The sequence below is a fragment of the Giraffa tippelskirchi genome, chromosome 6 (genome assembly GCF_054371585.1).
Source record: "Giraffa tippelskirchi isolate mGirTip1 chromosome 6, T2T-mGirTip1v1.2.pri, whole genome shotgun sequence".
NCBI lineage: Eukaryota > Metazoa > Chordata > Mammalia > Artiodactyla > Giraffidae > Giraffa > Giraffa tippelskirchi.
Genome location: NC_137280.1, coordinates 36,500,806 through 36,730,849, shown reverse-complemented (window position 1 = coordinate 36,730,849; position 230,044 = coordinate 36,500,806). Strand labels below are relative to the sequence as shown.

At 36.9% G+C, this 230,044-nt stretch overlaps 2 protein-coding genes and 3 long non-coding RNA genes across 12 annotated transcripts; 3 read left to right on the top strand and 2 right to left on the bottom strand.

Moving 5' to 3' along the window:
• Positions 1 to 30,971: 30,971 nt before the first annotated feature.
• LOC145511120 (uncharacterized) lies at positions 30,972 to 45,299 on the bottom strand. Its single transcript, XR_014057519.1, has 3 exons — positions 45,222 to 45,299; positions 40,724 to 40,853; positions 30,972 to 34,016 (listed from the first exon to the last, which is right to left on the bottom strand). It is a non-coding gene; the product is annotated as an uncharacterized LOC145511120 (long non-coding RNA).
• An 83-nt stretch (positions 45,300 to 45,382) lies between these two features.
• Positions 45,383 to 97,643, top strand: ZC2HC1A (zinc finger C2HC-type containing 1A). 4 transcript variants are annotated; one of them, XM_081503766.1, is made up of 10 exons: positions 45,383 to 45,476; positions 61,177 to 61,250; positions 63,311 to 63,427; positions 68,586 to 68,727; positions 71,006 to 71,154; positions 76,532 to 76,631; positions 77,253 to 77,352; positions 86,238 to 86,354; positions 91,185 to 91,292; positions 95,404 to 97,643. In XM_081503766.1, the coding sequence occupies exons 1-10, from the start codon at positions 45,461 to 45,463 to the stop codon at positions 95,567 to 95,569; spliced, it is 1,089 nt and encodes a 362-aa protein (XP_081359892.1). In that variant the 5' UTR covers positions 45,383 to 45,460; the 3' UTR covers positions 95,570 to 97,643. The 4 variants fall into 4 exon arrangements, with proteins under 4 accessions (XP_081359892.1, XP_081359891.1, XP_081359894.1 ...); XM_081503765.1 differs by having other exon boundaries at positions 71,006 to 71,163; XM_081503768.1 differs by lacking the exon at positions 86,238 to 86,354.
• Positions 97,644 to 102,377: 4,734 nt separating this feature from the next.
• On the top strand, positions 102,378 to 125,568 carry LOC145511119 (uncharacterized). Its single transcript, XR_014057518.1, has 3 exons — positions 102,378 to 102,507; positions 102,887 to 103,168; positions 124,697 to 125,568. It is a non-coding gene; the product is annotated as an uncharacterized LOC145511119 (long non-coding RNA).
• IL7 (interleukin 7) lies at positions 104,687 to 156,967 on the bottom strand. Of its 5 annotated transcripts, none has more exons than XM_081503769.1 (6): positions 156,319 to 156,967; positions 150,099 to 150,232; positions 112,659 to 112,739; positions 111,489 to 111,620; positions 108,306 to 108,359; positions 104,687 to 105,563 (listed from the first exon to the last, which is right to left on the bottom strand). In XM_081503769.1, exons 1-6 carry the CDS (start codon positions 156,326 to 156,328, stop codon positions 105,444 to 105,446), a joined length of 531 nt encoding a protein of 176 aa, XP_081359895.1. In that variant the 5' UTR covers positions 156,329 to 156,967; the 3' UTR covers positions 104,687 to 105,443. The 5 variants fall into 5 exon arrangements, with proteins under 5 accessions (XP_081359895.1, XP_081359896.1, XP_081359897.1 ...); XM_081503770.1 differs by having other exon boundaries at positions 150,093 to 150,232; positions 156,319 to 156,965; XM_081503771.1 differs by lacking the exon at positions 108,306 to 108,359 and having other exon boundaries at positions 150,093 to 150,232; positions 156,319 to 156,965.
• On the top strand, positions 155,852 to 157,299 carry LOC145511118 (uncharacterized). The gene is made up of 3 exons (XR_014057517.1): positions 155,852 to 155,909; positions 156,198 to 156,447; positions 156,620 to 157,299. It is a non-coding gene; the product is annotated as an uncharacterized LOC145511118 (long non-coding RNA).
• The last annotated feature ends 72,745 nt before the right edge of the window (positions 157,300 to 230,044 follow it).

Genomic DNA, 230,044 nt, shown 5'->3' with positions numbered 1-230,044 from the left:
TGGGTGTTCATTGGAAGGACTGATGTTGAAGCTGAAACTCCAATACTTTGGCCACCTAATGCGAAGAGTTGACTCGATGGAAAAGACCTTAATGCTGGGAAGGATTGGGGGCAGGAGGAGAAGGGGACGACAGAGGATGAGATGGTTGGATGGCATCACCGACTCGACGGACATGGGTTTGGGTAAACTCCGGGAGTTGGTGATGGACAGGGAGGCTGGCGTGCTGCGATTCATGGGGTCGCAAAGAGTCGGACACGACTGAGCGACTGAACTGAACTGAACTGAACGTGGGGTTCCCAAAAGCATCTTAAAATTCAACATTACAACACTAACTCCAGGATATGACACTATTGCCTTACCTGCCTTCCTTCCTGTGTTACCGATCCCATATAATAGTGGTACTGGTTTCCCAGCAACCTTACATCAAAATTATCTGACGTCTCTTAACTCTTCTTCCTCTAATTTTTTTTCAGTCCATCTAATTTTAACTACCTCTTGAAACTGCCCACTTCCTTTTGTCTACACTTGAGTGCTTTAAATCATTTCTTATCAAATATGTCTGAGCAATGGCCTGCCTTGTCTGACTCTTTCTAACCATCTTACAACCAGAAGTATCTTTCTAATACAAAAGTCACGTGGTTTCACTCCTCTAATTTGACAAATCTTTCAGTTTAGCCAATCCAACACTTTTTTTGGTATAAGTACCATATTTTATCTTTATGTAACTCCTTGGTCTATATTAGCTGTTTTTCCTATGCCTAAGATGTTCTTCAGGCTTGCTGGCAAATTCTCATTGATCTTTCAGACTAGCCTAGCTTCACCCTTTTTTAAGAGACTTTTGGACTTGCATCTCCATACCCACGCCCCATCCAAGGAAACTTCCTATTCTATGTATTTTCCTCCCCTAACACTTGGTCTGCAAACATATCTTAGTAAACCACAGCTATTTGTTTTCATGTGTATCTCTCAAACTAGAATATGAACTCCTCGAGGGCAGCAGCCCTCTTTTATTAATGTTTGTATCTTCATTGTCTATTAGATACTCAACAAATATTTAGAATAAATGTCTGCCCTCCTGAAGCTCATAATATAGTTGAGACACATTTCCACACAGATCTATTAGAGAAAAATGCAATTCAGAGATAATGTTTGAAAATAATAAAAGCTGCATAAAATTGCACTGCAGAAGATAAACACTTGATTTCTATCACCTAATCAGTGCAATAAACTTTTAAAATTTCATTCCCAAATTACACTGCACACACACACACGAAGATTTGATATAACTTACAGAGATGAGCTGTTTAATATAGTACAATGTACAAATAAATGAGCAAGTCAGAGTGTGTCATTTAGCTAAGCGGTTATCTTGGTAAAGGTATTTATTGGCATTCTGTAGTATGAATTTCCTTCAGTTTGTGGAATTGAGATTACCCGAAAAAGGAGGTTGTATCTTAGTCTCCAGACCGAGGCAACACATTAGCCAAAGAGGAAGATCTCTGGGGAGATGTTTGTGGGTTGTGAACAAGGGTGCACTGGAATTTCTAAGAATATGCTTTACAGAAGTGTACTCTAATATAGACTAATAGCCTAACAAAATAGGAGTCCTGATAAGAATATGATGAATTTTAGTAGCAGAACACCATAGAAAAAAGTGGGAAATAATGTAAAAACATGTTTTTGTATACTCAAGAAGAAAGTGCATTGATATATACTTATATTTATATAGACACATATGGGTACATTCTCAGTCACTCAGTTTTGTATGGCTCTTTACAATTCCATGGACTGTAGCCCACCAGGCTCCTCTGTCCATGGGATTTCCCAGCAAGAATACTCGAGTGTGCTGCCATTTCCTACTTCAAGGGATCTTCCCCACCCAGGGACTGAACCCACATATCTTGAATTGGCAGGCAGCTTCATTACAACTGAGCCACCTGGGAAGCCCATATATATATATAACCTTAAATTATTTTCCCTGAATATTGTATCATTTGGAAAAAAAATAGAAAAATAGTAGTAATCAAATTAACACTGGAAACCTAACAGGACTAAAGAAGTATCCTGTACTTTTTTGACTGTGAAACAAAGAAATAAAAATGGCCAAGGTAATGGTGTAGGTAATTTTTAACAGAACACATGTTTGCACTTTGGCTGCCATGATTCATTTTACACATTTCACTTGAGTAGGATGGTGTGACTATTATGACTGTCCCATTAAATTTCTAAGTTTTCTTTTACTCCGCATGCTCTTTGAAATCCATAAAACAATATATAACTGTGAATTTTAAGAGCATAAAAGCTATGTAAAAATAGCTATAGCTAGGGAGTGACAACTTAAACAGAACCTGGCTTCCCAGATGGTCCTAAATAAAATTCAGTAAGTCATCAAATTTATTTAGGAAATATTTATTGAGCTTTTAGTAAGTTTAAGTCTCTGCATCCGATGCTGTAAGGAGTGAAATTTTTTACAGACTTTTAAGAATTTTTTTAAATCTTTGACCAATGAAACTGAAGTATATGATGGTGACCATGTTTTTTTTCTATCAGCATTCCCAGACTTCCCCATCATGACTCCATTCCTCATTGTAAGAACTTTACTTCTGTTTCCACTGTCTAATGAGAAGCTGCTTTTTGCTCAGCTGACTCTCAGGCCTTTGTAACAAAAATGGGAGAACAGATCTAGACACAGATTAGAGTGATGATAAGAGGAAAAAGAAAATTTATGAAGAATCCATACCATAATTGTTCTTTATTGAGTTAATGATTGAAGCAGACCAAAGAAAAGAACAAACAAACAATGAAGTTATCCAGCTAACATGTTTAAGTCAATTTGTATAATAAAAAGCTAAGAATTAGAGGATTAGAAAAAGCAGTGAAACTGGGTTTCTAAAAGTTTGGGGGGTTTGACAAGTAAGAGGCTTCAATGAAGAGAAAAAGAGAATTGTATCAGTGTAATGTGAACAACGGACAGAAAAAAAAAGCATTTTTATAGGCTATTAGCTATAATAGCTATTAATTAGCTATCCCTTACTATTTTCAAAGAGATAAATGTAAATATTGGGAATACCTTTCAATCATTTCTGTGTTTTGGTTGAGACTTCTTTTGAATGTGGGCCCATACAAAGAGAGGGCCACATTGATACCCTAAGTTTTATTGACATGTACTCATTTAATTGTAATGGTAAGACAAGTACATATATATTTGAAATAAATATCTAAGTATATGAGCAACAGTAGGTAAACATGGAATATCCCATATAGATTCTTAGGGAGAATTGTCACTCAACAGGAAACATCAAGTGAAGCACTGGCATGATTTTTTAAAATATATTTATGTATTGAAGAAAGATTAGGCATTTTACATAGGAAACAAAATGACAGAAACTGAGATCTACAGGTAAAAAAACATGCCATCATATATTTTTAAAAAAAACTATCCAAATTAGCTAGAGCATACTCTGAGGAGACATATTGAGACAGATGCAGTAGTAGAAATCTGAGACCTCCAGAAAGGGAACCTGGGAGACCCAGGAGCTGATGAAAGTCACTGAGAACTCAGACCAGATCCAAGAAATCGCTCATAGGGAAGAGTGTGGGCATCAGCACGTGTCCCAGGCACAAAGACCCCAAGATACAGGTGGGGTCCATGCCAAAGTGCCTACCATAGAAACAGAAGAATTCTGAAAGTTAGAGTTAAGTTTTTACAGGCAGGCTAAGAGCTTCAAGATAAAAACAGACACAAGGACTTACATCAAGGTTAAGAATCCAACAGCTGAAAAAAACAGACGTCAGAGGAAAAGTGAGAAGCAGGGGAGACGCATACAACCTGGCATAGACAGGATCCCACCCAGGAAAGCAGCTGCCGCTGTCCTTTATCCAGGTTTCTGCTCATGCCCTGAAGTACCCCTCAGTTTTATAGACTCCATACCTCTCAGCTGTCAGCATGTGGCGCAAGTACAAGGGAGAAATGTCTTTTAGCACCATATATGGGGGAAGAAGACTCACTGATCTTCTCTCAGGGCAATAACTATCATGTTCTGAACATGCACTGCATGTTTGATTACATGAACCCCATTTCTCATGACCTCTTTGAAATGAGTATTCTCTCTCCTTATGAATGACCAACGTGAGGCTCAGAGAAGTCAGGTGGCTTGTCTAAGACCACATAGCTTTTGTGTTGTAAAGCCAAGACTAAAATCTATGTCCATCTTCTCTGACATTTCCCATGCTTTTCCAACTCTACAAGTGCTGTCTAGTAGAAAAATAATACAAGCCAAAATCCATTTTTTTTTACATTTTCTAGTAGCCAAATTAAAATGAAAAGAAAGCAGTAAAATGACCCAATACAACAATATTTTTAAAATGTCCATTAATAGCTAATCAATACAGAAATCAGTGATACATTCTGTTTTTGTTTTGTTTTGGTGCCAGTTCTTCAAAATCCAGTGTCTGCTTTACACACATATCTCAAATCAGGCTAGCTACATTTCAAGTGGTCTGATTTCCATATTGTAACATCACAAATTATATACTCTATTCTCCTTTTCAAGGATTAAAAAGAGAAAGGGTTCACTTTGGGGACACAGGGGTATATAGTTATATGTATATATAGGGGTATGCTAAGTTGCTTCAGTCGTGTCTGATTCTTTGCAACCCTGTGGACTGTAGCCAGCCAAGTTTCTCTGTCTATGGGATTCTTGAGGCAAGAACACTGGAGTGGGTTGACATTTCCGTCTCCAATATAGGTGTATATACATATACAGGGCTTCCTTGATGGCTCAGTTGGTAAAGAATCTGCCTGCAATGTAGGAGACCATGGTTCAATACCTGAGTTGGGAAGATCTCCTAGAGAAGGGAACAGCTATCCACTCCAATATTCTGGCCTGGAAAACTCCATGGACAGAGGAGCCTGGCAGGCTCCAGTTCACGGGGTTGCAAGAATTGGACAAGACTTGGCGACTAAACCACCAGCATATGTACATATATATATATATATATATATATGAAGATGATCCACCTATTTTCTCACCTGAACTTCACCTTTAACCACCCTAATCATCAACAGATCAAATGGAAATTCTGTGAAGCCTGTAACACTGATTTCAATTTCCTCTTGAACAGGCTTTAATAGAAGTCCTAGGCTTACAGGGCTTCCCTCGTAGCTCAGTTGGTAAAGAATCTGCCTGTAATGCAGGAGACCTGGGTTCAATCCCTGGGTCGGGAAGATCCCCTGGAGAAGAAAACGGCAGCCCACTCCAGTATTCTTGCCTGGGGAATCCCATGGACAGAGGAGTCTGACAGGCTATAGTCCATGGGGTCGCAAGAGTAGGACACAATTTAGTGACTAAACCACCACCACCCAGGCTTATACCCTTTCCTGGGTACTTAATTCCCTAAACTTTTGCTCCAGCCCTTCTCATTACCAAACACAATCTCTGGTCCAATAAATTCAATTCTTTGGAAACTGCATTTGTTTTTCCTAGTCATTGCCCTTCTTGCAGATTCAAGATATTTAATACATTTCTAAGAAAATCCAAAATTTGTGTCCTCCACAGGTGTTCCTTCATTGGCTTAATCAAGGAAAACACGTCAATTAAGACATTTCCTAACTCTAGCCAACCTGAGCAAAGAAAGCAAACTGCATCCTTGAGGCCCACGCTACAGTGAATTCTGAGTAAACAACTTCTCAGTGTGTTAAACACCCAACGGTATTCTGCCTGCCACTTGTTGGAATCACAATTGCTTCACAGTGTTGGGTTTTTTTTTTCTCCCTGTTCTCAGAACATTGCCTTGTACTTCCAGCCCATACAAGAATATTTTGAATGAGTCTGACTTTGCAAAGAGAGCACTTGCAGCTGAAAATAGGAAAACATGACCATCTGTTCCTCCCTTCATGTTCAATCTGACAATATCCTAATACAGCTGTCTTCCTCTTTGACTCCATCCTACTCGGCCAACCTGCCTCATTCCACCAGTTTCTCACCTAAGCTTCTTCACTTACATTGTGTCTCTCCACATTCCTCTCCTCCCACTCACCTATCACTACTTTCCTCTGTTTTATCACTTCATGATTCTTATAATCCTCAAGAATACCAAGTTAATTGCTTGCCATTTTCCATTCTTCCAACTCCAGATTTTTCTTTCCCTCAATCCCTCTGCCTAGCACTTTCTGCATTCCTCAGCTACTACCCAACTTTTTGTGGGAGAAAGAAAAAAAAAAGGAAAAGAGCTCCAAACCTAAGCTTCTAGGATCAACCTGAAGTTTGCTGGAAGTGTGGAAATAAGCCCTATGTACTGGGGAGGGACAGGGGCTTTCCAGTTGGCTCTAGTGGTAAAAGAACCTACCTACTGATGCAGGAGGCATAAGATATGTGGGTTCGATCCCTGGGTGGGGGAGATCCCCTGGAGGAGGGCATGGCAACCCACTCCAGTATCCCAGAATCCCACGGACAGAGGAGCCTGGCAGTCCATAGCGTCTCAAAGAGTCAGACAGTACTGAAGAGACTAAGCACCCACGCACCCACGCGAGCCCTGGGGAGGAACAGGGGCATAATGGAAAGCGGAAGGGAGGAATGCATAAATGACACTGGCGGCCAGAGTAATGTTCACCTCTGTGCTTAGTCACTCAGTTGTGCCTGACTCTTTGTGACCCCATGGACTTCTTTGTACATGGGAATTCTCCAGGCAAGAATACTGGAGTGGGTTGCCATGCCCTCCTCTGGGAGATCTTCCCAACCCAGGGATCGAACCCTGGTCTCCTGCATTATAGGCAGATTCTTCACCATCTGAGCCACACGGGAAGCTCTAGTTTTCACCTCTATCACTACAGATTTCCAGTGAGTCATTTACCAACTATGGGAGAGATGATAGTAGAGGATACCAACTGCCATCCATCATCAGCAGAAATCAGAAATTTCACAAGTTGCCCAACTATCAGAGAGATACCTTGATTTTTTTTCATCTATCCATTCAGTAGAACTCCAAATGACTGATAATTCTTGGAAACAGTTGGCAAATATACTTAGGAGAGATTGATTTTCATATTATGGACCCAGAACTTAGACTTCTTCTTACTGACAAAATGTATAAGTTTGCCCAATTTAATTATCTACTCTGAGTACCAGTTTTTTGTCAGCAAAAGGAAGTGATATAGCATCTCTTAAGGATGTCGAGTGATAATAGATAAGGGTAAAGTTGAAAGATTAGTTAATAAACATAAAGCTCTGAAACAGTGCCTGCAATTCAATATAAATACTAGCTATTAAGATTGTTGTGTTGTTTTATGAAATATGTATTTATAGTCTAAGATAACTCAGAGAAAATAGACAGTTTACACTTCTTTACGGGCAGCGCTACTCAATGGCACAGAGGTTTTACTTCTTTACTATTTGAATAAGTATGAATAAGTTCCTTCTACATGTCAGGTTCTTTCAGGATGCTAACTATACAATGGTTCAACCATAGGGATAATCTCCAATCATGTGAAGCTTACTGACTAATAAAACCTGGTTTAACTGGATCCTAGCAAATGAAATACTTATAATATGTACTCTAATCTAATGTTCAGTTCAGTCGCTCAGTTGTGTCCGACTCTTTGCGACCCCATGAATCGCAGCACGCCAGGCCTCCCTGTCTATCACCAACTCCCAGAGTTGACCCAAACCCATGTCCATCGAGTCGGTGATGCCATCCAGCCATCTCATCCTCTGTCATCCCCTTCTCCTCCTGCCCCCAATCCTTCCCAGCATCAGGGTCTTTTCCAATGAGTCAGCTCTTCGCATCAGGTGGCCAAAGTATTGGAGTTTCAGCTTCAACATCAGTCCTTCCAATGAACACCCAGGGCTGATCTCCTTTAGGATGGACTGGTTGGATCTCCTTGCAGTCCAAGGGACTCTCAAGAGTCTTCTCCAACACCACAGTTCAAAAGTATCAATTCTTCAGTGCTCAGCTTTCTTCACAGTCCAACTCTCACATCCATACATGACTACTGGAAAAACTATAGACTTGACTAGACGGACCTTTGTTGGCAAAGTTTGCTTCTCAAAATTTGGCTTTCCTAATCTAATGTAGGAAAGCCAAATTTTGAGAAGCAAAATTTGAATTGGGAGGAAAGAGAAAAAGAGAGAGAAAAATCACTTCAGGACTGCCTTAGGGTCAGTTTAAGTTCAGCTCTAACTTTTTCTTGTAACTGATACTTTTGAAGTTTCACAGTGTCATAGATAGTAGAAGGGGACATACATACTCATAATGCAATAAAGCACAAAGCCCTCAGGGACTGGCCCTGGGAGGACAGGGGGAATCATTGGACAGGCTCAGTCATTTGATGACGTTGACTTCTTATTGGCACCTCTGAGAGATGTTTTCTTTTCTGCCTTCTAATTTAAGTGCAGACAAAATTCCTTTCTCTTTGTTTCCCCTTAGTAAAGCTGAGGCCAGGCAAAGAGTCTGATAAACACCAAGGAAGTCAAAAAGAGGAAAAACAGAGAGAGTATAGATTAATTGGGTTATTAAAGGAAGGTTTCTTCTTTTCAATCTGGTTAACTGCAGTCCTAGATCTCCAGGCCTACCTGTTACTCGTGAGGCCCTCTAAAGCAGAGGTGACCAACCTCTGGCACCAGTCTGTGATCTGTTATGAACCTGACTACACAGCCGAAGGTGAGTGACTGGAGAGTGAGGGAAGCTTCTTTGCTATCTATAGTTGCTCCCCATCACTCTCCCATCACCCTCAGATGGGACCATCTAGCTGAAGGAAAGCAAGCTTAGGGCTCCTACTGATTCTGCATTATGTGAATTGTATAATTATTTCATTATATTTTACAATATAATAATGATAGAAATAAAATGATCAATAAACATAATGCACTTGAGTCACCCCAAAACCATTCCCCTCACCCTGGTCTGTGGAAAAATCGTCTTTTATGAGACCAGTCCTGGTGCCAAAAAGTTTGGGGACCACCGTCCTAAAGATAGATGAGACACTACCCCCAAAATTCTCCCTTTTCATTTATAAACCTTTCCTCCTATCCCAATTTCTAGACTAAGAGACTCTTCTTCCTCCAGTCAGATATGTCATGAAAGCTATCTTTAATACGTACCTATTTCCAGCATACAGTATTTTCTGTATGATTAATACTCAGGTATTATTCATACATACCAAAGAAGTATTTTTCATTGATTTAAAAACAAAATAGACCTAAGCCCTCAAAATCACAGCTAGCATATATAGGGATTATGAAGCTATTTACTAAACCAGAAGAGCTGACTTTTAAAATGTTATCCCTGTTAACAATTTTTAAATAAAAAAATTCTCCTCTTTATCCTAAGCAAATTCTATATAATAGACATTTTGATTAGTCAAATATTTTCCATAATTGTCCTCGAACAAATATTTGTGTTAAATAAGGCATGTTCCTCAGATAGGAAAATCAAGTTATTTAACAATAATTAAATCATCACTCACAAATCTCAAGTGTAAAATAAAACATAACTTTTATTTCTACTGTCTAATCATATTTCTGTAAATATCGATAAATAATGAGCAATAGATTTCTGCCTCCTGGTGGCCACTTGCGGTTCTAAAAGAAAAAGTAGCCTGTGTCTCTCAAAACACAGCAAAGAGATTTTGTTTGAAAATTTTGTTTAAAAAGCTATTCATTCTGGAAAGCAACAGTAGGTCAGCTTGGTACCAAGAAGGGAAAAAGTCAGCAGTGGTGGCCAAAGACATGAGTGCCTTCCAAGGGCACTGTGAAACACAGTTCCCCCTTTTCACTCCATTGGCTTGTAGGTTATAAACATATGCACATAAATTCAAGTCTTCAGGAAACCAGTTTTGATCAAACTAAAATGTTTACCTGGTAATTCTAATACATTTATCACAAATACCTTCCCTTAAGCCTCACAGTCCTGTTACAGCATGGTTAGCCTTTAGCCAAATGGAATAATCTTTATGGAATATTCTTTATATGCATTTTCCTGCAGTAAGGTCTCTTGTGTCAGTAAGGTATGGCCACAGAAATGTATGCTTCTTTGTTTGGTTAAGTTGTTTCACTTGGCAATAAAATAAAACCTTTGGAAACTATCAAACATGCCTTGACAGCAACATAGCATTGCTTACTAAAACTATACGTTAGAAATGCAGGAAGTTGGTCAAAATAAAAATTTACTGAGGTGATTTTTAAAACCAGGATTTAAAAAGCTGAGTCAAATTTTGAAGAATTGCCTCAGTAGAAATAATAGTGAAATATGTTGCATGTCAAGTCACTGACATTTAACCAATAAATATTTAACTTAAATATTTATAAGCTTATGATACAAAATGTTTTTTGAATAGAAGGAACATGCTTCAATTGACAATCTTAGCAGCTAAAATTAATCTGTAAAATTCTATAACTTTGAAATTGTTATATAAATTAACTCAAGACTAATTAAACACCTAAATCATGTTTGTTTGCAACATGAGGGTTCAGTTGGGAAAGAAAATATTTATGATTTATTCTATATATCTCATAATATTCCTTTGATTAGTGTTGGTCTGCAAAAGGGGAAGAATAGAATGGATATCATTTTAAGCATAAATAATAAACATAATAAGTTAACCGAATCCAAATTACTAAACTTACTTGTATGTGAAATATTTTGTTAAACACTAGTTAAATGTGTTTGTCTTTTAAACTATTGTTTTGAAATATAAAAGGATTGCATTTCCATTGAAGAATGTCCTCTTACACAGTTGAAGAAACAATGAATTCATAAGAAGAAACAATAAACTTGACATATAAGGACAACTTTCATTTATCATGAAAGCTCTTTAATATTCTTTAATATACATTTTAATTTTAGAGTCTGGGAGTGTAGATGAGAGAGTTGGTGATGGACAAGGAGGCTTGGTGTGATGCAGTCCATGGGGTTGCAAAGAGTCAGACATGACTGAGCGACTGAACATAACTGACATTTTAATTTAAAAAATGTTAATAGAAATATTTAAACATATGTCAAATAAGAAGTAGTATGATGAACTCCTATCTTGTCATTATCCAGCTTCAACATTATCAGTTCTTGGGAATCTGGTCTCATCTATACTCCCAGACTCTAAAACCCAACGGGATTACTTTGAGGAAGATTCAGACATCATACTGTCTTTATTTTAACTACTTCAGTTTGCATTTCTAACAAAAAAAAAATTGTTTTATATATTATTACTGTAGAATTATCACAACTAAAGAAAAAGAATAATATATTATCAAACTGTCACTATTCCACTCTACAACGATCTCATAAAATGACTCTATCGTTAGTTTGAATTCATAAAAGGTCCATATATTATAATTTTGAGAAGTCTCTTAAAGTTCCTTTTTAATTAATAGGCTTTATTATTTAGAATAGCTTTAAATTTGCAGATTGAGTTGATAGTACAGAGTCCCTGTCCAAAACTGGCACAGTTTCAAAACCTATTACTAACATCTTACACTACTACGATTGTTGTTGTTCAGTCGCTCAGTCATGTCCAACTCTTTGCGATCCCATGGATTGCAGCATGCCAGGCTTCCCTGTCCTTCACTATCTCCCAGAGCTTGCTCAAACTCATGTCCATTGAGTCACTGATGCCATCCAACCATCTCATCCTCTGTTGGATCTTACACTATTATGGAACATTTGTTCAAATTGACAAATATTGATATATTATTAAGGACTGCTGCTGCTGCTGCTAAGTCGCTTCAGTCGTGTCCGACTCTGTGCGACCCCATAGACGGCAGCCCACCAGGCTCCCCCATCTCTGGAATTCTCCAGGCAAGAACACTGGAGTGGGTTGCCATTTCCTTCTCCAATGCATGAAAGTGAAAAGTGAAAGTGAAGTCCCTCAGTCATGTCCGACTCTCAGCAACCCCATGGACTGCAGGCTACCAGGCTCCTCCGTCCATGGGATTTTCCAGGCAAGAGTACTGGAGTGGGGTGCCATTGCCTTCTCCAATTATTAAGGACTAAAGTTTATATATTATTCAGATTTCCTAGTTTTTACCTGAAGTTTTTTCTCTATTCTGGGATTTTATTCAGGATACCACATTATGTATACATATTGTCAGATCTCCTGAGGCACTTCTAGTTTTTGGCAGTTTTTTAGACTTATCCTTCTTTTAAATGACTTAATTTTAATGAGTACTGGTCAGGTATTTTGTAAAATATCCCTCAGTTGAAATTTGTCTCTGACGTTTTTCTCGGGGTTAGACTCATGTTCTAGGTTTTGAGAGAGAAAAATCACAAAGGTGAAGTGCCATTTTCATCACATCATATCAAAGTATGCCACATATTTGATGCCATGTTGATGTTGACTTTGATTTCTAGGCCGAAGTTCTTTCTGTCAGGTTTCTTCTTTGAAAAGTTATTCTTATTCTTTCCCATCTCTATGTTGTACCCTTTAGAAAGAAGATGTGTGATATTTAGAAAGAAGATGTGTGATCATCATGTACAAGCCCACGCATAGGAGTGGAGAGTGATATATCCACTCCTTTAGGGCTGGAGTGTCTATAATTCATTTGGGATTCTGCATGGAGATTTGTCTCTTTTCCCCCATGCATTTATTTATTCCATATTCATAAGTCATATATATTTATCTTGTATTTTAGGTTATATTCTAAATAATTTAATATGTAATACAGGCATGCATGGGTGCTCAGACGTGTCCAATGCTTTGCGACTATGGACTGTATAACATATAGATTGTAGTCTGCCAGGTTCCTCTGTCCATGGGTTTCTCCAAGCAAGAATACTGAAGTTAGTTGCCATTTCCTCCTCCTGGGGGTCTTCCTGACCCAGGGATCAAACCAGGGTCTCCTGCATTGGCATGCAGATTCTTTACCTTTGAGCCACCAGGGAAGCCCTGTATATAATAAATAATGCAAAACAAAACTGTTTTGTTTATTACTCAAAAATAGTTTCCAGCTTTGGTCACCCAGGATTCTCTCTATTGCCTCCTGTGCCTCTTTGACCTATTTCCCCAATGTGGAGTTTTTTTGAGGGCTTTCTTCCTTTCTGGAATTTCAAGATGATTTAGGGGTATTTTGTGTATTTCCTGCCCAGTCTCAAAATCTGTTATTTCTCCAAGAAGCCCTGGCTGTTTTATGGGAGAAGAGGAATAGAAACTAAGATCTGGGTGCTAAATGTGCACATTGCTACTGTATTCTCCTAAATTTGTAATGATTTTTTTAATTTGCATATATTAAACCTCAATCTTTGAGCTGTAAAGTTCTACTTGTTTTTACAAATGCATAATGTTATATATTCAGTATTGCAATATTGTATACAGTAGTTTTGCCACTCTAAAAATCACCTGTGGTTCACCTATTCAAGTCCTCAGCCCCTGAACTCCAAACAGCCACTGAAGTTTTTACTGTATCTATAATTTTGCCTTATATATTATAGTACAAAGCCTTTTCAGACTGGCTTTATTCATTTAGCAATATGCATTTAAGCACTCTGCAGTTATCCATGTCTTTTCATGACTTAATAGCTCATTTCTTTTTATAGCTGAGTAATATGGCATTGTAGCCAGAATTTGTTCACCCACTCATTTATTAGAGGTCATCTTGGTGGCTTCCAGCTTAGGCAATCGTGAGTGAAACTCTTGTAAATATTTTTATGAAGGTCTTTGTGTGGACAAAAATTTTCACCTTAAGTTGATAGACACCTAAAAGCATAATCACTAGATTATATAAACACTATGTTTAGCTTTGTAAGAAATTGCCAAACTATCTTTCTAAGTGGTTGTAACATTTTGTTTTCCCACCAGAAATGAATGAGAGTTCCTGGTGTTCTGGCTCCTCATCAGCATTTGGTATTATAAGCTTTTTGAAATACTGTCATTCTAATAGGTGTGTAGTACTATCTCAGCTTCCTTATAAGTTGCAATTCCCTACTGACAAACAATTTTGAGTACCTTTTATATGCTAATTTACCATCTGTATATCTTCCTTGGTGAGATATCTATTCAGATATATTGCCCACTTTCTAGTTGGGTTGTTTGTTTTCTATTTTTTGTTTTCAAGAGTCCTTTCTATATTTGGGATAGAAGTCCTTTATAAGAGAGGTGTTTTGCAAATATTTCCCCAAATATGTGGTTTCTTTTCCTTTTTTAAACAGTGTCTTTCATAGAGCAGAAATATTTATTTTTAATAAAGTCTAAATTATATATAACTGAGTATTTATAATTCTTCCCTCCCTTATAATATTGTTGTCATTCATTTATTTTATTCATATGCTAAATTTATTCACATCCAAAATTGTTGCTATTATCACTTGAAGCAGTTATCATTAAAAATAAGAAAAGTAAAATAATTCTTAATAATAAGAATATAAGTAAAAGATAATATAAATACATTTACTTATTAAATAAAGTAAAAAAAATAAATCTTATTAAGAATAAGAAAAGTAAAAGATTTTGTTTTACTATCATTTATTCCTTCTCTTCCTCACATTCTTCCTTTCTTTATGTAGATCTAAGTTTTTGTCCTTTATCATTTTCCTTCCCTCTGAATTCCTTCAGCTACTGTTTTTCTGAGAAAGTCTTTGTCATTGATTTTTTGAAGGATAATTTCTTTAGATACATAATTCTAGATTAGTATTTATTTTGCTAATACTTTAAATATGTTTCAAGGGTGTTCGTTCTGAAAAAACTAAAAATCCCATTTCAAGCTCTAAAGAATATTGGTGTTTCAATTTCACAAGATATAAATAATAATAAATTACAATTTAACATTTGATAAAGGCCTCCTTGAAAATAAGGCATAGAGGAAAGGCTGTTTCATGGCTTTCCTGAAATAGTCCCTCATTGTGACCTAAAAGCTTGGACTGGGTATGAAATTAAATACTCAATATGCAACAGACTCAAACCAAATTGCTCAATTTCCCATTTAAAAAAAAAAAAACCTTCTCAGAGTTATGATTTGCCTTTAAGTTCTCAGCACTGAGAGGACAATATAAGAAATCACCCACAAGAAAAAATATTTCTCAGCTTTTACCCAAAATCACAGATGAATACATTGGGCAATGTTCCTTGTACACAGGCCCTCTGAATAAGTTCCTCTCAAAGTTAACATGAGGTCAGAAAGAATGCATTTTCTCAAGATATTAAATACAGTATTTCCTTCCTGGAAAGTTAGCCTGAGACATAAGTGAAACACACAAAATTTGAATAAAACAAAACAAAAATAACAAACTAGAGATTCAGGTAAAACCAGACAGAACGGTGAAATTGAAAGGACTGCTCTGACCACCAATACCCGTGACTCCAACATTCAAACAACTTCTTTCCCTAATAGGATCCTCAAGTACACAATTCCACTTAGTAAGTATCATTGACTTTAACCCTAACCTGCTGAATATAAGCTGTTTGACACCTCCTGTGTGCTGTGAATGAAGAATGTCACCTGCCATTTCAGTAAACTGAGGATGATCAAGCCATCAGCCCAGCTGCCCCTTGTGCCACACCCTGGGGGGAATTCAAGATGGAGAAAAACAGGCTGACTGCCACCTAGCCATCAGCCTCTGAAGCCACCCCCAGAGGTGTACCCCGAGGGGATTCGGGATGGAGAAAAACAGGAACCTGGCCCTAGAAAGTTAAGGTGTGTATCAGAAGGTTAATTTCAATAAACTCAGACTTTTGCATCTCGCCATACACAGAAAAGCGCTAAATTCATTAACTTGATATATATGGTTTTCTTTAATTAGCAGTAATCTTTTCTTTAATGTTTTAATTGGTGGAAAATTGCTTTACAGTGTTGTGTTGGTTTTCTGCCGTACAACAATGCAAATCGTCACAGTTATATATATAGCCTTTCCTTCTGCAGCCTCCCTCCTCCCCCCATCCCACTCCTCTAGGTCATCACAGAGCACCAGGTTGGGCTCCCTGTGTTATACAGCAACTTCCCACTAGTTATCTGTTTTATACATGGTAGTGTACATATGTCAACGCTACTTTCTCAATTCATTCCACCCTCTCCTTCCCTTGCTGTGTCCACAAGTCTGTTCTCTACTAGGTTCACCAGTGCCATTTTTCTAGATTCCGTATGTATATGCATTAATATAGGATACTTGTTTTTCTCTTTCTGACATACTTCACTCTGTATAAGAGGCTCCAGGTTCAGCCAACTCACTACAACTGACTCAAACCCCTTCCTTTTTATGGCTGAGTAATATTCTATTGTAGATGTGTGCCATGTCTTCTTTATCCATTCATGTGTTAATAGACATCTAGGTTGCTTCTATGTCTTATCTGTTGTAAATATTGCAGCAATGAACACTGGGGTACACGTGTCTTTTAGAATTTTGGTTTTCCCATAGTGGGATTGCTGGGTCATATGATGTGTGTATGTGTGTGTGTGTGCTAAATTGCTTCAGTCATGTCCAATTCCTTGGGACCCCTTGGACTATAACCTGCCAGATTCCTCTATACATGAGATTCTCCAAATAAGAACACTGGAGCGGGTTGCAATTTCCTTCTCCCGAGGATCTTCCCAACCCAGAGATCCAACTGGCATCTCTTCCGTCTCCTGCTTTGGCAGGTAGGTTCTTTACCACCAGCGCCACCTGGGTCATATGGTAGATTTATTCCTATTTTCTTATGGAATCTTCATACTGTTTTCTATAATGGCTCTATCAGTTTACATTCCCACCAACAGTGCAAGAGGGTTCCCTTATCTCCACACACTCTCCAGCATTTATTGTTTGCAGATTTTTTTGATGATGGCCATTCTGACGGGTGTGAGGTGATACCTCACTGTAGTTTTGATTTGAACATGTTTATTTGGCCATCTGTCTGTCTTCTTTAGAGAAATGTTTGTTCAGGTCTCCTCCCATTTTTTTGATTGGATTGTTTGTTTTTCTGATGTTGAGCTGTATGAGCTGCTTATATATTTTGGAGATTAATCCTTTGTTAGTTGCTTCCTTTGCAATTATTTTCTCCCATTCAGAGGATTGTCTTGTCATCTTGTTTAGTTTCCTTTGCTGTGCAAAACCTTTTAAGTTTTATTATGTCCTATTTGTTTACTTTGCTTTTATTTCCATTAATCTAGGAGGGTGGGTCAGAGAGAATCTTGCTGTGATTTATGACAAAGAGTGTACTGTTCAGTTCAGTTCAGTCGCTCAGTCATGTCCGACTCTTTGCGACCCCATGAAAAGAGTGTACTAATTAGCAGTAATCTGTTTTCTTCAAAAACTCTTACATTTCCTGGCTCCTCCCTTACCTCTTCAGAACAGTCCTTCAAAGCTATCTGAGAGGCTTAAGTGCTCAGTAAGTCCACTGAACAAAACATTAATTCTCAACTGTTAGGTTGTGCCTTTTTTTCAGACAACAGTGCTCAATAAATTTTTATTCTTATCTTAACTGCCAATTATACCTCCATTTTTCACTTCATTTTTTCACTGTGCCCATGACAGCCAATATAAATAGAATTAACAGTACTTGAAAGAACCAAATCCACAGTCATAGACTTTGAAAGGTTCAAATTTGTGGAATACTAGTGAAATGTATGCAGAATTTTAATCTAAGATTCATAAATCCTCTACATTCTAGAATTTTAATACAGGATAGCATTTCCTAATTATTCTGTCTACCACTTCTGTCAGGTTTGAGAAATATAATAGCTAACCATGCTTTCTTTCTCTTTATCTACCGCACTGTGCTTATGTCACCATAAAAGCAACATAACCAGAAAATCTCACACGTCTGAATGTTATTATATGCCTTCTGTTAAAATGAAAGTGGACACTCCTGTACTATTGAATAGCTTCTTTTCAAGTGCCAGGGTAAACTCTGACTGATTCCAATGAAATGATCTGAACTTTCAAGCACTGCACATGTCAGCATTCCAGGGAAGAACTAGGATAGACAGGGGTCGTTTCCATTCACGCAAAAAATCCACACACTTGATCTGACTTGTTTTGTGTACTTAACAAAACCACAAGTGGTGCTATCCTGCTTAGAACTAAAATACTTCCTGCTATTCTTAACAGAATTTAACTTTGTCTCCTGGCTGTCTTGCAACTGTCTTTCCCTGTGAAGCAAGACACCAAATGGCCCCTTTAGTCCCAATTTGCGTATTAGGATAGGCTGTTTGCTTTGGGGATAGAAAGCAATTTAAGAACAACAGAATTATTATTCTTTCCTAATTTTGATTGAGAATGACCACATTTATTTCATAAAAAATAACAAAAAAGCTTATGATTGAGAATAATATAGAGTTTAGTTATAAAGTTTCAGTTACATGTCCATGGAGAACAATCTCCCCAGGAAATAAACTCTTATCTACAGTTGCCTCAAAAGATTTACTATTCTGAGGATATGGGATAAAATAATATTGAAGATTTGAGGTAATTATTTTGATTTCAATTGTGGTTGAAGGTACCCTGTCACACTGCTCTGAAATTATCATGGATTGAATATTTCACAAGTTATGTAGACTATAAACTTTAGTAAACTATAAAAAGATCCATACAGCAAGTATTGCTAGACTATTATGGGGAGAGTTCTCCTTCTTAGTCTCCACAAGTATGCAGATAAAATTAGGCTAAAATGAAATATCAAGGACAACTTTAAAAAAATAAGTGTGTTACAAGTGTATAATTTTAAAAGTAAGGAAGCAGGAGAGGCCAATATGTGTTATATGTCTCTGTACTTTGTCCTCATAGCAGCCTTGAATATTGAGTCTATGAGGAGAATAAATGTACAGAGATTAGTTCTTTCTTCCAAACTTATCAACTGTGAATGGCCCCCTGCACATTCAAATTCAGTTCATTTTGTTAGAAATATTCTTGTACATGCTCCACAGAAAGGAATTAAATGGCTACTTCTACCCTTGGTATAATGGTTGCATAAGCATCAGGTTTATATTTAGCAGCATCTGTTGCTATCATTTCTCCAACTCAATGCCCTACTGTGTCTCCACAACAGACTCAGGCCCTATTAGAAGGAATCCAGGAAGGACACTTAAACATGCCATATTAGTGCAATAGTTTTGGCAACAGGAAACCAATATGATATCCATTGATGATCTATTCCTTATTTGTGAACAATTCATATTTTTGTAGTAGATATATCTTTCTTTGATGGCCTAAAGCAAATTAGAAAAAAACATCCCCACTGAAACTCTTCTCTCTTCCCTCATTTTCCCACTGTTAGCATATGTTTGTTTATTGCTTTGTGTATTTGCGTATATATCCATCTTCCAAATTGTAAGTTCCTTTGAAGGCAGCAACTATAAAATCTGATTTTGTATTCTTTCTGCTGGAAAGAAAAATCTCTTAACATACTGCTCTCTCTCTCTCTCTCTCTCTCTCTCTCTCTCTCTACACACACACACACACACACACACACACACACACATATATCTCTCCTGTGCATGCATGCTCAGTTGCTCAGTTGTGTCTGGCTCTTTGCAACCTTATGGACTGTAGCCCACCAGGCTCCTCTGTCTATGTAATTTTTCAGGCAAGAACACTGGAGTTGGCTGCCATTTCATTCTCCAGTGGATCTTCCCAACCCAGGGATCCAAGCTGTGTCTCTTAAGTCTCCTGCATTGGTAGGCAGGTTCTTTATCACTGAACCACCTGGGAAGCCCTATGTGTATGGTGGTTGTTGTTGTTGTTCAGTCGCTCAGTCGTGTCTGACTCTTTGCCACCCCATGGACTGCAGCACGCCAGGCTTCCCTGCCCATCACCAACTCCCAGAGCTTGCTCAAACTCATACCCACCAAGTTGGTGATGCCATTCAACTGTCTCATCCTCTGTCATCCCCTTCTCCTTCTGCCTTCAATCTTTCTCAGCTTCAAGAACTTTTCCAATGAGTCAGTTCTTCGCACCAGGTGACCAAAGTATTGGATCTTCAGCATCAGTCCTTCCAATGAATATTCAGGACTGATTTCCTTTAGGATTGAGAAAGGGTCTTCTCCACCACCACAGTTCAAAAGCATCAATGCAGTATCCAACCTGCATCTCCTGCATTACCAAACTGATTCTTTACCACTGAGCCAACAGGGAAGCCTATATATATATATATATATATATATATATATATATATATATAAAATTTCTTTTTGTATAGTTCTCATATTAGTGGAAGCAGGGACAGATTTTATTTTTGGGGGCTTCAAAACTGTTGTGAACGGTGACCACAGCCACAAAATTAAAAAAAAAAAAAAGCTAAGAAACATCTAGACAGTATATTAAAAAGAAGAGATATCATTTTGCTGACAAAAATCCATTTGGCCAAAGCTATGGTTTTTCCAGTAGTCATGTATGGCTGTGAGAGCTGGACTATAAAGAAGGCTGAGTGCCAAAGAATTGATGCTTTTGAACTGTGGTGCTGGAGAAGACTCTTGAGAGTCCCTTGGACTGCAAGGAGATCAAACCAGTCAATGCTTAATGAAATCGACCCTTAATATTCATTGGAAAGATTGATGCTGAAGCTGAAACTCCAGTCCTTTGACCACCTGATGCAAAGAGCCAATTCATTGGAAAATACCCTGATGCTGGGCAAGATCGAAAGCAAAAGGAGAAGGGAACAGCAGAGGATGACATGACTAGATAGCATCACTGATTTAATGGGTATGAATTTGAGCAAACTCTGGGAGATAGCAAAGGACAGTGGAGCCTGACATGCTGCAGTCCTGGGGTCTCAAAGAGTCAGATAGGACTTAGCCACTAACAACAATATGCTAGTGCATTTTCTGCTAGCTAAACTCTGATGCAAAACCACTAGAGGGAGATCAAGCATCATATCCTTTTCTTTGCTTGTTCTGGTTGCTAACATTATTTATATAACTTTAATGTTGTATAAATGTTTCACTATGAATTAATTTATTGGTTTTCCTGAAGATTTTCTTTCTAAGCTACTAGAAATGTTTGAACAAAGCTGAATCCAAGAAAATTAGTCACAAGAAGTTTAAATACTTCCAAAACCCCCATTTCGTTTAGTCTTAAAGCATTTGATTAAACAGTTGCAATCATCTTAAAATCTGCATCAGGTCAAATGTGAACTATGAGTTGTTTATTCCACTAGAAGTGGATTTTTCATTGACTCTAGGTTTATGCATTACATAAATTAACCACAAGTTTGAAAATAAAATATGTTAACATGAAAACAATGAGACTTAGGAACATTTCCTAGCATTTCAAAAATTATGCTAACATAATTTTTGCTAACATGAAGATTTTTGTTGTTATTGTTTAGTCGCTAAGTCATGTTCAAGTCTTTTGCGACCCCGTGGAATGTGGCCTACCAGGCTCCTCTGTTCATAGAATTTCCCAGGCAAGAATACTGGAGTGGGTTGGCATTTCCTTCTCCAAGGAAATCTTCCTGAGCCAGGATTCAAACCCACATCTCCAGCTTGGTAGGTGTACTCATTACCACTGAGCCACCTAGAAAGCCCAATGTAAGTATAATAAATTATAATAAACAGTCTGTTTTAAGAAAATCAACTGGTCAGTGCACAGTTGAATTTTTGTTTTATTCTAATTTTGACTGAATTTCATCTTGAGAAACTTTAATTATATACTAATATTCACATATTGAGGGCTTCTCACATGACTCAGTGGTAAAGAATTAGCCTGCCAATGCAAGAGACCCAGGAGACATGGACTCGATCCCTGTGTTGGGAAGATCCCCTGGAGAAGGAAATGGCAAACCATTTCAATATTTTTGCCTGGAAAACCCCATAGACAGGGGAGGCTGGCAGGCTACGTCCGTGGGGTTGCAAAGCGTCGGACATGACTTAGTGACTGAGCACACACGCAATCACATGTAGATAAATTATGCCTTTATTTACAAAGAAGCAGTTTTAGTAGTTTTGAAGCTCAAAGGTCTAAAGTTATTAAAAAGAAATTTGGGAAAATATAGATTAAATTATCTATTGACATTTCTGAAACAATGAGCAACTATACCATAAAGAAGCCTTTTATTTACAGAAATAGAATGAATATTTATATCAAGGACAACAGAAAGAGCAGTGTTTTAAAAAAATTACTTATCAGTCAATTTTCCCAGTCTTTGAATCATGGAAACAGGCTGTTATAAATAAGCAAGCCAATGCCATCCTCTGATTTTCCAGACAGAATATGCTTCTGGAGTCAAACCACTGGGCTTTGAAATCAAGCTCTGCTATTTACTAATTGTGTGACCTGGAAAAATTAGTTAACTTCTTTAAACCACAGTTGGGAGAATAAAGAGTTTCTCTCTCATGGGATCACTCAGTGGATTAGCTGAGACGCTGTGTATGACACATTAAGCACCATGCCTGGCACAGAGCTCTGACTCAATAAATGTAGAATTACTATTATGTGAGAAGCTCTGCATCTTGACGAACAAGCTGGACAAAATGCATCATTTTCTCAGTACTCCTACCATTGTCTCACAGACTGATTAGTTACTGTTATAGATCATCCCTCCTCTCCTATATATCACATAGATCAGGGGTCCCCACCTCCAGGATCTAATGCCAGATGATCTGAGATGGAGCTGATGTAATAGCAATGAAATAAAGTGCACAATAAATGTAACACGTTTGAAAAATCGCAAAACCATCCTCCACTCCCTGGTCCATGAAAAAACTGTTTCCCACAAAACAGGTCCTTGGTGCCAAAAAGGTTGGGGACTGCTGATATAGATCATTTCTTCCTCCCTTAGCTTTCAAATTCTCCCTTTCAGGATCTTCAAAATACATCAGTTCAAGGACTTTGGACAACTGAATTCAACAAAATTTTTGGAATCATAAAATAGAATTGTAATGATTATAAACCTACACTTAAGTCCTGGCTCTATGCTGGAATCAATGATAGATTAAAATAAAATATAAAACCATGGTCTCTATCCTGGAAGATGAGAATGAACTAGAGTAGTTGATGGGGGGAGACAGGAGAAGAGGAGAGGGGACAAGAGAGGAGGAAACTAAATTTCTGTTTTTTTAAGCCACCTAGTTTGTAATATACTTACAGCAGCCATAAGAAATTGATACAGAAGGACTTCCTTTCAAATCATCATAGTTACCAAGAAAGAATATGTAGATGATTACAGCTGGAAAACTGAATGATTTAGGTAAGAAATGCGTGTACCCTTTGTAACAGAGAAGAACAAATCTGACTCCGTATTGGATGGAATCCTTTAGCTCTAATCTCTGTGCTCTACTACCTGTCCTTAGGCATGCTGGTTCTACACCTTTGTAAAAGAGTGTTGCCTATAGTCTGAAATATACAGCCCTATCTCAAGGCTCTGCCTCCCAGTTTGACCTTTGAAGTATAACACTTTATTCTTACAGAGATAAAAAGCTGCAGAAGAGAGAATAACGTTTTTCTCTGTTAACAGGAATGTTGTCATGACCAGGCCTATGCAGACAGCTGCTCTTGCAAAGTATTACATCTCCTCCAGGGTCTGACCAGCACCAAAAAGTTGCAACAACAGGTCACAGCCTCTCCCCTTTCAGTATAAAAGAAGTCTGATTTCTAACTCTGATAAGGTGGTTCTTCCGGATCCTAATCCACCGTCTCCTCTGTCTGCTGGATTTTGGAATAAAGTCACTCATCCTTTTTCCAGCAACTTGGCTCAATTTATTGGCCTGTTTTGTGGTGAGCAGTACAAGCCTGGACTCAGTGACATGAAGGATGATAATCTTTGCAATTGGATAAAGATGATCTAATTGAAGCGTCAGTGACAGTTGAGTTTCCCAAAGTGCTCCTAGATTTTCTTTGGTTATATTTTTGTTTGCTGTTGGTGACACACAACAGGTGAAACTGTGATTTAACTTTCACAGTTTAGGGTACTGATTTCTTCACCTGTTTTTTTTTTTTTCTCTCAGTTCTATCATATTTCTAACAGATATATTTGTCCTGTCTCCTCCTCTCACAAACGCAGAAATGGTGGTAAATGTGTTTCCTAATGAACCTATCATGTTATGCTTTTCAGTCCTGTGTGCTGAAAATACAGACAACTGCTCTGAGTTCTCATTTATTTAACTTTAAGAAAAAATAGAAATGGATGTTTATGTGAATCTAATAATTATAAATTATCATGGGCCAGGCATTCTGTTAGATATGTTCATGTATTTTGTGATTTACTCTTCACCACACTTGGGAGAGACGGGAATGGCTGCCCAGTCTAGTATTCTTGCCTGGAGAATTCCACGGACAGAGGAGCCTGGTGGGTTACAGTCCATGGGATCACAAAGAATCAGACGTGATTGAGTAACTTTCACTTTTCACTTCCTTAAACCCAACCTTAGGAATTTGGCTCAGCTTTAAGGTATTACTAATAATACTTGAGTTTAGCATCATACTGCCCACTGTAGCAATACATTAAACTATGGCTAGGTAAGCCTTCAACAAGATGTTTTTGGATGGACCAAAAGCCTACCCAGAGTTATTCCTTTCATAAATGGCTACAGAATACTACTAGGATCACAAAATGTGATGTCTTCTGATGGTGTGGGTCCTATACTTATCATAAAATTCTTGTTTTATGAAAGAAGAAACTGAGGGCAGAGTTTGTTCAATGATTTACTCAAGAATTACAAGCTAATTAGTATTACAACTTGGATTAGATTTACTGGAATTCAAAAAGAACAAGATCACTGATGGTGAACATCTTGGTAAACACTTCTTAAAAGTCAAGTCTGAATTACTCCAGAAGAATCTTGCTTTTATAAAGAAATTTTTACTAAAAATTTTTATAAAATATTTGAGTTATAATAGAAAAGCCTATGTAACAAGAGACCCCAAATGTAACCACTAGAAAGAAAACTGTTATCAAGTTATTATCCAGAAGTTATTCACATAGTTTTGCTCCTTCAAACATTTAAAAATGAATTCTCAATTCCAACATTTTGTCAAATGGTCAACAAACTAGGTCTGTTACACTGCTAGAAGAAGCAACAAGTTTATCTTTGACCTGACCTCTGCCTGCTTTCCTAGTTATTAATTGTTACTCTCTAATTAATGAAGTAAATAAAGAAATTGCAACTGTCACAATTTTTAAAAATATACATGCAGTCAAGCATTTTGTTTGTTTGACAGTTCTTTGGTTTTTAACACACATAAAGATTCATGTAACCACCATACAGAACATCTCCATCACCACAAAACACTCCCTTTTGCCACTCCTTTATAGTTATACATTCTTTCCCCACTCACTCTTACCACTAACGCATTTTCTGTTTCTGTAGAATTAGCTTCTCTGTGTAATATAAATGAACTAAATAGAATAAAACATTTTAAAACTGGCTTCTTTCACTCAGCATAATGCCTTTGAGTGCGTTCATGTTATTGAGTTGTTAATGTTGAGCTATTCATGTTGTAACAAGAGTTGTTCTTTTATATTGCTGAGTAATATTCCATTTTATTGTTGTATGAGCAGTTTGTTAATCTATTCTGTCAAAAACTTCTTTCTAGCTTTTGGAAATTATGAATAAAACTGCTAGAATATTCATGTGTAGGATTTTACATGAACAAAGTTTATTTATTTATTTAGAACAAATACTTAGGAATGGGATTGCTAGGGTCAAATGGTTAAATTAATATTTAATATTATAAGTGGCTGCCTAACTTTTTCACAGTGGCTAAAGCACTTTACATTCATATCAACAAAATAGGAGACTTTCCAGTTGCTCTCTTTCCATTCCCGTCCTTAGTATTGTCTGTTTGTTAGTTTTCGTTTTAGCCATCCCAAGAAATGTATAAGATTGTGTAGTGGTATTTCATCATGGTTTGATTTTGCATTTGCCCCATGGGCTATTCAGAAATGTATTATTTAATTTTCAGCTACTGGGGGATTTTCCATATAACTTTAAAAAAATTAATTTCTACTTTAATCTCTTTAAGGCAAAGATATGCTTTGATTTCTTTAATTCTTTCAAGTTTCTTAATGTTATCATCTATTATGGTAAATACTCCATTTACCCTGAAAAGAATGATTATATCTGCTATTCTTGAATGGAGTATCTACAAATGTCAATTCGTTCCAGCTGATTGCTCTTTAACATTCTTGATGACTGTTTTGTCTACCTGTTCTATGAAATTAATGGAAGTTGAAATCTCCAATCCTAATTTTTAATATATCTATTTCTCCTTTATTAGTATTTGCTTCATGCATTTTGAAGCACTTCTATTAGTTACATAATCTATCATGTGTTCTTAATGAACTGACCCTTTAAATAATTATGTAATGACTCTCAATTTCTTGTACTTTTCCTTACTGTGAAGTCTACTTTGCTTGTTGTCAATATAATACTCAAGTTTTCTTGTGATTAGTGTTTGCTGGTTTACCTTTTCCTATCCTTTTACTTTTAATCTAACAATCATGCTATTTAAAGTGGATTTCCTGTAAGATTTTCAGTGGATTTTCATTGGTTTCATTATGATTTATTTTGCTTCTCTTTTCTAAAATGTCCATTTGACTCTTTTTTTATAGCTTCTGTTTCTCTCCAGTGATTTTCTATTGTTTCTTTTTCAACAGTACTTTTCCTTATTTCTTGGGACATGGTTAGCTGCTTTAAAGTCTTCAATTATTTTCAGCATCTAGTTCCTCTCAGAGTTGGTGTCTGTTGAGTGACATTTTCCTTATAATTTCTCAAAATGTCCTGTGTTTTTTATGTTGAGTAATTTTGACGTTAGTCTCCCCATTCTACCATCCACTTCTGGTGGCTAAACTGGTGGCAGGTGGATAGAGAGAAAAACAACAAAAGCAATAAAGATTCTCTTCACACTCTTTCAACCACAGTCCCTCTAGTCAGAGAGAAGGATTCTCCTCCTTGAGAGGTATAAGTGCTTTCCAGGCCCTTGCTACTGCCCTGCCCCCACGGGCTGTAGTTTTAGGACTGGGGCTCACCTGAAGGCAAGATTAAGACAGGAAAGAGTGTCCCCACTCTCTCGATTCTATTTCATGATAGTTTCCCCTTCTCGCCTCTCAAACCAGAAAGATAGTACTTCTCTTTGCTATTTTTTTGGTCCGTGCTGATATGCTCTGCTGATATTTGGTCTTCTTCAGCTTCAGGTCAGAAGGTGAAAAAACAAAAATGAAACCAGGAAACCCACGACCAAGTTGTTCATACTCCAAGTAGTACCTTTCTTTTCTACTCTCCCTGGCTGCCATAAATTTTTCTTAGTCATCAAACAGATGTTCCATGCCCTCAGTCCAGGGCTTTTAGTTGCATTCTGTGGCAGAGACAGGGTGGAATATCCTTACTCTATCTTAACCAGTATTAGAGGCTCTTCAAAACGTTTTAAATCAGAATAAAGCTACATGGTAAGAGAGACAATCATGTATGATATATTAAATTTTATGAATGAACATGAATTTTTTTGTTTTAAAACATTCCACACAGGTTAACAACTTACTACTTAAAACATTAGCGAAGATTATGAACTGTGTTGGCTAACAACTGAAGTATCTATAAACAAATCTATGAGATAATACAGAACAAAGGGTGCCTTGATTCAAATTCATAATTTCAGCTAACATTTATTAACACTAGGGACTTCCCTGGTGGCTCAGACAGTAAAGCATCTGCCTACAATGAGGGAGACCAGGGTTTGATCCCTGGGTTGGGAAGATCCCCTGGAGAAGGAAATGGCAACCCACTCCAGTACTGTTCCCTGGAAAATCCCATGAACGGAGGAGCCTGGTAGGCTACAGTCCATGGGGTCGCAAAGAGTCGGACACGATTGAGCGACTTAACGACTTCACTTTCACTTTACTATGTACTAAGTGCTTCACCTAAACTTCCACATTCAATCTGCATGATAATTCATGAGTTAGCTACTATTATCCACATCTTATAAGTGTGAAATGGGTGGCTTAGAGGAATTTAATCTATTTTTCAAGGAAACAAAGGTACAAATCCAGGTTTGTGGTGTAGGAGTAGACAGGCAAACTTTTTCTTCAAGAGCAAGGTAGTAAATGTTTTAGGCCAGTCAGGCCATGTAATCTCTATTGTAAATACTCAACTCTGACACTATTGAGTGTCAGCCAGAAAATATTATCCAGGAATGGTCACTGACTTTATTACCTTCTGAACTTTCAAATAATGTTCTTTAATATCAGTACAAAGTTCCATTGAAAGTTGATGTCTAGTGAGCAGCCAAATAAAATTTCTGCCTTAAGAAACTGAGAAATAGTAAAGACAATGTAAAGACGAGAAAAAAGTGAATTCAACCTGTCTTTCCCTAGAGAAAACATTTAACCTAATTCTCTTATAAGTTTTCCTAAATCCTATTATTTTCAGTAGTATTCTTATCTAATCCTATCAATTTATAGATTTTAAGTGTCCTGCAACTCATAAAATATATTAAACTTTGCCATATTGCTGTGTCTTCTCCTGTGTTTACCCTTTTACTTGGAAGACAATGTATTATATTTCATTCAATTTTATATTGCATATTCCTATAAGTCAATGTAAAATGTTCTAGATAGGTGATGACACTGCTGTTCAAGAGTGAACAATTACACTGAGATGTAAAAAGTTTTATAAATAAATCTTTTTTTGTGGATATTTTGAAGGTTCTAACCATATGTACATCTAAAACAATAAAGAGTAGATACTTATCTTTTCCTTTTTAAAATTTGAAGAAATTAGTTATTTGGCTTAAAATAGAAATTTCCAATGATAAAAATGCTATTAATTTATAATGTGGCTCAGATATCTGTTTTAATTTCACTCCTTTAGTTACTCAGTTTAGTCGCTCAATCATGTCCAACTGTTGCAACCCCATGGATTGCAAAAGGATTTCTTGTCCATCACAAATTCCCGGAACTTGCTCAACTCATGTCCATCGAATCGGTGATGCCATCCAACCATCTCATCCTCTGTCATCCCCTTCTCGCTCCACCTTCAATCTTCCCCAGCATCAGGGTCTTTTCCATTGAGTCAGTTCTTCAATCAGGTGGCCAAAGTACTGGAGTTTCAGCATCAGTCCTTCCAATGAATATTCAGGATTGATTTCCTTTAGGCTTGACTGGTTTGATCTCCTTGCAGTCCAAGGGACTCTCAAGAGTCTTCTCCCAAACCACAGTTCAAAAGCATCAATTCGTTGGCACTTAGCTTTCCCTATAGTCCAACTCTCACATCCATACATGACTACTGGAAAAACCATAGCTTTGACTAGACAGACCTTTGTTGGCAAAGTAATGTCTCTGCTTTTTAATATGCTGTCTAGGTTGGTCATAGCTTTTCTTCTAAGGAGCAAGTGTCTTTTAATTTCATGGCTGCAATCACCATCTGCAGTGATTTTGGAGCCCAAAAAAATAAAGTCTGACACTGTTTCCACTGTTTCCCCATCTATTTCCCATGAAGTGATGGGACCAGATGCCGTGAATGTTGAATGTTTCTGAATGTTGAGTTTTAAGCCAGCTTTTTTACTCTCCTCTTTCACTTTCATCAAGAGACTCTTCAGTTCCTCTTTGCTTTCTGCCATAAGAGTGGTGTCATCTGCATATCTGAGATTATTGCTGTTTCTCCCGGCAATTTTGATTCCAACTTGTTTAGTAAGTTTTCTAAGAAATGTTATTTAAAAACCAAACTTTAATAGCTACTTTATATCTAAATTGGAGAGACTTGGAGAAGAGTCTTCAACTATACTTTTAATATTTTAGTCTCTAAATTTTGTAACAAAACCTTGTGATTTCAGTATTATTTTCTTTTTTAGTGCTTATGGAAATTAAAATAAATTTATTGTAATATACTTGATTTACAATGTTGTAAAAAAGTTCAGGTATACAGTAAAGTAATTCAGTTATTCATATATATAAATATTTATTTTTTTTAACATTCTCTTCTATTATAGGTTATTATTACAAGATGTTGAGTATATCTCCCTGTGCCATACAGTAGGTCCTTGTTGGTATCTACTTTAAATATAGTAATGTGTGTATTTTAATGCCAAACTCAGATTATCATACTAAGAAAGCCAGAGAAAGACACATTTGTGGAATCTAAAAAAAAAAGGATACAAATGAAATTATTTACAAAACAGGAATAGACTCATAGATGTAGAAAATGAACAAGATTACCAAGTGGGGGGAGATGGATAAATTAGAGATAAATTCAGTGTATTACTCTTAAGACTATGTATATGTGTTCAGTCATGTCCCACTCTTTGTGACTGCATGGGCTGTAGCCTGACAGACTCCTTTGTCCATGGAATTTTCCAAGCAAATCTACTGGAGTGGGTGGCCATTTCCTACTCCAGGCAATCTTCCCGACCCAGGGATCAAACCCACATCTCCTGCATTGGCAGGCAGATTCTTTACCACTGTGCCAAATCTACCATACTGTACATACAGATATTTGGAATGGGAATGGAATGCAGGGATTCAAAGGAAAGAGTCTGACTCCCACAAAGCACCAAGGATAAAGTTAATAATTCAGCAGAACTAGGTCCATGAAGTCAATATGACCAAGAAAATATACAGTCTATAAATTGGCAACAGTCTTGGCCTTCCCACAAAAAAAGAAAAAAATAATTTCAATTTAAATAAACTTCCAAAGGACAGAGTGACCTCTAATAAGTCAATTCTTTTCTAAAGCTGTGTAAACACTGTGATGCTGCTGCAGTTTTTAGCCAGATTTCACAGAATTCCTGAGCAAAGTGCTCATTATTCAGTTGGGGCACAAGAAGTAATTTTGAAATTTCTTCCTGTTTTGGTCTCTAAGGAAACACTATAAAGTATTTGCTGTGAAGATGCTAAATCCTGTGTAAAGGAAACAAATTTTAAAAATTCTAAAAAACTAAAATGCCTCTTTTCATTTTTGCATTTCTAAGGTTCATCTGTAAGTATTTAAACTTCATTTTAAATTTTAAAATACATTTTGCTTTACTTTAAATGTCTTGGCTATATTGATACTACTAGGGTATTTTTGGAAATGTGTGTTTTAGTGTGCATTAAAGTTGAATCTTGTGTTGTAAAAGGGTTACCCACCAATTTTGAGATAATTAACTCAGTAAGACCTCATTATCTTTATTCTATAATCTCCCAAATACATATGGTTTGACTTGTTAGTTAATAAGCACCAACACTTACACTATTTCATATCTTGCCACAGAAACATCTGCAAAAAATTCAATGACTTTAACAATTCATTTCTAAACAGTAATACAAACGGAAGTGTTACTTTGACAAATACATCTTGTATATTATTGAAAATGTCATGTTTAGTTTTATTTTTCATTTTGTAAAATTTCTCATCATTATAAATTACCAAATGTATATTTTTGTTTCCAATTAACATCTTTGCCAATTTCCCTTTCCTTTCATTAGAATTTTTATTCTTCTAATCCTCTAAACTAGTCATCTTTATTTTCTGATTTGACTTTTATTCTAATGTCCTACCATAAATTGCTTTTATAATTTAATTTTAGGAGAAAGTTTCCTGAAGGATTAAAATATATCTTAGTATCTGATAAAGAGATCATGTGTTTCAATTTATTTCTTCTCAGTTGGTGTTAACCTTTACTATTAGAAAGTCATGGACTTTACAGTGCAATACATACTGTATGTCACATTTTAATTTTTAATGTTAAATAGCATGTTGGAAAATACGCTGCTATAGACTGAACTGTGTCCCTCTCTCATCCCCAAATTCATGTGTTGAAGCCCGAATCCCACAGTGTGAGTATATTTTGGATGTAGGAGGTAATTAAGGTTAAATGAAGTCCTAAGAGTGGGGCCCTACCCCAATATTATTGGTGGTCTTCTAAGAAGAAGAATAGAGAGATCTTTTTCTTTCTGCCATGTAGAACACAGTAAGAAGCTACCATCTGTAAGCCATGAAAAGTGTCTTCACCTGAATTCTGCAGCTATCCTGATCTCAAACTCCAGCCTCCAGAACTGTAAGAAAATTACGGTATTTGGTTATAGTATCCTGAGATGACTAATGTAATACTTATGCTATTGAGTCCCACCAAGCTTTATTATAGCTCTACAATGGAGTTATTGGACATTAGCTCAGCTAATAATAAAGTGACACTTTGTTTAATATTTTGCTACTATTTTTCATGTATAATCTACTTAAGGTAGCCCAGTGGAGGCTAGAGTAATGGACAAGGGAAGATTCATAAACTTGTGTCCTGTAGAATGAGAATATCAAATGTTGTAAAACCATACCCTTGAATCTCCCAACTCTGTTACCAGCAATATGCTGAGCCATCATCATATTAGGCTTAGGTCATTTCAGTGTCCTTCCAAAAGATCACCTTGCTCACTGTCTTTACCAGATATAGTCATCTTAAACTACACTTTAAAAAATGTTTAATCCTGTTCAAAAATCATCAAGACTAAAGATTCTTCACATCTATGAAATAAATTTTAATCTGAAACTCTTGCCCACTCATGATCCTCTGTTATCTGGGCCCAATTTAAATTTCCTACATATAATGTTAACAAATGCTCAGTAAATACTTGTCTAATTAATTTTCCATCCTCAACAGGTTCTCACTCTCCCCCGAACTTGCATTGTCATGCCTGCTTTCATGGCCTTGGCTCATCCTGTAATCAACTGCCTACCCAAAATACCGGTCATAATCCTACTCATCTTAAAAGAACAAATACAAAATTCATAGACTACAATCAATTTTCCAATTCCAAACCATAGGAATATTCTCTGTCTATAACTCCTCTGTTTTTTTGACCTAAATTTTTAATTCTAGCATTGTACATATTCTGTATGTAAGCATACATTACCAGCACTTTTAAAAATATCTTATTACCCCATCTAGATTGTAAACTTTTGTAGGACGTTCATTCTTAGTACCTCAGTTCAGTTCAGTTCAGTTGCTCAGTCGTGTCTAACTCTTTGCAACCCCATGGACCACAGAACGCCAGGCCTCCCTGTCCAACACCAACTCCCGGAGTTTATTCAAATTCATGTTCATTGAGTTGGTGATGACATCCAACCATCTCATCTTCTGTCGTCCCCTTCTCCTCCTGCCCTTAATCTTTCCCAGTATCAGGGTCTTTTCAAATGAGTCAGCTCTTCACATCAGGTGGCCAAAGTATTGGAGTTTCAGCTTCAACATCAGTTCTTCCAATGAACACCCATGGCTGATCTCCTTTAGGATGGACTGGTTGGATCTCCTTGAAGTCCAAGAGACTCTCAAGAGTCTTCTCCAATACCACAGTTCAAAAGCATCAATTCTTCGGTGCTCAGCTTTCTTTATAGTCCAAGTCTCACATCCATACGTGACTACTGGAAAAACCATAGCTTTGACTATACAGACCTTTGTTGGCAAAGTAATGTCTTTGCTTTTTAATATGCTGTCTAGGTTGGTCATAACTTTTCTTCCAAGGAGCAAGTGTCCTTTAATTTCATGGCTGCAATCACCACCTGTAGTGATTTTGAAGCCCAAGAAAATAAAGTCTGATACTGTTTCCACTGTTTCCCCATCTATTTCCCATGAAGTGATGGGACCAGATGCCATGATCTTAGTTTTCTGCATGTTGAGTTTTAAGTCAACTTTTTCACTCTCCTCTTTTACTTTCATCAAGAGGCTCTTTAGTTCTTCTTCACTTTCTGCCATAAGGGTGGTGTCATCTGCATATCTGAGGTTATTGATATTTCTCCTGGCAAGCTTGATTCCAGCTTGTGCTTCATCCAATCCAGTGTTTCTCATGATGTACTCTGCTTATAAGTTAAATAAGCAGGGTGAAAATACACAGCCTTGACGTACTCCTTTTCCTATTTGGAACCAGTCTGTTGTTCCATGTCCAGTTCTAACTGTTGCTTCCTGACCTGTATACAGGTTTCTCAAGTGGCAGGTCAGGTGGTCTGGTATATCCATTTCTTTCAGAATTTTCCACAGTTAACTGTGATCCACACAGTCACAGGCTTTGGCATAGTCAATAAAGCAGACATAGATGTTTTTCTGGAACTCTCTTGCTTTTTCGATGATCCAACAGATGTTGACAATTTGATCTCTGGTTTGTCTGCTTTTTCTAAATCCAGCTTGAGCATCTGGAAGTTCATGCTTCACATACTGTTGAAGCCTGGCTTGGAGAATTTTGAGCATTACTTTACTAGCATGTGAGATGAGAGCAATTGTGCAGTAGTTTGAGCATTCTTTGGCATTGCCTTTCTTTGGGATTGGAATGAAAACAGACCTTTTCCAATCCTGTGGCCACTGCTGAGTTTTCCATACTTGCTGGCATATCATGCAGCACTTTCACAGCATCATCTTAGTACCTAGAATTCTTTGTTAATCTTTCCCTGGAAACCAAGCCTGAAATAATCTCTCTAATTTGACTATTTAATACTTATTTTCTATGGACTTCATTTATCCCTTGATTATATCCAACATGTTATTTGCTCCTTGTCATATATTGTTATTATTATTATATTCTTCATAGGTTCTTGCTCAGTGAAATAGAATTTAAGTTCCTTGAAGTCACAGGCTTTTATTCTTACAATGTCTAGAACTGCAGTATGTAAAAATTTGTATGTAAAGAGACACAAAGGGAAAAGGACCAGAAGTCAGAAACCTGGGTTCTAGTCCATGGTTTAGTTAACCAACCAACCATGTTGGGCAGTCTTTTAATAAACCTTTCTGGGCTTTTTTAGAGTAAAGTTGTGGTGGGAGATTGTTAAGATATTTTATAGATTTATTTTCTGATATTTGGGCCATAGTTTGCCTCTTTCTATGCCATCCAAATTGAGATACAAATAGAAGAAGTATCTACCTCTGAAAAGAAGGATAGCAACAAAGGAGAACTATGACATTTGGAAGCTGCCAGTGGGATATCTGAATTGAGTCAGGGTTATATAAAGGTTTGAATTCTTCCAGAGAATATTTTTATTTTTGGTTTTACTTTGCTGCTTTCCAGGTGTTGGTTACTCAACTACCTGGGTAAGCATAGTATATTAATTAGGGTTCTCCAGAGAACAGAACCAATAGGATTATACCTATATCTATAGAAAGGGAGAAAGAGCTAGAGACTGATTGATTTATTGATTGATTTTAAGTAACTGGCTCCTGTGATTGTACAAGCTTGGCAAGTTTAAAATTTGTAGGTCCTTTTAGGCTGGAGATCCAGGGTAGAATTGCAGTTTGAGTCCAAAGGCACTCTGCTGCCAGATTCCTTCTAAGGGAACGTAAACTTTCAGCTGATGGGATGAAGCCCACTCACATTATGGAGCTGCTGTTGCTAAGTTCTGTTAAATTCTTTGCAACTCCATGAACTGCAGCACCCCAGGCTACCCTATCCTTCACTATCTCCCAGAGTCTGCTCAAATTCATGTTCTTTGAGTCAGAGGGCAATTATGGAGGGCAATTTGCTTTACTAAAAAATCACCAATTTAAATGTTAATTTTATCCAGGAAATACCTTTGTAGTATGTCTAGAATAATATTTGACCTCGCCAAATCGACACGTTACACTAACCATCACACATAGATTCTGTCATTGAAGAAAATAAAGAATAATTCATGTGGCTTCCACTTATTTCATCCCATGGACAGTTTATCAGTCCTCTCTTTGGTGATCTGAGAGAGAATATAAATCTAGTGCTTTCCCTTTTGTCATTCTCATCAGACTTAGTGTCCTTACTTAGAAAAAGCAGTTATGCTACAGTCATGTATCTCGAGTTAGAGAATCTACTTACATATTCTAATCCTGCCACTTCTCAGGTGGCTCAGTGGCAAATAATCTGCCTGCAATGCAGGAGAAGCAGGTTCAATACATGGGTCAGGGAGATGCCCTGGAGAAGGAAATGGCAATCCACTCCAGTATTCTTGCCTGGAAAATTCTATGGATAGAGGAGCCTGGTAGACTGCAGTCCATGGGGTCTCCAACAGTCGGACATGACAGCGACTAAACAGCAACAACCACCATGACCTGCCACTTACTCACTGCAAATTTGCAAGAGTCACTTACTCTAATTGACTCTCCATTTCTTTGAAATGAAAATGAAAAGGATAAGGCAGGTTATGAGGATCACATGAAACTATATTGGAAATGGTTTTCATATTATAAATGGTATTCATATTATATATTAAATGGTCTTCATATTAACTATAACCATTATGTATTAAATTAACAAATTAAATTAATTTAGGTATGACCTAAATCAAATCCGTTATGACTATAAGTGGAAGTGAGAGATAGATTTAAGGGACTAGATCTGATAGAGTGCCTGATGAACTATGGACAGAGGTTCGTGACATTGTACAGGAGACAGGAATCAAGACCATCCCCAAGACAAAGAAATGCAAAAAAGCAAAATGGCTATCTGAGGAGGCCTTACAAATAGCTGGGAAAAGAAGAGAAGCAAAAAGCAAAGGAGAAAAGGAAAGATATACCCATTTGAATGCAGAGTTCCAAAGAATAGCAAGGAGAGATAAGAAACCCTCCTCAGCAATCAATGCAAAGAAATAGAGGAAAACAATAGAACGGGAAAGACTAGAGATCTCTTCAAGAAAATTAGAGACACCAAGGGAACATTTCATGCAAAGATGGGCTCAATAAAGGACAGAAATGGTATGGACCTAACAGAAGCAGAAGATATTAAGAAGAGGTGGCAAGAATACACAAAAGAACTTTACAAAGAAGAACTTCATGACCCAGATAATCATGATAGTGTGATCACTCACACTCACCTAGAGCCAGACATCCTGAATGTGAAGTCAAGTGGGCCTTAGAAAGCATCACTATGAACAAAGCTAGTGGAGGTGCTGGAATTTCAGTTGAGCTATTTCAAATCCTGAAACATGATGCTGTGAAAGTACTGCATTCAGTATGTCAGCAAATTTGGAAAACTCATCAGTGGCCACAGGACTGGAAAAGGTCAGTTTTCATTCCAATCCCTAAGAAAGGCAATGCCAAAGAATGCTCAAACTACTGCACAATTGCACTCATCGCACACTCTAGTTAAGTAATGCTCAAAATTCTCCAAGCCAGGCTTCAGCAATTCGTGAACCATGAACTTCCAGATGCTCAAGCTGGTTTTAGAAAAGGCAGAGGAACCAGAGATCAAACTGCCAACATCCGCTGGATCATCAAAAAAGCAAGAGAGTTCCAGAAAAACATCTATGTCTGCTTTATTGACTATGCCAAAGCCTGTGACTGTGTGGATCACAATAAACTGTGCAAAATTCTTAAAGAGATGGGAATATCAGACCACCTCACCTGCCACTTGAGAAGCCTGTATGCAGGTCAGGAAGCAACAGTTAGAACTGGACATGGAACAACAGACTGGATCCAAATAGGAAAAGGAGTACATCAAGGCTGTATATTGTCACTCTGCTTATTTAACTTACATGCAGAGTACATCATGAGAAACATTGGGCTGGATAAAGCACAAGCTGGAATCAAGCTTGCCAGGAGAAATAACAATAACCTCAGATATGCAGATGACACCACTCTTATGGCAGAAAGTGAAGAAGAACTAAAGAGCCTCTTGATGAAAGTGAAAGAGGAGAGTGAAAAAGTTGGCTTACAGCTCAATATTCAGAAAACTAAGATCATGGCATCTAGTCCCATCACTTCATGGGAAATAGAGGGGGAAACAGTGGAAACAGTGGCTGACTTTACTTTCGGGGGCTCCAAAATCACTGCAGATGGTGATTGCAGCCATGAAAGTAAAAGATGCTTGCTCCTTAGAAGGAAAGCAATGACCAACCTAGACAGCATATTAAAAAGCAGAGACATTACTTTGTCAACAAAGGTCCATCTAGCAAAGGCTATGGTTTTTCCAGTAGTCATGTATGGATGTGAGACTTGGACTATAAAGAAACCTGGCACGGAAGAATTGATGCTTCTGAACTGTGGTGTTGGAGAAGACTCTTGAGAGTCCCTTGGACTTCAAGGAGATCCAACCAGTCCAACCTACAGGAGATAAGTCCTGAGTGTTCATTGAAGCTGAAACGCCAATACTTTGGCCACTTGACGCGAAGAGCTGACTCATTTGTAAAGACTCTGATGCTGGGAAAGGTTGAGGGTAGGAGGAGAAGGGGACAACAGAGGATGAGATGGTTGGATGGCATCACCAACTCAATGGATATGGGTTTGGGTGGACTCTGGGAGTTGGTGATGGACAGGGAGGCCTGGTGTGCTGTGGTTCATGGGATGGCAAAGAGTCAGACACGATTGAGTGACTGAACTGAACTTATATATTAAATAAACACTCTCTGCCTACCTAAAAGAACTATTTTGAAAACTATGTCATTCATTTACATCTATTCACTCATTTAGCAAAGATTTATTAAATATTTTTAAATAAATATTTGTTAAATATAAAAAACCATCGATTGAAATATTAAACCAAGTTTCTCTAAGACAACAATGTCCTTCAAAAATGTAGAGAATCATCAAAAGCACTGAATGAATAGCTGGTATTCTATATAGTTGTTATCATCTCACGTACTACTGGACATGGGCTGGAATAACTTTTAATAACAGCCCTTGTTCATTAAATTGGCACTACTATCTATCTATAAAGGAGTCTTTGGTCAGGTTCCCTATAAGCAAGGACTAAAAGGGATAGTCTTACAGCAGTGATTCATTAGGAGACTCTTCTTGAGTCAAGGAAGCAGGTAGCGCAATAGGGTAAAAGAAAGGTAATCAAGGATATGGTCTTACCTGAAGACTGGATTCATCCCACCTTGAGTCAAAGGTTAACTTGTGGTACCCCAGAGTCAGTCAGCACTGGCTGTGGGCTACCTCCCTGATGATAAGACCATAAGCTCTCAGGGGAAGAAAGTAGCCATGGGTTATCAGCCAACATAATTAACAAGTGGGGCTGGGTGTACCTTCCAGTATAAAGGGGATCTGAGAACAGGGCAATAATAACCTTAGTACAAAGTGCCAGTGATGTTCATAAAAATAACAAAAGCACTGCAAAGGTGTTCAGGACTTTCTGACTCCTCAAGTCAGACTTACTAACATCCATATAGTCTTTTACAGAATTCAAATGCTCTGAAAACTGCTTTTCCTTAATATATAAAAATTAAATTCCTATGAATACTAACATCTTGTTATATGGAATTTCTCTTTCTTATAGAAGTTTTATTATGTTTTGAAAACAGAGCCAGAAGAGATTCTTATTTCTGTTTTGTTGATTATCTGTCAGCTGCTAAGAAACATAAATGTGCATAAGCTTAAGCAACTCTGTTTCTTGGAAACAGCAAGCAAACACTTGTTGGATTTATATGATAAAATTAGGTCAACAATATACTCAACTTATACTTTTGAAATGTATTCTAAGGAAAAAGTAAGTAAACAGAATAATATACTTTCATTGTAAAACTGTTAAAAGCAACTTTTCTAGAAAGATAGGTTTGCACATGTGGGCATTTGTATAAATAGTTAAAGGCAGATAATTCTAATAACATGTGTATCCACAATGAAAATTAGAGCTTTAGTTTTTTACTTTTACCTGTTAATTCTTAAGGCAAAACCAAGTGATCAATTATATTAATAATTAGCATGTGTTTATACGGTGAATTCGTAAACAGTTGTTTCCATTAAAAGGTAGCCGCGGAAACTAGAGGATCTAATAATTGTTTTAAGAAACAGAGCCATAAAGCTTTTAAAATCATAAAGAAGTGCCAAGGTATTCATTTAGGTGATTTAAAAATTTTCCTTCTTTGTTCTTAGTATAAATATCCTGACATCATCATCATCATTATATAATATTTATTTGTAATACTTTACAACACTTAAAGGAAACTGTTTTAAAGGTTGTGAGAAGCTGCTATGATTAATAATAAAGCAAGGGGGAAAGGACTCAATATTTTTCTTTTTCTTCTGTTTTTCTTCCTCCAGGAGGGCAAAAGAGCATCTAAAAATACTTTGCTTTCCTGGCAACAAAGGGCTAAACTGGATAAAGCTGAAATTCACAAAGTCTCAAAATGTTCTGGGCGTTGGTTCCTATTTGAATTTTTAGAGTTACCTCATTACTTAAAAGACACTAGAAAAAAATGTTGCTGCTGTCCTCTCTACTCTGAATTTAAATTGTCTCCATTTTCTTAGGATTAGGTTTGGCTACACTCAGAAAAACATGTAAACAAATACCCTCATAATCTACAAGTGAAGAGAACTTTCACAAAAACTCAAGTACACATTTCATAAAGAAAATATATTGATGGACTTGACAAAATTAAAATTAAGGATTTCTATTCAATGACAGGCATCATAGACAAAGATATCCAATATTTGACAACCTAGAAAAATATTTTTGAACTAATCAAAATCAGCAAGAGCTTAAAATCTAAAATATACAAAGAAACTTACAAATCCATAACAAAACGATGAGAATCACAACATAAAATAGGGATGTATATGTGCATGCTCAGTGAATAAGTCATGTCCAACTCTTTGTGATCCCATGCATTGTAATCTGCCAGACTCCTTGTCCATGGGATTTCCCAGGCAAGAATACCAGAGTGGGTTGCCATTTCCCATTTCAGGCGATCTTCCTGACCAGGATGTGAACACTTGTCTCCTGCATTGACAGGTGGATTCTTTACCACTGAGCCACCAGGGAAACCCCATAAAACAATGATTAAATTAGACAATTCCTTGAAAGTCAAATATGAATTAGCAAATACATGAAGAGATTCCCAACTCTTGATTCTCAGTAGGCTAGCAAAAATTAGAGCCAAGCCAGTATTAAATAGATACAGGAAAATGGGTACTCTTAAACAGTGCTGGTGGCAGGATACACTGGTACAGACATTGCAGAGAACAATCTGGACATACTTACTGGAAATGAAGGCGATCCAGTAATCCATTCCAGGGATGCATCCCAGAGGAACTTGAGCCCAGGTTCATAAGGGGACAGTCACAAAGATGTTCATTGTAGCTGCAAGTTAGAGGAAGCTGGGTGCCTATCACTGCAGAAAGGAGTAAATAAAATATGGTATATGTATTTGGCAAAATACATTTCAGCACTTGGAAGCAATAAACTAGTGTTTTATACAGTAGCATAGGTGGATCTATAAATGAATGTTTATTTAGAACCAATTACTTTTATAAGCTGGACCTCAACATCTAAGACTTAATAGCCCATTGAATATATTGTCCTCTATTGCTCTGTATTATGTCTTGCTCAGGTTTCCTCTACTAGATGTTATCTTCCTGGAAACCAAAGACACTTCTTCGGAGCTCCCTGTTGTGCCTAGAACAGTGTCACATATGTAGAAATATCTCAATAAGTATTTGAATTAATAGATTTTAATTTCAGATTTAGAATTGTGGTGGCAGGAGATGGAGAGATGTGATCATAATTGAAGGTTTAAAAAAATTCATCCTTTTGCAGCTAGGAATTAGTTTTGAAAGTGGAGGAGAGCAGAGAATCCTGAAAGAAATGGAGCTCTTTATGGAACTAGAGGAGAAAGAAGTAGAATAATCACTTTCACACTGTGAATGGAATAACCCTTCAATCAATGAAGGCAGTTAAGTCTGCCTTAGGATCGTCTTTTCTCCTTTTCTTAATGTTTTCTTGTTCAGTACTATAACTATGTCCCTGAACACATAAAACTTTTTGTTCTATCTCAGTCTAAAAATAAAACTAATAAGAGCTAACTCAGAAGATGATTCTTCAATCTAGAATACTGTTCAGTCCTTTCTCCTCAGATTAAAGAAAAAATATGTCCCTTTTGTTTTTGATGAAAATTATAATTTTTGTTATGGTTGCCAAATGTATAAATAAACTTTTATATATTAAATTGTGGTGGGTCATTTTCTTGGAGATTGTAGAGGGTATACATAGTGGGTATATTCAGAATCTCATTCAGCTGTGTTCTGAAAATGATTTGAATGAGGGCCAAAGGATGTCTCTGAAAGAGAAATTGATCTTTGTGTAAGATCCAACAGGAAGTTGGAGCTTTGAAACAGAAGGTATATGTAGCTTGCTCAGCTCTTTGGAAGGTGGAAGTGAGATGTGGATGGACTCCAGGGAATGGTGGTTGAAGGGAAAGTAATGCAAAGTGGAAAGAATCAGGGATATGATGTAATCAGATAAGGGTGCAGTATCTATTTCAGCTACTTAGTAGTTTTGTAATCTGGATCGAGTCAGTAAACATCTCTGAACCTTTGTTTTCTTTTTTTTATGATAGGGATATGGGAAGACCTTTAATTCACACTCCTCTATGAACGTTATCATTAGCTAAAAAGATCACTGGCGAGATAGAAAAAATCATGAATGATAAATGTTTTGGAACATAGAGGAGAAACTGAGCTTTGTTCATTTTAATGACTGGCTTGAAATGAAATGGGCCTGAAACATAGTAGGTACTCAACAAATATTTGTTAAATGAATATGCCACAGAAAAATGGAATAGATCAAGAAAAAGAAAAGCTAGGAGAGTGCATTAAGACCAAAGAGATTTTGGGGCCAGGAACGTAGGAGGCAAAGGAAGGAAGGCAGATAAGAAATTGTCTTCTTCACCCAGGGGTCAGGACCAGGGAAAGCTGAAGAAGCCAGGGTAGATAAGAGTGTTGAGAGAACATCACTCCTAAAGATTGGCAGGCATATTTTAGAGAGTTAAGATTCACAGTAGCTATGCCTACACAAATACACCTTGAACAACCAATCTGAATTATCTGAATTTACATTTAAGGTAATTAGAAAGCAAGATGAGGAGGAAGTGAGGAATCACATGAAATCATCCATTACAGGTGGAATCAGACAGACTAGAGTTTAAATCCAAGTTAATGTAGCTCAGTTGGTAAAGAATCTGCCTGCAATGTAGGAGAATCTGGTTCGATTTCTGGGTTGGGAGGATCTGGTGGAGAAGGCAATGGCTACCCATTCCAGTATTCTGGTCTGGAGAATTCCATGGGCTCACAAAGAGTCGGACACAACTGAGCAACTTTCACTTTCACCATTCACTAAGAGCATAAATATTAGCAAAAAATTAATCTTTGAGACTTCTAGAAATTCTAGACTTCAATTCTAAAAGATGAAAATTATATCTACTTTGTAGAGCTGTTTTGAAGATTATATAACTGACTGTATGAAAAGGACCTAAAACATACCTGATACAATTTTTCAAAATTATTACTATTATCATTATTATTGTTTTTACTGTAGCAGTTGTTGTTACTGTATTGTTGTTACTGTAGCAGTTATACCCAATAGGGTGTGTACCAGCCAATTCCATTTGTGACTTGACTTCAGTTCAAGAACTTGTGATTTGTAAAGTAAGTTAGTAAGTTTTTTCTTTATTTGGGTTTTTTTTCCCCAATAGTGGTTTTTCCTTTTTAGTGCTCATTTAAAGCACTCCCATCTCCACCCCACCTCGATTCTAACTTTAGTCTTAGCAGCACCAAAGGACCTTTCCCCACTATTCCAGGGTGGCTAAGTGGCAGGCAAGGCTGTGGGCTGGCCAATTAGGCCTAGGATCTCAAATCTCAGAGGAATCAAAGAACCAGAGCAGAACAAGGGGGAGAGGAGGAGTTGAGACAGGCCTGTCTCAAGAGTCCATATCAGAGACAGACTGCACCACATTCAAACATACTAAGATCACCTTCCCAATAAGAGATGGTGTAGTTCTCAGTACTTGTTTGTGCCTGCACGCTAAATTGCTTCAGTTGTGGCCAACTCTTTGCCACCTGTATTGCTGATCCTGTTCCTGACACCTGATGTCTCTCTGTTCACACTGTTTGCACTGTTTGCTGAACCCAGGGTAGGCAAGGTGCCAGCTGAGGCTGGAAGGAGCCTCGAGGAGCCATAGGAACTGCAGACAGGTTTATTCTCTCCAGTCTGGCACGGTAGCCATAACATAGTCTCTCCTGGCTGACGCAGCAGCCACAGCAACAGCCACAACATAACCATAATGAAGCCATAACAGAGTCATAACATAGCCTCATGTAACATAACCATGACGTTTCTCCAATGTAGCCCCAATACAGCAGCAGCCAAGGCTTTCATGCTGAAGCTCACACAGGCACACCACACAAAGTAGCCCATGACCAAGCTAGTACCTCCTGACGCAAATGTGCAGTGCTATATGTGATTTTGGCTGTTACATAATCATGCAAAGTCATTGTTTATAGAACATGGGTGAGAAGGCCCGTGAGAACGCGGGGAGAGAGAGCCTAACTGGCACCATCTTTTTAATTTTCCCCACACCACCCTATGGATGTAGCCTGCCAGGCTCCTCTGTCCATGGGATTCTCCAGGCATGAATACTGCAGTGGGTTGCTGGGCCCTCCTCCAAGAGATCTTCCAGACCCAGGGATTGAAGCAGCGTCTCTTATGTCTCCTGCATTGGCAGTTGGGTTCTTTACCACTAGCACCAGCCGGGAAGCCCCAAGTGCTCAGATTACTTGTTTATAAGGCATTCTTGGATGGAGAATAGAACTCTTCCTTCATAAAAGCTTCTGGTTTGTAAGCTACATACTTTTACAAGCAGACAAACTTAGATATGATGTCAACATTTTGCAACTGAACAGAGTAATAAGAGAATTCATATAAGATTTGTTACGGAAATTACACTGACAAATTGCCAAGACTTATACTAGAGTTAGCCAGTAAGATGGCTTGTTTATTACTGCTAAATGAAATTTTCAAAGACATTTAGTTCTGGTGAAATGTGTTAGACTGTTAAGCAGAGGTTTTAGCTAGTTTTGCAGTTACCTTCATCCCAAGAGGTTTTGACAGAAACAGGCTTCCATCTGTCATATATAGATTAGTTTCTCCTCTAAACTCCCTGATCAAACCTAGTTTTATGTCACCTCCTCAGTTGAGGGGCCTACCGACTACTTTAGTTCCAAGTCTGGGGCCCGGGAAGGCCAAGAGTAGCCGAAGAGGAAGGTAGCCCTGGGTTTCACTTTAATTTTCGGCCCAAGGTTTTCTGCTGAGTAAATTGTTTCTCAGCGTCAAGAGAAATCTCAGTTCCACAATTCCAGTTAGAATGTACGATTTCTGTAGGAAAATGGTCCTAAGACTCATATATCCGTGTGTGAAAAGAAAGTCTAGGAAATACACTCAGGTGAAGTGTGACTACACAGCGGGGAATGGAGAGGGTGCTACTCAGGAGTGTGTAGGACGCGGGTCTGTTTGCGTGTTGGCTTCAAGTTCTCAGAGAGGGACAGATGGCAACTCAGAACTGCACTTGATTGAGGGACTGCTGACGGGAACCCTGAGGTGCAGAGATATTCTAAACAAAAGGTTAAGGCGTCAGAAAAACAAGGCGAGAGTCGAACAAAGGCCGCCGTCCGGCGGCAGGATGCAATCCAGCTCGGTGCAGACTCACCCGGAGAACCGCGGCTAGAGCGCAGAGCAGGGCGGCCCCCGCGCAGTGGAGGCAGGAGGCGGGCCATCTCGAGGCCCCGCCCCTTCACAACCCCCCCCGCCCCTCCCGCTCCGGACCAATGGGAGCTCGGAATATTAGCAGGTGGGAGGCGCGGCCGGGTTGCTACAGCCGGAGCTGGGCGGCGGCGGCGGTGGCGGGTGCAGCTCTAGGAATCCGACGGATCCCGAAGCGTTGGCGCAATGGAGGGACTGGAAGGTGAGGAGATGAAAAGATGTGGGCGGGGCGCCTGGGGCGGGGTGGCGGGGGGAAGAGTCTGCCCTGGACCTCGGTACCGGGGAGGCGAGGGCAGGTTCCATAGTAGTGGACCCCGCCACTCCTTCGGAGGCAGGGATGATCGGGCTCTCTGCAGCCCCCGACGCGGTCGAGCTGATGATCTTTAGGCTACCCCTTCTCAGACGGTTTATACCTGATGCGCTCCCCCGCCCTACCCCACGAGCCTGATCTGCCTCTGGTAAACGCCTGCAAAACCCTTCCTACCATTTTCTGGTCTCCCTGACTCCCTGAGTGTCCTGTTGGGAATAACAGCCTCTGACCAAATTTTATTTTCCTTGCAAAGTGAACTCTCCATTCATGTCTGCCGCCTCCCCACCGCCAGCCTTTGCTGGAGCCCGGGGTGTGTCTCCAACCGTGAGGTGCTGATACTTTCCTTGGCCACTTTCCTTGGTTTCCCTAGGTAACTGTTTTTCCATTTCTGCAGCATCTCCCGAGGAAGTGTCACTTGCCAGTTTCAGAGCCGGGACAATAGGTTAACAGAAGGGGTTAGGGTTTATTCACGAGGACTCTGTAAGGAAAAGCCAACATTGATTCTTTATCTTTGGGTTTATCTTTGTGCTATACCAGGACTCCAGATTTTGCTTTGTTCTCAATTTTTTCACTTCTCTGTTCTCTTTACCTGTGTTATCCTGTGTAATACAGCATTCGCTTAAAGACAACAAAGGAAAAAAAACAGCATTAGCAACAGCGGTTTCAAGATTCCTTTTCAAATTGTGCTTAATCCTTCTGATGAAGAATAACCCTGCAGAACTGAGGGATCCTGTTGCCATGATTTAGCTTTTTTTCCTCCTCTTAATTTACATAGATTCAAGTGGAATTAATAAACAGACGCATTGAGCCCTGTGTATTGTTGCATGCTGGAGAGTAAATTATTTTAGGTTGTGTTATGAAAAGAAAAGCAATAACGTAACTTTCTGCAGTGACCTAGTCTCACCAAAAAGCAAATACAGTAATGAGTATGATATTATTTCATGCTTTTGCTCCTAGGTGACGCTCTCATACTAACCACCTTGAGGATGATAGATAATGGAGACCTGTGATGACTTACTATTTGTGTGCAGCTGCAGTGTGCTATAACAAATGAAGTTCTTGTTCTTTGCTTATTTAATTTATTTTAGGCAGATCACTCAAAGTTTCCATGAAGTAGGAATTGTAATGATATTGCTTACTCAAGGTGTTTTTGTCTAGAGGACTCCTGGAGACAGCTTTTTTTTTTTTTTTTAATGAATTTTCAAACATATGGTGGTATTTCAACATAGGATCTTGGGTCCTGGATTTCTCATGAAGTTATTTTAATACACATACAGTGCTTTAGAACAGTTTTTCTGAAGCTTAATTTTATTTTTCTATTATTTTATTTAGCATTTGTAATTGAGGCAAAGATCTTCATCTGACTTTTCATTTATTTATGTTAAGCATCTAAAACAATGTCTGACACAGAGTAGGTATTCAATAAATATTTGTTAGATAAATGACTTTGTCCATGAGAGGCCCTGGGGATACAGGAAAAAATAAAAAGTTAAAACGCTGCTCTCATTGAGCCTACATTTTAGTGAATCTTATGTTTTAGCAGTGCTGACATTACTTTTGAAATCTTACCAAGAATGCTTTTAAAATACGATGAAAACCTATTATAATACTCAATTACATGGGTGAAGAAAAACGAATTCTGCTGTAATATGTTATGTTATCATGGGTATATTTTAGGGGCCCAACTTGTGATGCTTCATGTTAAACAATACTTCTTCTTTACTCGTTTATTTTTTTCTAAGCAAAATTAAGTTGCTATCATTAACAATGTTATGATGTGTTAATTGTAATGAATTAGGTTATTATGAAATTATTCTTTTTCTAGGGCAAAACAGTTGAATATTGGTAATTTCAAATGGTAATAAAATTTTTTATTTTAATAAAATAAGAGCTCTTAGAGACTTTTGTTGAAGTTAGTGCCTTTCTTTTCCTCCTCCTCCTTTTAAAAAATGAGCCCTGGTTAGGTCACACTTTATAAAGATGAACTTTGAGTCTTAATGAGGAATTCATTAATTCATTCCTCTGTGACTTCATTTAATAAACAGTGGTACATTGGTAAATAAGTGGTACATTGGTATAGTGATAAATAAGAGAGTTTTTCCCTATTGGGTATTAACATCCAGCATATCGAAGGTGTCTAATGAACCTCATTTTGCAGTATTCAGTAGAAAATCTTTGAGAATTTGCTTAATACACACCATGTGTGCTTGAGCGGGTAATTGCTCAGACATGTCCGACTCTTTGTGACGCCATGGACTGTGAACTGCCAGGCTCCTCTGTCCAAGAAATTCTTCAGGCAAGAATACTGGAGTAGATTGCCATTCCATTCTCCAGGGGATCTTCTCGACCCAGGGATCAAACCCCAGTCTCCTGCATTGCAGAGGGATTCTTTACCATAGTAGTTGAGCAAATATAGTACTGCCTGGCATTAAATTAAAAGGAATTAAACCCATGTTTTTAACTGAAGCCAGTAAGCAGACTAAACTTGATTGTAAAACCAGAAAATATATGGACTCCTGAAAAATTTTATTGAAGATTATCATACTCTTGGGGCTTCCCTGGTAACTCAGCTAGTAAAGAATTCACCTGCAATGCAGAAGACCCCAGTCCGATCCCTGGGTTGGGAAGATCCCCTGGAGAAGGTATAGGCTACCTACTCCAGTATTTTTGGGCTTCCCTGGTGGTTCAGATGGTAAAGAATCCAAGTGCAATGAGGGAGACCTGGGTTTGATCCCTGGGTTGGGAAGATCCCATGGGGAAGAGAACAGCTTCTCACTCCAGTATTCACACTTGGAGAATTACATGGACAGAGGAGCCTGGCAGGCTACAGTCCATGGGGTCGCAAGAGTCAGACACAACTTAGCAACTCAACCACCACCATCCACTATAGGTATGTCTAATGGAAATAAAAGTAGTTCTAGACCTGGGAGAGTTCAATCTCTTTTAAGCTTTTCATCTGTAAAATGGAGAGATGACAAGCCCTAAGCAAGTTTTATCCATATGTATTGTTACTCCTTTCATAATATCTTGATAAGTCATTATTAACAGTTGTGACAGATCTTCCTGCCTAGTCCTCTTTTGGACTGCTAAATAGGTAGGTCTTAGGGTACTGCCCTCTAAAACCTGATTCAAGTCTGATGGCTCTTTTCTAATGTAGCTCTTCATATAGTTGAAGAAAGCCATGCTGTCCATTTAGGGGTTTTTGTTTGTTTTTCCCTAATCTAAGCACTGGTTTAACTGATAATTCATCATCTTTACTAATTTATCTTGATTCATTTTTTTTTTGATACTGACTTTAATGCCATATTATTTTAATAACCATTGTATTGGACAGATCTGTGCTTGGATCCTTGTTTTGTTTCTTTTTAGCTTTGGAGCCAATACACTTCAATCTACCTGAACTATATTAAGTATTAAATGATGTAACATATATTAAGCATTTGGCAAACTGCCTAGTACATAGGAGGCCCCCTTTAGTGCTTGTTTATTGGATGGATAAAAATCCCAGGAAGTGTATTAGAACCATAAGAGTGGTTCAGTATAGGTAAAACATAGCAGACTTGGAAGGAGTTGTGGGCAATCTCACTAGATAATTGTGGCAGCAGAATAGATTGGAGAAGGGAGAGGCTGGAAATGTGTATATGTGATAAAGATTTGAACTAAGGCAAAAGCAGCAGAAATTAAAAAGGGGAGATAGGTATAGAAGACATTTCTGCAATGGAGAGATGAGATAGAACTGCTGGATGTAGGAGGGAAGAAGAATCAAGGATAAAGCAGTTTTGTAGCTTGGATTAAGACGTAATACTATCTTTAACCAAGAGAAGGATGAGTTTAGAAGATGAGGTAATGATTTTGGCTTTAGAAATGTTGTATTTGTATGGTACTCGGGGCATATCTGGTGGAAAAGTTTTATAGCTGCCTGTAAATATCTACCTGGAGTTTTTAGTTTAGTAGTCATCAGCTTATTAGTGACAGAAAATAGGTATATTTGCTCAGCAAAGCTATATTTAACAAGATGAAGAAGAAAAAAAACTTGTGGGGAACTGATGCTTTAAGGTTGAGCAGGAAAGGAAACTAGAGTAGGGGGCAGTCTTTAAAAAGGTTTAAAAATTGTCAAGAAAGGGAAGTGGGGGAGAATGAATATTTACTGAGTGTGCTGGAAAAAGCCTGTAGCACTTGGTATTCTTAGAGACCTAGGTACTAACCAGGTGTAACCCTGCTGGCTTGTGAAATCCGAAACACTTGGGCTTAGGAAAAAGAAATATCATTGAAGCCAAGAGAGAAAGGGCTTTGAAGGTAGAAGGGATTGGTCAGCAGTGCCTCAGGATAAAGGAAGGTCCAGTAAGGTGAGGATTGAAGAGCCGTTTCAATTTGACAATAGATTAATGGTAATCAGTTGGTTCTGTTTCTTAAGGTCTTTGTCTCCTTATTGAAGAAGCTTTACCTGATCATATCTACTTTCTAGACACACACATAGCATTATGACTGTCTTCTCTCTCCTTACTCTGTTCTGTTTTTCTGTCGTTGCACTGTGCTTTTCACTACAAAACCTTTTATAAACAGTGTTAGTAGCTCAGTCGTGTCTGACTCTGTGACCTCATGGACTGTAGCCTGCCAGGCTTCTCTGCTCATGGGATTCTCCAGGCAAGAATACTGGAGTGGGTAGCCATTCCCTTCTCCAGGGGATCTTCCTAACCCAGGAAAGGAACCTGAGTCTCCCACATTGCAGGCGATTCTTTACCATCTGAACCACTAAAAAAGCCCATATAAACAGGTAAATATATAAAATGTCAGGTAGTGAAAAAAAGTGATTTTTTTTCCCCCCAAAGAGTAGAAGCTTGGTAAGATCAGGGTCTTTGATTCATCTTGTTTGCCCAATTTCATCCCTGTTTTCATCCTATTTTCATGTTTCATCCATTTCATACCTAATTTCATCCTCGTTTGCCTGATTCCTAGAACAGTTCCTGTCCCATGCTAGGTGCTCAATAAGTACTTGTTGAATCAACATATGTGTCTATTTTAATACAGTGTTTAGTCCTGATAAAGCTTGCCTGTATTTCAGATTGAGAGTGAATGAAAGTTAGGAGTTAGGCGGTATCTGTAAGCCAGTGTTTCAAAAAATATGCTACTCAGGATATTGGTCCTAAATAACTTTCAGGCCAGAAAGGATTTCTGTTGGGGAAATAACAGCATACTAAATCTCCCTCTCTCTCTCTCTTAAGACTGAGGACGTTCTACTCTAAGAAAACCTGTTTAATCTAGCATTTTGCAAACATTTAACCATAAGCAAAGGATTTGAGGGTGATTGGTAGAAATAGTGGAAATGACTAGTCAAGTTCAGACTGGATAGGAATGGAAGTACAGCCAGGAATGGGTTATCAGGAAAATGCAAGTCTCTCTGAGATCAAGAAAGTGACCGAGAGGTAGATTGTAGAAGCCTGTAGTTAGAGCACTTATGTATTTTAAGAGTCCAGAGGTGGAGCTTTCTAAGTTGTTTTAGCAGTGGTTTTTGCTGGAGTGCAGGTCACTAAAGTGGACGAAGGGTGAAGGCTGTGTGCTGAGTAGGTTAAGGGTGACTGTGAAATACTGAAATCTAGGATGAGCTGAAAGACAAATAGCTTACGAGGGATCAGAGATCATTGACCTGGAAGTAATTCGATTTTAAAAAAGGGTTGTAGGGGGAAAGTAGTAAAACAGCTGCCATGTGCTTCAAAAGAGAGATTTTTTGAGATCTTTTTTTTTTTAACATTTATATTGAAGTATCGCTGATTAACAATGTTATCATAGTTTCAAGTGGATAGCAAACGGCCTCAACCATGCATATGCAGGTATCTGCAAACTGCCCTCCTATCCATGCTGCCAAATAACATTGGCCAGAGTTCCCTGGTGTGTCTATGTCAGTCCCAAAGGTTGGTTTCAGATAAGCAAGTGACCAGTGGTGAAGGAACAGGCATGTTACACAGAGGCCAAAACTGTTCTTAATTTATGAGAGTTTTCTTTTGAAAATGTTCCCTGCTATTTCTTAAATATATACATTTTAGAATGTTGTATTTTAGATAAAAGCATATTCTTTCACATCACCTATATAATAGTATCATATAAAGATATCATTTCAAGCCTTATTATCATGCAGAGCAGATTTTGAAATTGCTCAGTACAGTAAGTCATTACAGAATCAACAGTGTGTTTAGGATCAATTTTGTAAGGAGAGGGTGGCTTCTCTAAAGCTTTAGAATATTAAGTACTTATTCACTTGGTTCTGTCCATCAGTTTGAGTGCTTCTTTCATCAGTGAGTTGTTATCTGTCTCTACTGTGCTTTTATAAGTCACACAGTTCTCTAGCTTTTGCCACTCAGGAGAGAGTAGTAGAGTTTGCCCTATTCCCTGGAGAGTAGTATTTTTTATTTTATTGCTTGTGAAGCATTTTTATGTATAACATCTCAGTTGATCCTCTTGAATTTTAAGGTAGGTTGAGCAGATGTTATCTTCATTTAACAGATGTTAAACTTGAGGCTACCTATATGACTACTCATATATTTTCTTATAGTTCATTTAGTGAAAACTTTTCCGACAAGGAGAGAGACATCATGTTCTTTGCTCAAGGTCCTCACAGATTCTCAATTCTGTGTATAGACAAGTGGAAGTCACTTCCTCAACATCTTGCAGTTGGTCAGTCGGTTTAATCGTTCTTATTTATGACCAACTTTCTTTTTTAAATATAACACCAGTAAGGGAGGTGTCTTATTATCCATATACTTTTAAGGTAGATTTTATTAAATAAATATACTATATTTATTATGGTGTATTAGAGTTAGAAGGGGTGCTCCTAGGTCATTTAATCTAACATCCTTATTTTATATAAGAGGAATGTGAATCTTAGAGAGGTTTAATATCTTGCCCAGCAAGCCATAGTTCTAAGTGACAGAGCTGAGACTTGACTTAGATAATATGAGACAAATTCCAGTGCCTTTTCTAATGTAAAGAATATTAGAACATTGCCATTAGGACAAACTGTGGCTTTGTGACTCTAAAGCCTAAGCTGCTTATCATGACCTGTTGGTAGACATTCTTTCCAGGGAATGTTGATGTCAACACACATGACATATTTTGTGGATTATAGGGCTATGCTCTATAAGAGAAAACTAAATTTATATATATATTTATTTTGAATAACGTAATGACTTTTAATTTTTTCTTGTTTTTTGAAATAATTTAAAATGTTTTCTCTATAATGCTATTTCCTCTTTTTTATGCCTTTGGTGATAATAATTTTCTTTTTCTTTAATTACAAAATGAACATGTGTGGTGACTTGTAGGAATTAATCCCGGGAGTTGATTTTATGGTCATATTCTTGTTGCTCTTATATTGTTTTCAGCTTTTGTATTAAAAAAAATGGAAGAGGATTTGGTTCTTAGACATAAAACCAAAGAATTAAATCATGTAGACTGTTGGCTTTATCAAGCAGTGATTGTGTATCTCTACCCTTTTGTCACTTGCTTGGTGCATGCTTGGCAAGTAATAGGGACTCAAGTAGGCACTCACATTATTTCCATGTGTTAACTGATTTTTCTCAACAATTAATTTTCAAAAGATTTTGCTTTGTTATCCATTTAACAAGGAAATACTAAAATATACTTTGAAGCAAGTAACATGTGGTACTATTCAGCATTTTATATTGATATATTTTTAAATCATTGTTTGGAATTTGAAGGAAGACATGAAAACTATAAATAGACAAGCAGTATGTGGTATCACTTTGACAGTCATTATGAAGACATTCTAATCTTCGTGTATCTAATGGATTCAGCTGCCAGCAACTGCCTCAGCTTTCTGGATAATTAATGGAATTAAGTGATCCAGATAAATGAAGTTGCTTTGATCTCCCTAAATAACCTAGTCTTTGGTATTGGAAAGGACAAAGCAGGCAAAGCTTAGCTATGCTTTTGTACTGTTCACAGCTTAACTGCCACCATACAGGCATTGACTTCCATCTGAAATGACAAATAGTCACCCTCTGCCACTGAAATAGGGCAGAGGAACACCTGAAGTATGCAAGAACAAAGCATTCTTCTGTTACTGTTTGATTGTGTTCCCACCAATGTCTGTTTTGATTCTCCTGATAAGTTTTCTGTGGACTCAATAAATGCCTTGCAACAACATATATATGAAGTCAAAAACTACATTTTTCATGAGTTTATTGTCACTTCTAAAAGATAATGGTTTTCTGATAAAACAGTTTTAACCATCAGTAAAATCAGTTCAGTTCAGTCTCTCAGTCATGTCTGACTCTTTGAGACCCCATGGACTGCAGCACTCCAGGCTTCCCTGTCCATCACCAGCTCTTGGAGCTTGCTCAAACTCACGTCCATCAACTCGGTGATGCCATCCAACTGTCTTAGCCTCTTATCGTCCCCTTCTCTTCCTGGCTTCAGTCTTTCCCAGCATCGGGGTTTTTCTCCAGTGAGTCAGTTCTTTGCATCAGGTGGCCAGAGTATTGGAGTTTCAGCTTCAGCATCAGTCCTTCCAATGAATATTCAGGACTGATTTCCTTTAGGATGGACTGGTTTGATTTCCTTGCTGTCCAAGGGACTTTCAAGAGTCTTCTCCAACACCACAGTTCAGAAGCATCAGTTCTTCAGCGCTCAGCTTTCTTTATGGTCCAACTCTCACATCCATACATGATTACTGGAAAAAACCATAGCTTTGACTAGATGGACCTTTGTTGACAAAGTAATGTCTCTGCTTTTTAATATGCTGTCTAGGTTGGTCATAGCTTTTCTTCCAAGGAGCAAGCATCTTTTAATTTCATGGCTGTAGTCACCATCTGCAGCGTTTTTGGAGCCCCCCAAAATAAAGTCAGCCACTGTTTCCATTGTTTCCCCATCTGTTTGCCATGAAGTGATGGGACCAGATGCCATGATCTTAGTTTTTTGAATGTTGAGTTTTAATCCAGCTTTTTTCACTCTCCTCTTTTAATTTCATCAAGATGCTCTTTAGTTCTTCTTCACTTTCTGCCATAAGGGTGATGTCATCTGCGTATTTGAGGTTACTGATATTTCTCCCAGCAATCTTGATTCCAGCTTGTGCTTCCTCCAGCTCGGTGTTTCACATGATGTACTCTGCATATAAGTTAAATAAGCATGGTGACAATATACAGCCTTGATGTATTCCTTTCCCAATGTATTCAGCAGAAAATATGATAAGGATACTATGTCATTTTAATGAAAATTACAGGTATGAAAGTGAAGTTGCTCAGTCGTGTGCTACTCTTTTCGACCCCATGGACTGTAGCCTACCAGGCTCCTCTGTCTGTGGGATTTTCCAGGCACGAATACTGTAGTGGGTTGCCATTTCTTTCTCCAGGAGATCTTCCCAACCCAGGGATTGAACCCAGGTCTCCCGCATTGTAGGCAGACACTTTACTGTCTGAGCCACCAGGGAATATTTGACTAGAAAATAAAATGACAAATTGACTTAGTTATGTAGATCCCAAAAAATGCAGTGAGTGTGTATATGTGTGTGTGATGAAATTTGTTACGTGAAAGTACATGAAAGATGCATTATGATAACTTGATTTTGTGAAAGTTGCAGAAACTTCTTTATTTAATGAATTGTGTCAGATTCATTCATGTCAGATTATCTCAATTTGCTGGTCCAGTGAATCTTAATATTATGTGTATGAAAAAATGAACAGTTCACATAATGCATAGTAACTAGGTGATCTTTTCCTTAAAGCATAATATTTCTGCGTTTGGTGGGGACAACATTCTTTTTATTCTCAACTCCCTAATCATATTAGGAAGCCACCTCACTAATCTCCAGTATTATTTCTTCCTTTTATTTTTGTTAGTTTAAAACCCTTATATTGTGGAAAAACAGACATAACATAAAATTTACAGTTTTAACCATTTTTAAGTGTACAATTCAGTTGTATTAAGTACATTCACATTGCTGTGCAGCCATCATCACTATCCATCCCCAGAATGACTTCATGATCCAAATTGTAGTATCTGTTTTCATCTTATTTTCCTTCCAGTTTTGTATATGTAATTGACATAGAACACTGTGTAAGGGATACAGGATAATGATTTGACTTACATACATCATAAAATGATTACCACAGTAAATTTAGTGAACATCTCTCATCTTACATAGATAACAAAATAAAAGGAAAAGAACAAATTTTTTTTTTCTTTTGGTGAGAAACTCCCAGGATCCAATCTCATAACTTTTATATACAATATAGAACTGTTAATTATCTTTATCATATTGCCCATTACATCCCTAGTACTTACTTATAACTGGAAATTTGTACTTTCTGATGACCTTCATCCATTTTCCCATCTTCCTTCGTCCCCAATTCTGGTAACCATGCCTCTGATCTCTTTTTCTATGAGTTTGTTTGGGAAGTATAAAGTATTGGGAAGTATAAAGACTATAAAACTCTTTCTGTTCCTAGTGCAGAGTATAGTGATTTGATGCTTCTGTGCATTTCAAGATGATCACCATGATAAATTTAGTTACCATCTGTCATCATGCAAGATATTACATTATTACTGACCATATTTCCGACACTGTACATTTCATACCTGTGACTCATTTATTTTGTAACTGAAAGTTAGTGTGCTTTAATTTCTCTCACCTATTTCCCGCCCTCCCCCTACACCCCCCCCCCGCCCCGCCCCAGGAAACCATCTGTTTGTTCTCTGTGTCTGTGACTATGCTTGTTTTGTTAAGTTTGTTCATTTGTTTTGTTTTTTAGATTCCGTGTGTAAGTGAAAGTATACAGCATTTGTCTTTGTTTTATTTTACTTAGCATAGTAGCCTCTAGGCTCATCCATTTTGTCACAGGTGTCAAGATTTCAGTATGAGACTAATTCAGTCTTGGGATATTGTATTTGTCCGTATATTCTAAATTATCCATTTTATTAGCATTTCATTGTTCATGATAATCTCTTATCCTTTGTATTTCCATGGTGTTAAGTATAACTTCTCCACTTGCATTTCTAATTTTTTTTTAATTTGAGTCCTCTTTTTTCTTGATGAGACTTGCTGAAGTTTTATCATTTTATCTTTTCAAAGAACCAGCTTGCATTTTGATTTTTTTTTTTTATCATTTTTAGTCTCTGTTTTATTTAGTTCTCCTATTTTCTTTTTGATTTCTTTTCTGCTAATTTTTGAGTTTTGTTTTTCTTTCTCTAGTTCCTTTAGGTGTAAGGTTAGGTTGTTTATTTGAGATTTTTCCTGTTTCCTGAGATAGGTTTGTATTGCTATAAACTTCCCTCTTAGAACTGCTTTTGCTGCAACTATAAATTTTGGATCATTGTGTTTTTGTTTCCATTTGTCTTCAGGTATTTTTTACTTTGGGATTTTTTCAGTGACCCATTAGTTGTTTAGTTCTATATATTTGTGTATTTTTTTGGATAGTTTTTTCCCTTGTAGTTGATTCCTGGTCTCAGCATGAAGTTTCTTGATATGATTTCAGTCTTCTTAAATTCATGGAGACTTGTTTTGTGGTCTACAAAACAACCACTTGTTATGTGGTTTGTTCTGGAGAATGTCCCATGTGCACTTGAAGTGTATTCTGATGCTTTTGGATGTAATATTCTATATATGTTAAGACCATTTGGTTTAAGGCCAGTGTTTCCTTATTGATCTTCTCTCTGAATGATATGTTCATTGTTGTAGGTGGAGTGTTAAAGTCCCCTACTGTTATTGTGTTATTGTCCGTTTCTTTTGTTTGTTTGTTTGTTTGTTAATATTTACTTTATGCATTTAGGTATGTCTGTTGAGTGCATATATATTTACAATTGTTATAGCTTCTTGGATTGATCTCTTTATTAGGTAATGTCCTACTTTGTCTTTTGATACAGGCAGTGGTTTAAAGTCTGTTTTGTCTGATATAAGTCTGCTACTTAGGTTTTTTACTAAATTTCTATTTGTGTGGAATACCTTTGTCCATCCCTTCACTTTCAGTCTATGTTTTCCTTTAGATCTTGATTCAGTCTCTTGAGCAGCATGTATAAGGTCTTGTTTTTGTTTCCATTAAGCTACTCTGTCTTTTGGTTATAGCACTCTATGTCTATATACATTTAAAGTAATTGTTGATAGGTATGCATTCATTGACATTTTTGAAATTGTTTTCAGGTTTATTTTGTAGTTTTGTTTTTGTTGTTATTCTTGTTTTCTTCTTTGGCTCTCTTCCTTGTGATTTGGTAACTTATCTTTGGTATTATGTTTAGATTCCTTTCAGTTTTTGTGTTTGTGTCTGTTATAGATTTTTTAGTTTGTGGTTTCAATAGCAATCTGTCTATGGTTATTTTAAGTTGATGTGATGACCTGTTTAGTTGGAATGTATTTTTTAACAATCCTGCATTTTATTCTCCTTCTATGTTAAATGTTTTTGACATCATATTCTAGATCATGTGATTTTTATATTTCTTAACTACTTATTCTGTCTGTGGAAGATATTACTAATTCTGTCTTTTAATCTTTCTACTGGCTTTAATAGTGGTTGGTCTGCCACCTTTACAGTATATTTGTTTTTACCAGTGAGATTTTTCCTTCCCTAACTTTCATATTTCTAGGTGAGGCTTTTTGTTTTTTGGTTAGAGAAGCCCATTTTCATTTCTTTTAGAGCTAGTTTCATGGTACTGAACCTTTTAGCTTTTGCTTGTCTGGAAAACTTTTTATTTTTCTTCAAGCCTGAATGATAGCTTTGCTGAGTAGAGTATTTTTGGTTGTAGATTTTTTTTTTCCTTTCATCATTTTAAATGTATCATGACATTCCCTTCTGTTCTGCTGGATTTCTACTGACAAGTCAACTTATGATCTTATGTACATTCCCACGTATGTAACTATTTACTTTTCCTTTGCTGCTCTTATTACTGTCTTTAATTTTAGCTATTATAATTACACTGTTTTTTGGTGTGGTCTATTTGGGTAGATTCTGTTTGGGGCTACTCTCTGTGCCTCCTGAACCTGGATGACCATTTCCCTTCCCAGGTTAGGAAAATTTTCAGCCGTCTTGTCTTCTAATATGTTCTCTGCATCTCACTTCTTATTTTTGAACTCCCATAGTGCAAATGTTAGTATGCTTGATGTTGTCTCAAAGGTCTCTCAAATTGTCCTCATTTTTTAAATTCTTTCTGTTCAGCTTGAGTGGTTTCTACTACTCTGTCTCTCATCTTGCTGTTCCAGTCCTGTATATCATCTTAGTCTACTGTCAATTCCTTCCAGTATGTTTTTTATTTCACTTAATTGTAGTCTTCAGCTCGGTTTCATTCTTCTTTATATTTTCTAACTCTTTTTGAAACTTCTCACTGTGTTTTGCCATTCTTCTCCCAAGTTCTTTGAGCATTTTTGTGATTGTTATGTTAAACTCTTTACTAAGTTCCTTAGCTCCACTTCACTTCGTTCTTCTGGTGTTTTATCTTCCTCCTTTGTTTGAAACGTATTCCTCTGTCTCCTCATTTTGCCTAACTTGCTGTTTTTATTTCTATTTATTTGGTAGGTTGGTTACATTTCTTGATCTTGTTGGAGTGGTCCTTTGTCGGAAAGGTTCTGTGCCTCCCAGCAGCTCACTACTCTGGTCACCAGAGCCTTATGTTTCAGGAGTGCCCCGTATGTGGCCTCATAGGCCCTTCTGATATGGTGGGCTGATTGCTATGAGTGGTCTAGTTGGCACTGATGGTCCCTGGTCCAATTGATTGCTATGCTTGGCCTTTGTGGATGCTGACTGCCGCTGGTGGTAGGCCCAGGTTATGAGGTGGCTGTATCCTGGGCTTACAAGGCTAGTGCTGGTCCACTGGTGAGCAGAGCTGGGTGGATCCTGGTGTGACTGGCTGAGGAGGTTTCACAGATGGTGTCAGCCCACAAATCTGCAGCTTTGGGGTCAAGGGAGTCCAGTGGCTGATGCCTGCCCATTGGTGGGTCAGGCCAGGTCCTGGAGTTAGTGCCAGCCCTCTGGTGGGTGGAGCTGGGTCTTGGGTTCTCTGGTGATAGGGCTGGGTCCATGGTAGGCTGGGGGAATCAAGGCGCCCAGTGGTCTCTGCCAGCCTGCTGTTGGGTGAAGCTGTGTCCCTGCAGTTAGCTGCTTGGCCTGTGGGTCCCTGGGACTGTAACAGACTGTAACAGGTGGGCAGGGCTGGGTCCTGGCACTAATAAGCTAGAGGTAGGACTCCATAATGTTTCTTGCCAGCATTAGCATTGCTCGTGGTAGCTGCTACTGCTAAGTCGCTTCAGTCGTGTCCGACTCTGTGCGACCCCATAGACGGCAGCCCACCAGGCTCCACCATCCCTGGGATTCTCCAGGCAAGAATACTGGAGTGGGTTGCCATTTCCTTCTCCAGCTCGTGGTAGAGGGAGCTCTAAAATACGGTTGCCGCTGAGTCCAGATGGCCTGCTCCTCCCTGGGAGGCTCTCCAAGATGAACATGTGTGCCTGCCCAAGACAGTTTAAAATGACTGCTTCTGCCCTGTGTTTTGGAGCATGCAAATTTTGTGTGAGTCCTTTAACAATGGAGTCTCTGTTTCCTGCAGCTCTCTAGGTCCCTTGAAAGTTCGCCTCCAGCCTTCAAAACTAAACATTCTTGGGTCTCATCTTGCCATTGCAGGACTCTGGATTGAGGAGTCCAGTATGGGGCTTGGACCCCTTGCTCCTTGGGGAGAATCTCTCCAGTTGTGATTATTCTTGTGTTGGTGGGTAGCCTACCTGAGGGTGTGGGTCTGGACTGCACCATGTCCCCACCTCTCCTGCTCTTCTCATTATAGTTCCTTTTATCTTTAGTTGTGGAAGAGTGTTTCTACTTGTCTTCAGGTTCTCATTGATAGATGCTCGGTAAATAGTTGTAATTTTGTTGTGCTCATGGAAGGAGGTAAACTCAGGATTTTCCTACTCATCTTCTCTATCCCACTGTAGCCACCAATGTTATTTTTTAATGCTTTGAAGATAAGTAATATATGTTAATCTTCAGATATTTGTTTTTAAACTTTAGTAATTTACAATAGAGACAGCCTGTAATTAAGTAAGAGACTGACAAATTGATTTGGTTAAAATAGAACAAAACCAGTTTCAGCAGTATCAGTTTGTTTCTTTTTAAATTATAAATTCTGTGTTCGGCATTTGACCACTGATAACTTTAAGTCTTGTGCATTTTAATTGGTAAAGTTGCTTATTTCAAAGTAATAAAGACATTTGCACAAGAACTAACCACTTATATTGGAGAAGGAAATGGCAACCCACTCCAGTATTCTTGTCTAGAGAATCCTGTGGACAGAGGAGCCTGGAGGGCTGCTGTCCATAGGGTCACACAGAGTCGGATACAAATGAAGCGACTTAGCATGCATGCATGCATTGGAGAAGGAAATGGCAACCCACTCCAGTATTCTTGCCTGGAGAATCCCAGGGACAGAGGAGCCTGGTGGGCTGCCCTCTATGGGGTCACACAGAGTCGGACACAACTGTTTTTCGGAAGCGACTTAGCAGCAGCAGCAACAGACCACTTATATATGAAATTAAGTAAAGACTAAAATTTAGACATTTCACAATAAGAGCCATTGAATATTTTGACTACATTCTTTTCTGTTCTAGAAAATGGAAGTGTCCAAGTTGGTGAATTGTTACCTTGCAAGATTTGTGGAAGAACATTCTTTCCAGTGGCATTGGTGAGTACCTTTTTCCTTTGGCGTTTGATAGAGCTTTAGTGGTTTAATACTTCAGAACAGTGGCAAGATATATAGAGAGATACTGGCTAATGTTCTTTGCTCAAGAGTACCAATTCCATCTATTCATTCTTGCAGAGAACTCTCTTTGCTTCAGAGATTGATTGGTCTTCAAAACTCCTCTGTTAGGGTATTAAAGTATTCTTTCCCTTGTGGGACTGTTAATGAAACCAAAACAAAAAACTCTTAGAAACACTCTTAAAAATAATGTATTTAAAGAAGCAGAAGCATATGATGTTTGGGATTTGCTTTGAACCTCAGGGGCTTGAGATAGATGAAATAAGATTGTTAAAATGTTGGTAATTATTGAGGCAGTGAATCAGTAAATGGAGCTAATTATACTATTTTATCAGTATGTTTGAAATATTCCGAAGAAGAAGTATTTTAATTAAAACTGTTCCTAAAATACATTATGCATTCTTTAGAATGCAAATACATTTGTATGCAAATACAAATAGAAGCACATCTTACATTAATATAAAATATCTAGCTAAATAGAGAATAAGAAAAAAGCAATACATCTTATATATTCTGTTTCAACTTCAATATCAATAGGTATTTATGAATATTTTCATTTAGAATAAAGATTTTTCTTTGAGTATGGGTCTGCTGTTTAGAGTTCTGTCACATTTTATTTTACATCCTTACTGTTTCCAGTTTTTCTTTAAAGCAGTGAGAAGGAATTAATGATCCAAAATGGCCACGTGACTACAGACTTCTTTTAAATATTATCAGCTTTTTAATCCTTTCTTGCCCATACTTACTTAAGTAACTTTTTCTTGTCATTGATTCACTATTTTTCAAACCATTTTCAAAGCTTTAAGCTGAGTTTTCACAGGGGGGATATATCTTTTTTGGCCCTCATTTATTTAATATTGAAATAATCACTGTCAGTTTGTATAATATATCAGTTTTTGGAGCAGGTGCTACATTCTTTTGATATATACTACTCAGTATGAGGACAGCCATTTCTAGAAAGTTGCCTGTTAACCATGTTTTTTTTTAATATTTAAGAAATTTTATTCTAATAGTTATAATTACTGCGTTTGTCAGAATGAAATCCGAAAACAAGTATGTTTTACAAGTATGTAAAACAATTGAGTACTGATACTGTATTGAAAATATTAGAGAGTCTATAACATGGAATCAACTAGTTCTGTTTCCTGTTTTCCTAGATAAAGCTTAATAGTTCCAACTAGTTCATTGTTTATCAAAATAGAAAAGAAAAAAATGCAATTAGTATACTCTGTTGTTAGTCAACATGTTTTATTTAGGGGAAGGAGAATTATTATTTATCCAGTTAATTTGAGATCAATTAAGAGAGCTTTCATTGTAATGGCTTTAAATGAGTTGGAAACCATATTTTTAAAAAATTACACATACAAAAGAACCGTAGGAATGGAACCCTAGATAGCACAAGGACAATCCTTGATAAAAATAAAGTAGAAAATTTGAGTTCCAGAAAGGGGGAGGGGATGATTGTGGAGAAAGACAGAAACATGACCACCTTGTCTTGTGCTGTGTTAACAAACTACTATTATGTGAACTTGAGTAGAGTAATCCAAACTGTTATTGTTATGTTAGCTTTTGTAATCCTAATGCTAAAACATTTTCCATTTACATTCCTTTTTCTAGTATCTAATTTCAGGTATTTAGTAATAAAGATAACTTTTTTGCCCCCACTTAAATAGCTGTGTCTTACATGCATTAGCTTCCTCATTCTTAGCAGTGTGAAAGCCAGGAGAATATTAAATAACTTGCAATAAAATTTTGGGAGAATATTTATATTTTCTTGTTGTGAGGAAGATAACTTGTAGCATGTTTATATATATATATATATATATATATATATATATTTAGCTATTTAGTTAAAGCAAACAATGTCTTATTTATGCTTTATTATTATTTCTCTTCAGTTTTAAACTGGTCTCTAATGACAATTAAAATTTTATAGTCTTTTTGTAGAAAAGAAAATGATATGTTGTATTTCTTTATTTGAACAGAAAAAACATGGACCTATTTGCCAGAAAACTGCCACTAAAAAACGGAAGACTTTCGATTCAAGCAGACAAAGAGCTGAAGGAACTGATATTCCAACAGTAAAACCTCTTAAACCTAGGGTAATTCTATGACCTTTTGAATAGTATAAACATTGCTGCTCTGTGTAATGAAAAAAATAATTATCTGTTATGCTAAGATTGAAGAGTGAGAATTCTTTGTCATGTTCTCATTAGAAGTTATCATAAACTTGTTTATTTTGAATTTCAGCAAAAGGGAGACCCAAGTACTGTCCAACTACAGTGAGGTTTTCGTAACATTGGAGATTCAGTTACTGAGCTATCAGTTCGGCTCAGTCGTGTCCGACTCTTTGTGACCCCATGAATCGCAGCACGCCAGGCCTCCCTGCCCATCACCAACTCCCGGAGTTTACCCAAACCCATGTCCATCGAGTCGGTGATGCCATCCAACCATCTCATCCTCTGTCGTCCCCTTCTCCTCCTGCCCCCAATCCTTCCCAGCATCAGGGTCTTTTCCAATGAGTGAACTGTTCGCATGAGGTGGCCAAAGTATTGGAGTTTCAGCTTCAACATCAGTCCTTCCAATGAACACCCAAGGCTGATCTCCTTTAGGATGAACTGGTTGGATCTCCTTGCAGTCCAAGGCTGGGAATAATTGAAGTCTTCACAGGTTCATTGTAACTCATTGTTCATTACTTTGGCTATAGTTTATGTCTCTGTTACTAGTAGTGTAATCCATGTAGTATACAAAAGGAAAGCTATTAGTTACAGATGCTTTAGCCTATTAAGTATTATCTTGATTGATTTTTCAGCATTTGTGATCTTAGTATGCCTTCCGGGGAGAAGTTTTATCCATTGCTCAATTGTCCACAAATTGACCACTGTCGGCTTACTTTCTTCTTTGTAACCAAGCAAGGAATCTCCTATGCTAGCTAATCTCTCCTTAATACTACCTGTCATGATATTTTATTTGCTAAGAATAAATCACATAAATACTTTGACATTTTTAAAGAGTCATTTTAGTGCAGTAGTCAAAATTTGAGTGCCTGATTTATAAGTTTTTGAAACAAACTGTTTTCAGTAGTAATAGCTTTTCCCAGTGGTACAGGAAAGCATTTCCCTATGGGACATCATACTAGTAAAGTCCTTTGATAATAAAAAAGAAGTCAGTTCATCTTTGTTTTACAGTCTACGAATATATAAGGGGAGGATGGAGAAGCTTGGACAAGGCGCATACATTATTTAGTTTTCCGTGGTAACCTGCCAGATATGTGATTATGTTAACTTTAATTAGCCTACATAAACTAATTAAATCTTTGGAGGCAGTATAAAGTAGTGAGTTTGAAAGCTGGCGCAACAGTCAGACTGCCTGGATTTACTCCTGACTCTGCTACTCTGTTGTAATGGATGAGTTACTTAATCTATACTTCTGTTTTCTGTAAAATGGTGATAGTAGTTATCTATCTTGTGGAATTATTAGGGGAATTACATTAAATTTATCCATGGTGATCTCTCAGTAATTTTTTTTTTTTAATTGGAGGACAATTGCTTTACAGTGTTGTGTTGGTTTCTGCCATACAACAACACAAATCAGCCAACGTGTGTGTGTGTATATACATATGCCCTCGCTCTAGAGCCTCCCCTCCCCACAGGGCTGGGCTCCCTGTGTTATACAGCAGCTTCCCACTAGCTGTCTGTGTTACACTTGGTGGTGCATATATGTCAGTGCTACTCTCTCAATTGGTCCCACCCTCTCCCTCCCCCACTGCATCCACAAGTCTGTTATCTGTTCCTGCCCTGCAGATAGGTTCATCATTACCATTTTTCTAGATCCCATATGTGTGTTAATATGTGATGTTTGTTTTTCTCTTTCTGACTTCACTCCATGTATAACAGACTTTAGGTTCATCCACCTCAATTCAGCTGACTCACAGTCATTCTTTTTTGGGGGGCTGAGTAATATTCCATTGCATGTATATACCACAGCTTCTTTATCCATTCATCTGTGGATGGACATCCAGGTTATTTCTTTAAAGAGGAGGTTTGTATACTTTAAAAAAATTAATCTTTAAGAAAAAGCCAAGTAAAAACTTACTTTATGATAAGTAGTTTTATTTTCTTGCTCCTTAAAGTGTGGTCCATAGAGCAGTAATAGTAGCACTGTTTTGGAAACTTGTTAGAAATGCAGAATCTCAGTTTCCTCCCAGACATACTAAATTAGAATCTGCATTTTAACAAAATCTTTGAATGAGTCATATGCATATTAATTGGAGAAACAGTGTATTAGAAGATTTAAAACATCATAGTATGGGCTTCCCAGGCACAGTGGTAAAGAATCTGCCTGTCAGTGCAATAGATGCAGGAGATGTAGGTTTGATCCCTGGTCGGGAAGGTCTCCTGGAGGAGTAAGTGGCAACCCACTCCAGTATTTTTGCCTGGAGAGTCGCATGAACACAGCAGCTTGGCATTCAACAGTACGTGAGGTCAAGAGTCAGATGGAGCTGAGCACACACAAATGTCATAGTGAGGTTCTCAATACAAAAATCACAAGCGGAGTGGAGCAAAGCAAGTACAAACTCCCATTTATGGAGAAATTCAGGCATACTCCAGGGACTATGACCAAATATGTCTCTTCTCCTCTCAAAGTCGCTTTGTCACATCTGTAAGCCATTCCTTCTCCAGGGGATCTTCGCAGCCCAGGGATCAAACCCGGGTCTCCCGCATTGTAGGCAGTTTCTTGACTGTCTGAGCCACAAGGACATGTCAGAGCTGCCCAAAGAAACTGAGATCCAGGAGAAACTACCACAGTAGAAGAGCAGGAAGCTGCTGGGGTGCCCATGGCCTAGAATCTGAGAACCTGCCACCTTACAGTTGAGGGGGTCTCCTCACCCTGAAAGGTGCCTCCTTAAAGATGAGGGGTCTTATCTGAAAGTACATATCCATTGTTTATCACAGCAGAGGCAGGAACTGGGGTGAGCTGCAGGAACTTGAAATAAGCTGAAAGTGGAATGAGCCTGTCTGAAACTGGACAAAAGCCAGGAGGGAGAAAATGGGAAGAGGCACTGAGATTTGAAGAGGGCCAGAGCAGTGGCTCTCAGAAAGCCCTAACGGGAAAGGTAATACCCTTTCTGCAGGGGAGGGGGCCTCTTTAAAGTGTCCCGTTTTTGAAGTGATTAGTGTAACAACTGAGGGAAGTCTAGGTGACAACAGCAGGCCTCCTGGACACGTGTTGTTTCAGAGAAGCAGAAGAGGGATGTCTGTGTAATCAGTTTTGTTGCTTTCATAATGACTAGTTGGAAAGTGTTTTCTTGTTTTCTATTTTTTGAAAGAGTTTTTAAAAGATTGGTGCTTTTTCTTCCTTAAATGTCTGCATGTATTTAACAGTAAAGGGAGGCATCTAGGCTAGGAGTTTCCTTTGTGGTTCTTTTAATAATAGAGTCATTAAAAAGAAATAAAAGGCTATCGTTGTTGTAATGGGATGTAATGTTATTATGCAGAAAAGTTTCATATTTCAACAAACAACTCATTGAAATATAAAAATGATTAAAAGATTCTTACGAAAGAACAGCACAAAATATAAAATATTTAGGAATTAGAGTTAGTCACTCAGCTGTGTCTGGTTCTTTGCGACCCCAAGGACTGGGGCTCGCCAGGCTCCTCCGTCCCCGGAATCCTCCAGGCAGGAATACTGAAGTGGTTGCCATTTCCTTCTCCAGTTTAGGAATAAACCTCATAGTAATAAAGGTGGAAAACTTTCACAAAGAATATTTTAAAAAGCTACTGAAAGACCCAAACGAACATGTCTTCTAATGGAAATATATCACATTCTTAGATAAGTAAATCTCAGCTGAATAGAGATTTTAAGTTAAGCTGTGTATGAATGTAATGTTTAATTTTTCCAGTTAAAGTGTAGTTTTAAAAAACAAGCTGAATCTAAAGCTCAAATGGAAAAATACATATATAAAAATAACCAGAAAGGATTGAAAGAGAAGCAGAATATAGTAGGATTAACTTTTGTTGTTTAGTCACTCAGTTGTGTCTGACTCTTTTGCAACCTCATGGACTGTAACCTGCCAGGCTTCTCTGTCCATGAGATTTCCCAGGCAAGAATACTGGAATGGGTTGCTGTTCCTTCTCCAGGGGATCTTCCCAATCCAGGGATTGAACCCACGTCTCCTATGTCTCCTGCATTGGCAAGCGGGTTCCTTACCTCTGAGCCACCAAGGAAGCCCTTACTGAATATTAAAATAATATAAAATCTCAATATTTAAAACTCGAGTATTGACACATGTAGTTGAAACAGTGGAACAGAGTTCAGAAATAGGCCCAAATACCAAAGAGAATATGATAAAGGTGTTGTCTCAGTTCAGTAGGAAGAAAAGTCAATAAAGGATGGTGAGACAGCTGCATAGATATGTTAGAAAACAAAAAATAGAGTCCATATGTCACTCCATACATCAGGATAAATTCCAAATGAATAAAAGATGAAAAATCTTAAAAATGAAACCATGAAAGGACTAGGTAGAAACATAGGAAATTTTTATTTTACCTTGGTGTAAGGTTGGACCTTGCTAAGTGACTACAAATATGGAGACAGTAAAAGAAAAAGTAAGTTAAACTGCATTTAGAAAATAATTCTGCATATCAGAGGACACTTAGACAAGGTTAAAAGAGATATATTGTGGGGGAGGGGTGAGGCTAGTCTATAAAAAAAAATTACTTGAAGTTGTTAAAAATAGAAAAAAGACCAGTAACCCAATAGATATGTTGACCACGCTTTATAAACACACCACAGAAAAGGCAATACAAATGATTCTTAACGATACAAAAAGATGTTCATTTTCACTCATTATAGGGAAAAAGCCAGTTAAAAACCACAGAAAAAACTGTTTTTCACCTCATCAGTTTTCACCTCTCTCATCAGTTAAAAAAAAAAACAAAATTTCAGTATCATACAATGTTGGAGAAACTATGGGAAAATAGGGAAATACACCCTTAGTGGTGGGTTAAATGTTTGTTACACTGACAGAAGGCAATTTAGCAACGTCTGACACAATTTACAGTTGTATTTAAAAATTGCATATAAATACCATTGCCTAAAGTTTCTTTTTAAAATTATAACTTTGGGAAGAAGATCATTTAAGGACTCCTGATAAGAGAACATTTAAAATATTTTCTTGAGTTTTGTTTTAATATATTAAAAACTGTTTTTGAAAACTAGGGTTTTTTTGTTTTATTTGTTTTTTTAATTTGTTTACAGCCTGAACCACCAAAGAAGCCATCTAATTGGAGAAGAAAGCATGAAGAGTTCATTGCCACAATAAGAGCAGCTAAAGGCCTTGGTCAAGTGCTGAAAGAGGGTGGCAAACTTCCCCCACCTCCTCCGCCGTCTTATGATCCTGGTATATGGTGTATTTTGACAGAAAGTGTTCATATGGGGACAAAATATTGAGAGTATTGATAGAATTCTTATAAATTTTAAGATATTACTAAATTTATAATAATTGAACTTGATGAAGCATAATCTTATTAAGTTTCCTATAAAATAATGGTGACAGTCCAGGCATTTAGGCTTATAAAGACACAGCAGTGTTGAACATAGAAATGCATTATATTTTTATGTCAGTACTTTTATGTAAACTTTTTCTCTCAGTACTTTTGTAAGGCATTTAATATAATTTAAGAATTACTGTGGTAGTGTAGTGTTAGTAGCTTAGTCGTGTCCGACTCTTTCCAGCCACATGAACTGGAGCCCACCAGGCTCCTCTGTCCATGGGATTCTTCAGGCAAGAGTACTGGAGTGGGTGGCCATTTAGTATTTAATATAATTTAAAAATTATTGTAGTAACTATTAAATGTTCCAGGAAAACATTTCAATCATGCATACTGTCAATTGAAATGTAGTCATTCAGTACAATTCAGATAGTTAAACGTTGCTTAGTTCTTTGGTATCGTCTCATCTAGAAAGGGGAATTAAATAGTAATTTTGCTTCTAAAAATGTATTACTCTAGTGGGATAACCACCGTATAAACAGATATTACTAAATTTGCCCTAAATTCATGTATTTTTATATTTTCTTCATTTGGTGGGTAAAAGTTGCTTGTTTATCCTTAACCAAAAGCAAGGCAAGATACTGGCAACCATATATGAGATAATTGAGATACTGAAAGATTTAAAATAGCACCATTGACATTTTGCCATTGGGTACAGAGTATCCTCAAGAAGTAGTTATTTTAATATAGCAAGTTAGCTGCTTTAAAATTGTGTTAGTATTCTAGATTGGGATTAATTTGTTACTTAAAGGAAGGTTAGATATGATGCTTTATAACATTTTATTGTAGAAGAGAGGTTGATAAACAATTTCTATAAAGGGCCAATAGCTAATATCTTAGGTTATCGCAAGCCATAAGCTCTCTGTTGCAGCTCTCCTTTCTGCCACTGTTTCTAGAAATCAGCCACAGAAAATATGTAAATGGCTGTGTTCCAATAAAATGTTATGAAAACATGTTGCAGGCAAGCTGGATTTGGCCCACGGGCCCTCGTTTGCCAATCCTGTTTGAGTCTTAGTAATTAACTTTAATGCTTTGAGTATCTCCGGAATGTTCTATCTGGGTGTGAGTCTCTTCTGTTTCTACCTTAATTTTCCCCATGAAGTTGAATTCTCTTTGTTTTAGAGGTGTTTGTATATTGTATCTGATTCAACATAGGTATATTTCTCATGTTTGCATAAGTCAGAGAGAGTGGCAGTTCTTCAGGATAATTTGAACTTTAGAGATTTTTTATCTCTTGGCCCTAACAAAACAACTTCTTTGTTATTAAAGGTTTTAGATGTATTTCACTAGTTAGCAGGACAAATTTCTGAGCTTGAGATGAGTGTAAATTCTAAAAGGCAAACTCCATCTCAAAAAGTAAACCTTTGGAAATAAATTGATTTTTTTTTTTTTTTTGGTGACCTTGCTAAGTTGTTATGTTTATTCCTTCTTGATATCTCATAGATTTGAAATCTTTTACACTGCTATAAAATTTGATTTTTTCTGGGATAACTTTAAAATTTAATTTTATAAGAAATTTTGTTTATAGTATGCATTACATTTGGGAAGCATATTTAATCTTTGAAGCATTTGCTGTTTCTTAAACTTGAATTAATTATGTTAATGAGATATATTTTTATCACTTCTTCCATCTGTTGGGACCTCAAAAGAAAATAAAACTGTAGAAAGTCTTTTACATTATTTCTTGACAGCTTTCATCTAACCAAAAGTAAAGATTTTAACAGATGAGCCCAATTTTTAAAGTATATTTTTAATGTAATGTGTTATTACTACTTAACCTAGTCTACCATATAAAAAATATATGTATGATGAAAACATATGGTGTTATAGGGGCAAAAATGACTTAACATTTATCCTTATTTTTTGTAGTAAGGATTTATTGTTTTTCACCCCTCAAATTTGATTGTAAGCTGGAAGAAAATCGTGATTTAGCATATGCTAGCAGACTTTTTTTCTTAAATGTCTTTACTAAGTTCCAGTAAGTCAGGTTAGGTGGTTATAAAGAAACAAGTTTTTGCTTCGCAAACATTGTTTATATTTCTTAAGTTACTGTTTATAAAACTTATAATTCTTTATGTCTCATTTCAAGTATTTTGTTACTAATATGTTTCTTTTTTTCTATTTTAGACTATATTCAGTGTCCATATTGCCAGAGAAGATTTAATGAAAATGCAGCTGATAGACATATAAATTTCTGTAAAGAACAAGCAGCACGTATTAGTAATAAAGGCAAATTTTCTACTGATACCAAAGGAAAATCAACTTCTCGGACACAGGTAATCCTTGTAATCATTCCTACAAATAACTAATGAGATAATTTAAGTTCACTGTTTTGTGTTTGTTCTTTACAGAACATTTAACTACAGTTTTCTCACCTGCTAAAATTTGTGTATTAATGTTCAAGGATTTAGTGACAAATTTGAATGGCTATTAGAGAACAAAATTTGAAGTAGACTTGACTTAGTAAAGACTTAAAAACATGCGTATTATCATATGTGAAACAGACCGCCAGTCCAGGTTCGATGCATGATACAGGATGCTCAGGGCTGGTGCACTGGGATGACCCAGAGGGATGGGATGGGGAGGGAGGTGGGAGGGGGCTCAGGATGGGGAACACATGTACACCCGTGGTGGATTCATGTCCATGTATGGCAAAACCAATACAATATTGTAAAGTAAGTAGCCTCCAATTAAAATAAATAAATTAAAAAAAAGAAGACTTAAAAACATACAGATTTAAAGAGGTATTAGGGAAAAAGGGAGAAAGGGTTAAAAATCGGTACAGCAGATTCAGAGGAAACTAGAGGGGTTAAATGAGTGAGAAATTGGCAATAAAAATTCACATTTGAAAATCATGTGAATAATGAATTTTCATGTGATATGTGAGTAACACATTTCAGGAAATGAAAGCATAGGTTCAGATCCAGACTTCTACTTGTGAACTTTTAGGCAAAAGTGACGTTAATATATGTAAGCCTTTATTTCTTCACCTGTGAAGTAATCTGCATAACTGTTGTGAGAAACAAATGAAATGATGTATGTGAAAGCAGTTAGAGAACCATAAATCATAAGAGAATTTTGTAATGTGTGCTTTATTTTTGCACTACTGTTGTTTTTCTGTAAGTATATTGTTACATAAAAACTTTGACAGTATTATACTTCTAAGCAAATTTTATTTTTCACAGAGCTTTCGTTTGTTAACTTTTGTTTTGGACTGTAAATTTAGCAAGTGGTAATAATCAAATTCACTTATCTTGTTACTTATGAATAAAATATTGGATTAAAAGATCCCATTGCAATTGAGACCTCCTTGAGAGAATCCTGCTATTGAATTTCTGTAAATATTATTGGAAATAGAGCATATGATTATTACCATCATCATTGTGGGGAAAGAACAGCAAAGAAAACTCATTTTGAAGAATTTCCAAAACAGATGGCAAACAAAACATATCTTTTAAACAGTTTAAGAACACCCAACAAGATTTTTAAGAATAAAATAGTAGAGCAAAGGAAATAAAATAGGATGTGTATATTTTAACAACGTGGTACCAAATGATTCAAATGTAAAATCCAGATAGTTTTTAGTTCCCACCTTAAATTTTCAGTTCTGATTCCATGCCCAGTCATATATATTTATTTCAGTCTAATTCCATATTTTCTCATCTGTGTTCACTGGTTTTTGAGTAACACTGTACCAAGTACTGGGTCTACATTAGTAAACTAAGTAGAATACTTTTCCTAAAGATGCTTAAATGCTTCCTTATCATATTTAGCAACTATAGTCTGGCCTTATTGCAGCCCACTACAAATATAGTGACGATCAGGTTCTTGTAGTTAAAAAAAAAGCTCTACCATTCAGTTAATAATGAGCTTTCATAATTCTTCTTCATTGGGAATTTTATCAAGTTCAAGCATGGTTGTATTAAAGTAGACCCATGAAGACATAGCAGACCAAAAAAATGTCATCTAATGTATGCTAAATTACATAGTTACTTGAAAAGAACAAATTAAATAACCCATGCATAATTTAGATCCTGCATCAGATTAGGTTAGGTTGAGTTACCTTATGAGTTTCAAGCAACACAGTAAGTATTCTGTGTTTAGGAATTTTCAGTATTCTGACTGATTCTTACCCTACTTATTCTAAAGTAGTGAAGTTTTAAGTCTGAAAATGTGCCGTTCAGTTGTTAATAGTGTTTTCTGATTATTAAAGGGCTTTCTCTTCTCTATGGAAAATTAACTATACATGTATATATTTTAAAAGTTATCACCATAGTTAATATTTAAATATTTATCTCTAAGCTTTTAGTTTTTACAACACTTTTATTCTGACTTGTTTCTTATAGTTTTCCCCAGTTATTTTTTTTTTGGTAAATTATATGCAGAAAAAAATGCACAACACATAAATTCATGTGTAACCACAAGAACATTGAGAAATAGACTATTCTTAGTCTTACAAAAGCCTCACTGAACTATTTCAGTCCCAGAATGTAATGTTCTCTCACTCTCAGCCCCAAGCATCCATGAAGTAGTCACTATTTTGATTTTACATATAATCAATTTTTGCATTTATTTATAGTCTCCAGACCATGATTATATTTTTATCTATGATAGCTTTATAAATATTTTTCTCAAAGTATAGTTGGTTTCCAGCTTGTAGCTCATCCAGCCCGGGATTTCTCATGACGTGCTCATTTCTTATGATGTAGGTTAAACAAACAGGGCGACAGCAGACAGCCCTGTTGTACTTTCTCGATCTTGAACTAATCCATACAGGGTACTAACTGTTGCTTCTTGACCTGCATACAGGCTTTCAGGAGACAGATAAGATGGTTTGGTATTCCCATCTGTAAGAGCTTTCCACAGTTTGTCATGATTCACATAGTCAAAGGCTTTAGCGTAGTCAATGGAACAGAGATAGACGTTTTTCTGAAATTCCCTTGCTTTCTTGATAATCCAGTGAATGTTGGCAGTTTGGTCTCTAGTTCTTCTTCCTTCCCTAAACCCAGCCTGGACATCTGGAAGTTCTTGGTTCATATAATGCTGAAGCCTAGCGTGCAAGATTTTAAGCATGACCTGACTAGCCTGGGAGATGAGTGCAATTGTCCAATGGTTAGCACATTCTTTGGTACTACCCTTGGGAAGTGGGATGAGTATTAACCTTTTTCAGTTCTGTGGCCACTGCTGGGTCTTCCAGATTTGCTGACATAATGAATGCAACACCTTGATGGCATCATCTTTTACGGTTTTGAATAGTTCTGCTGGAATTTCATCGTATCGACTAGCTTTATTAACAGCAGTTCTTAAGGCCCACTTGACTTCGCACTCCAGAATGTCTGGCTCTGTGTGACTAGCACCATCGTAGTAATCCGGTTCATTAAGATCCTTTTTATACAGTTCTTCCATGTATTCTTTCCATCTCTTCTTGATCTCTTCAACGTCTACTAAGTCTCTACCATTTTTATCCTTTATTGTGCCCATCTTTGGGCTGAATGCTGCCTTGGTCCCATTTTATCAGAAATGAAAAGTCTCTGTGAACATAAATATTTTACCAAGGAAATGTATTAGGTTTGTGATCTGTATACAAACACATGAAATAATCACCTCCCTAACACGTGGTAAATGAAACATATATTGAGTATAACTATAAAAATAGATTTTGTTCTTCTGATCATTAAAATGAATTTATGCAAAATCATTGCTAGCTAGAGTCATCCTGAATACCTAGCAGAAGAATTTCAGCTTGATGTGTAGAACAGATAAAATACAGCTCAGTAAGGAAGGAGTCATACTATCTAGGTCAGGGGAACAGCCAGTTACTGAGAGATACATGAGGATGTTTTAAACAAGAGGCATTCAGAGTAGTATGAGGAGTCAGTAAGAAAACTAACCTGACTTGTTCTGGTGGAAAGTAATAGGAAATACTGTAGGAGATAGATACAGTTGGGCTAGGTTCTCATCATCTCAGAAAACCTGACCAATAAACTGAGTAAAATAATAGGAGGTCTAATACAGAGCAGAAGAACAAAGCACTTTTTGAAAGAAATATTCTGCCTTTTTCTGTTTATAAGCCAAAAAGTTAATATAGAAATTCCTAATATATACATAAAAATCTTTTTTCCAAATTTATGATGCTGCTAGGGCTCTTCCTGCCTAAAACTTGACCTCTCAGTGTATATTGTTCTCGGTTTTGATAATTAGCAAAATGTGAATGAGTCACCAGTCCTGTTTCTTAATCCAATTTTATTGACCATATTTTTAGTAGGCATGCCTCTAATATTTTGACAAGTCTTTGTTAGGTCTTGTTTTCCACAGTGTTAGTTTTAATCTTTCCTAATGTGTTCAATAGTATTGATATTTTCATGGGAAAGACTGATACTACTGGAAATACCTCTTAGGTTTTCCAAGAAACAGTATATTTAATGGCTACATATACATTTCCAAAGTCTCCTAGTCATTTTGTTCATTTGACGGACAGTTATTGAACGTTTTCTAGTTGCCAAGTGGTTAAGAAATTGAAGTTTCTGGCATTATAGTGTCAAATGTGCTTGTTATTTGTGTGTATGTGTGTGTGTGTGAGACCCTTTTACAAGATTTATTTTTGTAAAAGGTCAAATACTGAATTTTGAAGACTTACAATGTGTGACTTTAATGTTTGTGCTTAGCCAGCAGTTTTTAATAGCAGAGCATCTTAACTTTTATACTAATAATAGGTTATAAATATGATTTGATTTTTAAAAGTTGGGCTTAAAACCAGTTTTGCTCTTAAAGTCCTAAGCATAGGGCTCAAGTACACAGGCAAGCACAATAATCACTTTATAGTTGGTGTACAGGGCTAGGACTAAGACAGTATGAGTCTTAATTCCTATTCTGTTAAGTCGGGGTGTAACCCTGGGCAAGTTTACTTCTTTATATTGGAGTGGGTGATCAATAAGATGCTTTTATATTCAGTAACAGGAAAATTTTGTTTAAGAGACAGTAAAACAAACTTGATGGTGATATTTCTCTATAGAGAAAAAAATGAGAATAAATGAGATAAGCTGAAATACCGTATCTTTTCTCAGCCCATATCCCATTTGTGTAACATGTTCTGGTGAGGTTAGTGAAGAATTAGCTCTTTATTTTCACATTGGGGCAACAATCCATTAGACAGCTATTTAAAACTTGTTCAGGCTTATATGTGCTCTTAGGAATTTTCATCAGTAAGATATGTGCCTGGATTAGATATATGAAATATAAAACCATGCCAAGGAACATACAAAAATCTTGACCTTTAAAGCCACACCACCAAGTGAGCATCTTTGGGCGGTTTTAAGTTTTCTAATAATATGGTTGGCATTTAAAATCTTAACATTAAGGAAATTTTTTCCATTTGATCCATTTTGTTTTCTTTGAACTGGGAAAAGTTACTCTCTATTTTAGCAGCAGAACATCTGAGCCAAAATTTTAGTACACCGATTTGGAGAAGGAACATTTCTTGGGAAACTTCTCTCTAAGGTGATATATTTTAACCTACTCTTTCTAAATTTGGGTAATTTGAGTAGGTGGTAAAACATCTGACTCACTTAAGGGAATGTCTGCTTTTGAAATACTGGTTTGTAATCCATAATCAAAATGTAATGCTGATAAAACATTGTGTTTTCATTATTTCAGTATAAGCCGCCTGCACTTAAAAAGTTAAATTCTCCTGGGACCACCTCATCAGGATCATCACGATTACCACAGCCAAGTGGCACTAGCAAAACTGTTGCAGGTAATGAGATCTGTAAAATAACTTGATTTTTTTTTTTTTTTTAATATCAGAATCAGTAGAGAAGGAAATGAAGACAGTATTCTGTTTTGGATTATTAAAATTAGGTTTATTAGGAGTTGATGTGGAAGATAAGTAATTATTTTGGGTAAAAATAAAGTAACTTTCAGTAGCTTCTACTTTAGATGTTTTGTAGTCCTTTTTTAGCCTAAATGTCTGTCCTCGAGGTAGTTACCGATATATCATCTCTTCAGAGTAGTCAACCAAAGCCCTTTTCTTGATTCTTTGACCACAGTATTTTTTTCCCTTGTTTCTGTCTATACCTGTCTAAACTTGATAATTATCCTTAATAGGCAAATATTTAATGGTTTAAAGAAGATCTTGATTGCTGACATGTACTTTCATGTGTATGTAAATTGTAAGAAAGAAGTAACAGAAATTAGAAATGAAAGATGCTGTATCTTGTTCCATAAAAATTTTATTTAATTTTTGATTTGATAATTCATTTTGATATTTTGCCACGAAGATTTATTGCCATGAAAGCATTGTTTTGTCAGATGCTCTGGTTAATGTGATTTTTCTTTTTCAGAGTGTTGTTAAAACTAATACCTTTTTTATTAAAAGGTGCTCCATCAGGTAAAGTGTCTTCAGTTGGCAGCTCTTTGGGAAACAAACTTCAGACCTTGTCTCCCTCCCATAAAGGGATAGCAGCCCCTCATGTAGGGTAAGTCTACACAGAATTTAATTTCTTAGTGATATGTATATTCATATATGGTTGATACTAAGATTTTATTTTGTTTAGGTAACATTGGGTCGCACAGAGTCAGACATGACTGAAGTGACTTAGCACACACACAGTTGGCTTTTTCATTAATCTCAATTTTATAAGTTTGTCTTTTAATATACTGCTGGTCAGGAGCTCGCACACTGCTCTTGAGAATCTGAATTATATAACCATTTTGGAAGTAGTTCTGGTGGCATTTATCAAGAGCCTTAAACATTCATATTTTCCATTTCATAATTTTACTTCCAAGAACCTAGTCTAATGAAATTACTTAAAATACAGTAGACCTTTTGTACTAACAATTTTTTTAAAGCATGTATCAGGCACTGTGCTAGACATTTAATGCTATTTTTATTAGAACCACCCTGCTGCCATAGGAGGAGAGGATCAGAGAAGCAAAGTAATTTGCTCAAAGCCACACAGCTGTCAAAGAGTTGGTAGCATGCTACAAATTAACCTCTCTTTGGTGATAAGCATCGGTCTCTTTACATATGGTTTTATTATAATGTAAAAAAAATAATGTGTAGCGATGTTTGAATATCAAATTGTGAAAATATACAAAGCGATACTATACAATCATAAAATATATAAATTTTAAAAAGATGAATCTACTGTTATTGGAGAAGTAGGTTGGCTATAAACTCCATGTATACTTTTATAGAAACTATAAAAATTTAATACTATTTATGTTTCTATAGTTTTATGTATATGCTTTTTAATAAAGTAGCATAATTAAGCCTTCAATTATTTTAATGTGGGAAAATTCATTGATAACACTAGAGTTTTTAATAGAAATCTTTCTATTCTAGTAGAAACTCACTTTTTATCTTGATAAACAGTAAAACTAAGGGATGGCCATATGATTATTAGAATGTGGCCTTATTCTTTATATTTACAGATACTGTTTATAAAGTTGGTTTAGGAAGCGTGACACACGTTATTTTCAGATCTGCAGTCTCAGTTTGGCTTTTATGTAGGAAACATATAGGATAGTATCTCAATAGAGAGTCATTACCTTTTGTTTCCTGATTTGGACTACATATAAAGTGTTTAAAATCTAAAGATAGTTTATTGTAATTATCATTGTAGAAAAAGAACAAGATCTGATTAGTTAAATGCTTTCTCTTTTTGTCATGCTTCCAAAAAGAAGAGACAGGCTATCCTTAAGAAAGAGACAGGTTATCAGTAGAACAGGTGGTTGAGGTAAAAGTTCTCATCTTCCAGTCCTAAAAAAAAAAAAACTGATCTGATTTTCTTTTTATAGCATCTCTACTGAGTTGACTCATTAGATACGTAAATATAGAAATATCAATATGTTTTAAGTTTATAAATGGGGGTTTAATTTACAGTTGACTGAATTATAGGCTGGTAATTTTTTTAGTACCTTTCCTATCATACTGGTAATCTTAACCAGTTGGCAGTATTAAGTTATACTGGCACTCTTTTAAAAGGGCATGTGAAGCTGGCTGGTAAAATGAAAAGGGCTACTGGATTTTTGGATTAAAATACTAGATTTCTAGATCCTTCTTTTCCCCTAACTAGTAGCAACCTGACTTTGTTCTTATCTGTTTTCTCTTTCTTGCTCTGACAACTTTAACTCTGCTTACACCTTGACAGCTGATGAACATTTATTAATCTTTAAGATAAAATGTTTTTACTAATGAGCAAAAACTTTGGGCACAAGAATTTTACAAGTTTTGCACTGCTATAATGCTATAAAGATTTAAAAATTTTTGTCCCACATTAAACTGTCAGGCATGACTGTTTAAATCTCATTTGTCCATACAATATTTGATGCTTATATGTTAAAGGACTGTTTCTAACTGCTGGCAAGAGAGTGGTGATGTATGCTTCTGACCAATATAATTACTGTATTAACTGATAGTAATATGACTATTATACTGAATAGAATCATTCATAGCTGTCCAGTTAGTGACAGAACTTACTCCTTTTTTAGAATTACTGGGGTAGTGGTTTGTCTCTTTCCCTTACTAACTTATAAAATCTGTGATGGCAAAGCTCTATGTCTGCTTTGCTTACAGATGTAACTACAAAATGTAGTATAGTGCTTGGTATACAGACACACAAATTTTTGGTGTATTATATATGAAATAATAGTGAATCAATAAAGTCAGTTCCTGATTTGTCAGCTTTTTGCAACATCACAGAGTCATGGTTCTGGTACTTGCAAGGTAATTACTTGAGGTTTGTATGACTGTTCTTTTGTCTTTTCATACTGAAAATGGAAGGCAAAAGAGAAGGGGGTGGTAGAAGATGAGATGGCTAGATGGCATCACTGACTCAGTGGGTCTGAATTTGAGCAAACTCCAGAAGATAGTGAAGGACAGGGAAGCCTGGTGTGCTGCAGTCCATGGAGTCTCAAAGAGTCAGACATAACTTAGCAACTGAACAACAATAAAAATGATTATCATGATTTTTATTGACACAGATAATTCAGGATTGAGTAAAGACAGAATTAAGACATCTGGTTAGCTATAATGTTCAAGAAGTTGAGCATCTTTTGAGATTAGTAGAATGAGTCATTTTAGTGGTTTGGAATTATTTAAAGCCTGGTGTGTATAATCTTTATTGTGTTTGCCTGAATCGTATATATCAGTGATCTATAATATTTAGCATAAATCTCACCATAGAAACGTTTATCTTTTTACTTGGGAAAATTCTCATATGTTTGATAATTGTAGACAACCTTGGGTCAGCTGATTTTAACAGAATTTTTTAAAGCAAAATGCACCCTAATAGAAATTTTTGTCTTGTGCCAAAAATATTTTTTTTATTCCTAGGGATATTAGAAGTATGATGAAACCCAGAGTTTTAAATAAATATTGCCATACTTGAATTTTGTCAGAGAGTTTACACAGTTGTGCCTTTAGAATTATGTTTTCTTAATGGTTAATTACTAACTTAAATGAGTATTTCAGCTGATAATTTTCAATAGTTAAATTATCAAATTGCAGAGATTTACTTCTGTTCAATTACTCTGAGAACTAGAAGTTTACTTTGGAGATAGGATATAGTAGGTGTGGTAAAACTAGAGAAACAATGCAGGTAAGGAGCATTTTTTTTTTTTTTGATGAAAAAAGAAGTTGGTTTCTCATGCATTATATTAATAGGAGTGAGAAATGAATGTCTAGGTTTTGAGTATATGTTTGTATGAGTGGAAACAGGCTTTTCTTATAAGCTAATCTTTTGATGTGTGTGGTTTGTATGTACCATTATTTAGATTTTTATGAACTTCTCTGACTTTCATTATTGATCTAGAAATGCCTCAACCTAGAATTGCACAGTTTGGCTTCCTATATGGATAACAATTATTTCAACTATTAGACTAAGGAAGCTCACTTTGCCATGGAATCGAGTTACTGCATTATCTGTATAGAATTTGATGAATGAGTTTAGGATCAAAAGTAGAAGTATGGGAGGCTTCAAAAATATGAGTGCCTCGAAACATCATAGCTATAGATGTCCACAAAGATACAAAATACCTGTTGGTAAAATTTTTCCCCAAATTATTTCAGAAGTCATCTTTTTCTTTTATCTCTTCTGCTCTGTTATAGGGTACAGGACTGAGTGGCTTATTTCCTAAGAATTCACTTTCATGGTCTCAATGATAAACAGGGACCTTCCCTAGGTTAAAATTTATCTCAACTCAGAAATAGATGGATATGTTGCCAAATATTTGCAGCATTGCCAAAAATGCTCATTCAGCAATGAATATTTGGAAAGCCTGCTGAAGCATTGTTCCTTTCTAGATATACTACTCATATCATGGCAGTTACATATAGCTAGAGATAGTCCTTTTAAAAACCCTGGGTCTATCATTTATATAAATGTATCAGCTTGACAAAAAGTTACATATTTTTGTCTTGGACTATAAGATAGTGATTTTGATTGTAACTCTTTATGGTAAAATTTTAGATCATCATTGAAATCTGCCTTTCATTTAGATTTTCAAAAATTTAAAATACTGGCATCCTCTCAAGTATGAAATTTTGATGTTTTAGAGCAGGTGATCTTTTTGAACTATGGTCTGAGGGCCAAATCCTGCCCAACAATTGTTTTTATTGGAACATGGCTGCACATGGCCAATGGTGAATTGTCTATGGCTGCATTCATGCTATAGTGGCAGAGTCGAGTGTGACAGAGACAGTATAGCCTACAAAGCCTGAAATATTTACCTCTTGGCTTTTTATAGGAAAAGTTTGCCACTCCCTGTTTTAGAATGGGTAAGTTATCATAGGAATTTTATTTATAATTTGCAGGTAGGGATTTTAAGGATTCTTCATTTATTCCCAAAGATTGAACTGTTTTTAAAGTCATGTGGGCTATCTAGGAAGTTAGACCATATATTAATGTTCCAGTGAACCAAAGGGTTTTTTTTTTTAAACTTTCATTAATCCATTCAAACACGTTTCTGTGGTTGAATTAATAGTAACAGATTAAAAGTATACTTTCATGTTGACTCTGACCAAATCTAAGTACCAGTGTAAGGATATATCCTTGAACTTCATATGGGAATTCTATGTTTTGTATATCAGATGGGAATTCTGTTTTGTATATCAAATTGCTTAGTATACACCAAATTCATGCTGTGTAGATGTGCTTGGTTGGCTTTAAAATATGTTCCTTCTTTTCTTTAATAGCAGCAAGACTGCTTTTACTGCTAAATGAATTTCTTTATTCCTGCCTTAATATCTTTCAGACCTTTCGTGTAGCATTGTCATTACTGAATTGGACCCTTTAAAAGAAAAATAGCATAGACTCACTCTGAAAACATTGATGTTGATAGTTCTGTAATGATTACTATCACATTGAAATTACAATTCTCAAACTTTGTAAATAAGGTAAAAATACATAATACAGTAGTACTCTCATTGTACTTTTCCAAAATTTATTATCAGAGTAACCCTAGATGTAGATAGATGTATAAACTAAGTATTAAAATCACCAGTGGTGATGTTTTTCATAGCTTGAAACATTGAAGACCCCTGAGGGCAGGGAAAAACATATAATAGAGAAATTCCTACTTCCTTTACTTGTTTTATTCACTTCCTTAAGTCAGTTATCGATGGTTTGCAAGACCAAGAAACATATCGAGAAGAAACTTCGACCAAAGAGCAGTCAGTTGGGTTTAAAACTTTAAATTCCTTTTGAAAATATGTCACCACTTTTGCAAAGAATTTGATTTCTTTCCAAATATCTCTTTATCTTGTTGCTGCTTTGACTTATTTTTAATGCTACTGAAGGAAGAGGGACAGAAAAGAAATGGTTTAATAGAAAAGGAAATGTGGATAAAGAATCATTCTTGTTCACTAAAATAAATGTGAAAATGGTACATGTGAGCTGGTCTGGATCCAAGTCAGTTTAGGAAAATATCTAAGTATTTGAAAGATCTTTTGTTGTAAACTGATAATTTTAGCTTTTTAAATTTTTTATTGATGTATAGTTGATGTACAGTATTTACAATTTTTAAAGGTTATAATACATTTGTAATTCTTAGAATATTTGGGTATATTCCTTGTGTTATACAATATATCCTTATAGCCTAATTATTTTATACATAGTAGTTTAAACCTCTGTGTCCTCCACCCCAAAGTGCCTCTCCCTTCTTCCCTCTTCACACTGGTAACCACTATCTTTGAGTCATTTTCTTTTTTGTTACATTCACTAGTCTGTTAGATTCCACGTATGTAATGTAATAGTATTAGTATTTGTAATTTATATACTTTACATATTTTATATACAAATACTATTAGTAATAGTATTTGTCTTTCTCTAAGTGACATACTTCACTTAGCATATTACCCTCCATGTCTATCCATGTTGTTTCAAATGGCAAAATTTCATCCCTTTTTATGGCTGTGTAGTGTTCCATTTTCTGTTTGTGTGTGTGTACATATATATGTATATACCTCATCTTCTTTATCCATTCATCTGTTGATACACACTTAGGTTGCTTCCAGTATCATGGCAATTATAAATAATGCTGCTATAAATGTTGAGATGTGTGTATCTTTTTGAGTTAGTGTTTTTTTCAATGTATATCCAGGAGTGGAACTACTGGGCCATGTGGTAATTTTATTTTTAGTTTTTTAAGAAATCTCCATATAGTTTTCCACAATGATTGCACCAATTTATATTTTCACCAATAGTATAAGAGGGTTCCCTTTTCTCCACATCCTCACCAACATTTGTTATTTGTGTCTTTTTGATGATAGCCTTCTGACAGTTGTGAGCTGGTAGCTCATTGTGGTTTTAATTTGCATTTCTCTGATGATTAACTACAATGAGCATCTTTTCCTATGCCTTTTGGCTTTGGAAAATATCATCTTTGGAAAATATCTAGTCAGGTCTTTTGCTTTTTTGATGTTGAGTTGTATGATCTGTTTATATATTTTGGATATTAACCCCTTATTGGTCATACCATTTGCAGATATTTTCTCCCATTCATTTGGTTGTCTGGTCCATGGTTTACTTTGATGTCCAAATGGTTTACTTTCATTTTAATTAGGTCCCAGGATAATTTTTAAATTTATTTAAAACCTTAACATTGACTATCATTTCAAGGTTTTTCAAATATGTATGTTAGCAAAATTTTATATGTAAAAGCACTTGAATAGATAATTAATTTATATGAAGACTATATTTATTAAAATTATATAAAATACATTTATGTGTAAACTTATATAATCTTGATTACATTGAGAATTTAAAATTTATTTTTATTTAGTTAGACCTTGAAAATAACATAGCATAACAATAGAAATCTACAGTGGAATGAAGTGGTTTGAGCTTAATAACATTTACTAACATTTAGCCTAAGTAACATTTGAATTGTGATACACATACATAAACACAGGTAGACCTAGACCTGGGTCTCCTGCATTGCAAGCAGGTGTGCTACCATCTGAGCCACCAGGGAAGCCCAGCCTAAGTAACATTTGAAAGGATTGGGGGCAGGAGGAGAAGGGGACGACAGAGGATGAGATGGCTGGAAGGCATCACCGACTCGATGGACATGGGTTTGGGTAGACTCCGGGAGTTGGTGATGGACAGGGAGGCCTGGTGTGCTGTGATTCATGGGGTCGCAAAGAGTTGGACACGACTGAGCGACTGAACTGAACTGAACTGATACACACATTCATATACATGGGTAGACAAACCAATTGAGTTGAATTTCATTACACAGGTATGTGGTAGTAAAATCATCATTGAAATCTGCCTTTTAAAAGATTACATTTTTAAAATCTGAAAATACTAGCAATCCTTTCATATATAGAAAATATGTAATATTCCCAACAGAGAATTGCCTTTACATTTTTATTAGATTCTACTCATCTCCTTTGTTTTATCATTTGTTAGATTTTAGTAGTTCTTATCATATGAGAGGAATCCATGTTGTAAATGTTTCTAAATTTTAATTCTGAATTTTAATTTCAGTAACTTTTTTTTTCTGAGAAAGAAAGTAAAATCTTTTCTTTTTCCAAATCCACAGATACCTTTTGTAAGAAAAATACTGTTTTGAACAATAGTGTTTTGATTGTTATTACATAATTTAAAGAAAAATCTGATTAATTAAAATTCTAAATAGGTTAATTTTCTACCAATTGCTCACAAATAAAATGCATAAAATGTTAATCTCACAAATTTTAGAAGTTTTGTTATTTTATATATAATAAATATACAATATATTTATTGGAGGCATTTAAAAAATTCTTTAAAATGCTTTAATGAGTGTGATGTAAACACCTAATGTAAAGCAGCACCGCCCGCAAAGTATTGATATCAACTTTTACAACAAAATGCCTACTGTGTATAGGATGTTGAAGGAACAGAAACTGGATAAAATGTGTCCCTCTGTAGAGATCCTTATTATCTAGAAGGATGAACAGATTCTTTTGAGACACCAAACTCTGTAATAAGAACAAAGCATCAGGTCTGTCTTATTTACCACAGTATCCCCAGAATTTAGCACAGTGCCTGATACACAGTAGGTGCTCAGGATTTAAATGAGTAACAAAAATCCCTTAAAAAGCTCTTTGTTATCAAGCAGTGATGTGTCATTCAGTAGTCATTGAAGGTAGTACTCCTAGTTTCCTAATTTAATTTTCCCTGCTCCCTACTTTGAGTGGATATTGATTGGTGATAATATCATGTTTGATATAAAATAATGAAATCTCTGCAAACCTGCAGTTTTCTGTTATTCAGTAGCTGAAAATCCTTTATAATTTTGGTTAAAAATATTAGCTTCAGACGGCATGGCCACTTATAATTTTTCCATGGAGTTTTTAGAATTGCCATCAGTGTTTTCATAGGATCATGCTTAATATTTCTCTGGATAAATTTCAGAAATAGGAAACTTCTGTGAATTCAGGGAAGGGGACAGTTAGATTATTTGTGAGCTCCATAAGAACAAGCATTATATCTGTATTTATTTACCAGAATAATAACTTCCAGTTCACTGCTAGCTTCACAAATTTTAAACAGTTGTTGTCCTTCTTAAGTTTTGTTTTGTTTTTGTATTGATTCCATTGCCCTGCTATTTGTAAGTGTGGATTATGTTAGTATGTTTGTCAAAACTGGCAGGGTGGCCTGTGTAGTCAGAATTTTCATATTTAATAATGGATATTGTATGAACTATCTGAGGATTCTTTTTGACATTAGTCCTTACCCTGGAAGTCAGATAATTATGAAAGAGCTTGGGGAGTGGATTTCTGATGAATCAGAATAATGTCTTAAATTTTTTTTTTGAATATAAAGAAACAGTAGCATTCTCCTTATGGGTACACCTTTATATATTTTAATAGTAAGATGGACAAGTTAGGCCCTCCACTTCGAACTGGAAGACATGTGCAAAGGTTGTATGAGAGTGATACAAAATCAGACAGTGCCATCAAAAGACATGAGTTATTACCCATTTACAAGTAAGTATTTGTAACTTGGTTTGGTTAATATTTTTCAGATATTTCCTTAAAGGCTTTATATAATGAAATGCTATAAATTTGTACATTTCTATACTTAAATTTTTTTATTTTAATCATTTTTAAGCCAAGAAGTGCTGAATAATCTTCTAGGATTTATAACACTTTGATTTTTGATGAGCATTTCTATTATCCTATGTCTATTTTTAGAGCATTCATTGAATAAAATTTTAATTTTAATTTTAAATTAAATTTTAATTTTCAGAGGGTTGAAATAAGTCACCTTAATAATTGTTATTTTTATGAAACTATTTTTTAGGAGTAATATTTTTAAAAAGTGTATAGGGAATATTACATCATATATTATATAAATATAATATTGCTAGAGTATCTTTTAGTTAAGTAGATGATAAATTATTATAAAAAAGTAGGAAAAAGATCTTAGAAAACATTCAATCCAGGGATCCTCAGTCTTTGTGTTAGAGAGTTACAAATTCTACATAACACAGGGAAGTAAACACATTCCCTTCTCTGCGCTGGCCTCGCAGCCTGAGAGGAGAAACAGGAGCGGCAGTGGCAGTCTTGGAACTCTCCGCCCGAGTCTTCAAAGCTTACAAGTTTGTGCCCCTAGAGCAAGTCTTGCCCTCTCATCTTAAAGTGATGAACTGAGGGTCTCACAAGTTAAATTACTTAATAGAGCTCACCTGATTAACTTTTAAACCAGAGTCTACCACAATATTCTTTTATCCATAAATAATAATACATTTAGCTAGATATATAATAAAACAAAGATGGGAGAAGTCTGAGTCATTAGCAGCCATCATGTGTTGTTTTTAAGTAGACAATGATAAATCCTAGAAGGAAGAATTTGTGCACTGAGCTTTTTTTCTTTGTACTATTCCTTCTGTCTGTACCCTCCAAAGCAGATCTCAAAGAAACAGTGATTAGCAGTGGGGTAGAGAAAGTGCCGTTGCAAAGTTAGGCCTTCTTTTATTATTGGCTTGAACTGTAGCAGGCAGATTGTATTAATGGACACATAATAAGGTAGCACTTTCAGACTCTGACCAGGGAGAAAAATGTGTTGACAGTGTGAGACTGGCGTAACATGTTTTAAGTACTGATCAAAATGGTTCTTGGCATTCTAGTTCTACCTTATAGATGTTACTAAAAATACACAATAGGCATTGAATAGTGACAGCTGTTGTTGATAACTTATATTTTATGTATTTTTAAAATTATTTTCTAATTATTTGAATAACTATTGCTATGAAGTTGTATGTGTATATGCATGGGTTTGTTTGTACTGTCTATATATCTCATATGTACATTATATGAAGGTGATAGTATTTCTAATAAGTTTTTGTTCTTGAGCCAAAAAAAAAAAAACAAAAAATCCTGTCCATCCTGTTCCTCTATGACTCTCACTTAGAGGAATTGTCATCGTTTGGCAGGGAGTTTTCAGAGACTGAATTCCTAAAAAGGCATGTGATAGTTCTACAACATCCCTAGATGGGCCATATGAAAGTAGAGTAGCATACACCTCATGCGGGGACTTGCAGTGAGTGTTTGAAGGCCATTTGAAGAGGTTCAGGGTAACCTCTGGTTTCTGGTTTTAGAAAAGGGAGAGGAACCAGAGATCAAATTGCCAACATCCACTGGATGATCGAACAAGCAAGAGAGTTCCAGAAAAACATCTATTTCTGCTTTATTGACTATGCCAAAGCCTTTGACTGTGTGGATCACAATAAACTGTGGAAAATTCTGCAGGAGATGGGAATACCAGACCACCTGACCTACCTCTTGAGAAACCTGTATGCAGGACAGGAAGCAACAGTTAGAACTGGACATGGAACAACAGACTGGTTCCAAATAGGGAAAGGAGTACGTCAAGGCTGTATATTGTCACCCTGCTTATTTAACTTACATGCAGAGTACATCATGAGAAACGCTGGGCTGGAAGAAACACAAGCTGGAATCAAGATTGCCAGGAGAAATATCAATAACCTCAGATATGCAGATGACACCACCCTTATGGCAGAAAGCGAAGAACTAAAGAGCCTCTTGATGAAACTGAAAGAGGAAAGTGAAAAAGTTGGCTTTAAAATCAACATTCAGGAAACTAAGATCATGACATCTGGTCCCATCACTTCATGGCAAATAGATGGGGAAACAGTGGAAACAGTGGCAGACTTTATTTTTGGGGGCTCCAAAATCACTGCAGATGGTGATTGCAGCCATGAAATTAAAAGATGCTTACTCCTTGGAAGGAAAGCTATGACCAACCTCGATAACATATTAAAAAGCAGAGACATTACTTTGTCGACAAAGGTCCGTCTAGTCAAGGCTATGGTTTTTCCAGTAGTCATGTATGGATGTGAGGGTTGGACTATAAAGGAAGCTGAGTGCCAAAGAATTGATGCTTTTCAACGGTGGTGTTGGAGAAGACTCTTGAGAATCCCTTGGACTGCAAGGAAATCCAACCAGTCCATCCTAAAGGAGATCAGGCCCGGGTGTTCATTGGAAGGACTGATGTTGAAGCTGAAACTCCAGTAATTTGGCCACCTGATGAAAAGAGCTGACTGATTTGAAAAGACCCTGATGTTGGGAAAGATTGAGGGCAGGAGGAGAAGGGGACGAGAGAGGATAAGATGGTTGGATGGCATCACCGGCTCAATGGACATGGGTTTGGGTAAACTCCAGGAGTTGGTGATGGACAGGGAAGCCTGGTGTGCTGCGGTTCATGGGGTTGCAAAGAGTTGGACATGACTGAGCGACTGAACTGAACTGAGGGTAACCCATCCATGCACCAGGGTGATTTTTGTCAAAGTTTAGAAATAGTTTAAGGATTTAAAGTTGCCTCCCTTTGAATGACATCATTGCATATTGAATATAAGATTTGGAATGAGACCCACATAAATTCAAATTCAAACACTCTGGCCATGTAATATGAGTGAAAGTTGCTCAGACATGTTCAACTCTTTATGACCCCATGGACTGTAGTCCATGGAATTCTCCAAGCCAGAATACTGAAGTGGGTTGCCTTTCCCTTCTCCAGAGGATCTTCCCAATGCAGGGATCGAACCCAGGTCTCCCGCATTACAGGAGGATTCCTTACCAGCCGAGCCACAAGGGAAGCCCCCAAGAATACTGGAGTGGGTATCCTATCCCTTCTTCAGCGGATGTTGCCGATCCAGGAATCGAACTGAGGTCTGCTTTGCAGGCAGATTCTTTACCAACTGAGCTATCAGGGAAGCCCGGCCATGTAATAGCTTTGCACTTAATCTCTCTGACTGAGTTTTTTCAACTTTAAAATGGGAATAATATCTTCAGAGATTTTTGTGAAGATTAAAGAAAGCAAAGTATGTATAGTACCTGGTATCATATCTGGCATGTAATGGGCATTTGGAAAATAATAGATGTATGTATTTTGGAGACAGCTGTTTAAAATTTTGGAAGACTCTCTCCAACTTTGCTACATAAGTAGAGAAGGAAGAATTTCAGCCAGAGTTTGAGACTTGAAATATAAAGGCATTTTTTTTTTTAAAGAGGATTCTGCTTGATCACGTAACACAATATTGCTTATCTCTGAAATGAAAAAGATTTGACTAAATTTCTAAGAGAGGGAAGAAACTAACACTCTTGAACATCTTACACCTTGTTCTGCAATGACTTATATGTCACCTTGGGGAAATTACTTAACTACTCTTTTCCTCAGTTGCCTCCTTTGCAAGATGGAATTAGTAATCCTTACTGCTTCATAGGATTATTAGGAGGATTAAATAAGTTTTATATGAAGGTGATTAGAAATGTAGCTACAGGAGTTCCCTCGTGGTCCAGTGGTTAGGACTCTGCACTTTCATTGCAGGGGGCGAGGATTCGATCCCTGGTTGGAAAACTAAGATCCCTCATGCTGTGAGGTTTAGCCAGGAAAAAAAAAATGCAGCTACATCAAATGTAGTAAGCACTGTTAATGTGTTAACTTGTAGTAGCAATACCCATAGTAGTAATAGTAGTAATACTGTCATCACCCTCAGCTATGCTAAATGTAATATCAATTACATTTTTTATCATCTTAGATATCTGGCTCCTTATAAGTGATGATGGTCACATGTTATACATGGGGGAACTTGGACTCAGATTGCCAGACCCAGAGTTGTTAAGTGGCAGTTGGAATTTGAATCCAGATTCATCTGAATTCCAAAGCCTATACCTTTTACCATTTTTACCTCATATATAAGCGTTCTTTGATTCCAGAATTTTCAGAAAGTGAATTCAGAAAGTTATGATCAGCTACTTTACTGGTAACAGGTAGCCCAGGTTGTATAGTTAGTGAAATTAAATCTTTAGAAGCAAGAGTCTGTTAACCCATTCATTCTCGTTGCTTTTTCTAAGAACAGACTTTCATAAATGGAATATTATTCTTTAAAAATGGTGAGCAAAATTTTTAACCACATCTCATACATCTAACATTATTATTTAACTCTAGGCACTCAACAAGACTTATCTCTAGTTTGAGGGGACTGTAGATTTAAACTTTAAAAAATTTGAAGTGTTTTAAAATGATTAACTTACAAATTTCATGTCAAGAATATATAGACATTTTTTAAATGATTTTGTGTACCATCAAGATAATCTTAGTCAATGCAAAATGCTTTGGCTTATACTTCGTATTAAGGATTTCAGATCTGAAATAATTATTTGGATTTTAATCTTTTGAGTTTACCTCTCTATAGCTTCTAATTATTTTTCTAATCATTCTGATAAGCAATTTGTGAAAGAAATTCTTACTATTCAGTAGTTTTTTTCATTATGCCATCTCTTTCTGTCTTCTAGGACTAACATCAAATCTCGAAATTCCACGCCACCTAGTCTGGCCCGAAATCCTGCCTCAGGTGTGCTTACAAGCAAAAGAAAAACATATACTGAGAGCTACATGGCCAGGTATGTTTAGCTCTGATATTGTAATAACTAAAATAAAAATAAGTATTCATTGTTTTCCAAAGACCACTTAAAAAATTTCTATCAGGTTATTAATAGAAAATCTAATTTTTCCTGTGTGATTTAATTTGGCTTTTATGTTATACAATAAAGAAATAGTTTTGAGTGTGAATAGTATTTTCTTATACCTTGTAGATACAATTTTTATGATAAATACTCAAATATAGTTTGTTCAGTACCACTGGATGCATTTGTGTTTTTTATGTCTTAATTTTAACTGCAGCATGGTTATTTTTACCTCTTCAAATTGAATAATAGACTTTTTACACTACTGCTATTATAATTTTCAGCAGCATTTTAGTACATTTAAATTCGTCTGATGAGATTGTGATTATCCATGTATATCCCTTTCTAATATGTCACAATAATTGCACAGCTTTGACACTGGCTCATTTTTATTTTATTTTATTTTATTTTTTAATAAATTTATTTATTTTAGTTGGGGGCTAATTACCTTACAATATTGTAATAGTTTTTGCCATACATTGACATGAATCAGCCATGAGTTTACATGTGTTCACCTTCCTGGACCCCCCACCCACCCCCCTCCCCATCCCATCCCTCTGAGTCATCCCATTGCCCCGGCCCTGAGCCTTTGTCCCATGCATCGAACATGGAATGGTGTTCTGTTTCACATATGATAATATACATGTTTCAATGCTATTCTCCCAGAACGTCCCACCCTCACCTTCTCCCTCAGAGTCCATAAAATTGTTCTATGCATCCGTGTCTCTTATTCTGTCTCGCACACAGGGTTATCGTTACCATCCTCCAAACTCCATATATATGCATTAGCATACTGTATTGAAATCATTCCAGTTGTAAATCATTCCAGTTGTAAATATTTTATTTTTCATATGTATCCCAACTTATTCCATAAAGTTTTAAGGAAAGGTACAGAAATGTATAGTGAAATACAACATTGTTTTTTAAATGAAAGAAAAATAGGGAAAGGAAAGATGAGAATTAAAAGATAAAGTGGAAAAAGAGTGTGGTTAGTTCACAAAGTTTGTGTCATGAGATAGGCCAGCCCAAAGTAGATAAAGATAGGCCAGCCCTGGGCCACAAAGTGGCGTATAAACTTTGTTTTAGTAGCCAAAGTACAGGAGAATAGAAGGGTAGTTACATGATTCTTGCTGTCTGAAACAGAAAAATAAATCACTTTTTCTGTGAAAGTACAACTAGTCCTGAGACCTTAAAAGTTCTGTGATTTCTCATACAGAAGCACTGTGTAATTTAGTGGTTAACTTATTAGTTAACATCCTACTGAATCCATACTAAATAGGGCAATGGATTTCACAGGGTTTTCTTTTTTTTAAGACGCCTTCAGTGCATGCCTATAACATGACCATCCTGTGATACACCGAAACCAGTTGTGATGTGGTTGTGTTATATGAAATTATATGTATTGTCTGCTTTTGTTATAAGTATATAATATGTACAGACATTCATTATTCATATTTAATCTAGGAATAGATTTTTAAGTATCTAAGATATTAGCTCTCCCTCCTGGTTTTGCCCACTAGAAGAAGCATCTATGGAGCTTTCCAAAACCAAACATGTGGAGGTCTCTCCCAGATGGAGAGTGGGGTCTGGGCATCTGCCCTTCAGAAAGTTTTAAGGGTGATGCTTATGCTTAAGACGAGAACCATAGAGGAATTGATAAGTTGCTGTCTTTTCAGCTAGATTCTTTAATAAGTATTGTTTGTCTCACCTGAGGCTTTGATTCGTATTTTTGATTCATATAAGGAAGTGACCTTTTTTGTTTCTTAGAGTCCTGGATTATGGCTGTACTATGTTCTATATGTGTGGAACCATGTGCTTTGAATCAGTGCTGAGTATAAGATTAACATTCTGTTATAAAATGGAAAACTTAATAAATGCATATGCTTGAATAAATGAATAATTTTATCTTTCCAAAGAGGTAGACAAAGTATTAACAGGCAGGAGCAAAAATCACATTAAAAAATGTTTGGGGTATATATATATTTTTTTTTTTTTTCAGAGCTTTATATCTGATAGGAAACACTGAGCCTTCCTCACCTGAGTTATACTCAACCTCCATCCTAGACAAAAATACTTATAACCAAAACAGATGGAGAATTTGCAGAGATTTATTTTTCTGAAAGTCTGATAGACTACATTTCCTGGACAACCCTTCTAAATAGAACACCTGGAAATACTGGATAAAAGAGAAAATATATATATTTCTGAATGTATAGCTTGGCTCTCAGAAAAGAAAGGAAATTTGTAAAGAAAAAAATACAAAGAAAGTTAGAGATCAATTTGGTAAATTAACTGACACTGCAGCTACTTTTGAGGTTTTCAGTGGTCTTCACTACATAGAGACTTGGGTTTTAGGGTAATTTGGGGAGAGAGGAATTGAATTCTGGGACTTGTACAAAATAGTGTTAAAAACAACTTTTCCTCACCCTTCCCGCCATGCCTCTTGCTCTAAGCCAGGATTCTTGAGAGGTTCAGCAAAGATTCTTCTTAGACTTAGCCGGAGACACTTATATGACTGTGTGTTACATTTGTCAGTGGGATTGTTTTCAGAAACATGAGCGGATGGCAGGGCAGTGTCAGGTGTGTTCTCTGTCACGGGAGGCTTTGCAGCCTTCCTGAAGCTTGTCTTCCTCAGCTGTCCAACCGACAGCTTAGCTATGAGAATAAGATCTCATCGGTGGGTATAGGATCAGTTTAAGTAGAAGTCCTTTTTCCCAAAGGGAATTGGCGTCTCATAACAACCGTTTCATAGGCATAGCTTCCAGGTTATCCTGAGGGATATGTCCGGTTTCAGTGAACTGCTTGCAAACACTGTTGCCTAGAAACATAGCCGGCATTTCACCTCTGTTGGGTTTTCATTAAACAGAGCTGAGAAGTTATCCCAAGGTCAAATGTGTCCACAGAAGAAGAGAGAAAGAGTTGTGTTAACCCTTCTGTCACACTATTCAGAGGGTTATCTCTGAGTGAAAGCTGGACTAGGGGTAAAAAAAACAAAACAATCAGGAATAAGAGATTCCAAGGATATTTGTCTGTCTTAGCCATGGCTCAGAGGGATGTGAATTCCCACTGATAATTCATAACTATAGGTGGGCCTTCATATGAGTTTAAGGTTCGAAAGTAAAAAATCTGCATATTCTAATAAATTCTTAACTGAAAAAGTAACTTGGATACTCTTGGTTTAAGAGCATCCTCAGAGCTTAGAAAAGCCAAAGCAGAAAGAACCATCTTGTGAAATGCTGTTAACCCAGCCTCCTGATTCTCACTGGTGAACAAACATGAGCTTGCAATTCTGAACTACAAAACAAACAAATTTCAAGCCATACAGGGAAACAGGGAATCAGTCATGAGTGACAGCAGAAAACAAAAACATGTGCCCAAGACTTAAGATATTGAAATTCTTCAGACATTACTTATAAAATAAATCAGTTTGAAGTATAAAAAGGAGTAAGACAGGGAATTGAAGTCATTAACAGTGACAGTGTAATATCGCCGAAAGATTAGAGATCTTTACAGAAGAACCAAACAATACAAGAGGGAAAAGTTCAGTTCAGTTCAATCGCTCAGTTGGGTCCGACTCTTTGCGACCCCATTCACTGCAGCTCACCAGACTGCCTGTCCTTCAGTTTCTCCTGGAGCTTGCTCAGACTCATGTCCATCGAGTCGGTGATGCCATCCAAACATCTCATCCTCTGTTGCCCCTTTCTCCTTCTGCCCTCAGTCTTTCCCAGCATCAGGGTCTTTTCCAGTGAGTCAGCTCTTCTCATCAGGTGGCCAAAGTATTGGAGCTTCAGCATCAGTCCTTCAAATGAGTATTTAGGGTTGATGTCCTTTAGGATTGACTGGTTTGATCTCCTTTCTGCCCAAGGGACTCTCAGTAGGCTTCTCTAGCACCACAGTTTGGAAGCATCAGTTACTCAAGAGCATTAATGATAAGATTAAGAAGCTTTTAGTTACACTTAATAATATTATTTTCTGTTTCCCAAAGCTTACAGATTGAAAATTACTGTCATGAACTTTGTGTTTCTACTTTCTCTCTGTACCTCTCCAGGCCAGATGGAGACTACATCTCTTCATTTAATGGTGGAAACACTAAAGGCGTTGAAGGAAATTCAGTGGCACACTTACCAAAATTCTGCCATGAATGTGGGACTAAATACCCTGTAGAATGGGCAAAGTTCTGCTGTGAATGTGGCGTTCGAAGAATGGTTCTGTGAACAGAATCCAAAAACAAAAAAAAAGCTAAGTCCTGAATTTTATGATTATTGCTGCTTGGACATCTAGAGCACTTCCTCTAGTGATTTCGTGCTAAAATTACTCAAAATACTTTTTTTCAACAGTTTTTGGAGCATAAATCTTTGGCCGTGTAATGTGTGTGTATATATGTGTGTGTACATATACTGTATATAATAAATACCTGGTAACCTAAGCTGTGCCATTCAAGGACATACCTACTTATCAGTCAAAAAATAACTTTAAGTGGAATCATTTAACTTAGGTATTCCTCTTCTGTTGTTAAAGTACATCATTACGTATACTTCCACAAACAATCCAGCATTAGTGCTTAGCGCTCTAAGCTTTTGGATGATCATTACTTTGATCATTACATCAGAATAAACATTTTTATTATTGACCTATTTTCAGATAGTATCACTGTAGGATGGAATGCTTGAACTTTTGAAACTGGGAGAATATTTAGTTACAATTAGTTGTGTCGTTTTCCTGTAGAGCTCTTTAATAATTAATTTTATAAATATTTTTTAAAAAGAGAGGGAAAAACCCTTATTGCCTATGTTGCCCTTTACTCAGTGTATCATTGATTCTATAGAGATCTTTACTCAGTTCTTTAAAATGTAATTATGCAGTTCCCTTTTCGGAGACACAAAGCTGAAAATATAGCTGTTTCAGCTGTTTCTTATTCTAGTTATAGCTGAATGATTTTTTTTTTTTTTTTTACTCAGTGTGTATTAGTTGAACATACATTCTTTCTACTTCTAATTGTCTTCAGATTTCACTTTTGTCCTTTTTTTCCCCATTATCTCATGTCTGAAGAGTAGTTTGCTACTTCATTTTTGCAAAGTTTGCAAGTTAATTAATAGAAGATGCACAAAGTTCCTTGCAAAATCTTGCATTTCTATCTATGTATTTGAATTTAGAAGAAATGAATGGACTTAATCATTAGTGCACTTAATCATTAGTGCAGGGCCTGAAGGTAAAAAGGATTGAATTTAGTCACTCAAAGTATAGTTATATGTGTTTATGGGTAGGTTAAGAGAAGGTTAATATTTAATTTTTCCTATTCATGTTTTTCTTCCAGTGTTTAGTGCTGAAGCACCATTTACTTCACAATAAAAAGCCTCTGAAAATGCATTGCTTTAATGGATAGCTGGTTTATTATGTAATTAAACATTCACAAAAATGTAATTATACTTTTCACCTTTACTTTGAGTAAAATACAGCTTTTAATCTTTGTCACTTTCAGTGTAACATTGTATTTAGTAGTAAATACCCTTGGTTGCTTGTGCAGCCAAATTCAGTAATTCAGAGTTATTTCTGTTGAATCAAACCTAATGAACCTTGATCTTATTATAAAGGTACAAGCGAATCATTTATAGGCAATTTCTGACTTCTTGTTTATGATTCTGATCAATTATGAGGATCAGGGTAGAAATTTGTGGCTTATAGCTTTCTCTGAAATTCATTTATACTTATACTTTATAATTTTATTCATTAGTTTTTTTGTTTTGTTTGTATTTTTCGTTTGGGCAGAGGATAACTTAGTGGTAATGGAAATTTATGATTTACCTTATAGTTCCTTTCTTGGCTTTCAATAATTTTGTTTCTAGTTGCATTTATTTAGTCATATTGGCCAAAAGGAAGGGTCAGAGGTCAAAAAACTTTATTACAGCTTATTCCATCAACTAGAATAAGCTTTAATAAATTTAGGAGAATAATGTACATATTAGAATTCCATTTCAATTGTTTATGTTCTTCTGTTCTAATTATTAGAAACCACATAAAGAACTTTAAACTGTTGCTTTATCTAAAATTGAGCACTATTATCTTCCAAGTATATTTTTAAAGATCACATAATTTTTGTCCGCCCAAGGAAGGGATAGGTAAATGATCTTAAAGTGGCACATGTTTGTTTCTCACTGAATTTTACTGTAGCAAGTAAATGTTATAATGTACTACATGGAAATGAGTTGGTAAGAAATCATCTAATTCTGGAACCCAGAGATTGTTATAAACAGTAAGTAGGTGAAATATATTTATGAATTATGAAACATATTGGTGCAGTGTATTTAAATGCATTTTTATATTACTTGCATATATTATATTCATGTTGATTTGTTGTGCAATAGTTCACTTTTTAAGAAATTTCCCTAGATCTATGCATCATTTATTTTATTTTTATTTATTTTCACAAGTATTTTCCAGTGTGGTAGAATGAAAAGATGATTTAAACTTAAATTAAAACTGTAAAAATTGCTGATATAATGTTCTGAAAGTTATTAGCTTGGAAAAAAGTAAGAGTAGTATGGCTGCTGTTGTCTCTTGTTCACTCTGTTTTTTTAAATTACAAATAATGTCTTCATTTTTGAACCTATTCAATAAAGACATGAAGCAAAAAACTGCCAGTTGGTTTTCATTGATGTCTTATCTTTTATCCAAACACAGGTAGAAAGATAGGAATCTACTGAAATATTAAGAATATATTCAAAGTCAAAATACAGACTTTTTGAATGAGAAAAGAGTTTTCACTGGCAGTTTTTTATGTGCTGTCAGCTTTTAAAAGGAATTACTATTATTTTATTTTGGAATGTTTTATAACTTCAAAGCATTATAAATCTTTTTCTTCACAAGGTTTCTAAGGCATAGAAATTCTCTTTTTAGCCAATAAAATTTAGCAGTTGAAAACATTAGAGAAATGAAGTTGATAAGGAAACATTATGAGCATTTCTAATTAGTTAATATACAGTTCAGTGGCAAAAAGTATTTGTGATGAATACTTTATTAGATTATCATATTTAAAACTTTAAACTATAGCTGTCTGTAATGAAAATATTAGACATGTTTAATTTACTCAGTTTTCCTTAGGCTTGAAGTGGATACTTTCTACCATGAGTAGACACTCAGGGAATGAAAAATAATAGAATATGTACATAGCTACATAGAAAGTCAACAGGACACTTATGTCTTTATTATCATTGCACATATATGTATTTTATCTGTAAGTGTATTTTTAGTTTTAAAATGGTTAAGTGTATTTTTAGTACTAAAAATAGATTGATTTTTCCAACTGACTGTGCTGTTAAATATAGTAGTAGAGAATCATTGAAACAAAATTTACAATAGCCACATTCATTTTTATTTTCATTTAGAAAAATTTTAGTTTATCACAGTAGTCATTTTTATTTCTATACTTTTCTTTTATGTGTGAATTGCATTTTTGCCACTAGAGGGTGCTTTTGGATCATTTAAGATTGCTATCCTCTAATTATGGCCTCTCAGGACTAAGATGCTGAGAAAGATTGAAGGCAGGAGGAGAAGGGGATGACAGAGACTAAGATCGTTGGATGGCATCACCAACTCAATGGGCATGAATTTGAGCAAACTCTGGAATTTGGTGAAGGACAAGGAAGCCTGGCGTGCTGCAGTCCGTGAGGTCACAGAGAGTCAGTCAGACTTAGTGACTGAAAGATAAGAACAACAGTAATAAGTATTTCTTTTTTGATGACATGAAATTGCAAAGATTTATAAGATGTGGTTTTTTCTTATGTATTTTGTTGTGATTTTGATAACCCATGTGTTTTCTTATTTGTTTTTAAGAAACAGTTTAGCTCATTTGGGGCACCAGCTGGGCAATATTAGATAAAAAGTCTGTCAAGGCTATGGTTTTTCCAGTGGTCATGTATGGATGTGAGAGTTGGACAGTGAAGAAAGCTGAGCGCCGCAGAATTGATGCTTTTGAACTGTGGTGTTGGAGAAGACTCTTGAGAGTCCCTTGGACTGCAAGGAGATCCAATCAATCCATCCTAAAAGAGATCAATCCTGGGTGTTCATTGGAAGGTCTGATGTTGAAGCTGAAGCTCCAATACTTTGGGCACCTCATGCGAAGGGTTGACTCATTGGAAAAGACCCTAATGCTGGGTAGGATTGGGGGCAGGAGGAGAAGGGGACGACAGAGGATGAGATGGTTGGATGGCATCACCGACTCGATGAACATGGGTTTGGGTAGACTCCGGGAGTTGGTGATGGACAGAGAGGCCTGGCGTGCTGCAATTCATGGGGTCACAAAGAGTCGGACACGACTAAGCGACTGAACTGAACTGAACTTTCATATTAACACCTCACATAATTTTGTTAGCAAAATTATGCTTCTCAAACATATTACTCATGCACATTACCATATAATTCTTATACTATTACTTTAGCATTTCATCTTAGGACAGGGAAGCTTAAAGTTATAATCTTAAAGGTGGTTTTTTTTCCTTCAATCAGCTAACCTTATCTAATGTATGCAAATGAGATCAATTTATATAGGAGCTAAATAAGTGCTTAGACCAAATCATGTTAGATACCTAAAGCTAAAACTTTATGAACATTTTAAAGAATGCTTTTTGTGTTCATTCTATGAAATGTTGGGAATCAAGAGTTGTACGTAAGGTGTGATTTATTCCCTGTCCTATAGTTGATAATTTATTTGGAGAGGTCATCATATAAACAGATACTTACAATTTAGGACAAAACGAAGGATTTTTTATTGAAGTACAATGTTGTGAAAGAATTTAACAGAACTTAATTGTAAAAATACCAACAAAATGCTTTGTATTTTAATTATAAAAATACCAACAAAATGCTTTGTAAGTGTTGAAGCTTCTTATCACAAGTCATACAGTTCACCATTTCCTGTTTTTTTTCTCCTTACCTTGTCCCAGTGCATAGGAGAAAAGTTGCTGGAATATAAAGAGCTGCACTGCCTTTTAGTGGGGAGAAGTGATGGAGAGGATTATGTGTATGATGTGTGTGCACACTAAGGCATTTCAGTCGTGTCTGACTCTGTGACCCCATTGTAGTCTGCCAGGCTTCTCTGCCCATGGGGTTATCCCAACAAGAATACTGGAGTGGATTGCCATTTCCTGCTCCAGGGGATCGTCTTGATCCAGGGATCGAATCTGAGTCTCTTATGCCTCCTGCATTGGCAGGCAGCTTATTTACCACTAGTGCCACCTGGGAATCCCTATGTGTATGGTTGTTGTTGTTGTTCAGTCGCTCAGTTGTGTCCCACTCTTTGCAACCCCATGGACTGCAGCACGCCAGGCTTCCCTGTCCTTCACCATATCCCGGAGCTTGCTCAAACTTATGCCCATTGAGTCAGTGATGCCATCTAGCCATCTTGTCCTCTGTCGTCCCCTTCTCCTGCCTTCAATCTTTCCCAGCATCAGGATCTTTTCTAATGAGTCAGCTCTTCACATCAGGTGGCCAAAGTATTGGAGCTTCAGCATCAGTCCTTCTAATGAATATGTGTACGGTGGGGTCTATAAGATGGGCGCTGTCAGAGCTGTGAAAAGTGAACTACTTGGATTGTCCTGAGGACTGAGGACAAATCATTATTGAGTAAAAGTTACTATTAATTGCAACTGTTCAATCTTATCTCACAGAACTCTTCACTTTCACTGTCCTTTTTTTTTTTTCACTTCTCCCTGCTAAAAGCCTCCATTTCTATTCCTGTTTTGAATTCGCAACTATGGATAGGAGGCTGCCAGTAGTGGTGAGTATACTTCACAATGAAATACTGATTTTCATTCTTTGAATCACCAGTCTCAAAATCTTAAGTTATAATACACTTGAAGACTGCCTGGGACATTAAGATGAATGCCCTTATCCATTGATGGTGGAGATATAAATTTATGATACTTTTTGAAGAAATTGGCTAAATTTACTTTAAAAGCCTTTAAAATACACATGCCTCATAATCCAGTAATTCTATTCCTAAAATGTATTTCTTCTTGAAGAAGTAATCTGAAGAAAAATATTTATGCAGAACACATTTAATAGTACTATTATTTGTAGTGATAAAAATTAATCTAGTAAGTTAATAAAGCATTTTTCAAATAATTTTTAATGGCATGGTGAGGTTATGTTTTGTTATTAGAACAAAAAGCTAGCCTACAATAGTGAATGTGTGTAAAATACAATTCCAGTTGTATAGAAGATGAGATGGATAAAAAGGCTTTTAAAGTATTTATATTCCTCTTTATATTTATTTCTACTCTTAAATAGTTATGATGTTACATATTCTTTATATTTTTGTATTACCAGTTTTTAAATGAATATATAATACTTTAATACTTTTTAACCTTTAAAAAATGAAGAGGTTTATGTTTTTCAAAATCACTCACATGTGATAATTTATTGAAAATCACTACCTCCTCTTCATTTGTTTTCTGACATTCACAAATATAGTTGATAGCCCTATATTAATGGTAATTATTAATAATATATTTAAGCTAGTTTCTGTGATACTTTTGTTAAAAGCAGTTTCTGTCAACTCTGTGTAATTTTAATAAGATAATTTTCTTAAATACTCATATTCTGGTATAGCCCTTCCTCAACTGTTTTACCACCTATGACTTGAAGAATTTTGACAAATCTGAAAAATGCAAGTGAATTTTTGATTTATAGAGCTAAACAAGAATTAAACTTGGTCTAAATGTTTTAGAGGTTTTTTTTTTCTTTCTGCTTTTGATCTTTGAAAAGCAAATATATATATGTTTACTTATTATACTGTAAAACTTTAAAGATTTCTCAAAGTTAATCTTATTTCTCCCTCTTGTTATTTTAGTCAAGAAGAATACTTTAAGAACCAAAAAGTTTTAATAATATATTTCCATTTTTACTAATCTTCCCAATCTTAGGAGTCCTAATAAGGAAAAAAACCTCATATGGACCACACAGGCAACATCAGAAATTCTTCGTTTTGAACACTAATTCTTCAAGGGTGATTTCCCTTTAAAAACTTGCTATTCAATTAACTATTACAGTTTGAAAATTTAAGCCTAAAAGTTTGTTTTCCAATCTCTTACTATAGACAAAAGTGAAGCACCGTTTGAATGAGCAATGTGTGTTCTAGATCAGCTCTGTATTCTTGGTGAGGCACTGTATTCTCGTGGTCTTTGTTTTAGATAAAGTGTTATGGCTCTCCCTCTGGTGTTACTAGAAAGATTGTTTGTCACTGATGCAATCACCAGAAAGCTGTTATGGGAGGAGGGGCTTATCACTTACTGCCTTAGATACTTTATTTAACTAAACCTTGAGCAATACTAGAAGTTAAAGACTGCTTAAAACATATCTAGTAGTGAAAAATTGCCTTGAACTATTTTAAATCTGAGTTTTCTTACTATCTCTAAGGGTCATTTGTCATGTTTGTGGCTAGCATCTTTTGAAAACCCTGTTTGATAAGTTTTCTCTACTGAATTCTACTACCTCAAAATCTTAGCCAGAATTTAGTTTTCCACTCTTTCTTGCAGCTACAGAGTAGATATGTAACCTTGGAACTATGGAGCAGACTGAGATTCTGAAACAAATAATATGAGGAAGCAGACACTGTAGTATGCATCTGTTTTCTCTTGAGGATGGTGGTGAGACACTGGGCTTTGAAGGGAACTGTGACAGCGTCAAGAAGTGGCACCCATTTTGCAAGATGCGACTTGTTACTCTTTAACTCTGAACCAGTGACTATGCCAAGGGAAAAAGCAGGAAGAACACACTGATTCATGTGAAGACGTCAAATGACATCAAATGGATTAAAGGTAATGGGTTATTAAAATATCAGTGTTGAATGATGCTTTTTCAAAGGTAACTGGGATTCCTTCTTACTTTTTATGTTTGTATACACAGTATCTGTGACAGCAGCCCTAGAGCCCAGAGCTTCCGATCTAAGTCCAAATGCTAAATGATTTAAAGTTGTTTTACTTTTAATTTTAAAGTCACATGTCCCCATGGTGGCTCTTTAGCTGAGGTCCTCCACTGAAGTAGTCTTTCATTATGACTTGGGCATTGTTTCTGGCTGAACAACTGCCTAACTTGATTAGCTGGCTCTTCCAGAGGTTTCTGTGAATTATCCAGTAACTTTTAATAAATTCCTTTTTGCTTAAACTAAGTAGGCTGGGATCTGTTATTTGAACTCAAAATGTTTTCAATAGTAAAATTCAGTATGACTTTGTGCTTCCCCTTTACAATGCCAATACTAATGAGAAAAGTGCTTAAAACCATGTTCTACAGCAGGAAATCTTCAATACATTGAGTTAAGACACCTTTCCTCATCCCAGTCATGGTGTGAGATAATCACAAACTGAATTTTAAGAAATATACTTTAAGTTAATATAATTATATTCATCTGCCAGGTCCGATTTGAGGATTATCAGTAATGTATGTAAAATCTTTGCCACAAATGTCTGACACTGAAGTTTTTATATAATTTTAGATATATGTACATGTTATATATTCCTCAAATATTTAGCTTCTATTTATGTGCCAGGCTCTGATCTAGGGACAGTGAACCAAGCAGTCAAAAGCCCCTGCCCTTTTGAAGTTCACATTCTAGTGGATGAAGATTGGCAATAAAGAAGATGAATCAATATATTTTACATTAGAATGTGATGAGTGTTATGGAGAAAAAGTGGGGAAGAAGTGGTTAGAATGAGACTGGTTGGAGAGGGGAAGAGGGTTGCAGTTTTAAGTAGGGTTTGAGGGATGATGGCATGAGAAAGTGACATTTGAGCATACAGCATACAGAGGGCTGAGCCCTTATTGGTTATTCTTTTTGTTTACTTTGTTGAAATTGTTTACTGAGTTTAAGTGCTCTGTGTTACGAGTATTTAATATCTTGAAGCATGTAGGTGTACATTCTTGATAGTTAAGAGATTAAAGATTATATTTCAATGGAAGTGAAAAATCGAAGAGTGGTGCAGTATTAAAAATCTTGGGCTTAAAAAATTCTTTTGGAGGACTTCCTTGGTGACCCAGTGGTTCGGGCTCTGCACTTCCACTGCAGGGGCCCAGGTTCAGTCCCTCATGGGGGAACTAAGATCCCATAAGCCACATGGCATGACCAGAAAAAAAAAATCCTATTGGGATTAATTAAATGAATCTGACAGTGTTAATATATAGGTCATTTATTATCAAAGGAGAAATGTTATCCAAAGTAAGCAATTGTAATACTGTATGAAAATATTTTTATATACAGATATTGTGTCAAAATTAAATATACACATTCCATTAATTAAAAGGCCAACATATATTATTCTCTTAAAAATATACTTCCCAAATTGCAAACTCATGTAGACAAATTTTATTAAACATAAATGACAAAAGTAACCCAGTGCTAAGGTTTAGCATCCTTAGGGCAGAAAAGTGACTTTCTGTTTTGTGAAACTATTCTTTATTTTAATTTTAAACCATCTATAATATCACTTATCAAAGGCACTGTGTTATACATTCATGTTTAATTACATCTCTTAATATCTTTCAATTACCTTGGACTCCTTTATGCTATTACTTCTTTATATGACTCACTCTCATGGGCCTTATCCACATCTCACTGTTAACTCTGAAACATTTCCGGCACAGACGACAACAATTTCCAGTCTCATTGCAGTATACTGATGCATAATGGGCATAAAACTATATATTTTGGTAATAATGAAATGTAAATTTTTAATCCTCATAACCTTTATATACTTCACAGAATTTATATATCTTCTGAAAATTTTAAACACATTTAAAAAGTATTATTGCAGCTAATACCTTACATGAATTGTCTTAAAAAAACTGGTCAGAATCAATACCAATTAATATATGTCCTCATACGTGTGAAATAGTTTTGTTGATTGCAGCATTTGGTTTCCATTGTTTAGGTCCATCTTCTGGTACTACAGTCAGGATTTCTCAGTTGCTGTAATCTGTTTTTACCAGGATGCATTCAGTAACTTCCAGGAGGCATTCTGCCCTCGAAAATCACATGAGCAGATAGATTCTTGGAGGATACAAATAAAGCTCAAAGTTTTATATTGCTACTCCTTATTTTCAATGTTCTTTAATGCCCCTCAAAATTTTATTCCAGCAAGTTTTTATCTTTTGTAGTAGTATCTTTAGGAAACACAAGTCATTCTGTTTTTTCTGTTCCTTTAAAGATTTATTCTCTTCCTAAAGAAATATATTAAAAAAAGTGTTTAAGTTCACATTTTTATAAAAATGCACATTGTAAAACATTCAATCTTCGCTTCCACTATACTAGATTATACTAAAAATTTTGTAATTAAAAAGAATAATCTTGGGACTTCCCTGGTAGTCCCAGCAGTTAAGACTTTGCCTTCTAACATAGGGTGTGCACGTTTGATCCCTGGTTAGGGACCTAAGATCCCACAAGCCTTGTGGCCAAAAAAACCAAGACATAAAGCAGAAGCATTATTGCAGCAAATTAAAAAAATAGTCCACATCAAAAGAATCTTTAAAAAAGGAGAACGTTGAATGACATTTTTTTTTAAATTATGGTTCCTAGCTGCGGTCATTGATGTGTAGGATATACAAGGTTGTTACGATTTAAAATTTAGGATTAAAGAACTATGTCAGGTGGCCACCATTTTTACCAATGCAACATAAGTGGACATAAGAGTACTGTTTAAACTTTTGTGAGAAAGATCTGTATGTTATTCAACTGAGTTCTTTTTTACAATGGAAAAAAATATTTTTATGGAAGAAAATTAATACTGAAAATATTCAGTTTATTTTGGCAAAGATGATTAATAAGGATATACCCGATTAAGTTTATTCCCTAGTCTTCACTAGAGAATGGAAGATGGCTGCCTCATAAGCTAGTTTTCCTACTCTGTCAAAAATCTTCCAAACGGCTACCTGTACAACCTACAGAAAGTGGAGAAAGGGACACCTAGATGTAATAGATATAGAAGAGAGTAGCTGCGCGTATCCTCAGTTGTATTTTTGTGAGTCCCGGAGATGTGGACTCTGAATGCCTGAGAAGTGAATTGATGTCTCAGAATTAACTAATGTCTCAGGGTTTGGATGCCAGATTCTTTTACAGAACAGAGAGGGAGAGGGGGTGAGGAAGTAAAGTAAAAAAGTCATATGCCAACACATCTTTAAAAAGTATAGACTGAAGTTTATGTGACTAGCAGACTTGAAATACACAGACATGAACATTTCATGACTTTTCTTCATAGACCAAGACTAAAGATTCATTAAAAAGACAAATAAACATGATTTTGTGTCTGTAATTTCAGGAACCCTGGTGTTATCTCCTTTTTCTAAACTTTCTTTCTAAATTCCCTTAGCCAGAGGCACTCGGTATATTGATACTACTCAGGTATTCATTTCAATTATTCCACTTCAGGTTAGAATACCTAGGGTTTCCTGAGTCCCGGGGTGTGCATACTCACTCTGCTTCTCTAAGAGGAGTAAGGGATTTCCATACTCCTTTCCTGGGCTGGGAAGATCTCCTGGAGAAGGGAATGGCAACCCACTCCAGTATCCTTGCCTGGAAACTTCCATGGACAGAGAGCCTGGTGGGGCTACAGTCCACGGAGTCGCAAAGAGTCAGACACGACTGAATGACTAACACTCACACAGAGTGGTCAAATAACATAATAATGGAGATGTGAAAAAAGAATCTATCACTGTCATGAACCAGGTGTGTTCATTTTTCCATGCCTCATTCTAGTTAATATATCATTGTCACATTTAGTGAAATATTCTGCCCACCAATGCAGGAGACATGAGTTCAGTTCCTGGGTCAAGAAGATCCCCTGCAGAAGGAAATGGCAACCCTCTCCAGTATTCTTGCCTGGGAAATCCCACGGACAGAGGAGACTGGCGGGCCACAGTCCACACGGTTGCAAAAGAGTCAGACATGACTTAGCAACAAAACAACAACACTAATATATAATCTATACAAGTAAAATGGATTTAAAAAGGGTCCTCATTTTTAATATGTATTTCTTTACTAAGGTCCCTTTTTTTCTTTGTATCTTGATTTCTAGTTTATTTTCTTCTATATAGTTTGGTCATGTCCTTTGCCTATTACCTATTGAGGTTTTAATTTTCTTTTTTAAAAAAATGCTCTGACATTTTCCCTAGCTTCTTTAATTTTAAAATAGTGGTTTCTGAAAATGCAGTTTAAAGAGATCCAGTTTCTAAATGATACCTCCCTTCTACTTTTACCAGTATTATAATGACTATTTTCAAAATCAACCATATAAAAGGAAACAATTCAAAGAGAAACATTCAGAAATTGTTGAGCAAAAAACTGATAAAAAAGATGTTTGCCTTCACCCTCTGCCTTCATATTGGCCTCTGCCAATTTGCATGGTCTCCAGCCCCTGTGTGCGTATGTGCTCAGTCCCTCAGTCGTGTACGACTCTTGCGACCCCAGGGACTGTGGCCTGCCAGGCTCCTCTGTCCATGGGATTCTTCAGGCAAGAATACTAGAGTGGGCTCCCATGCCCTCTTCCAGGGGATCTTCTGACCCAGGGATCGAACCCCCGTCTCTTATGTCTTCTGCATTGGCAGGCAGGCTCTTTACCACTGATGTCACCTGAGAAGCCCGTCAGGCCTGTAGACAGTACCAAACTACTAAAGTGACATCATAGAACACGGAGTTGAGAAGAGAGGTGCACAGTGGCTCCAGGGAGCACACGAAAGTCAGCTCCAGCCCACCACCCAAAGGTTACAGAGCGCCGCTTTGGGGAAAGGCCTGGCCTTCCAGCCCATCTGATCCGTTTATTTTGAGAGCTTGTCGTGTATGAGGACTTATACTTCGTTGTTTCCTCAAAAGGGCTGATCTTTACCAGGATGCTGGAGTTATTTCAAGCTGTTGAAGGCAAACATCTGGAGGGTGTAATAACTGTTACCAAATTTGGCAATAACTCTTACCAAATTCTTAGTGGGTTGGGCTTCACCCAGGGAAGGTGGTTTTCTTCCTTTACCCTTAAAAACAAAGTCGTATTTATTATATTGATTATTAATCCTTTATTACTTCTATTATTATAATTGCTAAATTTCATATTACCTTCAGCTCATCTAATCTATTTGAGAATCTAAATTATATATTATTAGTAGGGCAGAATACTAATTTCATTTAGAAATATTATCAAATATCAGGAAAAATGGAGAAACAAGAAAGGTTAGGTTAGTCTTCCAAATAACCTAGACTCATAATTTTGCAGATGTGTCCAGCACTGTGTTAATTGCTGTGAGGTCTGAAAAACAAATACAGAAGGGTATACTAATAGAGACAAAACTAGAACTTCAATCAACATGAAAATAATATTGCACTAAGTTGTTAAATCCTAACCATAAATTTTATTAAACTTTACCCATCAGAAGCAAGGTGAAATACACAACAGTAAAAAGCTTGTAGCATGCCTGACTAATGAAGAAAATTCAATGTAGTTGACCATCTTTAACATCTTGTCTTCTCATTACAAGAAAAAGGTGGATTGTATCAGTTAATCTTGTAACCATTTTACTATCAAGATTTAAATTTTTGTGTATTTTCTCTCTCTAAAATTAGTTGATTTTGGAACATGGTGATCCATGCAAAGTTCAACACGTGAGAAAAAGAATTGCAAATATACAGCATACCTATGACCTTTAACCCTTCCTACTCCAAGGGTGATATTGCTAGTTTGCTCTGCAGTCTTTTCAGTTAAGCCCTGACTTGAAGCTTATCCTCAACATAAGGCATTACTAAGCAATTGCATTTGTAAGCAACATGAAATGAACTTTCTATCCCTGTATAAGATAGTACAGTAATCCTGTATTTGTAGGAGGATTCGTTCTGGGACCCGGGTAGATACCAAAATCCAAGGACAGATGCTCAAGTTCCTTATATAAAATAGCATTGAATTTGCATATAACCAGGCACATCCTCCTGTAGACTTTAAATCATCTCTAGATCACTTATAATACCTAATACAATGTAAATGCTGTGTAAGTAGTTGTAAACACAATGTAGATGCTGCATAAATAGTTGTTAATGTGGCTTGACAAATTTAAGTTTTGCTTTTTGGAAGTTTCTGAAAAATTTTTTTGAATATTTTGATCCACAGTTGGTTGAATAAGAGAATGCAGAAGCAATGGATATGACAGGCTGACTGGACTGTTTTTTTTTATGTCATCCTCTTTATTTTTTTGTTTTTTAAGTGTAGAATAATTGCTTTACAATGTTGCATCAGTTTCTGCCGAACAACGTGAATCAGTCATAATTATATATCCCCTTCCTCAGAAGCCTCCCTACCCCTTCCCATCCCACCCTTCTAGGTCATCACAGAGTGCCAGGCTTGGGCTCCCTGTGTTGTATCGAAGCTTTCCACTAATTACCAGTTTTACACATGGTAGTATATATATGTCAATGCTACTTTCTTAATTAGTCCTTCCCTCTCCTTCCCCCACTGACTGTACTTTAAATCATTATAAATAAGGATTAAGAGCCAAAATAGAACCTCTTTATGAATCTTAAACTTTGCCTTGAAGGATGTATAGAACAGGAGAGATCAGATGTATAGAAAACAGAACAGCAGAAATTCTATATAAGAAATTAACATGAGTAAGGGGACAAGATTGGAAATAAGCTTGGCAAAAACCCACCACCAGAAGGAGGCTGGCTTGCATGAAGTAAATAACCATAACAATAAATGAAATAGTCTAACTTATTAAGGTCCAACATGTATTTTCATCACTGTCTGTAGGGCTCAAGGACAGTCTTGCCATTTCACCTTCTGTGGGCAACTACTAGTATTAAAATTTTTTTAAACAATCCTTTTTCTATCATAAAAATGTTTAAAAAAATTTTTTTTAATTTATAGGAAATATTTTGGCTTTATATGGCAGCTGGTAAAATTCCTAAAGAGGGAGTAATAGTAATAATAATAATAATAAAACATTTATTGAAACTTTTTAGTACTAAGCAAGCTTCCCAGGTGGCTCAGTGGTAAAGAATCTACCTGCAAGGCAGGGGACATGGGTTTGATCCCTGGGACAGGAAGAACCATTAGAGGAGGAAATGGCAACCCACTCCAGTGTTCTTGATGGGATAATCTCATGGATAGAGGAGCCTGGCAGGCAACAGTGCATGGAGTTGCAAAGAGTTGGACATGACTGAGCTAGCATGCATGCATGCTATATGAATAATATCATTTAACACTTAACCTTTTCAACATCCTATAATGTAGATACTATATTTTTCTCCACTTTGCAGGTGAAGAAATTGTTGTCTAGTCCCAAGATAATGTCTTCCAAATTTTGTTTTATTGCTTACATTTCATAACTGCTAGTAGAGAAGTAGAAAAAATTAGCCCCATACTTATCAAAATTATTGAGGCAAAAAAACTGAAAATTGTTGGACATAAATACATTCAAATTTTATATAAAAAGATATTTGTTAAATATTTGATTAATTTTTGTAGGTTATGAGTTCTTACAAATGTGTACATAAATGGATTAAAATTATTAAGATATTTTAGAAATAAAAATTTACCATCCTCATCCAACTTATCACCCTAGCCTCCTTGAAAGTTACTATTTCAATGTGAAGTGAAAGCCGCTCAGTTGTGTCCGCCTCTTTGCGACCCCATGAACTATGCAGTCCATGGAATTCTCCAGGCCAGAATACTAGAGTGGGTAGCCTATCCCTTCTCCAATGGATCTTTCCAGCCCAGTAATCAAACCGCGGTCTCCTGCATTGAAGGCAGATTCTTTACCAACTGAACTATGAGGGGAGCCCATGGCAATACTATTTATTATTTTCTTTCATTTATTTGTTTTCTTTTTTTAATTGAAGTATAGTTGATTTACAGTGTTGCCCTTTTTTATTTTTAGTCCCCTTTTAGAAATGATTTCATTGCCCTAGCCAAGAGAGGAATAGGTACTTTACAAGTTGAAATTTTCCTCTTCTAGAATTGAGTAAATGCTTTTTGGTTTTCTTATAAGCACTTAGATTTCTCTGCTAATGCAGAGATGATTAACATTGATTAGCATAGGATCATCAGAGAATAATAGTATCCTATCACGGGAGGAGTTTATATTTTGGTTCAAAGTAAACAGTCCTCAGCTTACCTTGCTGGTGCAGTTCAGCAGTGTTAATGTGCCCTGTGAAACCGTTGATAGGTGAAGCTTGAAATCGTCACTGATATTCATTTTAAGGAATTGCTTCAACTTTCGAGCAGCACGATTCAAAAACGAAGCTTCCTATTATAGAAAAAACATCAGAAGGGCTGTGGTTCAAATAAAATATTAAGAAGTAATAAGCATTTCTAAAGAGCCTAAAGCCAGAACTGTATTGCCAAATAATGCCCCACCTCCACCCCACTTTTCTTCTATTCCAGTTAATCACATGACTGATGAGCAACTAAACTGAAACTGTTTAGCTCCCAGGTGACAGCCTAAAGTGCCTAGAACTCAGTTTAATGATTATGTGACTTTTTAAACTCTCTTTTCTTTGTTATGTATGATCTTATCACTTATGAGTGAGCACATAACAAGTTTATTCAGTTTTAAACAAGATAACTAAAGGAGAGCGCTTCTGAAAGCAGCAGTAATAAAAGGTATGTGTGATTTTTATTATTATTATTTTTGCCCCTTTGGAGCTATGGCTGAATAACTGGCAATAATAAAGGCCAATTTGCCTAAAACAAGTGTTTCAAATACTTAATGTAAGGAATTTTTTTAAGGAATTTATGGATACACTCAAATGCCATGAGGTTCACTCAGTTATTGTGAGTTTCAAAAAGACTTGAATAACACACTAGTTTCTGCAGAAAGAGATGACACAAACTTTTATTCAAAATTCTGTAAATTGTAACATTACACCAAATAGAGGAGGTAATGATTTGAAGATAAAATATTGAAAGAAAAAATTTAAAAATGCCTACAACTAAATTATGCCCATTAATTATGTCTGTATATGCAAGCAATTATTCTGACAAGCATTTTCCTGAATAAATGTTTCAGAACTGAGATGTGTATCTTTGAATTCAGCAGTTCTACTGTTTTCAAGGTGAAAAATGAAATGCTAAAATTGAAAGGAATATTTATCAAGTAAGCATTGGGCAATTTGTAAAATAAAAGTATAAAAGACCACAATATCACAATATATCAATGGGAATGGTCAGGTTAGAACCAAAAAACTATGTCATTAATAATCAGTATAATAAACAGATACAGGAAATATAAACTTCTATGATATCAAGCTCAAATGACATAAAAACTCCAAATAATTATCATTACCTTATTATCATCACATGAATGTTTTTTAAAAAAGTTAGGTTCGTTATTCAGGCAATTGCTATCAAAGTTTATCATGTTGTCCTGTAATAAATAATATAAAATAATATGGTTAAACTGGGGACCTTTCTAGTATGTTGTAATTATAAAAATAACAATGTTATAATATTTGGTATTTATATGTGCATTTTTAGGAAAACAGCCTGGCTCAGCTGACTAGGCAGGAAGAATAGTTTTCTATAATTGAAGAATAAACAAGTATATATACAAACCCTTAAAAAGAGCTTCCCTAGACTCCATACTTTAATTCAAGAAATGAGAGAAACTGGCTCTTGGGAGGGGGTAATGAAAGTATCTATTTTAGTAGTTGTACTATATAGGAGTTGTACTATATGGGAGAAGCGAATGGCAACCCACTCCAGTATTCTTGCCTGGAGAATTCCATGGACAGGGGAGCCTGCAGGCTGCAGTCCATGGGGTCGAACGGTCTTTCACTATACAGGAAACACTATAAATTTTGAAATCATGAAGTTGAGATTCATTTAAGCAGTTATTTGGTCCAGTTTCCTGACACGGTCAAACAGCGACAAAGGGAATTAAGAATGATTTACTTGACAGTAAAGTTGAAATTCATTCTATAGCATTTTAAACAAACCGGTTGGGGATGTTTGAGGTAGAACTTTGCTGTGAAAAAGTGAGATTTAATGTGTGTATTGTCATGTAGGAGTGGGAAGGCAGACTGGCACATTCTCATTTTTCTTATCTAAGAAATTTTCTTATGTAAGGAATTTCTTATCTTTCAAAGGTGGGAAATCGAGAATACAGTTGACATATTAGAATTTCCTAAGGACTCTTTATGCACAGGATTGGACTAGCTCTGTCCAGCAAACTAGCAATTCCATGATATCAAAGCTTCTATCAAGCAATCTTAGCCTATGTGTTGTCATCAAGAAACAGACAAAAAGTGGGGTAATGGCAGGATTTAATCATGGGCTCTAATCTTCGTCTGCCTCTCAGAAAAATATGCATTAGTCTTCTCACCTGTGAAAAGCATAAATAGTCTCTGGGTTTATCCTGACTTTAAATGTATATATTATCTGTTTTACCTGTAAGAATTATACAGCCTGAACATGTAATCATTCATTTAACCATTCAGCACTTCCTACAGGTCAGTGTGCAAGGTTCTCTGCCAAGCTTAATGGGAAAACAAAGATAAAAGAAAAAGTTGCATTTTCTTGTGCCATTTGATATAAAGGGCAGATGCTGCATCCTTTGACACTTGTACATCATTTCTTATGTTTGTAAAAGTATGCTTATATAAACAAGATTTGTTAGCACCAACCATCCTAGTCATACTGCAGATATCTCAGGTGCAAATAGATATATTTTTCTATAACTATCCTCGTGTTGCCATTATATTAATACACATTCCTGAAAAGATAGTGGAGAATTAATGTTCTCTCGTGTTCTCTCATTTTCCTATTGACTTACATTTAACCTCAAGAAGGACAATAAATCATTCATACATTTCTCTCTGATGAGACATGCATTTTGTTTTTGCCATGTTGTTGTTGTTTAGTGGCTAAGTCATGTCCAACTCTTTTGTGACCCCATGGATTATAGCCTGCCAGGGTCTTCTATCCATAGGATTTCCCAGGCAAGAATACTGGAGTGGGTTGCCATCTCCTTCTCCAGGGGATCTTCTGAACTAGGGATTGAACCTGCATCTCCTGCATTGGCAGGTGGATTCTTTACCACTGAACCACCTGAGAAAGCCCTTGTTTTTGCCATGCAATGCCTCCAAAAAAAAAACCAAAAAGGATTAACAAATATGCTACTAATCTGTATGACATTTTTCAATTTACCAAAAATTATAGTATGGAATAGTACCTATTTTTTAGAACATTTTAATAAATTGCATGAGACATGAATATTTGAAAAGCCATATTGGTTAAGCCACTGCTCCGGGTATTAAACAAGACTCATTTTTGGCAGATACAGAAAGGTAATGTTGTACCAGGTGGTTTGTTTTTCAAATGTTTTCAGCAATAGAGAAAACTGTTACTTAAAAGGTTGACATAAAAGGCTGATTCCTATAGAAGTCACAATTATAACTGAATAGTTTACTTTGCATTTTATGAATAAAAATTTAACATAAACATAAATGAGTAACAACTACAGTTGCTTTCTGCAATTATTTTCATTTACGCCCTATGAGAAAGATGGTTCAGACTAAGATTTATAGAATTATAGAGTTGGAAAGAAGCTTATACATCCATCTTTTGATTTAGAAAATAGCAGAATTACTTTATCAGTAGTAGTTTATTAAAGGGATCTTGACATATTTGAATATTCATGTTTATTATGAATATGAAAAATAATAAGAGACAATCCAAGATCACATTGACTATGAACTCAATATTCTCCAGTAAAAACATTATGTTATCAATGTTGTTCCTAAAATACCTAATGTCCTTTCCATTTGTAGTATTATATCTTCTTTCATTGCAGCATAGTTTCCTTCTATCTTTGAAATTTTTCTATTGCATTCATAGCAGTCGCTTCCTCAGAAACACTAACTACTTAAAAAATTGATTTCTATTTCACTTTTTCTTTTATATATTTTCTTTGATTTTTTTTTTTCAAGATTCACTTTTGTGTGGTTTTTGCCAACATGTCTTTGATATGCCTGTTCCAATTGGACACTCATAGTCACATGTGCTCTAAGTGAACTACTGTCTATTTACAGCTTATAAATGATTCTCATCGGCAGCTACATAACTGATGGCTCCCTCCTTTCTATTCTTCTTCTATTTTGTAGATCTGGGATTAAGGATTGGGGTTTTGACATAGAAAAGAAAGATTTAGTCTCATGGCTTACTACTCTTTGAAAATGAACTTGGTCCCTACAGAAATATTCTTCCATTTCTGATTATCACTATTACAACCCACTCATGGCCCAAAATCTTATGACATAAAAAGATTCATTTGGAGGACACTTTGAAAAGTGACACTTCTTTTTAGTGAAATTTGTAATCTGTATGAAATTTGAAAAGGTCTATATTGTTCTTGGAATCCTATTTCAAATGTTACAGATTTTACCGTTAGTCAGGTAGCTTATCCGATTATAGTAAAAATTGGTAGCTAATTCCTAGCTTAAATGAAAAGTCATTCATTTATTCTTCAATCAACTACTTGTTGAACATCTACCATGTGCCTTATAATAACTGGGGATAGAACTGTGATCAAGATTACAGATGGTTTCTTCCTTCAAGAAATTTACCTTCTGGTATTAAAGACAAACATCAATTCAATCAGTTCAGTTCAGTCGCTCAGTCGTGTCCGACTCTTTGCAACCCCATGAATCGCAGCACGCCAGGCCTCCCTGTCCATCACCAACTCCTGGAGTCTACCCAAATCCATGTCAATCGAGTCGGTGATGCCATCCAGCCATCTCATCCTCTGTCATCCCCGTCTCCTCCTGCCCCCAATCCTTCCCGGCATTAGGGTCTTTTCCAATGAGTCAACTCTTCGCATGAGATGGCCAAAGAATTGGAGTTTCAGCTTCAACCTCAACCCATCCAATGAACACCAGGACTGATCTCCTTTAGGATGGACTGGTTGGATCTCCTTGCAGTCCAAGGGACTCAAGAGTCTTCTCCAATACCACAGTTCAAAAGCATCAATTCTTCGGCGCTCAGCTTTCTTCACCGTCCAACTCTCACATCCATACATGACCACTGAAAACACCATAGCCTTGACTAGACGGATCTTTGTCAACAAAGTAATGTCTCTGCTTTTCAATATGCTGTCTAGGTTGGTCATAACCTTCCTTCCAAGGAGTAAGCGTCTTTTAATTTCATGGCTGCAGTCACCATCAGCAGTGATTTTGGAGCCCCCCAAAATAAAGTCTGACACTGTTTCCACTGTTTCCCCATCTATTTCCCATGAAGTGATGGGACCAGATGCCATGATCTTAGTTTTCTGAACATTGAGCTTTAAGCCAACTTTTTCACTCTCCTCTTTCACTTTCATCAAGAGGCTCTTTAGTTCTTCGCTTTCCGCCATAAGGGTGGTGTCATCTGCATATCTGAAGTTATTGATATTTCTCCCAGCAATCTTGACTTCAGCTTGTGTTTCTTCCAGCCCAGCGTTTCTCATGATGTACTCTGCATATAAGTTAAATAAGCATGGTGTCAATATACAGCCTTGACGTACTCCTTTTCCTACTTGGAACCAGTTTGTTGTTCCATGTCCAGTTCTAACTGTTGCTTCCTGACCTGCATACAGGTTTCTCAAGAGACAGGTCAGATGGTCTGGTATTCCCATCTCTTTAAGAATTTTCCGCAGTTTATTGTGATCCACACAATCAAAGGCTTTGGCATAGTCAATAAAGCAGAAATAGATGTTTTTCTGGAACTCTCTTGCTTTGTCAATGACCCAGCAGATGTTGGCAATTTGATCTCTGGTTCCTCTGCCTTTTCTAAAACCAGCTTGAACATCTGGAAGTTCACGGTTCACGTATTGCTGAAGCCTGGCTTGGAGAATTTTGAGCCTTACTTAACTAGCGTGTGAGATGAGTGCAATTGTGCGGTAGTTTGAGCATTCTTTGGCATTGCCTTACTTCGAGATTGGAATGAAAACTGACCTTTTCCAGTCTTGTGGCCACTGCTGAGTTTTCCAGATTTACTGGCATATTGAGTGCAGCACTTTCACAGCATCATCTTTCAGGATTTGAAATAGCTCAACTGGAATTCCATCACCTCCACTAGCTTTGTTTGTAGTGATGCTTTCTAAGGCTCACTTGACTTCACATTCCCAGAGAGATGGTGTGAATAAAATGTTCGATTTGTAAATAGATTCAGTTGACATTCAGGGATCCAAGAGCATACATAGAGAAGCCAAAAAGCTGGAATAACTGGGGAATAGATAGTTTTAAGAAGGTGGTGGTCCATAATGTACAATGCCAACCAAGAGGTCAAGTAAGTTGTCTTGTACCAAATCTATGCCCATAAAAAAAGCAAAATGAAATTAGAAAAACAGAACCTAACCTGCTGTGATTTTATCAGAGTCTAACCTATCTGGGTAAGAGAAATACCCACTGTCAGCCCTTGCTCCACATGCTTTCTCACCTAAGTTGGCGGGCACTAAGAAGCACTAGTAAAGTTTACAGCCCAGGAGCACAGACACATCAGAAGACTGAGACTTAATTGACAGACTATAAAATGCTCCCCATCTCCCCACTTTAAAGCTGGCTTGAAACTAAATATTCAAAAAGTGAAGATCCTGGCATCTGGTCCCATCCTTCATGGCAAATAGATGGGAGAAAAGTGGAAACTGACAGACTATTTTCTTGGGCTCCAAAATCACTAGAGATGGTGACTTCAGCCATTAAATTAAAAGATACTTCTTGAAGAAAAGCTATGACAAACCTAGACAACATATTAAAAAGCAGATATCACCTTGCTGACAAAGGTCCATATATAGTTTTTCCAGTCGTCTTGTATGGATGTGAGAATTGGCCCATAAAGAAGGCTGAGCACTGAAGAACTGATGTTTTTGAACTATGGTTCTAGAGAAGACTTGGGAGTCCCTTGAGCCCCAAGGAGATCAAATCCTAAAGGAAATCAACCCTGATTATTAATTGGAAAGACTGATGCTGAGGCTGAAGCTCCAATATTTTGGCCCCCTCGTGCAAAAAGCCGACTCATTGGAAAAGACCCTGATGTTGGGAAAGATTGAGGGCAATAGGAGAATGGGCCAGCAGAGGATGAGATGGTTGGATGGCATAGTTGACTGAATGGACATGAGTTTGCGCAAACTCCGGGAGAAAGTGAAGAACAGGGGAGCCTGGTGTGCTGCAGTCCATGCGGTCACGAAGAATTGGACACAGCTGAGTGACAGAACAACAGTAAGGAAGCAATTCAACCATCAATAACTTTACAAAACTAAAGCACCAGGCCCAGATGGGTTTGCTGATTATTTCTATCAAACATTTAAGGAGGAAATCATAGCTATTCTCTATAATATCTTCCAGAAGACAGAAGCAGAGTGAATACTTCTTATTTTGTTCTATGAGACCAGGCCTGCCCTAATACCAAAATCAAGTGAAGATAAGACAAAAATAGAAAATCACACATCAATATATCTTATGAAAATAGACACAAAAATCCTCAGAAAAATATAGGAAATTGAATTTAACAATGTATAAAATAATTATACACCATAAGTGTATTTACCCATACAAGTGATATTTACCCATACATGCAAGACTGGTTCAACAGTCAAAAAATCAATGAATGTAACCCATCCCCTTAACAGGGTAAAAAATAAAAATGATCAAATTATAAATAGCAGGAAAAATCAATTGAAAAACTCAACACCCATTCATTTATAAACACCTGTCAGTAAGCGAGGACTAGGGGGAAACTTCCCTAACGTGATAAAAAAGCATCTACAAAATCCTGTTGCTAATATAATACTTAATGGTGAGAAACTGAGAACTTTCCTATAATTAGGAACAAGGAAAAGATGTCCCTCTCATCATTACTTATCAACTGTATATCAAAAATCTTAGATGATTTGATAACAAAAAGGAAATAAAAGACTTACAAATTAGGAAGGATGAAATATAACTGTCCTTTTTACTATATGACATAATTTACATAGACAATCCTAAAGAATCAACAGAAAAAAAAAAAACCCTCCTGGAACCAATAAGTGATTATGTGAGGTTGCAGTATACAAAGTTAGACAAAAATTAATAGTTTTCCTCCATAACAGCGATGAACAAATGTAATTTGAAACTAAAAACACAACAGTGTTTACAGTACTTAGGTATAAATCTAACAAAATATATACAAGATCTTTATGAAGAAAACTACACAACTCTGGTGAAAGATCGAAGGAGACTTAAATAAATGGAAAGATAGTCCATGTTCATGGGTTGGAACCTTGTCATGGGTTAGAACTCAACCTTGTCAAAATGTTTGTTATCCCAACTTGACCGATGGATTTATCATAAACTCAATCTCAGCAAGTTATTATGTGAATATCAACAAACTGATTCTAAAACTTACATGAAGAGGCAAAAGATCTAGAATAGCCAACTCAATTTGGAAAGAGAAAAGTCATAGAACTGACTCAAAAACTATGGCAAAAAACGGACTGAAAAACTGTAGCAATCAAGATTGTGTGACAGTGGCAAAAGAATAGACAAATAGATCTATTTGCAACACAACAGAGAGCCCAAAATAAACCCACAAAATCAATCAACTGATCTTTGATAAAGGAGTAAAGAAAATACAATGGAACAAAGTCCCTTCAACAGTGCTGGAACTGGATATCCACATGCAAAACAATTTATACAGACTTTATACTCTTCACAGAATAACTCAAAATGGATCACAGTCCTAAATCTAAAATACATAACAATAAAGCTTAGAAGATAACATAGGGGAAAATCTAGGTGATCTTGGGTAGAGCTTTGACTTTTTACATAAAATTCTAAAGGCATGATTCTTGAAGGATATCACTGATAATCTGTACTTCACTAAAATTAAAACTTCAAAACACATACATACATATACATACATATGTATACTTCCCCTGATTATGATAATTACAGTAGCACTACTCATATCCATATATATGAATAGGTATGTGATAAAGTATATATTATATATATGTAGTATATAATATAAAATATATATAAAATATATAATATACATGATAGCAGCACTATCTATATCCATACCATAATATATTTTTTATATATTACAAACACATGCACAAACACTTCTCTTTGAAAACAAAATTGGAAAAATAAACTTTTTATAGGGACTTGTTTACATATACAAGTGGGGCACCAACAGAAAATTAACATGCTGTCATTTAATGGCTGCATCTGTGATTAGTCTTGCATGCACAGTGCCTGATTTCTTAAGAATTTAAATGTTTTAAAATATCATTTAATAGCATTCCAGCCAGAGGTTATTTTAGCCAGACAAGGTGAATACCAAGACAGGAGTGTAACGTTATCTTGCCACCTAGGGTCCCATCAAGTGGCCCAGTATACACTGAAACCATAGATTCCTGCTTTAGCTCTATTAAACCGCAGACATAAAAACTGAGTCATAGCTGACATATAACATTAGGTTTTAAGCATTCAATAATTAGATATTTGTGTATACTGCAAAACGATCACCACTATAAGTCTAGTTCAGTAAGTTTAACATCCATCACTACATAGAGTTAAAATGTTTTCTCCTATGATGAGAACTCTTGAGGTTTACTCTGTTAGCAATTTTCAAAATATATATACAGTATTAATAACTATAGTCACTATGCTGTAGATTACATTCCCAAGATTGAATTCCCAGTTTTATGGGATCATTCTGCTTTATACCAGGATGGCAGTTTGTTTGGTTAGCTCCCCTTGGCATTGTTAAAAATCTTCCAGTTTGGGCAATAAAGTATTTTCTCACCCTACTTGTATTATGGCATTTTGATTTTGGTTTGTGTGATACAGCTTTCCCATCTGTTGACTTTTTAAATTATTTTGAACATAAAAATATTTTTATGTCATCTATATTGCTTACATGTCATTATTCAAACAATACTAAAATGTATAATGAAAATCTTTCCAATTTTTCTCCACTGCCCCTACTAGAATCAGCTCCCCAAGGTGATTCATATTAGCAGTTTGATAAGAATATTTTTTAATTACTTTTAATTGGAGGATAATTGTTTTACAATATTATGCTGTTTTCTGCCATATATCAACATGAACAGGCAATAGGTATATGTATGTCCCCTCACTCCTGAACCTCTCTTCCACCTCCTGCCTCATCCCACTCATCTAAAGTTATCACAAGGCACTGGATTTGAGCCCCCTGTGTCATACAGCCAGTTTCCACTGGCTATCTAATTTTACGTATGATAATGTATATGTTTCAATGCTTCTTGCTCAAAAAAAAAAAATGCATATGTGTAATGTGCATTCAAAATTCACACATATAAATGATATATAGGGTTTATGAAAGCATGTTCCTCTACCATTTAAAATACAGGATCATAAAATATATACTACTCTTCAATCTGTTATGTATTATTTTCACTTTATATTATGATCTTTATGATCATCATTCTAAGTTAAATATCTTTTTTAAAGAACTGCATAATCTACATTAAGTGTATTCTGAGGTTTATTCAGCACTTCTCTCATTGATGAAAAAAGTCAATATTTATTCCAACAATGCTACAGTAGACATCTTTGTATGTGTATATTGTTGTTGTTATTTAGTTGCTAAGTTGTGTCCAACTCTTTTGCGACCCCATGCACTGCAGCCTGCCAGGCTCCTCTGTCCATGGGATTTTCCAGGCAAGAATACTGGAATGGGTTGCCATTTCCTTCTCCAGGGGATCTTCGCCACCCAGCGCGATCGAACCTGCATCTCCTGCATTGGCAGGAAGATTTCTTTCCCGCTAAGCCACCAAGGAAGCCCATGTATATATTATCTCCTTTTATATGAATTTTTGCATTTTTATAGAATTAGTTTCCGTAATTGAGACTTGCTGAAGGGAATGGTATATCCATTTAAAAATCATTATGTTCAGTAAAAATGATTCACACTTCCACCAGCAAATGTGTCCATTTTGTCACATCTTTGCCAGCACCAGATGTCATAAGCCTTTAACAATTTTACCAATCCTGATATGTGAAAATTTGTGCCTCATTATAGCTTATATTTGCATCTCCATGACTACTAGAGGATGAGCATCATTTTATGTTAATTGGCAATTTGCATCTCCTTTTCTATGAACAGCCTCATCTTAGCCATTTTCTTAAGTTGTCTTTTAATGATCAGTTTCTACATTTTATATTAGGAATTTTTAAAAACTCTCTATGTTTTGTTTCAGGTGTGTCTCTCATATAACATACTTTTTATACAATTAAAGTTCAGAGATTAAAATAATACAGATATTTATTACTATTTTATGCTCCTTTTCATTTGTTTTGTCATTTCGGTATGTTGTTGGCTTTAGTGTTTATTCTTTGTTATAACTAATTAAGCTCTGATATTCAAGAAAGGGAAGATATTTAATACAGGAATTTAATAGCTAAAGTGTTTTCTACTAAATTTTATGCTAAAATTCTAAGGTGAATATATAGTGCTACTAATTAACAACCAAAAGTTAATCAAAGCTCTGAGGTTACCAAAATATAATTATGTTCATTCCAGTCCTTCCTAAGACCACAAGTAGCCAAAGTAAAGCAATTCTGATGAAATTTATCATCACTTTGCTTCTTATTTAACTTACATTCATGAAATAATGTTTCTTTTTGTATGTCTCCAAGAGCTTCCGTGGTGGCTCAGACAATAGAGAATCTGCCTGCAATGCAGGACACTCGGGTTCAATCCCTGGGTCTGGAAGATCTCCTGAAGAAGGAAATGGCAACACACTCCAATATTCTTTCCTGGGAAACCCCACGGACAGAGGAGCCTGGTGGGCTATAGTCCATGGGGTTGCAAATATTTGGACACGACTGAGTGACTAGCATAGTACATAAAAGCAGAAATACAAAGTTAAATGTTTTAACAATATTGACAGTCATTCTGTAGAGAATGGTCCAGGAATAAAAGCAAAACCCACCAGTCCAAAAACAATATTGAAAACTATATTATCGAATACAGAGTGTCAAAATAATATCATAAAACTACCCTCAATATACTTTTCATGCAGAAAAGTTAGAGTCAAACATGACTGAACACACATGCATGCATGCATGTACACATATATGTATAATGGAATCACTTTGCCACACACCAGAAACTTAATACAACACTGTAAATCAACTATACTTCAATAAAAAAATTTAAAAGCCAATCAGCCAGCAGAATTCATTAAAAACACTTATAGTGTTATGTATACAGAACAAAGGAGGTTACCACAAAAGGGTAATGAATAAATCTTAGTTTTAAACCCATTCTTTATCTTGTATAAAATTGTCTATGCATTGTATGCCTTTTCTGGAAGTGAATATATATGTTCTATTTATGGGATGCCTTTCTGTTGTTAAAACACAACTTAGATACATAACTTGATGTTTTATTCAGTTGTATTAATTAGGTTGTGGCTTTGTAAGCTTGGGGATAAGAAACAGTGTTCCAGGAATGGTATGATTCAGCAGTTGGCCGATTTCCGTAAATATCAGTGTTCATGTCAAGTAGAAATATGTAATAGTTACTGAAGCCTGGCAGCATATTCATCTATAGTTGGTGCGGTGCCATGGATCAAGAAACTGTGCATATCCACTCTGAATATGTAGGAAGTGTTATTATGAGACAAATATAAAAGTTTCATACAGGGCATCCATTCTCTGTCTTCTCAGTAGATTGCAGTCCTACTTCAGCACCATGGAAAGAACACTGGAACTGAGATGTGGATAACTACATCTTAGTATTTCCACTATTGGCCTTAAATAATTTTCCAGCAGTAATAAACTTACAGAGATTATATAAGCCAAATTTCTAATCTTATGAATTATAATAGAAAAGTGAGGCAAAACAGCAGTCAACTGACTTGTCCAAGTCTCAAAGTCAAAGTGGCAAAGCTGGGACTCTGACCCAAACATTTTCATTTCAGACCAGTGGACCTATTAATACAGCACTATGCTGACATAAGATAACTTCGTGAATTTCCTCATCTGTAATATGAGTTTGTTGAACCTGAGCAGTGGTTTTCACACACCATATTCCATGTATTCCTAGGGTTCCACAGGATGACTTGAGGACCACTCGGAAATAAGCATGAGATGATGCATAATAGTCAAGACTCAGGGCCTCATTGGAGTTTTATGTAGGATTCACTTGAAAAAAAAAAAGCTTCATGGATAAATAAAAATTTGAAAAAACACAGTTACTGGTGATTCACTTCTAAGTTCTATACATGCAGAGTCATCATGTATATGTTTAAATTTTAATAGAATTTCACCCTCATAAATCAAGCAATTTATAGTCTCCTCTTTTTCTCTCCAGCTGCTGGGAGCCATTTCAGTCCCACTGCTCCTTTTGGAAATTTTCATCTCAGAACTCCATCCACTTGGTATTTACTACTTTTTGTTTACTTGTTTCCAGTGCAAGAGCTACATTTAACTAGTCTTTAAGTTTTCCATTGTGTCTTCATGTAATCAAAATTTACTGACTGAAGAATGACAATTACACTTATGACACATTACCAAAATTTCAGAGAACATCAGTCATATGTAAACTCTGAGTTCCAAAATAACTCATCTTTCTGAATGCTTCTCAATTCAAATTTATTTTATGAGCCGTATGAGTTACCTTTCTAAATCCCAGACCTAATTCTACTGTTGTGCATGCTAAGTCGCTTCAGTCATGTCCAAATATTTGCAACCCAAGGACTGTAGCCCACCAGGCTCCTCTGTCTATGGGGATTCTCCAGGCAAGAATACTGGAGTGGATTGCCATGCCCTCCTCCAGGGGTTCTTCCAGACCCAGGTATTGAACCTGCATCTCTTATGTCTCCTACATTGGCAGGCAGGTTCTTTACCACTAGCGCAACCTGGGAAGCCCAATTCTACTGTTACGGAGTTTAAAAAGTCATCAATGGCTCCTTACTACCTAGTCCTAGAAAGTCAGGTTCACATTCCTCAGGTTGCCATGCAAGGCCTTCCAAGATCTGATCACAGCCTAACTTCCAAACTTTATACACACATCTCAACCATTGCTCAAGCCACATAGGCTGCTGGCTGCTAAATGTGACTTCCTAGCCCCCATATTTAATAAGTTACTGTCTTTATGTATTTTATCGTCAATTATCAGCACTATCTTGTGTTGTAATTATTTAAGTGTTTGTCTTTCAAAACTGTTAACTTATAGGACTGGAACTTAGTCTTGTGGACTGTTTTTTTTTTATATACTTATGTTCAATGTGTAATAGATTAATGAGAGATTAATTTCCAAAATATACAAACAGCTCATATAGCTTAATATAAAAAACAATAAAAAATGGGTAGAAGACCTAAATAAATGTTTTCTCCAAAGAAGTCATAGAGATGGCCAACAGGCACATGAAAAGATGGTCAATTTCACTAATTAACATGCAAATCAAAACCATAAGGAGGTATCACCTCACACCAGTCAGAATGGCCATCCTTAAAAAGTCTAAAAGTAATAAATGCTGAAGAGAGTGTGGAGAAAAAGGAACACTTTTACACTGTGGTGGAAAAGTAAACTGGTATAATCACTATGGAGAGCAGTATGAAGGCTTCTAGAGTTGCAGTAGGATCCAGAAATTCCACCCCTGGGCACGTATCTGGAGAAAACTCTAATTCAAAAAGATATATGAAGTCTAGTGTTCATAGCAGCATTATTCCAGGACAGGGAAGCAACCCAAATGTCCATCAACAGATGAGTGGGTTAAGAAGATGTGGTACATATATACAATGGAGTATCACTGAGTCATAAGAAAAGAATGAAATAATGTCACTTGCAGGAACCTGGATGGACCTAGAGATCATCTCATGAAGTGAAATAAGTCAAAGACAAATAATTGATAGTACTTATATGTAGAATCTAAAAAATGATACAAATGAACTTATTTAAAAACATAAATATATTCACAGACATAGAAAACAAACTTACGGTTACCAAAGGGTAAGGAGGGAGGTGAGGAGTGATAAATTAGGAGTTTGGGATTAATATATACACACTACTATATACAAAATAGAAAACCAACAAGGACTGACTGTACAGCACAGTGAGCTATACTCAGTATCTTGTACTAACCTATAATGGAAAAGAATCTGAAAAGGAATGTATATACATCTATAACTGAAAAAAATAACAGGTTGCATATAATCACCAGCAGACATTTTATAGATTCATATCAAATTGTATTAAAACCCTGGACTCCCATCTTACTTCCTATCCATTTGTCAAAGTACTATTAAAACTGTAATTCTCCCTTTCTAGTCACTAGAATTCTCAGAGTGCATATCATACATCTTTGAACTGGCAGAATACAATAAGCAGATGCTTAATAAATATTTAACAACTATTAAAGAACAGAAGTTAAGATCTTTCCAGAGATCTAGAAAACCTCATTGCAAATCTGCCAACGTATGCACAATGATCATCTTAGGAGATTTTAATTATCAGTCTTAAGGTTAATATGCAGTAATGGTTACATAGGATCTCCTAAGCATGGCAATCAGCAATTAACAAATGTGCCCAATATAAAATTATAATTACCAGTGCTTATATATCCCATTCTCTAACTGCCTTACCACTTGCCTGAACTTTATGTATAGTTGTCCAACTCTAGGGCCCATAGGATTTTATGAATAGGAGAATATGAGGAGCCAAATACTAGACTGAATATATTTAAAGATTCTGGTGAGCTGAAGTGAGATGGTCACAGATAGAACAAGATAGAGATTTACTGAAGAAAAGTGTCCAGCAAAACAATATAACCAAGCATGGTGGACCAAATTATTGTGCAAAATCACAAGGGGAGCACTTTATACTGAGAGCATCACTGTAAACACTGTCTAGTCAAGCAACAATAAGCAAGACATTAGGTAAGTTACATGTGCTTGTATTGGTAGCACATGAACCAAGAATGGTAAAGAGTCATGAATATAGCCAATATGGTAAAAAACTGTAAGTCATATAGTAAATTTTGCAGTGTCAGTTCAGTTCAGTCGCTCAGTTGTGTCCAACTCTTTGTGACCCCATGAACCATAGCACGCCAGGCCTCCCTGTCCATCACCAACTCCTGGAGTCCACCCAAACCCATGTCCATTGAGTCGGTGATGCCATCCAACCATCTCTTCCTCTCTTGTCCCCTTCTCCTCCTGCCCTGAATCTTTTCCAGCATCAGGGTCTTTTCAAATGAGTCAGCTCTTCGCATCAGGTGGCCAAAGTATTGGAGTTTCAGCTTCAACATCAGTCATAACAATGAACACCCAGGACTGATCTCCTTTATCACTCATGTATATTTATATCTTTATACTAAAATTTAAAAATGACATTTCAGGTTTTTTATATAAATATAGTAAAGTATGTAAATTCATTTATTCAGTCATTTTGAGGGGCCTACTCTATGCTAGGTAATATTCTATAGATGCTGGGAATACACATTAATAAAAGTGGCATGAAGATAGTGAAAGTATATAATGCATTGCAGGGAGAGGAGAGGCTACTCTAATTCTAGCAAGGAGTGAATTTTATGCTCATCAATTCACCTTTCTGTTATTTTGGTTGGGTGGATTTTGTGGCTAGTAATTATTTTCTTCTTTTTTAAGAAAAGGCTCATGAGTGCTCTGCCCTGTTCATTTTGACAAGGATGCATAATTTTCTACCTGTGAACTTAACACTTAAACAATGTCTTTGTTGTCATTGTTGTTCAATTGCTAAGTCATGTCTGACTCTTAGCAACCCCATAGACTGCAGCACTCCAGGCTTCCCTGTCCTTCACTGTCTCCCAGAGTTTGCTCGAATTAATGTCCATTGAGTCAGTGATGCTATCTGTAGCTCAGATGGTAAAGAATCCATTTGCAATGCAGAAGACATGGGTTTGATCCCTGGGTTGAGAAGATCCCCTGGAGAAGGAAATGGCAACCCACTCCAGTATTCTTGCCTGGGAAATCCCATGGACAGACGTGCCTGGCTGGCTGAAGTCCATAGATTGCAAAGAGTTGGATGTGACTGAGTGACTAAGCACACATATGAGTGTATCAAATTGAGTAAAACAATATCTTGGCTAGTATAAGCTTCTTCAAGTCACATTTTATTTCCTTCAGAATCTTGTAGCTATTATTCCATTAGCTTTTGCATTTAGATGTGTAAAATTTGAAGCCACTCTGATTCCCATCCCTCCCCTGGATGAGGTACCATTTATACCTGAACTCTTTATTTATTTTTCAGTTTAAGGATAATTGCTTCACAGAATTTTGTTGGTTTCTGCCAAATATCAACACAATCAGCCATAGTGCACCTGAACTCTTGAATTATTCTTCTTTTATCTTAAAGTTCAAGCCCACTGTCAAGGTATAATGTACTGAAAATCATTTTATATCAGTTTCTCATAGGATGTGAAATTCTATTTTTTTCAGTCACTCAGAGGAAAACTTTCCCCATCATAGGTTACTTTGCTTTTCCATTGGCAGTTTATCTTTTATAGGAACATTTATCCATAAATTGCTTTATTACTGTCTATGGTATTTCTATATGGTTGCCATGTTGTTTTTATCTGAAATTTACAGTAGCCAACTCTGTGCTGATACTTATTCCACTCCATATCTCATGATGCCCTTCTCACCTACCAAAGAACACTGTCTTTTCTTAGCACTTCTAACTAGGAGAAGACATGATATTGTCTGTTTTATCTGTTCTTATGAAGCCTGAGAACTGAGGGTGGATTTATAGGGGTGTGTGGAGATGGTAGTGTGACGGGAATGAAAGACGGCAAAATTATGGTCAGTTGTATTGGTGAGCAAGGTCTGTGCTCCTTATTAACTATTTTTTGAGTCCACTGTGGGGTTTGATGATTTGCCTTGTTTAGTGAGAGAGTGGTTACTCGGTCTTCAAGATTTCTTTCCAATTAAGAGTGAAGTGTTTTGCTTTTGATGGAGACCATAATATTCAGGGGTCATTTGCCCACTTTACTTAGTCTTTCCCCAGCAGACATGTCCACTGCCTCTCTGCCACGTGGAGTACTAAGATCTTTTTCAGAATTTTGTCCACTTTTGTGACCATCTGTACAAGTTTTCTATGGCTGCCATAACAAACGACCACAAACTGGATGGCTTACGACAAGAGAAATGTATTCTTTCACAGTTCTGGAAGCCGAAGTTCGAAATCAAAGTGTTGATAGAGTTCCATGCCTCTCTCCAAGCTTTTGGAGGCTGCTGGTGTTCCTTAGCTTGTAACTGCCTAACTTTGATTTCTGCCTCTTTCTTACATGGCATTTTCTTCTTTGTCTCTTACCCCTTTTCTTCCCTTCCAAGTATGCTTTGGATTTAGGACCCACCTAGTCCAGGGATATCTCATCTAGAGAGTCTGAAATTAATTATATATATCTGCACAGGCCCTTTTTCTACATCAGGTCACATTCACAGGTTCTAGCTGTGCATATCACTTGGGGTGCCACCACTAAATTCACAATACCACCAATATTATTATTTGGGGGAGGGGCTGTTGTTTTAGAAGATGTTATTCATCATGTGGGTCCTTGAAAGTTTTTTCTCATTTGCAGGCTGCTGGCTTTTAATGACTTTTTTGCGTAAAGAAGTGCCTTTTACTTAGTTTGATTCTCTATTTTATACTTTTGTAAGGTTTTAGGCACCCAGTTTTAGCTCATTTTAATGTGCTTCCATCTATCATCTTACCCTATTAGTATGTTTTAATTTATGGATAACAGCAATACAGATACCTTTAGACTGTATTGTGGGGCTTCCCATGTGGTGCTAGTGGTAAAGAACTCACCTGCCAATGCAGGAGATGTAAGAGACGTGGGTTCAATCCCTAAGTCAGGAAGATTCCCTGAAGGAAGGCACGGCAATCCACTCCAGTATTCTTGCCTGGGAAATCGCATGGACAGAGGAGCCTGGCGGGCTGCAGTCCATAGCGTTGCAAATGACTGAAGTGACTTAGCATGTGTAATTATTAAAATTATGGTAAAGTCCATTATGAAGTTCAGAATCTATGTTATATCATTTCTTTGCTGTCATGAGATCATTGTTCAGTCGCTTAGTTGTGTACTACACTTTGCGTAGTGAGATAACAGTAGTTTTAAAGATATGCCATCAAAATAGGTATGACATTCTTCAGCAGATAAAGAGCACTCATGATCTCCTATCTTTTTAATTTTTCCAGTTAATGTAGTTTTATCTCTACCTGCTAAATTTTTAGAAATCTCTACCTGCTAAATTTCTAGAAATCTCTTTTCAGTCTACTGAATTGTCTGAGAATACAGTTTATTCAGGGTTCCTTGGTGGCTCAGCCAGTAAAGAATCTGCCTGCAATGTAGGAGACCCAGGTTCGATCCCTGGATTGGAAAGATCCCCTGGAGAAGGGAACCCACTCGAGTTTTCTTGCCTGGAGAATTCCATACAGGACCTTGGTGGGCTACCGTCCTTGGGTTTGCAAAGAGTCAGACATGACTGAGTGAGTAACACACACACACACACACACACACACACACACACACACACACACTGTTTGTTCAGTGTGAACAAACTAGGTTTCTTTTCAAATGCCATATAGAGAAAACAGGGTTATCTGAACCATCCACAGATTTTGGTTTGTGCATTTTTTTTCTGTTTGCTTGTTTTTATTTCTGTTGCAGCTCAAAGGTATCAACAGGGAAAACCAGTGCAACGTAGTCTGATGTTCTTGCTGGTCTGAATATTTGTATAAGCTCTAGTGGTCAAGATTGGGTCCCAAGTTTATAAATATCTAATGCATATTTATATGCCCAGCATTATCTCCAAAGGGATCTGTGATGTCAGGGTACTTGGATCTGCAAGTGATGCCAATCCATACACTCTTTTCCAAAGTAAACTTTCCCCAACAAACATCTTGAACCTGATGTTGAGCCCAGGTGACCAGTCAGTATTCCTTTTTCTTATGATGAATTCACCTGTCAGTGGATATCAGTCAAGAAAACCTCACTCTTTAATAAAGAATATCATGAAACCTCAAAAAAATAAGAGGTTGGGTTCCTAATCTCATTCTTCCCAGGAAACTATCTATGGAAATGTAATTATTTCCTCTTTAGCAACCAGTCATGCATAAAAATACACATTGGATTTCTAGAATTTATGTCACCATAAAATAAGTATTACTAGTCTTATTTTTAGTTAATTATTTTATTTTGCATCTTTTGTAAAAATAAACTTCACTGTTTTAAAAAATTGTAGTTGACTTACAATGTTGTGTCAGTTTCTGGTGTATAGCAAAGTGATTCATATATATTTTTTTTTTTTCATATTCTTTTCCATTATGGTTTATTACAGGATATTCAATATAGTTCCATGTGCTATAGGACCTTGTTGTTTATCTAAAAATAAACTTCCCTTTTAAAAAGTTTCAGGTTTTCAAGAAAACTAGAAGAAAAGGGCAAAGTTCATATATATCCCTTCCTCTTGATCCAGTTTCCTTTGTTATTGATGTCTTGCATTAGTGGCAGCTTTGTTATAGTTCATGAATCAATATTGTTACATTATTATTACTTATGTCCATCATTTCCATTTGGATTCTCTCTTGTTTGGTAAAGTTCTATGGGCCAAAACACAAAACACAAAAATGTATGTGATATATCTACTATTGAAATATCATATTGAATTTTCTCTGTTCTAAAACAATCCTGTGCACCGTCTATTCCTTCTTCTCTCCCTCCCTCTCTGATCCCTGTCTTTTTATTATCTCCATAGTTTTGTCATTTCTAGAATGTCATATAGTTGGAATCACCAGTATGTAGTCCTTTAACACTGGATTTTTTTTTTTGCAAAATATTCATTTGAAATTCCTCCCTGTCCTTTTGTGGCTTCATAGTTCATTTCTTTCCATCACTGATTATATTCCACTGAATGAATATACCACATTTGTTTATCCATTTACCTGTTGAAGGACACTTTGGTTGGTTCATTTTTGGCACTATGAATAAATAAAACCTCTTGAACTTTAGCATGACAGTTGGGAAGGATTGATATCTTAACAATAGTAAGTCTTCCTATTGATAAATATGGAATATCTCTCTAATTCTTTTTTATTTCTTTCATCAGAGTTTTATTGTTTTTCTTGTATATATATATACACAAATATATGTACATATATATGTATATATATATGTATATATACACACACACAGTACCTATTTCATTATTGTACTTATTTTTACCTGATGACTTCATTTTCATGCTAATGTAGGTGGCGGTGTGTTTTTAATTTCAAATGCCAATTGTTCATTACTGGTATATAAAAAGCAACAAACTTTTGTAATTAACTTTGTACCTTGTAACCTTACCTTTCATATAATTGCTTAATAGTTTATGAGTTCTTTTGTTGATTCCTTTGGATTTTTTATTAATACAGTCATGTCATCTAGAAACAAAACTCCTTTTTTCCTTCTGTATCTGTGTTACTTTTTTCTCTTTTTATTGGATTAGGTAGATTTCTCAAATGGTGTTGAATAGGAGAGGTGAACATTAACTGGTTCTTAGACTTAAAAGAAAGCATCTAGTTTCTTACAAATAAGTGTGGTGTTAGCTATAGGATTTTTGTAAATATATTTTGTTGGTTGTATAAATTCCTCTCTATTCCTAGATTGCTGAAAGTGTTTATTATGAATCCCTGTTAGATTTTGTGAAATCCTTTTTCTGCATTTATTGATATGATTTTTTTTAGCCTGTTGATGTTATTGATGAAAATTAATTGATTTTCAAATATTAAAACCAATCTTACATACATAGTTGAAATAAATTCCAATTAATCATGATGCATAATTAATGCATTGTTGAAATTAATTTTGCTAAAATTTTGTTGAGGTTTTTTTCCCCACCTATGTTCATAGAAATATTCATCTGGAGCTTTCCTATCATGTGGTATACTTTCTTCCTTAAATATTTGGTAAAATTCACCAGTGAAACCATCTGGACCTGGAATTTTGTTTTGGAAAGTTGTTAATTGTTGATTCAATTACTTTCATAGAGAAAATAGACCTATCCATATCATCTATTTCTTCATGTGTGAGTTTTTGTTACATATGTCTTTTAAGGTTCATTCATTTAAATTATCAAATTTGTGGACATAAACTTGTTCATATTTGTATTAGGCAAGATTCTCCAGAAAAACAGAACTAATAGGGGGTGTATATATATATATATATATATTTATATTTAAATATTATATATAAGTATATATTTATATACACATATATGTTATTGTATATATTATACATATATTGCACATATACATATAAGTATATAAACACTTATATATGATATTTAAATATATATTTATTATGCATACATATCTGTGTATGTATATATAATTTATACATACATGTGTGTATATATATACACACATATTTTTTTTTTTTAAGTAATGGGCTTATGTGATTGTGGGAAGTGGGAAATTCAAAATCTGCAGAATAGGTCAGTAGGCTGGTGGTCCAGGGAAGCTGATGTTTCAGTCTTGAATCTGAAGGCAGCCTGAAAGCAGAATTCCTTCTTACGTAGGTAACACGGTTTTTACTCTTACAGCTTTCAAGAGACTGAATGATGTCTTACTCTGCTCAGGCTGCTATATTAAAATACCACAGACTAGGTGGCTTGAACAACAGATATTTATTTCTCACAGTTCTGGAGGCTGGAGCATCTTAAGATCAAGGTGCCAGTAAATTTGGTTCCCAGTGAGAACCTTTCTGGCTTTCAGAGGACAAACTTCACACTGTGTCCTCACACATTGGAGAGAGAAAGCTCTGGCATTTCTTTCTCTTCTTGTGTGTGTGCTCAATAGCTCAATCGTGCCTGACTCTTTTGCAACCCCACGGACTGTAGGCCCCCTTGCTCCTTTGTCCATGGGAGTCTCCCAGGAAAGAATACTGCAATGGGTTGCCATTTCCTTCTCCAGGGGGATCTTCCTGACTCATGGATTGAACCTGTGTCTCTTGCATCTCCTTATTGGCAGGAGGATTCTTACCACTGCGCCATCTGAGAAGCCCTCTTCTTATTATAAGGGAACTAATCCCATCATGAGTGGTCTACTCTCATGACCTCATGTAAAATTACCTCCTGAAGTCCCCACCTAGTACCATCACAGTTTAGGGCTTCAATATGTGAATTTTGGGAATAATAAAGGCATTTGGTCCATAACAAATGAGGTCATCTGCACCATGAAGGTAACTTAACCTGTTTTCTTCACAGTCTATTGATTTAAATGTTAATATCATCTAAACTATATCTTCACAGCAACGTCTGGACTGCTGTTTGACCAAGCAGCTGGGTACTAGAGCCTAACCAATTTGACCCATAAAATTAATCAGCACAGTAATGTTCCTTTATTATTCTTTTAATACCTATGGAATTAGTAGTAATGATCCCTCTTATTTCTAACTTAGTAATTTGCATCTTCTTTCTTATTTTTTTAGTTAGCCTGACTAGAGAGTGGTTTACCAATTTTATTCGTCATTTCAAAGAGCCAGATATCAGTTTCATTGTTTTTTTCTCTATTAATTGTTAGTTTTCAATTTTTCCTCTAAATTTTGTTAATTCTTTTCTTCTGATTATTTTTTTAAATAAAAATAAATGTTTGGAGTATAGTTGATTTACAATGTTGTGTTAGTTTCAGGTATACAGCAAAGTGAATCAATTATACATATATATACATTGCTCTTTTTTTAATATTCTTTCCTCATATAGGCCATTACAGAGTATTGAGTAGAGTTCCCTGTGCTATACAGCAGGTTCTTATTAGTTATCTATTTTATATGTAGTAGTGAGTATATTTCAGTCCCAATCTCTCCCATTTATCCTCCCAGCCCATCTCCTGATAGCCATAGTTTGTTTTCTGCATCTGTGATTCTATTTCTGTTTTGTAAATAAGTTCATTTGTACCCTTTTTTAAAATTCCACGTATGTGATATCATATGCTATTTGTGTTTGTTCTCTCTTTTCTATTTTCCTAATATGAAAGCTTCGGGGATTAACTTATATCTTTCTTCTTTCTATATTAGCATTCAGTGCTCCAGGCATTGTTTTTACTGTGTCCCACACATTTCATTAATCTGTATTTTCTTTTCATTAAGATCAAAATATTTTAAAATTTCTCTTGAGATCTCTTCTTTGATTCATGTGTTATCTAAAAGTATATTTCTTAATCTCTGAATACTTGGGGACTTTCCATCCCTGTTTCTGTTATTTTCAGTTTAATTACATTTTGGTTTGAGAACATAGTTTTCATCATTTCTATTTTTTAAAAACTTGTTAAGGTATATTTTTTGACTCAAAATGTGTTCAACCCTATTGAAAATCCCACGTTAGCTTCCACTTAATGTGTATTGTGTTGTTGTTGAATGAACTATTAATATTTTACAAACATCAATTAGGTCTGGTTAATTTACAGTGCTTTTAGTTCAATTACATTCTTACTGATTTTCTGCCTGCTGAATCTGTCAGTTAGTGCTAGAGAGGTGTTGAAATCTCCAGTTATAATGGTGGATTTATCTATTTCTTCTTGCATTTTATCAGTTTTTGCTCCCAAGATTTCAATGCAGCTGTGAGGCACAGTCACAGTAAGAATCAATATGTTATCTTGGAGAACTCACTCCTTTATTATTATGTAATGCCCTGTTCATTTCTGAGAATCTTCCTTCCTCTGAAATCTGCTTTGTCTGAAATGAATATAGCTGCTTCAGCTTTCTTTTGATTAGTGTTGACATGACATATCATTCTCCATCTTTTCACTTTTAATCTGTGTCTTTACCCATTTAAAGTAGGTTTCTTGTAGACAATATATTGTTAGGTCTCATTTTTTTTTCTATCCACTCAGAGTGTCTTTTAATTGGTGTATTTTATTTTACTTTTATTTCATATTGGAGTATAGTTGATTAACATCATTGTGTTAGTTTCTGATGTACAGCAAAGTGATTCAGTTATACATATACATGTATCTATGCTTCCCTATAGCTCAGCTGGTAAAGAATCTGGCTGCAATGCAGGAAACCTGGGTTCGATTCCTGGGTCAGGAAGATCTCTTGGAGAAGGAAATGGCAACCCACTCCAGTATTTTTGCCTGGAGAATCCCATTGACAGAGGAGCCTGGTGGGCTACAGTCCATGGGGTCACAGAGTCTGACACAACTAAGTGACTAACACACACACACACGTATCTATGGTTTTTCAAATTCTCTTCCCATTTAGGTTGTTACATAATATTGCTCAGAGTTCCCTGTGCTACGCTGTAGGCCCTTGCTGGTTATACATTTTAAATATAGCAGTATATACATGTCCATCCCAAACTTCTAACTATCCTTCCCTAATTGGTGTATTTTTATTTCATCTTTACAACTTTAAAAAATCATTAATAAAACAAAAAAACTTACCTATTAAAAGGTTACTTTTCCTGTTAAATTATAACAGATTCAGTCCTGCTGCTAAATTATATACACAGGAAATTTTTTTTTATCTTCTAGAATAACTCAATTAATAAAAAACTACTTTAATTTTTATTTTAGTCAATTTAAATAGCTTCTCTGTTAATTATAGTTATGTAAACATAATCTGAGCTTCCCAGGTGGTGCTAGTGGTAAAGAACCCTACTGCCAATGCAAGAGACAGCAGAGATTTGAGTTTGACCCCTGGGTCGGAAGATACCCTGGAGAAGGGAATGGCAACCCACTCCAGTATTCTTGCCTGGGGAATCCCATGGACAGAGGAGCCTGGTGGCTCCGTGGGGTTGCAGAGAGTCGCACACAACTGAAATGACTTAGCATGCAAGCAAACATAATCTACTTGGACATACTTCTAAAGTAATATTTGACTAGAATTTGATCATTTATTTTCTTAGCTACCTCTGTTAGCAAACCAGTCAATTGTAGGATAGGTATTAGGGGAGCGAGACTTTAAAGAATTAAGGTTTTTGAAAAGGAGAGAGAGATTTGAATTTTGGAAAGATAACTCAAGTAGCAGTGAAGAAGATGGATGCACACAGAAGGTGGTGAGATGAGCCAGGGGCCTACCCGAATGCTATAGAAGTAGTGCAAGGGGAGTTTGATGATTGCCTGAACTAAGACTGTGTTGTGCTTAGTCATTCAGTCCTGTCTGACTCTTTGTGACCCCATAGACTGTAGCTCCTCTGTCCTTGGGGATTCTCCAGGCCAGAATACTAGAGTGGGTTGCCATGCCCTCCTCCAGAGGATCTTCCCAACCCAGGGATTGAACCCAGGTCTCCCATATTGCAAGTGGATTCTTTACCATCTGAGCCACCAGGGAAGCCCTGAACTAAGACTAAGATAGTGGAAATCATAGAGTGACTGACTTTTACAGGTGTTAAGGAGATAAACTACTCTCTAGGATTTAATGATGGATGAGATGAAGAAGCAAAGGTCTTAAGGGTGATTCCAGGCTTTGATGACTAAATAATTGGGCAAATGCTGTTGCCTAAGACAGAGAATGTAGAAGGAGGAGCAGGCTAAAAGTGATGATAATTAGTCTTCCATTGTGTCACAATACATCTGGGTGGAGATTTCTATGGTGTTTGAATTGAATGGTTCTAAAGTTCATGAGATAGGTGTAGACTTGAGGGTAGATTTGATAGTTATTGATGAAATTTAAATCTGTGAGAGCCCCTCGAATAGAGACAGAGGCAGTGTTAAAGATATTAGAAATGATAAAAGCCAATTATTAGTCATTAGATTATATAATTTAATAATTTAAAGGACAATCCTTTATATGGCTGCAATTTGACTGAATCATTTCTGGAAAGTATTTGGCCATATTTAGCAGACTTTATATTTTTAACCAGATACTGTTCTGGTGACTAAGAGTCACATCATTCAATCATATGAGTCATGTTTAGGCAAAACAATTTTTTAATGGATAAAATAATGCTGTATAATGTGAAAAACTAGCTCATATTGGATACCAGAAAAGTACTTGGCATTTGATTCATAACAAATTTTCAAACAGGTGGTCAAGTAAAAAGACTTCTTAGCATATTTGAAACAAGTTCTGAATTTCCATTAACTTATGGTGTTGATTTACAGTTCATAAGTTATTTACTATATTAGGTTGGCCAAAAAGTTCATTTGGGTTTTTCTGTAACATCTTATGAAAAATCCAAACAACCTTTTTGGTCAACCCAATATATTATGCAATTCATATTACTATTTATATGAAAAACTACAATGTGAAAGATACTTTTGCTGGGCATTCTGTGCAATACAAAGATGAATCAAACTTAAACTGTCCTTAAGATATCGATACCTATAGTGTTGTATGGGGAACTAAGACAAAAACTTAGTTATACTTACAAGAAGCACAGAGTTAAGACTCACAGGCAATTTTTAAATAAAACCAAGAGAACAATCTCATTTACAATAGCATCAAAGATACATAAAGTACTTAGGAATAATTTTTAACAAAATAGGTTTAGAATTTACAGCCTCAAAACTACAAAACATTGTTGAAAGAAATTAAACTTCTAAATAAATGGGAAAACATCCCATATTCATGGCTCAGAGGCATCATTATGTATTGTTAAAAAGACATACCTATCAAATTGATTTATAGGTGCAACAAAGTCCCTAGCAGAATCCCAACTGACTACTTCTCAGAAATTAATGAGCTGATTCTAAAATTCATATGGAATTGCAAGGGACTGAACAGCCAAAACAGTCTTGAAAAAGGACAAGCCAGAAGGATTCACACTTTCTGCTTTCAAAACTTACTCCAAAGAAATGCTAGTAAAAGTCTGGTACTGCCCCAGCATAAATATGTATCTATGAATGAAATGTAAGCCACACATATGTGATCAACTGATTGGTTTTTTACAAGAGTACTAGGACTAGTCAATGGGGAAAGGATCGTCTTTTCTTCTCCAATATGGTTTATTTATTGCTTTATGAGATAAATATTTCTGAATAAATTTCACTCCAGTCCTTGATTATATGTAGAATAGAGACAGCTTATTAACTATTACTATTACTATTAATTTAGAGGGATAATGTTTGACACAGAGCATTCCACATAGTAGAGGATTGATACATGTTTATAAAAGGAGGAAGACAATCAGTTGTTCAGGCCAGTAATGAAGGAAGGGAGGAAAAGAAAGAAGAAAATAAAATGTGGTTTTTGTTCCCTGTTTCAAAAAGTTGGGGCACTATCATGGACCCCAGAGATAATCCAATGTTCACAGTTTGTAGGGGATTGGAAAGTACCAAAGTGGTTAAATGAGGTATCCAAGATTGAAACAGGGTCTCCTGAATTGCAGGTGGATTCTGTACCTACTGAGATATCAGGGAAGCCCTCCAAGATCACAGTGCTTGCTGATAATAAAGCCAGTAACACATTTAGGTCTTCTGATCCTTCACTCAGTGTCCCTTGAACTGCACTGCAGTGTTATTTCACTGAAAAGCAATCTATGCAAGGCTATCAATGAAAGGATATTTTTTCTTGCTGCAGAAGATTGCTTGGTTTATCCATAAAACAGATGCTTAATCATGGATGCTAAAATGAGGAAGGAAGTATTAGCAGCTCAGTCATGTCTGACTCTTTGCAACCCCATAAACTGTCGCCCACCAGGCTCCTCTGTCCATGGGATTCTCCAGGCAAGAATACTAGAGTGGGTTGCCATTTCCTTCTCCAAGGGGATCTTCCTGACCCCAGGGATCAAATGTGTGTCTTCTGCATTGCAGGCAGGTTCTTTACCATCTGAGCCACCAGGGAAGCTTAAAATAATGGCTAATTGAATTTATGATGTGTTGTTGTTGGGTTTTTTTGTTACTATGGTTGAATTAAACACTGAAAAAGAAACAAACTTCATAGGAGCTGATACCCACAGAGCGAATATATGCCTTTTGAGATCTGAGGCAATAGAATTGAGGTATCAGACTAACATCAGGGTACTATTCTAATTTTTCCTTTAAGTTTATAAATTCTTTCCATATGAGGCAAGGACATACATGAAGTTATCCAGTGGAATTCCCAGATCACCAAAATTCCTTAAAGAGTCTCTGGGAGTAGGCCCAGAAATCTGTGTTTTAACAAACCTTTCAGTTCACCTCAAGTACCTTAAAGTTATGAATCACTGTGTTGCTCCACGACCATCAACAATTTTATCTAAAGCTCTCTGAAGTTGTTCCACACTCTCTCCTTGCTTCCCATGCTAACCTACAAATTGTCTACATTGCCAGAAAAAAATTATAAGATATAAATCTGATGATGTTATTTCATTCTCCATTCATTCATCAAATATTTATTGAGAGTTCTAGGCCTTCAGGGAATAGCTGTGAATACAAAGGACAAAGATTTCTATTCTTGTGGTGCTTATATTCAGTGTCTTTTATTCCTCTCCAAATTCCCCAATGACTTCAGGATGCTTAGAAAAGAGGTCCAAACTCCTTTGTATAATAAGCCCAGCACTCAGTGGTCCAGGCTTTCTCTGAGGATTTGGTTCTTGTTTGGCATCCTACAACCCAACCACACCATTCAATTGATTTCTTAAGTAAATGCATTTTCAAGGTGATCCATCCCCTCCATAGAGGAGCCCCCCAAAGCCTGTTCTATTCCTTTTGGTAAAACCTACATGTGTTTTAACATTCAAGAATTATGTGTGACCCTGGTATTTTTAAAATGGATAACCAACAAGGACCTATTGTATAGCACATGAAACTCTGCTCAATGTTATGTGCCAGTTGGGATGGGAGAGGAGGGGTTTGGGGGAGAATAGATACATGTATATGTATGGCTGAGTCCCTTTGCTCTTCACCTGAAACTATCACAACATGGTTAATTGGCTATACCCCAATTCAAAATAAGAAGTTCTAAAAAATAATATAAAACAGAAAAAGAAATATGTATGACCAAAACTCACAATAACCTCAGATATGCAGATGACACCATCTTTATGGTGGAAAGTGAAGAAGAACTAAAGAGCCTCTTGATGAAAGTGAAAGAGGAGAGTGAAAAAGTTGGCTTAAAGCTCAACATTCAGAAAACTAAGATCATGGCATCCAGTCCCATCACTTCATGGCAGATAGATGGGGAAATAGTGGAAACAGTGGCTGACTTTATTTTTCTGGGCTCCAAAATCACTGCACATGGTGATTGCAGCAATGAAATTAAAAGAAACTTACTCCTAGGAAGGAAAGTTATGACCAACATAGAGAGCATATTAAAAAGCAGAAACATTACTTTGCCAACAAAGGTCCGTCTAGTCAAGGCTATGGTTTTTCCAGTAGTCATGTATGGATGTGAGAGTTGGACTATAAAGAAAGCTGAGTGCCAAAGAATTGATGCTTTTGAACTGTGGTGTTGGAGAATACTCTCAAGAGTCCCTTGGACTGCAAGGAGATCCAACCAGTCCATCCTAAAGGAGATGGGTCCTGGGTGTTCATTGGAAGGATTGATGTTGAAGCTGAAACTCCAATACTTTGGCCACCTGATGCGAAGAGCTGACTCATTTGAAAAGACCCTGATGCTGGGAAGGATTGAGGGCAAGAGGAGAAGGGGACGACAGAGGATGAGATGGCTGGATGGCATCATTGACTTGATGGACATGGGTTTGGGTGGACTCTGGGAGTTGGTGATGGACAGAGAGGCCTGGCGTGCTGTGGTTCATGGGGTCACAAAGAGTCAGACACGACTGAGCGACTGAACTGAACTAAACTGAAAACTCACAAGAAGAAATAGAAGATCTGAATAGGCCTATATCTATTGAAGAAACTGAATCAGTAATTAATAACATTCCAAGGCAGGAAGCACCAAGTCCAGATGGGTTTACTGATAAATTCTAGCAAACACTTAAGAAAGAAATTAGACCAATTCTCTACAATCTCTTTCAGAGGACAGAGGAGAGGGAACACATCCTAAGTCAGTCTATGAGAATACCATTACTTTAACACCAAAACCAGAAAAAGACAAGAAAAAGGGAAAAAAGAAAAGAAAACTATAGGCCAGATTCTCCCATCAACACAGATGCAAAAATCCTCAAGAAAATATTAGCATATCAAATCCAGTATAATACAAAAAGAATTATACACCACAACCAAGAGGGATTTATTCCAAGCAGACAAGGCTGATTCAACAGTGGAAAATCAATTAATTTAATCTACCACATCAATACAGTTTTTTTATCACATGATCTTATCATTTTATGCAAAAAAAGCATTTGAAAAAATCTAATACCCATTCATGAAAAAAAAACCGCTCAATATACTAGGAAAAGAGGGAATTTCCTCACCTTGATAAAGACTACGCAAAAATACTACAGCTAATGGCTTGCTTGCTTCCCTGGTGGCTCAGCAGAGTAAAGAATCTACCTGCAATGCAGGAGATGCAGGTTTGATCCCTGAATGGGGAAGCTCCCCTGGAAAAGGAAATGGCAACCCACTCCAGTATCCTTGCCTGGAAAACCCCATGGACAGAGGAATCTTGTGAGCTATAGTCCATGGGGTTGCAAGAGTCAGACATGACTTAGCAACTAAACAACAATAATAACGTCTTACTTAGCAGTGAGTAATTTGAAGTTTTCCCACAAAGATCAGGTAAAAAGCAAGGATGGCCCGTCATACCACTTCTTTTCAAAATTGTACTGAAAGTCCTTGCTTATGCAATAAGTCCTTGTTAATGCAATAAGGCAAGGAAATAAAAGGTATACAGATTGGGAAAGAAGGCATAAAGCTCAAAATGACAAAGCAATGGAAACAATATAAAGATGAGTAGTTGCCAGAGGTTGGTGGGGGAGGAAGGATAAATAGGCAGAGTATAAAGGACTTTTAGAAAAGTGAAAACACTCTGTATGATATTACAGTGATGGATATATGCCATTATACTTCCTCCACATCCATAGAACGTACAACACAAGTGTGAACCCTGAGGGAAATTGTGGACTTCAGGCAATTATGATGAGTCAATGTAGGTGCATCCTTCATAAAAGTTGTATTTCATAAAAAGTGAATGGTGTTGATAATAAGGGAGGCTATATGATGGGAGGATTGCATACATAAGATAAATGTACCTTCCTCTCAATTTTGTTGTAAACCTAAAGCTGCTCCTAAAAGTTGTCTTTAAAAAAAAAATCAGAAGAAAAAATGTCATGTGTTCCATGAAGACTTGATTGTCTTCTCTCCTTAAAATGTGAAATGGCAGCTTCCACTTTGGTGCCCATATTGTATCCTAATTTATAGATAATCCTATTTTTATAGATGTGGCTACATAAAATCTGTATATCAAAAAAACAAGGTAAAAAGTAAATGTAAACTGGGGAATGTTTTCAACAAATATGATAGTCATAAAATTATCATACTTATATAATGGTCTCTTACCTAATGATAGGAGTATCAAAAAAAAGCCAATAGGAGAATGGCAAAGGATCTTGAGGGATATAAGGAAGAAGATAGTCTTAAACCAGTCTCCATCCTGTCCACTGTCAGCTCCTCTGTCCATACCACTGACATGGCCATGATTACAGGTGTGTGGAGTTACGCTGTATAATTGTTAGAGGGATGGCATCACCAGTTTTGTAGTACATTTAAATTCTAAAGCTTTTAAACAACAGAATCCCTAAAAAAGTAGAATAAATATCAACAACAGACTTAAATAAGTGATGAGGATCCATAAGAGCCAAAACAATCTTAAAAAAGAACATAGTTGGAAACTCACACCTCCAATTTTAAAACTAACTACTGTGCTACAGTCATCAAGACTGTGTGGTATTGACAGAAAAATGGGCATATAAGCAATGGGATGGAATTAGAAATTTAAAATATACTCATACATTTGAGTACAACTGATTTTCAATAAAGGTGCTAAGACAATTCAATGGGGGAAAATAGTCTTTTCAACAAACGGTGAAGAACAACTGGAGAAAATAAAATGAACTCCCTAGCTTATATCATATACAAAAATTAACCAAAAATAGATCAAAGACCTAAATAAGACCTAAAGCTATAAAGTTCTTAGAAAAAATATAAATGTAAATCTTTGTCACCTTGGATTAGGTAATAGTTTCTTAACTATGCTACCAAAGGCATTACCAAAAAGGAAAGAATAAATAAGTTGAACTTCATCAAGATAAACTTTTGTGCTATAAAAGACACCATAAAGAAAGGAAAATAAATGCAAAGAATGGGACAAAATATTTGCAAATTGCACATCTGATAACATGTAGTATGCAGAATATATTTTAAAAACTCTCATAACCAAACAAAACACAACCCAATTAAAAGTGAGCAAAACATTTGAAAAAAATTTCCTCAAAGAAGATACATAAATGGCCAAGAAGCATGGTCAATACTGAAAAGACATACCACTTCACAACCACTAGGATGACTATAGTAAAAAAGTCAGACAGCAAGGAGAATTGGAATCCTCAAATACTGCTGATGTGAGTGTAAAATGGTGCAGTCACTTGAGAAATAGTTTGGCATTTCTTCAAAAGTTAAACACAGAGTTACCATATGACCCAGAAATTCCATTTGTAGGTGTATATCAAAGAGTATTCCACAAAAACTTGTATAACTAAGATTTGAGGAAGCATTAGTCATAATGACCAAAGGTGGAAGAAAATTATCCGTTCAACTAATGAATGGATAAACAGAAACACAGTATATCCATTCAACAGATTATTAATCTATAAGAAGAAATGAAGTACTGATTCATGCTATAATATGGGTTAAGCTCAAAAACATTACGCTAAGTAAAAGAAGTTCAATACAAAAGGCTCCATATTGTATGGTTCTATTTGTATGACTCGTGGAGAAAAGGCAGATCCATAGAAACAGAAAGTAAATTAGTAGCTACCAGAGTCTAGTGATGAGGAATGGAAAGCTATTGCTAATAGTTTTATCACTCTTTGAGGTGATGAAATGTTCTGGAAGTAGATAGCGGTGAGGATTGCACAACTTGTGACTATACTTAAAGTCACTAAATTGTACACTTTAACAGTACTTTGTATTTTATCTCAATGCAAAATAAAAACATAAATGATGAATACATGTAAAAAAAAAGTCACAAGCAATCAAAGAAATGTAAATCAAAACAAGTTGTTTTTCTATTGCCCTGCTAGATATTATCAAAAATAAAAATGCTCAGTGCTGACAAAAATGATGACCTCATATATTGCTGTAAGAACTGTAAATTTGTGGGCCCTTTCTGGAAAAGAATTAGGTAATATGTATTAAGAAGCTTAAAGTGCTGATTCTATTTAACTTAGACATCCTAGTTTTAGGAATCTAAATTCCTTACTTAGTAGACCATATAGAAAAAAGAACTTTATTATTTATTATGAACTTTCCAATCCTTCTGAGCTAAGTAGAAAAATGAGTCTCGCCCTTACCCTGAACCTTATATGGACTCTATGTCATGATTTCCATCATTTCTATTTTCTTACTTCCACAACTCAGTTCTACTTTATTGATGTGCTCTGGATGATTTTATTTTATTTTATTTTTTTGTGGATGATTTTAATATCCAGATGTATTAAAATGTCTGTTCCACTCCCCTTCACCTTTCCCTACAATACAACTTAAGTGTTCCTGACACCCTTCTTTCATTATATTATTACCGTAACTCTCTATCGTGTGTTCTCCTCCCCTGCCCCCCCCCAAAAAAAGGCTATTACCTGCTTTGCCTCATCATAATGAGGACTTTTTCTGGAGCTAGACTGTTTGGATTTGAATTCAAGCTTTGCCACTTGCCAGCTATGTGGTTCAGGTCTCACTTTCCTCATTACATGGAATCATCATGAGAATTATATAATTATTACATGGAAAGTGGTCAGAGCAGTGCTGGCACATAGTAAACCCTGAATTTGTGTTAGTTATTATTACTATTATAATAACTAACAGAGGATAAGATGATTGGATGGCATTACCAACTCACTGGACATGAGTTTGAGCAGGCTCTGGGAGTTGGTGATGGACTGGGAAGCCTGGCGTGCTGCAGTCCATGGGGTCACATAGAGTTGGACATGACTGAGCAACTGAACTGAATTGATTATTATTATTATCATCTCATAGAGATATTATGAAGCTCAAATAATGTGTATGAAACTGCTTTGTAATGCACTACTCATCACTTTCTGTTACAGTAACATGTGTTTACCTTATCCTCATAAATTATAGAAGAACAAGGGCTGTCTTATTTTCTAATGACTTACATTGTACGCAGTAAATTCTCAAATTTTGCATTGCAATTCAATGTTATTTTATGACCAAATCACTATTGACTTTTGGTTATATCTAAACACCATCACATTGAGATAACTCACAATCTTGTTACAAATACACTTGTGTCTTCCACTATGTTAGTGGTCTTTTCAAAGTAGAGTCTACAATGGACAATCCACTGCAAGCATGAAGGAAAAGTTTTAGGAATTCTATCTAGATTTTTTTCTTCATCTTTTGTAAATTTTTATTGTCTGGAATATATCATTACTAATGTGTATACAATTACTATGCAAATGCTATAACATGTAAGTAAATGTATACTGGAAGTGCAGGCTTAAGACAGTTTTACTAAACGGTGTACTGTCTAAAAGGTCTGGAGATCAGCACACTAACCCACAGTATGGTTTCTCTCCTGGTGTCAAACTGATCTATTGAAGTCCTCCTAGCACACAGTTTATATTTCTTTGTTTCCAAATCTGACTCACAACCAGCTTGTTTAAAATGAGAGTATGGCAGCCACTCCTTTTCAAGCTTCAACTTGCATTCTTCACACCAAGACTTAACCATCACCAAATGTAAGCTCCTTAAAAGACACGTCTGCATCTGGTCTATTTTTGCATCTTCCCCCACACCCCCACCTCCCTACCACACAACAGGGTTTTCTATAGTAACTGGCACATAACAGGCTCCACATAAATGTTGACTGAATGCATATTATGACACAGTGATAGCTACTGGAAGGCAGGAGAGTATGCTGGTGAAGAGCAGAAGCTCAGATCCTGGCTCTGCCACGTAACAGGTTGACCCTGAGCCTCAGAATTTTCCTTTGGGAAATGAAGATGATTAAGTAAAGGGACTCTCCTGGGGTGTCCAGTGGTTAAGAATCACCTGCCAATGCAGGGGACACGGGTTCGATCTCTTTGATCCAGGAAGATTCCACTAAGTCCCTGCACTGCAGCTATTGAAACCCCCATGCCCTAGAACCTATGCTCAGCAATGAGAGAAGCCATCGTAATGAGAAGCCCTTGCACTGCAACTAGAGAGCAGCCCTTGCTCATTGCAGCTAGAGAAAGCCTACAGGCAGCAATGAAGACCCAGCACAGCCAACAATTAAAATAAATAAATAAATAAATAAATAATGTTTTTAAAAGTTAGTAAATAGTGAAATCCATTTCTTGACTCAAAACATTAATTTAGTAGCATAATTTAATGCAGAAAATGCCCTCAATTCATGAAATAAAAAACTGGGCAATTACCACGTAGTGTGCATTTTCCATCAGCAGTTCTATATATTGAATTGGTACAGCATGCAGTTATATAACATCTTGAGTTTCCCATATCCCTCCGAGAGGTAAGACACTGATTCCCAAGGAGTTGTGCCCCTTCAGTATGAGTATGCAGAGAAAGAGTGAGTGGAAGGAAGGGAAAGATTAGACAATTATTTCCATCTTATGAACATGTGAGAGAGTTTGCTTTGTCATTTGGGGTTTCAAGTACTGATTACTGTTAAATCAACACATCCTATTACATTAATATAGCACTTAAACTGTAAAAAAATAATTTTGGTCAATGAATTATTTGTCTATGTTGAAAATCCTAAAGAATAGCAACAATACCAATACCACTTCCTGGAACTAAAAAGCAGTTCTAGCAAGGTTTGAGGATACAAGGTTATATATGAAAGTCAATTGCTCTCCTATATACCTGCAATGAATAATTGGAACTTGAAATTCAAAACACAACACCATTTACAAAACTATCCAAAATACAAAATCCTGTGCTTAAGTATAGTTCTAACAAAATATGAACAAGATCGATATGAGGAAAAGCACAAAACTCTGATGAAAGAAATAAAAAATAAATAGAAGGATATTCCATGATCATGGATAGTAAGATTCAATATAGTTAGGACGTCAGGTAGGATGTGAGTTCTGATACCTCACCGAAGAAGATATGCAGATGGCAATAGTATGTGAAGGATGTTCAACATCATATGACATTAGGGAATTGCTAATTAAAAGTACAATGAGGTACAATGAAACATCTATTAGAATGGCTAGAATTTAAAACACTGACAACACTAAATGCTGGCAATGATGTAAGGCAACAGGAGCTCTCATTCACTGCTGCTGAGAATGCAAAATGGTACAGTCACTTTGGAAGACAGGATGGCAGTTTAATACAAAGCTAAACATAGTCTTACCATATGATCCAGCAATCATTCTCCTAGGAATTTATCCAAATGAGTTGAAAATGAATGTCCACACAAAACCCTGCACACGAATGTTTGTAGAAGCTTTATTCATAATTGTCAAGAATTAGAAGCAACCAAGACATATCCTTCAATCAGTGAATGGAGAAACAAACTGTAGTACATCCATTCGATGGAATTTTATTCAACAATAAAATGAAATGAGCTATCAAGCCACAAAAAGTTGGGGAAGAACCTTAAATACACATTGCTAAATCAAAGAATCCAGTCTAAAAAAGCTACAAACTGTATGATTCTAACTATATGGCATTCTTGAGAGGTTAACCGCCGAGACCATAAACAGATCTGTGGTTGCCCTGGGTTAAGAGGAGGGAGGGAAGTATGAATCAGTGGAGCACAGGGAATTTTTAAGGATAGTGAAACTATTTGCATGATACTGTCATGGTGGGTTTTATGAGTTTTGACAAATTACTCATTTGTCAAAACCCATAAAACTCTGCAACAGGAGAAGTAAACCCTACTGTCAACTATGGGATTTAGTTAATAACGATGTATCAATATTGGTTCATAAATTGTAACTAATGTACCACACAAATGCAAGATATTAATTACAGGGGAAATTGTGCAGAGGGAGAGTGGGTATGTAGGAATTCTCTACATTCTCCTCAACTTTTCTGTAAACCTAAAACTACCCTAAAGAATAATAGCTGTTATCAAAAAATGTCCAAAGTAAGTAAAAAATACCACAGCAAATTATATATATATATATATATGTATAAAATACTTAAGTATATGCTTATACACACATTCAGATAAAATAAAATAACTATACGTCTCTTTCTCTTCATGATAAGTTTTTGATCTTAGTACCCTGACCAGGGATCAAACACATTCCCCTGTAGTGGAAGCATGGAGTCTGACACTGGACTGCAAGGGAAATCCCTTCATGATAAATTTTAAACATTATATTCTGTTATTTTCCTCCTTCTAATATAATGCTTTTATATGGACTGTCAATGGAAGGTGAGGAAATGGAGGTGAGAGAGTTATGCTAAATTATGTTCAGAAAAATTTTGGTAGTGAAGGGAACTAGGATTGATGAGTCTAAGGTCTAGGAAAGAATTCTTTTTAAAGGATATAATGATGCCAACTCTAAAAAAAAAATACTGTTAGCCCCCATTCACTTTTATTCTTTAGTAATTTCACTGTCTTTCAAGGAATATAAGTAAATACTAAAATATAAAACTGCATACCAACAGTACATATAAAATTTTGCCAATGAGTTAAAATGTGAGGAAAACAAACACATACCAAGTCATCGATGTTGACCATTAGAACATTCTGATATGCTCCACCGTCTTTACCGTTAATATCACAATCAGATGATGCTACTGGCAACAGAACAAGGATCAGGGGAGGAATTCCAAAGATATACCTAAAAGAAACTGAATTCAACAGTAAGTAAGAATCAGCCAAATGCTTTAAGTCATATTATATCATCTGATGGCAGTGTTTCAATTGGCCTGATCACTAATTTCTAAGAATTTTTAAAATGTATCTTGCTTCTGCAGAGTGTAGGAAAACACTCCAAAGTTCAGTATTATGTAACAGCCAAAGTAAGACAATATTTTAGAGTCTAGGTTTCTTTCATTTTAATTCAGATATAATTCTTTGGGATAGTACAGAACAGGTGTGATGACAACAAAGTCTCTTTGCTCCATCGACAGAAAAACAGGTAAACTATAGGTTAAAAATTAGAAATTCTTGAAAGTTTATGATCTATGGCACGTGACTGTATATTTATGTAGAACTTGGTGGCTGTTCAAGTGTCCAGCTGTTTCCTGGAGACAACATTGCAGGAAGTTTATCTCCACAGTACGGCACTATGATTATATTCTTTCTTTTTAATAATGGACCTTAGAAGACTTACCTTTCCCAGAACTGGCACGAAGTTGACATTTGTATTATAAGACTCCTTATCTTTTCAGTATCTTCTATTTCTAAATGCCCAGAGACCCACATTCTCTTCAAACACAGCCTTGTTTAGCTTCTTGACATGTTAAGAAGACAATAAATAAATTCATACTCTGTTAACTAATTATTTATATCTGTTTTTAAATAAGTCTTCTTAATTAGGGGTATTTTTTAATCAAAAGGGATGAAATTATAAATGACATTGTTTTTGGCAATATACACTGATAGAAAGCCAGTGATTCCCTGAGGCATTAAAATATGGTTTTATGGGGACTTATTTTTTCACAAGCTTGCCAGAGTGTCTTGTTTGCATCTTTCTGTAAACTAGTGAGTGTTGATGACAATGTATTTCCTGTGACTTTCACCAGTGAACTTTAACTATTTTCGTTGAGTGCAAGACATTTCACATGTATGCCTACTCCTGATTAAGATTACAAACAATGCTGCTTGGAACCCTAGGAACTAAAGGCTGTCAAATATATCATAAACTTCCCGATAACATTATAATATATTACATCATTATCTGTCATACAAAAGTGAGTAGCTCTCCCCATTAAATTATGTGCTGTTAGTGACCCATATATTTACAGTAGAGAATGTAGACTGGATAGCAGATAGAGGAACAAACATGAATCTCGCATCGAATCTTCATATGTCACTGACAGAATCTATTCAAAGCTCTGACACTAAGTTTCTGTAGGCATGATGAGCAAGAATTCACTTAGGAGATTAATAATGATGATGATGCTAGTTACCTTTAACTGAGTACCTGGCATGTACCAAGCCCTGTTGAGTGCCTTATACTTACTGTCTCTAAAGATCTAAAGGGTCCTACCAGGTAGTTAATCTTTTTGTTAAACATAAATAGTAGGTGCCAGGTCTGGATTCTACCCTGAGCTGATTGCTTCACCAGGATTTGATCATAAATGCCCATACTCTTTCTAAAAATTAATTTTATTCATTTATTTATTTTTGGCTGTGCTGGGTTTTCCTTGTTGCGTGGGCTTTTCTCTAGTTGTGGAGCACAGCTTTCTCTTTGCCATGACTTCTCTTGCCGAAGAGCACCAGCTCTAGGGCACACAGGCTTTCGTAGTTGTGGCTCCTGGGGTCTGGAGCACAGGTTCAATGGTTGTGGTGCACGGGCTTAGTTGCTCTGAGACATGTGGGATCTTCCCGGATCAGGGATTGAACTCATGTCTCCAGCATCAGTAGGCGGATTCTTTACCACTGAGCCACCAGGGAAGACTAACCATAATCTTTTGATAACATGTCATCATTTTGGTCTAAATGAAAACTACCTCCATGTTCTATTATTTATCTCCACCTCTCTTTCTTCTACTATTGTCTCTCCCACCTGAAGATTCTCAAACAATAATCAACTGCTAATTATTTAGCGTCCTAACTTTGTAATTAGGTTTGTATAGTAGCGCAGAGCCAACCTTTTTCTTTTCTCTGTCATCTTAAAGGTGTCTGGCAGGGATACTTCAGGAGGAATAGACGATAAGGAAAGTTTATACAGCATATAACTTGAAATGAGCTTTAAAGGGATAATAAGAAAATAATTATAAATACTAGAATGAAAAAGAGACATTTTTACTGTTGTACATAAATGTTATTTCAAAGGTCCACATTTTACACTTTGATTTAGGAGGCAGTTTTATTTTTTCTGAACACTAGTTATTGTGCCCTCTTCACTCCAAATTTCATTAATGAGTGCTCCCCAAATTCACATTGATCCATTTGGTCATTGGATGGTATTTTATCAATGTTTTCAAATGATGACTTAGTGGGAAATTAAGTCTTTTTTGTGCAATTCTAAAACAATATTTGCCTTATCTGTAAAGAGTGTCTTTGGTTGCCGCTATTGTTGTTAAATAGGTCAGCCCTGGGCTTCCCTGGTGGCTTGGCAGTAAAGAATCCATCTGCAATGCAAGAGACATGGGTTCAATCCCTGGGTTGGGAAGATCCCCTGGAGAAGAAAATGGTGACTCACTCCAGTCTGCTTGCCTGGGAAATCCCGTGGACAGAGGAGCCTGGCAGGTTACATTCCACGGGGCCGCAAAAGAGTCAGACATGACTTAGAAATTAAACCACCACCAGCAGCTCAGCTCCAGATGGTCTAGGGCAACACAAAGTACAGAGGGAGGCTTGGAGGCTTTGTCTTGGTATGGAAATGGGTTAAGAGACCAACTGAAGGACAGAGCATATCAAAATCTTCACTTACCTAATTTGTAAAATGAAAACCTCAGACTAAATGATCCCTTGATGTCCTTTTCAACTCGTAAGCACCTTAATTCTAACAATCTACCTAGCCATCCAAATACAGTAACTCTTTAGACTTGAAATCGCCTGATGCATAGTGTTGCAAATACATTCCAGTACTTCAAACCCACGTCTCAGAGGTTCCTAGATTTCTCATTAATGACTTGCAGTTTGGCCTTCAACTGAAGTCTTTTCTCTGCACCACATAGAGAGTAACATATTAATACTGCCTAGTTTGGGCCTGCTTTTGACATTGTCGTCACAGTAGAAAAGGACTCTGCTTTTATTTTTAGATTATGCATAGAATACCAACCCCATCCCCCCCCCCCCACCTTGACCTTTCCCTTAAGTTACAAAAAAAGATAAACCGTAAAGAATAATGCAAGGCAAGCTTGGGCTTGTGGAATTTTCTTTAGATTTCCTGAAGGGATTGAAACTGGAGAATTTGTTTTCAGTAGGGAATTTGGTTAAACCAGAATGATGGCTGTCTAAAAAGGTCTTGTTGGTTTTTAAATTAAGCCAAATAATACATTCAATCCTCAGATGTTTAAGTTATGGGGTCAAAGTGAACATAAACAAATTAGTTTCTACAATCCTTCACATTCAATCTTTCTTTACTGTTTAAGACCAATCAGTGTTTATTGACTGTCTACTGTACACATTACATAGACCTATTTTCACTGGGATTTTTAAGACAGTCAACAGATATTCAGGATGGAATGAAAGACATTATCTGAATATATAAGATTTGGCTTTAGTATGAGTGATTGGCATAAGCAAATGAATGAATAAAGAAGTTAATAAACAGTAGGAAATAACCAGATGTTATATTAAAACCAACTTTTTAGGGTGCTAAAATGAATTTTATGTTCACACAAAGAATTCTAATATTTGCCACAAACATATTGATTGGATTATAAATTCTATCCATAAGTCCTATGATAAACAGCAGATAGAGGCATTTCTGAAGCCACCCTATAATACTACATACAGTATTTCATTTAATCCCATAATCATTTCTTGAGGTAATCATTATCAATTACTAAACATTTTGGCAGATGGAGAATCTGGTGCCAAAGTTTTCCCCAGATAAAACGAGTTTTGTAAGAGGCAGGATTCATATCCAAGATTGTCAGGTTGAAAAGTCTAGAAACTAAGCTTTTAGCCACGGAGCTACACTGCTTCCTATAAAAATAACTGCATGTGTGTCCTCAAGGGAAATGTACAAAAACCCCATCTTTCTCCACATGAAACTCACTATTGGCGCTTCCTTGGCCAAGCTCTGAAACTTTGCACCACATACTCCTATTTCAGGGGAAAAAAGACATTGATTATTTGGTTTTATTACATTAGGTTATGTGTCACAGGTGCAGCCAGAAAAAAAAAATCTCACATCACAGTGAAATCAACACGTAAGGTGGTCCTACAAAGTAACCTCTTCCATTTTTGTTTAAGGTATTTCAGCATTGTTATGATGCCCTGTGTAATTCTCTTTAAACTTGTTCAGGCTTTTTAATCTCCCTCAGTTCTCCATTTGTACCACTATTCCATTTTTGGGTCCTCCAATAATTAAATTATCAAAACTAGAGAGCACAATCATCAAGGACCACATAGTAGGTCCTCAACTACTTCAACTTCCAAAAGAAGTGTCAAGGTGAAAGGATAAAAAGTAATGAAACCTCTAATGAAATCTATTGGAACAAACTGCAGATAGCCACTCAGAGTAATTATTATTAGGAGTTTAGAATTCTAACATTTGGTTGCTGATAACTTATGCTACATGATTAGTGTAGATATCAGGAAACAGAGGCTCCTTGTCAGTAAGGACACCTTAGCTTCCTCCTCTCGTTTTACCTCTCCGCTCTAGATCAGAGGTGATGGGAGGATCAGAACTGGGAGCCATCCAGAAAGAAGCAGTTGCAGGAGATCCGTGGGCATTGTAAGGAAAACAGGAATATACCTAATTTCTAATTGTATATTAAACCTCTAGAGGAGGCCCATTAAGAATTCACTATATTCTAAACCTTACTCCTTTATTTTGTTACTGATCAGGTATTACTGGGCTATGTCAATTTTTGATGCTTGAATACCTAAGAGTGGGCAAAAAGCTCTTCTAATCTAAAGGTGCAGCCAGGAAAGGCATCAAACACGAGAACAACCTCCTGTCTATTCTGGCCCCCTCTGGAGAAGGAAATGGCAACCCACTCCAGTATTCTTGCCTGCAGAATCCCATGGACAAAGGAGCCTGGTGGGCTACAGTCCATGGGGTCGCAGAGAGTCGGACACGACTGAGCGACTAACACACACACACACACACACACACACACACACACACACACATACACATTCGTCTACTTTTGATAGAGGAAGTATTTACTGTAAAACAGCGGAATTTTCCTCAGCCGATCCCTATCACATCTCCCTTCCCCCAACCCCCTCAGCACACCTTTTCTTTTTCCTAGTCAACTTTTGGACTGTATACTAGCCATATGGCTGCTAACGCCATCGCTTCAACTCTGTCCTTGTCCGTCTTTAATTCGTATTTCACACAAGTAAAATCCATTCGATCTCAGCAAGGATCTAAAATGTAGAATTACGCCTGTTAATTCTGCCTCCGTCAAGGAGCACCCATACAGAAAAAACAAAACAAAACAAAACCTAAAGTGGCCCTTCTCAGTGCCAGCCCGGAACACTTGGTTTCCCAGCAAAAGACACCGGGTACAGCCCCAGTCGGAAACTCCCAGCCTCAATGAGTGGGTAAAAACGGGGTTTTCCGGAGACCTGTCCCTTTGGGGTTTAAAAGCGTGTCCCGTGGGAGCTTCGCTTTCACTTCTCTAAGGACTTGGAGCTGCAAGAGCCCACATCCTCGCAGATCCCGGGGCGCCGGTGAGTGTCTCGGCGCGGCCAGGAGCCCGGGGTGGGTGGGTTGGGCGCTCGGTTGACAGCGGGCGGCGCTGGCTCGGGCGGAAGGACGGAGCGCATTGCTACCCCGGGACCTGGGCGCGGGCTGCCCCCGCTGAACGGCGCAGAGGCTGCAGCGCCGGGTCTCGGGGACAGAGGGCCGGCGTCGGGGACCGAGGCTCCCACGCAGCCTGCCAGGTGCAAGTGGCAATGGGCCAGGGTACTCGGGCGCGGTCGCCGGCTGCCCCGGGGCAGAGCCCGGACTCTCCGCAGGTCCAAAGTGCAAGGCCAAGCTGTTCCCGGACGCGCCTGGACGCGGGGCCCCGCAGCGCGTCCCAGAGTCCCCGGGCGTGCCGGGCGCGCGAATTTCTGCGCCCGAGAGAGGAGCGCTTACCATGGAACATGGTCTGCGGGAGGCGGGCGTGGTCATGATGACCGCAACTGCAGCAGGAGCACGCTCTCACCGCCCATAGTCACTCCCAGGACCCTGGTCTTCCGCGGAGTTACCGGGAGTCCGTGCCGGGTAGGGCCTTCTCCGTCGCTGGTTCCTCCTACCCACGCCGAGCCTGCTGTTTCATCCATCCCAAGGGGGGCGGCACACACCAGGGCCCGGCTCTGCGCTTTGCCTTTCCCATAACTTCCGTAGGATCAGCCGGCAGTGTACTTTCAGTTTCTACTTTGCGCTTGGTCTGCAGGTTCGATCTCCAAGTTAATCTCTGGGGCGCCTTCACAGCACCCCCCGCCTCCCTTCTCCTGGTCACCTGCGTCCTCCCCGAGCGCTTCCTGTGCGCCTGGACCAAGACCAGAGGAGCGCACGGATTCCCAAAGCACCCCAGGAGGAATGAGTTGGTCTTCTGAATCCGGGCGATTTGAGGCAAAAGACTTCCCAGATGACCTCTAGCCGCCTTGGCAAAGCTAGGCGACTAGGGTCTAAAAGCATCGGTTGCTAATGAGTCCACAGAAGCCGCAAATGTGTGGGGCGAGAGCTGGGCTATCGCAAGCGGGAGCCAGGGAGGAGGCGAAGCAACTCTTGCCGCGGATGTGGTGGTGGACGATGCCAAGTCCTCTTGTTTAAAAAAAAAAAAAAGGGAAGTAAAAAATGATGAATGATTAAGAGGGCCATGGGCCACTCCCTCGGCCTCTCTAACCTCTCTTGGTCTCTTTCCTCTCTGTCTTTTGCACATGCACCTGCCCAGGTGAAATCTCAAAGGAAAATAAAACGGTGGGTCAGTCCCCTCTGGTAAGAGCTATCTCTGGACCTAGAAATTAAAGCCCAAATTAGATGGAGAAAGTGCTGACTGATAGTAACTCCTAACAATGTCTCCCACTTGTGCGTTTGTCTGAATTGGCTAATAAATCAAATTATCCATCTTGACTGTGTGTTACAGAAGAGATCTTTTTTTTTTTCCTAGACCTGAATTATTTACATATTTTCTGTCTGGGTTCGGTTTCTGATATTCTGCAGAAACTCTGCTTTTTAATGAAGGTGGATGATGTAAAGAGAGAACAGTGATAATAATATGGCTATCATTTACCTAGCATTTGTTCTGTACTAGTATTGTGCTAATCCTTTTATATATGTCATCTCAGTCAAAATTTTCTCTGTGGTAGATAATTTTGTGGGAACTAAGACTTCCTTAACTATCTGCCCGAATTCACTCCGCTAGTTAGTAACAAATGTGGGACACAAACCTACTGTAAATCAGCTCTAGAGTCCGCACTTGGAATCCTTGGGTTAGAAGTCCTGTGAACAATGTAGAAATTGATGCCAGGACAGAAACAGAGTCACATGTCGTGTGGGTATGACTTTGCCCCCGTGTGGGGACCTCAGGACAAGTTTCTGGAATTTGTGAGTTCTCAGTTGAGACCCAAGCAGGTCAGTTAACTTGAGGATGTGAGCATTTCAGATTCTTTGATAGTGTGAACAAAGAAAAGGGGAAAAGAAAGCAGAGAGAAAGAAAAAAAAATGAAATAGAGGGTGAAGCAGTGTTGCTTAAGGCTGAAACTTGGATTTCTATTCCTCTTTTAGCCTCACTTCTCACATCCAGTCCATAGGCAAGTCCTGTCTGCAATACCTCTAAAATAAATCCCAAATCTATTGTGTGAATTGCCTAAGGTTAAACCATTAAAACCCTGCTGTCTAGGGACCTTCCAGTTTCCACTCTTGCCCACAACCTCTTCATTCTCTTCATAGCAGCAGGATATTGATTTACATTTGCCATTCTCTGTGACCACCCCCTGACCACTTCCCACAGAACATGGGGCTTTCACAGCCCTGAGTGATCTGGGCTCCTGCTGCCCTTCCTGGCTCTCTGGTACCCATGACCTTTTTCCTCCCTGTGTCTAGCCAAGCTGACTGCCACTTAGATGAGCATCTAGGACTTCCCTGGTGGTCCAGTGGTTAAGACTCCTCCCTTCCAATGAAGGGGGTGTGGGTTCGATCCCTGGTCCAGGAACTGAGATTCCACATGCCATGTGAAAAGAAAAAGAAAGTATCTAGCGCACAGCCATGCAGAAAGTAAAAGAATGAGAGAGGACGATTGAGTGAGATGCCTGAATGAGAACATGTGTGGAAGAGACAGTATGTGAAGGCAGGAGGAAAATAGGAGGAAAGGGGAAGAGAACAAGGGAAACGAACAAGAACAGGAGGCAGAATGTGGTGGGGGTTGGGGGGATGTCAAGTATTCCCATCTGACTGGAACTTAGGGTGGAGGTGGAGAGTGGAGAAACAGGAGGCTGGAGTGACAGGTAAAAATGAATTTTGTGATTAAACACAACTATGTTGGTTATTGATTTATTTAAAATCCCTGACAGCAGAATTGAGGCATGTAACTGCATATAGCCTGCAAATTTTCTTTTTATTTTTTTAACTTTTCAGGGACAGATAAAAGAGCATCCATCAATCACTTGCTCAGCAGGAAATCCATCTTCCTTTTTCATGCAATCACTGTAAAACCTGGTTGAACAAGAGCTTGTGCATAAGTGAACTTTTGGGAAGCATGAGGGGAAATTATTCAGAGCTCCAGGAGAGGAGATGTAAATTCCTCAGCAGACTCTGACCCTAAATGTGAAGAATCTCTGAAGTAAATATTCATAAAGCATTGAGCATTTTTATCATTATATGCAAATGGGCACTTTCTAACTTCAAGTTACTATTTTTCTGTCTATGGCAGAATTAATACCATTTGGAAAAAAATTCCAAAATGTAGTCTTAAATTTGTAGTTGATATTTTGATAAAATGAACATTATTTTTCTTCAGACAGATAGATAAGGATAAAAGAAATATCATGAATTTTTATATGCTGATGTTTTGTGATTAGAAAATCAGAGTGGTTACCATCAAGTTCACTTATAGACCCAAGTGGTGCAGAAAAGCCAAAATGGAAACAAAATAGTATATAAAGTTTATGAATTATAACCAATAAATATTAAGAAAGAAGACAACATTCTCAGAATGATTAATACAATGTACTTGAAAAAATGGAAATAAAACAATGTGAATGTCAGCTTAAAGAGAGAATCGTTTGAGGTTAATGAATGTCTTTTTAAATGTTCCACAATCTTCAGTCTAAATAGTTCATTATTGGTAATCTGAAAATCTTTTCTTGATAATTATATGAACTATTTTTACCCAACATAATATGACCATTTTTTGTAGTCTGAGATCTGAATGCTAGTTATCCTTCTATCAGTATTTTCTGAAGTTCCTGTAACTTAATTTTCCAGGCATAATATTCAACATATTTCAAACACACGCACACAAAACAGATTTCTTTATGGGCATGTGTTTGTGTAGAACACATGGGACCTGTGCTTAGAAGGGCTCTAGATTTGGTTTAATGCTCTGCAGTCACTGTCTTGAAATTCTTAATTATTTTTGGACAAAGGAACTCTCATTTTCACTTTGCGTTGGGCCCCACAAATTCTGTAACTGGTCATGCATACTCATACATATTAAGCTACACATTGTGGATGGCAGCACATGTCATCAAGGTGATTTCAGCTTAGTGGAGAAAACAGATGTTAAATGTAGAATTTCAAGGATAACAAGTATGAAAAGGAAAATTTGAGATGTATTTCAAACTAGAGTATTAAGGAAGTCTAGGCCCATTTTAAAAATTGGTGAAATTAGGATTCAAAATAGGTTAATTTACCTGGTGGCTCAGATGCTAAAGAATCTGCCTGCAATGAAGGAGACCTGGGTTCAATCTCTGAGTCAGGAAGATCCCCTGGAGAAAGGAATGGCTACCCACTCCAGTATTCTTGCCTGGAAAATTCCATGGACAGAGGGAAGAACCTGGTGGGCTATAGTCCACAGGCTCTCAAAGAGTTGGACATGACTGAGTGACAAATAATAACACACACATTCAGTGGAAAAATAGCTATAAGTGAATAACCTTTAATTCTAAAGCAGATCTGTTTGATTTTCATGCCTGAGCTTGACAATGAATTTTCAGTTTTATCAAATGACTACTTAGAATTTATTTACATGGTTATGTTTTTTCTTGTTGCTCCTGAATAAACCACAAATTTACCATAATGCTAAAATTCAAGTTGCTAATATATTACTTATAATTTTTCAATTATATTCATAATTGGTGTGTGTTTGCTCTTCATATCATATTCAACTGAGCTGGGTCTGGTTTTGTCCAGTTTTCTTAGCTTCATAAAGGGATTTGGGAATTCTGTTGTTTTCTAGAAACTGTAATGTTTAAGCACTATATGACTGATTTGAACTCAATAATGAAACCTATTTTATTTTGTGGGATGCAGCCTAGGGATAAGATGAGACTACCAGTTTCAAGAATGAAAATAAAAAGGATCCTTCTGAAGGCTTAATCAAAATGGCCACTTCAAAATATCAGGAACTGCTGGAAATATGTATATCAGCATGTGAATGATTGCTTGAACCATGAAAATGAGTGAAATCATTCAACCTGCAATTTCAAAGAAAGGAAAGAGTCAGTCAGTGACAGGAGCACACGTGGGCATTAAGGGTAGATGGAGAATAATAAACTAACAAACAATAGAGCGTGAAGTAAGAGAGATGTTAGCTGAGCATCCCAGAAGTCAAAGAGAGAGAGAGAATTTCAAAACATATTAATTAGTCAGTATTTCCAAATGTCACAAAGAGATTGAATAAGACAAGGATTGAAAAGTATGTCCACTGAATTGGACAGAGTAGAAGAGATTCCTGTGGTCCTCATGACAACAGTTTGAGAAGAGCAGTGTAGTGAGACACAATATTCTGGTTTGTGGGATGTGAGGGAAGATGCAAATAAAGTGAGAGGGGACAATTTTTTAGGACGTCTGGTGAAGATAAAAGGAATCTGATAATGATTCGAAAGGCATGTAAAGCATAATGGAAGTTCTAGTTTTCATATATGAGAGGTACTACAACATATTTGTATATTAATGGTTAAAATTAGGTTTTTCTGAAGAAGTAGAAAAGGATGGAACCAAGAAACCCAAGACATCAGATTAATTTTTTTATTACATTCCCTCTTCTTTCATCTCATTCCCTGAATTCTGTAATTCTATACAATTAGAATCTACTATAAATTCGCTATGCCTAACTTATGTTCCTTATTGAAATGTTCCCTATGATACTCACTTGTCTACTTCTGGATTGAGTACTGCCTAGTCTGTGGAATCTAGAAAAATGGTACAGATGAACCTATTTCCAAGGCAGTAACAGAGATGCAGATATAGAGAACAGACATGTGGACACGATGGGTAGAAGAGGAGGGAAGGGTGAAATGAATTAGGTGATTGGGATTGATGTATATACACTACCATGTGTAAAATAGATAGCTCGTGGGAACCTGCTGTAAAGCACAGGAAGCTCAGTTCAGTGCTCTGTGATGACCTAGATGGGTGAGATGGGGGTGGGGTGGGACAGAGGTTCAAAAGAGAGAGGATATATGTATACTATAGCTGGTTCACTTCATTTTACAGCAGAAACTAACACAAGATTGTAAAGCAATTATATTCCAATAAAAAAATGCTGCCAAATTACCTTTCAGAAGGAGCAGCTGTAGCGTATGTAGTTTAAATTAACCAATCCGTTTGTACACTAATGGATGTGTTGTTAGCAGTCAGAGGTCCAGTTAATTCCATTTACTGATATGGTATATTGAATTAGTTGTACCTATACAATGGGAAAAGCACTGAAAGAGAACCGCCAAAGAGATCTACTTGATAGAACAGATTTGCCATAAGGTTTATTTATTTCCTTTGACAGTTTGCCTGTGTGTGTGCTAAGTCACGTGTCTGACTCTTTGCGACCCTATGGTCTCTATCCTGCCAGGTTGCTCTATTCTGGGGATTCTCTAGGCAACAATACTGGAGTGTGTTGTTATGCCCTCCTCTAGGGGATCTTCCCAACCCAGGGGTTGAACCCAAGTCTCTTACATCTTCTGCATTAACAGGCAGGTATTTTATCACTTGGGCCACCTGGGAAACCCCTTTACCAGTTTAACATTTGATAAATATTTAGCAGGAGAAAGAAAAGACGGAATTGTATAAAGTCAAATATAGGACAAATTTGAAACAAGTATTTCTTAAGGCCCTCAAAAGACCTGGAGAAAACTAAAATCATAAGATGGTGGATCAAGATTAATACAAAGCAATTATAGCAATAACAACACCAGCAAAGTATGAATTTGACCTACTCCCTATCTCCTAGCACTTTTCTAGATTCAATTTCCCAAAATTTCTTTGAATCTCTACTCTTTTTTTCCTTCTGATAGTGATCTTTGTGGCTATTGAAAATCTTCAGTTTTTTTTTTTTAATTAGTTTATTTTCTATTTTTTAACTTTACAATATTGTATTGTAATGGGGAGGGAGGTGGAAGGGGGGGTTCTGGAAGGGGAAAACACGTACACCCATGGTGGATTCATGTCAATGTATGGCAAAACAAACAAGAAAATCCTCAGTTTTGTTTTGTTTTGATTGTTTTGGGATTTTGCTTTAAAGTCATTGATTTAAATCTGGGTGTTACTGGAGAATGCCTGCAAACACTGGTAGTTTCAGAGGTTGATTCTTAAATGAACAGTGTATTCGTACAAGTAAACACAATATCCATTTTTTTGTCCTATTTTTTTTATTAGGTCTCATTGTAGGCCAGCCACATAAAGCATGTTCTACAAAGTGAAAATATATCTACTGAAAACTTAAAAAATAAATTGAAATAACTTAATACATTAAGAACATGTTTGTATTTAGTAAACAGTCCAAATTTCATAAAGCTTACTTTAGAATAAAAAAGTTATAAAATGGGTTAGTTTGGAATTAGAATATAAGGAACCTTAGTTTTCTAATCTGAATAAAAGTTTAGAAAGCTCAGAGAATTAAGGTGACAGAATATCATTTTGAAAGAAGGAGAATAGCAAGAAATAGAATGTATTACATTTCACTGGTAATAAAAATAATGTCTTAAGACAAATCAGGGTGAAAAGGTTTGGTCAAAAAAAATCTAATGAGGAAGACATGGTTAGAAAACCTGTTAAACATTAAAGAGAATTAGTAACGTAGTAAAACAAACAAGGAAATTAAAGCCTATAGCTACCATTTCATAGGCTAAGTTACTCAAGGAATACGTAATACTTCACTGCATTGTTCGAAGATATCATTATATCTTCCTAGAAATAGTGAAGGTCAGCACGTAAATGTGGTGAAATCTCTCTCAAACTTAAATAACCCCATTTACAAAAATTCAACACACAATTATCAAGTAATATGCCATACACTACTCTAGATGCTTGGAATATATCACTGCACAAAACAAACAAAAATAATTTCTGTTGAACTTACATTCTAGTGGAGGAAATAAACAATAAACAATAAAAAAGTAAAAATTATATTAAATGTTAGAAATGTATTAAGGTCTATGGAAAAGGATAGGATCAGGATAGAGGCTTTGTGTATGTGGAGGGGAGTGTGAGTCGGGAAGGGTGCTATGATTTTAAATGGGCTTCAGTGGGAACCTGATATTAGAACAAAAACTGAAAGGTGATTGCGTGAGTCACATGGATGGCTCTAAGAAGAATCTTTTGGAGAGAGGAATGCCAACACAAAGCCCTGTGGCAGAGAGAGTACCTGGAGATTTCAACCTGTCTGCTTCTAATTATTCTCCTTTCTCCTTCCTTTTTTATGTATCTGATTCACTGTGAATAGCTTACATTCCTGTTCATTTTCTACTACTGCAACCTGACTTCTGGCTACCACATCCCAGTCATCCGTGAACTAGTTGGCTAGTCCTTGTTGATGGTGTTACTTCTTAAATTGCCTTTTAAAAAATTATAAAAACAGAACATGCAAAGCATAAACATTTTTAAATTATTTATTTTTAATTGAAGGATAAATGCTTTACAATGTTTCATTGGTTTCTTATGTACAACAGTGCCAATCCATCATAACTATATATATGTATGTATATATATATACAGGTCCATCCTCTATGTCTGCATCTTTACTCCTTCCCTAAAAACAAGTTCATCAGTACCATTTTTCTAAATTTCATATTTATGTGTTAATAAATGATATTTTTCTCTTTCTTACTTCACTGTATATAACTGATTCTAGGTTCATCCACCTCAGTTCAACTGATCCACACTTGTTCCTTTTTATGGCTGAGTAATATTTCATCGTATGTATGTACCACAACTTTTTTATCTATTCATCTGTCAATGGACATCTAGGCTGCTTCCATGTCCTGGCTGTTGTGAATAGTGCTGCAGTGAACAGTGGGGTACATGTTACATGTGTCTTTTTAAATTGTGGTTTTCTCAAGATATATGCCCAGTAGTGGGATTGCTGATTCATATGGTAGATTTATTCCCAGCTTTTTAAGGAATCTTCATACTGTTCTCTATAGTGAAAGAAAGTGAAAGTGAAAGTTGCTCAGTTATGTCTGACTCTGCGACCCCATGGACTATACAGTCCATGGAATTCTCCAGGCCAGAATACTGGAGTGGGTAGCCTTTCCCTTCTCCAGGGGATCTTCCCAACCCAGGGATCGAACCCTGGTCTCCCTCATTGCAAGTGGATTCTTTACCAGCTGAGCCACAAGGGAAGCCCAAGAATACTGGAGTGGGTAGTCTATCCCTTCTGTAGTGGATCTTCCTGACCTAGGAATTGAACCGGGGTCTCCTGCATTGCAGGCAGATACTTTACTAAGTGAGCTATCAGGGAATCCTGTTCTCTACAGTGGGTGTATCAATTTACATTCTCACCAACAGGGCAAGAGGATTCCCTTTTCTCCACATCCTAAATGGAGATAAGAAACATTTTAGAAAATCAAAACTCCATCTAACCATCACATTTGTGTCAATCCTGCTGTTTATATGTATTTTTAACCAGAATGAGGTCATACATATTGTTCTACAACGTGCTTTGTCTTCAGTCATCTGTTTCTACCTTTATATTTCAGTAATTTTAATCTAATACCTAGATATTCAAATTTCTAAAACTGACCCCAAAACATTCATTACATTGCAGTTGTTGTTTCTTTCAGTAGATTATATTAGAAACCACAATCTGAGCACTAGAAGTGCTCATTACTTCTAGGCCTCTTTGGTGGTCATAGCTGGAAAATCTATAAATTGGTGTTCTCTTTCTAATGAAATTTTAATAGTTCAGCTTTTTAAACTTAATTTTTAAATTTAGAATGTTATCACTTTTCTCTTCCACCGATGAAACTGACTTTTAATATCATTAACTTAATAGGTAATTTTTAAACAATATACACAAAGTATATAGTTGCAAAATTTTGATGCTAATATTACATTAAGTAACATAAATTCTAAGGGAATTTTAGACCATATTCAAGCTCTTTCTGTTCCTTGAATGCGTGCCTCTAAGAACATATATAATATCAAAATGCTGTATTCCAAAGTCATTTAAATCAGTCTATTTATGTTTATTTTAATTTAACTTATGATAGTTTCGGTTGTTTTCAAGGGTATTCTAAAATATAGTGGTTTAGAATGTGTAGTACAGAGTGACAAGTTCTCTTTTTCCTCTTCTACCCCTTGTCTTCTTCATCCAGTGGGTAAATATTTTCCCCATGTCAAAAATAGAGGTTATTTTTTTTTGCTTTTCAATAGATGCATTTTATGTAAATGATTCATAATTCTGTCAAACAATACTCTGCTGCTGGCTACTTGGTTTGGACAGAGTCATAGAAAAGCACTTCTGGTACTTTTCACCTCTTAGTTTACTTGACATCGCAGAAGCACTGGGCCCTTAATTACTCTTTCTTGGGTTTTTATCCCCTCCAATGTTTCCACTAACCTCATTCTCCTAATTCTCATCTTATAGACCTACAATCTTCCCTTCTCATTCTTTGGATTCGCTTCCTCTGCTTGTCTTTTGACACGTTTCTCTTCTTCAGGTCTTTGTTCTTGGCCCCTCTCCTCTCATTTCCAGAGTCACCTCATCCTTTTGGATGGTGTTAACCACTGTTTTATGCTCATTGCTCACCTTTTACATCTCCAGCCTAGTCCTGCATGCATGTGTGTGAAGTTGCTTCAGTCATATCCCATTCTTTGTGCCCCTATGGACTATAGCCTCCATCTGACCATGGGATTCTCCAGGCAAGAATACTGGAGTGGGTTGCCATGTCCTCCTCCAGGGGATCTTCCCAACCCAGAGACTGAATCTGCATCTCTTACATCTCCTGCACTGGCAGGTGGGTTCTATATGGCTTTAAAATCCAACCCTGTTATCCAATAGGCTATGGTGCATCTCTGAGTTTCTCAAAATAGCTCAAACTCAACATATACAAACACATACTGATTGTCTACTTCATTCCTCCCACCCTATATCCTTTTAGAATATATACTGTAATTGTACTTTTCATCCTCCATGTTGGAGGAAACGTAGGATTGATAAAAATTAATTGCTAAATCCTATTCAATGCTATTTGCTTGCTTGTAACTGTCCTCTTTCATCCTTTCCTGCTGCTTTTATTTAGGCTCTTTTTCTGTCTCCCCTCAATTATAAAACTCCTTGAAAGATGTTTTTGACAAAATTGCTTCAGTCAATCGATGCTTAAAGGTTTTCAGTGGCTTCCTATTTCCTTAGAGCAGTGTTCACAGACGCTCTGCACAGAACTCAAGCTCCTTCATGATTTAGTGCCACACTTTTGCCATCCAATCACTTTGATGCCCCACCTGGCATCTTGAACCCTCAAATAATTCAGCATTCCAGGCTCACCAACCTCTGCACAAACTGTCCTTCAGCCTAAAGTGCTTCCCTACTCCACTCTTCAAGTTAAACTCGGGTTTTATTTCCAGTGGGATGTTCTACTTAATGTCACTTGTATGGTCTAAGTCCTTATTTTATCAGATGTTCATCGGCTATACTATACTTGTTTCAATAGTTTTATCCCTACCATGTGAGTTCCTTGAAGGCAAAGCCTTCTCTATTGCTTACAGTGTCTTTTGCGTCCAGCACAGTGACTGTTTTGCATTAGGTGTTTGATTTAAGCTTGTTGAATGAACGCATGACTAATTCTACTGCTTGTGTTACACTTTAGACTTACAATTTCCTGAAGACAGACATCTATCTTGTTTGTGATTCTATTCTCAATGTTAGCACAGTCCCTGACCATCACACTCAGTAAACATATAGTCAATATCATCTTAGACCTAGATGCATATATCATTGTTGTTCAGTTACTAAGTCGTGTCTGACTCTTAGTGACCCCATGAACTGCAGCACACCACACTCCCCTATCCTTTACTGTCTCCTAGAGTTTGCTCAGACTCATGTCCATTGGGTCGATGATACCATCCAACCATCATGCTAGATATTTACTCAACGGGGCTTCCTTGGTGGCTCAGTGATAAAGAATCCGCCTGCCAATGCAGGAAATGCAGGTTCAATCTCTGGGTCAGGAAGATCCCCTGGAGAAGGAAATGGCAGCCCACGCCAGTATTCTTGCCTGAGAAATCACATGGACAGAGGAGCCTGGCAGGCTACAGTCCATGGGATCTCAAAAGAGTTGGACATGATTTAGTGACTAAACAATGATTTACTTATCCGCTGATAATTAGGGTTTAGATTAATTAGAATATCTTGCTCCTCAGAATTCTAAATACAGACAGACTTCACCTTTTAGACACATTCAACTTAGTCATATATTCGAACAACAAATTCACTGTTATGATTTCATCATACATATCTGATATCATCTATGTTATCTAGCATATTTGGCATATTAAAAATGCAGTGCAAGGAACAATTCTTACCCTAAGGAGTTTAATGTACTCAAACTTCTAATAATCTTTTTTTTTTTAATAAATGTATTTATTTTAGTTGGGGGCTAATTACTTTACAATATTGTAGTAGTTTTTGCCATACATTGACATGAATAAGCCATGGGTTTACATGTGTTCCCATTCCTGGACCCCCTTCCCACCTCCCTCCCCATCCCATCCCTCTGGATCATCCCATTGCCCCAGTTCTAATAATCTTGATAGAACAGAATTATAAATATAAACTAAGCCTTTCTTATTAAAATATGGCCTGCAAATGGGTTTAATGCCTTATGTATTGTGTATTATTGTGTGTGTTCTATAACTGAGAAATAGACATAAGGATATAGCAAAATGGAGGGAAGGAGAATTGAGATAAATGTTAAACAGTTTCTTACATCAAATATTTATTTAAAACATTCCATTTACATATATTATTAACTTGAGAATAAAATTATTCCAGAATCACTTGTTTTTGTTTGTGACATTCTGTTTATGGGAATTATTTGATTATAGCAATGATTATGATGACTAAGGGTGGTTTCTAGGCAGCACTGTAAATAGAATTTAGTTTGTATGTGTCTTGGCAGATGACAGGTGATACTGCAAAAACTAAGTCCATGAAATATGATTTATAAACTAGTGTAGGTATTAGTTTTCATGTTGATTTTAAAATGTATTTGCATTTTGGAATTGTGAATTGGAAAAAGATATTCTATCTGAATTGGATGAGCAATAATTTGATAACATTTAATAGTAAATTCACTGATGAAAACATACTTTTTAATTAATTTGGTGTTCAGTTCAGTCCAGTTCAGTCACTCAGTCGTGTCCGACTCTTTGCGACCCCATGAATCGCAGCACGCCAGGCCTCCCTGTCCATCACCAACTCCCAGAGTTTACCCAAACTCATGTCCATCGAGTTGGTGATGCCATCCAGCCATTTCCTCCTCTGTCGTCCCCTTCTCCTCCTGCCCCCAATCTTTCCCAGCATCAGGGTCTTTTCCAATGAGTCAGTTCTTCGCATCAGGTGGCCACAGTATTGGAATTTCAGCTTCAACATCAGTCCTTCCAATGTACAGCCAGGCCCGATCTCCTTTAGGATGGACTGGTTGGATCTCCTTGCAGTCCAAGGGACTCTCAAGAGTCTTTTCCAACACCACAGTTCAAAAGCATCAATTCTTCGGTGCTCAGCTTTCTTTATAGTCCAACTCTCACATCCATACATGACTACTGGAAAAACCATAGCCTTGACTAGACAGACCTTTGTTGGCAGAGTAATGTCTCTGCTTTTTAATATGCTGTCTAGGTTGGTCAGGAGTAAGCATCTTTAATTTCATGGCTGCAATCATCATCTGCAGTGATTTTGGAACCCCCCAAAATAAAGTCTCTCAATGCTTCCACTGTTTCCCCATCTATTTGCCATGAAGGGATGGGACCAGATGCCATGATCTTAGTTTTCTGAATGTTGAACTTTAAGCCAACATTTTTACTCTCCTCTCTCACTTTCATCAAGAGGTTCTCTAGTTCTTCTTCACTTTCTGCCATGAGGGTGGTGTCATCTGCATATCTGAGGTTATTGATATTTCTCCCGGCAACCTTGATTCTAGCTTGTGCTTCCTCCAGCCCAGCATTTCTCATGATGTACTCTGCATATAAGTTAAATAAGCAAGGTGACAATATACAGCCTTGACGTACTCCTTTTCCTATTTGGAACCAGTCTGTTGTTCCATGTCCAGTTCTAACTGTTGCTTCCTGACCTGCATACAGGTTTCTCAAGAGGCAGGTCAAGTGGTCTGATATTCCCATTTCTTTCAGAATTTTCCACAGTTTATTGTGATCCACACAGTCAAAGGCTTCGGCATAGTCAATAAAGCAGAAGTAGATGTTTTTCTGGAACTCTCTTGCTTTTTCGATGATCCAGCAGATGTTGGCAATTTGACTGCTGGTTCCTCTGCCTTTTTGAAAACCAGCTTGAACATCTGGAAGTTCATGGTTCACGTATTTGCTGAAGCCTGGCTTGAAGAATTTTGAGCATTACTTTACTAGCGTGTAAGATGAGTGCAATTGTGTGGTAGTTTGAGCATTCTTTGGCATTGCCTTTCTTTGGAATTGGAATGAAAACTGACCTCTTCCAGTCCTGTGGCCACTGCTGAGTTTTCCAAATTTGCTGGCATATTGAGTGCAGCACTTTCACAACATCATCTTTTAGGATTTGAAATAGCTCAACTGGAATTCCATCACCTCCACTAGCTTTGTTCATAGTGATGCTTTCTAAGGCCCACTTGACTTCACATTACAGGATGTCTGGGTCTAGGTGAGTGATCACACCATCGTGATTATCTGGGTCCTGAAGATCTTTTTTGTACAGTTCTTCTGTGTATTCTTGCTACCTCTTCTTAATATCTTCTGCTAATCTGGTGTAACCTCCTGTATTTTCCAATATATATTAAATACTTTCAAAGTATGAAATGCCACTTAAATTTCATTTTGTTTCAGTAACGATATGATATTACTCAGGTATGATAAAGTGATCGTTAGAAGAAACTGTGTTCTAAAATCAAGTTATGTTGAAATACTAACATATTGAACAATAAGAGTGTTGTATAATATTATGTGCCTTGATTACTAATATAAGATATTATGAACATTTAACACTGGAAGTTTTACTTCCTGATTTTTTTCCCCTTCATTGTGGCAACCTTATGAATTTATTCACCTTGTTTATTTTATTCATGCAGATGTTCTTCAAGATGTATTTGGGAAACCCTCTTAGTGTATGTTGCAGAGCCTCTAGCATATACTTTAAAAAATATTTCTGTTGTGATTATGGGTTTTGTTTTCAAACAGTGAAAAGATAGATAATAAAAGGAATTAAGTAATTATGGAATTCTTAAAAACGCAGTTATTAATTTTGACCAGGTCACAAGTTTACATGGCTACAGAGGCTAGGTAGGTAATGTGCAGACAGCCTGCTGGGGAGGGTGATGATTCATTGCAGAGCTCAGGCCTTGTCCAGATGAGGCCAGAATGCAGGATCAGCATTGCCTGGTTTTCTAGTCTTGTGGCCAGGGCTGAAAATTTGCATATTTGCTGGACCCTCCCAGTTTTTAAGTGTTGGCTCGGTTCTACTTGAACTTTCCTGTAGCTCAGATGGTAAAGAATCTGCCTGCAATCCAGGAGACCCAGGTTTGATCCCTGGGTTGAGAAGGTCCCCTTGAGAAGGGAATCGCAACTCACTCTAGTATTCTTGCCTGGAGAATCCCATGGACAGCGGAGTCTGGTGGGCTACAGTCCATGGGGTCACAAAGAGTCTGACATGACTGAGTGACTAACACTACTTCTACTACTACAACTCAGTTCTTTTGAAAACTTGACTTGCAATTTTGGTATATCCTATGTAAGCTCATTTTACAGTTTTCATAAATTCAGCCTTCTTTAGGCCAACTGTTTACCTCTCTTATTAATCAATAATCCTATGGAAAGAGTGAGAGCAGAGAAGAAATATACAAAGGCCTTTTATCAGTGAACTTTTCCCCCTTATAAAATAGCAATTTCCCCTACCTTATCCCCATATATTTTTCTCCATGTCATTTATCAACATTTGACAGATTGCATATTTACTTGTTTGTTCACTCTCTCTTTCTCTCTACTGTAACATAAGCTTCATAAAAATTTTATTTATTTATTTTTTGGTTCACTGACATATACTTAGTTCCTAGAACATTTCTGGAAAATAGTAGGTTCTTAATATATATTCATTGAATATTCCACAGATAATTGTAAATAACTAAAGAATTAGGGATATTTAACCTTGACAAGAAAAGACATAATCAGGAGTACAATCAAGAATGCGCTGGCATTGGTTCTACTCGCCTGGGAAAGGTGATGACATTCAGTGACATTCAGTGATGTCCCATTGGTTGTCTGAAACCAGCCATGGTGAGAGTGTTTCTGCCACAGAAGACAGCATGATAAAAATGTTAAATGTATCATTTATCAGTACATCATTTTGCATGAGTTGTGAGATAATGGTTTAGCAAAAGAAAGCACTTTTTAACATTTAAAGCTGTCCAACAGTGGAATGGTCTAACTCACAGGTGGTATTAAGGTCTGTTTTAGAGATCTGCTTATTGAAGATATAATTGTTAAAACTTATTCAGGCACATAGAATTGCTAGGTCATAGAATATGTTGCTATTTTGAAATTTATCTATCCCTTTCTGGCTCTTTAAAATTTTTTCCTATTGATAGTAATTTTTATAAAGCTTTACTGTGGTGTGTCTAGATATGGATTCCTTTTTATTTATCCTGTTTAAGATTTTTGGAGCTTCTTGAATATAGTTTGCTATCTTTTACCAGTTCTAGAAAATCTCACCTATTACTTCCTCAAATATTTTCTCTGCTGCATTATTTATGTTTTATTTTTGAGGTGTAATACTTTATCATTGTACTACAAAATCTCTTACCATTTCTTCCATATTTTTCATCCCTTTGTCTTTCAGTGCTTTAAATGTTTAGTTTCCTCAAATCTTTCTTCTAGGTTACTAATTCTTTATTTAATTATATGTAAACAAATGAAAAATCCCATAGAAATTTTTTTTCATTGTGGTCTTCTGTTCTTGATTTTATATTTGGCTCTTTTTTAATGTGCTGTGTCACCTTTTATAGTTTATAGTGCCTGCTGAAATAATCAAGTTTGATTTTTTATTTTTTATTGACTAATGTAAGCATATATGCCTTGTAGTCTTCTTATACCTCCAGCCATTGATCAAAGGATAGTATATCAAGTATTTGTGGCTATGTTTCTAACTCCTATTTTTCTGTTTGTTTTCACTCATGGGGTCTTGTTTCTTTGTGTGCCGGGTGACGGCACATTACCTTGTGTGCTAGACATTGTTTTAGAAACTTCATTTGTAATAATAATTTGAAGTCTAGAATGATGAATCTCATCTTCTAGAAAGGACATTTGCTTTATTTTGTCAGGTAACTGAAGGCACTTCCAGTCTACAATCATCTTAATCTGAGTTCAAAGTTTGAGATTTCTCAGACCATCCAAATGATGAAAAGCTTATCTATCTAAGTCTATTAAATGTTGTGTTACTTACAGTGCCTGTTTACAATAGTTCAGTTCAGTTCAGTCGCTCAGTCGTGTCCGACTCTCTGCGACCCCATGAATTGCAGCATGCCAGGCCTCCCTGTCCATCACCAACTCCCGGAGTCTACCCAAACCCATGTTCATCGAGTCGGTGATGCCATCCAACCATCTATCCTCTGTCGTCCCCTTCTCCTCCCGCCCCCAATCCTACCCAGCATTAGGGTCTTTTCCAATGACTCAACCCTTCGCATGAGGTGGCCAAAGTATTGGAGCTTCAGCTTCAACATCAGACCTTCCAATGAACACCCAGGATTGATCTCTTTTAGGATGGATTGATTGAATCTCCTTGCAGTCCAAGGGACTCTCAAGAGTCTTCTCCAACACCACAGTTCAAAAGCATCAATTCTGCGGCGCTCAGCTTTCTTCACTGTCCAACTTTCACATCCATACATGACCACTGGAAAAACCATAGCCTTGACTAGACGGACTTTTGTTGGCAAAGTAATGTCTCTGCTTTTAAACATGCTATCTAGGTTGGCCACAACCTTCCTTCCAAGGAGTAAGCGTCTTTTAATTTCATGGCTGCAGTCACCATCAGCAGTGATTCTGGAGCCCAAAAAAGTAAAGTCTGACACTGTTTCCACTGTTTCCCCATCTATTTCCCATGAAGTGATGGGACCAGATGCCATGATCTTAGTTTTCTGAACGTTGAGCTTTAAGCCAACTTTTTCACTCTCCTCCTTCACCTTCATCAAGAGGCTCTTTAGTTCTTCTTCACTTTCTGCCATAAGGGTGGTGTCATCCGCATATCTGAGGTTATTGATATTTCTCCCGGCAATCTTGATTCCAGCTTGTGTTTCTTCCAGCCCAGCGTTTCTCATGATGTACTCTGCATATAAGTTAAATAAGCAGGGTGACAATATACAGCCTTGACGTACTCCTTTTCCTATTTGGAACCAGTCTGTTGTTCCATGTCCAGTACTAACTGTTGCTTCCTGACCTGCATACAGGTTTCTCAAGAGACAGGTCAGATGATCTGGTATTCCCATCTCTTTCAGAATTTTCCACAGTTTATTGTGATCCACACAGTCAAAGGCTTTGGCATAGTCAATAAAGCAGAAATAGATGTTTTTCTGGAACTCTCTTGCTTTTTTGATGATCCAGCGGATATTGGCAATTTGATCTCTGATTCCTCTGCCTTTTCTAAAACCAGCTTGAACATCTGGAAGTTCATGGTTCACGTATTGCTGAAGCCTGGCTTGGAGAATTTTGAGCATTACTTTACTAGCATGTGAGATGAGTGCAATTGTGTGGTAGTTTGAGCATTCTTTGGCATTGCCTTTCTTTGGGATTGGAACGAAGACTGACCTCTTCCAGTCCTGTGGCCACTGCTGAGTTTTCCAAATTTGCTGGCATATCGAGTGCAGCACTTCCACAGCATCACCTTTGAGGATTTGAAATAGCTCAACTGGAATTCCATCACCTCCACTAGCTTTGTTCGTAGTGATGCTTTCTAAGGCCCACTTGACTTCACATTCCAGGATGTCTGGCTCTAGGTGAGTGATCACACCATCATGATTATCTGTGTCGTGAAGATCTTTTTTGTACAGTTCTTCTGTGTATTCTTGCCACCTTTTCTTAATATTCTGCTTCTGTTAGGTCCATACCATTTCTGTCCTTTATCGAGCCTATCTTTGCGTGAAATGTTCCCTTGGTATCTCTAATTTTCTTGAAGAGGTCTCTAGTCTTTCCCAATCTGTTGTTTTCCTCTATTTGTTTGCACTGATCGCTGAGGAAGGCTTTCTTATCTCTCCTTGCTATTCTTTGGAACTCTGCATTCAGATGAGAATATCTTTCCTTTTCTCCTTTGCTTTTCACTTCTCTTCTCTTCCCAGCTATCTGTAAGGCCTCCTCAGACAGCCATTTTGCTTTTTTGCATTTCTTTTCCATGGGGATTTTCTTGATCCCTGTCTCCTGTACAATGTCACGAACCTCTGTCCATAGTTCATCAGGCATTCTGTCTATCAGGTCTAGTCCCTTAAATCTATTTGTCACTTCCACTGTATACTCATAAGGGATTTGATCTAGGTCATACCTGAATGGTCTAGTGGTTTTCCCTACTTTCTTCAATTTAAGTCTGAATTTGGCAATAAGCAGTTCATGATCTGAGCCACAGTCTGCTCCCGGTCTTGTTTTTGCTGACTGTATAGAGCTTCTCCATCTTTGGCTGCAAAGAATATAATCAATCTGATTTCGGTGTTGACCATCTGGTGATGTCCACGTGTAGAGTCTTCTCTTGTGTTGTTGGAATAGGGTGTTTGCTATTACCAGTGCGTTCTCGTGGCAAAACTCTATTAGCCTTTGCCCTGCTTCATTCTGTACTCCAAGGCCAAACCTGCCTGTTACGCCAGGTGTTTCTTGACTTCCTACTTTTGCATTCCAGTCCCCTATAATGAAAAGGACATCTTTTTTGGGTGTTAGTTCTAGAAGGTCTTGTAGGTCTTCATAGAATGTTTACAATAAGGGTACCCCTATTTGGTATCATATTTTAAAGCAGTGAGTGGTTAACTAGAACCCCCAGTTTTGAGTTCTTATTCTCTGATTCTTCCCTTTTTTGTATAGAAGCCAATTTTTGATTTGTGGTTACAATATTTTCTTTTATGTTGCAAGACAGAGAGAGAGATTTCAATGTCCTTTTTTCACTTGCTTTATTTCCACTTGAGTTTGTTTTTTTTTTTTTTTCTGTTCACTGTGTATCTTGCTAAAGCTGAGAAGAGTCTTCATTATCTCTTAGAAGAGGGTAATTGGCATAAAGCTATCTACCAATGTCAGGGCAGAAAGGAGGGGTCTGATATCTTAAGCATGCAGATTTCTCCTTAACCTCCTTATCTCTTCTCTTTACCATAGTTCCTCCTTCTCGTTTGCTTACTCTCCCAAAGTTTAGTCCCTCAGGTCCTGTTTCCCAAGAAAATTATCTTCAGACTCCTATGAAGGGGCTGTGGGGGTGGGTGAAAGAAGTAGTAGTCTGTCTTTGTTTGGTACGGCTATGGGGCTGAAATCAGGCTAAGTTGCCTAGATTTCTCCAATGCCTCATTGTCAGTCACAGTTCTTACTACTGTTTTCCACACATAGAATCTGATGAAAGGATTTTTGCTAAGGAGAACCTCTTCTCTTCTAACTGATGTAACTTTTTTCAACTGCTAACCTTTTGTTCTCATTGTCTTTATGGAATTTTACAATTTTTTTTTACTTTAATTTTTGGAATGCTTTTAGACATAGCTGAAATAAATGTACCTGTCAGTCTGCCAAATTTTAAAAAGCAAATTAAATTAGGTTTTTAAATGCTTTCTGTGAGCCTCATCTGTTGTCATGTTTTCGGTGGCTGCTTTTATTCTTGTTCTTAGTTCTGTATTTCCAATCCAAATCCCGATTCTCTACTACTACTATCACTAAAGAAAGAAAGAAAGTGAAGTCGCTCAGTCGTGTTCAACTCTTTGCGACCCCATGAACTGTAGCCTACCAGTGTCCTCTGACCGTGGAATTTTCCAGACAAGAATACTGGAGTGGGTTGCCATTCCCTTCTCCAGGGTATCTTCCCAACCCAAGGATCAAACTCAGGTATCCTGCATTGTGGGCAGATGCTTTACCATCTGAGCCACCAGGGAAGCCCAAACTACTACAAATAATAATAAAATCAACATTTACAAAACACTTACTAAATGTTAATCACTGTTTTAGGTACTTGACATGTTTTAACTCATTTAAATCTCAATGTTATGATACTGTACCAGTTATCTATTGCAACAATAATGCTATATGACAAAATGACAAACCACTCAAAACCTTAAAAAATGTAAAACAATTTACAACAATAGCCATATATAATTTTTTACAAGTCTCTGTTTCTGCTGATCTTTAGTCAGTTCAGTTCAGTCTCTTAGTCATGTCCAACTCTTTACGACCCCATGTACTGCGCAAACCAGGCCTCTCTGTCCATCACCAACTCCCAGAGTTCACTCAAATTCATGTCCATTGAGTCAGTGATGTCATCCAATCATCTCATCCTCTGTCATCCCCTTCTCTTCCTGCCTTCAATCTTTCCCAGCATGAGTGTCTTTTCAAATGAGTCACCTCTTCTCATCAGGTGGCCAAAGTATTGGAGTTTCAGCTTCAGCATCAGTCCTTCCAATGAATATTCAGGACTGACTTTCTTTAGGATGAACTAGTTGGATATCCTTGCAGTCCAAGGGACTCTCAAGAGTCTTCTCCAACACCATAGTTCAAAAGCATCAATTCTTCAGTGCTCATCTTTCTTGATAGTCCAACCCTCACATCCATACATGACTACCGGAAAAACCATAGCTTTGACCAGACAGACCTTTGTTGTCAAAGTAATGTCTCTGCTTTTTAATATGCTGTCTAGGTTGACCATAACTTTTCTTCCAAGGAGCAAGCATCTTTTAATTTCGTGGCTACAGTCACCATCTGCACTGATTTTGGAGCACCAAAAAATAAAGTCTGTCACTGTTTCCACTGTTTCCCCATCTATTTGCCATGGAGTGATCATGGCTTTGGTTGCTCATTGGTTTGCAGTCAGCTGTCAGGTTGAATGGAGTTGTGGGTCTAAGATGGCCTTGGATAAGATGACCTGGTTTTTTCTATGTCGTCGCTGATTTTTCAAAAAGCTGTTGTTGTTCAGTCACTGAGTCATGTCTGACTCTTTGTGACCCCATGGACTAGAGCACGCCAGGCTTTACCTCTCCTCCACTATCTACTGGAGTTTGCTCAAATTCATGTCCATTGAGTCAGTGATGCTATCTAACCATCACATCATCTGCTTCCCCCTTCTTCTTTTGCCTTCAGTCTTTCCCATCATCAAGGTCTTTTCCAATAAGTTGGCTCTTCACATCAGGTGGCCAGTGTATTGGAGCTTTGGCTTCAGCAACAGTCCTCCCAGTGGATATTCAGGGTTGATTTCCTTTAGAATTGATTGATTTGATCCCCTTGCTGTTCAAGGGACTCTCAAGAGTCTTCTCCAACACCACAGTTCAAAAGCATCAATTCTTTGATGCTCAGCCTTCTTTATGGTCCAACTCTCATATCCATACATGACTACTGGAAAAACCATAGCTTTGACTGTAGGAACCAAAAGACTATCCTGGGAGTATTCCCATGGTCACACCAAGATTTCAAGGGAAAGAGTGAAAGGACGTTGTCTTTGCTGAAACCTAAGCTTACACTTCATGTAATTGCTTTCTATCCTTCTATTGATAAAGGAAATCAAAACACTGGTCCAGGCTCAAAAGGTGGGGACAAGCTCTGCCTCTTCATGAGAAGAACTACAAAGTCAAAGTGTATGAATCCAGTAAAGAACTGGGGCCATTCATGCAACTTTTTCCCACAAATAGGCATTATTATTATCATCCTCATTTTAAAAGAAACTGAGCTGCTAAGTAACCAGCTCAAGGTCATGGATTAATTAGATGGTGGCACTAGCATTTGAATTCCAGACGTCTGGCTTCAGTCTGTGCTCTTCACTTCTATGATTTACTCTCTTGAGTGACAATATTGAATCAGTTGAAGAGATGATAGAGAAAGAAAGGCAAAAGACATCAAAGGGGCTTTGAAGTAACTCTATAAAGAGAAAGAATGAACAAGCCACACAGAAGGGGAAAAAAAGTTTACTGCAAGAAGATGACACTAAAAATCTTCTTCCCTTTGTGAAATTAGAAGAGAAAAAAAAAGAAGGTTTGCATGTAGCCTCTGGGTTTTGGAAAGAGAAAAATCATACTGTCGAAGGTAGCTGGCTTACTGGAGTCTGCAGCTTGTTAGAACCCATCTCATTTCCGCAACTGAAAAGAGAGCACAGGATTCAAAAGTGTCACAAGGATAAGATCTTGGTGGTATGAATAGTTGGGGAAAGGGTTTTGCAGCTTCTTGTACTAGCTGCAGTATGAACTTTAAATCCTGTAGTTGGGTTATTTAAGCTGGTTATAATGCTTAGGTTCTGTATGAAATTGACGTGGGAACATGAGTTAAGCTGATAGACATCCACCCCCTGAGTTAAGCTAATAGACATCCTCAAATATGTTACATAGTGGCTGTTCTTAATTTTTAATTTATACTTTTATTAGTCCTGCTAGCTGTCTTCCATGATCTCAGTCTCCAGTTTTCCCACCTCCATTTTTTTTTGCAGCAACCAGAGAAAATTTTCAAAGTGTGTATTTGATCATAGCACTTTCTGCTTAAAAATCTTCAGTAATCCTAATTATCTTCAGAGTGAAGTTGAAATTAGGTAAGGCCCTTTATTAGGCAGCCTCTCTTTACCTCCCATGGAGAAGGCAATGGCACCCCACTCCAGTACTCTTGCCTGGAAAATCGACTTCACTTTCACTTTTCCCTTTCATGCACTGGAGAAGGAAATGGCAACCCACTCCAGTGTTCTTGCCTGGAGAATCCCAGGGACGGCGGAGCCTGATGGGCTGCCGTCTATGGAGTCGCACAGAGTCGGACACGACTGAAGCGACTTAGCACCAGCAGCAGCAGCTTTACCTCCCAATCTGTTCCTTACTGTCTTTTCTCTCTCAGCTAAAGACCTTGCAGAATTCCAAATATGTCATACACTTTCATGTCTGGTTCCCTTTTCTCACACTGCTCTTTTGACAAGAAATATCTTGATCAACACAGATCATTTTTTCCTTTTATGTTCCTTCCTCCTTCCTCCCCTCCCTCCCTACCTCCTTTCTTCTTTCCTTTCTTCTTCCTTCCTTCCTTCTGTTTCTTTTTTAAATTTCTGCCAAATTGAGAGGAATTGGAAAGGTATATGACTTGCACTAGGCAAGGAAGTTGGGAGCAGAAGTGACCTGTGTTACTTCTGGGTCAAGGCAGAGAAGAGGCTACATGTGATTCTCTTCCCTCTTCTCGCACTTCTTCATTAGCTAAGAAGGGCATGGTTTCAAATGGAACAGCTGTAAATTGGTGGACCTTCCTCAAGCTAGATTCCTAAATGATGGTGTGAAACAGAGTTCCCCTCCAATCTGTGATAAACTTTTTCCAAGAGTGAGAAATCAGTTTTCTTGTGCCAGAAATCTCTAAGTGCCAGAGATTTAGGGCTTAATAAAGTACCACATCATAACCTAGTATTTATTTATTTCTTCTTTGGTAAAATTCCTCTCCATGTCCATTGCTTATTTAGGCTATTCACATTGATTTATAAGACATCTTTATGTTATACTTTAACATAGACATTGACCTTTTTATGTCATGTGTGCTGAAATAATTTTCCAGGTTATTAATTGCCTTTTGACTTTATGATGTATTTTCATGTTCCAAAGTTTTAAAATAATATGTAATAAATTTTGAAAAAATTTTCCCCACTTTAAGATGAGAAATTTGATTGGTTGATTTTTTCCAGTTTTATTTATTTTTAATTTTTATTTAATTTTTATATTAATTGACATATAATAGTATATTAGTTTTAGGTGAACTGATTTGTAAAATAATTATCATAGTAAATTTAGCTAATGTTCATCACCACATGTAGTTTCAAATTGTTTTCTTGTGGTGAGAACTTTTCTTTTATTGAAAGATGGTTGATTTGTAATATTGTGTTAGTTTCAGGTATACAGCAAAGTGATTCTGTTTTTTAATATATATGTATATACATGCTATTTATATTGTTTTTCAAATTCCTTTCCATCATAGGTTATTATAAGATATCAGATATAGTTCCCTATGCTATGCAGTGCATCTTTGCTGTTTATTTATTTTATATATAGTAGTGTGTATCTGTTAGTTTCAGACTCCTTATTTATTCCTCTCATACTTTTCCCCTTTGGTAATCATAAGTTTGTTTTCTATGTCTCTGAGTCTCTTTCTGCATTGTAAATAAGTCCCTTTGTATCACTATTTTAGATTCCACATGTAGGTGACATCATGTGATATATTTGTCTTTCTCTGTCTGACTTACTTCACTTAGTGTGATAATCTCTAGGCCCATCCATGGTGCTGCAAGCGTCATTATTTCACTTTCTTTTATGGCTGAGTAATATTCCATTGTATATGACATCTTCTTTATTCATCTGTTGATGGACACTTAGATTGCTTCTATGTCTTGGCTAATGTAAACAGAACCAAAATAAACATTGGAGTGAGTGTATTTTTTCAAATTTTAGTTTTCATCTCTTAATGAGAACTCTTAAGATCTACTCTCTTGGAAACCTTTGAATATACAAAACAATACCATTAGTCTGTTTTTCTATAGTCACCAAGCTGTTCATTACATCCCCAGGAATTACTTATTTTATAAATGAAAGTTTGTACCTTCTGACTGTCTTTACCCATTTCTCTAGCTTGCTTCTTTCCTATTTTTAAAATATGAATTTTATCATTTACTGTGATTTATTTTGATGCACAGCATTGGGTAGCGGTATAGCTTTGAATAAATACAACCATCTTAAAACTTACTTCACTCTTTTTTCTAAATCAAAAAGACAATTTGGTGGTGTGCTTTTGAATTGTTTCATAAACAACATCCTCATGACATCGAATGGCCATTCAGCACATTCAGGATGACTTGGTCCTTTAGCACTTGGCTGAAGGTCTGTCCGCTGCAGGGGTGCAGAGCACATCAGAGGATGGGAAGGAAGCAGAGATGTTTCCAGTCATGAGGGGAAATGCCTGATTTAGTGATGCAGGCACTCTGGAACTAGAACAGGAAGCAGCTCTCTCCCTCGTTGCTTCTGTAGTGAGCACCTGATTTTTTCATTTATTGATTCAGCCTTTTACACCATAGTAAAATATAAATTGAGCACTGGGAAGCATTTTGCCAGACTAAGGGAAAACACCCTTTTTTTTTTCTCAGTTGTATAAATGAAGCAGTCTGGCAATTTACAATCGTGGGGACTTTCACTATGCTTAGAGATAAGCATGGTATAGATAGTGAAAAATTATCTATTTTTTTTTTCAGCTGCATGTCACATGTTCTAAGATTTAGACTAGAATGGAGTAATACTCAGTTCTCTAACCAAGTACGTGTAGATGTTCCTCCCTTGACACAAAGATCTGATAGGGACCATGAGATCTAGAAGAGCTTACAAGACTGAGACTCTGCAAATTGTAATCAGAAATGTGTCTTACTGATGGTGGTAGGACAAAGGTGGTGTGTGTGTGTGTGTGTGTGTGTGTGTGTGAAAGAGAGAACCTAACCAGATGCAGCCAAGCCAGAGGCAAGTTATTTCTTTAGTAGTTGGCCTTCATATTTCATCAGATGGATTCCCCACCATGTCTTAGCCTGACACATTGCAAAGAATTTTTGGTGGCTCTGGTCTACAATGGTTCTAGGCAAAGAGAAAGGTAAACCTTTTTAGTACCACCAGAGAGCTCATGATAGCAGCCACATTACCAGTTTTCTGCATTTGTAGAAACATCAGGTCCCACAGTGTCAGATTAAAATACTCCTGTCCATTATAATTCCCCAGGAAATTGCAATTGGAACCCTCCATAGAACTGGTATTTTGGTAGCCTTTCCCTTCTCCAGGGAATCTTCCCAACCCAGGGATCGAACCCAGGTCTCCTAGATTGCGGGCAGATTCTTAACCAGCTGAGCCACAAGGGAAGCCCAGGAATATTGAAGTGGGTAGCCTATGCCTTCTCCAGTGGATCTTCCTGACCAAGGAATCAAACCGGAGTCTCTTGCATTGCAGGTGGATTCTTTACCAGCTGAGGTATCAGGGAAGCCCAGGTTTAATATTAGAAAGAACTCAAAAAATATTGGCATTTGTTTTACGTTGCTTGATTATTTAGTTGCTCAGTCATGTGCAACTCTTTTGTGTCTCCATGAACTATAGCCTGCCAGACTCCTCTGCCAATGGGATTTCCCAGGCAAGGATACTGGAGTGGATTGCCATTTCCTTCCTCATGGGATCTTCCCAACCAGGTGATTGAACTCGCTTCTCCTGCTTGGCAGGTTGATTTTTCACTACTGAGCCATCTGGGAAGCCCCCTTTTGTTTTATAGTTATTGTGTTTTTTTAAAATCTCGTGCATTTTAACAGGTGGAAACGGTGAAAACAAAACTAAATATATGCATCAGTGATGTTCTTGTGCATTTAACACAGAGCTTCCATATCTTGGCAGATCACATTTCTAAGCTTCTCAAGATACAGATCAATTCTTTTAATAACATGATCTAACTTCTCCAGTTTGATGTCTCTGAAGGCAGGTTTGTGTATTCCACAAATCAGAAAGGATTATCATCCTTTATCACAAACTGATACTTGTTTTAACATAAAAATTTAGTCGCAACATGTCTCTCCACAGTCAGTAGATGGTCTAAATACTTCCAGTGTTGTGTGGTAAGTCAACTTGGGGCAGCTTCTACTTGCCACCTCCAAGTGCATCACCAGGCAAGTTATCTGTACCAGGGGTCACAGAGCAGATGGGCTGACAGACTGATTTATAATACCTTGAGCTACATGTTTTATTAAATAAATTTAATTAAATTTAAATTTAAATAAATATACCATAACAATCAAAAGGAAGGAATGGAGTCAGTTAACAATCTGAGAATATGGAACAATTAGGATGGAAATATCACAGCTCCTGAATCGTGAGATATTACAAACCAAACTTGGGTTTCAGCTATTTGGAAATACATTGATTATATAAGCCTTAAATTAGGTATCAATTTTTTTGGAAAAACATTTTGTCAACTGTAAGAGTAGAAAGACCTATGGAATAAAGCTTTATGTAAACAGTAAATGAAATGCCAAACAAATGTAAAATGTTACTTTTTAAATATTAGTAACAGGTTATTCTGACAGCACAAATCTTTCTTGTAAATTCCATCTTGGTAATGAGCTACTCAATTAGATTCATTCATTCACTCATTTAATTGTTTATTGATTTGCTGTTAGTCACTCAGTCATGTCCAACTCTTTGTGACCCCATAGAATGCAGCCCATCAGGCTCTTCAGTCCATGGGATTTTCTAGGCAAGCATACTAGAGTGGGTTGCCATTTCCTTCTCTAGGGGATCTTCCCAACCCAGGGATCGAACCAGGTCTCCCACATTGAAGCAGACTGTTTACCACCTGAGCCACCAGGGAACATCAGAGAAGTTTATTGGTTACAGAAGTGTCAGATGTAGTTCTGACAATGTGTCTGATGTAGTTCTGAACAGTAGGGAAAAAGTAATAGGGATAAAGCAATAAGCAAAACAGCATATATCCTGCCCTTACTGAACTTCCTTTCTGGAAAGGGGGAATAGACAATAAAATATAATAAATAAGTTGCATGGACATGGTAAGAACACTCGAAGCACAATGAAAATGATAATGAAAATAGAGTTAGGGTATATCTAAAGAATTAGTGGTTGCAGTGAGGGTAGATCTGATTCTGAGCAGACTGAGTCCTGTTTGGGGGGACAATGTGAGAACATTTTTGTGTTAAGATCAGATTCTAGAGTTAATCTGAAGGTAGAATTATCAGGATTTGTCAACAGGTTGTATACGTCTGTTGTGAGAACAGCAAGTGTAAAGGCCCTGAAGTGAAAGTGTTCCTCATTTCTTCCAAGAACAACACGAACCCATTGTAGCTGAAGCAGAAGGACCAAGGTGAAGTAATGAGGAGGTCAGAGAGGCAATGATGGAACCAGAGGTGTAAGGCTTTGTAGGCAATATTAAGAACCTAGCTTTTGCTGATATGACTTACATTTTAAAACAGTACTCTGCTTGTAGGCTTTTGGATAGCAGCCATTCTGACTGGTGTGAAATGGTACCTCATTGTGGTTTTGATTTGCATTTCTCTAATAATGAGTGATGTTGAGCATCTTTTCATGTGTTTGTTAGCTATCTGCATGTCTTCTTTGGAGAAATGTCTGTTTAGTTCTTTGGCCCATTTTTTGATTGGGTCATTTATTTTTCTGGAATTCAGCTGCAGGAGTTGCTTGTATATTTTTGAGATTAATTGTTTGTCTGTTGCTTCGTTTGCTATTATTTTCTACAAGCAATAAATGCTGGAGAGGGTGTGGAGAAAAGGGAACCCTCTTACACTGTTGGTGGGAATGCAAACTAGTACAGCCACTATGGAGAACAGTGTGGAGATTCCTTAAAAAACTGTGAATAGAACTGCCATATGACACAGCAATCCCACTGCTGGGCATACACACTGAGGAAACCAGAATTGAAAGAGACACGTGTACCCCAGTGTTCATCGCGGCACTGTTTACAATAGCCAGGACATGGAAGCAACCTAGATGTCCATCAGCAGACGAATGGATAAGGAAGCTGTGGTACATATACACAATGGAATATTACTCAGCCATTAAAAAGAATATATTTGAATCAGTTCTATTGAGATGGATGAAACTGGAGCCCATTATACAGAGTGAAGTAAGCCAGAAAGAAAAACACCAATACAGTATACTGATGCATATATATGGAATTTGAAAGATGGTAACGATAACCCTATATGTGAGACAGAATAAGAGACACGGATGCATAGAACAGTCTTATGGACTCTGAGGGAGAAGGTGAGGGTGGGACGTTCTGGGACAATAGCATTGAAACATGTATATTATCATATGTGAAACAGAACACCATTCCAGGTTCGATGCATGAGACAAATGCTCAGGGCTGGTGCACTGGGATGACCCTAAGGGATGGGGTGGAGAGGGAGGTGGGAGGGGGGTTCAGGATGGGGAACACATGTAAACCCATGGCTGATTGATGTCAATGTATGGCAAAAACCACTACAATATTGTAAAGTAATTAGCCCCCAACTAAAATAAATAAATTTATTAAAGCAAAAAAATAATAACAAAACAGTACTCTGCTGTCTTATTGAAAAACAGACTGAAATGGGTTAAGATGAAAGCAGGAGAACCAGTTTGGAAGATGTTGTAACAATCCAGGTGCAAGAAGTTAGTGATAGTCCAGGGTGACAACAGTGAAGTGTTAGGGAGAGGTTAGGTCCTACATATAATCTGAAGGTTGAGTCATCAAGATTTGTTAACAAATTGGATGTAACATGTGAAGCAAAGAGAAGAATCAAGATGAACCTAAGGATTTTGATATGAGTACCTGAATAAGTGGTAATTCCTTTCTAAGATGGGAAGGGGAAGGGAAGTCGCTCAGTCGTGTCTGACTCTTTGCCACCCCGTGGACTGTAGTCTACTAGGCTCCTCCGTCCATGGGATTCTCCAGGCAAGAATACTGAAGTGGTTTGCCATTTCCTTCTCCAGGGGATCTTCCCAACCCAGGGATCGAACCTGGGTCTCCCTCATTGGAGGCAGACGCTTTAACCTCTGAGGCACCAGGGAAGTCCTAAGATGGGAAGAAGGAGCTACATTCAGAAAAGAAGAAAGGCTCTGTTTTGGATATGTTAATCTAAATTGTAAAGATCTCTTTAGAACCTTAGACTTATGAACACATAGTTCAGGAGGAAATCATGAGCTTCAGATACAAATTTGTGTGCTATCCATGACAGAATAATATTGACATCTGTCAGTGAAGATAAAGTTCCCAAGGCAGTGAGGTTAAAGGACTGAGTGTGAGACTCTTGCAACTTAAAAGGGCTAGGAGATGAGGAAAGGCTGTGAAGGAAAGAGAGCAGGAATAACCACTGAGGGGGGAAGAAAATCAGGAGGAGGAGTTTTTTTTTTTTTAAGTTTAGGTGATTTGCAATGTTGTGTTCAGTCTCTGCCGTACAGCAAAATGATTCAATTACATATATATATGTATATACATATGTATGTATATTCTTTCCATGATGGTTTATTATAGAATATTAAATATAGTTCCCTGTATAGCTACACAGTAGGACTTTGTTTATCCACTCTATATATAATAGTTCACATCTGTTAGTCCCAAATTCCAAATCTTACACTGCCCCAAACCCCTCTCTTGGTTACAAGTTTGTCCTCTATGTCTGTCTGTTTCTGTTTGGTACATAAGTTCGTTTGTGTCATATTTTAGATTCCACACATGAGTGATATAATATGGTATTGTCTTTCTCTTTCTGACTTTACTTAGTATGGTAATCTCTAGGTCCATCCATGTAGCTGCAAAATGGCATTATTTCTTTCTTTTTTATGGCTGAGTAGTATACCACATCTTCCTTATCCATTCGTTTATTGATAGACATTTAGTTTGCTTCCATATCTTGACTGTTGTAAACAGTGATGCTATGAACATAGGAATGCATGAACGTTTTCAAATTACAGTGTTGTCTGGAGATATTCCCAGGAGTGAGAGGTGCCTGATTTATATGGCAACTCTATGTGTAGTTTTTTGAGGAACCTCCATACTGTTCTCTGTAGTGGCTGCATCGATTTACAGTCTCACCAACAGTGTACAGGGTATCTTTTTCAAGAACATCTTGAAAGTCAAGTAAAGAACTATTTTAAATGTTTCTAGTTAATCAAATAAGGTGAAATTTGAGACTTGATCAGGGATTTAGTAACATGAAGGTCAGTGAAGACCCTGCTTTGAATGTGGTTCAGTGGAGTGGAAAAGGTTGGAGAAGGAAAAGAACAGAGGCTGGATAGCAATACACAAGGAGCAGAGCAGTGTTGTCGCATCTAAACAGAGAGATGAGGTCAAGAGGGATGTATGTGTGTGTGTTTTAATTTAGTATGGAAGAAATAACAAAAAGCTCGAACACTAATGGAAATGGTGTTGAGTAGGAAATTGATGATGCAGGTAGAAGAGATATTTGAGGAGCTGTAGCCTTGAATTGGCAACCCACTCCAGTATTCTTACCTGGAGAATCTCAGGGACGGAGGAGCCTGGTGGACTGCCATCTATGGGGTCGTACAGAGTCAGACACGACTGAAGTGACTTAGCAACAGCAGCAGCAGCCGCAGCAGCCTTGAATAGCTAGGTTGAATGTAAGCTAGTGCCTAACTAAGAGCACTTCCCTGATAGCTCAGTTGGTAAAGAATCCACCTGCAATGCAGGAGACCCCAGTTCATTTCCTTGGTTGGGAAGATCTACTGCAGAAGGGATAGGCTACCCACTCCAGTATTCTGGTCTGCAGAATTTCATGGGCTGTATAGTCCATGGGGTTGCAAAGAGTCAGACACGACTGAGTGACTTTCACTTTTACTATGGGCAAATATAGTTGGAGGCTGTGAGGGTGTATTCTGATGGTTTCAGTCTTTACAGCAAAGAAGGAAGCACAGCTGTAAGTTGAGAGTGATGACAGAAGAGGTGTTTGGGAGACATTTATGAAAGAAATCATATAGAAGAGTGGACTAGATAATCAGAGTGTATAAGTACAGGTTGCTGGGAGATGTCCTCGCCATCATAGCAAAGGGTGATTAAGGACTGTAAAGTTAACCAAAGCTTGCTTGACCCCTAGCATCTCTCCTCCCCGCCTCTGCTACCTGATGAGTTGTTACTGTTCAGACAGTCATGTCTGACTCTGAGATCCAATGGACTACAGCTTGCAGGCTTCCCTGTCCTTCACCATCTCCCAGAGTTTGCTCAAACTCATATCCGTTGAGTCAGCGATGCCATCCAACCATCTCCTCCTGTCCTCAATCTTTCCCAGCATCGGGGTCTTTTTCGATGAGCTGGCTCTTTGAATCAATAGTGAAAGAAAGTGAAAGTGTTACTTGTTCATTCATGTCTGACTCTTTGCCACCCCATGGACTGCAGCCCACCAGGCTCCTCTGTCCATGGAATTCTCCAGGCAAAAATACTGCAGTGGGTAGCCATTCCCTTCTCCAGGGGCTCTTCCCCACCCAGGGATCGAACCCGTGTCTCCTGAATTACAGGCAGATTTTTTACCATCTGTACCACCAGGGAAGCCTCACATCAGCAGAGATATAATTAATCTTCCTTTCCTAGTCTAAACCATACTGTTCACACTTTTGTGACTGACTTATGGTCCTAGGTGCAAATTTTTTGCAAGTTGTAACTTTTCCCACTGTTTTATGAATAATTAATGTGATGTTTGGTTAAGCTAGGATTTAAGACTAGATTTACAAGAGGGATCTGTTTAAGTTTGCAGATCAGTATAACCATGTCATGTTGTTACTAAGACAATATCTGACCACAAATCCTTTCATTCTGTTTAAAGGGTTTCACAAATGGTCAAGGAGGACATTTATTTTTGTGAATGGATACGTTACCTTTATCTGTTTCTGTTCTTAGATGAGTGGAAAGAAGAGCAAGGGGCAGAGAAGCCACTGGAAGAGGGAACATTTTCCCATTTTTAGATTTTATAAACAGCAGAAAATAAATATCTCATGGCTGTTGCAGAATGGTCAGAGTCAAATTAGAAAACATACCTGCAAGAATTTTTGATATCAAGCTAGACTGAATCCTAAATCGCCATTGATAAATTTTGGCTCCAAGCTTAAAGTATCAGTGTGAATTGAAAGAAGTGTCTTGTTAATATTCTAAAATGTAATCAAATTCAACAAAGACCATTAATAGCTAACACTTTATTCTTAATATAATGTGAGTGAAATGAATAAGAGAAATTAGGCAAAAGAAAAGGAAATACTGTTGTTATTCACTCAGTCATGTCCGACTCTTTGCAACCCCATGGACTGCAGAATACTGGGCTTCCCTGTCCTTCACCATCTCCTGGAGCTTGTTCAAACTCATGTCCATTGAGTCAGTGATGCCATCCAACCATCTTGTCCTCTGTCATCCCCTTCTCCTTCTGCCTTCAATCTTTTTAAAATCATGTTAAAGATCTTCATTTATAAGTTTAAAAATGTAAAACATATGTTTAATGACTTGGGTACCTATTATGATTACAGAGTATTTTTTCCTTCGTTTATTTTTTTTGAGAGAAATTGTATTAATAAACCTTCTAGTATAAACCATTTTTTTAAATTCTGGGAGTGAGTATCATTTGGTCGTATAATAGTAGAATTTCAATCAGTAATGTTCCAAATATTAACATTTTATTAACAATTTTTGCTGTTAAATTTTTATTGACATGTGCCTATATTTTTATTGGGCTTCCCTGGTGATGCAGTGGGCAAAGAATCCACCTGCTAAAGCAAAGACAAGGGTTCAATCCCTGGCTCAGGAAGATCCACTGGAGGAGGAAATGGCAATTCATTCCAGTATTCTTGCCTGGGAAATCCCATGGACAGAAGAGCCTGGTGGGCTACAGTCGAGGGTTGCAAAGAGTCTGACATGACTGAGCATGCATATTGTTTGTAGTTATGATTTTATTATCTCTGTTTTTAATAGATTTTGTTTCAGGGTTAAATTAACTTTACATAAAGGAATGCGAAGCTTTCTTTGTGCTCATAGAGGTAAACTCTTCCTTGAACTCTGAAAGAATTCTATTGTAACACATTCTTTGTTGTTGTGTAACAGCTTCATCAGTGTCTTATTTAGCTGTTGACTTATTTTCAGACAATTTACTTCACTTATTTTCCAGGAAAAATTTCTTTCAAATAGATTTTCAAACATATAGTGTTGAATGCTTTATATAAATGTAATACCATCTCTGGGAACTTGAAAAGGAGAGGAATTACTGTAAATAATAGTTTATATTATTTCCTATGTTTAAAATTCTCTTAAAGCCATAGTTCCTCTTTAAAAATTCTTCTCTTTTCTGGAGTAATTCTGTTTGCAAAGAACATACTTCATTTATGTTTTGCATGCAGTGCTTTCTGCCACATTTTAAAAATATTTTCTTGTAAAATAAACCACAAAGAAAGCAAAAAAAAGGAATTTAGAGATTAATGAATTATTAAAAGCTGAATAATTTTTGAAACTATTAAGGTTTTGTTGACATATTTACATAATTAATGTGTACAATTTACTGAGTTTGGGGATAGGTAGGCATCCATGAAACTATCGTCACCTTCAAGGCCATAAACATATGCATAACCTCTCAAAGCTTCTTTCTATTTCCTTTATTATTATTAGTTTGTTTATTTATCTGTGATAAGAGTACTTAATGTAAGATCTACTCTCTTAGCAAGGTTTAAGTAAGCAATAAGATAGTAGCTATTGGCATTGTGCAATATAGATCTCAATAACTTATACTACATAACTGAAAAAATTAATAGTCTTATAACCATTACTTAGATCAAAAAATAGAATTTTAGTATCCATTCCAGGAATCCCTTCATTTTCTTATCTTCTTTTTGTTGTTTTTGAATTTTATTTTTTTTTTGGTATAACTGATGTATCATATTAGTTTTAGGTATACAAAAAATTGATTTGATATAGTGCATTGATGTATATACTGCAAAATAACTACCATGAATTTAGCTAACATCTGTCACTTCACAGAGCTACATATTTTAAATTCTTGTGATGAGAACTTTTAAGATCTACTCTTAGTAATTTTTAAATATATTGTACAGTATTATTACCTATAATCACCATCCTGTACATTACATTCCAGGACTTATTTTATTTTCCCATCTTACTCATGGCTCTTCTCCTTTCAAATTACCCACTATTCTGACTTTTATAGTTAGTACTTCCTTACTTTTCTTTATGATTTTATCACCCAATAATGCATACCTACTTTTTAAAACTTTATTTTACTTTCAAGTGTGGTTTTTTTTTTTTTTAATCTACACATTCTCTCTCTTTCCCATTCATTCCCTCATAATAAATACCTTGAATGTACCAGGGAATTGGACTTAAACAGTTTTTCACAAATCATCATATTTCTTTATTTATCTTGTGCATTTTCTGTAAGTTGGCAACTGGATTCAGATGCTTGATAAGACTGTTTTGATTTCTGTGGCAAGACTGTGTTCTTTTGTTAGAAAACTTTATTTCTGAATGTTTTGCTCTCTATATGTGATGGGGTAAAAAAACAGCAAACTTCATTTCTAGTGTGTTGTGCGTGTTCCAGTGTGTGTGGATTGGTGGTGGCAGGTTTGGATGGATTTTGTGTATATTTTGCATTAAGTGTATGAAGGAATACTTTTTTGACATTTGATTGATCACCTGTGTTTACTAGGCAAGTGTTATGGACTGAATGCTTGTATTACCTCAGAATTCATATGTTGAACTCTCAGTGTGGTGGTATTTGGAGGTGGGTTTGGGGAAGGTGATTAGGTTTCCATATGGTCCTGAGGGTGGGACCCTCATGAAGAAATTAATGCCCTTAGGAGAAAAAAAGGAGAAAGCGTATACACCAAGGAAAGGTCATATGAGCACACAGTGAGAAGGTGACCATCCGTGAGCAGGAACATTTGTGACACACACTCTGCCAGCACCCCAATCTTGGATTTCCAGCTTTCAGACTCTGAGAAAAGAAATGTGTGCTATTGAAGCTACTCAGTCTATAGCATTTTGTTCCAGCAGCCCAAGAAAACTAAGACAGAGGTAAGAAATCAGCTTGGAGAAAAGTTACATGGCCTAAGGGCTTTTAGTTTGGTGAGGTCACATTTTTTTACTGTTCTTTTGCACAACCACATTTGCATCTGTAAAAATCATTCACCCTTGCTTCTAGAGTCTCTAGACAATGAGAATTCTTTCCCCACTGTCTTGCTGGAGAAATATGTTACTTTTAAGCAAAGTGTCTCTTCAAAGAGACGACTCACTGGAAAAGTCCCTGATGCTGGGAAAGATCGAGGGCAGAAAGAGAAGAGGGAGTCAGAGGATGAGATGGGACTGGACAGCATCACCGATGCAGTGATCATGAACTTGGGCAAACTCCAGGAGATGGTGAAGGACCGGGAAGCCTCATGTGCTGCAGTCCATGAGGCCGCAGAGTCCGACACGACTGGGCGACTGAACAACAACAAAAGAAGGATGTCATCGTTCAATAAATCATGCAACATGCTATGCTAAAGAGTGGCTGTTCATTTTTCTGAATTTGCTTGGCCTTGGGGCAGGGGCATTCTAGGGCAGAAAGCTGTTTCTTTCAAGGTCTCCTCTGGTTCCAGCCCTGCTCTCCATTTACTTTCTATTAGTGAGAATTGGCAAACTATATAGTTATTTCTCTGGAAGCCTCATTTTCAGGAAGGGAAGTTGCTCATCAACTTTTGATGCTTTTCTTCACACTGATTAAAATTTACTGTATTTGCTGGTAATTCCTGCCAAAAATTTGTGAAATTCTGTCATTGGCAGTATTTACTAGTTTCAGAACTGATAAACACTTTCTTTCTCATATGTTATTTCTTTTTACTTATCTTTGTCAGGTTCCAAGTCGAGGCCTTTATAAGGGGGCTCCATCAGACACTGTCATTTTTTTCAAATAATAGTGAGTAAAGCATCTCTAAGGCACTTGATTATTTGAACTATGAGACAGTTAACTCCTTATTGCAGCAGTTCCGAAAGTGTGTTCCTTAGAACCCAGTTCTACATCATGTTAATAGGAGTTACAGGAGAACAGGTTTTCATGATCAAATAAATGTTAATAACACAAGTGAAACAAAATTAAACATGATTCTTTACTAAGGGACTTTTAGTCCCTTTAACATGTGAAAAGAAAATTGTGAGCATATAAGACAGACATAATATACGATGTTTTCCTAGAACTTATTTAAATTCAGTCCTTTTTTGCCTATAAATCATCACAAAGGAAAAACAAATTTGTAGAACAGATTATGTAAAATATTGGTATAGCAAGATCATTTTCTAATTGTAGGTGAAGAAGTTAAGGATAAAGGCAGTGTCCTTTGCATCTGAGCCTTGCTAATTGAATCATAAAACATTCTTCCTTCTCCCTCCCTGACTGCTCCCTCCTTCCCTCTGTTCATGCAGCAAATACTTAAATGCCCCTGATATGCAACACAGAACCACCTACTTGACTCATGCCCTCATATGTATGAGTGAGTGAGCAAAGTCGCTCAGTCATGTCCGACTCGTTGCGACACCATGGACTGTAGCATACCACGCTCCTCTGTCCATGGAATTCTCCAGGCAAGAGTACTGGAGTGGATTGCCATTTCCTTCTCCAGAGGATCTTCCCGATCCAGGGATCGAACCAGGGTCCTCCCGCATTGTAGGCAGATGCTTTACCGTCTGAGCCACCAGGCATATATATACCACAATTTTGCTGTGAGTGAAGTAGGAATATTTTAAGGAGAATTTTTATATGCCATATATATATATATGAATTTTTATATGCCATATATATGTATATATATATATATATATATGGAAGTTTTAACATGAAGGAAACATATGTTCATCTCCCACTTTACAGGAATATTGTGAAAACTGAGTGAAGCAATGCATGTAAAGTGCTTTAAAAATCTGATTGTCCGACAATGAAGTCTATGGACCAGTTCTTTTCCAACGTGCTGTTGTAAGGTGTTGTAATGTTGTAATGTGTTCAGCTTCACTGTGAAATATGTTGCTAGTTCTTAATATTTCCAAGTTTGTAATATTATGCAGTTTCCTTTTTAAAGACAAAATATACTGTGTTCCAGGTTATACTTAAAATAACATCAGTGTCATTCATTTGATTTATGACATGATTTATTAAGTGGGAGAAAAAGGGAAAGGGTCTAGCCCATCTTCGGGAAATTGCTTTGGGGATGGATTTCTCTGTCCTTGCTATGTGGCACATGGAGATAGCACATAAAGATTGTTAACTGAAGCAGAAGAACCCTGTCCTGAGAATAGTGGACATTCATCATTTTGGTAAATTAAGAACATTCCCAAAATGCATGATGCAGGGGCTTGAAATGTTGCTGAGACATAACCACATGAGGCTGGGTAGTAGAGAATGAATCACGTGGTAGTGACTGAGTTTAAGAGCTCTTGAAAGAAACATGTTTTAAGAGAAAGTTCAAAGCTTATGCAAATATTCCTATGAACAACCTGGGATGAAGGCACCTGCTTGGCTACCACAGTTTTGCTGTGAGTGAAGTAGGAATATTTTAAGGAGAATTTTTATGTGCCTAAAATGATCTTAACAGAAACCACATCACTTTGCCATCCTAGAGTTTTCTTTTGGGGCTAAAGAATTTCCTAGAGGGGAAGAGTTATAAGCTGACTAGAACTAACGGTCAGAGCAGATGAAATCAAAACTTATTGGAAAATAGATATTGAACACATATGTTCACTGAGGATAAGTCAGCCTTAGCATTTAAAGGGAAAGGGCACAGTGACTTTTCTACTTGGTTGTAATGCAGCAGATTTTATGGTTAAGGGCAGACTGGTTCTGCCCTTCTGCTAACCTAAGGGCATCTAACATCAAGAAAAGTGCATTGTGCCTGCATATTGGTGCTGCAGTATATATAACTGTGACATGGGCAGACTTCACTAGGGCACACCCTCTTGCAGACAAAGCTAGAAACACAGAGTCATATTGACCTTTACATGCCAGGTCTCGACACTGAATTACCCTTTATTATCTTGATCGGCAGATATTCTCTTAGATACAGTAAAAAAAAATATAAAGAGATCTTGTTAGTCAAGATTCCTTTTGGTAACCATGTTGCCAACAAAGCACATTTTACCTGTATCTACCAAGGGCTACTGATTTTGTGGTTTAACTAGATATTTGGGGAACAAAATATGCCAATGGGTGCTTTAGAATTCAATGCATGTTGTTCATATAAGCAACTCTCTTCATGATATTCATGAGGAAGACTCACATATCCTAATTAATACATAAAGTATCTGATGTTGTTGTTCAGTTGCTAAGTAATATCTGACTCTTTGTGACCCCTTGGACTGTATGTAGCCCCCAGGCTCCTCTGTCCATGGAATTTCCCAGGCAAGAATACTGGAATGGGGTGCCATTTCCTTCTTTAGGGGATCTTCCCAGATCAGGGATCAAACTGGCATCTCCTGCGTGAGCAGGTGGATTCTTTACCACTGAACCACCAGGAAGGCCTTGCTCTATTAATGGAAATGTAAGCTAATTGATGTTAAGGCATAATGTGTGTGGGGTTTTACGGTGCAGAATGTTTTCTTACACAAGTTATCAATGCTTTTGTGGTAGAGAAGTTAAAGCTATAAGCTTGGATACAAGTACATCCTAAAAGGCATTAGGCCTGCTTAGGTTTAGCTGGAAGCTGCAAAGTGAGTCAGAGCCAGGTTTGGGGACACTCACCCTGCTATTGGGGCTGGCTCATGGAAGGCAGTCAGATAGTGATGAATCTCTCCCAGTTCTAACTCTGCAGGTGTGCATACCAAGCTCTGCAGTCCTAAGGGTGGGGCATGGCAAGTGTGATTCACATTGTGGATGGAAAGTTGGAGCCCAGGTGGCATGTGCCTCTCCTAAAGAGTCAAGCCTTGGTTCAGGCACAAAAAAGAAGGGCTTGAAAAGAACTGCACAAGGTCCCATGACTCAGAGGAATGGCCAAAGGTCTAGGAAAGATTTCAAGTCCTAGAGGGAAAGCAAGAGAATTAGGTAGAAGAGCAAGCCAGACTAGAGAAGGAATCAACATTTCAGGAGACAGTTGGGTGCTGTGATTAGGGTGGTCAAACACCAAGGCTACGCCCTGGCAAAATGCTTCCTGGTACCACTGTTTACAATTCACAATCCAGAACTCATGATGGGGCTCCTATAGAAAAGTGTGTTGAAGAACAAGATCTAGCCACATTGAAGGGCAGAGTCTATACCTGTGTACATTAGACTCTTTCCAGGATATTTTGGGGTGAAGAAACAGATCACTGGTATACCTGATTCTGCTTACTTTCAGGACTGATCAAGAAACTGAGGTTCCATTTAAGAATTATAGGAGGACTTCCCTGTAGGCTTAGAACCTTGACAGTGTGCCGAGGAGGTTAATCCAGAAGGGCAATTGGGTTCCTCCTGTTTCTCCTTGTTTTTATTTCTCTGGTCACCACTACTCTTAAGCTTTGGAATCAGCTCTTAGTGAAGGAGAGAAATGGTGATGTTTCCTCAATAACAAAGTTGGAAAAGAAAAGGAAAGATGGGAAGAAAACCAAGGAGCTGTAACCAAGAGGAAACAAGGTGTCCTTTGATTGTTAACACTGGGTTTACAATTTGACTATCTGAGTACTTCGGTATGCATTAGTCACCTTAGAACATTATTAGTGGGATCACCCAGTAATCTGGGAGGTAAGACCAGACTGTTTTTAAAGCTCCTCGAGTGATTATAAGATGCAGCTAGGGTTAAGATCTAGTGACTCTTGTATCAAGAGGGCATTTCAAAGGCATGTAAGAATTATAAACTGGGCACAAGAACCTGGATTGTAAAACTTTGGGGGAAATCTTTATATGTATAAATCAATCCTCTTATTAGTTTTTCACTTAGCTATGACATTTTGGGGGCTTCTTAGGTGGCCTTAGTGGTAAAGATCCCACCTGCCAATGCAGGAGACATAAGAGCCACGGGTTTGATCCCTGGGTTGGGAAGATACCCTGGAGAAGGGAATGGCAACCCAATCCATTATTCTTGCTTGGAGAATCCCATGGACAGATGAGCCTGGTGGTCTACAGTCCATAGGGTTGCATAGAGTCAGACATGACTGAAATGACTTAGCACACACGCATGACATTTTTATGAATTCTGCTTTAAGCTTCCCCCAAAGTACAGTCTGTAGGATGGTAGTTCCACGCAATGTTTATAGGTTGGTGTTGGGAGTGGGGAACACCACTCTTTTATACTCTGGTCATGATACTTCCCGTGTCTACTCACTTCATCCACAGTCATATATAGGCAAATAGGGTGTATTTCTCCTAGCCTCTTTTTCTCCCTTTTGTTCTCTCTCTCACTCTTTTTTCAGATTCTTAAAAAAAATGATTTCTATTATATATATTTTACTTACTGAACATTTCTTCCTCCCCTTTCCTTCCTTCCTCATCTTCATTTCAATCATATAATATGGAGCATTTTCTGACTCAGTTGATTTTGAATGTATTTTTCCCCCCTCAGAACATTGCTCAACAAGCATCCTGGGGCATCATACTTGGGAATGTAACACTATAGTTAGAGGCTGAGAGAGGGGAAGAAAATGTCCATTTGGAGGGTAGTCCTTGCTACCTGAGGCTGCCTCCTTATAAGTTTGCAACTTTCCATCTTAGAAGTGGTTCTCAGTCTCTCTTTAGCTCAAATTTATGAACATCTCTAAGATTCTTCTCATAATGTTCATTTATATTAACTAGCTTAGTAGATTTTTCCAGGGCAGGAGGAATCTGGGGTAATATGACCTGGTAAGACAGATTTTCCTTATTTTTCTTTTGCTGTTTTGCCCTAGAAATGACCTGGGCCACGTAAAGTTGGATGTGTAAATAGATAGACTTCAGTTCAGTTCAGTCACTGAGTCGGGTCCAACTCTCTGTGACCCAGTATGCAGTATGTGACTTTTGTGACTGCAGTATGCCAGGCTGCCCTGTCCATCACCAACTCCCAGAGCTTGCTCAAATTCATGTCCATTGAGTCGGTGATGTCATCCAACCATCTCATCCTCTGTCGTCCCCTTCTCCTCCTGCCTTCAATCTTTCCCAGCATCAGGGTCTTTTCCAATGAATCAGTTCTTCGCATCAGGTGGCCAAAGTATTGGAGCTTCAGCATCAGTCCTTCCAATGAATATTAAGGACTGATTTCCTTTAGATGGACTGGTTGGATCTCCTTGCAGTCCAAGGGACTCTCAAGAGTCTTCTCCAACACCACAGTTCAAAAGCATCAATTCTTCAGCACTTAGCTTTCTTTATGGTCCAACTCTCACATCCACACATGACTACTGGAAAAACCATAGCTTTAACTATACTCATAGGAATATATATGAATTCAGGATGAGGGGCAAATATGCTTTACTCACATAAGAGTGTTTGCTTAATGGTTTCTTAAAAAGCTCGATTTTTTAAAGCTGATCTTATAAACTTGAAAAAATCAGTTTATTTTTCTATATTTGAGATAATTTCTCTCTGAAAAAATGTTAGTTCTTAAAGTACAATAATAAAAATTCATTTCAATCAGGTACAGAGGAGGAGGTTGATCTAATTTGTTCTCTTTATGGTGTCCCTTAAGATGCCACTGGAAAAAATAAGCATGAAGAATTTGGTGAAGACTGAGATGATTGGGAAGAGGTAGGGTTCTTCATATTCCTGGAAGATCTTCCAGAAATAAGACCCACTGTCTCACTTTCATTTTTTTACTTCTACAACACCCACATGCCACCATGTTAAGTGCTATTTATGCCATTATCCAAGAAAATGTATTTGATAAAGAACCTTGACAATGGCAGAAATTTGGTGCTCCCTATAACTTCGGCAGAAGGAAATTTTTAGCTGAGCTACCCCCTGATACTACAAGAAGTTAGGGTGCTCTTTCACACTCACTGAAGGAGATTGATAACAATAATAGTATTCTGTCCCTGATTAGTGGAAAGGAGAAAGGAGCTAAGGAAAAGCAGATAAACAAATTGTGTTCTTTTATGAGGACTGATAAAGAAGGAGGGAGAAATAAATCCATCTATCAAATAGACTTTCAAATGATGACTTCATTAGTAAAGCAATTATAATTTTTCTCTGGGTGAGTAGACACAAAAAATATTGGACAAAATATAAAGTCACAGCGACAATATTTTGGCTATAGCAGTGAAAATGTTATTAGTTTTTGTATTGCTGTTGATCTGCCTTATTGATATTGAAGCACTTTGGAATTTGGGGTAATGTTTGTGAACCTCAAGATGTTTTATTGTTTTTTTTGGTTTCTGTATTGTATTCAAGAATTTTGGTCATTTGTGGCTTTCATGTATTTAAAGAAATTTATAATTTGCTTTGCCTTTTATGCTTGTTTTTGCCAGATTATTTTTATCTGTGATTGTGGCAATCAACCCAAGTCAGAATTGAGTAAAATCATTCATTGTTATCATCATCATCATCACCATAGCTTGATGGGTGTCATATCTTAAAAATCAAAGAATTTTCATATTCTCCAGGAAGTTATTTTACATAGACGTTACCTTTTTTCTTTTTATTTGTTTAATTTTATTGATATAAAAATAATATTTTATTTAACCACCAGAGGGAGTCCCCAAATCTATGCAATCTAAAAGGCAATGAGAGTGAAAAAAAACTAAGTACCAAATTTTATGGATTTTATGGTTCAGTTCAGTTCAGTTCAGTCGCTCAGTCGTGTCAACTCTTTGTGACCCCATGAATTGCAGCAAGCCAGGCCTCCCTGTCCATCACCAACTCCCGGAGTCTACCCAAACCCATGTCCATTGAGTCGGTGATGCCATCCAACCATCTCATCCTCTGTCGTCCCTTTCTCCTCCTGCCCCCAATCCTTCCCAGCATTAGGGTCTTTTCCAATGAGTCAACTCTTCACATGAGGTGGCCAAAGTATTGGAGTTTCAGCTTCAACATCAGTCCTTACAGCGAATACTCAGGACTGATCTCCTTTAGGATGGACTGGTTGGATCTTCTTGCAGTCCAAGGGACTCTCAAGAGTCTTCTCCAACACCACAGTTCAAAAGCATCAATTCTTCGGCACTCAGCTTTCTTCACCGTCCAACTCTCACATCCATACATGACCACTGGAAAAACCATAGCCTTGACTAGACAGACCTTTGTTGGCAAAGTAATGTCTCTGCTTTTAAATATGTCATCTAGGTTGGTCATAACCTTCCTTCCAAGGAGTAAGTGTCTTTTAATTTCATGGCTGCAGTCACCATCAGCAGTGATTTTGGAGCCCCAAAAAATAAAGTCTGACACTGTTTCCCCATCTATTTCCCATGAAGTGATGGGACCAGATGCCATGATCTTAGTTTTCTGGACGTTGAGCTTTAAGCCAACTTTTTCACTCTCCTCTTTCACTTTCATCAAGAGGCTCTCTAGTTCTTCTTCACTTTCTGCCATAAGGGTGGTGTCATCTGCATATCTGAGGTTATTGATATTTCTCCCGGCAATCTTGATTCCAGCTTGTGTTTTTTCCAGCCCGGCATTTCTCATGATGTACTCTGCGTATAAGTTAAATAAGCAGGGTGACAATATACAGCCTTGACGTACTCCTTTTCCTATTTGGAACCAGTCTGTTGTTCCATGTCCAGTTCTAACTGTTGCTTCCTGACCTGCATACAGGTTTCTCAAGAGGCAGGTCAGGTGGTCTGGTATTCCCATCTCTTTCAGAATTTTCCACAGTTGATTGTGATCCACACAGTCAAAGGCTTTGGCATAGTCAATAAAGCAGAAATAGATGTTTTTCTGGAACTCTCTTGCTTTGTTAATGACCCAGCAGATGTTGGCAATTTGATCTCTGGTTCCTCTGCCTTTTCTAAAACCAGCTTGAACATCTGGAAGTTCATGGTTCACGTATTGCTGAAGCCTGGCTTGGAGAATTTTGAGCATTACTTTACTAGCATGTGAGATGAGTGCAATTGTGCAGTAATTTGAGCATTTTTTGGCGTTGCCTTTCTTTGGGATTGGAATGAAAACTGACCTCTTCCAGTCCTGTGGCCACTGCTGAGTTTTCCAAATTTGCTGGCATATTGAGTGCAGCACTTTTACAGCATCATCTTTTAGGATTTGAAATAGCTCAACTGGAATTCCATCACCTCCACTAGCTTTGTTCATAGTGATGCTTTCTAAGGCCCACTTGACTTCACATTACAGGAAGTCTGGGTCTAGGTGAGTGATCACACCATCGTGATTATCTGGGTCGTGAAGATCTTTTTTATACAGTTCTTCTGTGTATTCTTGCCACTTCTTCTTAGTATCTTCTGCTGTTTTGAATTGTTTATTTTATGGTTGAAAATAAATAATTCAGCTATGTTTTATGGCACGTGGGCTCACTTATTTGGTCTTTGGTTCATTAAAAGCCTAAAACCTCATTCTACTAGAGATGCCACATTAGTTTAATTAATAGTTATTAAATAAAAGGCTATGGATTTTTTCCCTAGAAGAATCAAGTTTTATAAGCATTTCCCCTCCCCACAAATACTATGCAAGTGTGGTCTGCAGGCAGACCAAACCTACCATATTGGCTCTCCAGGGATGAAGGGTCTTGGATCTCCCAGAAAAACCTCCCTTTCAAATATCAAGCCTCTGAGTCACATTTCCCTGCTGCTTGCCAAGTGTTTTAGAGTACGATGATTCTTGGGAGGACACTTCCTGGGAGGACCCTGGCATTTATCTATTGCCTCTGTACCCGACTTTAAAGCTTCTCCAAGTTTTCACACACAGTAACTCCATCAGCCCTATGTCAAGGCCACTGCAGTTGCACAGAAATTAAGCAAATTACCTTAAGCCATGGAGCAGATGAGTGACAGACCTGGGTTTGCATCCAGGACTCTTAGCTGCATTGGTTGGTATATTGCCTTCCATTGCTTCACAAGGCTGCAAGCTGGCTTGCTTCTGCCAATGATGCTTAGTTAGAATCAAAATTTTTTTCTTTTTAATTTATTATTTTTTATTGAAGGATAATTGCTTTACAGAATTTTGCTGTTTTCTGTCAAACCTCAACATGAATCAGCCATAGGTATACATATATCCCCTCTCCTTTGAATCTCCCTTCCATCTCCCTTCCCATCCCAGCCCTCTAGGTTGATACAGAGCCACTGTTTGAGTTTCCTAAGCCATATAGCAAATTCCCGTTGGCTATCTATTTTACATATGGTAATGTAAGTTTCCATGTTACTCTTTCCACACATCTTACCCTCTCCTCCACTCTCCCCATATACATAAGTCTATTCTCTATGTCTTTTTCTCCATTGTTGCCCTGTAAATAAGTTCTTCAGTATAATTCTTCTAGATTCCATACATATGTGTTAGAATATGATATTTTTCTTTCTCTTTCTGAATTACTTCACTCTGTATAATAGGTTCCAGGTTCATCAACCTCATCAGAACTGACTCAAATGTGATCCTTTTTATGGCTGAGTAATATTCCATTGTGTATATATACCACAACTTCTTTATCCATCCATTTGTTGATGGATGTCTAGGTTGCTTCCATGTTCTAGCTATTGGAAATAGTGCTGCAGTGAACAAAGGGATGCATGTGGTTTTTTCAATTTTGGTTTCCTCAGGGTATATGCCTAAGAGTGGGATTTCTGGGTCATATGGTGGTTTTATTCCTAGGTTTTTAAGGAATCTCCATACTATCTTCCATAGTGGCTGTATCAATTTACATTCCCACCAACAGTGCAAGAGCATTCCTTTTTCTCCACACCCTCACCAGCATTTATTATTTGTAGACTGTTTGATGATGGCCATTCTGACAGGTGTGAGGTAATATCTCATTGTAGTTTTGATTTGCATTTCTCTAATAAAGAGCAATGTTGAGCATCTTTTCATGTGTTTGTTAGCCATATATATTGTCTTCTTTGGAGAAATGTCTGTTTAGGTCTTTTTCCCACTTTTTGATTGGGTTGTTTGTTTTTCTGGCATTGAGTTGTATGAGCTGCCTGTATATTTTGGAAATTAATCCTTTGTCAGTTGTTTCACTTACTATTATTTTCTCCCATCCTGATGGTTGTCTTTTCACCTTGCTTATAGTTTCCTTTGCTGTGCAAAAGCTTTTGAATTTAATCAGGTCCCACTTGTTTACTTTTGTTTTTATTTCTGTTACTCCAAGAGGTGAGTCATAGAGGATCTTACTTTGATTTATGTCATTGAGTGTTTTGCCTATGTTTTCCTCTAAGAGTTTATAGTTTCTGGTCTTACCTTTAGGTCTTTAATCCATTTTGAGTTTCTCCTTGTGTCTGGTGTTAGGAAGTGTTCCAATTTCATTCTTTTACATGTAGCTGTCCGGTTCTGCCAACACCATTCATTGAAGAGGCTGTCTTTGCCCCATTGTACGTTCTTGCCTCCTTTGTCAAAAATAAGGTATCCATAGGTGCATGGATTTATTTCTTGGCTTTCTGTCTTGTTCCGTTGGTCTATATTTCAGTTTTTGTGCCAATACCATACTGTCTTGATGACTGTAGCTCTGTAGTATAATCTGAAGTCAGGAAAGTTGATTCCTTCAGCTCCATTCTCAAGACTGCTTTGGATATTCAGGGTCTTTTGTGTTTCCATATGAATTGTGAAATGTTTTGTTCTAGTTCTGTGAAAAATGCCATTGATAATTTGATAGGGATCACATTGAATCTGTAGATTGCATTTGGTAGTATAGTCATTTTCACAACATTGATTCTTCCTACACAGGAACATGAAATAGGTCTTCATCTGTTTATGTCATCTTTGATTTCTTTGATTAGTGTCTTATACTTTTCTGTGTACAGTTCTTTTGTCTCCTTAGGTAAGTTTATTCCTAGATATTTAATTCTTTTTGTTGCAATGGTGAATGGGATTGATTCCTTAATTTCTCTTTCTGATTTTTCATTGTTAGTGTATAGAAATGAAAGTGATTTCTGTCCATTGATTTTGTATTCTGTAACTTTGCTAAATTTACTGATTAGCTCTAGTAATTTTCTGATATTATCTTTAGGGTTTTCTATGTACAGTATCATGTCATCTGCAAACAGTGAGATCTTTACTCCTTCTTTTCTGATGTGGATTCCTTTTATTTCTTTTGCTTCTCAGATTGCTGTAGCTAGGACTTCCAGAATTATGTTGAATAATAGCGGTGAAAGGGGACACCCTTGTCTTGTTCCTGATCTTACGGGGAATATTTTCAGTTTTTCACCCCTGAGAATAATGTTTGCTGTAGGCTTATCATATATGGCTTTTACTATGTTGAGGTAGGTTCCTTCTATGCCCATTTTTTTGATGAGTTTTAATCATAAATGGATGCTGAATTTTGTCAAAGACTTTTTTCTGCATCTATTGAGATTATCATATGGTTTTTATCTTTCAGTTTGTTAATATGGTGTATCACATTGATTGATTTGTGTATATTGAAGAATCCTTGCATCCTTTGAATACACCCAACGTGATCATGGTGTATGAGCTTTTTGATATGTTACTGAATTCTGTTTGCTAAAATTTTGTTGAGAATTTTTGCATCTATGTTCCTCAGTGATATTGGCCTGTAGTTTTCTTTTTTGTGTGTTATGTTGTCTGGTTTTGGTATCAGAGTGATGGTGGACTCATAGAGTGAGTTTGGAAGTATTCCTTCCTCTGCAATTTTTTGAAAGAGCTTTAGAAGGATAGGCATTAGCTCTTCTCTAAATGTTTGATAGAATTCTCCTGTGAAGCCATCTGGTCTTGGGTTTTTGTTGTTTGGGAGACTTTTGATCACAGCTTCAATTTCAGTGCTTGTAATTGGGTTGTTCATAATTTCTATTTCTTCCTGGTTCAGTCTTGAAAGATTTAACTTTTCTAGGAATCTGTCCATTTCTTCCAGGTTATCAATCCTATTCCCATATAGTTGTTCCTAATAGTCTTTCATAATCCTTTGTATTTCTGCATTGTCGTAACCTCTCCTTTTTCATTTCTAATTTTGTTGATTTGATTCTTCTCTCTTTTTTTCTTGATGAATCTGGCTAAAGGTTTGTCAATTTTGTTTATCTTCTCAAAGAACCAACATTTAGTTTTATTAATCTTTACTATTGTTTCTTTCATTTCTTTTTCATTTATTTCTGCTCAGATCTTTATGATTTATTTCCTTCTATTAATTTTGTGAGGTTTTTGTTCTTTTTCCAGTTGTTTTAGGTGTAAAGTTAGGATGTCTATTCAATGTTTTTCTTGTTCCTTTAGGTAGGATTGTATTGCTATAAACCTCACTCTTAGAACTACTTTTGCTGCATCCCATAGGTTTTGATTTGCCATGTTTTCACTGTCATTTGTTTCTAGAAATTTTTTTATTTCCCTTTTGATTACTTCAGTAACCTGTTGGTTATTTAGAAATGTGTTGTTTAATCTCCTTGTGTTTGTGTTTCTTACAGTTTTTTTATTCTAATTCATATCTAATCTCATAACGTTGTTGTTGGAGAAGATGCTTGGTACAATTTCAATTTTATTAAATTTACTGAGGTTTGATTTGTGACCCAAGATGTGGTCCATCCTGGAGAATGTTCCATGTGCACTTGAGAAGAAGGTGTACTCTTCTGCATTTGGATGGAATGTCCTGAAGATATCAATGAGATTCATCTCATCTAATGCATCATTTAAGACTTGTGTTTCCTTATTAATTTTCTGTTTTGATGATCTGTCCATTGGTGTGAGTGAGGTGTTAAAGTATCCTACTATGATTGTGTTACTGTCAATTTCTCCTTTTATGTCTGTTAGTGTTTGTATTATGTATTGAGGTGCTCCTATGTTGGGTGCATACATATTTACAATTGTTATGTCTTCCTCTTGGATTGATCCCTTGGTCGTTACATAACGTCCTTCCTTATCTCTTGTAATCTTTATTTTAAGTTCTATTTGTCTGATATGAAATTGCTACTCCAGCTTTCTTTTGCTTCCCATTTGCATGGAATATATTTTTCCATCCTTTCACTTTCAGTCTATATGTGTCCTTACGTCTGAAGTGGGTTTCTTATAGACAGCATATATATAAGTCTTGCTTTTGTATCCATTCAGCAAGTCTGTTTCTTTTGATTGAAGCATTTAATCCATTTACACTTAAAGTAAGTATTGATATATATGTTCCTATTGCCATTTTCTTAATTGTTTGGGGTTGATTTCGTAGATCTTTTTCTTCTCTTGTATTTCTTGAGTATATAAGCCCCTTTAACATTTGTTGAAAGGCTGGTTTGGTGGTACTGAATTCTCTTAACGTTTGCTTGTCTGAAAAGCTTTTTATTTCTCCATCAGTTTTAAGTGAGATCCTTGGTGCGTACAGCAATCTTGGTTGTAGAGTTTTCCCTTTCAGTACTTTAAATATATCCTGCCATTCCCTTCTGTCCTGTGGAGTTTCTGCTGAAAGATCAACTGTTAAACATATGTGGTTTCCCTTGTACGCTATTTGTTGCGTCTCCCTTGCTGCTTTTTATACTCTTTGTGTTTAGTCTTTGTTAGTTTGATTAGTATGTGTCTTGGTGTGTTTCTCCTTGGGTTTATCCTGTGTGGGACTCTTTGTGCCTCTTGGACTTAACTGACTATTTCCTTTTCCATATTGGGGAAATTTTCGACTATAATCTCTTCAAAAATTTTCTCATACCATCTGTTTTTGTCTTCTTCTGGGACCCCTATAATTCGAATGTTGGTGTGTTTGATATTGTCCCAGAGGTCTCTGAGACTATCCTCAGTTCTTTTCATTCTTTCTACTTTATTCTGCTCCTCAGAAGTTATTTCCACCGTTTTGTCTTCCAGCTCATTGATTCATTCTTCTGCTTCAGATATTCTGCTATTGATTCCTTCTAGAGTATTTTTAATTTCAGTAATTGTGTTTTTGTCTCTGTAAGTTTATTCTTTAATTCTTCTAGGTCTTTGTTAATTGAGTCTTGCATTTTCTCCATTTTGTTTTCAAGGTTTTTGATCATCTTTACTATCATTATTCTGAATTCTTTTTCAGGTAGTTTACCTATTTCCTCTTCGTTTATTTGGACTTCTGTGTTTCTAGTTTGTTCCTTCATTTGTGTAGCATTTCTCTGCCTTTTTTTTTTTTTAACTTATTGTGTTTGAGGTCTCCTTTTTCAGGCTTCAAGGTTGAATCTTTCTTTCCTTTTGGTTTCTGCCCTCCTAAGGTTGCTCCAGTGGTTTGTGTGAGCTTCATATAAGGTGAGATTTGTGCTGAGTTTTTGTTTGTTTGTTTTTCCTCTGATTGGCAAGGCTGAGTGAGATGGTAATCCTGTCTGCTGATGATTGGGTTTGTATTTTTGTTTTGCTTGTTGTTTAGATGGGTTGTCCTGCACAGGGTGCTACTGGTGGTTGGGATAATCTGGGTCTTGTATTCAAGTGGTTTCTTTTGTGTGAGTTCTCACTATTTGATACTCCCTAGGGTTAGTTCGCTGGTAGTCTAAGGTCTTGGAGTCAGTGCTTTCACTCCAAAGGCTCAGGGCTTGATCTCTGGTAAGGAATGAAGATTCCACAAGTGGTTTGTTATAGCATTAAGTGAGATTAATAGAAATATCTAAAAATGAGAAACCAAAGATGAACTCCAGACAAATGGCAGTTACAAAATCAGGCAAATAATTATTAAAATAATAGAATATACACATATACATATACAACTATGAGCAAAGTCAAAACAGTCCAGCAAAAATACAGTACACTGATGTGGCATACAAAGGAAATAAAAAAATTATATTTACCAGTTAAGAACAAAACTAAGTAAAGCACAAACTGGAAAACAAAACTAAAGCAAGGTGCTAAGTGGGGAATGAAGCAACAAAAACAAATCTAACATATATGTTAAGAGGAAAAGAAGGAAAGAAAAGAAAGAAAGAATAGATATGCAAAATTAAATAGAGGTAGATGAAGATTTATATACATTAAAGATTAACTGCAAGAGGAAAAGAACAGTAGGAAAGGCAAACAAAGAATAAATGTAGAAAAAAATATAATATTCTTAAAAAAGTTAAAAATTAAAATTATAAAAAAGAGAAAAGAAGGGAAAAAAAGGAAAAAGAAAGAAAAATGGAAAAATAAAAAAACAAAACAAAAAAAAGGAGAAGTCCACAAACTGGAAAAGAAAACTAAAGTAAGATGCCAATTGGGGAATAAAGCAATGAAAATAAAACTAACAAATATGTTAAGAGAAAACGAAAGAAAGAAAAGAAATAAAGAATAGATAGGCAAAGTTAAATAAAAGTAGACAAATTAGATGTATATACATTAAAGATTAACTGCAAGGGGAAAAGAACAGTAGGAAAAGCAAACAAAGAATAAATGTAGAAAAAGTAATAATAGGTTTAAAATATTAAAATTAAAAAAAGAGGAAAGAAAAAAGAAAAAAATAAAAAAGGAAAACTCCATAGAACTGCAAAAGCCCAATATAAGGGCAGAGATTTATAACAACAATAAAAAATATGAGTGAAGGGGGAAAAAAAAGCTCAAAAGCTTAATTAGATTTCACAGTGCCAATAAAATTGAAAACTACAGCAGGGTGGAGGGGGGAGTTAAAAAAAGAAAAAGAATCTATAGAACAAGTCAAAGCATAAGAATAATAAATGTTTTTCTTGAGTCACTGCTGTCAGAGTCCTTTCTCTCACTGGGAGTCACAGTCCACCTCACCTCCCTAGGATGCCCTCCACCACTGTGCTGATCTCTGGACCTGCTGTGGGCACAGCTCAGATTCTAATATGGTCCTACTCCTCTGTGTTCTTGGCTCCAATGTCCACAACTATCAGAACTAGTGCCTTTTCTTTTGTGGGAGCTCTCAGTGACCTTTTATATATTCCATAGGCACAGAGTCTGCCTAGCTGATTATGGATTTAATCTGCAGCTTGTACAGCTGATGTCAAGGTTTTGGGTCTTCTTCCTTAGCCACACTGCCCCTGGGTTTCAATTATGGTTTTTTATTTCCACCTCTGCATTTGTCCACTGGGGTTTGCTGCTGAGGCTGCCTTGGAGGATTTGGGTTTGCCCCTGTGAGGGCCAGGTGTGGAGGTGGTGCAGCTGCTTGGGTTGCAGGGGTTCTGGCAGCACCAGGTACTTAGGGGAGTTGGCGGCTAGGGCAGCAGGAAATACGGTGGTCCAGAAGGGTATGGCAACCAGTATTGGCCAATACGCTCCTGTATTCATCCCTGGAGAATCCCTGTCCCTGACAGAGAAGCCTGGCAGGCCACAGTCTACAGGGCCGCAAAGAGTCAGACATGACCAGAGCGACTTTGTGCACATAGACCCAAGACTTTTTTTGCCTGTGGCAGCTCTTCCCCAGTGAGAGTTGAGTGTGTAGGTGGCATAGCTGCTTGGCTTGTGGAGACCCTGGTGGCACCAAATGTGCAGGGACCTGGACTGTCTCTGCCGCAGGAGTTATGGCCTTATCAGAGTCTTTTTTCGAACCTCTTGTAGCTGGCATTCAGAAGGCCTCTTTGGCCAGTTTTTTCTCTGTAGTGCTGCCTGTTCAGGCACTTAGAGGGCTCCCTTATCTGGGGTTCTCTCTTGTTCCACACGTTAGGCACATAGAGGGGACCCCTGGTTGGGGTCCTGCTCTGTAGATCAGTGTGTCGGGCACTTAAAGGGGCACCCTGGGTGGGGTCCTACCCTGTAGTTCAGTGCGTCAGGCGTTTGATGGGCCAGGCTCTCTATTGTTCAGCTCCCTATACTGGCCTGTGGAGAAAGAGGCTATGGTGATGGCTCCACCCCCTATGCATGACTCAGCAGTATAGCCTTGCTTCCATAGCTGCCTGGCTTTCCTCCACAGGCATTTCCCACCACAATCTCCTCCCTTACATCCCATCAATCTGTCTCTCCACAGTCAACAGCAGCCCTGTCCCTGGGATTGCTCCACAATCCTTAAACTCCAGCTCCCAGCTGCTGTGCCTTCCAGAGGACCTGCGTCCCTGTCCGGGGTATGTATGGCTGTGGCAAGGACTGTCTGATTCTCATTCCATTTAGGCTGTCGCAGATCAGTTGTTTCACTCTCAGCCTTAAATGTTCTTCCTCTGACTCAGACAGTTACCCTGATGTGGAGATTGGACAGCTGCTTCAGTTCCCCCACTCGCCGAGGGCAGGTCCAGTCCTACCAACACTTCTGTTTTTCCCTCTAGTTCCTTCCTCCTACTGAGTTTGCATGGTTCTATATTCTTTCCACTGGTCAGTTACTCCTGTCTGCTCTCAGCTGGTGTTCTGCATGAACTTCTGTGTCATAGATGTATTCCTGATGTATCCATGGAGAGAGATGTACTCCATGTCCATCTACTCCTCCGCCATCTTGTTCCCCCTGAGAATCAAATATTTTAATTCACATTTCTGAGTGGAAGTCAATGGTATTTCACCACCATAACTAGAATATTGTCTCTATAAAAAAATTAATTCCTGCTATATTTAAAATGGATAACCAACAAGGACCTGCTATATAGCATAGGGAACTCTGTTCCATATTACCTAATTAATTACTTAATATTATCTAACAACCTAAATGGGAAAAGAATTTGAAAAATAATAGATACATATACATGTATAGCTGAATCACTTTGCTGTACAACTGAAACTAACACAACATTACTAATCAAATATACTTCAATATAAAATAAAAAGTTAAAAAAATAAATTACAAACACAGAATAGTGGTGCAATATATTCATTCAGATTCAGCATTGGTATATTCTTCCTTCCTCACTTCCTTTAACCTCTTACTCTCTCCAGTGAAGTGAAAGTCACTCAGTTGTGTCCGACTCTTTGTGACCCCATGGACTATACAGTCCATAGAATTCTTCAGGCCAGAATACTGGAGTGGGTAGCCTTTCCTTTCTCCAGGGGATCTTCCTAACCCAGGGATTGAACCCAGGTCTCCTGCATTGTAGGTGGATTCTTTACCAGCTGAGCCACAAGGAAAGACCATGATTACCGGAGTGGGTAGCCTATCCCTTCTCCAGTGGATCTTCCCGACCCAGGAATCAAACCAGGGTCTCCTGCATTGCAGGCAGATTCTTCCAGGATGCTTGCAAATACATTCTCTATATCAATAACAAGATTTAACAAAGATACTGCCTCAATGTTAGCATTTTGGACAAAAAAGTATATTGTATTTGATTTCAGGGTAGCTCTGCAATTGAACTATGTAGTTGAAAAACTGTTTGTGAAAATCAAGTGAAATATTAAATACATAAGGTCTCCCAGGTACCCAAGAAAGTATTAGGCTCTGAGGCCCATGGTGCTTATCCTATAATGCTGGACCAGCATAGCCGGAGTCACAGGTGCCTAGGAAATCTGTCACAGTCAGACCCTGCAATATTCTAGCTCCTTCAGAAGCTTGGGGCATTATGAGTGCAATGTTCCCCTCCCCTCGTCCCCCACTGGCCTTGCCCTACCTTAAAAAGCCCATAGTTTCAGGGCTGATTTTGTGCTGAAATACTGGGGTCCCCAATGATACACATTCTGTAACCTGAACTGTAATACATATAACCAATGTGTTATGGCTGCTGCCTCCTTGGCTTACCACAAGGGGCAGACACCGACCAATAAAGTGTTTAAAGAAACAAATTCCCAAGGACAAGCAGGGAGTTATAAAAATGTAGAAAGATGAAAAGAATAAATTTCAAAATATGTTTTCTGGTGCCACCTTACCAGTGCATCACATGAAATGGAGTTTATTTTACTTCTTTAAAAATAAAGAGGTCTTCACTAATGCTAAATATGCATGAGCTTAAGGTTTGAAGCTAGGGTGATAAAATTTTTCTGCAGAAAAATACACCTGGATAGTATTCTCTTTTTTACACCTTGTATTTCCAATTTAATAATTCTATGAATATGTTTTGCTCAGATGTTATAATCCCCCTCAATGAATAATACATTCTTAGAAAATATCTTTCCCAAGGAGAAATCCCATGAACATTCATTTTAACTCCCCTTGCCAGTCATTGGTTTTCATCCTTTCTTTCTGAAAACCTGAGCAAAGACACATAAAGCATTGTTATTTTCAATGAAATAAGCTATATGCCAAAGTCAAAAGTCTCAAATCTATGGAAAGCATTATGAAGTATTACATTACTGGTTATTGCTTTGTATAGACTTGCCTTTGCTGTCTCATCTTTAATTTTAGCAGAATGGTGATGTACAGGAACAGCAAAGCCTGACTGCTAGGATCTGAAATTTTGCTTCACTACTTACTGAGTTATCTTGAACATGCTATAATTTCTTTTTGTCTCAACTTTCCCATCTGTAAAATGGAGATAATAATAGTACTTACTGTATTGTTCAGAGGTTTAATTGAGTTGATATTTGTTAATTATGGATATTTATTTAATAATAGAAAAGTGTCTGGCAGTTGTATTTGTTGAAATAAAACACATGTATTTTTTCATAGCATCAGTACACAGTAGGTCAACATTATTATACTAATGATTGGGTCTCTTTTTCCTTTTCTGTCCAGAATGTTTGTATTAGAAGTTCATTTGACATAAGATGCCTTTGGGAGCTGTGTGTTTCAGTTTTCTCATCTATGAAATGGTGATGATCTTGTCTCAGAGATCTGATATGAGATGGAGTGAAGTAGTACATGTGAAATGCTTGGGAAAAGTTATGGCTATAATAGGGATGCAATAAATTCTCATGATAAATAGAAATAACTATGTGCAAAGTCATCAGCAAAACTCAAAAACTCGTGTAAAGATTCAAGGAGATAAAATGAGTATTACAGAAATGAAATACTCATTTATTAAAATATTTAAATTGTTTTGTTCTTTGATTTATCAGATTCAAATTAGAGCTATTCAATCTATATCTTCAAAAGAGAGTGGGTGATTCATGTTAGTTCAGTTCAGTTCAGTCTCTCAGTCGTGTCTGACTCTTTGCGACCCCATGGACTGCAGCACTGCCAGGCTTCCCTTTCCATCACCAACTCCTGGAGCTGTTGTCCACTGAGTCAATGATGCCATCCAACTATCTCATCCTCTGTTGTCCCCTTCTCTTCCTGCCTTCAGTCTTTCCCAGGATCAGCGTCTTTTCCAAGGAGTCAGTTCTTTGCATCGGGTGGCCAAAGGATGGGAGTTTCAGCTTCAGCATCAGTCCTTCCAATGAATATTCAGAACTGATTTTGTTTAGGATTGATCTGGTTTGATCTTGCAGTCCAAGGGACTCGCAAGAGTCTTCTCCAGCACCACAGTTCAAAAGTATCAATTCTTGGGCACTCAGCTTTCTTTATGGTCCAACTGTCACATACATACATGACTACTGGAACCACAGCTTTGATTAGATGGACCTTTGTTGGTAAAGTAATGTCTCTGCTTTTTAATACACTGTCTAAGTTTTTCATATCTTTTCTTCCAAGGAGCAAACGTCTTTTAATTTCATGGCTGCAATCACCATCTGCAGTGATTTTGGAGCCCAGGAAGATAAAGTCTGTCACTGTTTCCATTGTTTCCGCATCTATTTGCCATGAAGTGATGGGACTGGATACCGTGATCTTAGTTTTTTGAATGTTGAGTTTTAAGCCAGCTTTTTCACTCTCCTCTTTCACTTTCATCAAGAGGGTCCTTGGTTCCTCTTCACTTTCTGCCATAAGGGTGGTGTCATCTGCATATCTGAGGTTATTGATATTTCTCCCGGCAATCTTGATTCTAGCTTGTGCTTCATCCAGCTTGGCATTTCATATGATGTACTCTGCATAGAAGTTAAATAAGCAAGGTGACAATATACAACCTTGATATACTCCTTTCCCAACTTGTCCATTGTTCCATGTTGGATTCTAACTGTTGCTTCTTGACCTGCATAGATTTCTCAGGAGGCAGGTAAGGTGGATGTATGGCAAAAACCACCACAATATTGTAAAGAAACTATCCTCCAATTAAAATAAATAAATAAACTTCAAAAAAAGAAAAAAAGATTGGAACATACTATGTGCCTAATAAATGGTAGCTTCTGCTCTTTGGGGTTAAAAGAAAAAGATATTTGGACAGAATTTTTGAAAAAATTTCTTCCTGTGCATATTTTCTTCTTTCCATTTAGTTTTAATATTTCAGCACCAAAACATTTTCCAGAAAAAAGAAGTATTGTGCTAGAACTGTGGACCTGTGGAATGGTAGGCCAGATTGAATTTAGGAATGTAGGTTCTTAGGGTCACATGGGCCCACTGAGGTGTGATTTTTTTGGAAAGCCTCTAAAATATGCAACTGGAAGGAAATTAGAAGGCTCTGAAGAAGGTGTGGCAATGGCCAAGAAATGCAAAGAGAATAATAGACTGAGAACTCTTGTGTGGGAAGAGTCTATGTCAGAGCAGTTTATCTGATGCCAGATAGACCTCATTCAATCACAAGGACTGGAGCTTGGGGCAGCACTCCAATAACTAGGCAAACTGATAAGGACAAGGAAGCACAAAGACTTAATAGAAGAGATACAGCTTTACTAGGGCAGAACGCAGTTACTGAAACTGAGCTACAAGACAATAGCCTAAGTTTAGAGATGAGGATATACCTTGAGAACAAAATGGGAAATATCCCTTCTTAGGGAAAACTTAGGTTAAGGCTGAACTTATAGATGACAGCTTTACTGTACCATGTAATGTACAGTATTTCACCAAATGCACTTATGAGTGTCAAGATGATTTCCTTTAATAGCCTTCACAAAAGCAGAAGGCATAGGTAATCAAGTTCAGCTCAGCGAAAGTCAAAGCAGGGCCATTTAGTATGTATCTCATGCATATGTACAATCTACTTTTATGCCAAGGAGTTTTTGTTTTGTGTTGATATTGAGAATTAAGAGGCTGGGCCATATACATCTTCTTATGAAGAGCAACGATTGGATTGAGAAATATACATGAATATGGAAAAGTGAGGCTAGGAAATAAAATAATTTTTACTACGTAAATCAGTAGGTGAATGATAGAGGTTAAGTAGACTTGTAGCATTATACTTGAATTGCTTTTTTCTTTTTCAAACATGTGGTGTTGGGCTCCATTAGTAGAATTAGAGATTTGTAGAATTTGTTCCTGGAATGAATAGTTCCAACCAAGCAGAGAGTTGACAACATGGAGGCTGGCTCCTGACATTGATGGACCTCAGTGTGGCCGAGCCATCTGTCTGGTGTGAGAAGCTGCACAGATGATAAGTCATATCCTGTCAGGGCTTGTTTCTACTCCAGGCAAAGAAAACGGAGAAAAACTGTTGAAGAGAGGCAGAGGCCCTGTTTGACTTAGGCAGGGAGTTGATAACCTCACTTTTTCTCCAAGGACAACTGGATCTCTGACCTAATATATATTTTTAAAAGATTAAAAAAAAAAACCCACATCAGGGTATAAGAATTAATCCTCCATTCCTAAATGCCTAGGGAAAAAAATGGAGTAACAGTTTTTTTGAAGGATAATGTTCACAATGAAAAATTCTGTACTCAGCCAGATTATTGGTCATGTGCTTGGGCAACAGAAAGTTCTTTTCTTTTATACAAACTCTCAGAAAATAGGCTGCCAACATTCACTTCAAGAATAAAAGAAAGAAATTAACCAGTCAAACAAAAGATTAATTCAAACAGAGATCACAAAAATGAGGAAGTTGTGGTATAAAATGTCAACCAGTAAGCACTGAAACTATTTGAACATTGCTTCTTTTTATCAACAGCTGTAAAATTTCAAGTAAATATTAAAAAATTAAGGCAAGATACATAGCAAACATTAGTAACAAATCAAACCTCTGAATCCAGATTATCTTTTATTAAAACTGGGCAATGGAGTGAGGTTGATGGCAAGAGGCATGGAAGTAAAGCCTGCTAGGCTTCTTATCTTTCATAGGAGGAAGTCAGTGAATGGCACTTCTGCATTGATGTAGAAAAATTTAAATATATATATATTACAGTACACTTTCAAATGTTAAATTTTAAGTAATCATCAGAAAAATAAAAGCAGAGTGGCTTCTAAATTATTATAGAAACTAAGCAAAGAAAATATCTGCGTGGAGAAAGACAGAAAACAGAAAGAAAGAACAAAATAAACAGAGCATGAAACACAGTGATGCTCATGTGACTAAATATTTCATACACAATCGTAAATGAAAAAATGGTTAAGCTCACCATGAAAACACACTCCAAAACAGCTAAATATGTACATACAAGAAAGAACCCACAACCAAATAGGAGGAAATGTAAACAAAAATATAGGCAAAGGCATATTCAGCAAACAAATTCTATTATTTATTAGGCATGAAACTATGAATATCCACTGAGGCATAATTACAAAACAAAACCAGTAAATGGAAGAAAGATAAAAGCTACTATTCACATGGAAGATATAAAAGAATCAAAATCTATGCAGAAAATAACAGTATATTAACATATACAGAGCAGAAACTGCTAGAGGAAATGGGAAGAAAATAAGACAGTGCAATGGTTTTGAACATGCCTACTTTCAATTTTTAACAAGTGATAAGACATAAAGTAATGACAAACAGTTTATTTAGTAGATTTAATTATTAAAATGATAATTGACATTTCTTCCTTTAAAAATATTTCAACATTTTCATTTTCCTCACATGTATCAAATCAGTGATACACTAGACCACACAGGAAACATCAGTAAATTCCCCAGTTGGGTCATACTTTAGACTAACCCTTCAATAAATCTCAAAATGAAGCAAAAATATTCACAACTATGTGGAAATTAAAATTATTTTTAAGGAGGTCTCAGATCAAATGAAGTTTTAAAATGAGAATTTCAGGATTTGTAATTTTGGCAATAATGCAGAATACATACCCTGAAAAGTTTCACTAGAAACATACATTTCTATGTGGATAAAATATAGCAAATCATTTTTTAATGTATTCACTGTAATGGGAGTGAATTCCTTGAGGTTGAAAAAAAGAGAAAACTGATTAGAAAATAAAACTGAAATCCACAACTTCCCTGCAGAAGAGTTCAAGAAAAGCTAGAAGCTCTCCCAGGAGACCAGGCCTTGGACAAGGAGTTTGGAAGTGAAGCTCCTGAAGAAAGCTGAGAATCAAAAGGGCTAAAGTAATTATTAGTAAAATATTAGATGGAAAAATTAAAAACAACAACCTAGAAACATTTCTTGTGAACAAGGAAGAAGAAAAACCATGAACAAAAGGTCTACATTGCAAATGTGCAACCACATTGGTTTGGAGTTTAAATTTACACTTCTCATCTGTCTAAGGGAACCACAAGCTGAGAATTGAATTTAAGTTGATTCAAAAGCAGCAAAACATAATGTGCATAGCGAAAGACAAATAATAAACATGTATGCATGCTCAGTCATGTCCAACTCTTTGCAACCCCATGGAATGTAACTTACCAGGCTCCTCTGTCCATGGAATTTTCCAGGCAAGAATGCTGGAGTGGGTTGTCATTTCCTTCTCCAGGGCATCTTCCTGATCCAGGGATCAAACTCACATCTTCTGTGTCTTCTGCTTTCATTGACAGGTGGGTTCTTTACCAGTTGAGTCACTTGGGAAGCCAAAATAAAACATAAAAATGGACAAAATAAACTACATGAAATAAGATGGTGTACATATGCTGTAAGAAAAGATATATGTCTTCTAAAGAGGGATGACTTATCCCAGGCCAGATGAAAATTGCACAGAAAAAGTCCACTGAATATAAATTTGCAATTAAAAGTAAAATACAAGGAAATTAGGCAGAGTGAATGAGAACAACTGCAACATAGAAAATATGAGAAAGAAGCACAAATCATAAAAACAACAAACATTTTAGAAGAAAACAAAAAATAAAATTTGCAATGAAAAATATAATCGAACATATTTGTCATGAAATGTTTACTTACATTAGGAATTTTAGAAGAGAAATGAACCAATGAAGGAAAAGTTCTATTTAAAGAGATGCTTAAGATTTTCTGTAATTGACTACAGACACGAATCTCTGTATTCAAGAAGCAAAAATGATTCTTAGGCAGGTAAAAGGAAGATGATATCAATACCTAAATGCATCAGCTTCTTAAGAGATCACCAAAGGTAAAGGGATCTTTACAAATAAATGGACAACTTGCTGAACGGGAGAAAATATTTGCAAATGATGTGACCAATAAAGGGTTAATAGCCAACATATATAAATAGCTGATAGACATCAACATAAAAATATAAACAACCCAATTAAAAAATTGGCAGAAGAACAAAATAGACATTTTTCCAAAGTGGAAATGCAAATGGCTACCAGGCATATGAAAAGATGTTCAATATTGTCAATCATTAGTGAAATTCAAATAAAAACCATAATGAGATATCACCTCACACCTGTCAGAATGTTTATCATGATAAAAAACACAGATAATAAGTATTGGTGAGGAAGTGGAGAAAAGGGAAAATAAATGCATCCCAGTGTGTTCTTAGCAGAATTGTTTACAACTGCCAAGATAGGGAAGCAATCTAAGTGTACATTGACAGATGAATAGATGGAGATGTGGCGCGCACACACACACACACACACACACACACACACACACACACACACACACACACTGGAATACTACTCAGCTAAAAATAAGAATGAAATTTTGCCCTTTACAACATGGATGGACTTGGAGGATATTATTATGGTAAGTGAAATAAGTCAAAGAAAGAAAGACAAATAGTGTATGATATAACTTATATGTGGAATCTTAAAAATTACCTAGTGAATATATGATTCACTAGCTTGTATTTTTTAGATTCCCTGGTGGCTCAGTGGTAAAGAATCTGCCCGCCAATGCAGGAGACATGGGTTTGATCGCTGGACTGGGAAGATCCCCTGGAGAAGGAAATGGCAATCCACTCCAGTATCCTTGCCTAGAAAATTCCATGGACAGAGGAGTCTGGAAGGCTACAGTCCATGGAGATGCAAAAGAGTCAGACATGACTTAATGACTAAACAACAGCAAAGAGTTGTAACGACTAAACAAAGTAAAAAGAGAATAAAACAAAAATGAAGCAAACTGATAGACATAGAGAAAAAACTAGTGATACCACTGTGGACAGGGAAGGAAGGAGGTGCAATATTGGGGTAGGGAATTACAAAGTACAAACCATCACCTATAAAATAAGCTGCAAAGATATATTGTAGAACATGGGAATATAGTCAATATTTGATAAGAACTATAAATAGAGTACAATCTTTAAAAATTGTGAATCATTATATTGTATACATGTAACGTATAATATTGTACATCAACTATGCTTCAGTAAAAAAGGAAGTACATGTTTGGAGAACTGAAGTAGCCACATCTAACTGTTATGACTCCAATGATGACCAAAAACACGTGGAGTGAGATGACTGCTCCTCAGGGCAATGAGACACTTTCAGAATGAAAATTTTATCTCATATCCTTAAACTCTCTTGAATTATGTGACTCTCAGCCAACTCACATTCAGAGAGTCACAGAACTTCTATGATGATTCTAAACGTCTCTTATTCCTAAAGTTCTATGATAATCTCTCTGGAAAATCAGAAACAAAACTTAACTGTATGGGTTACAGAAATTAAATTCAGAGCCTTATTGAATCTCTCATATGAAAGTCAGGGCATCACTTGGGAAGGAAAAGATGTTGAGATTTGGAATAGAACACTTGGAAAGACTTGGATAATGTTAAGAATGTTGAACATCTGAACACTCAGAAGTTTCTTTTCTAGTGGAAAAAGCCTTCCCTTCTGTGTTTTTGATTAGTCTTCTTTTATTAAGGTTCTTTAATTACTTTTCCTGGTACAGTTATCTTATAAGAAATACATCTTTTCTCAAGATTTGCCTCAAGTATATTGTAACTAGGGTCAGTTCTTAGCATGCTCCAAGCAGGTATGCTCACAGTAACCTGGGAGAAAATATCTCATACTTCAAAATGAATTGCAAAATGTTTATGCATGGAAAAAGTCAAATTTATCGATATGGCTGCACCTACCAGTGAATCTGAATGTCATGTGTTGGTTGCGGCAGGTAGAAAGGTCTCTAGCCTTTTACCCTGGTTGGTTGAGTAAAAATTTTTGACTCAATGGTCACTCAGTGGTTACTCAGTGAGGTTGAGATGTCAGAACTTCCTTGGTATAATATAGAGGAAAGAATCCAAGGGCTTAAGGAAATAAGCAAGTTGGAATGGATTTATCATGTGCAACTGGTCCTTCCCATATTGCTTTTTCTGAAAGGGCACTCCCTTCACTAGGTTACTGAGAAATTACATAGGTGAGAGCAACAGTTGTATCTTTAAAATACGAGAATATCTTTGATGGACCAGGTATAATGTTGGAAGATGCTGTCATTGAGCTGAGCTCCTCATGAGAATAATGCAATATTTAACTGCCAGAGACTAAGTGTTCATTTAAACTGAAGTTTTAATCTACAGAAATATTTTGCAGGTGATAATAAATCTCTTCTTCCTAAAAATAAGGTAAATGTACAGACTAGCAGAACATTACTTGATATAGAACAAGAAAAATTCCGAAGTGAAAGTGTTAGTCGCTCTGTCATATCCGACTCTGCGACTCCATGGACTGTGGTGCACCAGCTCCATGGAATTCTCCAGGCAAGAATATTGGAGTGGTTTGCCATTCCATTAATTAGGGAATCTTCCAGGGAAACATGTCAAGCAGTGTGCCAAATTCATGATTCGAGTAGCTACAAAGGAAACTCATGTCTTCTTTCCTAATTCCTGACTGAAGGTAGTTCACAGACCAAGATTGAAAGAGTCTTTGGGGTCCACTGAAACCCTGCCATTGGGATCTACCATTTGTCTTTCCTTCAGTCTTGTCAAAAGAGATCTGAGGCCAATTACTAGAGTAATTCTGCACTGGAAATAATGAAGTATCTAAACTCTGAATCCCCAAGGCTTAGTCAATCCCCAAGAGTTATGTATTTCATATGGAACTGATGATAATCAGGTAATAATTGAAGTTATGTTCCAAGTTTGAATCACCAAGTGCCCAAAAGGTCCATGGACTCATCCTGCAGTTATTTCTTCAGTTCCTAAATGTGTAATTGACCTCTGGCAGACACACTTGGCATCTGACAGGATCTCTGCAGTGGTCCTCTGATCCAGGAAGTGAGGGCTGTTATGGCAGGAAGGGCAAGTGGAAGCCTCTGAACTTTCCCTCCCACCAGGATATTTAACTGAAAGCAGCACTGCATCCCTGCAGAGAACTGCAGACATGATTGCCACCATGAAATGTTTGAAAGATGCAGGGTGGTGATATGTTCACATTCCCATTTATCTCTTCCTGTTGGCTTGTACAGAAGGTGATGGGTCTTTGGAAATGACTGCATTATTTAAACTTAATCAGGCATAACTGCGATTATAGCTACTGTTCCAGATATGGACTTTTTCCCTAAGTTCTTTTTCCTCAGAAATTGTGACCAGCCATCATTTTGAAGAATCTATTATAGGATGGACTGAACTGAATTGTGTGGTGGGAGTAGATCTGAGAAGTATAACACTGGGACCAAAGCGAACCATTTGGTACTTTGCCAAGATCTTTCCAGATTAGTTTTTACTGTTTTATGTGCCGTAGTCTCATGCTCTTTTGTTTCCAAAAACCAGCAGTTATGGTCCTTATTTTTGTATAACTGTCTTAAGGCTATTTGTGCCTTACATTGCTTGAATGAACATCAAGGAATGTCAGGGAATTTATATTTCCTTGCATGTGCCCAGTAACCGTACACTGACATGTTTGGGCATATGAAAGCCATTAGCTTCTGTGCCTTGGGTTTTAGTTTACACATCACTGTTCCCTGTGGGATCAACCTGAAGTTGCTTTATGCAGAATTTAATCTGAGACTGTATCCTTGCTGGGCTGTTACCCTTTCTCTCTCCTCTTTCCTTTCACTCTCTTGCTAGTTTTCCATGGAAACATTCAAAAAGTTAATTGCATGTGAATTCTTGCCTTAGCATCTGCCTTGGGGGAAACAAACCTAAGATATCAGCAATTACCTGTTGGAAAATATAATGGAAAAACATAATTCCATTCATAATAAATCAAAACAAAAATGTAAAAAGCCTACAAGTAACAATATGAATTAAACTACAAAATGCTAGTGAGTATCATTTAAAAGAAGGCTTGAAAATGGAGATACAGGCTATGAACTTGTGTAGAAAGATTAAATATCATATAAATATTTTCTCCTAAGTTTATATAAAGATTAAAGCCATTTCAAAATTATTCTAAAAATTTTGGAAAAATTAACACATAATAATGCTATTCATCATACTGAGATTACTATGTCAAAATTGTTATTGTAATGGTTATATCAAATTTATTTCTGATAAATCTTACAGTATGTTGAAAATATACTTGGCATGGTTAAAGGCATTATTTACAAAGTGAAAATTTTCAAAGAAAACTTCTTACCAAAAAAATCAAAAGAAGGATATGCTCTAATTATATAATAATAATAATAGCAGCTACTTACTTAGTCTGTCATATATACATACCTATGATATACACATATATCCAGACATACATGTTCAATCATTTAATCTTCACAACCTCTCAATAAATTATGTGTAGAGTTAGAGAAAAGGAAATCTATGTATAGATGGGTTAAGTAACTTGTTCAAGATCTTACAGGTAGAAATTGGTTGGACTGGGATTTAACTCCAGGCATTTTTAATTCAGATTCCACGCTCTTAACCATTTTGCTATGTATTTGTATATGCTAATAATGCATTTATCAAAGACAATGAAAAAATTAGGACCCACCACAAGCAAGTCATTCTGTCATGTGGAAGATACATATCTCTATCAAAAGAGATATTTCAAAACTGTTTTGAAAGAGAGCAATGGAGGAGAATATTGTAAATCTGTTCAAAGTGATTATCCTGAGGACCAGCACTCAATGGATGTGGGAACAGGGCTCAACTGCATTATATTTCTAAAGTTTATTAAAACCATTTGTCTCATATGCCAGTTATCTCTGTATCTTCAACAGCCATTCTTGTATGATCAGTCCTCAAAATGCATTTAAAAATTCAAATGGCAGTTATCCTTTACTCTTCTTCATCTTCTATTTTATCATCTACATTATTTACTAGCACTGAACAGAGATTTATTGATTTATTCAGACTTAGGGTAATGATTACAGATGTCTGGCTGAAAAATCTCTCTGCTAGTTTCATCTTGGAGAAGGCAATGGCACCCCACTCCAGTATTCGTGCCTGGAAAATCCCATGGACGGAGGGGCCTGGTAAGCTGCAATCCGTGGGGTCGCAAAGAGTCGCACATGACTGAGCGACTTCACTTTCACTTTCATGCACTGGAGAAGGAAATGGCAACCCACTCAAGTGTTCTTGCCTGGAGAATCCCAGGGACGGCGGAGCCTGGTGGGCTTCCCTCTACAGGGTCACACAGAGTCGGACACGACTGAAGCGACTTAGCAGCAGCAGCAGTTTCATCTAGCTACAGAAGCAGAATCACCATAAAATATCTCCATCTGTTCTGTCAAGCTATATGACTCACTGTGACTGTGGGTAGTTGAATGACCTACAGAATGATCATGGACATTTGACCTGTACCTAACATTCAGACCATCAATTGACAAAATGAAGCAGATCTTGGTCCCAATCCCAGATTAGATTTAGTAACAAAAATTTAACTCATTTTTTGATAGCTCTTTCAATCACATATTCTAAAAGGCAGTATTGAAAAAAGCATACTCTTATTGAAGAGACATGTGCTATGATTGTAGTCTTAAGCTATTTTTCTTTTAAAATTACTTTCATATCAGATATTATAATTTTGTCATTATTATTTCCTTTAATATTTACTTTTTCTTAAGTATTTAAAAATTATCTTTAAGTGCGTATTTTAAAAAATATAAACAATAACAGTTTTATTTCTATCAATTATCTATAAATATTATACTCATTAACACCTGTTGTTTCTTAGGCATAGTGTTACAGTCTTTTAAGTTTATTGAGATCAAATGTATTTCAATATCAATACATTTTTTCCATATAATTAGTGAAAAATGAATTGGCAGTTAACAGCTAATTATTCTATCCTTTCTGAAGGTTATAACTGGTGACTAATAATAAGACCATTTTATTCTTTAATAAGCATTTTATTCTTTAATAAGCATTCTATATCTATTCTCTTAATCTTGTCATCTTAATCTTAAAGCCAGGTTCACTGAAAAGTGAAAAGAGATGGGGTTAAATACAGGAACACAAATAAATACGTTTTTCATTTCGTACAGTGAGAGGATTACCAATGAGGGTGATGATTTTGTACTTCTACTGATGAAAAATGGCTAACTGGTGAGGAGTGAACACTCTGATAGGAAACAGAAAGCAGACACATAATTCACAAACCAGACAGTGAGAGAGAAGCCTCAGAATAAAGATAAGTGTAGATAGACGTGTGTGTGGATGGCAGAGTGCACCGATAGAGGCTGTCGTCCTCATGGCAAGGCGGAAGTATCAAAGAGCTCAGAGCACATTTCATCTGCAGATGCTAAAAAGCAACCTAAAATGTGAAAGAATGTTTGGTTATAGAAAAGTGATGGAATTGTTTCCAGGAAGAAGTAATTAAGAGGCATTTTAAAATAGAGAAACAGTAGCTTCTGTTTCTCCTCATGCATGCTTAATAAAATTTGGACTTAGTTTGGTATTCAGTAGGGATGAACTTTGAAAATTCATTACCTATGTGGCCATTCACAGGATTATACACAGAAGGAAACTGAGGTGCAGGGAAGTGATGTAGCTTTTCAAGGTTCTGAAGCTGGATGGTGGCAAAGCTGAAACGAATGGCAACACTTTTCAGATGTCAGATTATATACAAGGGTTTATGTTTTAGATACTAATGGCCCACCTTCACTTTTTTTTGAAATACAAATTGTAAGGATTTCAGTTTGGAGAAGCATTTATAATAATTACTCTACTTTGATGACTCTTCATTCAGTTCAACTCAGAACGTTTTCCCCACACCCAATATATGTAAGCACTATGCTAAGGAGAAAAGTTTAAAAGAGGCACTGTCCTTGCATTGAAAAGGAGATTATAAACAATTAAGAGAGGCTAATACAGAAGTACGTCTAATATACCAATAGCTTGTTTCTCTATCTGCCTGATAATGAGATTTACCTGTGACGTGTTAGAAATACAGAATCCTGTGCCTCTGTCTTGGAGATTCAGATTCTTAGATCTGGAGTGAAGGTTCTTCTAATTTTTAACTAATATTCCAGATCATTCTTATGATCGAGCAGATTGGGTAGACATTACTGCCGTATTTTCCAAGTTTGTCTGCATATTGGAATCACCTAGTAAACTTGAAAAACTAATAATTCTTCTTTCCCACGCTCAGAGACCATCCTTTGATTAATTATTCTGAGGCATAGCCAGCAATTTAGATTTTTAAAAATCACCCAGATGATTCTGAGGAACAAACAATTGTGGGAACTACTTCACTATGCTATTGGGATGTTATGCTTAAGAAAGGTATCACGAAGGAAATGCCCAAAACCTTTTTAAGCTAATACTATCAAAAATTTACCACATGATAGGCATTTTTCATATACTAGGTTTTTCAAATTGTAAATAAACCTATCAGGTTAATACAATTATTATCTATATTTCATAGCTTAAAAAATATAGAAAACATGCTCAAGCCCATAGCCTGTAAAAGTGACTAAGCAGATATTGAGAACTAGATTTTTCTGAATCCTTAGCCTGAGTGTTTGTCACTTTGCCAGACCAACTTTCAGATGCAGCTTGAAGGATGGTAAGGTTTGAACTGACAGAAATTGTGATGGAAAACATTCCAAGGAAGGCACCAATGTCAACAGAGGGAGGAGGGAGTGTGACAAGTCAAGTCTGGAAGTTTGTCTCCAGATAAGGGAGGGTCTTCAGTTCATTGATTGCTTGGCTAATCATCAGGACATTCATTGGTCCACTGATTGGTTGATTCACTTATTCAGCTAGCTTATTGTCATTTTTAAATGACATTGCAAGCATTACACCGAGAGTGGTGACTGCAGTCATGAAATTAAAAGATACTTATTCCTTGAAAAGAAAGCTATGACAAACCCAGAAAGCTACTAAAAAGCAGAGACATCACTTTGCTGACAAAGGTCCAGATAGACAAAGCTATGGTTTTTCCAGTAAAGATGTACAAATGTGAGAGTTAAATGCTGAAGAACTGATGCTTTTGAACTGTGGTGCTGGGGAAAACTCTTGAGTATCCCTTGGACAGCAAGGAAATAAAACCAGTCGATCCTAAAGGAAATCAACTCTGAATATTCATTGGAAGGACTACTGCTGAAGCAGAAGCTCCAATCTTTTGGCCACCTGATGTGAAGAGTTGACTCATTGGAAAAGACTCTGATGCTAGGAAAGACTGAAAGCAAAGGGAAAAGGGGATGGCAGAGGATGAGATGGTTAGATAATATCCCTGACTCAATGGACATGAATTTGAATAAACTCCAGGAGATAGTGGAGCACAGAGGAGCCCGGCGTGCTGCAGTGCTTGTGGTTGCAAAGAGTCAGACATGATTTAGTGACTGAAAAGCAAGTATTACATTGTAAAATTTTTTTTAAAAAGCGCTTTTAGATTGAACACAAGAGTTAAACATTCACATAGACTTTTGACAATGAACTTGTTTCAATTTCTATTTTATTTCTGTTAACATGTTATAAAAACTTATAATAAACATGTTGAGAACTAAGACACCATTGCAGACAGAATACTGAAGAGTGCTGAAAATTCACTTTTGCTGGGACATTAAAAGATCAAATAAGCAGGACTAGAAAGAAACCCTGGTGGCTCAGAGGGCAAAGAATCCACCTGCAATGTGGGAGACCTGGGTTCTGTCCCTGGGTTGGAAAGATCCCCTAGAGGAGGCATGACAACCCACTCCAGTATTCTGGACTGGAGAATCCCCATAGACTGAGGAGCCTGATGGGCTAAAGTTCATGGGGTCACGAAGAGTCAGACATGACTGAGCAACTAAGCAATCTTACCACAAAAATTATTGTACTGAAATTGATAGAACTAGAGCTACATATATCAATCTGGATTAATTTTAAAAACAAAATTGAGAAAAAAAATCTATAGATGGCTTGAAAGATATTTTTATTTCTGCATGCATACATATTAAAATTTTAAACATATATGAAAATCAGTTCAGTTCAGTTGCTCAGTTGTGTCTGACTCTTCACAATCCCTTGAACTGTAGCACACTGGGCTTCCCTGTCCAACACCAACTCCTGGAGCCTGTTCAAATTCATGTCTATCAAGTCGGTGATGCCATCCAACCATCTTGTCCTCTGTCATCCCTTTCTCCTCCCATCTGCAATCTTTCCCTGCATCAGGGTCTTTTCAAATGAGTCAGTTCTTTGCATTAGGTGGCCAAAGTATTGGAGTTTCAGCTTCAACATCAGTCCTTCCAATGAATATTCAGGACTGACTTTCTTTAGGATGGACTGGTTGGATCTCCTTGCAGTCCAAGGGACTCTCAAGAGTCTTCTCCAACACCACAGTTCAAAAGCATCAATTCTTTGCAACTTTTTCATTCTCCTCTTTCACTTTCATCAAGAGGATGTTTAGTTTTTCTTCACTTTCTACCATAAGTGTGGTGTCATCTGGGTATCTGAGGTTATTGATATTTTTCACAGCAATCTTGATTTCAGCTTGTGCTTCATCCAGCCTGGCATTTCTCATGATGTATCCTGCATATAAGTTAAATAAGCAAGGTGACAATATACAGCCTTGATGTACTTCTTTTCCTATTTGGAACCAGTCTGTTACTCCATGTCCAGTTCTAACTGTTGCTTCTTTGACCTGCAAACAGATTTCTCAGGAGGCGGGTAAGGTGGTCTAGTATTCCCATCTCTTGAACCATTTTCCAGTTTGTTGTGATCCACACAGTCAGAGGCTTTGGCATAGTCAACAAAGCAAAAATAGATGTTTTTCTGAAACTCTCTTGCTTTTTTGATGATCCAGCATACGTTGGCAATTTGATCTCTGGTTCCTCTGCCTTTTCTAAATCCAGCTTGAACTTCTGGATGTTCATGGTTCACATACTGTTGAAGACTGGCTTGGAGAATTTTGAGCATTATTTTGTTAGCGTGTGAGATGAGTGCAATTGTGCATTAGTTTGAACATTCTTCTGTATTGCCTTTCTTTGGGATTGGAAAGAAAACTGACCTTTTCCAGTCTGTGGCCACTGCTGAGTTTTCCAGATTTGCTGGCATATTGAGTGCAGCACTTTCACAGCATCATCTTTTAGGATCTGAAATAGCTCAATTGGAATTCCATCACCTCCACTAGCTTTGTTCATAGTGATGCTTCCTAAGGCCCACTTGACTTTGCACTCCAGGATGTCTGGCTCTAGGTGAGTGATCACACCATCATGATTACCTGAGTCATGAAAATCTTTCTTGTATAGTTCTTCTATGTATTCTTACCACCTCTTCTTAATATCTTTTGCTTCTGTTAGGTCCATACCATTTCTGTCCTTTATTGTGCTCATCTTTGCATGAAATGTTCCCTTGGTATCTCTAATTTTCTTGAAGAGATCTCTAGTCTTTCCCATTCTATTGTTTTCCTCTATTTCTTCCATTGATTGCTGAGGAAGGCTTTCTTATCTCTCCTTGCTATTCTTTGGAACTCTGAATTCAAATGGATATATCTTTTCTTTTCTCCTTCACTTTTAGCTTCTCTTCTTTTCTCAGCTATTTGTAAGGCCTATTTTTAAATTTTAAAAATATATGAAAATGATTAATTCAAAATTCATAGTAGGGATGCTGTGGCTGATTTTATTTTCCAGTTATGGCCACAGTAATAGTCTCATCCAAAACATTCTTATGATGTGATCTGTCATTTTTTTCGTTTGGTATTAGGTTTATGCTCATTTACCATGAACTTGACTGGACCTGTGTGACTATCACAAACAGTGAACAAGCCTCCAAATGATTTCAGCCTCTCATAGCCACCCCCAGGCTTGAAGTCTTCCCAGCTGATACTCCAGACTTCACAGAACAGAGTTAAGGCATCCTCACTGAGCCCTTTCCCAATTTCTGATACACAGAACAATATAAAACAATATACAATATATTACAATATAAAACACAAACAATGTAAAACAATTATTTTTTAAAAGAGCAGTGATATATGACTTAAAAAATACATGAGTGATTTTTGTTCTTTTCAGGAAATAGGTCGCTGGAGGTTTCTAGACTATGCAAGTGGCATTAACATCTATACCTAAGCAAAACGCTTCCTATATGACACTACTTTCTATTGAGTGCTCTTTTATTTCAGTACAATTTGAATTCTTCAGATTATTAGAGAAAATGCAGCTGGGTGTTGTTTGTCTAAAGACAGCTAATCTCCTTTTTCACAAGAATGGTTTTTCTGTAGGCTATGGGGAAAGTAGAGAATGTTTGGTAGCAAGAGGAAGGGAATTTTGGAGCCTCTGAACATTGAATCTTTCTAGGAGAAGAGTTTCCTGGGTACAGAATTGTATTTTCTCTGTTGAT

What these genes read in the sequence shown, in the direction of transcription:
- ZC2HC1A (XM_081503765.1), top strand. An exon ending in CATTCTTTCCAGTGGCATTG is followed by an intron (nt 61,251 to 63,310) that starts GTGAGTACCTTT and finishes TTATTTGAACAG; the next exon opens with AAAAAACATGGACCTATTTG. An exon ending in CACTAGCAAAACTGTTGCAG is followed by an intron (nt 76,632 to 77,252) that starts GTAATGAGATCT and finishes TTTTATTAAAAG; the next exon opens with GTGCTCCATCAGGTAAAGTG.
- IL7 (XM_081503770.1), bottom strand. An exon ending in ACATCGATGACTTGGTATGT is followed by an intron (nt 112,740 to 150,092) that starts GTTTGTTTTCCT and finishes TATTTATTACAG; the next exon opens with GACAACATGATAAACTTTGA. An exon ending in TGCTGAACTGCACCAGCAAG is followed by an intron (nt 108,360 to 111,488) that starts GTAAGCTGAGGA and finishes TTTGTTTTTAAG; the next exon opens with GGTAAAGGAAGAAAACCACC.